At 41.0% G+C, this 288,358-nt stretch overlaps 2 protein-coding genes across 9 annotated transcripts in view; one reads left to right on the top strand and one right to left on the bottom strand.

Annotated features, from left to right (window-relative positions):
- The window catches only part of RERG (RAS like estrogen regulated growth inhibitor), a 110,168-nt gene extending 29,965 nt beyond the window's left edge, over window positions 1-80,203 (bottom strand). Inside the window, exons 1-2 of one of the 8 annotated variants that reach the window (XM_075115144.1) lie at window positions 80,029-80,203; window positions 78,336-78,397 (exon numbers count right to left, since the gene is read on the bottom strand). In XM_075115144.1, the coding sequence (XP_074971245.1) occupies window positions 78,336-78,396 (61 nt within the window). In that variant the 5' untranslated portion in view covers window position 78,397; window positions 80,029-80,203. The other 7 variants (XM_075115113.1, XM_075115108.1, XM_075115155.1 and 4 more) reach the window with 7 other exon arrangements.
- Window positions 80,204-131,094: 50,891 nt separating this feature from the next.
- Window positions 131,095-285,361, top strand: PTPRO (protein tyrosine phosphatase receptor type O). Its single transcript, XM_075115009.1, is given in 29 exon segments — window positions 131,095-131,490; window positions 131,492-131,531; window positions 131,534-131,586; window positions 220,149-220,422; window positions 229,015-229,173; window positions 231,129-231,281; window positions 232,930-233,376; window positions 234,370-234,531; window positions 237,271-237,470; window positions 240,083-240,203; window positions 242,646-242,839; window positions 245,297-245,408; window positions 251,010-251,161; window positions 253,178-253,298; window positions 256,752-256,891; window positions 259,571-259,703; window positions 261,103-261,223; window positions 263,204-263,272; window positions 265,803-265,886; window positions 269,167-269,202; window positions 270,735-270,816; window positions 271,906-271,996; window positions 272,507-272,583; window positions 274,918-275,052; window positions 276,042-276,164; window positions 277,681-277,835; window positions 280,117-280,252; window positions 282,679-282,799; window positions 283,944-285,361. Coding segments are annotated over 28 exon segments (3,795 nt in total). The 5' UTR covers window positions 131,095-131,370; the 3' UTR covers window positions 282,784-282,799; window positions 283,944-285,361.
- The last annotated feature ends 2,997 nt before the right edge of the window (window positions 285,362-288,358 follow it).

The raw sequence follows: 288,358 nt of genomic DNA, 5'->3' as shown, positions 1-288,358 counted from the left end.
TCTCCTGTCTCTGGGTGCAGCTACAGTTTTATAGGCACCAAATGAGTGCTCATAATGTAGGGGTTATTATTAGTCTTCTGCTTGGAACCTGGACACAGAATCCTGGGAACTGTTCAGAGTAGTTTAAAATTGTGTGTGTGTGGCAGGGGGAAAAGCATGATCTAAATTTAAATGGTACATTTCTGCTTTCATTTCCAATATTTAAGGCCATTCAGCTAATAAACATCATATGTATTGAAACAAAATAAAAAACACAGTAGTAGGTAATGGATGCTGTAAAACCTCTGACTTATCTCAAGTCTGAAACTTGGAGGATTAACATAACATAGCTTATGATGTTCATCACAGCTGCCAGGAGACCTGGCCCTGCCTCCCCAGAGTGCAATAGCTACAGGGAGTGTTCTTCTGGTCTCAGCTAGTTAATTCTCTATACTTAGTTAAAAGTCTATATTAAGAGGAAGCTCTGCTACATATATTCATGCTGAATAATGAGTTATACCCCAAAAATCTGAGGTGCTATCTGTGTGAGATTTTCTTGTCCATAGAAATTACACAAATAGCAAAGACAACAAGTCATATATACAGGACTCTTCCAGTCATTATCTCATTCAGCGGTTTATCCAGTTTCAAGTGACCTTAGTGATGGGATTTTCTTCATTCCTGTTACATGAGGCTGCAAACAGCAAGTTCCTGTTTGTTCTAGGGGGTCGTTAAAAATGCCACAGCAGTTCAGCAAGTGTATTTTGTTATTGTTCCCTGCTAGGATCCTTTCCTCCATCCTGAGGTTCATTAGGTACGTACCACTGCAATGATAACAGTGCCAGGTGCTCAGAGATCCTTCAGGACTAAGGAAGTTTACAATTAAAATATTAACTTGTATTATTTTTTTCAGGCCAGTTTGATAAACCTCTCATTGCTGAGATTTTCTTCTAATGCTTTTTTAAAGAACACTTCCTAAGTTTCATCCCATGATTTTTTTAGAGTGAACAGAGAGAATATAAACAATTCCATGTTCTCTGCCAGCATTTGAATAAAGCAATACACATTTTTCCTGTTACTGCCCTGCAGAGCGCTGTATACTGACTGCAGCAATCTGCGTTTACTTAGCCGTTCACAATGACATCATATGAGCTGTGAGGAAACACAGCCCTGGGAATCTACAATTTGACAAGTAAGAAAACCTCCAATTGCTCATAATGAAGGCTGATGCAGTGGCTAGGGAGCCAGTCTGAGACATGGTATAGATTCATTGCTTTGCCATGCTTTTTTTGTTTGGCTTTGCCCAGAATAATGGGTGATTAGATTTTCAAAGCTATTAGTGTGCCCAGCAGGGCAGAGAGGTAGCCAGTGTGATGCCAGATAGCATTTAAATGGTGTTGGTCTCTAAGAATGCCTTTCCCCAGTGTTCTCCCATCTGTCTGTCTCCACCAAGTCTCTTATTGTCAGTCCCTAGTCTGTAGCTCTCCAAGTCCACCCACCCAGTCATGCTGACTCATGTGTTTGTACGGATGAACTCTACGTGGAATTAATGAAATTATACTGGTTCAGAAGATGCCCTTTCACCAAGACTGCTGTGTTGTGTGTTGGGGTGGGGGGTGGGGTTTGTGGTTTTTTTGTTGTTGTTGTTGTTTTTTGTTAACTGTGATCATTCCACTGATCTTGAGAAAGGCATGGTGCCTCCCACAGCCGAAGTGGCCAAACTGAGAGCAGAAAGTGGTCTTGTGAGAAAGGTGAGGAATGCTTAAATTAGCTTTGCTGCTGGAGAAAACACACCCAGTAAGTGATTTCACTTACACTAGGGCATTTCTAGAAATTTATTTTGTGACCTATCTTCCTCTTTCAGCCCCTCAGCAGCTTTTGTAAAAATTTGGTCTTTAGTTTCTCTGCATATTCCTCAGTTTCATCTGGAGCCTGGGTGTAATGGTACTGGTGCTGGGATAAACTGATTATCACTGCAGATAGGCTGATGCTAACAAAGCAGAAGCATTTTTGAAATATAAATAGTACTTTTCACTTGGATGCTGAAACAATGCTCTCACAGGCTTACCTTTAAGGAAAGCATTTGTTTTATTTTATTGTTTGTTAGAAGCTGGATTTTCAATGAGCTGTGTATAGACAGCAAGAATATTCTGTAACTGTCGGCTTACTGCTTTTAAAAAAGGAGGCAAATTTAGCTGGCATTTTTTACTTTCTTGATGCACCCTGACACAGCCTACCCAGGATATAAAATGAGTTTTGTGGTCCCACAAAACTCTTCAGCTCCAGCTGAGTTCAGCCATAGCTGAGAGCTTTGCTCACTTTTCTTTCAGAAACAAGGCTTATTTTTAAAATAGTCTGATCCCCTCTTTATTGTTTTGATTTCATATATAAGACAAGATATGGTCTTTAAGCTCCACTTACAGGTATCGTCCTACCCTGTGGGCTTGCTGTTTAGACAACAGAGCACCTGGGAGGGCAGTGGCACCTCCTGCACCTCCACCTGGGGCAGCAGTGATGGAGCCCCAGTGACATGGAGCCCTAGGGGGACAAGAAAAGCCGCAGTGATCCTGCTCCTGCCCCCCAGCAGCATTGCTCTGTCACGCTCCTGCTCCAGGCAGGCTTAGCTACTGTATCTGCTCTACCCATTGTCCTGGAGGATGAGCAGTCAAGGCAGCAATTCCTGCTCTCCCCACTGTTATCAGGATCAGAGATGGAGGAGGAATTTTGTTATTCCTCCCCATTCTCTGAATTCCCTTCCCTCCCATTCTGCAGGGTTTAGCCACCAAACAAGCAGGACAAGTGGCAAGAAGAGATGAATAATTCACTACTCTACAAGAATAAGCATGGTCTCATTAGAAAAGGAGCATACATTATACTTTCATTTTAATTAGATGAAGTACAACATTTAATAGTATGTCACTCATTGATACAGGAGATAAGAAGGCCAGGACTGTGTGTTTGGGAAAGCAGAGAAGCAATCGGCTCATTGCAACCTATTGTCAGATAAACCACTCTGACAGAAAGCATTGGCTGGAAAAAAGAATATCATCGCTGGAAAGAAAGCTGACAATGAAAGGGCAGAAAACTTACATGCCACTGAAATTATTCCTAGAGGAACATGCATCAGGAGGCTATTTTCAATTGGGCTGTTAAATTGTTCAATAGCTGGAAAGTGCCCTGCCATTGCTCAGTGTAGCTATATATTTCTGGGATGACTTTTGAACTGAATTCTTCCTTCCTCGAATGGAGCCTGAGGCACAACCCACTGAAGTCAACAGCTTTGCCTTTCTATCTGTAGGTTGAGGCTCATGCCCCCTGGGAGATATTTAGGTGTGATGAGATAAGTAATGTGCTCAAACTGATATCAGCAGCAGCCCCACCCCTACAAGAAAGAAGTTAAGACTGAGATCCCTGTGCCTGCAATAGCTGGAAACAAGGAGGCTTAGGCTAAACTCCCGCATTGTAGAGCAGTCTCTTTCAGGAGACTCATCTCTCGAATGTCTTCTGTGTGAGGGTTCTTGCAAGCATTTCACTAGCGTTTTCAAGAGTTTCCTTTACTGTTCATGGCTCTGAAAATCTTGCCTGTGCCTGGAAAATCATCTTGCATGAAAATTAAAGTACAACTGCTCTGTCTCAACAGCTCTTAGGTGGATAGGCTTATTCCTGGTCTTTCTTTTATGAAAATTGGATAAACTGAATCAACTTCAAAAATCATTGGGAAAAGGGTTGTTAGGCCAAATTCTGACTGTTTGGGCAGGGAACTCAAAATCTGGCTGGCTACTTTTTATTGCTATTCTTTAATTGCTCACCTGCTTGCCTGGGCACTCCACAACTGCCTAGATGGTGCCGGCGGGGAGCACTCCAGCTCTGCTCACCAGTTACTGCTGGGGGCCTTTAGGCAGTTGCTGTGGAGTGTGTTGGCTGGTTTAGTCCCTTGGAAATGTGTACAAGTGTCTAATTTTGGTTGAAGGCATCACTCCAAGTGCTTGCCTGTCTCTTCACGCCACTCTCTCTAAGACAAAGGCCTCATCTATTTATTCCAGCTGATCTTTCTTCAAGCTACACTACTTACTAAAGAAAGCATGCAGCCTAACAGAGGAGGAAATCAACATCCCACAAATGTCCATAAACACACCGCTAATGAAATAATTGCAAGCTAGGATTAGACTTAGCTATTGCTTCATTACAGTCTTGCTCCACCAGACTTGAGCTAGCTTCCCACTAGCCGTGACCAGAGTGCCTAATGAATAGCAGATGGACGCGCTGTAAACCATAACAGGCGACTAATGAATCCAAAGAGGTATCGTAGGGTTGTGTGCCAAAGGGCTGCAGTAAAAATGCTGGTTTAGTACAATCACAGGCCTGAGGGGCGGGGACATGGCAGCTAAATTTATATAAGGGAAGTAGAGGAAGTATGTAGAGAAAAATGAGTATCATTATGACTATCATTGCCCTTGCTGGTAGAGAGTTGACTGGAATTTTTGATGAAAATGGTGCCATTTTAGGCTATTGCCCCTCCAATGTCCTCCCCCATCCCACTTTTGTTCATTCATTCAAATTAATTTAAAGTTCATTTTCTGACAGAAAAACTGAAAAACTTCAAACTGAAAAACTTCATATTTAGGTAAAATTTCATGGCAGGTTTCTCCATTCTTCTGCTTGATCACTCTATCTTTCTTTCCCTGCCATTTTAGGAAGGTTGGTTTTTTCTTCCCACTAGAAAGATCTTAAGACCAAAAAAAGTGAAAACTTTTCTGCTAAATATGGTTTGAACTAGTTCTTGGTAATAAAGTTCCTATACCCTCTCTTTCCCCTTACTCATCCAAATAGCATTGGCCATATTTCCCACCAGTCTAGATTTCACTATCTGTCTGAGTCTTGATTCTCAAACATAGGCAAGTAAGTTGTGATCCACCCACACAGAGGACAAGTCTGTGATTTAAGCCAACTTAAATTAACTTTAACTCCATTTGAAAAGATTATGTAATAGATAAACTGTCTTATGCTTCTCTCCAATAGCACTTGATCTGCAGTAGGTATGCATTTTTTCCTCCTTTGATCAGGAAAATAGCAAGTATCATAAAAAGGTGGTTAATGAGTAACTAGTCACTCCATAAGCTTGGTGCATGGCTGCACAGCTGATGGCCCATGGGTCTTTTCCACCTAGTCCTGGCAAAATGATTTTTCCACTGTTCTATAAGATCATAAGTATATTTGTCTCCAAATGCCCAATCTGAGCAAATTCCTATACTAACATTTGGTCTATGGTTGTCAAAATTTTGAATGACTCCACTTCAGTGAGGTTAGATTTTTTTCAAGGGCCCAGATACAACGTCATCGTCTGTTGAAAGTCCTTATTTACCATAAGCATAAGTATATTTAAGGTCTTAAGATGCAAACAGGGACCTAATCAGATTTTCCAGAAGCACCAAGTTTCCTGGCACTTATTTGCAGCTCTAGGGACATACTTATTTTACAGATTTTGGCCCTCAGTCCCTGTTTATAACTTTCAGTTTCTCTCTTTTCCATTTTTTCCAAGAGGTACAACCTCTACTAGCTTTGCAAGTACTAATAATGCACTTATGCCAGTCTAGACTTTCGTTATAGATTGTATTAGCAATATATCTAATTATTTCTATAGCTTCTATTTTTAAATAATTGGAAGTTTTGTGCATTAATATGGAACTGGATGATCAATACTATGGTATATGGGAGAGCAAAGTAGAGGTGAAAAACCACAGACCTAAATCAAGAGCAAGTGCAAAAGTGTTAGTTTTTTGTTTCCTCAGAGGTAGCAGTGCTAACAATGTTTTTCTGCAAGTCAAAGTAGTATATTATTCAGCTGCCGATTCTACCAGCAGTACTCAAATAGAGAAAGGCACAGAAGAGGGGCAATTCAGAGGCTTTACCTGAGAAATCATTAGGAAGCTTCAAATGATTTTGGATTGGATTCTTAAGTCTAAACAAACCAGTGCCCAAGCTCTTGCACCCTTCTTACTTAACAGACATGAAATGTATAGTTGCTCACTTGCACAATCAGCTAAACACAAGAAAATTTGGAGGCTTAGGCTAAGATCTAGGATATGTTAGGGATCTAGTTGCAACAGCTGGCTTTAGCCAGTTGACAGATCAGGGTTCTGCATTGCATTAGAATCTGGAGGAGCCCATCTCTGTCCCTTGGGTAAATAGTTGCAGGGAGCTAATGCCTATGTTCAAGAATATCCTCCCTGCTTTTTCCCATCACATGCACTCAGCTTTCGATAATGTTAAGGATATTTGGGTTCTTTGAGTATGCAGGGTCATTTTGGCACACTGTAGGAAGGCTAGGGACAGCCCAAGGCTCTCTGTGAGTAAATGGAGAGCCTGTAGTTCTTCCGCAGTGAACTGATAAGAAAACTCGTCTGCTTCTCTGAGTAAGAGATGAGAGGAACAAGGGCCAAAACAATCAGCACCAACCGACCAGGTTTGACTTGTGTTTGTACTGTGGAGTGGGGATGTTACCAGCCTAAATAAAAGCCGAATTCATGCTTGACCGATTTGATCCAAGTAAAAAGTAGTTTATCTTAAGTCTGAAGTTTTCTGTGTGTTAAAAGAAAAGGGTGGCACGGAACCAGAGGCAATTCACTGTGAGCAGGATGAAGGGAGAGAAAGAAGCAAGAAATGTTAGTAGATCCCTGGTGGAAAGTACAGCAAACACTGTCACGGACAAATGCAGTCCACAATTCAAGCCAACTGACATACCAGAAAAAGCAAAAAAGATCAACAGAGCTGCAATATTCGCCTTCCTGCAGAATTTCTATTTTGCCATTTAAGGCCATATCTAAAGTAGATGGGACAGGGAGAGAGAGAATTGACTATTTAGCACTGGCCAGAGGCTCTAGAGCGTGGGTCTTCACCTACATGAAAGAAACCCTGAATCAGACTTGAGCACGACTCGTCTCATCTTCGGGGCACTTTTACATGCAGGGTTATTTCTGACAAACAAAAGCAGAGCAGAGAGTCATTCATGAAGATAATGAAGGCAATCTCCTGGCCACGTTGCCTTTCCTTCCTTTCTAGCCATGATTTTCTGCACTAGTCTTGATAAAGTGAGTTAGTACAGAGGGCTCTAGACCAGACCATTGGCAGTGGAGGATCCCCATTTCTAGGGATACCTTCCCTTTCTTTTGCCAGTTGGAGGACAGGCTACTGCCAGCAAATCAACACAAAAACACGTAATGTCACGTAATTACATGAAGCTCAGGGATCCTAGCATGCTTTGCACGGTATCTCTGCTTTGCACTCAATCATAACAGCCTGCTGAGCAGACCTGCTGCAGTTTAATTAGAGCATCTGGGTCCACCTCCTGTTCCTCTCTAATAACATTAGTCAGAAGTGAACTGTCTGGTTCCTGCCTCTCCTAGGCTAGAGCGAGCTGCTGATGTGGAGCTGGCTAAATTGGTTAATTGCACCCCTGACTTTTAAAGGTCAGGTCTTACAGAATCTAATAACATTCAGAAGATTTCCAAAACAAGGTAGATTGGAAAGAAGAGCCTGGATTCCTCTCATGAGATGCTGCCTATTGAGCTGTGGGACAAAACCACCACCCCTGCAGCATCCCCCAGTGGCGCAGCTGGCTGGCCCAGCCAGAAAGGCCACAGCCAGATGGTGAAGGGCACCTTCAAGGGCAGCTTTCCCTTGGGTTTTGAGCAGCTGGCATGGTGCAGGGTTGCACTAGCTTCTGGGGGTGTACACTTCAGGAGAGAGGACAGAGTAATGGAAAAGTGTTCCTGAAAGTAAGCTGTAAAACCAAGTCACTACTTAGCTGACTTGCCCTTATGTAAGGGACTGCTCATATCCTAGAAACTTTTCATCCTTGGCTTATTCTAATAGAAAAACTGAATGATTGCTTAAGCAGTATCAGTTGAGGTAGAGGAACCCAGAAACCTGAAAACTGGCTTGAGAAGAATAAAATGTTTCAGTAAAGGATGCATGTCATCAGTTTCATGCATGATGTCCCAGTGAGGAAGGGAGTGGGTCTGCTGAGGGGGACACCTATCTAGGATCTACAGTTTGTACGGTTTATTCATCAAAGCTAATAACCTCTGTATATGAAAAGCAAATTTTCTTCTATTATAACCTATTTCATAGGAGAGGGCCCAGCAATCTGCATTATAAGCACCTCTTTCTTGGCAGAGGAGGGGAGGCAGCTGGGGGCAATTGCTGCCCTTTTCCCCTCGGTGAGTTCCCTGGCAGGAAGGGAGATCCTCAGCTGGGGCACTCCTTTCCCCAGATAGATCCTTTTACTCCTCATGCAAACACTTCAATGAAAAGGCTGTAAGTCCTATAAATCTCCAGTCCTGCCACTGTTCCTAGTTCAGCCTGCCTTGATTCAGGTGGTCTTTGCTGCAATAGCCACAGAAAGGGGGAAGTTTTGAGAGATATCAAAGAGGAGATCTTGCTCCGCTGCTTCCAGAGGAAGAGGAATCAATCTATTTAATTACAACTGGGACTTCCACTTCTCTTCTTCTTGGCAGACACTCTTGTTTAAAAATATTCTATTTGCTAATCCACAACTGAGTTTATATAAGATGAGTAGATATTTTTTTTCTTTCTGTGGTTGACAGTTTTCTAATGTTATTTATCAAGCAAAAAGTTTGAATAACTATTCTTATTTTTTCCTTGATTTTCTTCATCCTTTTTCACCCCTTCTTATTGCCCTTTTACAGGCTTTTCCTTTGAATTTTAGCCTATTTTTCCCATGTGCTTATTTTTAACTGACTTGCATGTAGATTATGTTCAACTGAACATGCAGATTGGGTAACGAGATGTTTACAAACTGATATTAAAACACTCTGCTTGTTTGTACAAAGCAGTAATTGAATAAACACCAGTTATTAGTATACTTGTATATTTGCTTTGCAGTCTTTGACTTGGTTTCCACAAACAAGATAGGGGTGTTTGTTCTATAAGTAATATCCTAAAAGGGTAATAAAAATTCTTGGTGTGTCCTCTGTATAAAAATACATTTTTGCTAGACTAACACTTAGGGTGTAGCTTTAGGCTTTCACAGTATTGCTGCCTTCCTGATTATTCATATCCTTTAAATTTTTTTGTTACATATTCACCCACAGATCCCCTGTCCTTTTTTGTTGCTTATTCTCCCATTTGCTCCACTACACCCATTTTGCCTAAAGCATGCCATAAAATTAATAAAAGAAAGCCTAGCATAGACTTAAGTTTCAGGTACTGAAGCAGCTTTTATACTTAAGATTTTTGTTACATTCCTTCTATGTTATTATGAACTTTCATCCACAAAAATCCAAGCACATGTTGTTGGTTTTTTACAATCATATAACGTTACAACTTCTGATTTGTTTTTAATTCTGTGCAGCTTCTAGATCACTTTTGGTATTACTCTTTTCCAAACTTCTCGCCTACTGCCTGTATTACCTTCCTTCAGCTATCACCTTGACTTTATATGAGCTTAATTTTGGGTTCCTAAATCGTGCATATGTATCTAGCAGCCTTCAAAATATTTTGGTAGTCCTGCCAATTTATCGCTTGTAAGCAATTGATGTTTCCTGTTTTCCAGTTAGTCCTTCACAATTACACACTTGCATGTAGCTTCTATCCATGTGATGTTTTCAGCTATATAAGCAAGTTAATATAAATATTTGGTATTAGCTCTTACATAATTCTGTTTTCACCCACAGTTCTGCAAGATGACTTACTCACTACAAGAATGTATTTTACTACTTTATGATAAACACAAGGTACACGGATACGGCATAACTTGCTGAGCGCCACCCTGCAGTGTTGATGTAGAAAGAAATTGCCAGTTCTGGGTTCTATCAGGTAATGCCACTATGTGACATTTTCCTGTGTAGGCTGAAATTTTTCTGTAAAGTTAAGACATTTATTGCCTATTTTTTTTTTTTTCATAAAATATAAAGTATATTAGAATCGCTAAGCATAATTCTATGAGGAAAAACAGCGCTCAGGTTTATTTTTTAATACCATCTTGATTTCATCCAAATTAATCAGTTTATTAGTTTCTGTTACTTGAAGTTTCTCTGTAAACTGAAATTGCTCAGTGCTTCTTCTGAAGTTTGAAATAGCTCAGTTAACTTACTTTTTCCATTACTTTTCCATGTGCTTGTTCTTGTTCGTTTTGGATGAGACCAGGAGAAAAACACTGAACTTTCCTCACAGAAGGTTCTCTTAAGATTTTGATATTACTTGTGCAACCAGAGATAGGTTGCAACAAAGCATCAAGACATTTCTGCACATGCAACTGCAGTCCTGAGCTCTGCTGGCACCTACATACAGCACTAAATAATGTACAGTGTGCGGGCTCACGAATAGCAGCTGCGCTATGTAAACATGGTAATTTGACAAGCTTTTGTAGCATTACAGAAGTTTAAAGCAAGCATTAATTAGATTAAATGTTCCTTCAATTTGCCATCAAACTACTCTTTTAGCATTAACATTCACTTAAAGCAACAAATAATGCGAGGTGTATGACAGCAAGGGTACGTCAAAAATTCAGAGGGCAGGTGAGGGAAAAATAGTAGGTTCGTAATTCTGTGCCTGCAATGCTCAATCTAGGAGTTGTGTGCACCACCTTCTACATTTTTACTTACCTTAAAATTTACTTACACCTATTTTTCTGATATACACTTAGTTATGTATTTTTTAGCAAAATTGGAGTTAAGTGCACTGTTCATATTTGCACATATGGATAACATAGAATAGGGAGCACATGCAATTGAATGGTCACTAAGTCCCAGACTGACTTTTGGCTCTTTAAGCTATGAGTTGCAAAGGTCAGTGCTCTAAGACACCTGAGAAAATATGCATTTAATATGATTGCAGTCCAGGTGGCTGGACTACATGGCAAAGCTGAAGATCTTGCTAGACCTTTATGTAACAGAGCTGAAAGAGCTCAGACAGTAAGAGGGTTCCCCTGTTGAGAAGCTGGGTTCCTTGGTTCATTCCTCATTGTTGACAATCCTAGTCTCACGAGCATCTTAATAACGTGTAGGATCTGAAAAACTCCAGTGTAGAATCATACAGATATTCAAAGGTAACTGGAGTAGTTTTCTTCCAAACTCTCCCTCAGTTATGAGTCCCAGAAGCGCAGTGACACAATTCGAGAGCACTGTAGCTGCCGACCCATGCTCCAGTTGTCTACAAAAAGGTGGCAAGGTGGGAGTGACCATTCCGTCTCCTTCCTTCCTGGGTTGTGAAAGCCCTAAGAAGAGCAGGTCAGAGGTCTCACTGGCTCTAAGTAGGGGGAAAATGGTCAGTGAACCGTGACCTGCATGAACTACAGTGAGCAGTAGAGCAAACCGTCTGTGCAGACCAGAACGGTGTGACTGAAGCCAAGAGATGAGTTTGAGTTTTATTTGAGATTCAGTGGAATCATGCTGATTTACACCAGCTGAAGATGTGGTCCAGTAGCACTGGCTTGACTTGAATGTAAAAAGAAAGCGTTGCCAAAAATGACGATCTTCTACTGTTAAAATTTTTTAACTGAACAAGAATTGGGGGGGGCAATAGGAGGTGGAGGTATAAGAACTGGTGAGGTTTAAGGTGGCTGTCATGTTAGCTCAGAGAAAGAGTTACTATTCTATCCAAGTGTGCTGCCATAAGATGCCCACTTTAATTTCTAGATGAAGTATGTTCAAAGACCTTTCCAGATTAGGATGCATTTTAGGAGTTAGGTTAGGAGTAAACCGTTTCTTGATATTGTAAATCTTACTTGATATTGTAAATGCTTTTACGCTTGATTACTGCCTTCTAGTGCTTAATTTTTTTGTGTGTGGGTTTTTTGTTGTTTTTTTTTTTCACAGAATCACAGCTAGATCTCATGTTTATTTTTCATGCTGTGGACTTAGATCCTTGGTAATGTGAGCCCAGCATTTATATGCAGGATAAAACACACCTCAGGCCTGGCAGTGCTCCTCTAAAGGTCTAAATCATGACTCTTTCACAAAGGGCTCTGACATCCTACCACCCATAATTAGAGGTACTTATTGAAGACATGAAACTGTTTCAACTTTGACAATGAAAATGATGCGAAGACCTTCTCTGAATGTGCAATGCACAGGTTAAACAGCTGCTGTTTGGATTATTATTTCCTCTTATTTTTCTCTCAACTATATGTACCAGCTATTAATTTTTCCAGAGAGGGATGTTCTCACATTGTAACATTAGAGAAACAGGAAGAAGTGGCTAGATTTCACCTTTCGCTTCATAATTATATGTTCTCTCTTACTTCTCATCTGTACTTAATTTTTATCCCACACTGTGTAGATTCTGGTGTGAACTCTAATTTTCTGTAGTGCCCTCCTCCTGAATTTTTTAAAGCTCAATTTTTGGTTAAGGTACAGCTGAAACAGTCCAAAGTTCAGTAGTTAGGAATTATCATGAGAATAAGTTATTGTGCAGTATATTTTATTATGGTAGTTTTTACATTAGTCCCTAGACCTGTCTAATGTACCTGTTGAACATTTACGTTGGAACCAAAGTACGAAGGCAGAAGTGGCTATTTCTCTTCAAATGGAGGACGGTTTGAAGAGGATGAACTCTCTGCCCGTCTTGCTTGTTGTTGCTTCTCCTGCTATGGGCTTCAGCTCTCATGAAACTATATAGTCTAGACAGAAACTGAAGCTTGAAAAAATTATTGCATTGCAGGAAGTCCATCACAGGGAGAAGCTGCCTTGCTGCTACTAGTGGGAGTGGAGGACTGGCAGCTCCTACAGCACAGAACTGTATTTTCTTGATGAGTAGAGCTTGAGGGTTTGCTGGAAAGTTACTCCTATTTCTGTTGTACTCTGTGGATGTCATCAGGGACCACATGCAACTAAAAGTCTTTCAGCGTCAGAGTTTCTGCTTCTGAAGATTTGGTCCTGGGATCTGAATAGGGCAAGGAAAGAGCAGAGCCTATTGGGAGACATCCTAGTCAAGGCTGCAGTCAAGTGTGAGGCTGCTCTGGAAAATCAATGCAACTGATGAAGCTTGACATTTTAATTGTCTTGTTTGCAGAACTAAATTAGGTTATGAAGAACAATGATCAGTGGCTGTGATTAAAAGTTTGAAATGTGCCATGTACCCTGAGATTTGTACTAGGGGTTGAGTGTACTCTGCAACTGCTAGGTTTGAAGTGGCTGTTAGCAAAAAAGGGGCCAAGAAAACAAGTGAGATTGTCAAAGCCAAATGAAAATGCTTTTCCTCCCCCAGATTGCCCCCTGAAGAGCTATTGTGTTAGAATTTGGTTTCCAAAGTTACCATTAATTTGTGAACTAGCAAGATTTTAATGTTGCTTTAACTGCAGATGTCAACGTACCTGTAATGCTGGAGTCCCTAGTGGTAATTCTGTAATGGTTTCTCTATGCTGTATTTGACTTGCACCACAGCAACAAATAGTTTAAGTGGAAATCGCATGAAAGCAAAGGAACATGTACGTGTTCCTGAGCTCTTTCTAGCTCTGCTAGGGCTAAGACCACTGAATTTGTTTTGCTAAAAGTCTCTAGGATGACGCAGCCCCCTACCTGTGAAAGATGCTTGATATTTTCTTTCTTAAATTTATTCTCCACCACCAGGATATAATATGTAACACCCAGGCAACCTTGAGCCCAGATAAACAGCAGAGTGTTGTTATAGTGTAGGACCTCCCTGTGGTTTTATTGCTCCCCTGAAACACAATTGCTAAAGAAGTGTCTGTGGGAAACTGTACTAAAACTGTCCCTTTGAATGTATTAATTAGAATCTGTCAAGCATATTTTGACTGGAAATAGTCCATGATGCAATGGACATATTTTTGGCCTTAAAAGGATACCATGACATGGAAAAGAACAAAACTTAGTTAATACTCGATATAGATTATTGTTATTAAAATTAGATAGCAAAATTCTAAGCAGGGACTACTCTTGATCTACTGACTACAAAACAGCAAAGCTTTTTAATCTTGGTTGCAGGCTTGGGTTGTTTTGGGCCTGCGTGTTTACTATCTAGAGACTTGCATTCATCAACCACACATGAACATGGCCTTCTGTTGAGCGATTTAAATGTTTGATATTTATGGTCCCACACTGTTGTAGGATGAATGAGTCACATATTTACTTGGGAGATTAGACACTGGGGACCTGTTGCACAGCAAACAACCACGCCTGTAGGTTCTGAACCACTTGTGGGCTATAAAGCACTACAATAATGACGCTGTTCCTCCTAAGTAATGTCAAAAATGTTTTTGCTACTTAAATAGAGCCTCCAATGATATCTAAAAGGATATCTTTTAGGAGGAGGGGCAGGCACTGATGTCTTCTCTCTCCTGACCTATGACAGGACCCGAGGGACTGGCTGGAAGATGTGCCAGGGGAGGTTTAGTTTGATATTAGGAAAACCTTCTTCACCCAGAAGGTGGTGGAGCACTGGAACAGGCTTCCCAGGGAGGTAGTCACAGCACCAAGCCTGACGATACTTGGACACCACCCTCAGAGATATGGCGTAAACTTGGGGTTGTCCTGTGCAGGGACCAGAGCTGGACTTGATGATCCTTGTGGGTCCCCTCCAACTCAGGACATTCTATGAGTCTGTGATCTGAGAATGGCAAAAAGAACCAAGGACAGGAATTGTGAAGCAAATAAGGTGGCTAGTTGTCCCAGTTCAACATCCCAGGATATTGAATGGTTTTCTAGACCTTGAGCTGGACTCACTTGCCCCACAGAGAGCTTCAAATATTACTTCTCTGTGTCAGAGAAGACCTAAAAGTATAAGAAGACAGGAAAAAAGAAGGCTACAGAGATGCACTGTTTCTGTTCTACTTTGGGGCAATTGCAGGGAGGTAATTAATTTCTGTCAGAGAAATTTCTGCCTTGGAAAGTCTTTGATTAAGGGAACCACTGCTATTCGCTCAGTTCTTTGGCAACCACTGCCACTGACTTTCTGGGCTGTGCTTGCTGCTGGGCTGGGTGCATAAGGAGCAGTACAGACACTTAGGGCTCAATTCAGTTGGCTGAATGCAGGTATGAAGTGGCATTAGAAATTCCCTGTAGTACCTTAAGCGGCTCTAGCAGCTGTTTAAAAAAGTATGGGTCTTTGACAGGTCCTGTCTCGCACCTCCCAGACTCCTGTGGCTCTCTCAGGTGGCACAAGGGGACTCTGTTTAAACAACTTCATAGAGCCCTGGCTAGACACAAAGAGCTTTGACCCTTCATTCCCATGTAAACATGAAAACACAGGCATGTTGATCTTTGGTTTCTGAAATCGAACCCTACCCTTAGTCTCTCTCAACATCTCCTCCACAGGAGACTTTCTATGGGCCTTTACACCTAAATTCACATCCACAGGATGCCAAACAGCTTGGGAGTAACTATGGCCCAATAATAATTCTCAACTGATCCTATGAGGGAGATGAGGTAATGCAAGACCATTGGAATTTTTACTTTTTTCCTACTTCCTGCAGATAAGTATGAGTTGCTTCCTCCTAGTACCTTTGATTTACATCTCTAAGGATTATCCTCCTTACAAGAATGCAAATAACAAGTGAGTCCACTTAAGAGAATACACACCTGTGACAGTGGTAGTGCTAGAGATTCATAATCCTACTGCCTGATCCAAAACGAAACCATTTCTGTGGATACAGTTATGGGAGAGCTCATATACCACCACATGTATCAACTGAACAAGGTTATAATGTCAGCTTGGGGTGATCTCTGAGAGGCTAATACCCGCAGTTTATCTCAGCTTAAATTGCTCCCACAGACAAAATATTAATTTTGCTTTTTAAGTAACGAGTGAGATAGCAACTCTGTTGTGAAAAATGAAGATGTACTATTTTGTCAAAGACATTTGTTATCTCTGACTGGGAGAGGAAGGACATTTACCCTCAGAACAAGGTTATCATATCACAGAATTAGTGGAGAAGTTAAGAGGGAGAAGGTAAAAGATAAATTTAATAAAGATTTTACGAACAGTGGGTGGGAAAATTAGATGCCATTTCTCACCTCTTTTGGGGAGATACTTTTTTTTTGTTTTGTGTTGGTTTTTTTTTTTTTAAAGGAAGACTAAACATAATAAGCCAATCTCAAAATAGCCTCTGTCTTTCTTACAGGAAATACAGGAATTGCTAAATCTTTTTCTTCACATAAAACTTCCCCCTCCTCACTACACAGTTACAATCCTGCTTTGTGCAAAACTAATGAATCAAGTGACTGGAAAGGCCCTGATGAAAATAACATACATGCTCTTACACTGGTGAGATCAAACAGAAACCTTTGCTGCAAGAGATCAATATCAACGTTTGTGACACCACATAAACCACAGAACAGAAAGACAATTCCTACCCCTTAAAGCAGACACTGATATAAAGCAGAGCAGGTCAGACAGGGAACAGGAACAACTGAATAAATACAATATCCCTACCATTAGCTGATTCTAGTACTATCCATTCACACTTGCTCACTAACATCAGTTTAGGGGAAGAGGGGAAAAAGCTACATAGTATAAAAGCTTCAGTGTTTTGTAATTGATTTAAAATTGAATTCTGTTTTGGATTATCTGTTGTGCAAGAATTGGAGATCTTCACCTCTATTGCTGCAGAAATCAGGGGATTAGACAGTTTTTGTGATCCTTAAGTAGGACTATGTTCTTGCTTATGCTACAGTTCTTTATCTTGGAAAACTGGACCTAAAATTTTCCACTATAATTTAGCACCTATTCCTTGTTCATGTTTGGGAAAAATAAAAAAATAATTAAAAAGACTATTCTGGATTCTAAGAACTTCCTGGACACCATGGACAAATAAAACACTGTGATTGATTTCCATAATTCTCATAAATTTTCCTTCTTATCCTGGAGTATAAGCCTGTTTTCATTGCCTAAGGTAGGAGTGATTGAGGATCAATATTCAGTCATTTCATGCTTGATTACATCTCTTTTGCCTTAATTTTCTTTGGAGTTTCTTTCCAAGGATGCTACTGTATTGTGGATTAGGTCACACTTGATACTTTTATTAGTCTCTACATGCTCACATGGTAAGTGAGGGTGGCTTCAAAACACCATCTACAATTACCAAACCAGCGCTTGCTGCTTCACATAGTGCCAGTACCACTGCCAGTACTTATACCTGTATTTTACATAGCCTGCTGTTTGGGTCAGTGTTTTTGGCTTGAGCCACCTTTCACTTCTTAGAGCTCCTCTTATCTTGCAACAGCAGTCCTCGCCTTTCCAGTGTGTACCCAGGCTTAGAGACCGAAAGGGAGGTCTCTTTTTAACCGGAGGTTCCCAAATGCAGACCTTAAATAGTGGGAAGACAGACCTTGGGAAAGATTAGGAAAATGTGGTTGACAAATACAGTTAAAGGAACTGCAAAATGAAGCTCCAATCAGGTGAAATATTTCATTTGTATCCCTTTCAGTCACTCGTGACCTTTTTATTAATGAATGGCATTTTTGCAACCAGTCTATCAGTGACATTTGCCTTCCTTTCAGAAATATGCCGAGATCTTTATCATGTTGCTGCTGTTTGTGATTGCAAAATGGCCTGGAGCAAACATCCAGCTCATGTAATTTGACATAACTCCATGGAGATCACTGAAGCTATGAATACTTCTCCAGGGAGAGGTTCAAACTCAGTATATGTGTATCTGTTTTTGTAGGAACAAATTTTCAGTTTTAAACATTTCAAAAAACAGGTGTCACTCAAAAATGATTTTGACTTGCCCCATCTCCCCAAGTGCTCCAAAGGCACTTGCCATTTGGTTGAAAAAAAATCCCCATAGCAATTAATCTCAGAGATTATTTTATTTATAAGCTATGAAGAACCAAAAATAGCTGTGTAGATACGGGAGAATGGCTCTTTCATCCAGGCTCTGCATTTGATAGTTGTGATTTCACGAGCTGTGGCCAAAACCAGGAAACGGGCAGATCAAATTTCTCATGCTGTTAGTGCAGTTGATACTACCTCAGGGAAGTAATTATTGCCTCAGAGTTTGTTATAATACAGTGAACACAAACAATTTAAAACCACTGTGTACTGCAACCCCTTCTGTCTCTCATAAACCAGCAAGGGAGTTTTTCTTGCTGGAAGGTGGTGGTAGATCTGTTTTCCCACAGGCTTGTCACACCAGGGACAGCAGTGCCACACACAACCCAACTTGCAGCACGCCGCTGCTATGCTGTGGAGCCATGACCATGATCTTATCTTCACAACAGGCATAAGCCCGATCAGAGTGGTGGCCTGATTGCCGTCCACATATGCTTTTCAAGAACTCAAGTGAGGCTTCAAGCTGGAAGGAAATGGCTTGCCACTGGGCTAAAGTTGCTGATGGACCTAAGGATGGAGCTGGGATGCAGAGAGCTACTGGGCATGGTCTCACTGCTAGTCCCATTGCTCTGTATGGCCACTCTCGCTTGAGGTACATTTGCTTAAACGTCCTGATTGCAACAAGCAAACTGGGGAGGACATAACACTCTCAATGCTTAAATCAACAGCACAAATCACAGTTAGACCAAGTTAGGACGTGGTGTAGGCGGCAGCCCATCTCTACAAACTGTAATGGGTCTCCAGTATCCTGGCTTATCTCCAGATGCATTTGGATGGGAGAAGGCTTTTGACCAACAGCCATGTGGAACAGATCTGAACCAAGGACGAAAGGGAACATGATCTTGTTGCTCCTTTCCTGCATACCAGTCATTAGCTCCTAGCACAAACTTTTCAGTTCACTTTTAGCTGAAAGTCTGACAAGGTAGAAAATAGAGCTAGTCATGCCTGCTGCCACTAGAAATGCTTCCCCTGAGGAATCAGAAATGCATTTAATAGCTCCTCTTTATGAACATTTTGTTGATTTCCCAGCTAGCAGCAAAATACTCCAAAGATTAATTTCACCCAGTTCTATGCAGATGATATACATAAGCAACTCCCAAGGGCACAATGAAATATACAGTGGAGATGCATTTCTATGAAGAAGTACTTTCTGTATTTTCAGATTTCATGGAGCTGTTTTATCATTAGGATCCTGCAATTTTACACTAGTGTACCCCCACTTCAATAATGTATTTTCCCTCATCCTGGTTTCCTGTTAGAGTATTTCTTTTTCTTTCAGTGGACATCCTTCTTTCTTACATACAATCCTGCAAGCATGAAGATACATTTCACTTTTATTTTGCTCCATTACCAAATATTTATTACACAGAATGAGGACAGAATCTCGCCTACAGTGTTCACTAGTGTTCAGCAAACATCCATCACATTTTTTAATTCATCTCAGCCAAGACAATTCATTTTTTAGCTCTATTTTGCATCACATTAGGATAATAATTTGTATCTGAGGAATGTTTTCTGTACAGAAGAATTAATCCTAGTGTAGAAGGGAGCATTCAAACAGCATGTACAAGTTAAAACATACTCTGCCCCCCACAGTGATACACAGGTCTTAGGTGGGTTCTCCGTGTTAGCATGATCATTACTCTCAAAGATGCTTCTACAGTGAAGAAGTGTGTGTAGTACCAAATTTTTCTGTTAACTTGCTTGGACCTCATATCAGATAGGAGAGGTCATCCATTATATTGAAGACAGAGCATTTCCTTAATTTCCCTGTTTTGCCATCACTACTGTGTAGTAAAATGCAAATGAAAAACATATTTATACTAATGTTACTACTGCTTTCACTATCACCCATATTTGGAATACGAAATTAATACACTTTTATTAATAGCTGTAGCATATATGAATAGCAGTCTAAAGATGGAAGAGTGGCCTCTGACCTAAGGCATGTTTTATCTTTGCCTCTGCCACACCATGGGAGGGGACCACAAGTGTCTCTGTCTGCATCTCCATTTTCCCATTTGCACAGTGCAAGATGTTGTGAGATCTTTACTGTCTAGTGGCAAAGCACTTGCAGAACTTTAGGCCTTCTGAGATGCATGCAGGGCTCCATGTGGTCTTTAAACAGCTGCTAGAAATGTGTCAAGGAGCAGAATTTGGCTTAATGAGGTTTCCCAGATAACTGAGAGGGAGTGGGTTCTTCTGCCCCAGCTAAAGGTCATGGCAGGGGTGATATATCTTGAAACTGCTAAAATGTTCAGTGAAAAGGTGATTCTGTGTCTCTGACAGTATTTATTATTATACAAAACTCTTCCTTTCAGCCAGTGGCTCATCTATGTTCCCTGGCTTCATTTCTTAAGGAAAATCATCCAAATTCAGGGAAGACAGACTGTGCTTTTTTAAGAAATGACAGATCCTGATGTACAGAATTGGTTTCCCTCCTATCTTTTAATGCCATATATTACTACATGCCTTTCATCTAAGAATAATAATGGACTTGGAAGTTGTATAGAACCTTTACAAGAGTGAGAGCTAATTCAGAAAGAAATGAGACGTGCTGCTTTTATTACCAACATAGCAGAATGAGGATGAGTTTCTCAGCCAGTCCAATGGTCTATTTAAGCTAACAACTGATTTATGCTTGCTCTGGAGTTGGGCCTGTTTTCTTATGGTGTCCTGCATGGGCTACAAATCAGACATGACATACAACTATGCGGGATCTTCAGAATAACTTTTCAGTTTAAAAAAATTTTTTTAAAATAAAGCGTCATTTTACACAGAATTGTCTTGGGTTTTTTTCCAAAAATATTAGGGAGCACTTTCGTTTTTTTTCTGCATCAGAAGAGATGAAAAATGCAGGCCTGTTGGTTTTCAGTTGCTTTTCTTTCACTGACAATTGTAATTACTTTGCAGAATAGTCCAAACTTTATCTAATAGGAGCATATTCATTTTCCATTATGAAGTAATATATTTCCATTTTCCAATTCTAACTACCATAAGAAAAAAAAAACAGGGAAAGAATTAAAAAAACCAGTCATGTTATTTTCTGAGACTCCTCCTAAGCCCCTGTTATTATTTTCTTAAATGTGCTCTGTTAATAATACCCTCTAAATGTCTTGGAAGCTTCCTAATTTCAACAGGATAAACTACTGCTTTTGGCAATGCTATTCTCAATTCTTTTTCATACTAGCACTCATATAAAGCATATCAGCCTGTTCTAAAATCCCATTGATTTATTCTCTTAAATTCAGCCAAATTAGGATAAAATTGCAGTTAAAGGTCTTTTCTTCCCCTGATGCGAGATCATCACACATTTTACTGTTGTTAATAAACACAGTCTTTACAGATTAATTGTCTTATCTCTAAGATTCCTGTGTGGTCTTTCTTCTATGCACAGCCACAAGGTGCGGCTTGTCTCTCCAACATCTGCATCAGTGACAGACAGAAGGCTTCCGAGATGACACCTAGTGAGCTGTAATCACCAAATCGATGGTTTATCACTGGATGTGAATATACTCACACTTGGTCTCCCAGGAAGTTCTTATTATAATATTTGGCACGGTGTTTGAAAGAGAGACCAAAATGAATGGGCAGCAAAATGTAGTTAAGCCTGTTTAAAGAAAAACTGCAGAGATTCATACTACAGCCATTTTAATTACTGATCAGCATACATTCATGTATGATGGGAAATAGCTTATTAAAATTGCTAAATATAATTATCTAATCTCTAATCTAGACAAGTCTGACTGTCCATGTCCAAAAGCCAGCGTGTCACCTCTTCTTTGGTACCTGTAATTGTAAGCTTTTTCCAATCTGCCCAACAAGCCTTCTAGTATGTAAAAACTAAGTCCACATACTTGTAGTTTATCAGTAGAAATAATTGATCCAATAAGATTCTGTTACAACCTCCTTTTTTGAGCACTCTGTCTGATACTTTCTGGACTTCTCAGTCCATGGTATCAGTTAGTCCTATATAAAGAGTTGCTTATTTTTAACAGTAGTTTTACACAACCCAGTTTGGGTGCATCTCTCTGAGAAAGAGGGTACCATGTACTCTGCTAATGGCATCTGCCCAGGGAACTGCCCAGACCAGTGTTTTCAAGTGGGTCGTGCTCCCACCATACAGGCTTAATCCCACTTAGAATCAAACAGCTGCCTTCACACCATCTAGCACTTGGCCCTGATCCCCTATAGACCCCATGGCTCTGAGACGATTGTTTCATTTCTCAGAGATTTTCATTTAGAGGTACCTGAGTTCCCATGTAGGCTATGCGACAGCTTGAAAGAGAGTGGTGTTTCTATAGCCCAAGAGTGTCGGTGATTATTGCATGCCATGGGAGAATAGCAGGGGAGTGCTTAGTGGTCTTTAAGAGTGCAGGGTTGATGGGGAGGTGCTGGAGAACATGCTTTGTTCTGCATCCTTACTGCTACAGGAACAGTCCACAGAGCAAATTACTCTCAGAATCACACTTGGAGGGGTGTGGAGGAATACAGTTGTTTTATTCCATCCTGTGCAGATGACCAAAGGACCAGATCTGAGATCAAAGCTTGCAGATAAGTTATTTGACAGCATGGATGTACTCTGAATGGATTTCTTTGCAGCTTGTGTCTGACCTTATGTATACAAACACGAGTGTGTATTCTAATCTGGTTGGCTCCCTTTCTTTTTCCACTTGCGTTAGATAAATACTTCATTTTATTTGTCCACAATTCAACTGCTTTGTAGCTTCAGAACCAAACACGTGAAGTTTAAAAGAGCTTCTTACTGATTTTTTCCCTTGCTTATCCCAACACTGGCTATTTATTTTACAGCTCCTAAGGTGCCCCTAATATAAAAATTTTCAGTGCTGCCTTCACCACCTCTACCCCCTTGGTTGAAAGGTGACTCAGATATTAGAGTAAAAGTTGTTATACATTCCTTTCAGGGATATTTAGAGAGATGCTTCAGCTATAAAGACTGTAACCAGATCTCAGTCTGTCCAAAAGACTGCTTATGTTTGTATCCAATTGTTCTGGTTTATGTCCACCTCTAGCAATGTTTAGTTATCCTTTAACTGTAAATGATGTTATTCACATGCATATTTGCTGTAATTTCTTCTGTTATAAGTGACATTTAAAGTTTTGCACTCAAGGAATTAGGGTAGAAACCACCAGAGCACTTAAATCACTTGAGCATACTGGAACCTTTCAGCTATTAAAAGCTGCAAATGTTAGCCTCTGCCATCAAGCTAACAAAGTTACTTAGAAAAGCCTGTTGGCAAATATATAAACCCACCACAATTTACAAAAAAAACAAAAAAACAAACAAAAAAAAAACCCAAAACCAAAAACAAAACCACACACCACCACCTCCCCACCCCCAAAGCTTTAGCAGACTATGAACTTTGATCACAGGGGCTGGAAATGTAAGTCCACTAGTAGTAATTTCCTTGAAAAAGACTATTCTCCTTTTGAGAATATTTCTGATCCGAATTCTGTTGTTCTCACGAATTGACGGCAAGCTCACTGCAGATGACTTGACTCTGAATAGGAACCCTGGGAACACAGAGGGAATCCTGAAGTAGGCACTCTGGCTACACTGTGCAATCTCTGCCTATGCTTTCTTCTTCCCTTCTTCTCCCTCTCCCCCTCCGTCCCCTGCTCTAAGCTGGGGTTGGTGCAGTGCTACAGCTGTAGCTGCTCCCTGCAGTCTACCCTATTACAGTACCAGGATTCTGGTGGTGTTCTCCAGCTCTGCTCCTTACACAAGCGAGTGTCTTCAAACGGCTTCAGACAGGTTCAACAAAAATGTAAATGCAAAGATCCTGGCATGTAAACGTGCTGATCACTTTTGGTTCTAACTGATTGTAAGTAGTTTGTCATGATGCTGCTTCCATTCTAAGGGAGTCAAGAGCGGTTCCATCAAAGGGATTGCTTCTCAAGAGGGGCTCCAGCATGGCTTAAAAAGGATCTGTTAAACAGGGTGGACCAATTAAAAAGTCAAATGGAAAATATTTATGCTTAACTATAACTATTCTCTAAACTTACATTTATACCTTTAATATTGATACCTTACCAACTTCAGATGGTTACTTAGGTTTGCTGATACAGCGTACACAAAAACATTTCCTTTTCAAAACAGCTTCAGGTGCATTGTAAATGTATTTAAAACCACAATAAGCAAATGTCTCCAGTAGCCTCCATAACAGATGTAAAATAAAAGTATGCAGTTTTTTAAAAAAAATCTCCACAACTGCCTCTTCAGTGAAGGATGGTGAATTAACCTACTAATTTCTGCAACGTTTAATGCAACAGTTTTATTATTCACAAAAATGGGCACATTCAACCACTCTACATATTTGGGAAGAGATCAAATATAGATGAAATCTCGAACTTCAACCTTTACTGATGCGTAATGAGACAATTTACAGAGCTGCTGTATCTTCTCTTATCAGCAGCCTCCTAAATCGCCTGAATTGCTAATGGCTTCTGTGAAGCAATTCAGATCAGCATCTGGTGTCTTGTGAAAACCAGTGCAGCAACGTGTGCTGACACATGAACAAAATCTGCTTTTGAGATCTGAATCAAACAGAAATTTCCCATTCAGACAGCTGCAAATATTTTGTTTCTCTCTTTTTCTTTTCTCCCATGATCAGTTTAGTTGTAACCCACAGATTCAGAAAATCAAGTTTTCTAATATGTTGCTATTACCCTTTCACAGCGCTCACATTTTGCCTTACAGAAGGGCCTGGGATGAGGAATGTCCTGGGATGTGGCTGCTGCCCTTAGCAGCAGGGCTGTTTGCCTTTATCACCCCCTTCGTCTGCCTCTTCTCTAAGAGGTAAGCAGCCAGGCCCCGCAGGGATGATACTGTGATGGATGTGCCCTCAGCACTGCCAGAAGTGTCTGGAGATCCACCCTAACATTCCTCTCAAATCAACTCACTACCTGGCTCAGAGGAACAGGAGAAGTCAGCATGCATCTTGATGCTCTGTGCAGGCCTACAGTTAAAAACCACTGCATTAGTGTATTTTTCCCTCAGTCAGGACACAGTAATCAACTGTATGTGTGTCTCCAGACCATTGCAAATGTGAAGACAAGCTGGTTAGTTGCTGCCTTTGGTACTGTAAGCCAGCCAGTTTGCAACGTACTGGGAGTATCATGTGCTGAGCCTTCTGCAGCTCCACTGAAGGGAAGCAGCTTCTAGCTGAGGGGCCATTACTATGGGCTGTATTGATGTGCCTGTCATCCTGGGAACCCAGCAGGTATTAAAAAAAAAAAAAGAAATCCCTTAATCAAAAGGGAAATAAATATTCCTACTTAGGATTTACGTGCACACAGGTTGGAGGGGAAAGGATAGGAAGCCTCTTCTCACCTCTGGTAACAGCTCTGCTAGTTTTTGTTTTCAGCAGAATATGGAGAGTAAATGGATCCCAGCAGCTTCCCACAGCGGGATAGGGATGGAGGGGATGGAAGCAGTATGCTACAGTATCAGTCCAGGGACGGGGGAGGAGAAAGCAAAGAAAGGAGGTTTGTAAACAAAATAATAATAAAAGGAAAATGTGGAGGCCGAAATCATTTGTCAAATCAGCAAGTAGTCTGGTCCGAAAGAGAAGAAAATTGTTTCAGAAAAATCAAAGTGATTTTGCTCTGGAAACAGCTTTTCCATTGCTAATGTGATGTCATTCTGTAAAAAGTGTAAACATAAGGCTTTACTAATCTGAAGAAAGGAAACGTGATGTTTCATTTTGAATTGAACAAAATGACCCAGCTGCACTCTTTCTCTCAGCTTGACCACCCAACCTCCATTTCTGGTGGCAAGATGGTACTGTGACCCATGCCTGAGCTCTCGAACTCGTAAAGGCATTCAGACATCCTGCTCCCACTGCATCGGCACACCTTCCTGTCAGTCCTAACTAAAGGGATCTGCAAAGTGCCATGGTCATCTCCTGAAGCACTATGTTACAAATAAAAGTACCCAGCAATGAAATGTGAGACAACAGCAGTCATTGGGGCGAAGCGCTGCATTTTCTTAACCATCTTACTGAACCACATATGTTTATACTGTTACTTGCATGAAATGAAACAGATAGAGCGGTGAAGGAATGGGAACATTGCTATCAAATGACCCAAACCACTTTTGTTCATTGCAGTTTGTCATTAACTGTGAAGAATACCTAATTTTTACATATGTTTTTCTTTTTAAACCTATGCTTTTTACTAGGATTTAGCATACTGAACTGGAAACCAGGATCTAGAAGTCTGATATATCAATGTCAGGGATGGCAATTTTATCTGGGTGGGGGGAAAAAAAAAAACCCAAAAGGTGCAATTGTGAATCCCCCCCAAACTACTGCATTTTGCATGGAGTGTGTTTGCAGCTATAACTAAATTGGCCTACCTGAATCTGGTTTGTGGGTGCAGTATGTACATATATATGTGCAGAGCTGGTAGCATGTGAAGCAGATGCTTACGTGCATCAAGGACTGCGTACATAATGTGATGTCTGAATAATTACCATGGTGGACAATTAACCTCCAAAAGCATGCTTTAGAGCTATTTACTGTGCAGCTGCAAAAGCTACATGACTAAGTGGCATTCTATGAACAGAACTGTCTGCTTCCTCTGACAGCACTAATTGCAGTTCACATCATCCAGCACCACCGTGAAATAGCAGGTTCATGACTTTGCCTCACAGGTCATCAGAAGAGCAGCTTAGACAATCTAAAAATCAGGTGCATAGTATCATTCCCCTGGTTTTCAGTTGTCATTTCTGAAAGCAGTGCCATTTTCTTGAATTATAGATAGAAGAGCTAATAAATTCGAGTAAATTGAGGTTAGAGTGGGCATTTTAGTCATCCAGTTATAGATGAATGTCACAGCACATTTAGATGATCTACTTGCCAAACTCATGAAGATAAATGTTATGTTAACTTCACTTTGTAAATACCTGACGTATACATGATGGCCATATCCTCGCATGCTTTCCTCAATTTTTTTCCAAGCAAAGCATCCCTTAAAATCCACAAACACATTTCTGCATATTCAATAATTCAATAAGATTCAGTCAAAGAAAGAATATTTACCAAAGATTGCAAAGGCAGCTTGATTCAATGTTGTCCTAGTTTTGGCTGGGACAGAGTTAAGTTTCTTCCTAGTAGCTGGGAGAGTGCTGTGTTTTGGATTTAGTATTAGAATAATGCTGATAACACACTGATGTTTTAGTTGTTGATAAGTAATGCTTACACTAGTCAAGGACTTCTCAGCTTCCCATGCTCTGCTGGGTGCACAAGGAGCTGGGAGGCGGCGCAGCCAAAACAGCTGATCCAAACTGGCTAAAGGAATATTCCATACAATATAATTTAATGTTCAGTATATAAACTGGGGGGGAGTTGGCTGGGGGGCAGCAATTGCTGCTCAGGGACGGGCTGGATGTTGGTCAGTGGGTGGTGAGCAGTTGCATCGCTTGGTTTTTTCTGGGTTTTGTCTCTCCCCCCCCTTTTAATTACAATTTTTTATAATTATTATTTTTATTATTATATTTGATTTTAATTTAATTATTAAACTGTTCTTATCTCAACCCTCGAGTTTTCTTACTTTTGCCCTTCCGACTCTCTCCCCCATCCTACTGCAGAGGGGTGATGAGCGAGCAGCTGTGTAGTGTTTAGCTGCCTGCCAGGTTAAACCACAAGTGTCAATCAAACAATACACAGGTATCGAAAGGATGACAATACTCTTAAAAAACCTTAGTCTTGATTTAATTAACACTATTAGACCTTAAAAGCATTATGACAAACACATGGGAAGAGTTGAGGCAATCTTCTTCCTCTTTTTTAACTTAAACTAGGGAATAATCTTTGACTGAAGAAGCATTTCTGGCACTTCCTAATATTTTTCACATTCCTAATCTCTTTTATCATCACTCTATCAAAACAACTTGCTATTCATTTTTACAGTGTAATGTCTTCTTCAAATACCATACTTATTTGTTAATCTATAAAATAGAAAACTTATGAGTGAGGGAACTTCTTAATACACTATTCTCGTAGAAAGCAAATACCCAATAGGGGACTCATGACATGAAGGATTAGATGAAGTAACCAACAGAACCCTCTTCCTGTTCTATGTGCCTGTATCTCCACCATTTACATATAACAACTTTATTTACATAAAATATAATCTAAGTTTTAAAGTCTTTTATGTACATAAGATTAATGGGACGTCTATCTTTTAATACCTAAGTTTTTTAAAATGTTATTAATATGCTTGTTAAGTTTATAAAATCAAGGTTCAAGTATTCAGGTTTTCCTCAATATCTTGATTTAATTACTTTGTATCTGTTAAAAAGCCTTTAGGTACATGGTCATGTATTATTTTTTCAAGACCTCTGGCACATTTGACGTACTGGATGGAGGGGGAAAAGCAGAGACTTGGTAATGAATGAAGTTTCTGTACATTGGAGATCTGCCTCATTGATTGGAGAAGGTGGAAACTGTGCAATCACATTTTGGATCTCATTCTGTAAAGCTCCACCTGAGAAAAATGTCTTTAACACATTTGATGCTACAGTAGTGGATATGTTTAGTAAAAGAAAGGTCTTTACTTCCCACCTAAGAATTCCTTGTGGTTATGGACTACAGCTGGTCATAAATTTGTCATCAAAACCATTTTTCACATATAAACTGACCTTTGATTAACCATAATTTCTATGAAATATTCCTCTATATAACCAGTTAATATAATGAAAGAAAATTATATACTAAAACTTCAGGTTTTCAGCATACTATGTTTCCTGTAAGAGAATTAGCTCTCAACTCCCACTGCAGTCAAGACTAGGTCATGAACAAATACGACATATGGTTTTTTAAATTTTGACTCCATTCGCCTTAATCTAATGTCCTTCCAAATGAAACACTTCAATGTACAGATCCCATGTTTCTTTAAGAAAAACAAAATAAAATACAGCCCCCAAGAGGAGAATATAATTATAAAACTCATGCAAGTATTCTGTTATTTGTGTCTTCGTTGGTTTCTATTGCTATTACTACAAAGGCCTTTGCTGAGTTAATAACGTAGCAGCATTATTGAGCTGATTAACATTGTGATCTGTGCTTTCAAGCTGTACTGGCTACATTGTGCTAATAGATGCTTTATGCTATCGGCTTTTTTAGGCTTATGAGCAGAGAACTGTAATACCCAGCATTACCTGAATAGCAAAATGTCTTTCAGTTTATCCCTTCAAAGAACAAAAGATGACATTTTCAAAAGTCCTACCAAGTCAGATAAAGGCCCCAGCTCAGATTCTACCGAATACCTTTTTTGTCTCAAGTAAATATTTTTTCCCATAACATTGTGATTTATCTTTAACAGATATTAAAGGCTAAGTTTAGTTTCCTGAAATAGGATGAAGCAAAACATATTCATATTTTCCTCACAAGCTTTTTAGGGATGGGATTGTGGTTTCTTTCATATTTTTATACAGCAAAGAACCAGTCTGAGTCTTTTGTAACATAAAGAAAATAATGGTAACTATGCATAATAACTAGAAAGGGAGATTTAATAGAAACAATAATTCTAGATTTCAAGAATAAGGCATACAAAATGCCCAAAGCAAATGGAAAAAGGAATTTGCATTAAAAACCTAAAAACTTTATTACTGATGAACAAAAGAAAACATAGAGGAAAGACAATATAAACAGTAGAAGAGATACTGTGTTTATCACTGATTGAGCAATTCCTTTCCACACCTTTTTTTTCATTGTGCTGGAATGCTTCAAGAGGTAAAATCTAATTTGAACTGATGATAAATGTTCCTAGAATCTGTTACTTCCTATTTTAAGAGTGCTTAGTTAGCACTTATTGGATCAAATTCTATTTTCAGTTACATAGATAACTGCAGATGAATTTTATTGATTTATTTGAAATTACTTTGTGCCTCAAACAGAAGTTAGCCTATTGTCATTATTCTAAATACACAGAAAAGTGAAGAGGCAATAAAAATGTATTATTTTCCTTTAACTGGATTGTTCTGTGGCATGTTTCCATTTTGATATCTGTGTAGCAGGGATGGAATGTATTCATAAACTAAACACTAAACTGCCTCCTTTATAAAAAAAAACCAACAGCAAATTAGTGATACTATTAAAGCAGATGAGGCTTTGGGCTGTTTTTCTTGTTTCTGATGACACAAGTAGCATCATATTTGTGTGTGATCCTTTGAAAAGCAGGAAACTACTTGTCCTCCTTCAAGTAGTATAACCACTTTGAGCTTGATTTCCTTCTGGTGGGGTGTTCCAGGACAAGGCAAAGGTACCATTTTATTCTGCAATACATTGTACAATTAATGCCTGGAATGTAAACAAAAACCTTCCCAGCAAATAAATGACTCTTACAAAAAGGCTTCCCCGACTCAAAAGTGGAGGTCTGAGGTCTCTGTCATGCTTACACCCACACTCCTACATTCATTTTTCAAAGGAAGGTGTAAATAACCCTATGTATATGAAAAGGATCTAGATTCTCAGAAAAAGGAATTCAGAACAGGCAATCATATTTTTATTTTGAGCAATTAGTCACTACTCTGTCAATGCCCACAGAGTTCAGTGGGAGTTTCACGTATATAAAAATGGTCTTCATCTTATTTAAGCACTAAAGATTGCTAACAGTAGTATGAACTACAGCTCTACTTTAATACTTTAATGTCAAACTTGCCCAGATTTTCTAAACCCAGACTTCATCTTTGCTCTACTACACCAGATTTACAGCGAGATAAGCTAGTAAAATATTTGTAGTGTAAAACTGCTGTGGCAGAGTACGGAATCTGGTCAGAGACCACCTCTTTTCATCTCTTCATCATTTGCTACTTCACAGTATCATGCAAAGCCTGCGTCCATGGTTGTCCACTTTCAAGGTCTCCCAGTCACATATTTAAGCAGGGAACATCAGCAATTCAGTGGTAATTCAAACCCAACTGTTCCCAAAGTTGTCCCACACCATTCCAGATTTTTAAAGGTTGTGCCACAGTTGAGATATAAATCTCTGTATGCATTCCCTAGCATTCTATTTCCATGGCAATCATTGAGACTGGAAAATAGGGATCAGTCTTTCTCACAAGATTTCACATGCTCCTTGGTTCCTCTCAGCTCTGAATTGCCAAGGGAGCAGTCTCTGCTGTGGAATTCTGCTGCCTCTGTTTCTGGTTGACATCAAGAAGTGTTGAGGTATGTGTAAAAAGTTAACTTCTCCCCCACCCTGAATCTCAAATAGCATGCAAAGTTCAAATGCAGTCACAATTTGATGTTGGTTGTAAGTTCTCAATGTCCTAGCTACAGATAATTCATTTCTAAAAGCAGCCTGTTAATGTCAAACATTTCCATTCTAGCATTCAGAGATTATGAGTTTATTGCAGCAGCTGTAATCTTCATGTATTTCAAGGGAAATATATTAGGAGACATTTTAAATGCATTTTCCTCTATTAACATAAATCTTGGCATCTTGTGTAATAGAGTCAAATAACAGGGCATAAATTACCCCAAAAGTCCTGAAATAATAACGAAGTCCTGCAGGAAAAATAAAATTAAATTAAGATTTCAGGTTTAAAATTTTGTGTGAGTTGGGAATGCAATTCCTCGACACCAGGTAGTCCTCCTGTCATCAGCATACAAAACCTGAGACACTGGTAATGGGACACAACACTTTTCACTAGAAGGTTAAACCTCCGTACCTCCACAGTGTGTGTAAAACATGAGTCTCCACTGTCTGGCTGCTTCTTGGTGGTTTGTCCAGAGCACGTTCCAGGGAGACATTACAAACAGGCTGGAATCTCCTTGTATCTGCATTTCAAGGTTTTTTTCCCTCCCTTTAGGCTAGCTATAGCCTAGGCCCAAGTTCAACCTAAAGAGCTCTAGGAAGTTCCCCAGGAAATGGTCTACAACATAGAAAGAAAAGGGAGTGGGCAACGCACCTCTACGCACTGTGGGTTTGTAGCTGCCAGAACAGCCCACAGAGACCCTTGGCAACTTTTACACTTTGCCAGCATGAGCTGGCCACAAAACCTACAGCAATCAATGTGCAAGCTGAAATCCCACTCCAGCCCTCCCCCTCGAGATGAGTTTAACTGCCGTCCTCTGCAGCAGTCTCTACCAGCCCCAAGCTCTGACTCAGCCTGACACCCTTGCCGCCTCTCCAGCACACTTCTTCCACCCAGGCCACAGACAAACCTCTCTGAGGTGAGCATAAAACACCAGGCATGGGAGGGAGGCCTGGGTTTCCAGGGCATGGAATAAGCCGTGAAGAGGGACCTCCCTTCACCGACACACGTTACCTGTGGCTGCACATGGCAGATGGCTGCAAAAGCTCTTGCGCTGGATGTACACTCTGGGTAGCCCATCACAGATTCAGCAGCTGTCACCAGTGCTAAATGCATCTCAGAGAGAAAAATCTGGTGCTGTTTCCTCTTCTGACGCATACATGAAAGCTCATGTTGTTGGCGTCAATCGAACGTGTTGGATGCCTACTCAGGGTTGTGGCTGCAAGTCAGCTGCATTTTTGAGCACATATACAACTCTAAGGTTGAAATGGTGGATCTAGTGAGAGGTTTGAAGGTAAGCATGTGTTCAAGTACCCTTAATGGCATATTGTTTAAACTCGGCACAAATTATAGTGCAGCTGTTATGAGAAAACCGAGATAGTAATTGATGATGATTCAATGAAACATTTTGGGTAATCCCTTCTATTAAAGTCCCCAAATTTGTACTTAGTTAGATTGTTGTCAGGCCTTAATAAAATAATATAGGCTTTTTAGGGAGTTACTTATGGAAACGTAATTCATTGCTGACAGATTACAAATAATCTGTTGCATAGTTGGTTATTTCAGATGCTCTGTTTTACATGACCTTTTTTTCTAGTTCCTTAGCTAAACTGAATGGAGGCTATCTGCAGGGAGCTGCAGTGAAGGGGATATACGTTGGAAATGTGATTATTGAACATGGTGGCAAACTTGAGTACCTACAGTGTAGCTGGTTGGGAGTCTAGGTTGCGGTATCCTGATCCCAGCTTTGGGTAAATGAAAACTCCCACAGAGCAGCCCTTCACTGAGCATCTGCTCCCAGACTTGCCACTTGGCTCTCCAGAAAGCAGCCTTACTGCCTACATTAATGTGACTTCAGAGACACTGTTCATATATGCCCAGTTTGCTATGTACTGAAATGTGACCCTGGCGTGGACTGAGGCTGCAATGCCAGGAAAAACCAACCTTTCTCTATGGCAGAGCTTGATGGATGGCTCCATCTAAATCCTCTGCATTCTAAATATAGGTATAGAGAAATACTCTCTTCCTCCATGCCTTGTGCTTCTTTTGTCTTCTGCTTGCTAGACCTGTGTCTCTGCTAGCTGAATAAACAGATTTTATCCCAGGAAAATAAGCCCATGGGATGGCAATAAAAACAGAAGAGGCAGTACAGGTGACTAAACAATATGCCTGTCCTGAGTTTCTTAGCTTGATGCTGAGAAAATGCTTTGAACATTATCTCAAATAGAAGAAGTTTCTATGCATCCTTAATCCCTATCTTCCCTTATTTAACACCACTTTCTTCACCCATTCCTCTTCTTTGATTTGATGCCTATTTCTGTTTAGTAGCCTATCTAATGTTTTATTTATTGACTACATAGTTTCAAAATGGAAATAAGAGATGGGGAAGTTTCAGAAGAAAGACGCGCCTTTGGTAAACACTGTGTATGTGCCGAAGTCAATGTACTAAAGCTCTTGATACAGTAGCGAATGCAGTAATATTTTTTCTGCCAGTGAACAAGTCTTTGTGTGCATGTCAAAGCACTCACTCTCCCACTCTCCCAGAACTTTCTCACACTCTTAGAAAGCTGAAAACTAAAATGAAAATAGAGTTTCAGGGGTTGTACACCCTTTGTGCCTGAAAGTGATCTATTTTTGACTCTCATTATCTCTCTCTCTTGGCTTGCTCAAGTATATTTTCAAAGTATTTTCTTCCATGCATAACATTTTATAAGGAGCCAAGTTAGAATAAGGTCTGCAAGTATGTAAGTACTGAAGCTCTGGGTAGCCATTTTAGGTTCTACAACAGGCTCTAGGAGGTAGTGAGTCAGGTAGGACATTAGATCTCTCTCACAGATGTCAGATAGGAGTCCTGCTAGAAGACCAAACATGGACAAGGTACTTCCCTGTAGCAGCCCTTTATGCCATCGGGGACAAATAAAGAGACGGGCATGAAGGGTCAGACAGCTGCATCCTCACGTGTGCTGTAAAGCCCGAAGGAGCTGAGCTCTGAATGCTTTTGTTTATGTGGCCTTATGTGGCCCAAGCTGCACCGTCATCCATACTAGAAGCAAGCAAGCGAGCGGTGGGCAGTGACACTACCATTACCTCTTTACTGAGCATCCTGTGACAGCAAGTGGCTCAGAAGCTGCAATGCATTCTACAGTCTGGGTCAACTGCCTCATCTCGCCTCTCCACTCGCCCTTGTACTGCTTCTGCTGCAAACTGCCTTATGCATTGAACAGCTGCTGCTGCCAGCATCAGAATCAGTAAGCACCAGAAGGGAGGCACCGTCTCTGGTTGCTCATTTTTGCGCACAGTGTTAAAGAAAAGGTGACGGTATTGTATTGAGCTCTTCCTCTTTTATATAGGTTTTATCAACAAATCATTGAAAATAAGGACCTTGAGGTCACCAAATCTGCCCTGTGAACGTTCAGCTAGAACTATTCTTGACAGATGTTTATCTTGTGAGTAAAAGCCTTCTGTGACTCATCAACCTTCCCACAGCAATCTGTTCCAGGGGTCCGTCATCCTTGCTGTTAGATGTTTGTCCTTAAAGTCTAATTGAACTCTCCTTACTGCAAATTTAAGGCCATTGCTTTTGTCATACCCACAACTACATTTTAAATATTGGAGAATGCTATTCGTTGTTTTCGGTCTTAAGCAACTCCAAGTGGAGTGGAGTGATTATTGCACCATTCTTACAGATGATACTCTGGTTTACACCAGCATAATATTTTCCCTATTTGCCTCATGCTGATTGACTCATGGTCATAGCTTCTGATTCACGATAAGCCTCAAATCCTTGCTGGATAAAGTGATACCCAGCCAGACATCCCCCAAGTTGTGCTCATGTCATTAACTTCTTCAACCTCTGTGCCACACTTTCCACTTCTCTATGTTGTACCACAACCTTTTTCTAAAGAGAAGCAGTCTTTTTCTTAAAAGAATGGCTGTCTTACACCACTTCTCCGACTCAGCAGATCATTCTGAATTCTTACTCTGTTCTCTGACACAATTCTTGTCCATCCCAGCTCAGTATCATAAGCATATTCTCCATCCCATCATCAAAATCGTCAATTAATAAACTGCAATGTGCCTGTCAGAGATGAGGGATTAACAAAGAATATTTGCAAACTGACCCACTGTCTCTCTGCCACTGCCTCTCTTCTCTGTTCAGTTCTTTTCCTGAATCATTTTCCAGGCAGGTCCTCTTTGAGACTTCTCTGTGCATGCAGTTTTCTGATAATGAGTTTCTGACTGAACTGGGAACAGCTGCTTTTTATGACTTACTCAAGGCTAAGTGTCTCAATCATTGAAAAACAGTCCTTGATCTCACTGCAAAGCACCAAAGTACTAAAGCTTACTCGCTTCAGAATAAAATAGCAAGCTGTTAGAAATTTCTTTGCTACTTCAGATTAAAATTCAACTGTGATTTGAGGTTTAGAGTTCAACTAACTTCTACTTTTTCATTCTTCTGAGCACATCGATGAGTGATGCAATCCCTCTTGTCCAGTACCCAGCTTAGCTATGTCTTATTTTTATTTCTGTCTGCTTCTTCTAACCACAAACATGAGCCTGGCCAACACAAAGGAAGTCACTGCCACTAGCAAAGACTGGGGCAAAAATTATTATAGTAAGTAAATCTAAGGAACTTAATGCAAATAAGACTTGGAGAGACTATTACGCTTGAGTACCTTAGTGAGTGATTTAAGCTGAGATGCAACTTTCTCCGAATTTACACTGGGATGAACCAGAATGGGTCGTCCTTGGAAGCCTCTTGCGCCTGAAGAGTTAATTTCTAACTTCTGCCATTTCGTCATTTCTAGTGAAAATCAGCATTTTTCTTCGAGCTTTGGCTCTTGGAGTCACACTATGGTCTCCATTTTTATTATTAAGCGAGAAATTTATGACTCGATTATAAAGAGGCAATAAAAATGTAGTAAACACATTACAAATATAAATATGAAATGCAAGCAACCTTTTATTATTTATTTATTTACAAACCCAGTTCCACTGGCTTCTGAAGAAATTCCATCATTTGGGATGAAATCTAGGTCATGATTTTTGAGTCTGGGCTCGGCAGTATGACTTTGGCCTGTAGGTCAAAATGTAGCCTGCCATCTGCACTTTGGGAGTCCATTACCATTGTCAGAAACACACAGTGAAATAGCAACTGCCTAAAGCAAAACAAAACTAACCCAAAATACTTCAACATACTATAGTCATTATATCCATCTGTCTAGCTATTTATAAACTAGTTAGCTGAGGTGTCCCATGTATTCTGGAGGCAATAACTTGCCATTCCTGTTTATTTTTGCAGGTGCCCTTGAACAACGTAAAAAAGGCAAAGTGGCACAAGGTTGAGAAGGGCAGAATTTGTTTGCTGCACACAGTGAAAGCGTAGGTCCTTTTCTCAAAGCCTGAGAAATGATACATGAACTGCAGTGAAGAATTTCTGGAGTTGGTTCAATTTGCTTTGACACTTTGGGGAATACTAATTGAGCGTTCAATAGCTTCAACACTGTGGGAGTGGGGTAAGCCAATCCAGGAAAACCATCAGCCATGGGGAAACCAATTTCCTCTCTCAAACTTATTGTTCCTGTATGTCAAAGGAGATCCCAAGAGATTCTACTTGTTGCTGACACATTCCAGAAATCATTTCATTTTTCCAGTCAGTACTTCTTTTTTTTTTTTTTTTTTCTTTTAAACCAGCAGAAGCAGGGGTGAGAGTTAAGTGTCACAAGGGCAAAAGAGAAAGCTTTAGCTTATAAAAGAAATGTTGAGAAAAGAGGCAAGATATTTAAGATAGTTATGGCAAAAATGCCAAACCTGCTGGTTTCCACTGCCCTTAGAGCACTATTCTGTGCATGCATATATGTGTGTGCAAATAACTAGTGTAGCTGCAAAGAGGTTATTTACTTGACTGGTCTCTCTGCTGATATGAAATAGAGTAGCTCTGCTGAACTCATTAGAATTATGTATTTGTTAGACTGTGGCTGCTTAGCTCACTACAAAACAAAGAGATAGATGGTCCTTGGAACATGGAGCTATCAGTTAAGTATTGCTAGCCCTCAGCTACAGCACTCTTGGCTTCTGCTGAAGATGTGACTATCCCGCCCAGTGAGGATGTGCCAGATCTAGCCTTATTCGTCAGCTGTGTTTGAGAAACTATCAGGAAATGGAAGAAGTACAGTAGAGGTAAGACCCTTCCTATTTCTCATTAGAAAAATCTCCCCCAAAACAGGGTTATATGCCTGTCCCTGAGAGGATGAGTGAAGACCCTTGACAGCAACAGGCACGTTTCACTAAGCAGGCATTACACCAGAGAACATGCAGAACAAGCAACAGGCACCTCCTAGATGCACTTCTCTTGCTTTTATATAGAGTAACTGTTCAAAAGAAAAACACACAATTATCATAATTCCATAAATCTTTTACAAAACTAGTCTCTCGGCAGTTTCAAAGACATTGCTTCATCTCAAGACCTCCCTCCCATTTCCTGCAGGGATATTAGTGTCATGTGGAAAATCTAAGTCCACCTGACAACAAATATTCTGGTGAAACTAATAGCAACAGAGCAACAGCTTTCAAACACTCTTTGTGCTTCTTGGTTACGAAGTCAGCATTAAGGATTTACTATGTGTTTCCCCACTTCAGTAAAAGCCTATACTTTAATATTTTAAAACTTCTAAAGTTGTGTGCCAATAGTATCACATCTGTCACTGGCAACAGTACCCATTCTAGCAGTGGCAGAATTCAGCTATGGGAGAACCTACTGTGGCTCTCCATGTGTTGTGGCAGACCAACAGTAGGTCATAATTTCTTGCCTACTAGGTATTTTCCCTGAAATTTCAACACATGTAGCTATTCCTCACTTCTTTACAAAGTTTACTAGTACTGTCATCGCTGTTACCCCAGGATCTCACATTAATTAATTTATCCTCACAGCACTCCTTTGTTACTTGCCAGATTTTCCAGAGAGCTCAGACTCAAATTTTTGAGTACTCAGCACCTAAATTGGATCCAGATTTTCTGAAAAGCTGGGCTCTCATTTAGGTTCTTAAATAAGAAGCAAGTTTTCCAAAGTTCCCAACAACCCTCACAGCAGCGCCTGCTGCCCAGATTGTGTAAGAAGCTGAGGATCCAGTGCGTTAAACTTTTTTTCTACATTTGGTGTCTAAATGGGATGTGATTTCCTTGTCAAGTCTGGCTGTCAGAGTGGGAGGCTGAGCTCTTTTGAAAATATGGATTGTTATTGTAAGGTTATCACTACTTTGCAGACGACGAACTGACAGAGTGAGACCCCAGTGCAACAGAGCATTTGCATAACAGGTGGAAATTAAATCAGGATTCAGGCTTTCAAGCCATCCATTTCTGTCCATGTATGTTCTTGCAAATTGGCCTGCAGTACGGTTGGCTCATAATAGCATATGTGTTCAGCTCCAGTGAGAACTGCATGTCAGCAGTGTGTGAGGTGGGCACTGGCTAAAATGCAAGTTAAAAAGCATCCTGCATGATGACAGAGCTGCTGTACACAACATAGGGAGTGAGACAGAATTAAGCAAGTTCCTGGAAAGCTGCAGTATACCACTTTTTTTTTCTGCCCTCCTCCTACTCAAGGGAGCTGAGTAAAACAAAGATGTACTGACTATCTGCGCTTGCATCTCAGAATCAAAGCAATCCTAGGAAAAAAAATGGTTTTCCCTGAACTGATTACAACCTCTTACTGACTGGTTTACAGCTTGAATATCATGCACTGTGATGTAGATTCATCCACTTCAACTCCACAAGCCAGTAATGTGCGTGCCAGCCACCAAAGGCTCCTGCTCAGGACAGCCCCAGAGCGGAAGAAGCCCACAGGACTGAGTGAACTGGGTAAGTCTACACGGCACAAGTATGTAAAGCTGAATGACATAGGGGCAGAAAGCAAGACTGGGCAATGGCTCTTGGTCATTCACACTGTTCACTCATTGGATTGCCCTGGCTTTGTTTATGGCTGCAGTAACTAGGTCCCTCCAAGACAAATCTGCCTCAAATAGTTAGCCCTGAGGTCTTTGGTGCCACCAGGTCTCAGAGCTAAGAACCAGTTTTTAGGTCTGTATTGTAGAGCAGTACAGACATAGTCACGGAGCCCAAAACAACCAGCCTTGCTAGCAAGCAAGGTTAATTACTCTGAACGTGCATACATCCCAGCTGGCCATTTTACTTCTCTTTCCTGAGCAATCCCATTCACTGGTCACTTGGTGAGATCTAAACTTACCGTTTTGCATGGAGTAGCCATGCCCAAGGTTGAAATCCCAGCACAGCCATGGCCAAAGCAACGACAAAACACATGATTTCAGTGGGGCAGGAGTTTGGCTCAAATGAAAGACTATATAACTGGTTGACTGTTATGAATACTTGGTATGACATAGGAGACAATACTTATTGTTAAGTTATCTTATAATCTTTCATCTCTTTGAAAAAGTAGGCAGAGATCATTTTCAAGCATTCCTACTCAAGCTCTGGTGATTGTAAGGCACCATATTTTTTGCTTCCAGTAAAGTCGACTCAATGTATAAGGGACTGGAGCAAGATGGCAAGGGCCAGACTTGCAGTTGTGCAAAGCACCAACAGTGCAGGCAGAGAGCGGTGGTTGCTTGTCATGTGTAAAGGGTGTTGAAGGATGTTTCAAGGTGGGTCCAGATTCTCAAGCCCGAAGTGGTGGTACTTAACAGTCTTCCATTAACTCTGCTTCTCCTGGTCATGTACGCAGTTCCTTATTCATTCCCTCCCTCCATATGGTATCTTACATTTTTAAAAATATTTCCAATCTGGCTGTGTTAATGTGACAGATGGGAATGCTCTGGCAGCTCCCTTCTGGTGAAACATTTATAAGGTGTTGTATGGCTTCAGAAAGAAACATATTAGGAAAGGGGGGAAGGTGGCAGAGGGAGGAGCTCTCCTATTTTCATTTCAAGCAGCAGGAGCCCGGGTAGAGTGAGTCATAGCTTTTCAAACATGAATCCCAAAGCAAAGAACAAAACGGAAAGCAGAGAAATACAGATTAGGCCGCTAGAGCAAATTTAATGCTTTTAATCACTGTGGACCTAGATGGCGATTTGTTTGCAAGATGCCCAGGGAATGGGGTAGGATGCCACACACATGCCACACACAGGCATTTTAGCCAGAGAGAGGTAAATCATTGCTTAACATCATTACCAGGGCCTAATTCAGCACGTGACTTGTGATGTGCTGAATACTGAGCATGTGAGGAGCTGTGCTGATGGGCTCCAGAACAGCTGAGGGACCACTGCTTGCGTTCATGGTCCTGCAGGGTGGGAAGGTGTATGGCTACTGCAGGAAAGCTGCCCTCTTTGGAGCCAGCTGGGATGTTTACAAAGTTTAGAAAGCGGGAACAGTAATTACCGTCACACTGAATAAGAAGGATGGGTAGGGAAGATATTTCTGGTTTTCCTCACACCCCCTCCTAGCAATATCACTAACATGAGTACTCCCATAATGCGCAATATAATGGTATCCCAGCAACCGTGCTGAAATAATATTATTTTGTTCTTTACGTATAGAGCGGTACCTGCGCAAAACTCAAAGCCCTTTACAAAGACGACAACCATAATTACCCTAAGGGCTAATTTTGTAGATTAGGGAGGCACTGGAATACCAGTGATGTTTTTGCCAATCAAACAGAGCGAACAGATGTGTATTTTCCTGAAGTCATTATTTGTTTATTTTGGCCAAGAGCAGGTTCCAGTACGCTCTTCTGGGTGGCTCCATCACAAAATCAGCCTTGATTACCTGCTTGGCAAAATAGTTAAATTCATAAAGAAGCACTATCTTTCTGTGTTTCATTACCTGATGCGATTTAGAGATCGAGAACTCTTTGGTTGTGGTGGTCTAACACACCTTTAATCCAGTCTTTATTTTGCCACTGCCAGACTGCACAGTTAGACAGTGGGGTATGCTTTCCTGTTTGCTTAGCTGGAGCCATTGCACTTTAATGTTTACTAGCGCTGCTGAGAAAAATTCCAGCAGGGTTGGTTTCACTTTGTTTGTTTTTTGTTGTTTTTTTTTTTCCTCTTTTTCCAGTAGCATTCGCTTATTTGTCAAAATTGAAACATTTTGAAGAGATCACTTGCTTTTGACAGTTTTCTTTCACAATCCAGGAAGCTTTGGGATCAGTCAGCACAAAGGCTGGGTTTCTTAGGGCTCTTGGCATTACACTGCCTGTGGGGAAGAGAGCCAAAATGTCTGCTCCAGAGTCCTAGTCCCATGGCTTTTTCTTTTTATAGAGAATTTAAAAATATGTCTCTTGTCAGAATAATACCAAATTTCGAACCATCTAAATTCTCTATTAAGCAGAATCACCTTTCAATACAGAACTGCAATATTTATGCACTTAACACCATTGCCAGAGACACCAAAGAACAAAGGAGTCCTACTTGGAGTATTATCCAACACTTACTTGTATTACAAACAATAATACAGTGTCTTTCTAGAGCACATGTGAAATAGAAGGTCTCCCCTCATTGATTCATTGCCACCCAGATGACAAAGTAACTGGAAATGAATGTGCCTTGTTAGACCTTGGATATATCCCAGATGCTTCTCACTGGCTTTTCTGATCCAAATACTCTCCAAATTTTAACAGCCATGGTATTTTTAGACCTCTCCAGCATCTTCCATCTTAGAGCTTCATAGCAGGCCTTGGAGGTGGAGGAAATATTGCAAGCCCCCACTTTGCAAATGAGAAGGCTGAAAGCCGGAGGTTGCCAAAGATCACAGTGTGGTTCCAAGGCAGCATAAGGAGAGCAGGACAGATGGCTACCCTCGCAGGAGAGAGGAGCCATGTTATTTCTGGCACACTCAGGCGCCTCCATTCTGCCAGCCTCCACTCTGGAAGCTGGGATGGCTATAGGAGCCCTTCATTTTCTGTCTAGCAAGGTCATAACTACTTTGTGCTATGAAAAAGAATCCACACTTTTCCCCTAAGAAGGCTGCATTTCAGGAGTAAGTGAAACGACTTGCTCCGAGGAGCAAACGTGCCAAAAGGGACACATTTTCCTGGCAAAATACTAACACCCCTAACTGTGCTAACAGTGGCCAAACAATCTCCTGTCCCTCTCCTCCCAGCTTCAATGTCCTTAATGGAGGGGGCATGTTAAAAAATGGTGGCTAGTCTGGCTAGTGTGAGCTACAAAAGTAGTTTCTGCCTGGTTGGTTGTCCTCGGGGATGTGCGCAGCACCAACGCTAGGAGCCAATGCAGAATCACACTGAGAGCAGAGCTCCACATCCCTGTTGTGCTCCAGCTGTGCCCCACAGGGATTTAGAGACTAATTAGTTCATTTATCCTGCAGAGGGGGCTATAGTGTTTTCTCAGGAGCTTGATATTGAACAATGGCATTCATCTTGCAGGGTACAGAAACCTTCAGCATCCTAGGCTGTTACCATTTATAGCATTTTGGGAATCAGTGAAACATGCTGTCTGTATATCATCTGTTACCATGGCCTGGAAGCATTCGTTTCCAGATAGAAGAACAGCTGTAGTAAAGTAAAAGTTGTAGTAAATAGATGGCATATAGCTTCACACTACATTAGAACTGCTATGAAAAGCAAATCAACCACATCCATTTCTTCCAAAACCTCCTGCCATCTGCATGCTAAACAACGATCTAATTTTGCTGGTGGCCTGGCAGAACTTCTTTCTCTCAAAGTAGTGAGGCCGCACCTGCTTACTTACTCAGTGCTGGTGAATTTGACGTACAAGCACAAAACGACTTTTGCATCTCCAGGTCTGTTTTCATTGCAGTTCGTGGACTATGAATAATTAACTAGAGTCATCTGCAACAGAGGCATCTGCTTTGGCACATTATTTCAGCTTTTGAGCTGCAGCTGAATTCAGCGCTTGAAAATATTTTCAAATGAAGTCTTCTAATTCTCCCTTTTGTTCATTTTAGGAATATAAGAAGTGACAAAGAACTGCACTTAGACTCCTCCTTTATGGCAGGACTCTAAGTGCAGTTCTTCATCACTTCTTGTATTACCAAAATGAAGCAATGTGGGAATAGAAAGTAACAACTCCTTCTGCCCTAGTGATTCTTGTGGATGATAAGTTTGTTTAGCTCAGAAACATTCTTGTCTCTATGTATTTCCTTCTGCCTTCCCATTTATAGATTTCTAGTTCTCTTTGACATGGTCTTTAATGCCCACTGAATGGCATGATGGTTAAGGAGAAACTAGCTGGTTTTGAGCTGTTTGGTTGTATGATAGGGAAAAGTGAAACCCTCTGCCTGTCTATCTGCAGCTATGCTGTGTAAAGCCAGTAGAACAGCTACGCTGTGTGAATCCACAGTAACATGATATCAAAACCCTAGAGTATTTGTGATCATCAGGTTGGAGCGCCAGGAAGGTGTATGCCAAAACAGTGGGGGATCTGACAGGGATGGGACAAAATCGGTCCATGAGGCCATGGGTAAAGATCTCCAATGTGCCATTTCTCCTACAGTCAACAGACTGAGCTGTGTGGAAGAAGGAACAAGACAACTTGGATTAACAGAAGATTAACCAAGCGTGGACCCAATGAATATCATGGGACCTAAATACAAAAGGCTTGTGGGTGTCCACTCCAGGATGCTGTCAGAGCTATCTTTTTTTCCAGGCCAGTGCTTTGTTTTGTGTGTTTCTATGTCTAGACGCATGTATTTTCCTCTGGAGCTATTTTCTAGGCATTCTTCTGCTCTGTGAGTCCTCTCATGATCACCTTTGCTCTTGTGCTCTTCTTGTTCTCTGTCAATATAGCATCTAACACAATCCAGTCCATTGTGCTGAGAGCTGAACCACTACAATTATGGAAGTGACTAAGTCTGGGAGGAAGGACATGAGTAGAGTCCAGGGTTTTTTTCAGATGTGGGTCCCAAGATTAAGCTCAGATGTCTAAAGAGGTGAGTTTACAATGCAACCATTTCTTCAGCTGGGGCTTTACATGCATTATTGGAACACAGTATGCTTTAGATAACTATTTGTCAAATTTGGATGGACGTTGGTCAGCAAGTGATTAAGAGACAGATGGCAAGACAGAGCAAGACAGCATGACAGGGAAAAAACTGCAGTTTCCTTAGGAAACCAAGATCAGAAAGACAACAGTAAAATGGGATTTTTGGATTCACATGATACTTTCTCATTCCACATCTTTTCTTCTGACAGTTTACACTCTTTCAGAAGTACCTCCCCTTATTGTTTTTCCCATTCCAATTAGACTTGTGTTTCTTCTGCAATTAAAGTCGTACCTCCCAAATTCTTAGAGATGGAATTACAGTGTATGAAATAATGGACCACAGAAGTAAAGTTGAGATCAGAAGAGTAAACACAAAGCACATATAAGATACTGTCTCAATAATAATCATTCTACTGCTATGTCCTTGCATATCCTACACTATAATTCTACTAGATAAGTTCTGGGTTTTTTTAAATTGTGTACCATTCTCTTTCACTTTTTTTGAGCAATAGCAGTTCCAAATTTCACATAAATCCACGAACTACCATTCTAAGCAAACCAAGTCCAGTCATATAGCACCATCTCTAGTATTAATGCATTCCTGCTTAGGAAAGATTCATTCAACAGCTTGTGGAGTTCAAATCACCATCTGAAATTACGCATTTCTCTGATCCCTTCCTAATTGCAAAATGCAGCAAGTTGGCTAGGATCAGAGACTTCTACTGAGTCTTTGTTCCCAAAGGACTCTGCTATTTGCCATGCAGAGTCTCTTGAGACTTGCTAGTTCTTCCAAATATCATTCTTTAACACAGTCTCCTGCTGCTAGTAAAGGAATTTGAGCATGTAACTGAGGTTTTACTCCTCCACTAAACTTAGAGTTTTTAACATCCAGAATCCTCTCATCTCTTTAGCATACATTTTCTGGGCCAAATCCATGAGCTGTCCAAAACCACTTTTTTTTTCTTTGTTAAAGCTGGGAAATGATAAAAGCTCTTGATCACTCTTTTAACAAGGTCACATAATATTACTTGCTTTGCATGAGAAAAGAGTTGTTAGCCATGTTGTTCGGATCAAATGTAGTTTTACTATTATTTTCTATTCTTCCTGAAGCTTTAGCTGGATTTGTTTTCACTCAATTACAGGTGTGGAAGTGCTGAAAGCGGGCTTGTACATTCAGTTTAGATTTCAATGAGCCAAAGATAAAGGAGAAGCAATGACCTCTTTATACTAAGATATGACATTTACGTAAAAAACATCTCTAAGTTATTCTAAGTGGCTAAAGATGACAAGCTTATAGGCTCCTTTCCTAGCTCACTTCTGAATACCAGTAGCAGGAAACATATTGCGGTACGCTGTGATTTATTCTTAAAGGAATACACACCTGACTGCACCATCTGCTTTGGTAAACATTGTTTATTTCTTCCTCAGTAATAAAGGAATCATGTAAAGCTATGTCAAATGTGCTAATGTTTACAAAATACCCTCCAATAAAATACAGTAAAAAAATACACAGGGAAATGCACCCATGATACACCTAACTGGTATTTTACACAATGAACAAACAGCAGGGACAAATGTTGCTCATAAAATGTGTAAATTAACATGGTGATACAGATGAAGCAAAACTATATTCTCATCTCAAGCCAAACCTATTTCAGGCTCAGTAAACACTGCTTAAACTTTGTTGAGGTTTTTTTTTCTCCTTTATGCTCCAGTTTAAGCAGAAGCAAAGAGCCCATAAATCTCATTACAAAGTGTATTCTTGCAAGACTTCCAAACTATTTTAGGACGTTCTGAAAGTTTTGATAAATACAATTAAAATAGATTTTTTGGTGTTCCTTTCTGACCAAGTTACATTAAACTATTTGACTTACTACTTTAACAGCAAAATCTCTTACACAAGAGAACAATTTTATAACACGATTAGTTACAAACCAGTTCCCTTTTATTTCTTCAGTTTTGAAGAAACAGTCTCTCTCTCTGAGATTTATAAGCCATCTCCTTCCTCGGCATTTCAAAAGGTGACATTTGCTTATATGCAGCGGATCATTTTAAGGCTGCAGTTCATCATGGTTCCTAGTGTAATGATACAGGATATAAACATTGCAGAGGCCATTTGTTGACCATTTTTACAAGGTCCAATGGGGCCCAACGCCCAAATACAAAATCTAAAGAAACAAAGGCAAAACAGTGATGGGAAGACTACTTCATCTCTATCTTGGAAATGTTGTACCATTTCTCTTTTTCTTTCTTTTTCCTTTCTCTCTTTTTTTGTTTTTTTACACCCATGGCCCATAGGGTATATGACATCTCTGCATAGACTCTCTCAAACAGATCTGTTTTCATGTGTGCTGCAGTAGTAGCTAACCTATATGCTGGAAGCCAATTAAGTTTATCTATAAAAATGAAACATAGGACAGATGAAACCATGAAGACCTATGAAAAACTGGATCAGAATACTGGCAAGTTTTCAATATATAACCTACTTCTCAAATCTGCAGCCCACTGGAAATACTGCATGATAGGTTGATAGTGCCCATGTACTGAGGTAACTTGCATGGAATTTCTGCTCAGGCAGAAAGAAGTCCTCTTTATTCTGTTGAAGGGCACCATTTCATCAAGTCTCCCTGATAAACTCTCCTTCAGCTATTAGCAGCTGAAAGATTGTGGTGTTTTCCTGGGTAAATCATAGGTTACACAGACAAAAACGTCATGTCATTAGCAAGGCCAGTATCAAATATAGCTATAAATAATCAAAATTCAGCTCATACTCATAGATCATCACTTGTAATTTTGAAAATACATGTTTACATAAATAATTTTCCTCATCAATAATGAGAAATTAAATCCCAGCTTTAAAACTGTATTTCAACACCATAGTAACTACTTGGCATGCTGTTTTTTACAGAATGTAGGAATGTACTCCAGGCTCTGGCTGACCACTCAGGTATATTATTCTCCATTTCAGTAGCTGGAACCTGAGTCCACTGTTGCACATGTCAAAAGTATCTGTACTGCTAACAGTCTCTCCCAAATTGTCCCATACTCAGACATGCTGGTATTTACTTCCTATCTGTTTCAATGGCTTTGGATAGCAGTGTGATGCATGCTTATAGCATGGCATCTTCTCTCTCCACCAGCTTCACTCCAGAGTCACCTGCCAAGTAAAGAGAGCTGCCAAGAAGCTTGCAGAGCCCATGCTGAAAGCTCTGCCACTGTATCTGCCACTGTCACTTGCACTAGCTGGCCCCAGAGCAGCTGTTTCTCCATCACCCTCTCTACCAGTGATGATTGGGAGCAACCAAGGACAAAGCCCTGATGAGAAATGAACTCTCTGGCTGAGGGGAAACAGGGGACCAGGTGATGGAGATCAGCTGATTGCAGCACTCCCTTTAAATTGCAAGCCCTGGGCTGCAAGTCTAAGCTTGGAGGGTATGCTCTTTGGTGTGTGGAAATGATGCAGCAATTAGTGTAGTGTAGGTCCTAGCAAGAAATTTTATGTAATTCAATATCTAGAGATGAAGTAGGAAGAATGAACCTAGAGGTCTGCAAGGTTGCTGAGGAGCTGTGGCCTCTATCTAGCACTTCCACTTCTATAACTTCTCCTGGAAGAGCTAAATAAATCCTACTGCCACTTTGCTTCCTCAATAAATGACAAAACTCTTGCTTGTAAGGACAAGGAATGAAGCATCTGGTCGTGTGCCTGAGGTGGAAGTAGCTACCTGCCTGAGGCAGGGTAAGGACTGCAGAGCTCTGCTAAAGTGCTAGAAGACCTGCCTTGTAGCACTTCTCCTTCTGCCTAAAAGGGTGGACTTCTGCTTTGGCTGGAAATGCATGTAAGTTGCAACTACCACCATGGGGACACAGGGCCAGAAAGCTGGGAAGGAGTTGTGCCACAGAGGTAAGAGCCCTGCACAGAAATCAGTAACTGCTAAATCCAAGAATCTCAGTTTTTACACTAGCAGGATGTGGCTAGTAAATATAACTGTTTTGTGGGAATTCAAACTCCTTGCTGTCTAGGTATTCAACTATCATACTCAAATACTGTGCTTGCTGTAATCACCTGATTTATTTGCCATTTCCTTTTTAAATGTGTTAGTATGACTTAATATATTTATTTATCTGTGTGCATGTATAAAAAATATAACCTATGTGCAGTGCCTGTTGCTGTAGCAACAAAAATTATTTTACAGCATCTCTCCTGAAGCAAATAATGATTTTGTGCCTGGATATGCAATAGGCATTTTCATGTCTTCCCCTCATTTACATCAATTCCATTAATGTAATATTTATATAAAGTTATGATATTGTAAAGCAATCAAAGAAACAGTGATACCTATTTTCCATTATACAATCCTGCAGGAGGGAATTGAGAGGAGGCTCTATCTTCTGGCCAGAATTAAAAGAGCAAAGGAGAAGCCTTTGGGGATTTCAAACTGGACTGACTGGGGCAATTTTTCTGCTTTCTACGTCTTATGTAGTGAGCTGCTTGAAAAATTTCCAGCTAACTTTTTTCTCCTGGAAAATGCTAATTCTTGGAAATTAACAAGGTTCATGGGAATATGCTGATTTTCTGAAAACATAAAAAAGTAAAAGCAAATGGTGATGACAAGGTCAAGGAATGTTCTGATACTTCATTTCAAGCTTGTCAGTTTTAATGTTTCATCTTGCGTAAGATTTTAAACAGGGGCAAAAATGAACCATGACTTATTAAAAATAAGAAAATCACTTTATGGTCAACTTCTGTAATTGTGTGGAGCTGAGAACAGGGTACACTGAAACTATCAGATCTTTTGTGGAGCTCCAAAATCTGCTGCTGTTGGTTTCTGCTAGTGAGTTTTTTCCTGGGTGCAGGAGCTTGAAACGGGAGTGCACAGGGCTATGAATGCCCACTGGTTGCCCACTTGAGGAACCAAGGTACTGCTGTTATTGATGGGTTTAAAAGACTTTGGATCATTTGTGTATTTCTAAGCTTGGAACTGTAGTTTCTTGCTAATGCTAGTCATAAACCTGTGGCATACAAGCCTTGGGATAAGATGCTTTATGTATGGAAAAATCTAGTCTAAATCTTTAATTCACCCTATCCCTTTCAAATACTAACACCAGATTACTTGCATTCCCCCCCATCTTATCTTGTAGGAGTGTGACTTTAATAAACCCTAAACTGTGGCCAGTGAGGTTTCAAGCCCATTTCTATGAACAGTTGTGCATGCATCAATCCTTCTGATGTGATAAGATATAAAAGTACCATATCATCAATTTTGTTTTTAATTAGCAGTCTCCGCTCAAGAATGTGACTAAGCAAGTTCAGGTGCTTTAGCTGCTGTTGTTTTCCTTTTATTAGTACAGTGATTTCGATTTATTGGAGGGACTTCTCTGGCGTGGAGCGGGAGTGGGTGGTGTTGCAAGTTTAAAAACCAAACCATTCAATCCCTGCAATAACTGTTAGACTTGCTTGTCCTTGAGAGCAAAATATGTGTGAACATGAAACAGTTCTAGAGCATAAGGTGTTCTTTGTTAATTTAGACACTCATGATCAACTCCTGAGCTAAAAGTGTTACTTCTTCTGGAGCTAGTCTAACTGAAACAAAGGAATCCATTTCAACTCAGGTTAATGAAAACAGCTTTTACAAAGAAAGTATCACTTTTGTAATAGGACTATACATGGACTACTTCCCTATATGCGAACCATACCTATTCCGGCCAGAAATGTTAGATTCAGCAGGTGCCTCTTATCTGGTGATAGAAGAAGAGCAACTCAGAGGTACCAGTGCCCTGTAAGGTCATGTATTGAGGCTAGCAGCCAGGGTCCTCCATCTGATCCCTGCTGGGAAGCACTCATACCCATCCTTCTGTAAAGGTAGGCAAGCCTGATGTGAATGCCTGTTTGAACAGCATAGGGTCAGACCTTTAGAGACTTCTTGAAATCCCAGTTCAAAGGCTCCTCCCACCACATAAACCAGAGACTTTCTCTTACTTATCTAGCTTTGCTCCTAACTTATTTTATGCATACCCAAGGCTCCAAATATCCTCCTTTATCAGTTGTGTCCCACAACACAAGCTAAAAAGTTGTTTTAGCACAAGCTAAAATTCCAATCTATGTCAAGGTGCACCCTTGCCACTTAATAGGAAAACTCTGATGTGATCTAACTTATAAGTTATATTCAGCTCCAGCCGCACAACTTAGGTTAATACAAATAAGAGCTGATCTCTGCATACTGTAGCCAAATAATCCTTGGGATGATCCAGGAGACTTTCCTGAATGATCCTAATTCTTTGTGGTGTGTGTTTATGAGCACATGTGCTCTCAGCAGCTTTTTTTATGCATTGCCTTGATTTTTTTCTAAACTTGGTTTGTCCCAGCTGATGGGAAATAGGCCTGACCCTGCCTACAGGTGGGCCCTATAAGGTTCATCAAGACTGAGTGCAGGACCAACCCCCTGCTTGCAGGGAGAGCACAGCGCACTACAATGATGGTAGTAGCTACAGTGGTAGGAAGATCAGGAAGGGGTTGTCTTTTGTCCTGCAGCATCTTCCTTCCCCTTCTCAGTCCTGCCATTGGCAGCATGTGAGCCATGTGGGTCTCAAGCTGCTGCCATGGGCAGCACTGAATGATGAATGTAGGAACAAAAATGAACACTCAATGCCACCAGGCCTGTCAAATGGGCACCTGCAGAGCACTGAAGTTTAAACACTGCTTTGCTCAACTTCCCAGCCTGAAAAAATTCTCACAACTTTCATTCAGTCCCCTGCCCTGAGGAGACTGGAGTTCAGCTAAGCTTCTGCCCCATGAGTCAGGATCATTGCCTGTGATTTCACATGCTTTGCTGTTCCATCCCATGCTATGTCTGCACTATTGATGGAGCATTGGCCTGGCAGGCTTGCGGTCTGCCCATGCTGTTTAGATGCCAGTCTGCTCTTGAGGGCAAACTCTGGGCACCTTCAGAGCACAGTGGATAGACTATTTGAGTCCATGTGTGCTTCCTAGCCTTGATCTGTGTGTGCTTCCCCTATAGGGTTCCTTGCTTTGAGAAAGGACTTGTCCAGAAATCATCATGTGGCCAAAGCTGTGTGGCAAAATACGCTTAAATAAGCAGCTTCATCCTAGGTCCCACAATGCAAAGAACTAGGATTTTGGCCTGCTCTTCACCCAGCATCAGAGAAGCAGCCCTAACATACCAAGGCAATGCTTTTCTGTCCCCCTTCCTGGGGGTAACTGGGCTGCGCCATCTGTTACTCTGTGTGCTAGACAGGCAACACAGACTTGGAAAGTGAGAGGTGAGGGTGGGAGAGCAGGGGTTTCCAACTAGGGCAGAGAAAAGGGAGACCAGAAAATGATCAGCAGACAGTGAAATATGCAGGACTGGGTAAAGAGTTGCGTCCTACCTGTCTTTGCACTGCTTGTGCCTAGCTTGAGGTGACTTTCATTACAGTGCCAGTGGTAATCCTAATAATATGGGAGATGGGAAAGGACTGAAGATAGGAACTGAAGAGGAGGCTGAGGAGGGCAACAACAGTGACAGAAAGCATGTGAGGGGACTCTCAGGTGAAGATGTGTGACCCTTCCTGACCACAGACTGATTGTCTGACCCAAGTAATATGCAGATCCTACTAAAAACTGCTTTGTAAAGGGATGTGAATAACTTGATGTGATGAAAAAAGGTAGTGGCTGGCTGCAGTCAATGAAAAGCACTGAGAAACCTTCCTAGGTAGAAAACCTTCTGTACTGAGGGTTTAATATTTGGGCCTGAACTAGCCAGTGGAGTTTTTGTTGTTTTTCTAGACTTTTGGCTTGACTTATTTGAGTGGCCCTTCTCCAAGAAAAATGTTATGCTGTTTCTATGGGATACAAAACAAATTAGAAAGTTGGGTTGGTTTTTTTCAGCATCTGATAATCCTGCTTCCCTTGCATGCCAGTGTAACCTACTACGTGATCTAGTAACTAGCTGTTAGCTGCTGGTACTGTATTTTGATCCAGCAGCCACAAAAAACGCATGCATGTAAACATATGTTCTGTCTAGAAAATATAGATAACCTTTTGAGTTTAGTAGCACATAAATTCCCTAAAGACACAAAGCCTGCCTCAATAAGACACTTGGTATGCTGTTCAATCAGACCTATGCTAGAGAAGGGAAGACCCCTTCTCTAGCATATAGGATGCAAGTTGGTGTCAAAGTCTGAACTATTAATGTTGCTTTGCCGCCTTCTGATACAGTACCAGCTCTCACCAGGTTCAGCTAAGAAACTGACTCTCTTACTAAGTTCAGTGCTGATCTTGACAGTCTTGGTGACATTATCTGAAGTGATAATGAAGTGTAATTCCATAGTCCTGAGCTCTAGCTAAAGAAAACTTTGTCTTATTATCTTGAACCACCCCTGCAAATCTTTATGCAAAACCTGTAAGAAAAATTGCATAAGGCATCAAAGCCCACCCCAAACAGGGAATATGATCATAGTGACTTTTAAACCAAGATGCAAAACGTCACTTTGACAGTTCCACATATAGACAAGTCATCTGATACCACACAGGCAATATTGTAAGCTTGTGTTTTACTTCTGGATCCCTGATGCGCGAAATGGAAGATATACAGCTTCAGCTCTCAAAGCTGTACTTTGAACAAGGGCAGATACCTGGAAAGGAATTAAACTAAATCATAAAAGACTGGGTTTAAAAATCAGGACAGTTGCACAGAGAAGTATTCTAGAATAGTCCTTATGCTACAAGTTAACACTGTCCCTTCTTATTCCAGAGTAATTTCCTTGTCTTCTGGGAATGCCAGCACAGTTGTCTGCAAGATGTGCTCACCTTGGAGCTGGCTGTCATTGCAATGTGCTGAAGATGAATTAGGCTTAATGTACTTCTAAGGTTGTGCTTGCTCATCTTTGTACATCAGGAGAAGAAATTCTGCACATCCTCCTTGACATACTTATAGCTGCAAAGCCACGATGTATGCAGGCCATAATACTAGGAGAAAGTCCTTTGGCCTGCACGGCAGATTTAATTATGTCATCTGGCTTAAACTGTCCTGACTAAATAACAATGTGGAGCAGGGTGTGTATATAGTATTTGTTACTAGTAAATCTTCACATTTACAGTAAAAGTAGGGATGTTTTTTGCCTAGCTCCTTACTTCGTAGTGACTTCCGACTAGTGTTCTGTCTATAACCTTGGCTTTTGACAGGAGGCATTCTCAATTCTCAGTGCACCCTGATGCTTGCTGTCAGGCTTAATGTATCAACCCACTTTATTGCCATAGGAAAAGGGCATCAGGTGTGCATCTAAGGGCTAACAGGTACCACTGGGACAGTGCATGAAAATGTTCTCTCAACTGCATCATTCTGTGGGACAGAAGCTTCTACAGGGGAGAGCTATTTCAGATGAGTGCTTCAGTGCCAATGGGAAAAACATGAGAAGGGAGTTTAAAATGGACTGAGAGGAAAAACATTTTCTTTAAACGAACTTGCTGAGTCTTCTACATTCCATTATGAAACACTTTCTAACCCCTAGTCTTTTTAAAGCAAGTGTGTGAGCCTGTCCTTCACCACATAGAGCAGAATGTTCTACTACTATCAGAAGCCAACTTTTCAGAAGGGTCCTGATGTATTCCTGGGTCAGTTACCAAACGTGTCAACCCTGTCCTCCAAGGCAGTACCAACTGGCCTGACTGCCATTACTGGCATTTTGTCTTGCTAAACCCCAGTGCAAGTTACTGGTTTAGCAACAACAAAAATTTGTACTGTAGTAGGCTATGCAGTATCCAGACTGTTTGCACAGGGATCCAGGGATGCTGATCTGCTCTTTAACACAAACATGCTTAAACTGGGAACACAGATACACCATATCCAGCTGAGGCTACAGAAATACTCTGTGTGTGGGAACTATACATCCAGGGCCTCAGTGACAGCACTTTCTCTTCTAGAAACAATTGTCTTTGAAAGCACCAAGGTCCTGTCCTCTGAACTGCACAGACTTCCTAGCTGTGTAAGCACAACCAGAAAAAAAATTACTGGGACTTGTGGTATTTCACTAGATTGTTCTTTGAATGTGCTGCAGTAAAGGTACTTCAGGCCAGCATGTCCTAGCAATCCTTGTGTGCCTAGCAAGTTTTGGGCAGGGGAAAAATGCCTCAACAGTGAGGTGGGAGGAAATGCAGGAGTACTGGGACATAGTGAAAGCATCTGAGTAGTGGAATCTGGTTGCTCCAAGCAGGAGCACCCAGAGTTGAAGGCTTCTTGAATCCTAGTGTCATCATGATTCATTGTGGAGAACGTGCTCTGTTGGGTGCCCATGAGGTGCCTTGTAAATGAACAGGAAATTTGACTTTGAGGATACTGCTAGAGATGTATGGACAAGATGGTGAAGGTACAGGTGAAGAAACAACATCCTTAGCTATAAGTATTCTGACTGTTGGCTTTGTCTCCCCTGGGAAATAGGACCTTTTCCCATATTCTCCCCTCTACACACTTCTCTGATACTGCAGTAGCTGCTAGAATGATGTTTCTCAGCATGAGACTTCTGAATTGCTGGTGATTTGTGTCATATCTGGAAGTGGTCAACAAAACAATTGGCAAAAAAATGGAGGGGGGGGTGAATTAAAGTGAAAACAAAGGTGTCCTGTGTGCATGGCAAATAGAATGGGGGCAGGGGAGAGGCATTTAAAGCTAAGCCTAGCTCTTTGGGGAGCACTGCAGAAAGGTTCTCTTTTTTTTAACACAAGAAAATTATTTTGAAATAAAAATGTATTGAGGAAAAACTAATCTAGAGGCCATGGTGGTAGACAGCAGTAAAAATCTCATCTACTTTTTGTCCCAGTAAATATTTCCTCAGCAACCCTAAATACACTGTTCTATATGGTATATGCTGATTTATATTTTATTTCCTCCAAACTATTTCACACAATTATAACCCAAGCTGGCATGGTCACATGTGGAGCCTGCCACAGCAGTGATTATCAACTACTTAAAGGTCTGAAAGCATGTATCCTCCACAGGCTTTGGAACAAAGAAATATTCTAATAATCATGTTAGAGGTGAAGCGACTGACCTAAGGTTCTACAAGAGACAGATGGCGAAACTTGAATTCAAGTTACTAGCTTTCAGAGTAAGACATCTATTCCTTAATGACAACTACATTGTAAGACACAGGGAACCCAAACAAATTAAGACCAGGCAGATTCAGATAGGCACTACATCATCCCATTTTCCTTGCACTAGCTGCTGTGCACATAGTCTTTCCCAAATAAAGAAGTTCCCTTTCCATTAAGACTACCTTGCATCTTCCATGGGGTAAGAACATGCAAACATATGGCTGTTGCCACACAGCAGCTAATGAACTATGGTGTGAAATTAATGCCTACCCCACACTTAGTTATTCATGTAACCCCACTGGGCATTTTGTTGCACTTGCAAAAGGAAAGTTCCTTGCAGATACAGTGGAAGAACCAAACCATTCAGCTGGGCTCATATCTATGCCTTGATTTGGTCTTGAAGCCAACTGAAATGGCACCACTGTAACCACAATCAGTGGCCCATAACATCAGTACAAGCAAATGGCTTTCTGCTGATATATAAAATATCATCTATAGAAGCACACAAACTATACAAATGCCTTCTAAGAAAGGGGATGAAGAAAACTCACAGAAAGTGCATTCAGGGAAAGCTCTTTAATTTTAAGGACAAACATTCCCCTGAGTCATAACTACATTTAATTTCCATATGTTAGAGAAGGAGGAGAAAGAGGCGGAGGTTGTGGCATAAACGAAATGGGAGGTTCCTCTAGTGAAAACTTCAGATGAGCAGTTGCTCCTTCAGGCATCTGCTTGTAGGAATATGCCAGACGAAAACTTTGCATCCATATGGTGCACTGCAAACAAGGCACTCGTCAGTATACAAACATCAGCTGATTTTTTGCACATCTCTTTTGTTTGCAAATGGTACAGAGTCCTCTAATCTCTGCTAGGGCTTGCTGGTTCTTACTGTAATGAAGGAGGAAGCAGGGAATAAAAAGCTACTATGTTCTTCAGAGGCTGAGAAAAGTTGAGGTAGCGAACAATTAAGTGACTTGCCAAGACCACACAAGGAGCAAACTATTATCGAGACCCTGAGGGGTTCCTATTTGCTAGTCTGCAGCTCTTGTTAGTAGATTTGGGACTTCTCGCATTAAAATTAGGATTGCTTTACATAACACATTGTAAAATTTGGAAACTGCATCAATGTACCTGCTGGCTATCCAGGTAACCTCCTGGCCACCTGTGCTCCTTAGGGCACCCAGGGACATAGGCAAAGAACCTATCTTGCAGCTCAACTTCTCAAAATAAGCCACCCTGTGCTTGGGCACAAGTAGGCTGCATACCTTCTTGCTTTAGTGACTTAACGTGTAGCCCTCTTAACTGAGGGACTTACGATATCAAGGCTGCGTGTTCAGGCGGATAGAGTTCTTCTTCAGAATACTCTGGTCCTGCAGTAGTTTTGATTAAGGATGTTTTCAAGTGCAGTGGTATAGCTAAAGTATTTGTTTACAGTGAGACAGGTCTAACTTTTTCTCTGCTTGGCTACAGTCAGATTAGGTTTTTTATGTTTTAGAAATTATTCCTAGGTGTCTGAGTGACTGGTTAAAAAAAAAAAAACACACAAAAAACCCAACCAACCAACCAACAAAAACCCCAAACATTTTGAATAGCTCTAGCCTGAAATTTTGATAGACTTCTAAATATGTGCACATGTGTGTTATCTCTCATGATGGCCGTCTATCTCTGCTGCCAAGTGAAAAGGACACCCTATGGATAGCTACCTGTCACATGGCCCACAAGCACAGAGCTGTGCACTGAATGAAGTGCTCTTGCAAAAGAAAGGAGCCAGGCAGAAGCAGAATAAAACATAAGCCAACAACTTAAGAATCACATTAAACTGAAATGTACCTGGCCAGATTTTGCTCTCTGGTTCACAATCAGTTTGTGCGGTCGACCCCTGTTGCAGAAGTTTCTAACTGATAGTCATCTGTTCAGCCTCAAGAAGCACCACCCCATACTGCTGTGATTCTGGTGAAAGGGGTCTTCTGCCAGGAAAACAGACTTTTAGTGCCATTATTCTTTTTTTAATACCTGTGCTGGGACTTCCAAGTGCCACCTGTAGTGGTTGTTTTTCTTTGATGCAGACCTTTGAAATAGATTAATTCCAGAAGTATTTTTGATTTGTGGATGCTGAATGCATATAAAATCATCTAGATGGCTGACAGCCAGCTGCAGGCTTGTTCAGTCACAAAAGTACTGCCATCTCTCATTCCTTTACCACAATTTTTTTGACATTTGCTACCTCTACTGCTGTCCTGACTGGAAGCAGACACTCTGAGAATCTCAGCTCTGTGTGAAAGCCCATGGAGTTATGTTCAGCCACCCTGATTATGCAAAAAAGTCTGAAAATGTTAAGCAGGTGTGTTCTGAAACCTCACACCAGAAAGCAAATAAAAATAATCTTAACAGCAGTTAATTGAAAATGTGAATTTAAAAAAATGGAACCACTTTTATTGTGGGGGCAGTAGGAGCATATGTTCAGGAAAGCAGTTAGTCCTGATCTGATGATATTTGGAAGTCTGGAGCTAATAAGAAAAGGGCATCTTACAGGAAAAACTTCAACACGTAAAGTTACTGCACTGACTGTGTGATTTGTTCGCTGTGGCACAGGAGCATACGAAATGCCCTCCTAGGTCAGACCAGCAGTCCATCTTAGCCGAGTGCTTAGACTCTGACAGTGGCAACAGGAGATACTGTTTTGGAAGAGCATGCAAGCCTGGCTGCTTTCTGTGGTCCTCTCCTCTCCTTGAGAGTGGTTGTATTAAGGATGTTACAGGGCACACCCTTGCCTTCTGCTTTCAAAATCCATTTGTATATCTGTTATCAATGAACTTGTGTAAACCAGTTTTGAACTTGCTGATGCTGCCCGTGTTCAAAAACTCTGGCAGCTGGTTTCAGGATTTCACTACCCACTCTATAAAGAAATGCTTGTATCAGTTTTAAGCCAGTCTTGTACTAGTTTCTAGTGACCTCATACTGTAGCCCACTATTTTAATGATGTGTAAACCTTCCTCGATCACATCTTCCCTCTATCTTTTGCTTTCTAATTGGGGAGTCCCATTTTTTCCAGTGTCTAGTTGTAAAGCTGCTGTTACATCCCCTTAACTTCTCATTTTCTGCTACGCACCTTGTCTGCAAAGCTTAATTCAATCATACTAAGCATCTCTCTGACTTTAGCCACACTTCTGAGAGCTACCCATCCTGCAGAAGCATTTGCAGAACTATGCATTGCAGGAGTGCAGGAACTCCCCTCCGCATGCCCCTTCTCTTACTCTCTCCCGAGGGAATTTTCTCTTTTCATGCACACTTTGTACTTGTACGGCATCTTCTATTAAAGGATTTTAAGCATTTCTCTGAGATTAATAAAGCCTTCTCCTTGTATCTCAGCACAGGATGGTGAGCAAGGAACCCCAGAATGATGGAAGTTTTCTCAAGGCTATATAATGAATAGCAGCAGAATTAAGAACAGATGCTAGAAAACGAGGACCAAAGTATCTTGCTGTCAACCACAGCACACTGTGGTTCACTTCAAGACAGAATTTCTGGATAATGTTTTAATGTGACATTACTTCAGAGCTTTACACCAACATAACTTCAAAGTTAAATATTGAAGTGTATGTATTTTTTCTGGCTGATAATTAACTATTGATGTAGACACACTTGGACTTTAGAACTGTCATTCATTTGTTATGCACATAAACACAATCCTTGTATTCATATTCAGACTGTTCTCTTTAGCAGTTAAAATTCACTGAGTGAACATTCATGTGAACCTGTATGAATGGCACTGCAAGTCAGATTCTCTGGGAGGTGCAAAAGGGCAAGGAGATGCTCTCTTCCTATATCATAAGAATATTACTAAATACTGTATATCAAACTAGTAAAGCAATTAGCTTTTTTTCCTTTCTAAATAGATTTTAAGGCCACAGTTCAAAGGTTCAAGCTCTCATCAAAATCACCTGTATCTTTTCTCATAGAAAAATACAGAAATATGTTGAGGGAAAACTTTCATAAAGAAATATTTTTTCAAGGTATTTTTGTAACTCTTTTGGTAATGACATGTCATAACATGTTTAAAAAGCCTAGGATTTGGGAATTCTCACCTGGATATGAAGGCATCCTGACTATCAGTGAAGGATATAATACTGACAGTTCAGGATTCAAGCTCTCATGTGCTTAATTCCTGGGCATGTGCAACTGATAGTCCAAACGTCACAAAATAATGTGATATTCTGCATCTGCAGACAGCTCCTGTATCTTTACCAAAAGATCAGACTTTTATCACTCATTACAGATGCAAAATTAATATGTCTCATGTTAATATTAATACTGGTTTTGTGACCCTGCAAGCCATGGTGGAAACACTAAATCAATACAGCTTTCAGAAATCTTTGAGCAGGAAAGGCTGACATAAAGGCATCCAGTGTGGAAGGATGTGTCCCCAGGAAAGGCAGCAGAACTGCAAGACCTCCTTTCTACTGCCTTTCAGCAAGCGACATCTTGGAGGGAGTTGAAAGAAAAGAGGTGGTAACTGGGAGGCAGTGGAAATCCAGCAAAAACCTCCTTTGCAACAATGTGTAGAAAGCCTAGGCGAGAGACCTTTCAGACCCTTGAACTCCTGCACACAGGGACAAATGCTAGAGGGGAGTTTTGCTTCACACAACAGATTGACTAGGCAACAGTCAGAATGATTAACTTAACACTTGCATAGACCAGTGACACTACCCTATAAATAGATCTTAGCTAAGTTTTTAGTTCCACATACTTAAGGGCTTAAACAAACAACGGTACAGTTTAATTAAGATATCATGGCATATGGGATCAAGAACTGCGTACCAACCCATGCCTTTTTTCTAGTTTTTCTTGAGTAATGCACAAACAATGGACAAAAAGTCAAAATCTGAACAAAATCCCAGACGTTTAGAGTTCTGTCCAAATACTATTTGATTTTCTGAAACTCTGCAAAATTGGCCTTATTCTTATTGGGACAACAGATTTTCCTCATGGCAGTTTAAGACAAGGTGAAAAACACCATTCAAACAGCTTTCTTTGGTACTGTAGCACCAAAGCAGAAAGTAGAGAGTGGGGGGAACTGGGGGAAGGGGAGAAGAAGTTGCTTTAAAAATTCTGAATGAACACAAAATTGAAGTAACCCTTGAATGAATTATTTTTCCCGCAGCTTGTTTCAGCAGCAGATGAACCCCAGAACACTCATTTCATTCAGTTGTTGCATTTGAGTGAAACCATACACAGCAGAAAAGACAACCTCGCTAGATGTTGTTTAGTAGGGCTCTGACTTAAGCTAGTTAATACTGAATATAAGCTCATTTCAGTGTTGAGTTGTTCACTGCATGCACTTAATGGTCATCTGTGATGTGTTCCCATACAGTATATGTATTTTTAATATAAATTTCCTAGCCCAAACTCCACTAATGATATCAAATGGTGTCTATGTTGGTGGTAAATGCATTGAGCTTTGAGGGTGGGATACTTTTCACCCCTAGTCTAAATAAGGCACCAGCAAATCCATCACATGTGATGAATCTTTTAAATAAATCTCATCACTGCTCTTGCTGAAGTAAAGCAGGCTATAAAATTCCACCGAAGCTAAATAAGTGTGCTGCTGCGCTAATGTAAATGCCACTGCATGAAGTGCCCTGCGCTCATCACTTGAGGCAGCCTAAACAGGAATCTCAGGCTAAACAAAAGCTTCCTTGCTGCTGTGTGAGTGCTAAATTTTGAGGAAGGCATTTGGATTACCTGTCACTTTTTAGACTCTTACGGGCATCTAGCTATGATGAAGACCTAGAATTAATTTAATGCACTGACAATGGTGTCTGGGTCAGCTGCTGCTGCATGGTATGTACTCAGCCTCCCAAGCTGCTCACTGGCCTCACCTGAACACTGCATTCCAGCCCTGTGCTAAAAAAGCCACTTTCAGGGTGTGTGTGTGGGGAAATCACTCGGAGGCCACAAGAAACTGATTTCTCCGTTGAAATGGGTGGAAAAATAACTGTTCGGGAATAGCTTCTATTAGACAAAATAGAAAAATAAATTATACCCTGATGTCTCCTTAGTGGCCTATGTTTGAGAAGGTCTTATGAAGGTAGGCTTTTCTCTTTTAGCAGCGTTTTAGTTTCTTAGATTCATAAATAGCCCATATAACCCTTGTGCTGTTTGAAAACTGGAACTTGTTTTGCAGGATTGCAGGCTCTGCCTGGGCTATTCAAGCTAGTGAATATAAGGCCACAAACCCCGGCTGCTAAAAGATACTTGGAGACATGTATATTTGTGTATGTGTGTGTATGTCTGTCTCCCTATGTGTTTATTTACATCTATGGTATTTAACTAAATTTTTTTCCTGAACCAATGAAGTAAACTTGAGCCCTGTGCTTTGGATTATTTTTTTTGTGCTGGTGAGACGTTCAGGCTGGCTGTTCTTGAGACAAGAGACCTCTGCTTATCCTTAGTCTGACTACCACACAGGCCGTAGCAGGAGGGAGATATCTATTTGCTGATGCCTTGCAACCCTGCCCAGTAGGGAAGCACCTTTAAGTGGGTGAGAGTGATTCATTCTTTAGTTGCACTGGGTGTAAAAAAGATAGAGCATAAAAAGCTCCATCAAAGCCCAAGCATGGAAGAGACAAAGGTTTGTGCTGACATGCCAAGACTTAGATGCCAGATGAAGTAAAGCGATCAAAATTTTGCCACCAATCTCTGCGGCTGGGAGCTACATATTTAGCTTCTGGAACTGCTTCCTGAGACAAATCTGGTTCAGATAAACTAATGGAAAGGCTTAATCCTAAATTGCTGTTTGCTTTTCATTTCTTGGGACTTTTTGTCTCCCATGCACTTCGCTACTTCATAGTGCCTCCATGCCAGGAAAAAGGAAAAGGCCATAACACCCCTGTGCCCACTTTTTCCTTACACAGCTCCTTGAAAAGAAAGGCCTGTATCCAGAGCCAGAACACTTTTCAATAGGGATAAACTCATAAGGAAAACTTAACTCCCAGTTCCAACATACGAAACATAACTCAGGGCTTCATGAGCTGTTGCCTTGCTACCAAACACAAGTACATGTTCACAAGCATAGCAAAAAGCATGCCTTGCTGACATGCTAACCCCTCCCTCTCCCCCCCCCCCGCCATATTTTGAGTTCCTCATCTGGGGAACGATGACACTAGAATATCTATGTAAAGTGGCTGCAAGAATATTTTTTTTAACACAGACACAACCCATTTTTACCCTAACCTTGTTCTTAGAAATGACTGTATTACTTCGGCAGATATCTTTAGCAGGGGAAAAAAAGCAGCCCAAAGCAGACACCCAGCATGGAAATATCCAGCTGGAATAGCTAAATCTAAGCAATGTTCTGTGGAACTTAGAGGGGATCTCATACTACTCTACTACTATTTAAGGCTACCCAAAATAGTGTTGCTTCTAGCTCCACCTGTCAGTCTGAAAACTGATGAGTCCCATCCTTCTCAGAGAAAGAAATGCAGGAGCCACATTGATGTCTCTTATAGAACTCAGCATTTTGAGGCAGTACAGTTAAATAGTTCCTCTTACTGAATGCTTTGTATGGTAATAGCTAACATTCTCCTCAATGTTTTAATTGCCAAAGATCTCAAACCACCTGTTTTTCCACCACTGTCTCAGCCAGGCTCATCTACCAGTATCGCATCACTGTTGAACAGAAAAACACTAACTGTGGGAATGTCCTTGATGCCTTGTGATAATAAGCACTCTGCCAAATGCTTGTATCTAAGAGATTAAGCCAGTAGGTTGTGCTAAATCTGCATTTGCGTGACTGAAAAATATCTAACATCCTGATAGCAGCAGTTTAAACCACACAAACATGGGAAAAGTCCTTGGTCCAATGAGTCAGGGTTTAGATTGAACTGGAGAGGTCTGGGTTGGACTCCTGGCACAGCTACCAGCTTGGTATCAGCTAATTCACATCTTTCACTAGTGCCTGTCCCTAGTACGTGAAATATGTGCTACTGCAAGGGTCTGTTAGTGCTGCACTATCTGCAGTCTGTTACATGGCAGGGGTCGGAAAGTCTGAACTCAACTTTTTCAGATTATGAGAATTTGTAGGAAGTGCTCCAAATTCTGAATGTAAAACAATGCAGCACCTATGACTGAGGAAATAGTGTGCCACACTTTTGGAGCCCAGTTTTGCCCTTTACAATGCTTGCTTTCAAATGGTATTTTGTCTTCCAATTCATTAAACTACTCTATGAGATGATCTGCTAGTACTGGGTGTGGGGACACCCCAGGCTCCTGCTTTCCTACCTCAGAAGTGCCATAGTAGGACACAATTCATGGAACAACTGACTCTGCTCTCCACGGACCTGCTCCAAAGGCCACAGAAATAAACACATGCTTTTTCATTGATTTCCACAGACTTTGTATTGATCTCCAGATGTCTGTCAATAATTTTTAATTGTGGAAATATTGCTATGAAAACTAAGTAATGATGTTAATTCAGAAGAGACCCAAAACAGCATTTTTCTGGAGAGTGGGAAAGAAGTGTCTCGCTGTAAATCACTGCAGATTCTCCTGGAGCATTCAAGTCCCTGGAGTGGCTAAGGCTGAGGAAACCTGCTCTTAATCAAGACATTTAAAAAAAATTTTTTAAAAATTTAAAAACCCCAAACATCTACCTTCTTGCCCTTCCCCCAGCGAGTGTTTTGAAACCTCTGCTTTTCAAATCTTAGAGCTGTGCCTGAACAGGACCTCCTTTAAACTGTGACCTCCCTAGCAGATTATCACCTCTGAGGATGAGAAAACAATGCAGAAGTAGTGGCACAAACAAGCTGCAATTAAGGTTGTTTGAAATCATATCTTACCTATACATCAACCCCCTTCTGCCTGTGAGGGACACAGCTTTTGCACTGTACAAGGTTTAGTCTAGTATTTTGTGGAATCTTGAATTAATTTAACTAATAATCTTTAATTTCCCGAAACTAATGTTCTTCAGCTTTGCAAATAATCCAGTGAAATTTCCATCTAGTTTTGAAGAGTTATAACTAAAGCTCACCTTTCCGTGACTTTGCTTTTTCATCTTCCAAGAGTGTTAACTTAGATTTTCTTTCTAAAACTGTCTGCGTCTAGATTCTGCCCCCCCATATGTGCAGGATCTCCTCTGTGCAAGCTCTTGGTTTCTTTGCCAGTGTGTTTTCAAATCTTACACCCTGGTTAGAGGCAAAAATTTCATGTTAGCACGAGTCAGCAGAAAGCTCTGCATCTTTATTCTGATCTCAATGTGAATTTACAGAAGAAATTGCATCTGTATTCTGCTCTTCCACATGCTCCTGTTAATCCTTATTCTTGCAAATAAGCCACTGCTGCACAAATTGTGCTGTTCGTTTTAATGAGTTCAAACGCAAAAAATTTGAGAGTTAGTTCTCATTAACACCCCTGTGGCATAGTCCAAACATTGACTCAGCTAATGCTTTCAACTTTGTGCCATAAAGTTACATGGACTTGTTTTATGTGATAGAAAGTTACTTAACTTTTTTCTTAAATATTATATAGAGATTCCATAACGGTATTATGAAAATCATTTGTCTTAGAAAATAAAGATGGGGGTCCATGTGGTTCAACAGCATGTAGGAATAATCAGATATACAGAATGCAAACTCTACTAAGAAAAAAGAAAGTTAAGTGGCCGAGAGGAGACGATTGTGACTACAGAAGTCATTTAGCTTGGGGGGGGGAGATAACTAAGCACCAGCAAAAAATTCTTAATTTAATATAATCATGGTTAACAAGACTGTATTTTTCAAGTCAGAAAGGGTCACTGCAATCATCTACTCTGATGCCCTTGCAATGAAGGCCATAAAATGCTTGTCACTGGGGAAATTACTGCCTGGGGAATAAAATCCTAGGAGGTTCAGAGTTGCCTAAAATCAGACAAGTTCTGCACTCTGAGACTACTGCTAGAGAACCCTGCACCGACACCCTAAGAGTAGAGACAGTCCACACATGTCTCATGTTACTGCCATTCAAAGTTTCTCCAGGATCATTTATATTGAAGTATAGTAGCCAGTGCACTACCTGTGTGACAATATTTAGGCAACAATATTCTCTTTCAAATGCACGAGTTGAGGGAGCGGCTGTGACTTGGCTTCTGGAGACAGCGATGGCATAAGTCCTCCTACAGTAAGGTGGTAAATAACACTTATTTGACTTAATTTGTGTGCCAGAAAAGTATGATTTTTTTTAGAAGTAGTGGCTATGTTATTGTGCTGAGGTAACAAAATTCCTTGATCACGTTCCAGTATTTCACTAAAGTCCCTGAGTGAGATGAAGAATTACCTAGTATCACTGCCTTCACTGCACACTCCTGTGCTGTGCTAAAAGATGTCCCAACCCATAAGGCTTTTTCAGTACCTCCTCATGTGGGAGGTGCAGGGATAAACTGAAGGCAGAACAATCATTAGGCATTATACAAGAGACAATGCTCACTCCCACAGTGACCTAGCAGCTCCGTGCATTGAACTTCTCTTCTTCCAGCCTGTTTGTGGGGTTATTTGAGTGTGTGGTTTGTGTTTTTAGTTGGTTTTTTTTTTTTTTTTTAGAATAGCTGAAAGCCAGCAGCTGAGGCACTTTGCTTACAGGAATCAAACCTGGATCTCTTGGGTTGTGTACCACTACTTCTACTGGGGCACTGGCTTTGCTCCTCAGAAAGCCTGCAACCCAACAGGGAACTAAAGGATATCACTCTGTGCTCTAAGCTTCAGGCACATAACTTTTTCTAGAGGTCAATATTCAGACTAAAAAAAAAAAAAGAAACCACACCACGTTCATGTTGTCCTGCAAATACAAGAGTGAAATCATTAAGACCATCCCTGAGATTCTTGAGAAACTGTAGAGGTGCAACTGGATTATGCCTTACAAAAGACACCCATGTGCAAAATTACTCTCACTGGGTTAGTACTCTGGGAGGCACACCGAACATCATACGTTCGTGACTGCCCTGGAAACTTTTTTTGAGCAGAAGGGTTTGGGATCTGAGAGCACTTCTGCAATCAGCAGGTTCAAAGTGTTTTGAAATGTCATATGAAATATGCCTTTAGAATGTCACAGGAGAGTAGAGCCCTGACTTCTTAAGAGTCATCTATTAAAGCGAACAGAGAAGTCTTGGAACTGCAGAATGATTTAGTACTTTTAACGCACGATGATGTCAGTCTGCCCACGCTTGAAACTAGACTTTTCCATCTGCTGTGTCTTGTAATCCACAACACACAAAAGCATTTTAACCCTCACCAAGAGCAATGGTATTAATGAGAATGAAGAGAAAATGACAGTGAGCAATCAAGCTTCAAGGTGTTTTAATCATGAACATGTTTCCCTAAGCCCTGTTCCAACTCCTGCTGCTAGTCATTGTATTTTCCTTGCCTTTTTGAACGTGATTGTCAGCCACCTCCTGTGCAGAAACTAGAAGCAGGATCTAAGGTGGCAATGTACTGTTTTAACTTGGCTGTGAAGGCCATTCTTTTCTGTTGGGTCCCCTGCTTCTACCTGCAGCCAGTCCTGTCTGTGCTGCAGCACTGAGAACAAAAAGTAATACTTGCAGCACTCTGATGTGCAACAAAGTCCCTCAGACTTGATGGTTTTAAAATTTTCACAGGTTACTAGAAAGTATCATTCAGTAAATGTTTGGCAATCGAAGAAATGCTATAAAATGAGCCAGGCAAAATTATTTTAGGTGATTAAAAAGTCTTTTAGATACAGACCTAATGTAAGGTGAGATGTATGATACAGACATGAAATTAATCCTAACGATACTGAAGCTTTGTTCAGCTGGGTCTAAAGACCTCCTGCAGGAAAACTATGATACTTTCCATATCTGTAAGTACAAAAGTATAAAAACTTAAATTGCTTTAGGGTCATTCTGCATTTTCCATGGTCTGCCTCTTGCCTCATCATCAAAGGGATGCCAAGCTAGCCTGCTCCAGAGCTGATATTTATTGTACCATGCAGATCACACATTTACATGACTTTATGTATTGCCCATGATTTTACAGATGAATATATATCATAGGTGCTATAACTGCTTATGAAATAGGCAACTTTACTGAGGTTCCAGTATGAAAATCAAATAGGGGAATTAAATTCCTATATAATTTGGTGGTTTATTTTGTAGAGGGGGACTACAAAAACAGAACAGGCAAGCTCCTTTCTTAGCTCAGAATCCATTGTGTCTGGCTTTTCAAGCAGGAAAGAGTGGAAATGGTGCATGGTCTTTTCCTTGGAGCCCTAGAAGTCTGCAAAGCTATATGTAAGACCTGTCCAAACTATACAAGTATTTCTTGTAGTACAGGCTCCCAGACTCCTCCCAACATACACTGAGTACTATGTGAATTCTGTTCGTTTCCACCATAGTGGTGCTGAGTCAAAGCTCAGGTGCCTCTTTCACGCTAGATCCTGAAAATAAAATTAATGAAGAAAAGAGTCATACTTATTGTTTAAAATAGAGGTAGTTTGTTTTCATGACAGAGGCTTGGTTGTTTCAGATGCCAGGTCAGAAACTGTGAACAAAAATCCCTGAGACATTACCAAAGTGATATTGAGGATACGTGGTGGGGGGTGGTGAGAAATAGACTGGTTTAATTACACCGAACACTAACGAAAGTATTCTTGTGTAAGATGTACTTATTTGAGATTACCATGGGGCCCTGAAGATTAATTAAAGGCAAGACCTTGATTTCTTGCCTCATCCAGTGCTTGCTTTTATTTCAGTGAGGCAATATCAGTTATACGAGGAGAAGGTTGGTCAGCTGGTGCTTCCAGGACAGTTCTGCCTCTCCCTCCAAATGGGTCTGAACCATCCAGTCAGATTAATCACTTCCTTTCACGCAAAAAAAAGAATTAGCTTGGATTTCATTTTACGTCATTTACTTTTCATATCTTACCAATCAGTACAGGTCATTAAAGAATCCTTCATCCATTGACACTTAAAGGGTAGAATTTTGTTTTATATTTGTCACTTATCAAATCTCAAAAGCATGGGTTTCTTTCTGCTCGGTTTTGATTGTTTTCCATCTATGGCCAACCTACGTTCACTAGCCTCTGGCTGGATTATTCACAGCTCTATGACCAAGCATGTTTCTTTACTCACAAAGTCATCAATAGGACACAGTGTCCTATTGATCAATAGGACACAGCATATGAATATTTGATAATTAAAATACAGTAAGCTGTGTCTTGGATAAAGTCGTCTCTTGTTGCCTTCAACCTTTCTGCCTGCAGCTTCCTGGCAGCAGGCATTCTGCTCTCAGGATTGTGCATCTTTATGGGAAAATTGCTGTGCTCCCTGTTTTTATCATTTGATCAGCAAGTTAAACATAAACAGGTGGAGTGGATATAAGGGCCTTCTCTGCAGTTGCACTTGCTAGGATATGAATTACAAGAGATCTCGATCCTCCTGTTTTAGTGAATTTGTTGGTTGTGGTCAGGAAACAAAGCAATTTCCTCAGCTCCCTCTTGCAGCAAGGGAAAAGGTGGTTGTGTGGGCACAGCATGGCAGCAGAAGGTGGGCAGCCCACTTCACGATCCCAGCTTTGTAAAGAAGCTTTTTGACCAGCTCCTCCACTGGGGTAAGCAGGCACCCGCTGCCAGAACGGGTAAAAGACCACATGTCACTGAAGGACATCTTTCTAAATAAATACATAAATAACGACACTGATATTCCTCTTCACTCCTCTCTGATAATCTCCTGTGACCTACCATACTCCCTGTAGATAAAAGCCAACTTTTCTTAATTGGAGATAAATTTCCTGAAAGTTTGGCAATAGATCTAGCAGACGTGGACTCATGGGACAAATTCCTGCTGTGGATCACTATTAAATTATTTCATGTTGGAATTCGGCCTGGAGCAGAACCAGCTCCAGCATATGTAACCACAAGCATCCAGTTGGGTGAAGCAGTAGTGCTCGGTGTCACAGATTCTGCCACTGAGGTTGGTTAACACAAGGTGTTTGTTTTGGCACTCAGACTCCTGTGCCCCCTGTTTTGCAGAGTGTGGGGCTCTGGGGTTTTTTTGTTTGTGGTTTTTTTTCTGCTCCCATGGGTCTAATACTGCATTCTTCTGTGGTGACTCTCCAATATATTTCTATTTATTCTGCAGCCCTATTTCAGTGAAGAAATAAATAGCCCACTCTGATTTTTTGGCTTCTACATTCTTTCTTGCACTTTCCTGCTCTGAATGTCAGACTTGAAGTTCTCACTTGTAAAGCTCCTCAAGGGCACAGGTCAATTGCTGGGAGGGTCAGGAAAAGATCATGGTCAACAGCTTTGTATAACTGGCTTCCGCTGTTGTGGGGAGTGGGATTTTTGTTTCCCATGGCAGGCACAGAGATAAGCCACTGACAAAAGCAGCCCTCTAGAGTAGGGTTATGCAAATCCATGATAGATTGTTATAGTTATACTCAGGGTTGTATGGCAAATATAGCTGCATGAAAGGGAGAAAGAAGGTAAAGACAAGCTCCTTTTATGCTTGTGGTCCTGTGGGTCAAAATGAAATTAAATCCTACTGGGTAAGTAGTGAAAGACAGGATTGCCAAATATGTTTTTAATGAAAATAAATGTTATTCAATGTTCTATTTTGCTGTTAATAATTAATGGCAGTGGATGAGCCATAAAGGACCATAGGGATCCCACAGGGCCTATAGGGGTTGGGGCTCAGATGCTGGGTAACTACTGCCTGCCTGGGAGCCATCTGCAGGCTTGGATCTCGGCAGCCCTGGCCCAGAGGAGAAATCATGGAAAGAAGCTTTGGCAATGCCTGAGTCACAATTCCCTTGGCGACTTGAGACTATCAGGCTCCTCCTTCCTTTGCCTCAGTGTCCATACTGGCCACTTGAGGATAGTCATAGTGGCGTGACTTGCAGGAGGGTCATGGTGGTGGCCCTTGTTCCCACAGCCCTTTGGAAAGCTAGAGTGCTGTTCAAGTGCTAAAGAAATTCCCTCCCTGGGAGAGTGTATCCTCTGCACTCTCCAGTTGCATCCTTCCAGCTTGAAAACTTTTCAAGCCACTTATCTAAACAGTTCCCACACAGTAATGCAGCGCTGCCTGCCCTTGCTTGTCGGCAAGCTGCTTCTCTGCCAACCCCTGAGCTGCAGCAGCAAAACAACCTGTGAACATCAGGAGCTTCATGTGCTTTCAAAACCAGGCTTGATGTTTTCAGCATACTCTCTCATTTTCCTGTGTGCAGACTACTGTCTAACATTTCTGGAAAGGCAGCTGGAGGCTCCAGCCAATTTCTATGGCATTTTAAAGCCGCACATATGTTTAATATATCTACTACTTCCTTCCCCAGGGCTTCTTGCTTCTCTTGCCATTCATCTTTTCATACTGTATGCATAGAATGAGTTATCTACAGCGTCACTACCATAATATATGGCATTTCCCAACACCTACATGGCAAATCCATTAGAAACTGTAACAGCTGCAGACTAACTCCAGCAGTGTGAATGCTCTACCTGGTGGGAAACAATCATAAAAAGTACTTTTCCCATTCAGAATTATGAAAAGGCGATAGAAACAGATGCACCCCCATTCTCAGTTATTTATCTGACTCCAGGAAGAGGTAGGAGTAAATGAAATTGGGGGAGCTCTTTTAATCTGAGGTGAATGGAAAGAAATGCTAGTTCAAACAGCAGGCCAGGTTCATAGCTGGTGAGGTGGGAGTCCCACAAGCAGTAGAGCAGCAATGGGGACCACTCATGGCCGTGCCCTGCAAACTGCGTGTGGGAAGGGAATAGAAGGAAAGCCAAGGGGTGCCTTCTCCCAGAGTTGTAACTCTGCCTCTGCAGCAGCGGGTGTAATAAAAGACTGTCAGTAATGCTGAGCAAACATGGACTCAGAATAAAATCAGCAAATGGATGAGGATGCCGAAGTTTCCTTGCCTACTACTATCTTAGAAGAATTCTTCCACTCTCCTGGTCACTGCAGTGTTGGGAGTGCCTCCCAGGTGAGCAGTGAGAGGTCACAAACACCTTCACTCAACAGCAGCTAATGACAGCTCTGTAACCATAGCTTAGCTGAAGCCTAAAACATTTTCTTCATCCTCCTACTTTAAGATGGTGTTAGTTTTTAATATACTTACATGTTTATTTTTGGGTGCTGTAAATGTAAAAGGCTCAATGGTGGTGCAAAGTTAAATGTAGAAAAAAGGAAAGTCTGTTTGGGAAATACAGACATAACTTGTTTCTCCTGCTCTGCTACGTAGCCAAAATAGGTGAATTTACCCACTTCTATGACCAAGGCTAGCTATGTAAAGACATATACTGCTTCCTTTTTTAATCTGTGTGAGGCTGGCTTCACATGACCATATGGAGCAGTCAAAGCTTGGAGCAGCTTCAAAGTTCAAGCAAGGAATGGTTTCCAAGACAGTAGGAAACACTTCAGAGTGGCTGTTCTTTGCCACATCACATCACTGCTGCCAGGTCAGCTCATGTGGATCTCGTGCACTGAGCCTTTAATGATGCGCTGACAGTGTGGGCAAAGAGTAATGAAGGAGCTGGAGATCAGAGAAAGCAGTAAGTGAGGAGGCTGAAAAGGCAACTTGTAAATACAAAGTTTACATGTAAAGTCCAAAGCAGAAGTGATCCTACCATACGCAGACTTTAGGGAACATGTACTAAAGTGGCACTGGCAGAGGGACGGGCGACAGCTGAGAAGAGATGAAGCAAAAAAGCATATGCAAGGCAAGGGGTAGGCAGGGACTTCAGATACCAGGGAGGTAAAGAAAAAGTCTGTGGAAGAATAAAAATCTTAACATTTCTAAAAGGAACCATTAGGGTCAGCAGCCTGGGAGATGTCAGTGCCTTTGGTAACCCTGTGGGGAACTGCAGACTGACTAAAACACTGCAAGGCTTCACAGTAAGCAGGTGAAGGACTCCTGGGACTCCACCAGGAAGCTTTTCAGTTGTCTTTTGCAATGACTAGAGGAGACAGAAGTGGACAGGGCAGCTATCTTATCAAGGCAAGCACTGCAGGGGGTGGCTGAGCACAGGCCTAGAGAAAAAGCTGTGCTGCACAAATAAATCTTGAATCCTGGCATTCCTTCCCCAGTAATCAAACAGCAGGCTATATTTAGCCTAACCTAAACAGAAACAAAGAACAGCAGGACTAGTCTTAGCTCTAACAGCTGCCACCAGCTGCTCAGAGGAGATGCAGGTAGAGCCAATGTCAGATGTAGTTAAATGAGATGGAACAGGGAAGGCAGCTATGCTTGAATGAACAATGTTGGCGTTTGGTTAAAGAAATTCTGCGTTTTATTATTTCATGGTTAGCCAGAAGGAAGATTGAATGTATAGCAGAGCATGAATGCTTTCTATACCAAGGGCAAGGCTATAGTGAACCATGGACAGGCAAACAAGCAGAGGAAAGGGAAGAGGTAACAGATACAAGCAGACCATCTTGGCACTCAGGGCAAATGCTTCTGTGTCTAGCCCGGGTTTCTGGTGTTCCCTCTCTTCAGTTTTCGCAAAACAAGAATCAGCAAATGCAATTTTGAGAAAGTCCAAGAAAGACTGGTTGTCATGCAGCTGCTGACTAAAAGCTTGTATATGTGTGGTAACACAATGGGGCTTTTCCAAGCCACATGCTGTGAGTGCCCACAGATACTGCTGATCCCAGTAGGGCCCTGCACTTGGTTAATGTACACCCTGCCTGACCCAAAACCATGTGTTGGGGCCACTACAACAGTAGCCCCTCTCCTTGTCAGCACGGCAAGGACTCTCAGGGCCACACATTCATGGGTGACAGCGACTTATTTCACCGATCCATTAACCCATGGCTCACCCTCTGTATAGGCATTAGTGTCATCCACCGGACAGAAGTGTGGAAAGGTCATGTTAATGCAACTGGTTGCTTGCAATATTATCTATTCCACGGGGATGTATTTGCATGCTTCCTGGGGGAGAAATCACCACAAAACCTTACCCAGAGTGACATAATTACTGTTACATTTCTACTAGTATGTATGCACATACATGTACAGTACCTTCAGTGAATCGGTACCTGGTTGAAAAGCATAAAACCAAAGGATGCAAAAAGTGGGATTATTTAATGAGTACTTTACCAGCGAAACATTGGGGGACAGTTAATAGTGGGTGTTAAACCTGATCACTGAATAATTGCTTAAGCATCTGGTTTCATTGCCATTCTTAATAAAGAAAAAAAAAGCAACAGATCTACCAGAAAAAAAAACAAAAAACAAAAACAAAAAAAAAAAAAAAAAACAAAAAAAAAACCCACACAACAGAAATCCAGGCAGTCTCCTTCCACCCACACTTCTGGATTTCAGAGGCACTTTGTTACAGTAATCCTCCCTAGATACATCAGTTGGTATAGCATGGACTTTGAAGCCTTTGTGGTAGCTTTCACTGCCTTACTAGCAGAGCTGTGAGCTTGATGACTAATCACTTCTTAATAACCCATGTTTCCTCCCCAAAAGTCCCTGAAATGAAACTAGTAGGGGAAAACATATGAGCAGGGATTTGTGAAATAGAAAATCGCTTTGAAATGGGCTTCTTTCCCAGTAACCCGTATGGGTTTTTTGAAGGGGGTGTGGGGAGTGTACTGAATTCGGTTCTATTCCCCACATGCCCAGACCTTGCAATTGGGAAGTGAGCCCTCATACTGCGTTTCACACATATCCCCAAATAACGAAAACAAAACACAGATGATTTGTAGGCCTCTCTACCTTGGCTGTTACTTGAATTTGTTGTGTAGGAACTTTCAAATCCAGATATCTTTCTTGCAAGTACATTCCCCCATCCTGGGTTAGATGGGGAAGAAAATAGCATAGGCCAACAGATACAAATCTACATCTACTCCAAACTTTCCCAACTGTGACGCTGATGACTGAAGTTGGAGAGATCTTAATTTCTGAGATAGGACAGGCTCTTTGCAGGATGGTATTTACTGATGCCACTTTATCGATCACCCTCTTGCTGAAACACAAGCATCTCGGCTATTGCAGGACCTAAAGGTGAAAACAGCCCTGTGCCTCATGTACCTGATTGCATAAGAAAACAATTTACATAGCTGCCTAGAAGCAGACACATTTACTGGGGGGAGCCTGTGGGAGCTTTAGTATCTTCCCTCTTACTTAAGCACCAGTAGAAACCACACACGCTTCTGTGTCACGTACCATGGCTGCAGCTGCACAGCCCATCCAGACAGATGAGAACTGCATCTGCCTGTGGCCAGGTGCACCATACACGCTAATGCAGAAGCTTGGAGTATTCAGCCTGGCACACACACAGCAAAAAGGCAAGTTGGATAGCACATGCCGCAGCTGGACATTCTCTCTTTTTTTGGCCAAAATATAAAGGCTCCTAAGCAGAGGTATTTTGAGCATTCATAGTCAGCTGAATTATGTGTTGGAAAAGCATCAGCCATACAGTGCTATCCAGCACATGCCCTTCTTTTTCCTCCTGGTTCATACATTTTCACTCCTCTTTAACTTTCTGGGCACGTACTGTACCTTGTGATGACATGGAAGAACAAGGCCTTTAAGTCTTTATTAATTGTTACTGCTGTATTTTTGAAAGGAGCTATTTAGGAAATTCTAACTTTTGTTACCATAGGAATGAAGCTGTAGGATTGAGCAGAAGAACAATTTAAACAGCAATGTTTAAATAATTCACTTCAACTTTAATTCTTCTCTCCCTCCAAGCTCCTCTTGGACATAAAGAAAAAGATTTTAAAAGCTCTCTCTCCCCTCAGTGCCGCTTTACTTTAGCCCAGATTAGGAGGTGCAGCCCTGTTATCTATAGCAGGGCTTAGTAATGTCCCTTTCCACCCACAGGGCGTCTCCTCTTCTTCCCAAGTGAAGCAGCAGCAAAGTGCTCCTTGGCTCAGGCAGAGCTCCTCATGTGTGTTGGTTTTTTTTTTCAGCTAGTTTAAAGCAATGTTTATGCAACTTCTCTACATTAAGAACTGGGTGAAGAGAGGAGCATCCTGTTCACTGTAAAAGAGCAGGTTGGGATGCTTGTACCTGATGAGCTTGCCCAGGTAGCTTGTCCAGATGAGCTGACCAGCGATATACTAAGTGTAATCCTGAATAACACGCCTTACTAGAGCATTCTTACACACCCCTTCCTGCGTTGGTTTGCTCCTCCTTTTGTATTTGAAAGGTTTAGGTCTACATTAAATAAAAACCAAAACATGACAGGTGAGTTGATTAGCAATTCTGCTGGCCTTCTCCAGCGGGCAGGAGGAGACAAGGCAAGGAAGAACAGTAAAAAGCTGACAGTCAGACTTGCTATTCCCCCTTGTTTGTTTTTTAAACCTTTGAACCATGGAAACTTGGTAAGCAGCAAGAAAGCAGAGAAAAGTGTTGTTTTTCCTGGCTTTAACTCTCTTCTGAGATGCTATCACTATTCTGACTTGTGAACAGTGTTCTGGTTTCCCACCTCGTGTTTGGGAGAGTCTTGGATGAATTGGAAGGGACTACTTAGTAGAACAAGGAACCTTGCACCCCATTAAACAGATGTCTAGCATTAACAATGAGACTAGGATGTTCCGCAGCTCTCAGTAATGGTAACAGTTCTATTGACTTTCATGGTGCGTGAGGGGCAGCTTTAATTCTCCACATGTCCCAAAGCACAACACTTCTTTCTTCGTAGCTGCTTTGACTCACTGATCCAAAGTCCTAGTCAGGAACTGGAAGAGGAGCTTCTCCAGGATATTACAATATGTGTCTGTAACTTCACAGATGCTGTCAGGTGGTGAAGCCACTTACAGATTAAGAACCTAATGCCTGGCTCTTCCTCAGCAAATGAAGAAGAGCCAAGAAAGCAAGCCAGTGACCATATTTTGGCATGACTTTCTGGCAATTAGTGTGGCCTTATTTATCACCCAATGTCTCCTTTTCATCACATGTGTCTAGAGTGCTCCAGCATTCTGCCTTGCATTCTTGCTTCTAGAGTCTGACTTGTCTTTCAGCTGTCTGGCCAAGCCCCACTCTAGTAACCTATGGCCACAGGATCCTGCCTCAGCACTGTATTACAAGCTGGACACTGGGATAAGGAATTACATTACTAAAAAAAGATACTATCAACACTAATTTAGCAGGGTACGTACCCGCCCAACTCAGCCATCTGAAGACTACTTTGTGCCCAGCTCTGCTTTTAGCAAAGGTGTAACAGCACTTCCACAGCTCCTACTGTTGGCTACAGGAAAACTGGTAATTTCAGATACCCACCCCACCCGCGCCAGACACACACGCTTATTTTGCTGGAGTTGGCCGAGCTGTTGGAACTGGATCTGTTTATGGGAACGTATAAGAGGGGTTTTCATGAGCAAGCTGGAGATTCTGGGAGGCACAGTTGCTCCTCTGTTGAGGTGGCTGGTAGCACTCTGTGGTCTGTCCACCCACTTAAATTCACCTGGTCGTGCTGCCACTTATTTGCGCCTTCATTTCCACACAGATTCACATGCGTGGTCACAGTCAAAAAGAGAGGGCCTTAGTCATATTTTATGTAATACTTGCTTGCATCTCAAAGGGAAAAAAAAAAACCAAAAGAGAGAGAGGAGGACGACTCTGAAAGACTAGGATGTTTTTATTGGCTTTTCATTAAAAATGATCTCCCACCCAATTCCAGGACTACAGGAAAACATTTTTACCACAAAATCCTAGTATAGTGAAGTTGGTTAAAAAGGCTCTTGTTAATCCTATACTGGTCACGCATTTGAACTGAGCACTCAACTGGTAGTTTTTTTGTTTTTAAAGTATAAACTCTCAAATGGCTCAGAATATCAGGGTAAGGGGAGGCTTTTAGTGTTACAATTCTCCTGCAAATACTTCAACATCCTCTTGCATTACTTTTAATCCACCCAAAAGACTGGACAACTACAGAAACCCTCGACCAAATGTAAGACAAACCAAAAGGAGAACTGCTGAGGTTACACACAAAACTTGGAGGGGACAGTGAAATACAAATGCAAAAGAAGGGTGGAGGTGAGTGCGGCAGGAGAGAAGGAACCGTTTAAACTTATCCCAGTATATTATCAGCATTCCCTCAGGTATTTTGTTCAAAAAGGTATAATTTAATTTGCATTGTCTTTGTATAAGCGTATAATCTCTAACAATCTCTGCCTCACGTACGCCTTTTTTCCTGAAGGCTGACAGGGGTACTTCACTGATACCGTTCTGGTGAAATACCTTTGGGGTAAGCATGTTTTTATAAACAACCCATTCCAAAGTTAACAAAACTATAATAGCAGTTTATGGGCCAGAATCTTGGCACTTCTAATATAAAAGTTACTTTGGGGAACCGGAGCTCGTTGACAGCAGCTGAGAGTCTCACCTAATGCTCTTATAGGTACATCCTACGTCCTGGCTTCTTTTGTGTAGATTTCTCTAGAATGAACAGTGTCTTACAATTCCCAAACTGGCACAGGAACATGATTAGACTCGGTCTCCTTATTTCCTCATCCCTGTGGTGTAAGGACATGTTAGAGTGGTCCTGTCAAGTTAATGCAACACCACCGAACTACCTGAGAGAGCCTGCAACCCTCTCGTTACGCCCCTTGTCTCACCAAAGCAAAGCCCGTCTGTAGAAATGGATTTTTAACATTTATGCCTCCCCCTTGTGTTTCTACCATATGAACTCACCAGACTATGTTTGTGTCTCAAAAGATCTCCCCAAATGCAAACTTTACATATCATATTTCCTTGGTTTCCTGGTAAATATATAAATCCAAGACAGCACAGAGAATAAAAATTCTTCAAGTTGCTGAGTCTAAAATTTCCCACTGAAATCAAGCATAATTACAGCTATTACAGAAGTCATCCAATATTTAACAGAGGATCTGATCTTACAGGGTAGGGAGCATAACAGAAATACCTTCACCTAGCACAAGCTGTGAAAAGACAAATACTAATTTTGTTCCAATGGAAAAGACCAATCTTACCACTCTATTCATGAGAAGTGGGATTGAGTTGGGATTGGAAGTTTGGATTTTGTTGTTGTTGGGGTTTTTATAAAGCAATGAAAGTACTTTTATTCTGGAGAACCTGGAGAAAATAGCATGGAAAGCAGGAAAGAGAGAACTCCTAGCCTGATCCTGACCTCCCTGACAAGAATAAAGTCACAGCTGTCTTTCTGTACCAAGAGTTTGTCTGCACAGAGCGAGCAAAAAGTTACCTGATGACAAGCAAAAGAAAAAATCAGACAGCAAACATACCTGACTTGCCCACGCCAGCTCGACCAAATATCGCCAGCTTCACTTCTGCACTCTTAGCCATGCTGGAAAGAACAGAGTGGCGACAAATTCACTCGATTATCAAAAGTGAAGGAGAAGAACCGTTCCCAGCTCCTGTCTTCGGCTTCACCGTGTCATTGTGACGTCAATGCAGAGCCTGGGGAAGAACACCACACGGATGGAGCTGTAAGGAGCCAGGCTCTCCCTCACCTCCCCCTTTTTTCTTTTTTTAAATAGTCATGATAACTGATGCTATATTCCTGCTTCAAACATTGCAGTAATGCTATTGACACATTTGGCACAGTTCATGCAAAACCTGCCTTCGGCTTTCGAGCTCTTGCTGTTTGTTTCACACCAGTACTGTAATATTGCAAAAGGTACTTAACAATCCAAAGTACCTGCCTCACAAGGTTCCTTATTCTTTCAGCTGCAATGCTTATATTTATAATATTGGCCTCAACTCCAATGAATCAGTTTTTGTAGAACGGATTTAAAAGCCACAAGCACTCACTAATAGTGCCTGCAGATAGCTGGTCTTTCCTCAAGCCCTCCAGTTCCACAAAGGCTTCAGTTACTCAGCTGCAGTTGCTTAAAAACCTCTAAGCACTTGTACGTTGCCGATTCTGCTAAACAAATCTGTACCCAGAAGTTCTCCTAGAAGTGCTCCTTGTTTAAGCTGCTTCAGCTCGTACATAAACATTTGGCAAAGCACGGGGTTAGGAAAAGGATGCCAGGATTTCTGGTAATACACTTTTAACAGGCCACACGGGAATCATCTCTATTCACAGCTTTGCTGTGTGACCTTGAACAAGTCACCTGACACTTCATCTCCTTGATTTCTCTAACCTGGACAGTAAAAAATATAACAGTACCTGTCATTGTAGAATGCTTTAAGATCTTGGATGAAAAAATGGCAACTGTGATGACGATGATGGTCCTCAGCCCTGACTAAAACATCAGAAATTCTGTCTCCCTTTAAAACAGGGTAGAACTTTACTTGTGAACACAGCCTGTTATGAAGGCTTGCCAAAGCGTCTGCTTTAGCCACAAATTCTGACATAGAAAGCTCTACGTTAATACTACCTGCTCTACAGCAAAACGCATTTCAAACATGTTTCTTGAAATAAAAAGCCTGTAAAAAGAAAGAGAAGAGACACCTTGCATAGAGAGGGGTCCCAGTTCATCTCTAACATATTTACGCTCCTGATTCATTTTGCCCAAGAGTAAATATCAGAGCGCGCTCACTTGCGCAGTTAGAAACGCAGATTGCTTCAGGAGCTGGATCACCTCGCGGGGTGGGGGGGGGGGGGGGGACACCGGTGTTTCCCTCCCACGAAAGCTCCCGCTCGCCTGCCGGTACCTAACCCGGTGCCGTGGGGCTGCGCGCCCCGTCGGCGGCCAGACCCTGCCCCCCGCCCCCGGCACGACCTGCCGCTCCGCGCCCGCGCACCCGCCTCTACCTACATTTCCGTGTCGGCATCGATTCATCACCGCCTGCCCCGTAACTTCGGGTGGGCTCTGCTCCCCGCCCGGGTCCCGGCAGGTGCCGCCCGGCTCCGCACGCACCGGGCACCTTGTCGTCGTGCCCCCCCCTCACCCACCGCTCCTCCCCGCACCCGCGGAGAAGCTCCGCGGGCGCGCACAGCTCCGCGCCGCCCACCCGCCGGCCGCTCACCTCCTCGGGCTCGCAGAGGAGCGCGGAGGGGCCGCGCTCGGCGGTGCCCGGGCTGCGCCGCGGCGCTCGGCGAGGGGCGCCGCCGGGTGAGGGACGCGGGCGCGGCCCCGGGCGCTCCCGCCGGCGGCAGCGGCGCGGCCGCACAATGCGGCGCGGCCGCCCCTCCGCCCGCCCGGCGGCGGCGCTGCGGCGCCCCCTGCCGGCCGCCGGGCGCAGCTCGCACGCCCCGGTGAGGCGGCGCGGCGCGGCGGGTGGGCGAGGTGGCGCCGTCCCCTCGCTGTAGATTCCTGCAAGCGTTACCCGGTGCGGTCTCCGAGAGGAAGGAGCGCAGCCCTGTCACTCGGCGTGTTTGACGGTAACGCCGCCGTTCACTACGTGGGACGGTGGCTGCCGTTTGCATGCGTAAATTTTGGCTAAGTGCTTGCTAGCCGGCCCGGCCAAGTTGCTCCACATTTCAAGACCTCGAGCGCTCTCTTTCCCTCCCTCTTGCCTGCTTAGTGCTGCTCACCAGTACCACCCCGCACACCGGGCAGTCTCTCCCTGTCCTGACAAGCGTAACAGCAAAGCGACAGTAAGGGTACCGCCTCGTCAGACCGCTTTCTAGTAGCACCAACTTTTTACACGGCGCTCTTCCTCCCTGCATCCCGACATGGCTTATGGCAAAGCGAAGCGTTGCTATTTCAACTTTGCGAACGGGGAAAAAACGAACCATGCCATTACATCCGTCCCTCCGAGAGGCTGGCGTCAGAGCCAGGGATCAAGTTCTGAAATGATAGGACCAAGTTCACGGGACAACTCTGACTTCCTTGTTTGTCAAACTACCCAGTAATGTAAAGATACATTAGTAACAGATGTGAACCAGAGCTGGAAAGCACTTAGAGTTCAGTGGATGTTCCTCCTCTGTTTCTGTTCCAGACCAGATCTGAATGAGATACAAGATGAGTAAAAGAGAAAGCTCTCTCCTCACTGGCTTTCTTCATGCAAAATTAAACGAGAGCTGGATTGGAAAAGATCCTCCCTGGTCCCAGTCTCTCCACAGGAGCACAATAAGCGTTTAGGGGCCAGGGTGGCAGTCCTGAGGAAAAACGAGCACCTACTATTCCTTCCAAGCTGTGCCAGCTGCAGGCACTCAGGAGCAGATCTTAAAATAGTTGTACTGCATATCATTCAAAGGCAAAGAAAAAAATTAGAAGGCAGATGTGAAAGCAGTAGTGTGGTTTATGCTTTACTTCTTAAAAATAAATGCCGAGGCTTTAAGCCTTCACTCTCCGTTTGGTTTACATAATTTAGAGGGATTAGCTTTTTCCATCCTCCTCAGAGAGCAACTGGTGAGTGTCTATTTTGCATCTGGGGAAACGTGTGTTAGTCTCGAGGCCTGACATTTGTTTTGTGTCTATGGAATTCACCCTGCATGGGGCTGTCAAATTAAATACGATAACTGGCTTTTCCAAAGCAGCAGATAATTTATTGGTCTTTAAAAATCCTAGTGGCTGTGCAGTCTGCTTGTGTTGAAGTCTTTTATTGGTGCCAGAGCATATGAATTTAGTAAACACTAATCATGGACACAGGCAGAGGTTTCAGATGGTTGAGACCCACAGGGCTGGTCCAGGACCACTTCAGCTGCTGTTTGTTTTCTCTGTACTCGCTGTGCTTCTCATAAATAATGTTGATGGGTTTGGGTTTGTTTGGGTTTTTTCTGCCCAAAATGGGTTTTGAAAGCCTTAGGTTTTAGTCCTATAGACCAAGGACCACCTTGCTTTGTCATAAGCAATGGTTTGTTGGTAGTTGTGGCTGACATGGTGTATTTTCTTAGTGGCTTTGCCACTTGTGATGATCCTAAAATGTACTCATGGGCATTATCCTGGCATGGGTAATGAGATCAAAGGCTTTCCCCTGGGAAGACCATCATGTGCCTGACTGTCTGAATGAAGGGCCAGATTCCTTTTCTGCCCTTCTCTCTTATGAAAATCTGGGAGAAGGGAAGCAAAGCTGAAGGTACGCGGGGTTTGACTCCAGATGGTCTGTATGCTGTCAGTCTGAATTCAGCCTGATCCAGCAGAAGTCATGAGCACCCCCTTTCCCACCCCACCAAAGCCATGTGTCTTAGTTTTTTTCCCTCTTGTCCCTTGCATCCTTGGTGAGTTGTAGTGTCTCACAGCCTTATTTCGTTTTTGAAAATAACACTTTGGAAAATATACAAAAAAATATTATTCTTGTTTTCCAGGAAAAGGAGCAGCTGGCTTATGGGAATTATTGGCTGGAGTGGAGCTGAGGGAAACTGCTTTTGGTAGGCTCCTTTTCTATGGTGTCAAGGCCATGAAGTGTATCTACCCACAGTCGTCAGTGAGTTTACCTGTGGCTTTATCACTCCTAGGGGCAACACTGAGCCTTTTAATAGGGCAGAGCAGGCGACCTCCTCTCCCTTTGTGAGCTCAGGCACTTCCAATATCTTGCTGCTGAAGAGCTGGACCCAGGCATGATGTGAACATAGAAACTGTGGCTGCAGGTCCATGGCTGTGTAGTTACACCAGGGTCTGTAATGTGGACCTGCACCTTACGATGCAAGGGATATAGCTGGCTTAGCGTCCCTGTTATCCACACCTGGTTGCATCCCTTTTTGCTTAGGGAGATGCCCACCAGTGGTCCAGAGCAATAATTTTGGTTCATTTATGGTCTGGTAAATGCCTGCGGTCAGACAGTGTCTGCAGTCAGAGCTTCAGACTACCCCTGTTCACCAGCAACCCTAATGGCCGAGGAGCAGATAATGAAACAGGAATGTGAACAACTTCAGATGAAGCTGAAGCCACAGACTCTTAAGTCAAAGCAAAATGGTGTTTCAGGATTGGTTAGCAGAGGTGCATCCAAGCAGTTACAGCTGACAGAAGTATTTTAGAAAAGCTCACAATTTTAAGTACTGCAAAATAATACTTCTTAATAAGATACCTAAGTGTTCCCGAAGTCTAGAGTGTTATTTCTGTCTGGTCTGGACGTGCTACCTCTTTATCATCAAACACTTCTGCTGGCTTATCATTTTCATTCTGGATGCTTATGGCTTATTTTCTGGGGGTGTTTCTACTGTGGAAGCCAATGGCATTTGCTTCCTGAAATGTGGGGCAGAGGACTGGTGTGACACTGCAGGCCTGACAACTAACATGTGAAGAGGATATGTGAACAGGAAAGGGATGCTGAAGGTGTGGGTGGTTTTTTTTCTGAAGCCGGAAATCCCATTATGGATGACTGTTTTTCAGGTTTCAACAACTTCCAAAACAGCATCTGGGCACAGGGTTTGATGAGACTCACGAGAGAGGAAAAGATGACAGAGATCTGATTTCAGAAGGTCATTTAGGAGTCACTGAATCGTAGGGAAATGAGTGATATTTCATCTTCTGCGCACCTTTGTGCAATTGAGTCCACGTGTCTACAAACTTTAGAGCAGATAGATCATGCCATTGATGACATGGACAAAAAGACAGACTCCTCCGGTATGATTTCTGCAGTAAGGAAAGGGTTACTGAGTTCATGACTAGTCTTCGCTGCTGCCGTAGAAGAGCAGCCCAGACCTGCAGTGAGGAATGTTCTAGAGCAGAGCACACCTGATCAGAGCTGGATCCTTGTCTCAAACAGCAACCCATCAGGTTTACTTTCTTGCCTTTCCTTCCAGCACTCTCCCGAGAGCTGAAATGAAACTTGATAATTAGTAAGAAAACTACCAAATAAATAGCATGTTAACACAAATATTTGTAGCTATTACTGAAGGTTCACAAGGAAACATTCAGATTGTTTTCTTCATTTTCACAGAATATCTTCCAAATGTTTGTGTGTTGGCTCTTGGCAATGTACATAAATCTGTTCAGTTATGTTAATCTAGCGCCGTGAAAAAAATTGCAACTTTGTCTTTAAATTATGGATGAACTTTGCTGTTAGTTTGGTTCATAGTCAATATGAAGTATTGCTGTTTTAAAGTAATATTGCATTTTCTCATATTTTCCCTCGTGGCTCATAAAACACTGAGTTTGTAATGATGGGTTTTCTTGAGTGTACACTAAGGATTTATAACTTCTCTTTCTCTCAACTTTTTCCTCACTAGATAGAACTAAAATCAAATACATATTTTTAAGGTGCAGGCTTTATTACTTAATAAATGTTTCTTTCTAAAGTAGTAAACAAGACCACGATCCTGTGAACGTTTGTTTGTCTTTAACCTTACATGGACAGGCTTAATGGAGTGGCCAAGGAAGCTACAGCTTGTCCATTAGTATCACTTGAAGGTGGGCTGCAGAGTCGCCTGCAGAATCTGGGCTTCAACATTTTGTTCCATTTGGTTTCATGAGGTGCCAAAACAGGGCACTGGAGATGGATATGGGATGCTCTTCACAGCATCTTGTGGATCTCACACATGCAAATGCCTTTACGCTGCGTCCTAACGCAGGCCTTCTGTCTCAGTAGGCATTTGGTGCATTTGCACAGAGACATGTAAATACACAGCCTGGGTTTCTTGCAGCAGCAAGATTTTTATCAGATATATTTAATAGTGATACATATGAAAAGCTGAAAGGCACAGCTCAGTAGGAACTATTGCTAAGTAGAGTAGTGAAGTATAAACTCATGTTTTCTAACGCATGGCTAATGGATACTCTTCATATTGCCTAACTTAAAATGCATAAACACTGCTAATCTGTGTTTCTTCTCACCTGTGCCATTGACTAGGTTGCGTCCTGACTGTCTGCCCTTAAAATGGGCAAGTTGTGACTCCACATTCATGGGAATACAGAATTGACTGCACTGACTCCGTCACAGTTTGGTATGCTGTTATTATTGGTTTTGATCTTTGTTTAGGGTTTGTTTTTCTCGTATTGTTATTTCTCCCTCCACACTTACTCAGATCACAGAGAGATCTTTTAATAGGAATTTTTTAGTGTAAAATTGACTTCCATATAACCCTAAAGAAAGCAAGGTGACTGTAACTCTTTCGTACATGTTCGTAATGATTAAATAACTACTTGTTTAAAACTGAAGAAGTTCAGTTTCTACACTAAAGTTTAATAATTAAATCACCTACATAATAGTCTGCAAACTGGCTAGTATTCTTCTGCAGACACATTTGTGTTATGGTTTTAATAAAGTATAGTTATAGAATTAAAAACCACTGGTAACATTTGCGACAAATTTTGCAACAAATGTGCAATACCAGACTTTATTAATGAATGAGTTACACTGATGTGTCATCTTAATTTCTTACAGATGTATTCATATTCTTTGAAAGGACCAGTGGAAATTGTCATAAATTCATTTGCTATTCATGTTAATGAATGCTAGCCCTTATTCTTCCTCAGTGGTATTGTGATAGCAGTCTGGATTGCCACAGGGACCCCACTGTAATTCATCATTGCTTCAGTGTTCAAAATCTCTGGTGGAACCAGATATTGGTGTCGACAACATCTGGAGTTTTACGCCTCTCATCTTTTTTCTACCTCCTTCCCTCTGTTTAATCAAGAGAATGGGAAGGGGAAATTGCTGCCATTGCTAATATCTTCAAGAAACTGAATGACTGCTAGGGCTTTGGAGGATATTTAGACCTAGGATGTAGGAGATAAAGGCCTGTTCACAGAGGTGAGACTGAGAAACATCTGCTTTCAGCACACTGTAATGCCAGTTGTCATGCCATGCCCGGAGAGGCAGGAGGCCACACTTCCATCTCCCATTCTGAAGTCAAGCAGTGGATTTGATGGGGGATGCCCTTTCACAGGAGAGTGTCTTGGCGACCCTAGTACATATATATATATGTATGTGTGTGCGAACATATACTCTATTTCTTTCACTGGGGCTATTTCATGCTGTATAAAACAGCTCTGTACTTGTATCAAGGAGAGAGGTAAGTTGTTGTGGATTTTAAGTAGGAATCTTTATCCATGCCTGATCAAATCCAGACTTGTTTCCTACCCAAGCCCTTCAGACACTAGTCCATTCTCAGGGGCAGGGTTTACATGAGCCCCAGAATACACTGCAAGGATGATCTTGGGTGTGCACTATTCCTTAGCATAGATCATGCCTGTCCTTGCAGTGTATGACAATATACTGCTTTGTGGAAATGTGACCATGGCCAGCATCAAATAGACATGTCAGCCTGTGTCCTTCCTAAAATGGCCTGATAACATGTACAGCAAGGTACTGTGTGAATACTGGACACAGCCAGGTAGCAGGATGGGGATACACAATGCTGTCAGAGAGCATCTGTAGACATAGTTGAGAGGGCTAACCCTGCAGCCCTGTGGCTAGGACGAAGACAAATGTATCGGTCCCTGCCACAAAGAGTATTTATTTACATTTAGGAACACATAGGTGTGATAAAATGACAGCATCCTGCCTCAAAACAGTTAGGTAGTTATGGATAGGATACAGTTTTGTGAGTTTAGAGAGGGCTGGATTCAGAACTCTTCAACAAAAGGGAAAATTCAACTTGGCATCCTATACATAGGACTGGCTAAAGATAGGGTAAAGATAAAAGGGAAAAAAGTGAATAAATTGTCACCATGAGAGTAATTTTCTTGGCTTTTCTGTCTAAAGTATCCAGAACTTAAATACTTCATTTTAGTTTAGCCAGAATACTGCAGTAGCAGAAAATTAGTGTTGTTTTAAAGAGAAATAGGCTTATAACGTTCCTTGGTTTCTCACTGATTTCTATTCCTGTGGGAAAGAGAAAGCAATTTTGTTTATAAAATCAATTAATGTTTGTAAACTCTCCAGAAATGTGCTTTTGCATTTTCCTCTGTCCTGTCTGCTGTGCTTCAGAGGAGCTCATATAATGATAATTCATTATCCTCCTTCAAATATAGCCCTTAAAATTCCTCCTTGCCATAATCCCTAGAATCAGCTTGACAAATGGTTGTCTACAAATATGTTATGACCACTGCGTATCATGCTAAGTAATATTTTCACAATCTTTGTTCTTCTCCATCTATCCACCTCCATCAGTTTTCTTCCAGGACTATGAGCGTTTTGTGGTGGGGAACCAACTTTTGTGCATCCAAATATTCTGCAACTGGAATGGCCTCTGCACAATTCACATCAATGGGATGGTGACACATCTTGCAAACATCTTGAAGGAAAAGTAGTAAGCACAATTTTCAGTCAAGAACTGGATGATCTGCTGTCCATGAGTCTTGCGAACTCAAATCTTATTCATGTACGCAGGATCTTTGGGGGCTGAATGATTTCTTTTGTCCTCCAGTGTGTGCTTGAACTATGCAATTTTGCCTTGAAGTGTACCTGTGTATTCTTTCTCTTTGGTGCTGCCTTGAGGAACGATACTCTGAGATTTATATTGCCACTTTTCTCCACAATATCTGGGGACATGATCTGGAGGAAAAAAAAACACCAACTCTTTAGATACTTGACTCCTATGATGTGGTAGTGTCATCTAAATACTTTTTTGGAACTGTCCCTGAATTCTTTATGTATAAGGCGATGAAGGAATTCAAGCAGCCTCAGACTCTTCTCTGTTTAGGGCACATCTGGTGAAGAAAATGAGTTATTTCAGCATTATAGGAGCTAGCTGGAGATGGGAACAGAAGCCGAACATTTCTGTGCTGCTCTGTGACTGTAGGATACGACAGTGCTAGTGGATAATGTGTCCTCATCTGGAAATCATTATTGCTAATCAGTCTAGCTATGTACACTAATTACATTTATCATATTACTTATCAGAGTTTCTGTGAACTAGTTTCTGAGACTCTGTGTGTGTGCACTAAAAGTTTTGGTCGGCAACAAAGACCTTTAGGCGTCATTTGTAAATGAGTGATTAATAAACCAGCATAAAAGTTTGTTAGGACAGAATGGGAGAAGCAGTCAGAGATATCCTTCAGTGAAACAGAAGGCATTGCTAAAAAACAGATGCTACAAAACTGAATTTCTCAGCATATTATCCTGTGAAGTAAAGAAACTCTGAAAGGACTTATTTTAAAGAGCAACTAGTAATGCCATGATTTCAGAAATCTTTTAAGTGTACGTTAAATACCCATGAACTCCCTGTTCAACTGGATGCAAAGTTTGAAGGATTCAATAGACAGCAGCAGTTAATACAGCAGAAAGAAATACCTAAGATTAAGTCTCTAGTTCTTTACCCAGGCTTCCCATCTTCGTATAAACACAAATCCCATGAAAAACAGTGTAAAATTATTATGGAGATTAACTAACCAAGCAGTAGCTAGTTTATTTAAGTCGCTCATTATTCCAGTATCCACTGATAGTGGGATAGCAGGAATACAATTAAGAGTACTACTTAAGGATTACTAGCCACAAATGCCTGTACAATACCCTTAATTAGTATGGTATCATCCATAATAATAATGTCTTTAAAACATCCATTAAATATTTTGGGCTACAGTCAGACAAAAGATTTAAAAAAATAAATGTTTAATTTTGAAATACTTACATCTAATATTTAAAATTAGTTTAATTTCTTTTTTGTTTTGGCTTTATCCAGAAAAAAACCCTACAGGAAACCCATAATTTAGAGCAATGAGCATAGCTGCAATATACTTACATGATTAAAGAACATCCTGTACATTGTTTTTTTCATTTGTTACTTGAGTTTTCTTCCTCAGGAATGAAATAGCACATTTTCTGTAACGTCACACAAGATTGTAATTCGGCCATTTCATGCACACAGGTGCACAGCAAATGGGCACCGAGGAAGAATATGGCAAGTGAAATAGCTTAGTAGTTATAAGAATTTTACAATATTTTGGCTGGTGTGGTTAAATGTATTCTAAACTGTAGATTCTTAAACACAAAAACCAGTACTTTTTCCACAGTCAAGATCATTTCTCTTCACATCTGTTTAGAGACAGAGCTAATCTGAAGTTCTGGTAGCAAAGAGGGAAAGATTAAGACTTTTCTGTCATGTTCCATATCCAGTCTGAAACACCAAAACAACAGCTCATTGCTGTCCTTGCAACAAACCAAGGAGACATCAACATATTTGAAAGTGCCACGCACAAAGTGGAGAATGGCAGTGTATCTCTTTTCAGTAAAGTAAGTCTAAATGGTTGTAAATATTAGTACTTATACAAGAGTCCGTAATTTGCTTACCTAAGACTTTTGGTCAAAAATATTAGAAGATAGTCTTATTTCAAATTTTTTGACATCTATTTGGGAATTCTGTAAGAGGTCCTGAAATTCATGAAGAATTCATAAGCACATTTTCTGAAAATCAGGCACACAGAGTTGTCCATTGCTTTTGAAAACACTGACTCTTGTCTAAAATAACTGTTAATTGAATCAGTGTTCATCTTTTGAGTGATTTAATTAGTGGATGCTTAATCTGACGTACCTCATACCAGTCTGATGTCCAGAGAACAGTGACCCAGTATTTCGTAAATACTAGTTCCATATTAGAGGTTTCCAAGCGAGCAGCCAAATTGAGGTAGCCCATACCACCCATCTTGCATATGATATGGATGCATGTCTGTGATCCTTTGCGTTTCCGGTGAGTCATATAACTATATTGGAACAAGTTTTCCGTTGTATTTAACATTACAGATTACTCTGTATTGTTTCCTCTCACGATTCGGTCAGACAACAGGCTGAGCCTCCAACCTGAATCCATGATCATATGCAGCAAATCAATTACTGAAACATGGGAAAAAGTATCTCTAGCTGTGGACAGTGTCTATAGTTAGTGTCTCCATTCTGAGCGTTATTACTAATTGTATCCTCTCAAAAACAGCAAGGGTTGGGCAGGTTATTTCATCAGTCTTTGGCTATTTAATACACACTAAGCTACTGATCTAACTTTCTGCAATCCATGGAGTTACCTCTAACAGGCTGTTCATCTTGTTTCTCTCTGAAGTCATCATGGAGGCTCCAATGTCTTGATACAACCTAACAACTTTCTGCTGATATTACTTACTTCCAGCAACCCTTCTTACCTAGCTGGAGACTGGTCACAGGCATCCTACCCCCTCCTATAGTCAAAATGACCCATTTGGTGAGATGCACTGAGTCTAGCATACTCTCTTTTTTTTCTTTCCTCCCATTAACTGGAAAGTTAATTTAGTTGAGTAGCTCAGACAGAGCCATACACTATTGGTCAAGTAAGTCTGGTTTCCAACCGAAACCTTGAACGTTTAGTTTTCAAGGTCCATCCCTATAAAGTATGTCTCCCAAGAAGTGACTGCCCCACAGCTGGAGGTGCAGGACTTTTCTCCAGGTGTTCAAAATCTGGCATTCATATTCTACATATGCGCCTTATCAGGCAGGTTTATGGCTTTCATTCTTGTTTTTACAGAAAATGAGAGATCTGTAAAAACGACACATATTTATGGTCCGATCTTGTACACAGTTTTGGTCTGTGGACACTGGTTTGTTTGCTGGACCACAACAGAAGCACTCTAGAAAGGTTCATATGTGTCATTCCTGAGAGCTTTTCACTCAAGAAACCTTGTATCTTTGTTCCTCTTAACTCTTGGTTTTGTCTTCCTCCAGCTTTTACAATAATTAAAAAAAAAAACCTAACCACTTAATTGCAAACTATGATATGCCTGGCTTTATTATATGATCTGAGGCAGTAACCATCATCACCTGCAGCTACCTAAAAGGCTTGATTGCTCCTTCTCTTGAGCCTGAATGGTGGAGACAGCTTGTTTTTAAGGAGGTCCACTATCATCCTCAGTGCTAAACCCCACTATTACTGCCCTGGAAACCACAAGCCTTTCAGTAAAACAGCCATCTCCAGATGCATGCAGCTGTTTAACGTGGGTTTCAGTGTGGCATCTCTTAAAAGGCACAAACTAGCAGTCTGTATTTAGAGATTTGAATTCCTAGGCTGAATTTCAAATGAAACAAATATATTTCCCCTTTTAGGTTTTCTGGGGATGCCATGGTGAGAGGAATGCATTTTTGTCTTTTTTAAGGCAGGCAGCTTATGCATTCCATGGCCCTCTGCCATCTGCATCATTAAGCCACCTTCTTCCCTGATTTATATTAATCTCATAAGCACCAAAACTCTGCTAACTATCTAGCCAAACTAAAAATAACCTCTGAAAATTATCCAATGTAAAAATATTTGCCTTCCAAGAGAGAAATCAATCTACTCTTTACAGCCCTTCTGCCATGTTAAAACACTGATTAAGTTACTGGTTACTGATGGTACCAAGAAATTCAAAGAAACTAATTGCCTGCCAGCTGCTTCTGAATGATAATTAGAGAAACCTGGTTTAGGTGCAGGTTTGAACTATCAAAATACTGTTAGACTAACAATACGGAAGAAATATACAGAGCTCTTAAGATAACAGATTTTATGCATGGAATTTCCTTAATGGGGTGCAAATTTATCCCTCCTTTCTTTGATTTGTGCCAAGTGTTGAACACTCATCCTATATTTTTGAGAGTGTTTCTGATCTTGTTCATTTTTCACATTACTAATTGGAAGGTTGTATTAAGCGATCAAAAACTTCCAGAGCAAAACTAACACTAGCGGTGTGGCTGTTCATTAAATCTTGCTTTCCATGCATAATTCAAGTTGAAAAAAACTCAATATTTCAACAAAATGTATACCTCAAAATAAAAAGAAGGAGAAAGAAGCATTGCAATAGTTCTACCCCATAAACCTAAACCAAAATTGGGGATTGGGGTTCATTATTTTGGAGAGCTTTTATTTTAGGATGGGAGACTCATCTTTTTGAGTGCCTGTTGTTGGTGGAGAAAATGAAGGATTCCTCCAGGTAATTCAGGACACCTGCAGAACTTGACTTCTGGTTCACATAACTCTTAACAGCAGCATCTCCTGATCACTGCTTACAAAGGGAGCAAAGATGTTTAGCCTCCCTATGTAAAATTAATTTCTTGGAAATAATTCCTTTGCCTGTTAAGACTTATAACACCCCTAGCTATCTTTCTGCTCATGTGCCAGGTAAGGAGATGGCACGTAGGGATGCAGACTTCTAGAAATATTCATTAATGGCTACATCAACCACAAATGGGTGTTACATATGAGCTCCAAATTGATTCGAAAAGGATCAGTGCATAGCCTGTGGGATGTAAGGCTTTGAAATGTGATAGCCAGCTCCTGGCACAGGAAAGAAATTTCTGGATAGATGGACCTTACCAAAGCTCTTAAGATATTTTAATTTCATTAGAAGACTCTCTTCTGAAGGGAACAGAAGGCCCAATATGCAGACTGGACCCACTTCTTAGGGAAGTCTGCTGCCTCCCTGGGGCCAGGGTAAAAGTTATGAAGAAAAAACTTCCTACCCTGGCATGGTCCTCATTTTATTATCCATTATTGATTTTTTTCAGGTAGGCAGCAATGAAGTTGCAACTAGAAGTCTGAGGACAATCAAGAGAGACTTCAGGGCTTTGGGACAACTGGTTAAGGGGTCAGGAACATAAGTACTGTTCTCCTCTATCCTTCCAGTTACAGGGAATGATGAGGAAAGAAACACAAAGAGCCAGCAGATCAATACCTGGCCCAAGCCTGGTGTCACTGGCAGTATTTTGGGTTTTTTTGATCATGGGTCAGTCTACATGGCACCAGGCCTGCTGGCAACAGATGGGACACACCTGTCCCAAAGTGGGAAAAGGATCTTTGCACAGGATTTAGCAGGGCTCATTGAAAGAGCTTTAAACTAGATTTGAAGGGGGGAAGGGATAAAACCAGGCTTGCTAGAGATAAGCCTAAGAATGGCACACCAATGTTTGAGGGATGATGTGCTAGTGAGGTCCTTTGGTCTGGCTCCTCAGTGGAGGTAGGGGATGGAGATCCATGGGGCAACAAAGATGCAAGGGTTATTGATGTGTTAGAAACCTCGGAAGCACCTGAGAATGGTTACATAGGAACTAGGGCTTCTTCCACCAAAAATGTGACAGGATCAATAGCCCAACTGAAGTGCATCCACACCAATGCACACAGCATGGGCAACAAACAGGAGGAGCTGGAAGCATTGTGCAGCAGGAAAACTACAATATAGTTGCCATCACGGAAACACAGTGGGATTACTTGAACAACTAGAGTGCTGCAATGGATGATGATAAACTTTTCAGAAGGGATAGGCAAGGAAGGAGAGGTGGTGGGGTAGCCCTGTATGTTGGGGAGAACTTTTATTGTCTAGAGCTTATTGGTGGTGATGATAGGGTTGAGTGTTTATGGGTAAGAATCAGGGGGAAGGCCAACAAGGCATATATCACAGTGGGAGTCTGTTACCAACCACCCAACCAGGGTGAAGAGGCAGATAAAATATTCTATAAGCAGCTGGGACAAGTCTCACAATCACTAGCCCTTGTTCTTGTGGGGGACTTCAACTTACCAGATGTCTGCTGGAAATACAATACAGCAGAGAGGAAACAATCTAGGAGGTTCCTGGAGTGTGTGGAAGATAACTTCCTGACACAGCTAGTGAGGGAGCCAACAAGGGAAGGCATTCTGCTGGACCTGTCTTTTGCAAACAGAGAAGGACTTGTGGGTGATGTGATGGTTGGAGGCTGTCTTGGGCATAGTGATCATGAAATAGTAGAGTTTTTGATTCTTGGAGAAGTAAGAAGGGAGGTCAACAGAACTGCCATCTTGGACTTCTGGAGGGCAGACTGTGGCCTGTTTAGGAGACTGGTTGACAGAGTCCCTTGGGAGGCAGTCCTGAAGGGCAAAGGGGTCCAGGAAGGTTGGACATTCTTCAAGAAGTAAATCTTAAACATGCAGGAGCAGGCTGCCCCCTTGTGCTGAAAGATGAGCTGGCAGGGAAAAAGACTGGCCTGGCTGAACAGAGAGCCTTGGCTGGAAGTCAGGAGAGTTTCTGATCTTTGCAATAAGGGGCTGGCAACTCAGGAGGACTACAAGGATGTCATGATGTTATGCAGAGAGAAAATCAGAGGGGCTAAAGCCCAGCTAGAACTTAATCTGGCTACTGCCAGATTGTAAAAGACAATTAAAAATGTTTCTATAAATACCTTAACGACAAAAGGAGCGCTAGGTAGAATCTCCATCCTTTGTTGGACGTGGAGGGAAACATAGTGACAAAAGATGAGGAAAAGGCTGAGGTAATGCCTTCTTTGCCTCAGTCATTAATAGTAAGACCAGTTGTTCTCTGGGTACCCAGCCCGTTGAGCTGGAAGACAGGGATGGGGAGCAGAATGGAGCCCCCATAAGCCAAGGGGAAATGTTTAGTGGCCTGCTACACCACCTAGATACACACAAGTCTGTGGGGCTGGAGGAAATCCACCCAAGGGTACTGAGGGAGCTGGCAGAAATGCTCACCAAGACACTTTCAATCATTTATCAGCAGTCCTGGCTAATCAGGGAGGTCCCAGTTGACTGGAGGTTAGTAAATGTGATGTCCATCTACAAGAAGGGTTGGAAGGAGGATCCAGGGAACTACAGGCCTGTCAGTGTGACTTCAGTGCTGGGGAATGTTATGGAGCAGATCATCCTGAGTGCCATCACATGGCATGTACAGCACAACTAGGCAATCAGGCCCAGTCAGCATGGGTTTATGAAAGGCAGGTCCCACTTGACTAGCCTGATCTCTTTCTATGACAAGGTGACCAGCTTAGTGGATGAGGGAAAGGCTGTGGATTTTTTCTACAGAGACTTCAGTAAATCCTTTGACACTGTTTCCCACAGCATTCTCCTAGAGAAACTGCTTGCTCAGGGTTTGGACAGATGTACCCTTCGCTGGGTAAAAAACTGGTTGGATGGCCAGGCCCAGAGAGTTGTGGTGAATGGAGTTAAATGCAGTTGGCAGCTGGTCACAGGTGGTTCCCCAGGGCTCAGTGTTGGGGCCAGTTCTGTTTAATAACTTTATCAATGATCTGGACAAGGGGATCTAGTGCACCCTCAGTAAGTTTGCAGATGACACCAAGTTGGGCAGGACTATTGATCTGCTTTAGGATAGGAAGGGTCTTCAGAGAGATCTGGACAGGCTGGACCGATGGGCCGAGGCCAGTTGTATGAGGTTCAACAAGGCTAAGTGCTGGGTCCTGCACTTGGGTCAAAACAACCCCATGCAATGCTAGAGGCTTGGGGAAGAGTGGCTGGAGAGCTGCCTGCCTCTAAAGGACCTGGGGGTGTTGGTTGACAGCCACTTGAATATGAGGTAGCAGTGTGCCCAGGTGGCTGAGAAGGCCAACAGCATCCTGGCTTGTATCAGAAATAGTGGCCACCAGGACTAGGAAGTGATCATCCCCCTGTCCTTGGCACTGGTGAGGCTGCATTTTGAATACTATGTTCAGTTTTGGGCCCATCAATACAAGAAAGACACTTGAGGTGCTGGACTGTGTCCAGAGAAGGGCAGAGAAGCTGGTGAAGGGTCCAGAGCACAAGCCTTCTGAGGAGTTGCTGAGGGAATTGGAGTTGTTTAGCCAGGAGAAAAGGAGGCTGAGGGGAGACCTTATCACTCTCCACAGCTACCTGAAAGGAGGTTGGAGTGAGGTGGGTGTTGGTCTCTTCTCTCAAGTAACAAGTGATAGGACAAGAGGCAATGGGCTCAAGTTGCATCAGGGGAAATTTAGATTGGATATTAGGAAAAATTTCTTCACCAAAAGGGTTGTCAAACACTGGAGCAGGCTGCCCAGGGAAGTGCTTGGGTCACCATCCCTGGAGGTATTTAAATGACATGTAGATGTGGTACTTAGGGAGATGGTTTAGTGGTGGACTTGGCAGTGCTAGGTTATTGGCTGGACTCAATGATCTGAAAAGTCTTTTCCAACCTAAACCATTCTATGATTCTATGGTTGGAAGGTTTAATACATAGGAAAAACGAAACAAAACAAAAAGACCAGACCATTAATAGCTTCTTTGTAATCTGCCGGTGTTGGGTTTCAAACTGCTGAGACAGTAGCAGAACAACATTGGAGCTCTGTAGCCAGATCATAACAAGAAATTATTTCCCTCTATTATTTAGGACAACAGCAGTGGCTGAGCGAGTATTTCCAAAAGAAGTGGGGTGGAGAGCTTTCAGATCCTACGTCTGCCTGGTTTAATACTTGAACTCTGAAAAGATTTGTCAATCCAATGCAATGATTTGGGAATATCTGGAAAAAAGTGTTCAAAATGCTTGTTTACAATAGGGTTTCAGTGACTGATTTATATTTATTAAAACCTTTCTGTTTAGTGTGCTTGGTCTCAGACAACATTTACATTTAAGCATCACCTTTAAAACGAAAATCCTACACCTTCCTCTAAGGTTTTTCTGCAACAATCACTGAAAAGCAAAAAGGATGTTTTTATTTATAGACTACTTAGTATGGTAGAATTAATCTATACACTCAGTGTTTTGGAATGTAATTGTAATTTTCATCCCCTGTATTTGTCATGGACTAAAAAAGGCACAATACCTGGGGTCTGTTTGCCCATGGTTCAGGGGTACAGAGCAGGTAAGGCTACTGCTTTTGTTGTAGCTCATTTTAGCATGCATATACTAAACTTGGAAGACTATAAAGATTAGCACAGACCTATCCAATGATGACAACAAAATTTTTGAGTTATACCACATCCTGGTGTGCAGTCACATACCTCTGAACACACTGGGGCTTGTCTGACCTCGAAGCTCAGCAGGGTTAGGCCCCAAAAGTCAGTACTTGAGCGGGAGATCTCTGGGTGCCATAGGCTTCCAGCTTGACATAAAGAGGGGAAAAAAAACCAACCTGAGGACAATCAGACCTTGGAAAGGGCTACCCAGAGAGGCTGTGGACTCCATCCTTGTGGACTTTTAAAAACTGGCTGAAGAAAGCTGTGGGCAACCAGGTTTGCATTCAGTGCTGACCCTGCTTTTAGCAGGAGGCTGGGCTGGATGACCTGCTGAGGCAGCATCCAACCTGAATTATTCTAGGATTCTGTGGTCTGAGGTTGACTTTTATGTATTTAAACGCATTTATATATTTTTCGTTGATAAAGTTGCGTGCTTACATGAGTTGACTGTAATGGTAATATTCAGTAATCATTATAATGGTATCATTAAAAAGAGGTCACACTTTCTGGCATGAGTAGAAAAAATATTTTTCAGAGATTTCTAAAGATAGCACTAATTGCCATGAGGCTTACTTTGTTTATGTGTAGGAAAAAATTCCACCAATTGCTAATGATAGACTGTAAGATACTCAATAGCCTATAAATGAAGGAAACAAAAAAATAATTACAGCATAGCTCCTTGGGATAAAAATATATTTTTCTTTTTCCTATTCTCTTTTTCTCTTTAAGAAATATAAATGACCAAAACCAGGAGTATATTTGTGATAGAAGCAGAGTGGGCTGGAGTATTCTCAATTCACAGAGATTACATGATCCAGGTATCAAATAAAAGCTCTGCTTTCCAAGATTCACCCACAGCTAAAATGTTTGGTCTAGGCATGCTGGACTTAAAGCTCCTTGTTTCTCTGACAAGGTACTAGTTCTTCTTTCAGTTGTACAAACAATTACTAGGTATTTTGAAAGGACATATGTTCCTTTTTAGTCACTGATCCTTCAAAATCGGTAAGTCCTCAAATGTGTCCAAAGTTGTCCATTTCTTCATTGTTGAAGAAGGACTAATGCATTGTCCCCTTTGTTATTCTGAAGACCTGGATGGCAGTGTTGAAGGGTTTGAAAACATGAAAAGTCCATTGTTTTCCAAATATTAAGGGAATATACTTTTGTACATTACATAAAGGATTGCCTGTCGCAGTTTTGAAATTCTTCAAGAACAAAGCAATAATCCTTCAATGACCAAATAAAAGTGCCTATTTTTGTAGTATTTCTAATACTATTGCAAAAATATATTTTATGCATGTTGAAGCTTGAAATAATACATTTATTGAGATTGAAGACAAATTGGTGGTAAATTCATTACTATAATCTTTCTCTAAAAGTATGTCATGCAAAGTGGATAAAAATGGAAAGCAATTTTATTCAGTGATATAAATTAGCTCTCCAGTGTTTCTTGTTTTAACTTTTACTAAGTAAAATCAACTTACTTCAGACACAAAAATATTAATTAACTCCGGTTTTTCCTCTATGAAAAATCTCAACTTTTTAAGGAAATTTTGAAGTTTCTTAAAGGTTAAAGCTTGGCCAAGGGCTGTATATGGATTGTTATCTGACGGGTTCTGTGTTCCAAAGGGCCAACAGCAGGTGGGTGCATGTTCCACCAGTCTTGCAGCAGGACATGGGCAACATCCCTTCTTCATTGTATCTTATGCTTAAGTGAAACAGCATAAAACTACTTTGCTTATACAACCAGGTTCAGACAGCCTGCAGCACTGTGCTGAAAATTGGTTCTCTGAAGGCAAGTGTCAAAAGCCAGTAGCACTTTTAGTTCCACGGCTTCATAGCTCATCAGATTTCTAGCTTTTCTTTACTTCATATTGGTGAGTGCAAACATGAGTACATGGTATTTTTCTCACTATGGGATTTTTGCATGGGCCTAGGAGTTCTTGCTGCGTGAACATTTTTCCTTGCACAAGCTACAAGGCTCATGCACACAAACATGCTGGGGAAGGTGTTTGTCACCACCCCCCACTATCTTTTATTCAACTCATAAAAGGGGCAGAAATAAAGAGGAGGGCCCCACTGTACCATCTCAGCTCAGCTGGGAAAGGGAAGGTGTGGGAGCATGCAGGAAGGCTGGCTTTGAAGACAGAGGGACTGAATTTTGACCTTGATTTAGGTATTTTGCAGCTGTACTTCTCCTTAGTGGTGCCAGTTGGTTAGAGCTCACTTTTGCAGGGACTACAAAATCTAGTCCTGAAGCAGTGATCTTTGCCAGTGGGCATCTTTTGCTGGTTGCTTATAGCATAATTAGTCTTAATGGCTTCAGGAACATGTTGTTGGGAGGAATGTGCTGGTTAGGTGGATTATCTGCAACAATGGCAAAGTCCTTCAGGGAGAGGCTTGGTGGAAAAGGCTGGATTCCAAGGGGAAAATAATGGCTTGTATCATATAATTAAGAAATGTATCACTGAGTATACACCCAGTGAAGGTGAATTAGGAAAGCTTTTGGATGGATTAATTCTGGCATTTTGTATTGTGTGAGTCCTTTTTGCCTTTTTTTTTTTTTTTGGCAGATAATGTATTTAAACAGCACACAAAATACATATTTGATCTGAATCTGTATAGAAAAGAATGTAATACAATACCTTCTAAACAGAGATATAATTTAAATCAGTTTGGGAACTGTAGCTGCTATGAAAGGCAGCAACTTTCTTTGTAGGGATTGCGCCTAGTAAGAGATGCCACAGCAACATTCTGTAACATTTACCTGTAAGAAGGAACATGAAGTCAATTAGATATTTAATTACAGTTCTTAAAAGAACATTAGGAGAAATTCAGACTTCTAAATACCTTTTTTGGATCCATCCTTTACTTTCTGCTTAAATTAGGCTACACCCAGACTCCTGACCCTGGGAACAGTTTTTAGGCTTCCAGGCTGAGTGCACGTCCAGATGTATTTTGACGCAAGTCATGGCAAGACCCCAGCACGTACCAGTAGTTACAGACTGCCTCACTTCCACCAAAAGGCAGCTGGAAGCCATCTGGCAGCAGCATGAAGTCTATCTTCTACTATCTCAGCAAATGAGTATAAATGTGGCTAATAGGCAGCTTCTCTGCAATCAGACTGTAGTCTCCCTGGTCCAAAAGTCAGGGGCTTGTGCTGACAGTGGAACCAATTGAATTATTCAGGATACCACTGATCTGCAATGAGATGCTCTCAACCTATTTCACTAATTCTTAAGATACACCCATTCTGTGTCCAGCTCGGCTTGCTTTTCTTGCCGAAGGTTGTGCCACTGCACACATTTTTGTTAAAACGTACCCTGAAGGAACAATATGCACAAGATTATATTAATATTGACAATAAAGAATTAACATGCATCCTGTCATTAACTTCTACCAAAGCAGATTTTCTTTGTGGGGTCAGGTGTGAAAGTCCTTAATTATATTGACTTTAGCCAGAAGCATTCTTCCCTTATAGAAATACGCGTCTAGATACACTTGCACAATAACCACCACCTGGTTTTTGTAGGACAAAGCAATAATCCTTTGAAAAAGAACAACTGAGTACCCAAAATATTAAAGCAAAGCAGGATTAATAAATTATCTACTATACTAGAAAAAAATTGTATTTTTAGTAAAAATACCAAATATTTAAAATTCTAGCACTGCTATTGAGATGAAAGTGGGAACAATCTGCCTAGAATCATTGTCTTAAAGTTAAGTTGAGCTGGTTGCATTGTTTACTAGATTAGGCAGGATGTATTTCAGCTGATAAATAAAGAATGGAGATTCTGCCAGATGATGCACTTTCCCTAAATCATGATTGACTCTGAAAGGATTTGTTTTGCTTCTTATGTAGTTTTTCTATTACACAGCTTGTCTGAGACAAGCTTTGACCAGCTTTGCAATGAGATGTGATTACTTTCTGCTGCTCTATTTAACTGCAAAAATTGCTGTGAGCTGCAAATCTACTCACATGATGAAGTTCAGGCTGAGCTACTGTCAGACCTATGGAGGGAAACTATGGAAGTCAAGAGGTTGCTTCTTTTGTTCTGCATCCTTTTGAGGAGGCAGGGAAAGAGCAGATTTTGCCCTTCTATGTGGAATAAGATGGTGTCAAGTAAAATAGTCTGTGGAAATTATGTTACCCAGAAAACTTTGTCAAAGAATTTTACACTGAGAAAGCATGATTAAATTGCATGGGATTTGAAATCTAGAGCAATGTCTTTGATATGTTTTGAATTCAACCAGAGTGAAAAAAAAAAAAACCCACAGAATTTTCCAACACCTCACACTTGAATGAGAATTTATTCCCTAGCGTACCACAGATTTCTATCGCAGTGATATTTTTTTGCCAGAAATATTGTGAATTTATGGTTTTGAAAGGTTTGTTACGTCTAAAGTTTATCATCCCATGTAATCATGCAGGCCTCTAAAGTTTATTGGAATATATTAATGGATTTTAATTCCTTTGACCTCTTTTTTGTTTAAGCACTCTTGGTTTATGGTTGTTGTCAGGAAGAGCCTGTGCTTATCTTGTTGCCAAAGAACCTGTGCTTTTTTGCCTCTCTCATCACAAAGAGGAGAAAAATTATACTTTGGTATATTTTTATGCAGCTGTACAGCAGAATCTACAATGGGAAACACTCTTTTTCCTAGTGACCAGCTGTCTGAAAGCAGCAGTGCATAAACACATCCATTCACCCAGATAATGATTTTCCCAGATTTGTTTTAAGACACTTCATTGAAGTTATTATGCTCATGTAAAAGAGCAACAATATATGAGCGAATCAGGCCTTAGGCCTTGATTTTCATCCAAAAGATAAAAGCAAATTAAGAAATGCAGAGAATGAAACAATGGGTAAAGAACTGGAACTGAATCACTTCTGGAGGGAGATTTAGGACTTAATCCCGCGAAGAAAAACCTGCTCTGGCCCTGATCCAAAACAGTACTCAAGCCTTTACTCCAACTTCTCAGCAGTTTCACTGAAGCCAAATGTCTGCCCCAGCACTTTGTTGACTAGGGCTAGAATATCAGTAATTTGCAGGACTGAACCCTGAAAGAAATTATTTTGGTCAACAGATAAGGACTGGTAGTGAGCTGAACTTCCAAGAGAGAAAGAAAGCACTGGCTGTGGGCATATTAAAGGGTTGCTGAAGTCAAGTGAGGGTGAGTAGGGAAGGTGTAGCAAAATCTACTGAAAGAAAATACCTTTACTATTATTTAAACATTTTCAACTTTTTCCCAATTAAAATAATTTCTAAATAGGTTTTGAAACAACACAATGTTTTGTCGTGGCAAAATTCCTTTTTTTTGCCCTCAAACTTTCCATTCAAGTTTGTCAGGTCAGAAGTTAGATCCAGAATGGAAGATTATGAGAATGCCTCCATATTTGCCCTCTGGATATAGATGTTATTGCTTAGCTTTCTTCTCAAATAAATACCTCTGCTGTTTGTCCAGTTGTTTGAGTGGTATATACTATACCACTCTTGTGTTTGCACAGTTTTGAAGATGCACAGTTTAATGGTACATGTATAAGAATGGTATATGTAATATATTCTTAATTCTTTTCCATCAGCATACTGATGCAAGCTGTATCATACCCGATTCCTTGCAAATTGTTGTTCTTTGAGCTGAAATCTTTATGGAGTCATTTAAAATTATGATTATTCCATGGTTGGTTACCTTTTCAGGTAGACATGAGAGAGTTTTCTCATTGTGGGGGAAAAAGGCAGCGCCTGAGTGGTGAATGTCTGTGGCAATATCAGTGGAGATGGAAATAGATTGTGGATAACTGCATGGCACTGAATGTAGGTTAGGTAAGAAAATTCAATGCTAAGTGAGGTGGGAGAAGAGCCCAGAGCACTCGGAGCCAGCCTGAAGCTGGCCAGCCTGCCTCAGGGCGTGACACTGAGGACATTGATTTGGGGGAGCCTGGATTTGCAGGTGGGAGGCTGGATCTGTGCAGTCTCCCCCCCTCTAAGGCCAGGCTGTGTTTCAGCAAAGGGACCAGACCTGCTGGCCCTCCTGGGACAGGCAGGGGAGTGCCTGCAGGGTCCTGGGGTGGGAGCATGGCCTTGCTGCCTCCTCCCATAGCTGGGCTTTCAGTAGTTTCATGTCCTGCAGGGGCAGTTAAGCTTGGTGCTCGTTCTGGGATTGTTGCGTTTTGGGTTCTGCATGCTCCTTTCCAAACCAAAAGTGATAAAAATTTACTTTATAAGGAGAGATTTGTGCAAATAACCCAGGAATCCAGATCTCATATGTGGGTCAGAGTTCAGATTCAAGTTTGAGCTCACACTTGCTGGCTCACGACAAGATGGTTTAGAACTCCTCAAGTTCCCAGGATTTGCATTAGGTTCCAAATTATTTTTTTTCTTGGATGTTTGGATCTGGGACTGTGGTTTGTACCATTTGAGACAGGATATTCAGATCCAGACGTAGAGTTTAAATCTAGATTTAATATGAGCTGTCTCTAGTTATGAGCACATGTAACACATGAGAAACAGGGTGTAAAGAAGGTGACTAAATTCCTCAGTGCTCCAAAAGTGTTCATGTTCCGTTTCATTTGTCTTTGGACAGAGATGTGAAATAATTTTCAAATTATTTAAACAGACTGCCTCATTATGTCTTAATCTAAACTGGTCATCTTTCTAAAAAGATATTTTTTAAAGTGCTGCTGTAAACTAAATATAAATTACTGATGTGATGCAGAAATTGCTAATTCAGAATCTATGTCTTATGGTATTTTAGCATTTCCACTGGATGATATACCAGCTAATCATTAAGATGATTAAGGGGAAGACATGAATGAAAGTAACTGCAGATGCTCCCCAAGCTGCTGAAGTGCTACATCCAGATTTCAGATAGACCTCCAACTGTTTAGGCTCTCATTATGCGAAGCAAAGGTTGCCCCAAAATTAATTTCTGCTGCAAGACCCCCACGAAACTTTGACCACCCCAATAGCTACTAAGAAAATTTCTGCAGCGTACCACTTCATTTTCATTTGTGCCACACTACATTATATGTGGTAAATAAGCATAGATAGCAAACAACCAACAAGAGTCCTTTTGTCTACTACCCCACATGGGAATCATCTAACCTTAATAGGGAGGATGTGCTTTTGGAGTCCAACCAAGCTGGTAGTAGTCCTTCTACATTTGCTTTTCCTTAAGAAAATGCAGTTCATGCCCTTTCCCACTGAATAAATGGTTCTAATTATCTGAAATATTTCGTATTTTTTCCAGTGTTTAATCACTGGCTTCCAAAGTGCTTGGACTTGGAACAGAGCCTTGAAGCTCTGCATGACCACAGCCGTTGCTCTTATCTGACTTAATCTTGCCCACCTCAGGGATAATTTACAGCTATTTGATCTGTTATAAAATACATCCAAGGTTATTGACCTATAGCGTCCTACAGTCCCACTTGCTCACACAGGATATTCCAGGGTTGCTTTGGATCCCTGAGCAATAATATTTTCTAAAAGAAGTCCCAGTGAAGCTTGTAGGGCTAGCTACTTGCTTAGCAAAGTTGTGTTTACTGTGTAAAAGTACCGGAGTCCAACTTGGGATAATGCTGCTTTCTTGATGAAAACACCTGCCAGGAAAATTCTGCAGCTGGTAAGAAAACAAAAAAGAATAAGAAAATAGAGCCCATACCATTAGCAGCATTCCTGAAGAAGGGACTCAGTCTGTGGGGTTTTATAGTGCCTAAGAAGACTGAAGGATTCTTACAGACCATCCTACAACTGTTACCTGTTATTTGCTCAGGATGGGAGAGGATCCTCAAGAAAACACCTGGGTACAAATGCTCCAGAAATGGCTGCTCCCCAGTACTCTAATGACTTCAGGCAAACTGTGGTTAATCACATACTCTGCAGTAAGTGGAAAACTGATTGCCTCTTGGGTGTTTAGTTTTGAAATTACTATTAATTCTGCACAAGTCACAAAAAGAAAGGTGCTATCCCAGGGAGCAATCCTTTTTGTTTCTTTCTGCTGTTAGCTGAATAACTTGATATCTGCAGAAAATTAACTTGGATGGACTTATGAAGATGAAAGTGTAATTAGGGGTATAATCCATCTCCACATCTGAGAAACTGTGTAAAACCAGTGAGAAGGAGCTCTACAGCAACAGTCACATGCACTCCTTAAGCCTGATGCTGATAGTGACTCCTTGGCTGGTACTGTGTGACCTTTTAAAGACTTATAATAGAAAGAGGAAGAAATGCCTCCTGACTCTCAAAATCTAGTTTACCATTTCAGTCTATGACAAATTAACTGCTTTGTTACACTGACTGTTTACCCTGTTTGAATCCCAACAAAGGCAAAAAATGTGAGCATGTCTGCTTGGCATAAAGCATGGAAGTAAGTAACATGCCTCCATTCACCTCTGGCTTACTGTGCTGATGCTAAAATCAAGAAATGCAGAATTTGAAATATATGTAAGAATGTATTGGATGCAGCATCAAAGCATTGTCTTGATCACCACCATCCATTCACAGTCTTGCAGAGTGTAGTAATGCATATTTTCTTGCTTATTCTTAGAGTTGTAGTCTGACCCATGAGAATTATTTTTTATCTCTTGCTGAGATCAGGGAGTAGACAGGCTATGCTAGTGCTTTGATATATTAGCTGATTAGAGCTTCTGGCAGCCTTCAGGATGGAGTTTCTCAACAGCAAGTTCTCCAGAGGATTTCTGAGGGTGGGATTACTGTTAAGTCCTTTCCTGACCACAGTCCTGCTGCTAATAGAGTGTGTGAAACAAAAGTTCAAATGTTGGAACATTCTCCTATGGGATAGCAATATTCAGAGTGTGTCATTTCCATTTCTGAAATAAACTACATGATGACATTTTTTTTTTCTGATCTGTGATGTATCCAGAAGAAGCATAGTCTGTGGTTACTAGTCTAGTTATTAGTGCTTCTGTGATGCTTTTCCCAAGTTCATACAAACTGATGTAAAAAGAAAGTCATAGAAGCTATGTAAATGCTTTTCTATGAAAACAGGGTCTCAAAAAATGAGGAAGTAGGAATTGCTGCTACCTCAGATGCCTGAGTTAGAAGCATAGTGATTGTTGAGCTCTGACACAGTCCTTGTAGAAAGTTTAATGTCTGAATTTCCTCCAAAAATGTTAGTTCTCTCCATCAACAACAGAAAGATCCTACTGTAACTAGGTTCTTAAATTCGATACTTAAATTTGGAAGTGATTAATTATTCCCCTCCCAACTGCTAGCATCTTCTGGGGCTTACTTATGTTCCTCAAAAGCTTTGAAATCTTTGATGGAAATGTAACTGTGGTTCCCCCCCCATTTGGAACTGGATAGGGACCTTATGGGCTACACTGGTAACCCACTGGGAGACTATCAAGGAATAGAGTCTTTCAGACAGTTTGAAATAGATTCAAAGTAACCAAAATGCAAAAGATGCACTGTATCCTCTTACCAGTCTTACAACATGTTAACTGAGCAATATATGTAAGCTGATGCCCTTCACTGCACATGTAATATCAGGTTTAAGAGAGTTTTAAAAAGGTTTAAAAGATTTAAAAATAATCTTTTGCTCCCACAGCACAAGCTGTGAGTGCTGGTTTCTCTCCAGTGAAAAAGGTGGAAATTTCCTTCTCTCATCTAGGTGAGCAAGAGAGCTGGTGTCCCAAGATGCGTGCAATCTTTGTGGCTTCCAGTGGAGCTGTTACAGCTGCGCATAAGCTCCTTTCCACCTCCCAGCTGTATACTCCTCATTACAGTATGCTGCCAAAATTTCTGCAGGAATTCACAATGTTGTCACCTTCCCTTGTTACTGTCCTCAGAGTACAACCTAGAGACTTTTAGAGAAAGAAGCGCTACATTTCCACCTTCTTGCATGCCCCTATAGCAATCAGGTCCCAGCCACGGGCATAGCTGAAATGCCTACACCTGCCTTCTCAGTCCTTTGAGCCACATGCATGCACCATCCCCTGCAGCTGCCACTGCACCTCCCATCCCTGCCACACCAGAGCACCAAGCCACAGAAGGGCACATGCCTTGTACTTCCCAATTACTCTCTTAACCACATTTTTGTGTGGTTTGGGGGAAGAAGCAGGAGTACCCCAGCTAAGCTGACCTTGGTGCTTCCGCTGCCCCAGCCTGTGGGACCAAAAGTCTCTGGACCCCCTGAGTGGGGATCAGCGGGTATGGTGTGATAAGGCATGCACGCAGACACCACAGCCATGTTGCTGCTTTTGTCTTTTAATTTCTGTGCCTTTGATTCGCATGACGATAGAGAAGGCTAAACCCATATGCAGTTCAACAGGGATCAACACTACATTGTGTGTTGGCAATGAGGTCTAGGGGGACGTAGTATCCACCAGCTGCACCTCTGTGGAGGGGAAAAAAAAAAAAGGAAGAGAAATTATGAATACTATCTCTTTCTTGTAGCAGTACTTAAATTATCAAGGCTTCTGGAATAAATCCTTGGCCTGAAGAAGTCTTAAACATATTGAACCTGGAGTGGTAATTTACATCTCCTTTGAGCCTGCCAAGGTTGGTCAAGTATAGGCCACAGAAAGCATCAAGCAGAGAATATAACGAAACCTAATTCTTTCATCATACAAAAACTTTATCACTCCAGAAAACACATTCAGGAAAGCCTGTAAATGAGAGAAAATGAGAAAAGGCACAAGTCTTAGCAAACCACAAGTGAATGTGTCTTATGGTGGGTACCCAGCATAGGATAAAATAAACAAGAAGTGATCTAAGAAACGGAAAATAGGAGCAATGAGAAGACAATAGTGTTACGTCTTCAGGCCACGATGTGTAACGAAATCTTTAAAAACCGATCCAACATTGCCACCTGCGGGTCGCTTTGGTGAGGAGCTGGAGGGGCACCGCAGCGCGGCCGCGCCTGGGGGACACGGGCCCGAGCCTGGAGGATGGGTCGGGGTTTTCTGTGTACAGCCTGGGGGGACGGGGGAGCCTTCAGGCAGGGCATTATCCATCACAAAGGCGTCATTCCATTCATCAAACACAACATACAATGTCGTTTTGAGACACTGGTAATCAAACCACGCTTGCTGTCTGTGAACTACCAGTTTCACGAACTTGAGAGAGGGGAATCTTTAACCTTCAGTTCCTTCCTTAAGGCAGATAACAGTCTTGGTCACCTGGCTAAATTGCTCGTTGTGGTCTTAACTGAGTATTTGGAGTCACACACCACTCTCTCTTGCAATGTGGGATTCTCAGTAGCTCGGTTGGCTTCCCCAGCATTAGACCTGCAGGGAATTTTGGCTTCAGGTAGGTTACACCAGAAAATAATTCAGCAGTTATTGACAGGTCTCTGGTTGAGTGCAGTCACTAACCATAGTTTAAAAATTATATTCAAGGGGAACCCACACTCAAGCAAAGGGTGGATTTAGCTGATGTATCTGTTTATTCAATGGTATTGTATCTAAATGCAGATTTTTTTAACAAATATTTATGTTTCTTCATAGTTTCATTCACTAATCATACGTTCTGATTGTAGTACATATATTAACTCTATGCCTTCATTCTTATGAATAAAATACAAGAATGAAGAGTCACATAAAATAATTATAAGACAAAAGAAAATGCCCTACTGGTGTACAAACACTAAATATATATATACACACATTAGACCTGTTATGTATGTGTTCATGCCTACAAAAAAGCCAAAGAAAGAGGAGGATGATGCATTTAAACACTCCAAATTCAATAAATGGGCAGCACTGAATTAGCTTGTGTTCCATTTATGCAGGTGCAGCACAGTTGGCTGGGGTCACTTGAGGGGGTCACTGTAGAAGATGCAATGTATTGTATCCTGCTACTTTTCAGGAGGCTACCTGCCCTCCATAGGGTGTGCAGAGCAATTAATAAATAGATGTAATGTGTTGATTTCACTGGATCTGTGCTGACTTCTTTCAGGTGAAGGTCTGGAGTCTGGCATAAAAATCTGTATTTCTTGGCAAGTGTTTTATCGGCCAGGTTTTCCTTCTGGAAAGAACAAAGGAAACAGATGCAAAGCTTGCAGAGCATGCTGCCTGGATGCAGAATGGTCAGCTGCAGCAGGAGAGCTGCTGATGTGAGAAAAGGGGAGGTAGAAAGGTGGCCAATGCTGTCTCTGTCAGTGAGCACTACGAAAACAACCCTAAAAAGTATTAACATAGGCCTTCTGGAGAAAATTAAAGTAGAAATTTGTCATGTTCTGCCCTACAGGTGATAAGGTACCTGCTGAGTAGTCCAAGAAGGGGTGGAAGAGGGACTGTTCTCATGCTTCCAACTACTCCTCGCATCCATCCCCAGCTGACTTGTCCAAGTGCTGGCTCCTGTTCTGGTACAGTTGTGCCTGTGGCCTACCCGATTAGAGGGAAGCAGAACGCTAAGGGTAGAAGCTGCACTGGTTACATCAACATTATCCCCCCCCGCTCTGGGGAGCACCAAGTTTGCTTTTCACAGAGGAAAATGTATTTTATAGGCAGGATGCCACATAATTCTTCCTTTCCTTTATCTGCCCTCTCCTATCTATTTAAAGTGACATTCAGTTCTTCTTGAGCTGAAGGTGAGATAACAGTGATTAGAAGACAGTATAATCTGATCAATATCCACATACTCACTGTTATCCCCTGCTTAGCGGATGACCATAGTGTCTTTTATAATTTATGGCCGAAACAGCAAAATGTACGTGCAAATTATTGTTATTGTTAGGCTTTATTATCTCTCCTAGTGCTGACTGTGAATTATAAATTATTCCAAAGCTGCTATGTAAAATCATTATCTTCTTAATAAAATAATGTGCATTGGGAGGTACTGAGGATTATATGACCATAGGACAGGCAAGCCATTCCGGTCAGGTACTGTAGATGGTTTCTGGCACGTAAAGTTTACATTCAGCTCACAATGTAATCAAGAACTGACCTCCAAAACCTTATTTTTACACTTTGAAAACTGACCATGATGAATTCTTCTCCTGTAGGCCTTTTAAAAGATTATTTGCTGTGCTTCTTCCAGCTGTGAAAAAATATTTTTTAAGGAAATGGATTATTTTTCTGGGATATACATTATGGACTTGAGAACTATTAATTAAGAGTGGACTTATTTTTATCTATTCTTTCAGATGCAGACTGGGATAGGAAAGGAGGGTATGCTGTGCAAGAAGAGACGAATCAGACTTCCAAACCTATATTTTAATCTAAATATAATACTGGTTTTCTCCATCTTCCAAATCTTGAAGTTTTTTTTGAACATATCATTGCTCATAGAACATAGAGGTTGTAGGTTATGCTAACTGAAATTACTGTTGCTTAAACTATCCATTGCAATGTGTTGTGAAGGACATGTACTTCATATATTCATTCTGGAATGTAAGCATGTGGGGCAAAATAAGAATGAACTGAAAAACCTCCTTCTGAAATATCTGGGAGCCGCAGAACTGCTTAATCTTCCTTTTTCTATGCACTCTGGTTTGTTTCAGGGTTATGAAATTTGTGTCTTGAGATTCTCTGTGGGACTTGAAATGTTTCCCGCCTAATTTCAGAGCAAAGACGTCAGATTGATGTGGACTGTATCATTTGTGGCTGTACATTTGTATGTTCCTATTAGACTGTAGGGTTATTTTTTAGAAATGTGCTCCTGAAATTTCTTAACTCTGTCCATTTCTCTCTCTTTTCTTCCTTGGAAGGCTGTGGTGTGCTCATGATCACTAAAAAGATGCAAAGCCTTGTTACACCACCACAGGCCAAAGAGAAGAAAACGGGGCCATGCTGTTGCTTCAGCCTCTGCTTTAGAGTTTAACTTCTGCTGCATCCTGTGAATTGTGATATGTAAACCTCTGTTGGCCATAAATCCCCGGCCTTGTCAGAACACATACAGATCATAAAAGGGAGAGGAAGGGTAGGATGCATTTTAATGTTTTTAAGCTTTGCTGAGGACATCTGGCCTGTGGTGATTTGCTTAAAAGAGGATTAATTGTAATGCATACTCAGGAAGAATGGGGTTTCTTTAATGACAAGTGTCAAGTATACAGGAAATGCATTGTTTGTAGGAGCCAGTGGAATCAAAACAGAATTATAAAACCTTTCCAGGATTTCCCTGATGTTTCAAAATGCTTCAGAGAAATCCATTATATTTGGAGAATTTTCCCAGCAGGAATTCTTCATGTAATGGAGTTTTGTCCGCAATGTCTTCCATTTTAATAAAGAACTTCCTTGAAATCCAAAGTTAGAGCAAATGAAGTGAGATTAAATTGTGTTTGTCTTACACAGAGAAGCACTTTGCAGAAATGCAGTTTTATCAGCAAATAGACTGTTACGTGTTAAATGAGAGCGTTTGTGCCATGTAATTAAAGTTCCATGTTCTGGCTTATTTGTTGCAGATAGACATCAATATGGACGCACATCTTTACTCCTGCAGACAAATATCTGCAGCCCCACAGCCTTAGTACCTGAGGGAGGACTCACTGGCCCTGGGCGCATCCACCTGGTGAGCTGCAGGCTGGCGTAGAGATATCCAAGCTAGCAGAGATCCCAGCCAGTGTGGAGTTCCAACATGGCTCTGAATGAAGCCCAGCCGTTTTCTGTGAAGTATGGTGCTCAGAGTAATAAACCTGCCCCAGAACAGTCTTTGGCTGTTGTCCTGCAGATACACAAGGACAGATTCATAAAGTGAACCAGATCTGTGATATGTTTTCTGAAGGGTGACACTGTACCAGTTGGATTTTCTAATAATAGCAGCACTCACTAGTTTTGAAAATGAAATATTGAGAACAGAAAAGTGATGTTTTCAGAATAACGTGGAGGTCAGCTATTACAGTCTTTGTATGAAATAAATATTGGATACCAATAAATAAGTAATGTTACACTCTGAAACGTTGGAAGACTTTGGATTTTTGTTCTGAGAATGTGCTTTTGTAGCACATCAGACGGGAAGGTTATGGTATATGTTTTAAAAGAAGGCTTTGGTTTCTCCCCATCCCCTTTAGAAATTTTTTCTGAATTTGAGGTTAAATGTCAAGGCTGCCAGGAAAGTAGTTGTGTGGTCAGGAGTGCCAGGGAGTGTCCTGATTGGCAGTAGGAGCTGTAGTTTCTAAAAGTCTACATAAGAGGGAGATTCAGGACAGCTGAGTTCCTTTTCTTTTTTTTTTTTTTTTTATTTCTGTAACTAACTGCATGTGAGACCTAGAGCAATAAGCAAATAAAATTGTCAGTTCTGTAAGAAAAATCCCCCAAAGGCAGAAGGAGAGGGATCAAAACGTTTCTACTTGGGAGTAATCTTTGTTGGATTGCTTGTTGCTTCGGGTTTAGGCTTACTTCCAAACAAAACATAAATTTAATATGACAAATGAAAATTGAAATAGTAAAATATTTTCAATCATTTGAGGTTTTCTCAGGAAAATAACTGCATGAATTTACTACAAATTTGTGAATCACATCAGCTGATAAAAATGTGTACTTTTGGCAAAATATTTTAACTAAATCTACTGTGACCTTTCCAAGTAACTTCACTTTTTGCCGTCTCTTTTTATGTGTACATAGAACCAGCACAACTTTATGTTCCAGCTAAAAAGCAGGACACATACAGCGTTTGCATGTGGTTTGTGTGTGTGTTTGTGTGTGGTAAAAGTATTTAATGCTTTGCCTGCACTTCTGACAACCTTATACTCACCTTGTGCCTTTGTGCCATGTGTTTTTGCAGAGAAGCATCCTGTTGCCATCAGAGGAGCACCTGCCTCGTTGGGGCCGGGACCCCTTCTGGGGCAGAGCCAGACCCTGCCTGGGCACCACAGGGACAGCCCCTTACAGCCACCGTGTGCGGGTGCCCAGTCCCTCACTCCTGGCACTAGCTCCAGCACGGGTAATCGGGCTCCAAAAGATGGACCTCTCTTGTCCCACGTGAGCTGAAGAAATATTCGGAAATAGCAGAGAAAACAACATCCATATTTGCAGTTAAGGAATTGGTTGTTTTTCATGTACAGAAAATGGCATATGAAGGTATTTCATGATGACTTCCTACCTGAGCTTTAAGGTTCCAAACAGGAAGCAGATAGTATGGATAGAGAATAAGCAGCTGTAACCTTTTCCCTTGGACTGTGTGGGTTGGCTGTCCCACTATTTATGATTTTGTGCCAAGCATCAGAAACTTCCACAGGATTGCAACAGCCCCTCTGGAGCAGGATCCTGCCTCCTCTCCATGTAAGCCCTTCTTTCAGCTCTCGATTTTTCAGAAGTATTGTCTCTGAGGTGTGTGTGGCATTACTGAAAAAGAGGAATCTGATTTACTCTCCTCATATCTGTTTCTCATCAACCTGTTTGTCTGGGGGGTGGAAAGACATATTACTCCCAAGAAGCTGGGGTGCTGAACAGAAAAAATAATCACCTCACTCAAAACAAGCACATCCCCCTCATTTTAACTGTGCATAAGACTGGGTTCAGTAAAAAGATCCAAATCTCTTCTTTTAAGGCACATTTTGGATCAGGTCTCTTTAAAGCCTCCCTTCCACTTCCACAGTCAGCTAATTACAATTAAAACTAATGGAGAAGGTCACTCTCAGCAGTTGCTAATGGCAGCTAATCCATTACAGGAGGGGAAGTAAAGAAGTGTCTCATCCAACTGATACAGGAAAGAGCTTTTGAAGAGCTGGATCATAATTGTCAAGACTAGAATTTGGCTATGATGGTGCATTTAGCCCCCTTAATCTTCTAAGAAGAGCTATGGGATCCTTAGTAACCATGTGAGTTGTTAGGAATTTGTTTGATGTCTCATCCAAAAGGAGTTAAAAAAAGAAAAGAAAAAGAAAAAGGAAAGCAGATGTGGGTACCTGCCAGTGCATGACTCACTTTCTCAGGAGCACCTGCTCAGGATCCTTTTCATTGTCACAAATTTTTCTGCTGAACCAAGGTGCAGAGTTATTTTCAGCACACTTGCAGATGGCTTACTTGAAGGTGACTGATAAATCTTGAGCAGCGATTTAATTGGTCATTTGGATAACACAGCCCTTCTGCACATCATTTGTATTTATTAGCTTGATTGCAACTGCATTGTGACACCAGTTACCAACAAGCCACTTTTCTTGCTGGATGTAGTGGGGTTTTTGGGTGCTGGTCTTCCATGGAGGAGGATCTGAGTGGGTGTTAAGACAAGTTGTGCTTTGTGGTGTTAGGGAGCAATGAGCGGCTGTGGGAACTGTCTATGCTTCTGTCCTTTATGGTCAGTCCCAGCCAACGTGTAGGCAGCTGGCTACACTGAGCCGTCTGGTCCTCACCGCATTGAAGGCTCCCATGTGTCCTGAGAAAGCCCCATCCCCAAAACACATTGCACAAAGACAACCCCTACCCAAAGTATCTAAAGTTGCAGTGAAGTGGAAGGTGCTACAGATGGCCCAAAACCTGGTGGCAGGGGAAGAAGAAATAAACAATAAGCACCTTTGTTTCTGGAGGTAGCTGCTGGCCTGGGTGGTGGTGGCAGCCCCTGTGTTAACCATGATGCACTGCAAGCTTCCACTGTTGGATTTGCAAAAGCAACCTGTCTCAGGCTTACTGCATTTACTGCTGTTTACAGGCACCAGATTGTTTTATTTTTTGTGGCTTTCCCCTAAGATGCTTAATGTTCAACTGCACCTATTTTTCTGAAGTGTGGAAAAGCTTTGCTGTTTGCTGGGAAGGGCTGAGAGAGGATCTCATCATCCTCACTGCTTGAAATCTCATGAGGTCCCTTTCCATAGCCATGGGGTTTTTTCTCTATCCCATAGAAAGTATTACATTATGATAATATTAAGACTGAGTGCTGATGCAGGGTGAAATTTGGAATCACTGAATTTAAAGCTGTGTACACTGACTTAATGCTGCTTCTCTGTGGATAGTCTTTGGCAACACAGCTTGATAGGACAGCATTTCTATTTTGCCCCTGCCCCCCACGTAATAAATCAGCTCCCTACCACCTTTAACAATTGCAGTTAATTTTTCAGGCCCTCAGAAGTGGTGGGGAGAGATTTCTCCTCTGCTGTATGAGAGAGTGCAGCTGAGCAGGGGGTGGATCAGCAGAAGCTGATGCTTCACCTACTCTACCCTGCATGTAGCTTAATGGCATTTTGGTTAAAGAGCCATTCAGAGACTTTGCCTTTCTTCTCCTTTGCTTTCATGAGATTGGGCCAGCAGCAGGAAGCGATGCCCCTTTGAGTGGCCCAGTTATGCTGATGGGTTTATTGCAGGGAGCACAGACAAGCCCCCTCTTGCCGTCTCCCTCTGCTCTGAGAGGGGGGGCGGGGAAAGGGGGAAAGCACCCATCCATAAGTACAACTGCCTTTCTAAGGTCCTACAGAGCTTGTCTATGATGCAAGGCAAGATGGCCTCAGTCCATTGCATGGGCTCATCCCAGCAAGTCTGACTCAGGTTAGTGATGTGCTATTTTATATGCTTATTCTAGAGAAATGCGTATTGAGCATTGGGTTAAACCTCCTATTAAGAAAGAAATCCATGCTTAGGGGTTATCTAGATTTATAAATGTTTTGTAGCTTCCATGTGACCAAGTGCCTCAACCCAGGAAGTACTGTGGATATTGTTTGGGTTTTTTATGGTACTTATACTGGATGATGTATCTTGCAGGATGAGGACCAGAAATGACATTTGAAATATCATAAGTAGCTAAGAGTGGTGCTGAACTCATTTCCTTTCACACTTAGTACTTTTTCTAAAATAATGAGGATTTGTTAATTAACAGACTCATGGCCCAATCCTACTATGTGCTCCAACACACATTTGTCTCTGAATGTGAGACTTGATCTTTTTTTTTCTTATAAGCTTAAATTTAAGCAGGGTAAATACTAGGCTAGGTTAAAAACATCAACTGCTTTCCAGAGGAAATTTCTCTGCACACACAGTTTTTAACTTCCTATGTAAAAAAAAAAAAATAACAAAAAAAAACCATCTTGATGGGTAACTTGTGTTTGGACTAATGCCCTTCCATTTTTTGGGTAAAATATGTGACCAGTTCTATGTACTTTGACAAAACATATAACATAAAAGCAAGTAAGTAATCTGCAAGTATCCCTCTCTTTACTTGCCTTTGTAATAGCAAAGTATTTTCAAATGCTCTATAGTGGCTTTGGTTCTTCTATTTCCAACTTCTGAATATTAACTGAATTATTGTCACACAGCTACAGCTTTTACTGTGTACTTTTGTACCTGTCATGTCAAGCAGTGTGAAATCCACTGCTTGCGTGCCATGTGTGGGGTTGAACTTTACATCTCGGTGGAGAAGAGAAGCATGGCTTCTCCAGTAGTTCAGTTATTAAAATATTTTTTCTTACTCCTGGGAAATCAGCAAAACATTTCTCTGAATAAATGATGCATTTGCAATTTTAGATAAATGTATGAATAATCTGGGATTTTCCTCAAGATGAATTTATATTCTTCACACGCATAAAGTTGTACTGTGTTTGCTGTGGGAAATGAACTTTTTACCCTTGGTGGCGTTCATGGCTCATAAGAGGCTTAATTTTTTTGTACAAGTATCCTGAGAAGTCATCCATTTTGTGTATTACCAAAAAGGGGTGTGTGTGTGTGGTATGTGCTTTAATGTCTTCCGAAAAAAAGCTGAATAGTGACTTACTTTTTTTCCCCAGTGTGTGCTTATAAAGCACACTACTGCAATGAGAAATAGTTAATTAGCGCTTCTCTCTGAGCCTGACCATGACCTCAGATTTAATTCAGGAGCCACTCTGAGTCAGTACTACTATCTGAACTTAAAAGGAATTAGGAGGAAAAAAAGAAGAAAAAACAAATCCAAAACAAAACAGAACAAAACCCACTTCTTGACTTTTGATCTTCTTTTAAAAGAAGTTGTTGGTTTTTATTGTAATTTCAGTTTCAAAACTCACGGGTACTTCACTAACTGGGAGCTTCACAGCCTACTAAATGTTAACTGTGTTTTGTTTGAGGGTTTTTTTCCTATAATAAAGGCACTGGTGGGAGGAGCTGCTAAAATCTTTCTATGAAATTTAAAATGTTCACTGAAATCTTCATCAGTATTTCAGTAAAACTTAAAAAATGTTCTCTCCCCTTAGCATGTCTCCTGTTGAGAATATGCATGTGGATAAACTTTCTTTGGCAGTGAGGCTTGCCCTTGGTTGTTAGTATGGGAGGAGTCACAACCTCAGGGTTGAAGGGGCTGGAAGGGCTCAGTGCTGCTTGTAGGGTGCCTGCCCCACACGAGAGCCTGGTCCAGCTCCACCATAGCTTACTAACAACTGGTGAGCCTATGATAAATAACTACAAATGTAAAAGATAACTGAATATGTCTGATGTCCTACAGCTGCCCACAATGAGGTGCTGCTAAACTCTGCTTGCCTGCCTTACCTTTGAATACGTTATGAGAAAAGTCACATGAATAATGTTTTAAAATCTGTCTTGCTTGCCCTCAATCAACAATGCAAAATGGCCATGTCCCCTTTGGGACTTACTGAGTTGCTTGAAAAAAATGCAATTCATAAGTTCTGATAATGTCATATTTGTGTAATATTGCACACATTTGTGAAATGCTTCATTGTAAAATTCCATGGTAACTGCTCTCAGTGATGTTAGTGCACTGTATGAAGAACACTGTGGTTTTGGTGTGGTGTTTTGAGTTTTTTGTCTGTATGTTTGTTTTTAAACTCTATCTTAATTCGAACTTTTTCTTTGCCAGAAATCTTTCTCTTACTAATATCCCATGCCATAAAATTTAAAAGTACATTTTACAGCTATAGAAAATTACGTGTTATGCTTTGAATTGCCACAGAGTGGCAACGTTTCAGAAAATTTTATTCAAGTGTGATGACAATATTGTTGAACCCCCAGCAGGGGGCTGATGGTGGAGGGCTACCCTGTAACCCTTTCTGCATAATTCAGTGTGGCAGGGACAAACACCCGTGTCAAGGTGCAGGAGGAATCCTCTAAGATGTTGGGTCGGAGAATAGCAGTGGTTGAGGGTGGGAATAGGGTAGAGGAATTTAATTATATTTTTAAAAATAATTCTCATCGTATTTTTAATTAGGATGGGAGAAACCAGCTTTGCTGCTCTTTGAGCTTTTAATTTTCTTTTCCTAAGATTTAGGATTTAGTGTATGTATATTCCCCTCCCCCCACCCCCCCGCATCGTGTCCTACTCGATGTATTTATTTTATGTAGAGAAAATCAGAACTGTGATTTTTTTTTTTTTGAAGCTGAATAATGGGCAGAGTTGCATACTTACCTGTTTCTTCCACATTTACATCCAAATGTTCTGTAATGAAAAAATAATATATCATATTAAGATTTTGAATTGCAATAAGGCTGTTTAGCATCATCTAACATTATTGTCTATGCTTGACAGGTAAAGCAATATAGATTCACACAGATACTGTTAACCTGTCGGTGCACTGGGCAATCTAGCCAGTTTGAAGCTTCATGCAGATAAATGCATGTGAAGGAATACATGCCAACGTAATTTCTCAGATTTGCCATATTTGAAAAAGAGAAGAGAGAGGGCACAGCCAAAACCCTGGATCCAGCTAGCTTCAAGCTTTGATAGAGTCTTGTAGCTATCTCAATATTTGTTCAGCATCCAGGTTCCCTTACAGAATTATTAAATATTTAAATGTTAAGGTAAAAAATAAAATTAATGAGTTGGATTTTGGCTTGTCCCTGGGAATTATATTTTGATGTTATGCCCTGTAATTGTCGAATGTCAGTTGTATACCAGCTCCTGGATTGTGAGTATAAAGGAACTGGAATTCCAGGTTTATGGAAACGTGCTATTTAAGAAAAGTTGTTGCTGATTAGTACACACTGCTGCCCTATGTAATGATGTACAGTTGTGGACGTATAAAATTAAAGGTAGTCTTTCCTTTTCCCTGGATCTTCTTCCTTTTCCTTCCTTTTTTGCCTAATCTTGAGGTAGAGCTCTCAGGCTTTGCAAACATGCCTGCCCTGGCCCCACTCTCTCCACTGGGTAAAGGTACTCAATACACACTGGTCAGGACCCTGGGATAACTAAGCAAATTGTCAGGTATGAAATGGAGCCTTAAAGGGAGACTAATAAAGTGTGAAGGTGTTGAGCATGTACAGCAGTAGTCACTTATGCATTTTGTCCCCTGCAGAACTGCTGTGCAGTAACAGAGGCAAAAAAGGAGAGGGTTAGGCGTGGTATTAGCAAATCCTGTTTTGAAGCTGCTGCAATGCTTCTGCCTGCAAAAGAAATAAAAACAAAGTTGAGGATGACTGAAATGAAGCTTTTTCCAGCCATATTCCTCCACTTCTTTGCCCTAATAAATAAGGGAATAAAGGATTAGAGGACTTCAAACTTGTTTTCAGTGGTGTGGAAGATTATGTTCAGTGCTTAGCTTTATTTTAACCCACAGACAAGGTCCAGGGGGACACTATGGCTACAGCTGTGAGAGGATTTATAATGTCATTGTCAATTTTTGTAGCACTTGGTGAATGGGTTGTACATCCATACACTGATGTATTTTTGTTCCATCTGTATCAGGTAGTCTAGTCTATGTCTTTGACCCGCCCCTCTAATTTCAGAGGCCCATCTCTGAACGGCCCTCTCAACCCAGGGACCAACCTGAGCAATAGGAATTAATAGATGTGTCCCACCAATTCAATGATACTCTTTTTAAATCATACCAGGTTTGCATAGACATACTGTAGCAGCTATTAGTTTCCAATGACACTCCTATTCCTGAGGAGCTCTTCAATTCATTGAAGGGCTTTCCTTACTCACTGTAGAACATTAAGCAACAGAGTTATCTTTGATACCAATTTAATTAATTCTGCTGCAAGACACTAATTTATTCAGAAGGCTACCACTGATATTACACGCATGCTGTATCACTTACAGCTATCCTAATTTAATGTGCTGCCCTTGTATTGATTTTTACTTTAGCAAAATACAGTCAGACAATAATGCATGGATTTGGAAAAGCTTTATAGTTCATAAACATTGGCACATTCATATTTGACTTTGTCAGCAAAGGAAAATTAGATCAAACAAGGTGCAATGATGCATTTGTTGCTTTAGGAGCCTCTAGTTCAGAACTTGGCATTGATAAACTGTTATAATTAATTCTCTCCATTTAATGACATGGTGTACACTATCAGCAAAAGTGAGCTTTGATGTCACCGTTATTATATTGACTATCTTCCTATATTAATTAGAACATGCCTTGACAGAGCCTTTCCTTATATATGACCAAAAGGGAAATGCAGTTAATTTTGCTTATGTGCCTAACCAACAACATGAGTTGAGACAGTTCATGCGTACTTACCCAAAGTCAGAGAATGTTTTTCAGTGATAAAGCAGAAGGAATTGGGAAAGCGAACTTCTTGGCTTTATTCCTGGATTTGTTATTGAGTGAGGCAAGTCATTAAACACAGTTTGATTCCAGCTTACCTATCTGTTCAATGGAGATAGTAATATTTTCCTGTTATGGAGAAAGATTTTTAAGGCTTAATTAATTAATATTGTGGAGTTCTTTGCCATACTCAAATGAAAGTCAAAATATTGCTTGGCATAAGTTAAAGTGTATGAAAACAAAGTGTAATCTGATAGTGCTTTAATTTTATGCATTTTTACTGACAATTAAAATAATTTGATTGCACCGATGCTAACATTCAAATACTTCAGGGTTATTGGAGAGCTCATACTGAAAACGAGTGCTGTAATAGTTTACAGACCTGCATGTAAAATGCTAAGAATAGCTGGTTACCAACACTGTTCTCATTTGATGATTTTATTTTGTTTTATAAGTGCAGGGAAAGTGCCAGAAAAATAAAAAATTCCAGGGTGTTTTGACATTAGCAGACACTAATAAGTGGTACTCAGTGGAGCTGTAGAATTAAGTGATTAAGTAGGTCAGCTTACTTAAGAAAAAAAAAGGAAAAAAGGCTAAAACAGGGGTACAAATGGGTAGAAAGCTTGAAATCCTGAAAAGACAGCAATGTTGGTGCAGCTATGTCCAGGTAATGCACTGGTGACCACAAAAGAACAGTCTGGCAAAAGGGGGTATCTAACATGTGTGTGTTGGAGGGGAGGAGTGGCAAAAGCAGGTACTTCATCAGCTGATGCTGATGGATCTCAAGACCTCAAACTGCTATGCTTCTGCCCTCTGCCTGGTACCACCACATCAGGTATTTCAATGCCTGTGTCTCTATTGAAATCTGGAGGACTTGAATACGTTTCTACCAGTCAGGGGTTTTGCTGGCTCCTCAGGCTATCTGCCAGACTCTTGCTTGATTGTATTTTTTATATGAGGACTCTGTAATAATAAGAATTGAATTAAATGTCCACCTGTGTGTATTCTGCATGGATCATGATCTTAGCAGTAAGTTTTCAATTCACTTCCATTACTATTCGATCCCCTTTCTTAAAGATATTTTCCAACATTATTAAATCCATTCCAGTGAAAAGAGCACAATTATATTTAATTTCTTTGATGTTGACTCTGCTTGTGACAGTCTTGGAAGAAAACAAGTGTTTTCAGGCTCTGTTGAGCCTTTGTGGCTACACAGTCCAGTGTTTTTTTTTCCTATCATTGCAACAATGAACTGTTGCCAGCACAGTAACCAGCTTCTCCTTTCTGATTCCTGTTGTGCTGACTGCTTGAATCAATATTGCACCTTAAAATGATGAGATTCCTTGATTCAGGTTGGATGGATCAGTGCCATGAGGATGATGGAAATTTTGCAGATAAGTCTGAGTCTTAAAATGCACTGAAAACTATCCTGAAAGTCTGTGCTTTCTGTGTTTTCATCTGGGTATTGTCTGTCTCTTTAGTTTCATTCTGTTTTCCACAGGAATTTCAGTTGACCTCGTTATGTGTTTTTTTGGGTTTTGTTGTTTTTTTTTCTGGCACATGGAGATTTTTGTCATAATGTGTGTTGCCATATATAACAGGGTCCCATTTCTCATCTCTGTCAAATGTAATGACTTTGATGGCAATGCATTCAAATCCACCGTGATATCAGAACACTACTTGTTTTGCTCAGTGATGGGACAGAAACTGAAGAGTGTTTTAATATTCTTCCTTTCACAAGGGCTTTAATGGTCAAACATTTGCATCAAGGCTTACTTAAATTTATCTCTCGCTATTTTGAATCCCAGAGTGTATCTGTACCTTTCTGCTAACCATTTACATGTGCTACTGATATCATGGAGTCCTCTTAATTTCAAGGTGTCCAAGGTCAACAAGCTCCCCAAGTTAGAAGCAGGCCTGAATGTAATTCCTGGGAGCAAATATCTGATGAGACTTGGAGGCGGGTATGTTGAGCTGCCCGTGACAGGATGGGTTGAAAATGGGTGGGAACCCCAAAGCTGAAGTATTCTTGGCACATATGTGAATTATTTTCAGCCTGACCTCGTGAATTCCATGGACTGATTTCTAAAGCCTTTTACCCTGAATAAATAGTATTTTCTCCTATAAACCATTCCAATGACTAGAGTAGATGTTTGTTACAGGAATACAATTTGCTAATGGAGTAAGCCATTGTCAGAAAGCAGTCACAGCACTTCTCACCCTTCAGATGGGGGTTTCCACATTTTCACTTCCTTTGTTGAATAAAACATGTAAGGTATATCGGATCTCATGAGCATCACCTTTTATTAGTTACTTTTGGTTACATCCAGGTTCTGAGAATTACTGTGCCAAGGTGCCTTTGTTTTCTGTGGTTTTTGGCCCCATGTATGTATTTGGGTCATGTCAGCTAGCAGTCTACTTCAGAGGGGCTGTTTCCATGCACAGCCTGTATAAAGCTCCACATTTAATTATTGCAGCTGAAACTATTATGCTTGTAAACACATTACCTCTGTCAAAGTCCCCATAATGTCATTTTGATGTTTTCTACAGTATTGATCTACCTCCCGCTTTGTGCAGATTTCGTAAGCTGACAGAAAATGTCAGAGCTGTCTTGTCCAAAAGCATCGGACTACTCCAGCCGTTTCGTAGCTGCCTCCGGTTTTACAAGGCATTTGGTGTGTACTTGAACAGCTCTGTAGATGATTGTTTGATGTGTAGTGTGCAGCCTCCTGGGGCTCCAGAGTTTTACCCCGAGCTGATGCTGAGGTTCTACTCTATGATAGGGAAATGCCAAGGTAATTTCATGCTTTGTAAAGCTCTATGAATATTTTTAATTATGACCAAAATGCCATGGAAATTAAGATTGTTCTGGGTTTTATTGTTGCATGTACTTTTGTATGACTCTAATTTCATAGCAATTTAGTTCGTTTGGCACTGTGAGACTTGTGGGTTGTCTGGAAGCACAAGAAAGTGAACCCCATATTTGTCATGGGTTTGATAACCTTGGCTAAGCTAATACAGGGACTCTTCTGCAGAGTGCTGGTAGTACTGGATTTTTATAGTTTTTTTTTCCCCTGCCACCCCCATTGGAGACCAACAGTCTCTAGGCTCTGAAATGCTTCCAAAGCACAAGCTTTCCCTACACTACTTCAGTAGACTTCAGCACTACCCTGTAAGGACCATGTGAGTCACAGCAGGAGACAATGTGTTAGTTAGCCTTTGTGTCAGGTCAAACTTCAGTTTTCCTTCAGAAACTGTAGGAGTGTTTTTCTTTAAAAATACTTTCTGCCTTGTTGTAGACTCAGAACATCAGATGATTTCTTTTAGGGCATGGGAACTCCATAACTGAATAAAACCCCCTAGTTTACTACGTTGATACCTACACTCGATTTAGGGTTGTGTGTTCTCAAATGTATTACCCTACCTTGAGCATTGGGTGGGCATAGCTTTTGGTGCGCTACCACTGAGAGTGGGTATGGACAGCAGCAGGAGTGTGCTTCATTGTGCTTCATGGGGAGAGGACAGGCACTTGGCTTCTTCAGCTCTTCCTATCCAACCCAGGTTAATGCCACTGCAATGACTTCTCATCCTCTCCCTTTCTTCAGCATTAGTCAAATAGGCTGACTGAAAACACATATAGGTTTTGGCCATGGTGTAGCAGCTAACAGCCCAGGCAGAGCTGTTACCTGTGGAGTCATTCCCTTGATGGTGTTCAACAGCTGGTGGTATTGGCAAAGCTGCCTGGCACCCTCCTGGTGGGGCTGGGTGGAGTGAACACCAGTGTACAAGCAGGCACTGCTGGCCCAAGGGGCAAGAAGGTTGCAGATGTACTCGGGGGACCTGTGCTCATCATTTCTGAGACTTCAGCCGCTCTGTTGCGGACAGCGGCGTTGGCACTGATTTCAGCTGAAGGCAGCAGCTGAGGGCTCTGCTTCTCCTAATTCACTCAGACGGCATGGCTACCTGACTGACTTGCTCAGGTCTGCTAGCTTTCTTCTGATTTAATGGATTGTTGAAGGTGACAGGGTAGGGAGAGCAAAACATGGTCTTAGAAAGAGCTGGGTATGAAAATATGCTATACAAACTGTGAAGGAGTATTCGTAGAGGTGAAAGTCATGTTAGAAAAAACAGGCTGCTGACTCTTTGTATCAATCTCTATTAAATTACTTCCCCCAAAATAGGTGAGGCATCCTATGTCTGCTGAAGTCAATGCAACTCCCATTATCCCATTAGTCTGAGAGTGTTAAGTTCATAACTGATGTGTTTGACATATTAATGTGCTAATTTATGTAAACTAGATAGACCATATGTGTTTCTTGAGAGATGATCAAGAATAAAGAAAGCAGGCTATTTTTATTTAAGATTTTGCAAGTAGGTTAAGTAGTGGGTCTAAAAAATGGAGGGAAAATTCTGTAGAGATGTTCTAACACTTACATATTTGAAAAGCTTTTGTTTTCCTTCCTACTGTTGGACATTTTTTTCCAAATACTCTGGAACTAGCCCAGGTGTAATGTACAGAAAGGCAAAAATAAAAAAAAGAAAAATCTTGCATCATCCTGTCCTGTGTTTAACCCTCTTTCTGACCCCTGAGGTCCTGAAATGTTAACGACTGAATTTAAAGAGAAAATATTGTTGCCTTACTCGATAAATCTACAGATGTTTTTCCTGTTTCCATATAATACATAAAATTCTCTTAAATCCTGCTAAGCTGCTTTCCTCGGTGATTTCTGCAGCTGAAATTAGAACACCTGATGGTGCCAATAATATATTTGCTGAATCTTGTCTCTTCCCTCTCTTCTCTGAATGAAATTCACCCCCTAGGAAGTGAATTGTTTGTGAATGAAATGGGATTTTTATGAATAAATTTATGATTTCAAGCAATTTGACCCATTCTTACATAGCTGCAGGCCCATTTTCCACACTGGGTTGCTTTTGAAATTGTTTACTCTGAGTACCCAGTAATTGGCGTGATTAATCAAACGGTGTGACCGATTGCTTTAGTGGCATGTTGTTGCCTGATTGATTGGCTAGGGTTCTCATGAAGCGGAGGGAAGACGGTGAGTCCTTTAAGCAGAGTGTCTCACCACAAAGCAGTGGGAAGGCAGCCGGGGCTGGCAGCAGTATCCCACCAGGCTGGGTCGGGGCTGCTCACCCCCACCCACAGGTACCTCAGGCAGAAGGGTGACAGCACAGATGCTGCTGCTGTGGGAGTACAGGCAGGGAACGGGTAAAATTGCAGGGCACTGCAGGCCTGATGCATGAAATGGTTCTTTTGTCTTAATTTGTATTTCACGCTGCTGTCCATCCACGGGAAACTTCTGCTGAGGAGAGATAACAAATCGGACTGCAGACCTCACAAGGCTTTCTTTTTCTTTGGTTTTGAGGTGAAACTTTGAGGTGCCTTCTGTTTGTAGCTATTTGACAGTATAGAGCATACAAGCTATACACTTCCCACACCTGCAGAAACAGAGGGACAGCTATTCCTGTTCCTTTGCAAAAACCTTCGATACCTGTGGTTGGGAAGTAGTACGCAGAAGATAATATTATTATCTTTGTGTAGGAAAGAAATATTACTAACGTAAAAAGGCTGTTCATGGAGGCTGTTTGGGAAATGGGAGTGAAAAGGCACTGGTCTGAGGAATGTACATTTATATTGGAATATGGTAACCCCATACCATGAAGACAGGATAAAAAAATTTTAGCATAGATGCCAGGAGAGAAAAGAAGGATGTTATCTGTGCAAAATTGCAGCTCCATTGTAAATTTCTGGGGAGAGAAATGTTTCCTGTAAGTATGACTCAGATTTCTGTGAATCAATAGAGCCTCTGAGGGTCAGAGGAAGTCAGTATATTTTAGAGGTGAAAGGTACTAAAATCAGTGGGCAACTGAGGTGAGACAGAACCCAGTCTTTCTTCTGGAGGTTTCTCCTTTCATTTTTCCTTTCATTTTAAGCAGAAAAGTTCACTTGAATTATTTTTTTTCCCCACTGCTTTATATGGCTGGGGAAGGTGCTAAAGACAGAAATTCCCAAACTCCCTCTTTCTTCAGTGTGAGTGTGCCTTTGACTTGCTTAGATCATAGACAAAAATGGAGAAGCCAGCTGCCTCTGGAAGGAAACATACAGGCTATAATACAAAATAAGCACAGTCAGAAACTGTGGCAATTTTTTTGATCGACTATATCTGCTGAAACTTGATGGAGAACTACAAGAGGAAAAGAGATGGTTCCTGATAACAGGCGGGGCTGATCAAATATTTAATAGGTCACAGGAAAGGTAAACATATATGAATATTTTTCTTGATGCAAAACTCCATTCACAGAACTTGCTGTGTTTCCCAGATGTCCTGTAGCATCCAGATACCCTAGGACAGATAAATAAAAGTTGCATACACTGTTTAAATGTTAAATAATCTCATTGGCCTTTGAGTATGTTTACTGCTTGCATTCTGCAAAAAAAGTCCTCAAAACAACGCAGTTCCTCTCCATACATTTTTTCAGTGAACACTGCACAGTGTTAAAGGAAAGAAACATCAGACAAAATCTTTCATAGACTTGTTTATGAGGAAAAGATTCAATATCAAAGACAGATTTCTGACTTTTTTTTTTTTTAAAGGAAAATGACCTTTTGTGGTATAGTTCACCGCTTCTCTTACATTGAAAGACTAATAAGTGTCTGGAAGCTGGTCAGGTTGTACATCTGAAGTGTGTCAATCATTCCTGTTATGAAAAGACAGATCTTAAAAAAAAAAAAAAAAAACAACAACAACCTGTCAAAATATTTGTCGGGGGGCTGTGGGACATACTTTTAAAAGTCACAGGCCCTGTACTAATCAAAAAGAAAGCTGAGATAAATTTGCACTTGAACGCATAAGTGGCAACCCATGCACATTATTCTAGCCACCCTTTGCACTTGTTTTTGTTATTGTTTTATCCCTTTCTGTCATTGAATGAAAGGCCTTTAGGTAGGAGTATATTTGAGAAGGATCCATGCATTTGTTTTTTTCCCCTCTTGTAAAGGCATTTGTCACTGAAAAATACCTTTGCTTCAAAAACTCACGGGCTAGGACTTCATCTACTTACCAGGGGAGGGGGGGAGGTTTATAAACCTCATTTCATGCCATATTTATCCAGACTTGCTAAGGCCTGTAAAGCTTCATATAAATATGGGCTTATACTGCAGCTAAGAATAAATAGTAATTTAGAGTTTTTCCCCCTCAGGCCAGCCACACTTGGTAGATCTGAGTGTTGCTTTGGGGTTTTCAGGGACAAGGGGAGAACTTACTATAAACCTGAAATCAAGGCCCTGCAAGCCACAAGCAGGAACACTTTTTATAAACATTTGAACCATAAAACATCTTGATTTTTATTTTTCTTTAATTATCTAGGGTGATATATGGTAATTAATGCTGGTTCAGTTAGGATGTTACATTCATTAAATCACTGATTACAAGCAACCACAATTGTTTTGATTCATCAGGTCATTAAATTTAAAGTAAAGCTCTAGCATTGTCACCAGCACAACCTTCAAGTAGTTGACGAGCTACCTGAGAAACTCTTGACAAAGTGTGTTTGATGTGGAGCCCTGCTTGTAGGTGGTGCTCTTAAAATGCAAGAGGATTTTCTTTTAATGATTTGTCTTCTAGCAATCTGTGTCCTATAATACCTTGAAATATATTTATCAAGTTCCTGCATACTGCACATCACAAAATAATTCATCCCCAGATTTTACAGTAAATCTAGTAAACACAGACAGGAGTCTGGGAATTTCATCTCTCTAATAATACCTTGTTATGCACCTTGCTGTCAGGTCCCTCTGCTCCAAATTCTCTGCTTCGCTGTAATTCCGCCAGGTGGATTTAGAGAGAACCAAAGTCCCTTAAACCTGCTCTGATACCCCCACAGCCCAGTGGACATCATAGCTCAAGAAAAATTAGGATGCCTTCCAAGCATATGCTTAGAAGAGATTCCTAGGGAAAAATGAGAAATGCTTATAATGCAACATTTTCTGGCCTTATATTCCTTTCATAATGCCACATATGACCTTTGATAAATTCTGGGGAAAGATGGTAGGGATTCACAAGCCTCAGTCTTGTGTGAGTCAAGGGAACTTGGTGGTGGAGTGAAGGACTCCCTGTTCAGTTAGCTGCTTTGTAGTGCAGGAGCGACACAAATGCTACACAAAGGGTCAGGGCTTTGACTTAGTCCTTGCTATAGGACCTTCCTAGTAACTGGGAATATGTTTCAGCTTGTACTGTCCCAAGAAGGGGTTTTTCAGATCTCTGGAATGCAAAGGAGGGGCGTGGTAGAAAAAAGTTTTAGGTCAAATCACCAAAACCACAGTATCGGATTCAGAAAAAGCTATGTTTGACTCCAGAATGGGTTCCCCATTTGAGCACTTTTTGCTGATTTTTATTTTTTTCTCGAATGTTTGCATGTTTTTAATTCAAATAAATAAAATTCTAGATTTATTTGTGATGTATGCTAAATACTTACTTCCTTTCCTCCTGGAGTGATGTAGTGGGTTATAGAGCCTTTAGAAAGCCTTTTGACTGTTGGTGTACCTTTAACTGGTGGGTGGGGGCTTGAGGGACTTCTGGAGGTTCTGGAACACCCCTTTATGGGTATCTTCTGCTAACTGACCACTTGCAAACACTTACAAATTGCCCTGTTTCTTTTACTATGAGTAAATGGAAGCTACCTCATTGTCTTGTTATTTTTGAAGATTTAATAGTTTATTAATAGACTTGCTGATTTTATTGTTTAGATACTAGAAACAAATAAGGTTGCCCTTGTTTTCATAGTTTCTTTTTTTTTTTCCTCCAGTCTGTATTTACTTTTCACACCTCCTTGAGAAAAGAAGAAATTTCTTTTGCTTCTCCTTCACATCCTACCTTCTTGCATTCTTAGGAAATGCTTTGTATGACTTCCCAGGTTTTACCCCTTGGAAAAGCCTGGAGGCGACCTCTCCAGTACGCCAATCTTTGCTTATATCTTCTTTCTCTACTTGGGTGTAGGCTTTCCTTGGCAGGAACTGTTCTACTGCTTGTGTGTCTATTCAGGATTGTGTTAGTTGCTAGAAAACACTTTTTAATTTTTTTAAATTAAAAGACAACTTAATTATAACTTTCTGAAGGATTCAGTTTTATTGGCAGATTGGAATCTTCCAGAGTACTGTCACTTCTTAAAAAGGTTGAGTATTGCTAGACCCCCTTAATGTATAAAGGATGCAATTCTTGCATTCTCTTGGCTGTGTTTTTGCTCGCTGCAACAGCCAGACCAGAATGTTTTAATATCTTAGTCCTTTACTGAAGGTTTCATTCCAGAAACTCTTCTCACTTCTTTCAGCTATTGTTCACTCTAACTCTTTGATTTGGATAGTGCTGTTCTGAGGCTACAATGGTACTAGAATTTCTTTTTTTTTTTTTTTTTTTTTTTTGCTTTTCAGGTATCTTGAGTCTTTAGTTTATGCCATCATCATTTTAACATCTAAATATTGTAAATAAGTAGAATATTGGAGAAGAAAGACTGCATCAAGTACAATCTTAATGTAAAAAATCATTGACTATTACAATTCAATTTACTTGGTAAACAAGAAGTTCCTAGCCTAAGATTCAATCCACAGCTCTCAAGTCCTGATGACAATTTTAATTTCCTAAAGAAATTCACTGCTCTGTCTTTCAGATAACCTCCCTCTTAATCCTAAACCTGTGTACTGAAGGAAATTTAGCTACAGTTAACCCCTTGCATACCAATTTCAGATAATTTTCCAAGCACCAACAGTGATGGGTACCCAAGAGAGGCCTGTGCCCTTCACTGGTAACATTGAGTAGGTCTTTTCTGTCCCCAGCTTCTTATAAATGAAGATATGAATAGCATTTGTCTTCTGGAGCTCTAAATTTAGGCTTTGTGCCAGTATCTACACAGGACCTAAATTTCTTTCATTTTCTGATTTAATCCCCATCAAGTATGGCAAATCACTGCTCAAGGGCCCATTTCAGTACATAAGCACATCCCTCTCTGGCTTTGGCCACTTTGAAATCAAGCTTTTCTTGACTGAAGGCCCAAATTATATGAAAATCAAAACCACGCCATGTATAAGCCAGGCAGGGCTCGGAAATGCAGATTCATTACTGTCTAATTTAGTAATGCTGTTAGGAAACAACTTTGTAATTGATCAGTTTAAAGGACATTCCCACAAGAATGGAATAGAGTTCTCTTGCCTAAATGAATTAGAAAATTTTAAAACAAACCTTTAGTCTGCTTTCGGCCGCTAGTTTAGTTTTTTCAGGAAAAGTGAGGTGGTGGCCCATTACTATAAGTAATAGGAACGCACCCAGATCCAACATTGCTCTGCAGTTTAATGCCCCAGACACAGCCTTTTTACATGTGTAACACTATTTTGTTCAGATGGATATTGGTTATAGCTCTGATAGTTGCACTGAGGGTGCACCCTGATTTATACTGGTGTGAGTGAGAGTGTGGTTGGTGACAAACCACATTCTGATGTAGTCTTCTCATTTTGGAAAGACTATTTTCATCATTGTGGTCGAATGGGGGGGACGTATAGGTTTGGTATCCCCCTTGCTTTTTCCCCACGGACATCATCTTAAGTAAGACTTTTGCAAAGATGAATGGCTTGCCTATCCTTATGTTTGGAGACGGCCCTCATCAGATTGTAGGGTGGCGGGGGAAGACACGACAGAGGATGTGGCCTCAGGTTCCTCCATGTGCCCCTCTAATCACTGGGCCTGAGTAGGTCGCGGGACAGGGTGAGGAGTTCTTCCCTCCTTGCAGGCTTAGACCTGTACCTTGAACCTCCGAAGACGTCCGCACGCTTTATCCTACCTCCTGAGAACAGCCGTAAGGAAGTCCGCGTTGTTCCCCGAAGACGGCGCCTGCCGCCCGTACCCGGGCACCGGTGACAGCGCCGGGACCTGTAGCTCCGCCAGAGCCGCGACCGAGGAGGAGCCGCCTGAAGCCCCCCGCGGGGCCGGGGTTGCCCGGGGCAGGGTCTGGCCCCCTCGTTCCTCTGCCTCGCCAGCCGGGCACCCCCGACCGCCCCGGGTGTTCGTGGCATTTCTGTCCCCTGATCGCGGCGGGGGAGGGAGGGAGACAGAAAAAATGATGTTGGGGTGGGACTGTTGCGCGTGTTGGGGGCGGGGGGGAAGATGCGTTTTTGCCCGCCGCCTGGCTTTTCCTGCCCGCGGAGAGGAGATGCTCTTGGGAGAGGGAAGGGAGAGCCGGGGGGCGGGGTAGGGCGGTGCGGGGAGGGGGGCGAGGGCGGCGGCTGCCGGCTCCCGGCCCTCGCCTTCCGCCGGGGGCTGGGGCCGCTCCCGCAGAGCAGACCGCTCCGGGGCCGGCGGGCGGCTCTCCCGCCCCTTCCCCCGCAGCCAGCGGTGCAAGCGCCCAAACTCCTGGGAAGGGAGACACCACCCCCCCCCCTCCCGCCGCCGCCTCCCCTTCCTCCTCCTACTCCTCTTTCTCCTCCTCCTCCTCCCCGCCGCAAACCCCAAATAAAAGGGGCGGGGGGCGGCAGGATGCGCCGCTCGGCGGGGAGGTCGGCGCCGCCGCCGCCGGCCGCCTGATGCTGCCGCAATTCGCCATTGCCGGGCACGGCTTGGAGCCGAGCGGAGCGCGGCGAGGGGCAGAGGCGGGGGGCCAGGGGGCAGAGGAGCAGCAGCCCCCCCTGCCCGGCCGCCCCCGCGGGCCGCGGCCGCCGTCCCCCCCGATGCCCGGCCGCCGCCGGCGGGGGGCCCCGGGGGCCCGCTCCTGCCTCCTCTGGCTCTTTGTGTTGCTGAAGGTAAGCGCCGGGGAAGGGGAGGGGTGCGGGTCCCCCCCTCCCTCCCGCGGGCACCGAGCCCCCTCCGCGCCGCCTTTGTGCGCCTTCCCGGCGGGACCGCGGCGCCCGGGCAGGGCCCGGTGGCTGCGCCCGCTCCGCCTCTCCCCCGGGGCGGCGGAGGCAGAGGCTCAGCCCGGGCTGTCCCCGCTTTGTGCTCCCACGGGCCGCCGCGCAGGGTCTGCATGTGGATCGGGCGGGGGGGGGGGGGGGGGGCTTGTGGACGGGTGGGGTGCGCGATCCGACGGGCGGGCAGCCCGCTCCGCCGTGCCCCGCGGCCAGATGCGCCCCGTATCCCCCCCCACACCCACACCCACACCCCGAAAGTGCCAGCAGCCCTGGGGGAGCTCCGGCGGCGCCTCCTCCCATCCTCCGCCTCCCCCAAAGTTACTCGCTCCCCGGCGGGGTGCCGAGAGAGGGGCCTTGCGGCGTGCTGGGGGGGTGGGGGGGTGGGTGGCTGCCCCGCCGCTGTCCTTCAGCACCGCCGCGGCGCCGGCCCCGGGCAACGCACCCCGCCGCGGCGTGTGCCCCCCCCTAAACGTCTCGTGTCTTTCGTGCATCCCCCCCTCCCCGCATGAGAGCCGTTATGAAAATGGAGCTAACAAAGGGGCGGGTGGTGTATCGTGTCGGTTTTATCGTGGCGGAAATTTCTGATCGGTACCATGCTACGTTCGGGCTCAGCCAATCTTCTTGGCAGATTAATTTTTCAAAGTTCTGCTTAATCCTGCAAGCTCGGTTTCACATGACATTTTTTTATCTTCATGCTTTCGCTCCTTTTATGGTTTCTCAAGCGTATTTAATATGCTTCATGTAACTTCTAAAAGAAAATGTATATACCGTGTAAGCGAGCACCACAGACTATAAATGTCATTGCCCTGAAGTACAGTGTTCAGCACTACTAAAAACTTTGTTGTATATTTGTCCATCACTGTTAAGGAGAGCTCCGCAGCTAAGGACCTGACCTTTCAGAGTCAAGTAAATGTAAATATTCTATGGAAATCGGCAGGACTCCCTGTGTGAAAAAGAGTTTGCAGGATCATGTCCTAGAACAGCAGTGGTGTCACTTCTAAAACTGACATTGCATTGACAGAACTATTTAAAGGGAAGCTTTCACAGCATCTGTTCACATATAGTAGTCAACTGTCAGCTGTCTTATTTTCATAACTGCTGAAACATACATCTATGCAAGATAAAAATGTTAATATGCAGACAAAACTTTGTTCCTTGGAATTTGGTGTTTGGTGTTTTTTTTTTTTCTTTCCTAATATTTATTTTTAAGAAGGTAAGACTCTGGACATTATGGCCCAGCAGAAAGATGAAGATTCTAGTTTGTTCCTTAACATAGAAGTGCACACAGTTATAAGTAGCTGTTTTATCCCACAATCACAGGGTTCATATTACTTTGAATCCTGGCTTTTTAAAAAAATCAAGGTGTTTTGGCAGCGTTTGGGGCCTTTTGGGTTTTTTTCCAGCTTTTTTTTGTTTTTTTTTACTGGCACTACTCTGACAGTTGCTGTGGTAAAATAAGACAGGAAACAGGTAGTCTAAATTTGTAGAAAACTATACTTGTAAAATAAATAATAAATCTCAATCAATTTGGTAAGGTTGAAGGTGGCCAAGGCCTCAGGTTTTCATTCTGTTGGAAAGTAACCATCACTTCTGAGCCACATAAAACTCAGACAAACCCAGGACTGGAATGACAAAGAAAGCTGCTGAGCATTAGCAGAATTTTGTACTGTAAGAGAAGGTGAAGCTGTAGCTCAAGACAGAGGTACATCAGTAACACCATGTGTGACTGGATTATGACTTTGGTTGGGTAGCAAGTCTGCTGTAATTAGTTATCTTGTACATCATTAATAGACACTACAGTAAGAGGAGAACTGAGACTTCAGAGGGCACTCAGACTAAACATGGTTACATGAAAGAAGTTAGGGAAGCAAGAGCAGTGCTTCTTTCAGATCACTGGAATAGGACCATTTTTCGAGCCTGAAATTCCCTGAGTTTTCTTGAATGCCTGTATATTTTTTTTTCAGTGACAAATAATTGAAAACAACTAATTTCAAACCAAGGCATTTCCTTGATTTTGTGCCATTTAGTTCTGCCAACATGTTGAAGCAATACTAAAATTAACTAGCCTCAGGTTATTAAATTGATGTTTTACCTGGAAGTTAATCTCATTGAGAAAGCAGCAGCATGGAACTGATGAAGCTGAAGACAGGCAAAGCATGTCTGTGTGCTTGCTGTTCAGCGTTAGCAGCCCAAATGTCACTTGCTGAGCTGTATTCTGGTTGATGTGGCCTTGATGCCCATCTGGCAATTTGTAAAATCATCAGCAGACTTTACACGGTGATAAAACTGCTCAAAGCACGTTTTATTTTCTCTTCCAATTTTCGTATTTCATGGTGTAAAGTAATAGTGCCGAACAACTCCTGACGTTGTCTGGAGTTGCTGGTATAGTCAGTGACAAAAGGAGATCAAACAGGGATACTGCCCGTTGCACGTCATGTGCCTGCTATTGTTGGCCATGGGCTATTAATATTTAGTTCCTTCTTTCACAGTGAAACATGAATGCTTTCTGTGCTCCAAAGTAATACCACAATCTTTTCTGGAAATACAGCAATGTGATCTTGAACCTTTATCGTTCTCCTGTTTTAGGTAGTTTTCTTAAGTGACAGCTAGTTTAGAAACTAGCAGGAAAAAAAGGCATTGTGTGCGAGCTCAGATATTAATATGGCTTTACAGTACTTGAGAGAAGAACAGGGCTGTGTCTTGCTTCTGAGAAAAGCCTCCAACCATTCTGCTGTAGGAATCTCTTACTTAATATATTGCCATTTTGCAATGGGTCTGTGCTCTCCAGTGTTTTGGTCTGAAAGGCTGGAAGGCAGTCTTTAGCAGCTTGCTTTGTAATTGTCTCATTTTGGTGTGGCAAAGGCATGGTTGATTGCAGCTGAAAGGAAAAGCTGTATTTCAGCTAAATAAAGAACAATCAAAAGTAGACCTGTTCCCTGATCCCAGGGACTGATGTCTTTCCCATATTTTCTAACCACAATCCAGCAACCTTCCCTTAGTCATGTCTGTACTGAGCTTCGACCAGTTCAGGTTCTGCCCTGGATTATGTGACCTATATGTCAGATATCCCCTGCTGTTACTAGCTTGTACCTGGGTAATTTTGTTTCCTTGCTGTATTATTTGTGTGGGACAAGGTAGAGCGTAAGTAGAGGACAAAAGCATCTTAAACGTGCCAAACCTGGTGCTGGGACATCATTTACACACTGTTACACCTCCAGGTGGGTCTGACCAATGTTCTCAGTAGGAAAACAATGAGAAAACTGGTTGTCACAGTAGTTCCATGCATGGACTAAATAGGACAGATAACACTCTTCAGGAAAATTGTCTACAAATATAAATAAAAAAATGCATCTCTTATTTCCAGAAGACTACAGTCTTTGTGTATCAGTCTTATATATGCTCTTCAGGCTCTGTATATAAAGCAGCAACACCCTTTTTCTTTCTCTTAGCAAGGACAACTTTCTGTGTCTAGCAGGGTAGCCTTTTGTCCACTACTACATCAGTTTATGGAGTTTGTCATAGTGAAGTCTACATTCAGGTTTACATGGACCAAGGTATTCAAAGATATTTAAATTCTGTAAGACTTTGCTCAGCATAACCTTACCCAACAAAGCAAATATGTTTCTATTAGTGTAATTTTCAAGAATATCTGCATCTAATATTAATAATCTGAAGCAAAAGCCATACTATCGGGACACTGCCTCTTTCTGTGGGAGAAACCTTTTTAAGAGAAAGGCTGATTCCACAGCTGGGAGCACCAGTGTTTTACCACTGTTTCCTCCTGGCTGGGAAAAAACCAAAAAGGACACAATGTGATTTTGGTACAGGGTCCTTTTAGCATCTCTCATATCTCTAAGAGGTGCTGGCTGAAGCTCTTATTGAGAAAACAAGATTGATCTTTTGTTTTGTTTTGTTTTTTTCCTCATGACCACATCCTACTGGTATCAAAATAAAACCTCCCTATCTTACCTGTTCATTTTTGTTTGCAAAACTAATGTAAGGTTTCCTCATGATGGGGCAAACTCAGTAGCTACTGAGGTAAAACAGTATGAACTTTTCTGCCTACTGCTAGTCTGAGACTACCCAGGCCACATGGGAGAGAAAAGCATACACTTTTCTTTTTTTGAAAAGTTTATTATGAATGGTCATCCTTAGACCAGAACTTCTACAAGTCATGTTCTCTCTCATTTAATTATTTTCATGGATTATTTCTAGACCAGGGTGATTCTAGAGAGACGGCAAAACTAATTATGAGGATGCTTGGATGCCAACTCATGTTTACAGAACTGTAGCACGCACTTGCAAAACCCTCTCTGCCAGTGCAACAAGAGCCTGTTGTTACTCTTTGGCAAACTTCTGACTTCATTGTGGTGAACTGATAGTGGACCACTAAGAAAAGGTCTTTCCATCCCTGCAGGAGCTGTGGGCCCCAGACTCAAACTGCATGAGGTCAAATAAGGCGACTTCTAGGTTGTGTCACCTCAGTCAGAAGCTGCACTCGAGGGTGATCCCTCATTTGGGTTAGGGCAGGAACCCTGCTGAATAAAGACTTACCTGTGGCAATCCAATGGCAGTTCATTAAAGGGCTCGCAGGCAGTGTGCTGACTCAAACTGAGAAGCCCACTGATCTCTGCATTTCTGATGTCACCACATGGAGCAATCCAGGCAGATCAGGAAATGACCTTACTGAGCTTCAGAATGAATGTTAAACTGAACAGAGTCTTGTGTAAATCCATCTTGAGACTTATTTTACTAGACAATCTCAGCTCCGGAGAAGAGAGCTTTTTTTACTTAGGCATATGGATCAGGACAATAACCATCAAAAAATAAAGCTTTGAAAACAGGGCTTTTTGCTGGACAGCTTAAAAGGCTTGTAGTTAACTTTTGGTTCTAAGTGTTCTTTAAAATTATTTGCCTTTTCCATTGGAGAAGTATGTATTGTTTTTGTCGTCCTGAGCACTATCTTCCAGGAAATCAGTGATTATATCTTTGTTACTCAAGGCTTTAAAAATTCTATTCTTGTAGCAAAATGTAATTGGTTGCAATGTAAAGAAAAAAGTCAAACTTTGATAGAACATTAAAAATGTTTTCAAATCTTTACACAGAGCTTAGTAGCTAGGAGTCTATTAAGAAAATTAAGAGAATGGGTTATGAAATGTGCTGCACACAAAAGCTATTATAACTTTTTAAAATTAAGCTACTATCAACGTACAGTTGAAAGAAGGAAAACCTTACGAAAGAAACGTGGCAACATATACTAGCTGCCACGTGCACAATGTGTAACAGATGAACAGAGAATTGGAGATACTTGAAACAGAAAGGTTACCTTGCTTTTCATAGCACTGGGTAATCTTAAACGAATACAGCCAGTGAAGGGAGCAATTCCTAAGGAAGAAGTCTGCTGCCTTTACGGTAAGGCAAACTCGATGCATTTAATTTCTGGAACTCCTTCATTCTTATGCTAGGAAATTACAGTGGCTTTTAAATGAAGGAGTTCCAGAAATAAAATGATATGCATCATGTCTGGCTCGCCATAAAGATAGCACACTGTACCAGAGCAAAAGCAGTGTGTGCTGTGCTCAAATTACTATGGTTATCTTTGCGTTTTCTCTTCTGTTATATGCATGTATTTAAATAAGAAATGCTTTACAGTGAGCATCGGTGATGGGAAATTTGGTGATGCAGCTGATAGTAACGGGGAAGAGAGATATCAGGAGATATGTTTTTAAGGGAATTAACACACTCGGCTTTCAGTGTGCTGGTCTTGAGGTGGCAGCGTGGCCGTGAGAAGAGCATATGTGGGATAGGCACTGTGAATGGGTAGAAAACATAAAGCTGGGGATTGAAAAGTTTGAGTGGGACATTTTAAGCACAGGGACTGAGCGCTTCAGGGGAGCTGAATGGAGATAACAGAAGTCAACAACTGCTCTTCAATGTCAGCCAGGGATTTAATGTGAAGTAGCTGTTTTGTAGGTATCAACCTCTTGGAGGACAAAAATCCTAAATTCTTTTGTAAGTACTTTGGGAAAAACAGCTAATATTGCCTGTCAATCTAACAGCTGTGATTTTGGAATGATTGGGCCTTAGTGCTTGTTAGGAGGTTGAGACATGGGTCTTCTAGTTGTGCCAGAAGGGTTTGAACAACTGTAGCTCCTTTGTGTGCTATAAATTGCAGATCCCCAATTCAGTTATGTCGACTTCCAACTATATAATACAAAGGTCAAGTCTTTGGGATAAGAGAGGTAGGTCCCAGTCACTAAGTTGTTGATCAACACCTTCAATTTTAAGAGCTTTTAATCACTTCCTTGACACATCAGCCAAGAAGAGGCGGTTCTTCAAGGCTGAGAGGGGTCCTCAGAGCAGACCACAGACTGCCCCAATTTCCTTGTTACCTTTGTGCAATCTGCTGTTTGGCACGTGTCTGTTATCTGCAGCGCAGCTTTACAGGATCATTTCCTTGTTGTTCATATGGAAGTAATTTTAACATGGAAAGTCTTTGCTCCTCATTGACCTATCAAATGAGAAGGAAGGTTCTAGTTCTCATTCTACTTAAAAACAGCAAAGAAATTTTAAACTCGAATAAGAAAAAAACAAACCAAAAACTCCCCCAACACCCTATTAAAATATGGTGAAGAACAGTAGAGAGAATTGGTGGAAAAAATTCTGCAGAAAGAATGCTAATTAGTGTTTTCCCAAAGTACTGCAAGGCAGATTTAAGAAAAAAAAAACATTTTCCTACAGCAATGAAATTAATTTATTTATTATTTGCTTAGCACTGCTGTGCCTAGCTTTGTTCTGTATGCAAAATATCTGCAGACTCTGCCTGAAGTGTGAAAGATAGACACATCAAAATAAGGATGCTCTAGATAACTGGGAAATCATTATCTCATATGCTAGTTGCTGGTATTCTCCAAGGGGTGGTATACCTTCCAAACAGAAATAAGTCACAGTTGCTTCCCCCAGGAGCTGATTGAGGGGCTTTTTTATTGTTGTTGTCATTTGCTGCTTTTGTTTTTATTTGGTATTGATTTCTACAGGATGTTGCTCATCAGAGCTTCTGGACATTTACATCAGTTTAAAACATCAAAAAATAATTAATAATCAATGTGGCTTTAATCCCTTCAAAGAGAACCCATTAAACTACAAAAAATGCTCTAGCTCACAATAGTTTCCTGAAAGTAGCAAGAGATGAAAGAGAGGAACATCACGCAGATTTTTTTTTAAGAGAACTTTTATTCAAAACAGAAAACATAGCTAATATTTTATTGCAGTCTGCTTACTGTAAATTAGGAAGTTTGTTTTTTAATAACTTTCTCTCTCTAACTTGGCTGCCTCTGCCTAATCTTGCACTGATATAATCTTGAGTCATCAGTGTCTGCTTCTGAGGAAAAGATTATGATGTCACAAAATCAATATCAGAGGATCCTATTCTGTAATCCCTTTTCAGGGAAGTCCATTAAATCAATGCCTCTCCTTCTGAGAGTAATGACTGTAGAATGAAGCCCTCTAATTTCACTGTATGAAGGAATAAGCAGATGGGATGGGATTTTACATAATTAACTAGCAGTTATTAAATACAACAAGAATAATTATGAATTTTTCTGAAAGATAAATTAACACATAGCAAATACTTAAGTTTATTTCAAACTGATCTCTGGTATAAAATTACTTCTCAGTGGGTTACAAAATACTGTGTGAAACCAAAAATGCTTTTTTAAATTTTTAAATCTTTTTTGAAAACTAACTCAAGACTCCATAGGCTCTGAAGCCCTGTCAGGTTTATTCATCAGCATTGTGGGAAAGAGTGAAAACTACAGAATGGTGATACCATATGATGTCACCAGCTTTTAACTGAAATGGAGGCACTCTGAATATGGATAATAATTTTGTCATCTCACTAGTTGTTTATGTGCAACATTGACCTCTGTTAGCTGGAACCAGAACTGACGGGTAGCTTCTAATTCTTAGGACGCTGGGAGCTATCAGAGAGTCTACTGTGCTTCTGGGAACGGGTCCAAAGTCCAAATGAAGTCAATGGAAGTCTTTATGTTGCTTTAAATGGGCTTTGGATCAAGCTGTAGCGGGAAGACCTGCAATCTCAGCTGGGCGGTGCTGTGAAGTTTGACCTGCAGCACAGAGCTGATCGGGACGTGCCGGTGACCTTGGGGTTGCTGCAGTGTCAGTAGCGCAGACTGGAGGCCACGGGATGGTTTTGATTTTTGGAATCTGAGGGTCTGATAGCTTAAAGAAACTCTGAATTGGATAAATCTTGAGCAGTTTTCTTGCTTAGGGAGTAGCTGTATTGGCAAGAACTGGAGTGTTGTGATCCGCGGCTGGAGCCAGTGTAAGAGGAGGACACTTGAATGCTTCTGCTCTTACAAAAGGAAACTTAAGTTATGTAACTAATGCTAGGCAAAAAATAGGGTGGTTTTCTCTAGGCAGGGCCATCAGTCTCCTCTTTCTTTTCCTCTGCATTTTTCAGGGACTGTTCAAATAAGAATTCAGATTTAAGTACATTTCAACCTATAGCTACTTCTGCTGGCATTGCAGCATTAACACAGATACATGGATGGATGGAAACCAAATACTACATCAATACCAAGTACTTACTTGTATAGGAATCTGAAGAATACAGCTAGTCCCTGTTTCTTTAATAGGCTGGCTGAGTCAAAACTCAATGACAATCTAGGGCCTTTGAATTTCAGAATATAAACTCTCATCCCGCTCCGCTCAGGTGCAATTTGAACACAGCCATTTTTTCCTAGACTCTTTCACTTATGCTGTTCCAGTTAATTACAGAACAGTAGACTTACATACCTGTAATCACACAAATGGAAATACCAGTTCAAAATATATTCACGTGCTTATCTGAAATGCAGAAAGGAACCGGAATTTGAGAAGTATTTTAACACGGGTGTCTAGAAAATAATTTTTCTCTAAAGGGCAAGACCACAGCCAAATTAAGAGCTGGCAATGAGCCCAAGTTACGTATTGAGTAGCAGAGCTTGGAGGAACCCATGGTGGAGTCAAATCCTCTGAATTCCTTCCATGAAGTAGAGAAAACTGGATGTGTTCTTAGATGTACACGCAGAGCAATTGTGGAGACTAATTGCACTCTGTCTGTTTCTGCGTGGACCTGTTTCTGTTTGGTTTAAAACTTCAGAATTAGAGGGGCGAATAGTCAAAAGAAGTTAAATAGTAGCAAGTAAAAAAAAAAAGATCTTTTTGACCAACAGCACTACAGTGCTTCACAACAGCTTTAAATGGCATTTGTATCCATATCTGCTGCATATTTTAAATATTATTTGAAAAGAAAAGGTTTAGTTTTCCCTCTTAGTATTTTGTCGTCAATGATCCGAACTTTGTAGGACCCTTTTTGCAAAGCAACATGCCCGAGGCCAATTGGCTATGGCAGATATCATGCCTGTTGCTGGGACAAAACTGTTTTCATGTGGTGGCATAACAGCTTGGCTATCAGATAAGTTTTTTCCGTTTTTTCCTGGTAGGCATTACTACGCCAGGTGATGGACAGCAGCAAGTTAGGATATCAGTAAGCTTCCAGGTGGAGGAAACAAATTCTGGAATTTGTCTGTTTTATAGTGCGTGAGCATTCAGCTTGGAGCAGAGCCAGAATGCCTTCCCTAGACATCCCAGAAGGACTGGTGTGACTGGAATAGTTGCAGGCGACATCATTTCATGTGCAACTAAAGTATGTTTGTGAACATTATGAGGTTAGGAGATAAAATGGAAAAGAAGCAGAAGCATTTTGGAACATGACAGAGTATATCTTGCAGGCTTCATCTGTTCCCGTTATGTACATGGTTGTTTCTGCATCCCTTTTGTTTCTGGAGTTTACCTTTAATAAACATGTGACCTGTTTGGAGATTGGGTTTTAGTCATGGTATCCTGTAATGGTTGTATAGGATCAACTGTTCTTTGTCAATATGTACTGTGGGGGAAACTCATCTACTGATTGGGGTATTTTAATTTTTATCGGAAAGATTTTTTTCTTTTTTTCTGGAGGTAGGGATTTGTTGCCCTTGTGACTGCTGGTTATATGATTAAAACATATGAGAGCTAGTGGATACCTGAAATAGGATTAGTTTTAACTGGAAGAATCAGTCTTGCCATTGAAATGTTTAGAATAATATGATTTGGTTTTCTGAGCTGATAGTTTACCATCTCTGCATTTGTCTACTGTCCCATAAGGCATATGGGTCTCATATGGCGCTTAGAAAGAAAGGGTCAAATTTTCTCATGCGTATTTCCCAGTGTAATAACTTACTGCATTGAGGTTCAACAGCAGAGCAGAACTGGGCTTGCAGCAAGCTGTCTTGTTTAGAGCAAAGGAAGCCAAAGGCTGCTGTGTTGGATTGCCTGTAGATGAAGTGGTAAGGCTGCAAGTCAAAAGCAAGGAACGATTCTCTTCAAAAATGAGGCAAAAGTCACAACAGTGTTAAGCTCTGTGTGAGATCTGGTTGCATATCAATGGACAGCTTTATGACCTGCTGCCCACTTTTTGGACTATCATGAGTATCTTCTCATTTATCCTTCTAGCTGGCTTAAGGCTGACAGTAATGCTGATATTCCTCTCTCCAGTGCCTAGCTGGGAGGGTGTACAGGACATGCTGCTCAACTGCGGCATGCAGGGAAGCAGGGGGAGCAAGGCATTGCAACAGGCCAGTGGAGAAAGCAGGCGATTCAGAATTGTCCCCTGGTTGTCAACAAAATGGCAAATGCTGTGGTATAGAGTGGGGACTCCGCGCATCTCTGAGGATACAGGGAAATGTGTAAATGTGGAGAGTCGTACAGTAATTTAGGCAGGAAGGGACGTCTGGAGACCATCTGATCTGAGCCTCAGCTCAAAGCAGGGCCAAGTAGGTTGGGGGCTAAAGGCCATGTCCAGATAAGTTTTGAGTATCTGCAAGGATGGATATTCCACCACTTCTCTGGACAACCTCCTAGGGCACTGCAGGAAAGGAATGCCAGTCAATTAAACCTTTTTAAAAGTCATGAACTGGGACTCAAAAAAGCATCAAACTGTCTTATTAACCTAACTTTTTTTCTTAAATTAATAAAAAAAAATTAGGATATCTTTCTTTGTAGAATTTAACTCTCTGGGTTGCAGTCACAGGCTTTTTGCTGAAGTCTGCTGTTTTTCTTGCATTCACCAGCTCCTTGGAGCTTGAGCTTTAAATATAAAATCAAGGATAAAATTCTTAGAGCTGCCGTTGTTAGAATTTGCCTTAACTATCACTTAAACTTTCTGCAGAGTCAGGCAGGTATCTGCCATCACCGCACATTCATTTCACAGGTTCACATTTCTCAGGAAGGCTTTTTGATTGAGATTCCCCACCCCCTTCTGACTTAGACTTCTGGGAGGAGAACCATGTCTTCATATATTTTACAAGCTATGGTCTTATTCGTGCAGGAAACCATTAAAACTTCACCATGGGGGTACTTGTGAGCAATGTGAATTAAAGGCTGCTGGGGCAGAGCTGGCCTCTGTCCTGGCTGGCTTAGCGCTGGAGCGGAGGAATCAGTCATCACTCATCCGGTTAGAGAAACTTGTAAGAATCAAGGTGGAAAAATACATGTCTCGAGGGAATACATGGAATCCTTTCTGGAAATTTCCCTTATGCTTTTTGTATTGATAACTGAACCACTGCTCCTAAAATCAATAGAAGATTACAGGGGCTCAATACACTCAATGAGCTCCAAAGGAACAGTTACTTTGGACTGTGATTACAGCTTCTGCTGCCTGACTCTGCATCATACTAACATTCTATTATTAATGATTTATATTGTTGGAGGGGAGGATGAATGTGGTGATTCATTAGGGTTTTTTCACAGATTTTGTCTTGAAGTTATGTTAGCTCATACTTTCAGATGTTTTCTTCCCCATGCTAGAGCACAGATTTATTAACTACAGGATACAGAATAATAAAACACACACACACACCCCCAACCAAAAAAACCTCCCCCAAAACCAAAACCCAAACAAATAAACCTTCCCCCCCTCCCCCAAAGGTTTAAAAGGTCCCTGGGTGTCTGAGGTGGTTGTTGTTCTATGGCCCTTACTACTTCCAGTTCTGTTCCATGAATCCTGATTTCCAAACAATATCACCATAAAAAAAGCCTTTTGCTTATAGCTTTAAAAAGTCAGATCTTCCAGTGAATAACACAGAAACATATCTTACAGTTCCAAAGGAAAAAAAAAAAATCTCAATGTCATCTGTTAGAGAAGCAAAATTATGCTTTTTCCCTGAAGACCATAGAATGCCAGATTTAATTTATTTTGGGAAGAAAGAAAGACTATTCTGCGGAATGTGCTTTCCACTTGTGAAGTGAAAGGTGTCGGCAGAGAGTGTGAAGATATCCTACAGAACAGAGCTTACACAGAACCAGACGAGTTTATAGAAGAAGGAAAAACCTCTGCACTTCTTCATATTTAGCATAAAAGGAATGGATAGAGGGATTTTGAGATGTCATGCATGGCCTGGGGTGTGCTCAGACTGTGGGTTCAGAAAGTTGTGTTGTCTAAGCCCAACTCTTTTCAAAGCTAGATTTAGCTATGCCGAACTCTCTGGCCTCCACTGCACAGGGAAGGTGGTGTGAAGGAGGAGACCTTGAGGTCTGCTTCACACGCTGCTGTGGTCAGCAGAGCTGCCGGGCATGTGGGAAGGGCTCCAGCCTGAAATGGCTCTGCCATAGAGCCCCTTGCCTGCAATGCAATTTAAAGGCATGATTTCAACTGATATTAATAATTTGGAAGGCTTATAGGTTATTAAAATGGGGATTGTCTGACAGTTGCATGTCATGTGGATACAGGAGTTTCACATACACTCTCATTTTCCACAGCGCATTATTTCTTTGTGTCTTTTACAAGAACAAAGTCTAGTGGTGTCGGATGATGCTTGGGTTGATCCTTTATGTTTTTGTCCAGAAACACTACCCCTGTTCCTACAGCACTATGTGATGGATGGCCGGTAGTTGTCAGATGCCCGCTGTGAATTTTTGCAACGATAATGAAAAGCCTTTTTGCATTAGGAGATGAGCCCCATCCCAAATGAAGGGAAACAGATGGACTGCAGAGATGTCTGCATCCTGCACCCAGGAACGCACGTGCTATGTTAAGAAGGCTAATAGAGGGGGAGGGGAGTGTCTGCTTCTGCCCCCGATAGATCCATCTCTGTGCTGTCAGAAATGGCTGTAGAATGGGAGCTCTGGGATTTTTCTCTGCTGAAATTATCTAGTCTCATTTATCTCTTTTCCTCTTTGCATATTGGCATATTCATTCTCTGCAAGTATTTATCCAAAGTCTTTACTTGGAGTGTTGGGCTAAAGGTTATATCCATTTTTTCTCTTTCTCTCCTTGTTTTTTTTTTTTTCCCCTCTAGTCCCTCTGTTTCTAAAGATGTCAGATTAAATAACTGATGATTTCTTCTGATGCCAGAAGGCCTTCACAATATGCATATTAGGTTTTAGTGTATTTTTCTTTTCCGCATCTCAGTGCTTCCAATTTGTATGCAGAGCCATTCTCTTACCATGAACTTCTATGCCCAGAGCTGAGGATTATGTTCTTATCCAACATATGTACTCAGCCTGAAATGCTAAATCTCTGTTACTAGAGGAATGGAAAGATGTTATGGTTAAAGGAACTATGTCAAAGAAACCAGTCAGATCAAGCTATAAATCGTTTCTGGTGAGAGGCAAGATAAAGATACTCCATGAATGTTTGTGTTCTCTGACCAGCACCAACTCATAAATTTAAATATTGTTGTCCTGACTGCAAGGGATTAAAGAAATATGTTTTTTAATTAAAAAAAAAAAATCAGTTTTGTGACAGTGATGGAGGAGTCTCTGTGGATGATGTTTTCTACAGGAGCAGGCAGATTTTGGTAGACTCTGGAAACAGAGGATGACAGTGGTGTAGAGGGGCCTGGGTTGTTCCCCCACCCCTTCAGCCGGCCAGTCTCACTGGAAGACCAGAAGCAGTTCCTGCAGGATTTGACCTGCTGTCGTCCCTGTCCCATCCTGTCCTTATTGCAGCAGTTCAGGTAGGAGGAGAGGAGAGGGCAGAATAACTTACCTGGCTTTGTAGCTCCCCCCGCAATATGTCAGGAGATGCCCGTTGATGTTGGCTGTCAGCATGTACAGCTGCAGCGCAAGGGTGGCTTTGTGGCAGAACAGGTGAAGGTGGTAGCAGGGACCTGCCCAGGTGTTGGGGAGGATCCAGCTGCTCTTACATCCCAGCCTTGCCTGCATGTGAGTCATGCCGAGGCTTATGGGGGCAGGCTTGCTAACATTGCCATGCTAGTGGTGCTCCTCTGACCTTGCAGCCCTGTGCTGGGGAATAGCGCTGTGTCTTCCCATTTTCAGAGAAATGTAGCTTTGCTGGCTGGAGAGAAGAAAGCAGCACCATGTTTTCAGCTGGTCCTTTCTCTTTGAGGTCACTTGTGTCCTGAAAGGGAGAAAGCAGAAACTCTGTCCTCCTCCATGAGCAACTGGGTGTGCTGGTGCATTTCTCTCTGATATGCAACTGGTACAAGCCACAGAGGGACTGCTCTGATAGCTCAGCTCAGATGTTTTCTGAGGGCTTGTATTACCATTCACATAGTCACATCGTCTTGACAGAGTGCTGACTGGTACCTAAAATGCTGGTGGGGAGCTTACCCATGGATAAGCTGCAGGCTAATCTAGTTTTCAGTTTCTGAAACTAGGCTCAGTACTTGAGGGGGAGAAGAGGAGCACTTCTAAGGCAGCACCTTGTTCGAGAGTTGAAAGAAATTTCTAGGAAAGTACAAAGACAAAGAATCTTTTCCTTTTCTTTCCCCTCATGAATTAAATACTAGATGATTTTTTTTACAGTAATGGGCAGAATGTGTGGATGTTTTATTTATTAATGCTGTGATAAAAATAATGTGGAGGTTGGGTATTCTGGATCTTTGAGAGGCAAAATCATCATTTGGATTGACCAACAAAAATTATTTTGTAGTTCTTGCTATGACAGAGAAGCCTAAGAAGCTTCTCAGCAAATATTTCTGTTGTCCAGAAAGAACATTTCAACCCTAAGCTTTCATCCCTCTTTAAATAAAAGGAAAATAGAGGCATGGCTAGTCGGTCTAGGAAAATTCAGTAATTTTACAACCATTTGCAAACAATTGTAAACAATTTCGGTTGTCTGAGATCCATATTTTTCAAAGAATAAAATACTAGCCCGTTTCTCATGTTTACCCTTTCTGGTGTTTGCCCCCTTACTGTTGTTTCCTTGGCCTCTTTCCTCTCCAGCCCGCTTCTTCCCCTTCTGTTTCACCTGTCATCTCCCCCTCCCATGCTCAGCCCTGATTCTCCTCCACCCACATTTAACTCTGCTCAAGTTCCTTGGGCTCACACCCAGCCTCTAACACACCCACCTCACCTAAACAGTGTAACCTCATTTCTCAAATATTTTGCTTTTCACTTCTATGTGAAGTTGTATTTCTCCAGTAAACATTCTGGATTGCGTTTTATAACAGTCAAAGAAAAGGCTTCTTTGCACACACCATTTGCAGCCATTTAGCCCGGCTCAATAGTTAACTTCCAGTGGAATGCTAAATAGTTACAAAAAGACTATGATTACATGAAAAGACTATTTTAGTGAAAATAGCTGCTATTCAAATAGAGATCATATTTCTCAGGGTAAAAAAGGGCCAATTACTGTGCTTAGTCACCTACACTGTGAATTCAAATGAACTGCATCTAAAGCTATGGTGTTATACTGATTTTTACCAAATGTAACTAAAATCAGCATCAGTCCCTGTGACTTTTAGCTCAGTGGGCTGTAACTGTGCTAGGGTTTTGTAACCTTTTCCTGGTTACAGTTCATGGAATCACAAGATGGTTGAGGTTGGAAGGGACCTCTAGAGGTCATCTGGTCCAACACACCAGTTCAACTAGCCTCCTAGAGCCAGTTGCCCAGGACTGTGTGCAGACAGCTTTTGAATGTCTCTAAGCATATATCTTCACAACCTCTTTGGGCAACATACCACCACCAGTTGACCACATGCCACCTCCAGCTGGCCCTGGAATACCAGCACAGAATCAACACATAGCAGACCTTTGATATAGATACACTACTGTAAAATAGAAATAGAACAATAGTGTTTTTTTCAAAACTAAAAAGTTTTTCTCTCTCAGAAATATGTGGCTGTTTGTCTTAAAGTGTTGTATAGTAATTGTAGAAGGATGGGGGCTTCAAAGACTTTGTGAAGAGCTTAAAATTTATTTTTATTCTCTCCCGCCCCCCCCGCCCCCCCCCCCACCCCCCCCCAGCTTTTTATTGGAAAACACTTAATGCAAGTTTGGGTATTTTTGTCTGTCTGAATTACATATATTCCTTTCATTAATCATACTCGGAGCTTTCTGGTAGATAAATTGGTCCTCCTCTACACCAGGACAGGTTGATGGCCCATAAAATAGATTTTCTAGGGCTATTTCTATGGCTAGGTGATTTATACCAAGGCCCTCCCTAAGTTCTAAACCTGTGATTACTAACGGTGGTAGTGCTCCCACACAACATATTGGGATTTAATTGGTCACATTATTAGCAAACAGGAATTCTTGCTCTGGAAGTTATAAGAGCTTGCTTTTGAATATCATGGTTTTAAGTTCTTATAATTTTTACTAGAAAACCAGTCACTCCATCAAATTGTGAAAGCAAATAAATAATGAACTAAAACCATAAAACCTTTTGTGAAGGTTATCTTCAAAGAGTTTCACTGGAGGTCTCCAATCTGTGGTTGGAAAGCTGGTGGCTAGGTATACGCTCTGGTATAAAAGGAGTTGAATGACAGCTGTAAGTTGCAGCTGGGATGGTGTGAGACCCCTTCAAGAGAGGTGTCCTGCCAACAGCACAACTCTGTGGCTTTGCTGGTGTGTGGGTTTCCTGAGCAGGTGGTGCAGCTGGACTGGTGGCATGTGGGCCATGTAGCAGCAGAGAGAGACTGAGCTGAGGATGTGAAGCAGGGTGTCATTGTTTAACCCCAGCCAGCAACTAAGCACCACCCAGCCGCTTGCTCACTCCCCCACGGTGGGATGAGGGAGAGATTCAGAAGAGTAAAAGTGAGAAAGCTTGTGGGTTGAAATAAAGACAGTTTACTATTAAAATAAAAGCCACACACACAAGCAAAGCAAAAGAAGGAATTCATTCACTGCTTCCCATGGGCAGGCAGGTGTTCAGCCATCTCCAGGAAAGCAGGGCTCTGTCACATGTAATGGTCACTTGGGAAGACAAATGCCATCACTCTGAATGTCTCCTCCTTCTTTCTTCGTCCCCCAGCTTTATATGCTGAGCATGACGTCGTATGGTGTGGAATATCCCTTTGGTCAGTTGGGGTCAGCTGTCTCGGCTGTGCCCCCTCCCCGCTTCTTGTGCACCCCCAGCCCACTCGCTGGTGGGGTGGTGTGAAGGACAGAAAAGGCCTTGACTGTGTGTAAGCGCTGCTCAGTAGTAACTAAAACATCCCTGTATTATCAACACTGTTTTCAGCACAAATCCAAAACATAGCCCCATACTAGCTACTATGAAGAAAATTAACTACCCCAGATAAAACCAGCACCCAGTGACACAATGGTAAGAACAAATAAGCAAGCCTCAGGTGGCTGTGCCGAGTCTCATGTGGCTTTGCAGATAGTTCCTCTTGTTCCTTCCAGAAATCTTGTCCAGGTGAATTTATATGACTTTACAAATCTTCTTGAGTTTCTGGATGTCTGACAGCCAGAACAGGTTGGATGCTTCTTGTAGGAGCTACTAGGCTGTGTAGCCTTGTGTAAGCAGTAGGTCCAGTCTCCCCAGAGTTCTGAGATTGCTGTGCATGTGCAGGATCACTTTCCAAGATAAGAGGAAAGTGTTGCCTTTATGCTTCTGAATGCTTTAGGAAGCACTGCAAGTGCCTTCAAAAGCATCTCAGTGTCTGGGATTAAGGAAACCAAACTGCTGGACTTGTACAGAAACACACAAACACAACTACAGGTGGACCAGCAAGGCAGTAGCTTGCTTCCACTGAAAGTGATGTCAGTCTTTCCACTATGTTTCCACCTTTAAAGGTGGTGGGATTGAGCCACGGGTAAGGGCCTTTTCATCTCAGTGCCTACTTACAAGCATAGACCTCATCTGTGCAAAGCCTATAAGGCTGCACCTAATCTGGAACACATGGCTTTGACAAAGTAACCTGCATCCCAAGGCCTGAGCATGTCCTTAACTACCTGGCTGAACCGGGGCTGGAGAGTTTACTCTCTTCAGTGATCACAATGACTTCAGAGTGTTTTGCAGGCCTCAGGGCCAACTTGAGTATAGACTGCAAGACCCTAGCTATGAAATGATGAGAGATAAAGCACTTTCCAAAGTACAATATCTGTAATGACATTACCTTGTGTTTAGTGGCAGCACTTATTACAGTGGTGTCAGACCTTAGGTGCACCTGGCTTATGTTGCTTCATCCCGATAGTCTGCCCATTCCAGGACGTTTCACTCCTTTTGGCGCTAGTCCTACCCTATGCAAAGCCTCCAGTCCATCTCTTGCACCTAGTCTGGTACTTGTCACACCCTTTTTTGGAATCAGCCCTGCTCACTGCTTCATCTGGGTAGTTTTGTGGAGGGTTAGCAAGTTCAGCCTTCACGAGTGGTCCAGCAGGCAGTGGAAGGGGTGGGAGTGGGTGGCTGAGAGGAGACAGAGGAACAAGCAGCAGTTCCTCCTTCCTCTGGTGACAGCAGGCTGTTGGGTCTGCACAAACCATGTCACGTCTTTTCACTTTTAGAAATAAGAGCAGACCCAAGCAATACTTGAGCAGGAACCCACCTGGAACAAGCAGTTCACTAGGAGGGAAATTTTCTTGAGCTTCTATTCAAGAAGAGTAGGAACTGTACTTGGAGTCTGGTTGACCAAATATTGTCTGGGTTTTCAGATATGCACAAAGTCCCTTGCTAGTGGACCTGGTGCTAGCCAGTGTCAACGCACACTGGCCCAGGGCACTGCTGAGTGGTGTGTGCATCATTATTGCTGCTATTAAAAAAAGAAAACAAACAAACAAACAAACCCAAGAAAGAGGAGGGGAGAAGCAAATGGAGAGGCTCCCCTTCCTCAAATGAATAGTAAGGAGATATAAATGTGTCTTTTAATAAAAATAAAAGTTTCAGGTAGGTTTCATCTTGCAAATATTTTGATGTGTCTTACGTAATTATGTTTGGGAAGTCTGAGGAACACTACTGGGAAAAATGGGTTCTGCATCAGTGTAGGAAGTTATAGTCCTGTCCTGAAATTTGTAAAGGGATCATGCTGGCACTATTGCATTTCATGTCCTCTAACAGGTTACCTAGGTGGGCTTTGTGAATGGGGAATAAGGATAGCCATTAAAGGATGGCTGAAATTTTGATGAGGACCAGACCAATTTTACTCATGGAAGTTCTTTTACCTTCTGGTTATTTCTAGAAATGATTTTTTGCTAAATAAGACTGTTCTAGATGTACATTAGCTGTCAGTAAAAAAAGAGTCTGGAGAAAAAGTAGATTCAAAATATCTGCCATTATTAAGTAAATAAAATCACCTGAGCTGAAGCATTCATTTGGCCAGTAAACTGATTACTACTGTAAAACCTTGCTTGGCTGCATTTTGGTAAACTGCAGTTTTGCAGTGGGAATGGTTATTTTTAGGTTTTTACTTCAACAAAGACAGAGACGAGATTCTGCTGAAGTGGAAGCATCTCTGCAGATTAGCATGGGACAAAGGATAATTAAATCCTGGCACCTAAAGGTGCTGAGAGGGGTAGAGAGTATTAGACTGGTGTTCCTGTACTTGCTAATGTCTACCTCAACTCCATAGGAAAATGAAAATTAGTGGAACAGTATTTTGTGTTATAATGATTCCATAACTGTGTTTAACTGCAGATTGTAAACCACAAACCTTATCTTTCTGTCATTAATATACAAATGAATATACTGAGTTTTATTTTCTGGTTATTTTTCTTTATAGATTAACATGTCCTTTTGAGACAGCTTATTGGTAGTTGCTAAAAATCATTCTTGGATTAATGTACACATTTTATAGATGTCTAAGAGGGGCCCTAAAAGGATCATGTTCACGGAGAATTTGGGACCAAGCTGCTCTTTGTGTCTTCAAAAATATACGCTGGATGAGAAGGGTAATGTGCCACTGGCACACCTAATGCACTTGCAGGGAGGGGAATAGGATCCAGTAGAGTGAACTGCTGTCTGTTCTGATCACAGGAATGAGTGAACTACTGAATACAGACTAAATTTCAGTCATAAGTAATTCATTAACATCGGTATTACACCATCAGTATTGCCCTTCTGCCCTTAGTAAAACTAAAGAAAGTTCACCTTTTAAATTGTATTCAGATTCATAATTGAGCCTTTTGAGTGATGGCTTCATCTACTGCAAGCAAAAGGGAGTGATTTACAGTGTGTGTCAGTAGAACATAGTTCTGTGAGGAGAGATTAACAATCATAATTTCAGACTCAACAGTATTTATAATTCTGAATTGTCTGTTTTAATGCAAATGCTCTGTCTTAAATGCTGTGCTCTGTCTTAATTAGATAAAATAATCCTTCCTTGCTTGGGTAGTTCCCAGAATTAGTGAACAGTCTAACATCCTCAGGATCATGCTTTTGCATTGTTTGATCCATACTGATTGTATAGATTCTGGTACAAACTGGAAAAAAAAGGAGAAGAAACTGGTCTCTTACATATGCAGCACAAGAGGCATAGCTTCAGATTTAAATTCCTCTGGATTCGTTTCCTGTTGTTTATTTCAAGAGGAGTCTCCCAGAGGCATCGGTGGGCTCAGATCAGATTTCGGCTGGCTGAGCAGCTTCTGCACCATGGTTTTTGGGAATTTCTGTGCTGTAGAAGTGGTGTCAGTAGAGAGTTAACCAAGGAAGTGTCAGCCTGACCCAGTGCACCAGCTGGCATAATGAGCAGAGTACACTCAAGCAAGGAGGCAAGATCTGGGACTGGTCCCCTGTGCTGGTAGCAGTTATTCACCAGCCCTTTGGCTGGACGGGTCTGCAGTGCAATCGGGATACATGACTGCATCTCAGGTACTTGTGCCTAAACTGGTTTTAAGCTAATCGGGTCAGCTACTGTTAGCAGCAGAGCTGTGGTGACAAGGGCTTCAGCCACTGAGTGTGCAGCCGCTGTGCAGCCTGCACCAAAACCGGTGTTTCCATGGTTCTGTAGCTAGAGGGCATGGGGCCAAACTCCCTTCCACATGTGTAATCCTGTTAAACTCAGTGGGACTGCTTCCATGAGGGAAGAGCAGCAGGATTGGACTGCGCAGCATAACCACATTAAAATTGCTTGGCAATGGAGTGCAGCTGCATTTGCCATAGGAGCGCCTGGGAGCAATGGATATCCAGCCTGTGTTGGCATCGGGTCCTCCCCTCACAGAAGGAGAAACTACTTTCTGGGACTTGCCTGTTGCAGCTGAGGCCTGTGTCTGTGGTGAGATTTGTTTTGCCTTACATTAGCCATTAAAAAGTTGTGTATAGCCTGGGCCTGAGATGTAGATTTTGCTGTATACTCAGTGGAGGGGAGTGGACTATATATTCCTGATGTTTCATACAGGTGCCAAGATGTGATAACTTTACCCTCCAGGCGCAGTCATCTCTGTCCAGATGGCATGAATCCAACTTGCTCAGATCAGATGCCCCAATTTTGGATAGTTTCAGGTGGGGTTGAGCTGAATCCAGCGAGGAAACTCGAGGCTTTCTGGCAGCAGCTCTGTGCTGCCCTGAGGTCCAGCCAACCCCCAGCACCAGGGAGTTCCTTCCTTTATGGCTTGGGTTGCCCTGCGCTGGCTTTACTTGCCCACATGACAGCATAGGCAGAGGGGTTTAGGGGCAGCAGATACCAAATAAAACACAGCGCTGGAAATTTCCTGGCATCCTTGAATACTGAGAATCAAATGAAATTTCATATAAAAGCTTTCTGTAAATTGTGTGAAGAAGTGAGGGGTGCAGTTTTTCTAGCAGCGTATGGCAAGATCTTTTGAGGGTTTTTGTGCTTCAAAATATCATGACATTTTGAGAACTGACAACAACTTTAAACTTTATTAATAGCACAATTGCTCCTAGGGGTTTGGTATGTGGTAGTAGAAGGATAGGTGTCTGGAAATATTGTACATTCATTTTCCCCTCGTTATTCGAGAAAAAACTTTCAGCTACTGGAAAGAAGGGTGGTTAGTATTTTCTCAGTGCCAGGTTTTTTCTCTGGTGCTTTTTTTGTTTCTGCCCCCTTTAATACAAGGAGAAATATAGGACTGTGTTCTGTATCAGCCTATAGCATTGCCAAAACCTGAAATAAGATTTGCACAAAGTTCAGAGCTGATATTAGAAGCTCTATCTGTAATATTTATTAGGCATCACAGTGAAACCCGCCTGGCCTCTGGTTCCACTATAATTTTGAAATTCCTAGTAGGCTCGTTGGATGTTGTAACTGAAGTTCATATCTCTTAAATGCACCTTTCAGGCTGCATACGATTTTATGCTGCAAAAAGCAGAGGAATTTCAGTATCTCTTGTTCATGAAAGCTTCTGGGTAATTCAGTGATTTTGAATGAAGTCATTTGGACTAAGGTTTTCAAAGCTCTGGAATTTAAAAGAGCATTAATGGGAGGTGAATATTAAAGCATCAGCCCTATGTTTTAAATTCAGAATCTACTTCCACTGCCCTTGTAGGGTTAGGATTTCACCCTGAAGTCTTAGTGATGATGGCTGAAACCTAGTCAGTCCTCTTTCCCTTCTACATATTAAAATTTAAGCCAAGAAAGCCTGGATGAAATAGAAATAGCTATTACTGACTTTACACTTCACTTTTTGGAGGCAGAGAAGAGTTTGGCCAACATTGTTTGGTTGTGTTTCCATTTCAATGAGTACTTCTACACTTAGATGTAGAAATACTGAAAAAGCATGAGGGAAGAATTCTCTGGCTAGTAGCAGGAGCTGCCTGGAATCACGTAAAACTGAATGTTCAAAAAGTCTGAACAGGTGTACAAACTTCAAGTTGCTTATCTACCCTGTTAAAAAGATTGTCCATTTTATATCATTAGCTTTTAATCTCATGCGTCTGAAAGCAAGGCATTCTTATGCAGAAGAAAACAAGGCTGACAACCTGTATCTGGGATATGTTATAATGTACCTGTTAAAACTGTGTTGCATTATTTATCTAGAAGTAAACAGAAGGCTTCTTGCCAAACACTTCATTCCCTTCTTCTCTCAAAAATATGAAAATCTTTAATAACATGTTTTTAAAAAAATCTAACTTGATTTTTAGAGAGCATATAAAGCCACGTGATTAGTCAGCTCTGACTACAGAAAATATAACCCGTGTTGGATTCTCAGCATCACAAGACAAATGCATAAGGCTTGGACTACAGTCACAAGGTAATGTACTCCATCAGCCTCCAGCTTTTGGACCTCCACAAAATGTAGAGGTTTCCCCAATTATTTGTGTTGGTTATTGTTCCATTGTCTGTAGATTCTTACTTTTTGTATTAAGCCCTATACAAGTAGCTAAGAAAATGTAACTTGTTTTGGCAAGCAGTTGATTAGATTTCTCTGAAATCTTTTAATTGGTGCTATCCAATCAATGAAAGGCACTGCAGGAAGTGGCATGGAGACCTCATGTTAAGCTGAAGGAGAAACAATAGCATCGGTTCCTTCTGTGCTTAATCTGCTTATTAAAAATGACTCTAACTCATATCAGATTAATTTGTAAAATGTCCTCCTCGCTCTTCATAAGTTGAAATATTAACACCAGAAATAAATCAGCTTTACAGTGCTTTCTTTTTCATTCATGTATTTACTTAGATACTTCGTACAGTACACAGTGAAACTACATTGTTTCACTTCATATTCCTTGCTGGGTTCCATTTAGTAGGCTTTTTGGTTGGTTGGTTATTTTTTCTTTTACTTGATTCTCAAGGCCTAACACAGTGTTGTGGTGGCTCCTTTATATAGAAGAAAAAAGGTGGGTGTTTGGGGGGGTTTCTTTGGTTGCTTAGGTGTATATTTTAAATTTTATTTTAATTCTGGTTTTTGTTCATGTTTATTGTATGTTCATTAAATGTAATAAGGATTCCTAAAATATTTGGGCTCACATGAGGCTACATAATTTTTTCTATTCTCCAACTTTTATTGTTGCTATTGTTTTACAAAGAACAGTTCTGAGACTCAAACAAATTTGTAAGCACCCTTTGAAAGGCTGAAATTAGTCTTTGAAGTGCAGTGTGATATGGACTTAGCTATTTGAAACAAACAAGGCTGGAGATGCGGCTTGCAGAAATCCTGCTGGATGCAGTCCATTTCCGGTGCCTGGGTTTCAGGGAAGTGGGTCAGCAGATTGTGCCAATGGATAAAATATGTGGATAGGATTGTTTGGTTGCTTTGTTTTTGGGGATGGGACAGATTTATGTTTCTTCAATCTCTTTTTGTCACAGGCAATTTCATTTTCTAGATTATTGGTTCAGGTGTCTTATTCCTTTTCTAATTGGAATAATACATTTTTTTATTACAAGTTGTACTTACTGTATATATTTCTATTATAAATAACATGGCATAAGAAGTATACATAAAACAGTATGGGTAGGGAAAAAAAAAGCTCACGCACTGCCTGATAATTAAACATACGTCAAGACCTGTAAGCTGTGACATTTCATAAAGTAATGCCTGAATCATATGGTAATATGATTTTAAACAAATATTTCTTGAATAAAATGAGTGGCTAGGAAAGGGTTTTCTCTCTCCAAAACTGAATAATAGCAGCAGTAAATGATAATAGTTAATACCCATGTGAATATTTCCATTTCACCTGCCAATCTCGCACTACTTCACAGGAAAGAATAAGTACCTTTTCTTGCTGAGTTTATGGGAGGGAGTTTGCTGTACTGCATACATACCTTACAGATGGTTATAATTTCTAGAGCTGTCACTCAATTTAGCTTGATAGTAATTTAGCCCAGGGGAATCCTTCTCACTTACGTTGCTCTTCCCTTTGTTAACATCAAAAAAATCAAGAACTGGGTAACCGACACCAAACCTCATTTCTACAGGAAGGCAGAATTTCCTTCTTGCCTTGTGCCACTGCCCAGGACTGTAACTACATCTCCACACAGACATAGCTTCAGCTAGTTACCTGACTGGTGAAAGCTGGACTTCTCAGCGCATACAAGTGAAACGCCTCCCTTGCCAGTCCCACCTTCACCTCTGCTGAGGCTGCTGCTCATGTTGCAGCCCCTCTGGTTTTTAGGGAGCCTGGTAGCTGCAGGTCACAGACCGGCTTATCTGCTGCCACAAGAAAACAGCAATATTTCCCCTCCAGTGACCTTGGAGCTGGATTAAGTAGTGACCTATAAAAGAGGCTGTAAGTCCCTTAAAGCCATTTATTCCTATTCGCGTTAACTTTTTTCGCATCAGTTTATTTTCACTCTGTGAGTTAAGTTCACTACCAAAATGCAGTGAAACTAATTCAGAAAAGAAAATGCAAAGGAAATTTTCATGGTTCAAATAAAAGCAGCCTCCTCTTTTTTTTTTCTGCCTTTCTGCTTTTTATTTTACTTTTATGACTGTAATTGGAAATCTTAGGCCCTCATTTTTACTAAGTGTAAGAACAGCTTACGTGTTTCACTGCCAAGTGCAGAGGTCTTAATGTGACTATATCTTCACCTTGTCAGAGAGGTATTAAGAGACCTGTGACAGATGTCCTGGTTCTGCCAGAATGAAATTTTAAACAGGGTGCAAGTGAATATGGCATGAATATTGTAACTGTTTTATGCCCCTTCGGGGGTGTGTGGTGTCCCTTTTTTTTTCCTTCCCCATAAAGTTCTTGTCTCACTTTCTTCAGAAATCAGTGGGTTTGTAATTAGCAAGACAAGTTAGCATCTGAATCTCCTGATTTTCTCCAAATATAGGTACTGAGGTTTGTAAATACAAGCGGAGCCAGAGGCTGGTAACACTAGCTGAATTGAGAAAATTCAGAAGAATCAAGGTCATATCCGAGATCATAAATGAATAATATATGGGGTCCTATTGGACCTCCAAGTAGGTAATTGGAATTTCATTGCTTTTAAGACTGCTGATGTATTTAGAACATTTTATTGCCTTGTGGAGTACCAATAAAATTTTATTTTGGCTTCAGGACAGAGGCATCTGGTTCCTGTTTTACAAAAACCAAGCCCCATCGCTGTGAGGGACCATAGTGTAAATCGGTGCCAAATTTGTTTCATCCCCTTGTTTACTTGTTGAGTGGATGAGAGCAAGCATTTCAGCATCTTGGAACTCTTCTAGTTACTTGCCGTTTAATGCTCTTATCAGACAAACTGTAAATAAGAGTGTAATTAATTATTCTCTACTTACATGACAGGTTGCATATAAGTTCCATCCCCCATGAGTCTATTATTTACATGATCATGAGGGGAAATTACTGCAGGGTTATCTGGAGACTAGCTGGAATATGAATGTGAGCTTTGCATCCAGTTATTTGTACATCTTTTCCCACCTGATAGATTTTGCTGAACAGCCTACATAAAGAAGGAAGAATTAGAAGACACCAGCTCTTACAACTGCAGCTGGCTCATTTTCACTTGCCTGGAAGAATCAACATATGGCAAATTCTTTACTCGTAACTAAATTTTAGTCATAAGACAGCTGCCAAATTCATAGTTCTAGAGACAAAATCCCCTTGCCTATCACACTGAAGATGCCACCGAAAGTAATGCCAACTCCACATGCTGCAGTTCTGTCCTGGAGGACACTTCCTTGGGGTGAATCAAGTACTTTGTGGCCGTTGCAAGATCCTCTGCTCACTCCTGCTATTACTACTGGGAAATGAGCGCTCTCATGGTCAGGGACTGCATTATATCACTGCATGGGCCGGTCATGGGGGGGTGTGTGTGTATATATGTATACGTATGTATGTTTGTGTGTGTATATACATATATAAAAAACCCCCAGCAAATGTAATTTTCTTCTTAACAGGCTGCAGTTCTTCCTCCTGCAGGTAGAACTGAAGTATGTCTTTTCAGTTCCCTGATTTTGGCCCGTCTGTGCTTCCTGAAGTCCTAGAAAAAATATTTTAGGCATAAAATTGTAAAGTGACAAAAGTGTAGCTAGTGAGAAAATTCCTCAGAAAGTGAGACAGGAAAGACATCAAGACATTTGCAAAAGGGGAAAGGAGGGAAGGAACTAATTAACCTTTTGCTTTGTCATTTTCATGGCTTTGCCTTGAAATTTCATGCTTCTTCCAAACTGAATAACAAAGATTTAATGCATTAATAGATACAAAAGTATCTTTCTGTTTGTCTCCCCTTTCCCCCCTTATTTTGGCTCAATTTCTCCTATAGCACTGTAAATTAGAAGTGATTATATAGAGATTATAGAAACCTTAATTAGACACATCATTAATAACTACTGTAACCTTTATAAATACTTAGGATGACCCAAGCATTCAATAAGTAAAGCTTTGTATAAAACTTTTCCCAAGTGAAGTTGGTAGGAGCATTACCGTTGACTTCCCTAGAGGTAAGACTTTACACTGTAGCTTTTTAGTATGCAATCAGCCTAGATCAAGGTTGTGTGACATAATGATTTCTCTTATCTTCCTCCAGCTATTCTGTCTGTTTTGTAATTACCTACTGCTTCTCCAGGCACTGGAAACAAGATTGTACTTCCAATAGATATTGAGAGATTTGGGGCTTTTCTTAATAGAATACAGAAACACACTTAACATGTTAATAGTACACTATGGTCTGAAAACACTCTTTTTTAGAAATGGAGTTCACAGTTAAATCTCTTAGACTGTTTCCAGTTTGATCAGCTAGGCTTCATTTAAAAAGTTTTGCAAAGACTAAAATTGGCTCTTTACCAGAATTGTCATTTTGGCTTTCATCTGTAAAGGAAGGAGATTCAATGACCATCCTACTAATACCAAATGTACATTTCTTGCCATCCAAATAGAACCATCTTGAAATTTTGGATGACAGATAGAAGCGTTGCCTTCTCATCTTCTCACTCTTTGCATCTTTTTAACAATTCATTACAGAGGAGCACAGGTTCAGTATTATATCCACCTGAATCACTCCAATAATTTAACTGTAGGATTTCCCTTCTTCTTTCCAGTTAATTTTTGGAGGTCTCTAACCTATTGCAGGGAAGCTGGCTAGCTCTGGTGTTCTGTTCTCCTTAGTTAACAGTCTGGTGGTCTCTTTATCGGACAACAGGGCTCTTTTGAAGTTAATATAAGGACGGTGTGGAGCCAAAAATCCTCTGGAAGCTCCCATCAGAAATTGCAAAGCAGCACAGGGAGGGAGGGTGGAGAGAAGGAGTGGAATTTGATCTGTACTCTTGAATGAATACATGGCAGGCTCTTTCAGAACCAATTGGCATGGTAAAGCCAGCTCCTCTACTCCACCTTTACCAATTCTCCAGCTCTTTCTCTTCACAGAAACTGGGTATTCACATAAGTGTACAGAAACTATAGAATATTCTCTGGCTTTCTGTCTGGAGAAATTTTCCCTGGTTGATTATCTCAGTATTATTGCAAATATTACACACGGAGAGAGAAAAAAAAGACAAAAAAAAAGACAAATCTACAAATCTGAATACTGCTTGAAAGGGAAGAGGTAAATGAAGTAGAAGACATGCTTTACAGAATAGAAATAGGCTGAAGAAAAGCAGCTTAATTCAGTAACCAATTGCCCAAAGCCAATTTTAACCATGAAGAGGTTTGTCAGTTCATCTTAGACTAAAACTGGGTGGAAAAAAACCCAGAAGTGAAATGGTTTAGGCTTCCAGGATGAGGAGAGAGCTGTGAGACTGCAGCAAACCAGCACATTGGCATACCACCAGATAGCAGGAAGCAGGCAGAATACCATTTCTCATTTACCTGCATGCTAGGGCACGATCCTGACTACAGCTTTCAAGGTTTATGGGAAATAGGTCCTCAAAGCTCATTGCAATTCAGTTGGAGCTGGCTGCCTAATTTCCTCCTCTGCAAATCTCATTTTATATGAAGCGCACAGCCACAGAGGGCCAAAAGCAACATCCCTCAGGTAACAGCACTGTGTTCAGCATGATGCGCTCTGTGCTCCGAATTTTACCCTAAGAGCAATTGTGGTTTAAACTGACAGTACCAACAGGAATGTGACAACAGACTTTATTATTATTTAAGCCTGTGATTGTAATAGTAATTTCCACAAAAAAAATTTTGCAAGACAGAAAATGTTTTACACAGGAAAGGGAAAGCCACTGAATGAAAATGCTAAATTCCTGTCAACCATTTGGCGGTGAAAGGACATCTCAGAAGCTTCAAAGTTCTCTGTTATTGTACACGAATTTACATAAATCTTTCATCCCAGAAATGAAAATACCAATGTCTCAAGCCACAAAATACTCTTAGTGTATTTCTGATTTCAGTGTGACAAAGCAGAATTGGAAATCTCAAGGAGATGAGTGGTCTCCGGGGGTTCTACTCTGATTTCCCTTAGAAATTGGCATGGCATAGGTGTAAAATGGCTGCAGATGAAATTATTCATGAAGTAATTAAAAAAAAAAACCAAACAAAGAAGGCCCAGAACAAACCCCCCAAAACCCCAACCAGTAGTGAAAGAGGTATCTTCAACCATAGTCCTATGATATAGGTGAGAATTTAACCAATATAAAGAAACAGATCTCACAACATGCCTTTTTCTGTGGATTAGCTCATGGGCTCTTTGACCTTCACTGCGATACTTCAGGGACTGAGTACTCCCATTCTCTTTGTGCTGCAGTTCGTTATTCCATTGAGTTTGTCCTTTTTCAGTCCACTAAATGGCCTTCAGCTTCTTGTGAAGGTCAGGAATATGAAGAGGATTGCAATAAAATAGCATTGTTCCAAAATATGCTTTCTTATTAGCATTAAATCTTGGAGCAGCTGCTAAGAGGAAAGGATCATAAACATTATTGCGCACTTTTAATTAAAGTAAGTGACAGTTCCAGGTTCTATTATCCTGTCCTTCTCTATATTCAGCGTGAGTCTTTCTGGAGTAAAACTATAATATTGAGCCCCATCAATATAGTCTTATCTGAAATAATTTACCTATGGAAGCCGAATCCTGGTTGCTCTCAAACCCAGGCAGACCTATCAGCATCAATAGAAATATCAAGTAAGTTAAGTGAAAGGAATGTGACACTTGTTTTTTTTGGCATGAAGTGAACAATGCAAATGACTATAATTTACAGTTTATACATATTCATGAGGAAAAGCTTAGATTTTGTGACACATACTAAAACTGGGTGGTTTTGTTGAATTTTTTCACCAAACTCTGGGGAAATTCAGGTAAAGTAAGATTGATAAAAATAAAACCAGAAAAAAATGGTTTTATTTTTATCTGTGATTTGCCTCAGTATGGCAGCTGTTCACATTCCTTGGGTCAGAGCCTGGGGTCTAAAGACTAATTGTACTTGTGTTTAAACTGCTGAAGTGACAAGCCTGGACTCCAGTTCTACTGACCCAGTTCTCTCATTGGAAAATCTCCTTCCCCTGCAGAGTGAGCGATATGTCTGCAGCAGGGCAAGCCTATGCTTTACTTCTTACGTGATCAGAATTAGCTAGTATTTTTTGTATATTTTAATTTTCAAGCCACTTATGACAGGCTTTTTTTTTTTTTCTGCTTCTCTGCCACATGCATTTATCTTTAGACTGAGTTATTTCTCAGCATCACCAGTACTTATCTGCCGCTTCACAGATTGATTTCTCATGCACAAAACCAAAACAAAGTTTGGGGTTTCAAATGAAGTGTAAGCAGGCAGCTGAAAATTAGCAGCTATATGCCTACCCTGAGCTATAAGATAGGCAAGGAGATTGACTCTTAAGTCATTGCTAAAGATTGCTCCAAAAGTCTGTTGGTTGCTCTATTCTCTTCAGCCCCATACACTTAATCTCTGCCAGAGTGTCAGCACTCAACACAGCGATTAGCCAACCAATACCCCCTACTATGCAGCAGCAGCCATATGTTTGTACGGGGTATTTGCACCCCATTGCAGAGATCTTGCTACATGGTTGTATTTTCCCTTTTGAAGGTAAACAAACTCAGATGCAGATATAATATACCTGGACACAAATGACTGGATCACCTACTTCCATGGTGCACGTGGAGTGGGATCCCATCACAGCTGCACTATCAGAAGTACCAAAGTGCAAATTCTGGTTCCCACCTTGGCTTCCTCTGGTCAACACTCTATTACCTGTTAATGACCATTTCAAAATGCAAAGTGTGATAGTTTCACTTTCTCAGGGAGTATCCTTCAGTAAAACAATATTGGTGGTTTTGACCATGTTAAATATAATTCTGTTACCTTGTTGTGAGAGGGTACCTTCCCCCCTTCAGAGAGATGCTGAGAAGGGGCTTAACAATGTTCAGTAACTGTCTGAATGTTCAATAAAGTCTGAAATAACTGAAAAGTTTGAAAGAGTATTTTAGAAAAGATCTGCTTGTGACTTATCAGAGTTTTTTCTATATCTTGATGAAAAGCATTTTCAAGGGCAGCTATAGGGAAACAAGTAGTACTGGTTTATCAGACAAAAGTAAAAACCAAGTGATTAGAAAGAGAAGCTCATGTCTGAACATCGCTACCACTGCAAAGTGTGGGTACTGCTGCTTAGGAATGATCCTCTTCTGAAAACCCCCTCCTGCCAAAGTTGCTGGCAAGTTTTTGGATCCTTTTTCTTGGATGTTGTTTCTCCTCAGGTGTCCTCAACCCAATTCCCAGCTGCCCAGCTCTTCTGGCAGCCCAGCTAGTCATGCCAGCCAGGCCACAACCCTGCTGCCAACTGTCCTGGCATTGGCACTGAATTGGTGAGTGGGGAACACTTTAGTTTTATAATTTCATTATGGAATTCAGTGGGAACCTAGGGTGAACTTCTCTCCTATAAATCATCAGTAATGTAACCACTGGCTTGGTGCAGTCAGGTATAAATTAATATTCTCAGTGTTTGTAGGGTGGTTTGTTAAAATTACTTGTTCTTTCTTAGATCCTGGCTTTCAGCAGTAAACGTGTTTAGAGTCCAGCAGGTAGGGACAGCTTTAGGAACTGGTGGTGTAGCTGATAATCATAACAGTATGATTTACAAACAAGAAACATTTTTTATTTCTTGGCAATCATTACATCTTGATGAAATCGGCAAGAGATTTGACTTACAAGAGGGATGGGCTGAGAGAAAATAATTTTTTGATACACCAGAAAGTAGGCCAACTTTGGCATTATCTGTTGGTTTCATTCCTTTTTTACATTTTATGGGGCCATGTCTACCTTAATTATCAAGTGCAGCTCCAAGTGTCTTTTAAGGTCCAACTTTGTTCACCCTGTTTATTTGCTTACACAAAAGCACAAAGTTAGGAGGGGCCTGGGCTGAGGTCGAGTGCTTGCTGAAAGCAGAAAGCCAAAGACATCCTGTGCTACAGCTTGAGCCACAGCTGTCTCCTACGTGGTGTGGGCGAACTGGCCCATGAATAAAGGGGCAAGTGAGGACAAGCACTGCCTTGCGAAGGAGGCATTTTCTGAGCGTCAGGTTCACATCCCCTGGCCTGTGCGAAAGGGGACCTTGCTTTACCCTTTCTTCTCCTCAGTTGGTCCTGATCTTCCTCTGCTAGACAGTGGGAAGTCAGACAGTTCTTCAGCGAGCTGGGAGACTGTCTTCAGAGCCACGGCAAGATCTTGCAGACAGTTCTTTGGTTTCAAATAATAGGATTTTTAATATGTTAAATTTCAAATAGAAGTATTTGTAATATGTTAAATTTAAATGTTGCCTGCTGTCTTCCATGTCATTGCAGATCAGTGTTACAAATGTAAAGATACTCTTGTAGTTCTTGTTGCCATTGGCGAGAACTAACTGGGGAATTTCTTAGGGGACAGGATGCAGGGAAGGTGGGCCAGAAGGAAAACTGGAACTTCATGGTAGTCCTAAGCTAAAACCTGCTGAAGTAAATAAGAGCCCTCTGTGAATTTAAATGTGTTCAGTCAGGAAGTGTAACTGCATTTGCACATGCAGAAGCACAAAAAGAAGCAAACAATCTGCTTGTGTCAGCTTTGCTTTTCCTGAAGATATGTGAATGGCTTTTGCTTTGGTTTTTTTCTTTTTTCTTTTTTTTTTTTTTTTTTAATTTGAACAAGAATATATGCCCTAAGGGGTGATACAAAGAAAAAAGTATTTTATGTGGAAATTTTGTTATGGGTTCATTCTCCTGCTCATTAAAAAACCCACTGAAATGTGAAAATTTTCAGCCATCTCATTTCATTTATCTGTGAACATCCGGACTCCATGCTGAGGTCATTAGGATCTCAGGTGTATTACCTCACCACAGTCTGTTGCTATGGAAATAGCTCCAAGCATCTTCAGTGCCTTGGCTGTATACTGCACATGCATCTCGGTAAGAAATGCTGTGTACAAGGGAGCAAACTTTAGTTTGAAAAACATACTGAGACAAATTTAAATATTTACAGATCTTTCAAATCCTTTACCTGCCTCTAAATCCACCAATACTTGGTGGTGATTCTATGCATACATATTTCCTTCTTACCTGCCTGATTTTTCTCTTCCATTTGTGTGTGATTTCTGAAGGAAAAAAAAAATGGCCTATATAGAAAATAACAATCACAGCAAGACAAAGTTTTTTTCCTCCTATGTGTTTTTCAGATTTCTAGGTATTCCAATTGGTGGCTTCAAGCGATATAACTATACAAGCACTGCATCTAATATATTACTGTATTTAATAATAAATCAAGCTGCAGATAGTGTCATGTTCTCCCTGAATTTACTGTTTTGACTTATTCTCTTCATACTGCACCAGTAATTACGGGATGGCTTAAACATAGGTAGTTACTCTTCCAGCCAGGCTGTTTTGCACGTTTCATTTAAGGATCTTCAAGACATTTATACAAGTTAAGACTGATTTAACCTGCTCTTACCTATCTGAGAGAATATGGAAGAATTATCGCAATATTCTTGCTGTTCCAGCTGTAGACTGCTGACCCCGTGGCTTACAAAAAATACCCTTGGCTTAAAAGGAGTGGAGCATTTTATATGTGTGGACTATCTGAGTGTGTACTGTGCCCCTGTGACAGCTAGGAAAGGTGACAGACCAGGGCAGCCGATGATCTCAAGCTGCCAGGTGTCCCGTGGAGAGCTATTTGCAGCTGGATTCAAGTTAAAGGCAGCTGTGAGGGTTGATCTTAAATTTCCTGAAGACTGAAGCATTCTCCTTTCCTTCACAGACTTCAGGGTAGGGAAAGCCTAAAGGTGACATAAAACAGAGAGGGGTTTTTTTTGTTGTTGTTGTTTCCCTCCCCCAACCCCATTCCTTGCTTTAACTATGAGGTAGCATTCTTCCGATGAACCCAGCGGTGAGAGTTTTAGATATTTTCACTAGAGAAAAACAGCCAACTCTTCTATGTAAGAAGTAAGCTAGGGCATTAGCAGAAGCACCTCCCCTGTGGGAGATGTGCAGTAACCATCTATTACCTGTGTACTGTCTTTGCCTTTCTGCTCCCACACTGTTTCCTGCTGCCACCAAAGTTTTGAAGCCCTTTTCTGCTCCCCACCCCACCCCACCACCAACACCACCCGCCCCCAAATGCCTTTCAGAAAACCCCAGACAATACAGTGAGCAAGACTTAGGTTTTTAATCTGCCTGGTTTGGGATGCCCAGTGAGCAGTCCCTCTGTCATTCCCTGCTCGTTTGATTGTGCTGTAAGCTTATAAACTTCTGTTTGGTACGGTGCTCTGGAGACTTGCTAGCAGCCAGCTAATAATTTCTATAATCCTATCTCCCAGGCTCAGGAGTGTGGTCTATATTCTGTTTCCACCCTTTCCTCAGAACATAATCGCTTCCAGTGGGGTCGGACAGATGTAGTAGACAAATTTCATCTACACAGCTTGACAGAACTCACAAGGTGGTTCTATTAGGAAACCTGTGTATAAGTGATCATCAGCTGGTTGAATTAGTACAACAGTTTCCTAGTACCCCTGCCTGGCTGGTTGTATAGGTAATGGGCTCATCTAGATCAGCAGGCTGGCTCAAGCAGCATCCATGCAGCGTGAGATGATGTAAAACCCCATAAAAACCCCTAGAGCACAGGTTAGTTTGATACCATAGCAGGCAGAGCAGGAGAATTCATAGCATTTCTTTCCAACCCTTGCTAGTCATAGGTTTAGGCTTTGAAGCTGTGAGGTTTGATTACCTTGGGGTTTTCCCCCCTCTCGTCTTCATGCACTAACACACACACGCTTTTCCCCTGATTCTCTTAGGCATAATTGGCTTGGAGAGGGGCGGTAAGGATGAAGGGGCAGCAGTAGCACAGAATATCTTTCCGTCTTAACATCTTGCCGTTATCCAAGCATACATTTTATGCTTGCACTTGAAAGAAGACTTTTTCAAGCTTTAAAATTCCCTAGAGAAGAAAATACTGGGGTTTTATTGCCTTCTCTTTTCATTTATCATTTTTAAGATGTGCAGAAATGGAACTCTTGATGAGATCCTTGCCTGATAGCGGCAGGCAGTACTTTGCTGACTTTGAAGAGTCTCTGCCAAGTTACACCCAATAAGATCAGGCTCATTTGGAAGGAACTGTGCAACAAACTATCATGGAGTGAGAAATCGGAGTTTGTGATGACACATAATGTTGCACCTAATATTTAACAATGGAGTTTGTCTTGGTTTTTGGTGTTCTTGCTGAGTATGACATCTGGTATGATGGAAGATTACACCCACTTTATAAAGTTGAAGAAAAATATTATCAAATTAATTCTGGTGGCCGCTACCTTAAGTTCCTGATTTGGTTGTTGGGATGCACACTTTTTACTGGGATTGTAAATAGAAGGCATTGGTATAATGGTTATTGCAGTTGATCGAGCAATACGTAGCCCCAAGGGACAATTAACCCATATCAATCCACAAAAAAAGGGGAAAAAAGAAAAAAAAGGGGAAAAAGGAAAAAAAAAAAAAAAGCCACCTCTGTTCCCAAAATGCCGACTGTAAAGCCCTTATCTGCAAACATTTATTATAGACCAGAACTATGCTTTAATAGGGATTCCTTCTATGAAGAAGCATACCCTTCCTGGGGCATGTCTTTCACTTGCCAGTATCTTGCAGTAAGTGAAAACAACAGGCAGTGATGGAGGAGACAATTGCTAGGACTGAACGAGAGCTTTTGTTTGTTGATGAAATGATGCTTGTGAGGAAATCCTCAGGAGTTTGGTGCTGAAGTGTGTGGGTGCCAGGGTGTCATGATTTCTTCCACTAACTTTGGTGTTGATGTAGAAATGCGTAACTCTGCCGAATATAAAATTATTTTTTTTTTTTAATGATTTTGGGGCGGGGGGAGTGCTGACTACTGCAGGTATCACTAATGTTGATTAGTAGCAGTAATAGTGACATAGAGCCCAAGCAAAAAAGACCATAATCTTCCAGCACCTTTGCCTTTATAGTTGCTTCATAGAGCTTTAAATAATTATATTAAGTACCCACAGGAGACTGTAATGCCGAGCTCCTGCTGATGCTGTTGTCAATGGTGCTATACCGTTGTAGGAAATGGTGGTCAGTCCTTTTCAGCAAAAAGCTCTTGAAAAGACATACTCTATTTACAGGCATCATTGAAAAAAAATTAATATTTAGAACATGCTAGAATGAGAAAGGTACAGAGTTTGGCAGCAGAAATTAACGAAGCCCATGTATTACTAGTTTTATTGACAAAGACATTAAGAAGTGACAGCTGACTTTGGGCAAATGGATTTTGGATCCTCAAACAGAGATGAGTTAAAAGGTGATGACATGCAAGGATAGGCACTGAACAGCTTATAATGATGGGGACATCTATTTTTCTGTCTGTTTATAGCTTACCATATCCTTGCCACTTTCCAGTCATATTGGTCTATCCCATGCAAATGTGTATCTGAGAAAAGCTATGTGTAGGAGAGAAGGTAACAGACTGAATAGCACAGAATGACAGAATGGTTGGGGTTGGAAGGTACCTCTGGAGATCATCTCGTCCAACCCCCCTGCTTGAGCAGGGACACCCAGAGCAGGGGGCACAGGAACGTGTCCAGGCGGGTTTTGAATGTCTCCAGGGAAGGAGAGTCCACAGCCTCCCTGGGCAGCCTGTGCCACTGCTCTGGCACCCTCACAGGAAAGAAGTTTTTTCTCATATTGAAGTGGAACTTCCTGTGTTCCAACTTGCGCCCATTGCCCTTGTCCTGTCATTGGGCACCGCTGAAAACAGTCTGGCCCCAACCTCTTGACACCCACCTTTCAGATATTTATAAGTATTGACAAGATCCTCTCTGTCTTCTCTTGTCCAGGCTGAACAAACCCAGGTCTGTCAGCCTTTCCTCATAAGAGAGATGCTCCAGTCCCCTGATCATCTTGGTAGCTCTCCGCTGGACTTGCTCAAGCAGTTCCCTGTCCTTGAACTGGGGAGCCTAGAACAGTCAAACGGTGAATATGATGGCGAATACCTTGGAAAAGGATCCACCTGATCCTATTTTTATTTCTATGTTTAAAATGTGTCATATTTACTTATAGAGCTATACAACATTTTCCTTCTTTTTTTGACACAGGAGAAAAGCCAAGATCTAAACAAGAGTCTAACAAAGGAGGGAAAAACCCTTCTTTTTTTACCAACACCGTACATTTCAATTACAGAAGTGTAGTCAGATCAAGCACATGGCCATTTATTTCCTTCAGCTGTCAGTTTTGCAGTATTTTGTTTATGCTTACTAGGGATGAAGAATGCATCATTTTTTAAGAACTCTGTATAAACCAGTAGTGTATCAGTTCTGATCCTGTGGGGTATTTTCACATTAAAATTTTCACTGAAGACATGAGGACAAAGAAGAACTCAGAATCAGGCCCATAGCCAGAAATATGTGAGAACTTAAAAGCCAAGCAGAATAATTGGATCTTTGCTAACAAACTGACAGAAACTGTCATAGATAATCAGATTAACATGGCAGAAAGCCCTGAAAACAGTGGCAAAGTAATGTTCATTTCTTACCCACAGGAAACTTTGAATTTAACAAGCCAAAGAACAGGCTAGCTGTGCATAATGTCATTATCAAAGCCAAAGTGGTGTTCACTGTCACACCTATATCTCTCTTAAACCTTTTGAAGAAATGGAACACCTACAAGTGCTTTCCAGAGCAACCTCATTATTCATCCCCACGGCCAAGGTGTGTGCTGCGTGCCTTTCCCAATGTCACCCTTTCACAGCCACGTCTGCCTGCTCAGTCACACCTCCTTTTGCAGAGGAGCTGCTGCACTGTGGTCACAGCCAGAGCTGGACCACAACAGAAGTCGATGGCCATCTGAGCCTCCTCTCGGAGTGCCATATTGTGAAATAAGTGTAAAAAGTGGCAAGTGTTTATTCAGTATTTTTAGCATGGCTGCTTGTGTCAGAAAAGCATTCTCCCAGAGCTGTTGTCTGCTGATAAGATACGTATGCAAAACACTTGCGTGACCTATTTGATTGGGCCTTTCATAGTCAAAATTAAGATAGCTAAGGAAGAAGAAAAGGGTGAAAAAGCATCAAAAAGACAAACATAAGCCTATTTCCAAATCCTTCCCCTTTAGATATCCAATATAGCGATAGCAAAATCCTAAGTCTCTGAATGTGTATTTGGGGGCTTTTTAATGTGTGAAGAGACTTCTTCTTTTTAAGCCTGGGCTTTGTGGAAACCTGCATTCAATTTCTTCAAACTGCGTCTGTTGTCTTAGGCAAATCACTTTAATCTTTCCCTGCCTCAAATCTCTGTGGTGTAGCACAGATAGATTAAGTTTACTGCAGATATCCAAATTATCAATGGCACAAACCCTTCAGGAAAAGACTCCTTTGATCTTGCAGTAAGAAGAGCCCTACTGAAGCTAATGAGACTGAACATGCAGGATAAGTGCTGCTGTAGGTATAATAAAGATACCCGCGAGGTGGGAGGGAGAGTAATTTTTCCACTGCATCTAGACTGAATTTTTTGGTGAAGGGAAGGTGGAAATCCAAGTGGATCCGTGTTTGTGTCTATGAAATGTCAGTACATTTTTTTCAGGCTGCTTACATATGCATCCTGCTCTCCCTGCGTTCCTCCGAGTATATAAGCCATCCTCCTCTAGTGACCCAGCAATGAGTAATTACCTCTCCTCCTCATCGTTTAATCATGCTAGTATTTTACATGGCACAGCTGTGTTGCACTTGCTGCTGCTGGAATTAAATGTGCCTTATGGCTTTCACCTCAAAAAGTGCTGACCCTGCAGGGTGTAGCCTGCCCTCCTCACTGAGAAGTGCTGACTGCCACTCTGGGTGACACCTCCCAGCTCAACTGTGGGTTGTGGGGTCAGGTCCAAAACTTGGTTAGTTGAAACCTGTGGTCTGTGTGGTGCAGGAGGTTGATTGAGGACAGAGTGCCTCTAAGACGATCTATCTATGCAGCCCTAGCTGTTCAGGATTGCCCAGACTGAAACTGGCATCCCTTTTAGCAAAGACTATTCCTGCGAAGTGGTACTTCAAAAGTGGAGAGCATTGTAAAGTTGCAGGCTGTTATTAGATGTATTTATTTTGTTAACTCTGTTGTACGTGATTTTGATGGAGACTTGTTAAGTGCTGCTTTTCTGTCCTTTGTCATGCTTTCTTTATATTCTATCTTGAGTGCTGTAGAAAAGATGTGAAGTATATGGCCATATCCTTTTGTTATGGTTAGACATGCTGCTCAAAAACAAGTCCTGAGACCAGAGATGGTGTGAAATAATTTCCTTTTCTATTTTTCTCTATACAGTTACTTTTATTCTTGATTGATGGGGAGATCCCTCATTAGTCATCAATGGAGTTACAGCACCATAGAATAACTTAAACAGGAAGGGATCTCTGGTGGTAATCAGGTCCAACCCTCCACTTAAAGCTGGGAATTTTGGAGAAATAATGGACTTCTGGTTAAAAAACAGAAATGGAATGTGGAAGATGTGCATTAACTTGTCTTCTCTGCCTTAGGTTTCTTCCAATAATGTCAGTTATATGGTTTATTGTAAAAGACCTGAAGATATTTTAGCGTCTAGAGCCTTTTATACTGTGTTTGCTACTTTGCTCAGCTAACATTTCCTTTTCCTGCATTTTGTCTATTTTTTGTAATAAACAAACTCCTTTAGGGAAAGGACTAGTTGTAACTCTCTACAACATCTAGTGCATTTGAATCTTGATCATGGTTCATTATAGTAAAAATACTCTTCAAAAAAGATGACAGCACCACCTGCAGACAGGTCTTTCATAAGGATGCTAGATACTAATTTTCTATGACAGGACTGTAGTACAGGATGTCCAGCATCAATCACAAAATGTTCTTTCTTGAAGCAATGGACTTTGGCAATAAATGAGTCACCACTGTCTCTTGCACATGAAAGAAAATGAATGGTAGTAAATAAGGATTCCAGGATTCATCTTATGGAAACAAATGTATGTTATTTTGTTTGCTTCAGTAATGGTCATATTTGCCTCAATAACAAAGTACAAAATGCTACAAAATAAGCCTGCTCTTAGCTGCTTGTCTGCTACCCATCAGCGGTTCATTACTGTGTTGTGGTGGTGTTATGTACAAATGCATGTATACAGCATATTGGATCCCTGCCTGTGTTGATCACTTAAATGAAAAATGTGCACCAAGGCAGCTACAGGCAGTGTGTCAGGCTGAGGTGAAGACCCCTTTAAACATGTACGGGTTCAAACAAGCTTTTTTTAACTGTAATTGCAATTTTTGTCAGCTACTGACCTGGTTCCTTTGCAAAGCAGGGCCTCCTCTACAAATTGCTCTGTGGACTGCAGGTTTCTTGTCCTAGGCTTGTCTTCCCTCCTGGAGAGGGAAAGGCATGTCAAGACCCCTACGTGCAACAAGGATGGACGTCATTGATGCTGCAGGTCTGCCTGTGCTTCAGCAAGTACATTCCAGAGTTGGCAGAAATTGAGATATCAAGGGTCACCCTCATATCCTGAAATTCAGCTGGCCTGCTTACTGGGTTAATATGTCGTATACATCAAAGGTTTACAGAATAAATTGACAACACCAAAGGGTTTGCAAATGACCTTTTAAGCAATCCTAGCCATCAGTGCAGACTGAAGGCTTACAATCAAGGGCTATGAACTATTTTGGTTGGTTTAGACTAGCACGGATCATTAATGTAGCATGTCAAGAACTGTATATAGGCTTTTGTTCTGGTATACTTCTGTTTCTGTTTTCTGAAATTACTTCTGCTTTGGACTAGTACATAACACAGGTCAATATGGGAACTAGCTAGGGTTAGATGATTTAAGGCTCTGCCTACAGCAGGAAAAATAGGTTTTTAACTTCCTAACTAAAAAAAAAAATCATGTGGAATATCTTTCTGTGTTTTATGTTTTCAGACTTCGGAGGATTTTTACATGTGTCCAGTCTGGGGACTTAAATGGGTGAACTTGTGCTGGGTGCTGTTTAAACACAAACACAGAGGCACGTTCTGCCTCAGAGATCTACCTAGGAAAGATAAAGCCAGGCTGCTTGATCAGCAGTATTGCAGCTGCAGGTGGTTGAAGATGGGAGTGATGCCATGATTATGAGCTGACAGGACTAAGCAGATGTGCACTGTAGCTTAACTATTAGATGCAGGGGGAGAACAGTATATGCCACCAACACAAATATCTGTTTTCAGAAAATCTGACTGGCAGTAAGAAGGACTGGCAAAATATAAAAAAAATACAGAAGCAAGGAATACAGAAAACTGCTATGTGAGTGTGGGTTTTATAGGGTTTTGTGTTTTCTTTGGCTCAGATTCAAAGATATGGCACAATGCTTCCTACACAAACAGCTGTGTGTATGTGTGCCTCAAATTTAGCTTTATTTTAAGAATAATTTTTTGGGCTAGGTTTTTGCTCCTTCATCAGAACTCTACTCAGGCATGTATCAATTTCAAGGAGACTTCCACTGAAAAAATTTACTGGGTGCAAAATGAAATCTCTAGTTTTAAAGAGAGACTGATTCTGGAAGAGGTAGCATTTTAAGGACTCAGGTCCTTAAAATGCTGAGATGTGCGACTGTCAGGTCCTCCACCTGTTTCAGCAGGCTGCCACTTTACAAGCAAAGGCCGTAAATTATTGATGGTTTCATGATGGCACTCTCAGCCTTTCCGGTTTGAGCTGCGCAGTCTGTGTTTATAATATGTAATGCTCCAACACAAAATCGACTGAATTTGTAGCTTGGGTATAGAGCCTCACTGTGTGGGATGTGAGCACAGGAACCTGAACTCTAATTTTCCACCATTCATCCCTTATTCTTTTGACTATTTCTCTATTGCTCTATTTCTTTTAAGCCCTGTTAGCATGTATATACACAGAAAGCGATGACTCCAGCAGATGAAACATATGAAACCTACCCCAAAATCACCAATCCAGCTGCAGTTAAAGTCAACAAGAACTCATCAAATAGGAATGTCTTACCTTCCCACCTCTTCCCCTTTCTTTTTACCTGGCTTTTCTTCCTTTCCCTGCTGCCCTCTTCCCTTCCTCCCACTTTGTGTTTCTTGTCTTCCGTGGAAAATGTTGCAAGTTCTGTTACATCTTGGTGAAGAACAGGGGGGAAAAAAATAATATGAATTCCTTTCTGCAAGATGAAAGAACGATGTCCCATCACTTTTACTGATGTTCAAGTCAGGCAAAAACTAAAGAACCTTCATATTTAGAAAGCAAAACAGACTGTAATTCGTACTCCCACTAGATGCAATAATGATTGAATGCTGCCAGACAGTGCTTAGAAAGGTGAGAAATTCTTTCCTAACACTTGTGGATGAAAAATGCAAGGAAATAAAATAATTCTTGGTGTGATTCTGATGAAAATATCCAGAAGTTTTAGTAAGAGTGGAGAGAAAACAGAGCAGAGGGGAAGAAAAAGAGCACAGAAGAAAACTAGCCTGATAGAAAGGGAGATATGATTATGCCTTTTAGCAGTGTCAGTGCTGGCATAATTAAGCTGGTACAGGGCCTGGTTTGTGAGCAGTTACTACAGAAGGAGCACTGTTTTCTTTGTACCAAGTCTGATTCCTTACCGATGACTTATTAATGCTTCCAGTCACTTTGCAGAGGTGGAAGTAGCTGCAGAAAGTCTCCACCAGCAGAGGTGGGCGAAAAGCATGAAACAGGTGCTGGGGAACAGTGAACAGAACCGCAGAAAGAGTGAATTATTAACTCAGCAAACTTCTAACACTTTATTTTAAATTGGCTGGCGAGATTTGGATAGTTCAGGGGATGATTAATCTCGCAGACCCTGTCTGCAAAGCAGGGGCTTTGGCAGCTGCACAGGCTTTGGGTTTCCCCCAATTCCCTTTCATTCCCACCCCAGTTCTACAGCAAGCTTGCATGCTTGCAAGCCTTTGCTTTGAACAGCATCACGATGCTGGTTACCCTTCCCTTCCCTCCTGAGGCTTTTCCTTCTCCTTCCTCATGTGTTTTTCCTTTAACCCAGACGAGTTTAATGGTTGGGCTTTGAGCAGGGCCCGAGTTCAGTCTGCCTTGGCAGGACTGTGGGATGGAGGGGGTGGGCGACGCCAAGAGGAGGGCAGCAAGGAGGAGCAGTGCCACAGGAAAGCCCCAATTGCAGCACCATGGCCTTGGAGCTTCTCCACTGTCTGCTTTGTATAAGGTGGCAGTTTTACAGCTTTTCCTTTGGTGCTGGCTAGAGCTGTGCCAGGAAAGTAGCCCCTATTTGCACCCCCACCACCCCTTCCCCCATACACTCACCTGCTTATTCCTTCCTACACGCTCCAGCCATCCTGTGCCCGTGCCTTCATTTGTGTGGCTATGCAGAGAGGGAGACTGGGGTAGAGTTTCAAGATGGAGATAACCACTCTGAGTGATGCAGTGTGATCTGTGAATGACCCAGGCCATGGCATGGTCTCTCCTTGTTTAGCATCATTGCTAGTATAATTGTAATTTGTGCCACAAGATAAAGGGCGTCCTTATATCCAACCTCTGTCCTTATCCAAGTGGCTGAATAACATATCCTAGAGCTACCACCTGGCTCAAACTTCTTAAGTCTTATTATAAGCTTGTGGAGCCCATTAACGGAACATTTCCTCAAAGAAGAATATTAGGCTTGTTTCCAGGAGTGCCTGGCTCTACCTTGGGTTCATCGTACCCTGAAACCTCAGATACATCCAGTAACTGACTATTGTGAAAGGAAACTCATAATCTTTCCCACTACCAACAGCTTAGAGTTTCCTCTCTCCAAGGAGATGTTTCAGTGCAGAAGGGACGCCACATGGGGAGGAGGAAGACTAAGAGGGCTTCTTTGGGTCTGGGGATGGAGAGGGCTGTGATAGGGTTGGCAGAGGGCAGCTGGATCCTGATTCCTGAGGAGTTGCAATCTGGGGTAGATCAATGCAAATGAGTAACAAATAGGGCCCTTGAAATGTCAGGAGACAGAGAATGTGTCTTTGCTCTTTTCAAGCCACTGAAAACCTAAAGTCAATAGCTTCTTCTTGTCTCAGCACCTGCTTTAGGAAACCCCTCTACTTTCTCCTGCCTCACAGTCCTGCAATGCAGAAGTTGTGAGTGTGGCTGATGTTCCCTCATGCATAAAATGCAGCAGCCTAGAACGCAAGGCCATCGGGGCCACTGCAGAAACACTGGAATTAGTTTGCAAACGTATCAGTTCATGCATTTTTAACAGGTGTCAGCAAGGGTGGCTGTTGTTTCAAAAGGCATTTAATTGGCATTCCAGTTTGTCATTTTTTAATTGCACAAAAATGCAGTGAGAGGGAAAACTGTGAGTGGGAGATTAAATAGGACAGTCTGTCTATGATAAAATGGAGTTTCCCTAATGAAATCTGCTCAGAAGCTGCAAAACTTCTGTCATTTGTTTTATCTCACCATTTAGTTTCTGGAAAGAGGGGAGAAAATGGGTATGCTAGGATAAAAGATATTTTTTTAGTATCACCTTCTGTAGATGTCTAACAGGATCATGTTACAGTAGAGTTCCTGGCAGAGAAACGGTTGACTCACAAAGGCTTTAAGTTTGCTTAGAACTTCTGCACAGTAAATTCACAGGAATTCTTTCAATGCTCAGCATCTGCATGTGTCATATCCAAATCCATGTGCTGACTTCTGAAATGCACTTGCTATTCAACAGCACAAAGCATGACTGTAAAAACTAGAGATCATGAACCTAATTCCTGGCTATTATAGTGATATATTCCCTGCTGTTTGCAAAGAACATCCACAGATTAGTGACTCACCTATTCACAGAGTGCACATGGACTTCTAGTGGGACGAATTTGTGATGGTACCCAAATATATATAGCTAGCTGTGCTATAGGGTGGGTGCCTACAGACACCCACAGTGTCTTAATGCCTAATTTTTAATCAGTGGAGTCCTATTAGTTATGAGTTCCTGCTCATGTTTCATCTGAAAAGCTCTAGACAGCTTTTAATCAATTTTATGATTCAGATACTTTCATTCAAAATTTGATTTCTGCAAAATATTTTCTTGCATTGACTACAAGTCATTATTCTGCAAACCACTTTCTTGGAAACTTTGATATTTGCTGAAATACTAAACATTTACAGTGACATTTAAAGCACTTTTTTTTTTGTTAAACTAAATACCCCTGGGAAAAATTGTAAGATATTTGTCCTTCTGAAATTCACCCGTTACTTTGGTGATCAATCATCTCAATTTCCTTCTATTAGAAGTTTGACATTAGCTACAACAAAGCAATTGTTAATGATACATTATTTGTTTGATGGAAGTATCCAACACACAGGACCCTGTGCAAATACGCACTGAAAACTGTCCTTTTCTTAGGAAGATAAACAGAGAAGGTTAACTCAGAGAAACACAAAGAAGCATAGTTCCAAGTAAATAGTGATGAGCTGGTTTTAAACCTTAGCTTTCAGTCAAGTTTTTATAGCACTTAGTTTATATTGCACGTATTTTCTTTCCTCAGTTTCTTGCAGAGGATGTTCGATGGAGAGGATATAAATCTATAAAATTGAAATCTGGCTGAGATTTTGCTCTGGGCACCCGGCTGGCTATGGGAAATTGCTTGCTTTTCAGCCACCAGCATGTTGTGTGCTCAGGGCACTCCAGCAACTCGTGGGAGCTGCTCTTGAACTGCATAGCACTATGCTACAATTTGAGCCAAAGCCCAGATTATGCCCCAGATGGGCCTGGCCCTTTGGGTGCCCTGTCCAGTACATGCAATATTCAAAACTCTGACCCTTGCTGATAAAGAAAATTGCACTTATTATTTAGGGCTAAACCCTGAAATCTATCAGCAAGTCTTTCACAACCAGCTTGGCTTTGGTGAGATTCTTGCCTGAGTCAGCCTGTTGGATTTTGCCCTTGGGGAGTGGGTTTTTTTCAGTATTTTATCCAGACTGTGGTGTTTACTCTTCCTTAGAAGGAAACCTATAAATGCAGGTGAAATTTCCATAGCCCTCACCTGACAAGCAGCACATAATGAGTTGGATTAATGATACTGCTTCCTTGGGAGCAAAATGGAGACTTTCGCTGCTGCAGTTGGTAATTAGGGATTTCAGCTGTTCTGCACAGAATGAAGTTGAGCTGGCAAAAAGGTAATTACACCACAGTGCATTAAAAAGCAGGTACTGCACATATAATTACTGGAGACTTTGTGTGTGTGTGTGTGTGTGTGTTTTCTTAACTTCATAGTCATCCCCTAACAACAGAAGTAGGGCGGCTGGTGCAGGATGCTTGCCAAGAAAAGCAAATTAGGAGGGTTATTACAAACCAATATTTTCCTGTGTTCAAAGCCAAACTTAACAAATGCTTGCTCACTCCTGAGAGGGGGAGTAAGGAATAAAATGAGAACCAGAGAGTTGAGTTTTTGAAAGAAATTCAAGTAGTTTGTTTGTGCCTGCGCAGTTATGTTCTGTCCCTGCTTTACCACTAACAACAGCAAAATGGCAATATACCAAGGAATCTCAGAAGGTCTTCAGTATCTATTGCCGTGTGGGGTTGTCTGCCATGCTGGCCATCTCTATGGAGCTCAGCCAGAGCACCAGCAGCCACTGCTTTATTCTTTTGCACTGCAACAGCAAAACTGTGCAGAGGTGGGTGTCCCCTGCCTGGTGGCTGCGCCACCTCTTCGTGCTGCCTCTCCGCTGCAGGCCTTGTCCAGTATGTGGGACTGGGAAACACCAGCATTTTAATGATGGTTGTTGTTAGTTACCAGAAGCACTCTTGTCTCTCTTGTGACTTTTTGGTTTTGGCATTTAATCTGTTTAAGTTTGCACTGGTTCTTCATTTGTAATTTGGTATATGCTATCTGATGTCTTCACCTCTGTCGCATCACCAGTTTCTGTGTGACAGCAACCCCCTCCCCAGCCCTTCTACCTTTGCCTTTATGTGTGTCCACATATAGCACAAAGGACCCCGCTCCCACTGCGAGGAGGGGCAATTCTCTTTTTCTCCTCTCCTTCTTTCCATCCCCGTCTCTTAAAAGGGTCAGGAACATGACAGCAGCTCTTTTCACCTCCAAGATCATTTATACACAGGGCATCCTTGCCCATGCAGAGCTGCTGGCGTAGCCCAGAGGAAAGGCTGTCTGTGTCAGAAACGACAGTCATTTTCTATGAAGATTAATTTGGAAATTCCCATTGACAGCACCCCTTTTCTGTGGTCCTGCATGGCCGCCGGCAGTGAGGCAGCGTTCAGACAGATAACCTCCTGGTGCAGTGAGTCCTGGGCCAGCGCATCGAGCTGCCATGCCACGCTGTCACCCCACTTCCCTCCAGCTTGGCAGCTTATGCATAGCCTATACCTCTGATGTTAAAATTGCTGGAACAAACAAGCCAGAGATTGGTTTGATGGAGAAATTAATTACATTTGTGAGCATATTCAATGTATATTCATTTTCTTGCAGAACAGGGCAGCGTAGCCTCTCAGACCACGTTGAAAGGTGAGGAATTCTGGGCTGGGTTTACCCATCAACTGTGATCACTGACCTGAAGCTGCCTCCTTGGTGTTTTGCATTAGAAATATATAAATTCAGCAAGTTAAACATTTGCTGAAGTGCCCAACTGCTGGTGAAGGGGTGCTCAGCAGGACATAAGGCACCACTCTGTCTCCCCAGCCCAGAAAGCACATGCTGCATCTCTCAGCAGGAAGGGAGGATGGGGAAACATCCCCTGCAGTTCTTCAGGCTTTCAGTGTGCATACAGAGATAGCAAGAGTGACTGCATCTGAATTAAAAGGGAAAGTGATGATAATGCTCTAGTGTCATGACAGGTGCTTCATCCATACTTGGGTAGATCAAATTAGCCTTGCAAGACACCACACAGCAAATCACTTCTAGGTACAATACACAGAAAATGAATTAGTAGCTGCCTTCTGTAGAGAAGTTGAGGGCATTAGACCTTGGAGATCACAATTTATATTGTTCATCCTCTTTTATCATACAGGTGTGTAAAGGTGAAAGAGAGGGTTAGCCTTCAAAGACACCACACCTGCCTGTGGAGAAATTCATAGAGGAATTATACTTGTCAAGCATGTGTTTAGGGTGAAGTTATCACTTCAAATATGAGCAAAGAATGGAGATGTCAACAATCTACTTCTGTATCTGAAAAGCTGCTAAAGAGTTTTTTTTCCCCCATGTATGCAGGGAGAACAGCAAATAGTAGTGCCTTAGAAGGGAATTTCTTTGCATGTACAGTTCGCTTAAATGCAGAGAAAATAATGGACTACTGAAATGCTTACTTGGTCGTATCCATCAAATTTCCCCAAAACCCTAAAAGCCAACACTGAAATTTTATAGCCTCAAAGAAAATAAAGCTGAGTGGCATGCTGCAACATAAAAATATGCAAAATGTTTTCAGCATATACATAAAAGTGTAAACTAAAACTCTTTTCTGTGTAGCCAAATACATCACAAAGAAGTAGATATAATAATTTGTTGTTGATACATGTACATCTCTCAGGGAGAGTAATTTCCACCTAAGGAAAAGTGCTGCTCTATCATTACCAAAACAAGAGTAACAGTGAATGCAAATGAGGTCATCTTTTTACTGATTGTCCAAATTGTGAGTCTGCTGCTGGAGTCGTCGTACTGAGCATCCTGCCTGAGGGAGGAGTCCTGAACTGCTTTCTGAGAAGGTGGCACTGAGAATAAGGGAAGTCTGCTCATGCTTCATGTCCTAAATTATTAATCTATGTCCTCCTGCCATTTTAAAACTGTAACATGATTACTGAGGTCTTAGGGCAGGCAGGTTTGCCCTGCCACCTGGAAAACCTCAGTTTATTTCATGTTCTTCCCTCCATCCCCCCTTACAAAAAGAAACATTCAAAACCCTGAAGATTTTTATAACCAGTAATAATAATCTACTTCCAGTTGTATTTGCTCGGTTACAAAGCAGTTACAGAGTAATTCCATGGCTCTTTTGACATAGGAAGTCCTTTTTATACTAGTCTGCATTGTGTCTAATGTTGAATCCAATTTGCACGTGCTCAGATACAACGTTGTCCAAAAGCAAGACTACTGGAAATTGGATTCTTAATAGAGCAAAACATTTGCAGCAGAATAACTAAGATTATATCTGCACTTACCACTGTAGACTTTACATCTTAATAATAGAGGACCCATTGCTGAAAAAACAAGAATGCAGTTCTACATTACAGGATGTAAGGCTCATGGAAAGCTGTTTACTGTATCGGGCATAGTTACCTGAAAGCTATCCAAAATGTTTAGTGCAGTATAACATGATGCTTCCTATGGCATCCTGACAGTCCTGTTGCAGGCAGTGAGGGCAGCAGTGTTGTGGGGATAGGGAACCCTTTGATTAGACAGGAGGGAACAAGACGGTGCTGATGAAATTCCTCTAGATCAATAGGTCCTGGGTTAAATATTGCCATCAGATTTGTCATTTCAGGGTCTCTGCAGACTCGGGTAGCTTGCACTGCATTGATTTCTTTTCTCTAGACACATTCTCAACTATTTCCTGATAATGAGAGTTTATAAAACCTTTTTCCCCCCCCTCTCTTTTTTTTTTTTTTTTTTTTTTTCTTTTTAGCAAAAGCTTAACTTAGTGCAATTCTACAATAGTAGCTGACATTGTGATGTGTCCTGGGCCACAACAGGTTGCCATAGTCTATCAGCAGATTTAATTCAGAGGATTTTGGGGGGAAAAGGCACAGAATTTTAAACCATTGTTATAAAGAAAAATCACCATTGTGATGTGTGTCCCCTTGTTTTTTCCTTTGCCTTCTTGTCACTATCACGATGGAATTAGAGCCTTGGTTACTATCACTCTGAGCCATGGTGCTTTAAATCCTGTTTGCAGTCCAGGACATGAGAGTCATCACGGTCTGATATCACATTAAATGCATGGAGCCTGGGGAAAACATGCTTGATTGCATGTTTTTCAATGTGCTAGCTCCTTTCTTGTGTTGAGAGCAATGAAGTAGCAGTGCTTGCTGTGGCTTTGCAGACCTGGACCTGGACCTTGACCTTGGGGACAGGGTGGCAAGACACGTCAGGCTCATGGCACGCACTGGCCGTGTTTTATGATGACCCCATTGGTACTCATTCCTGAGTACAAAACTTTCACTTTCCCTTAAATTGTTGCTGATTTTCCCCAATGAGGTTAATTCCAGGAGCTTTCCCATGTCTTGTTTTATGCGGACTGTCTGAGGGAGAACAGAAGGATTTCCTGCTCCTTATAGATATACTTCCAGCCAAGCAGCCTTGAAATCTTTCCTGTGGACACATTTATGTTTAACAGTTGTACAAAAGAATGAGGATTCCTCACCAAAGGTGGTATACAAAGAGGCAATTTCCACTCCTCAGTAAGACCTGGTATGTGGTTTAAACAAACTGGTCCTTGCTAATTCTGAATTTCTCCAGAGATGGATTTCCACCCTTTAGCAAATGTGGAAAAAAGAGAGTATTACACAAAACAAACTTTCTTTTCTTCATATCTCTAGTTCTTGCTAGATCCCTTTCTGTTCTGTCTGGGTAGTTTAGGTTCATTTCTGTCAGAGATCTACGTTAAAGGTTATAAGGTTCCTTTGTTACACACAAATGCAATATCACCAATAATTTTAGCTCTGGGCTAATAAAAACCAGCTTCTGCTGGATCCTATAACAACGTCCAACTGCCTGGTCTTACGACTCTGCAGGCTATTTCTAAGCTGTGTTTTTAGTCTCTCTTCAAAAAAGCTGTCATGGATTTGGAAAAGGCTTAGGAGAAAAGGTATGAGAATGATATGAGGCTTGGGGAAATGCCTTATAGTGGGAAATTAAAGAAGCTTGGTCTAGTTTATCCATGGGAAGGGAAGGAGTCAAATTGATTGTGGTCTATAAGAACCAACATGGAAAACAGACTTCTGATTCTTCATAGAATTTTGATCTCCATATTGTTTATTCTGTTAGATCAGAGGGTTCGATGCTGCGTTTAATATGAAAAAGATTGTTATGCGTAATTAAGCTCTGTAGCAACTTGGGAGAGTAGTGGATTATTTCTCACTTGTAATTCTTTAATTCAGTAATACCTACCTCTTTTATACATGTTTTTCTTTAATATATTATAAGGCAAAGAAAAATAGATACAGGTGATGCCAAGACAGGGAATCTGTGTAAAAGTGTGTTATGGCTCAAGCAGATGTTTTAGGCTTCATTTAAGAGAAATAGGTTCATTATCTCTGCTCTGGGTTATGTGAAAGGTCAGAATAGACAACAAGAATGCTGCCTTCTTGCCTTACAAAAATAAAGCTAAAAATATGATCAGTTAGTAAAATAGGCTGTTTTGAATCAAGGGGTGCTACTAAGCAAAGAAATATGTGGTAAATACATACAGTAGGAGAGAAATGACCAAATCAAGGATTTTCCTCAGAAGATAGATTCCTGTCTTGTTTCCTTCCATCTTAGCAGACCTTGTCAATTTGAATGACTGGTGGTATTGAACTGGTAATGGCCAATTATGCTTTATTGGCTCCATTAACATATGACAGTTGTGCAGAAGTAAAGGTCACATGCTGGTGCTGGTTATCCGGCGAAAGGCCGGTTAGCCTGATGATTCTGCAGAGATTGATTAAGCAACGTGTCTTGACAAGGCTTGCAACATCCCTGCAAAATAATCAGACCTCTGGGAACTTTTAAGATTACCAGCATGAGCCTTGGATTCCTGTGGGTGTATTTATCACATGGGATCCTCACCACAGTGTGGCTATTAATACACAGTTGTTTGCATTAGAAATATCCCTTGGAAGATTCATCTGGTCTGTTTGTCTTGTTATAAAAAAATCCAGTAAAACCACACTGCTGACTTTAAACCTCTACTTCTTATGCTTAATACTGTTCCTTGTCTGCACCCAGGTGCAAATAGAAGTCCACATGCCACCTATCTCATCACATTTGCACCGGCAAGTAAAAAAATTTGGCTCCAGCATTAGAGCTGTCGGGGATCGGTGGCCTAGCACTGATGACCCGTCTCTCCTTATAAAGCAGTCAACAGGTGAGAAACTCTCCCATAAATGACCTAAACAAACTCATACAGCCTGTCAGTGACAGTGTGTTTTCCATGCTCTGCCAGAGACAAGAGTTTTCCATAGCTTTAGGGTGCAAATCTTTTTACAAACTCAGTCTATTTCTTGCATGGCAGAGAAAAAAAGGAAACGGTCTTCTCTCCCTACGGCAGGAGGCAGAGACTTTCGAGCAGCATGCCACAGCTGTGGCCTCTGCTTGCCAGAGTGCGACAAAAAGGACTGCCTGCTTACACCTGCATGCAGATCTGTCATTCATGCAGCAACGTTGCCACTTGTGCTTTCTTTACTGTTCACCCTCTGCCTGTGCTTTTTTGCCTGGTCTGCCCTATGCTCTTGTCCAAGGAAAGATGAAGATCAATTAGTTACTGAAAAATTCAGGTGCTGCTAGAATCCAGTTTCTCTGCTCATTTTTACACCTTTCTAGAGCGGAAGGAAATGCCAGAATTGAAACCATCAGTCTTCATGTAGGCTGATAACACGCTACACATGGAAAGTTCTTGGCAGAGCTTGATTAGCTTAAGCACAGGGTCATGTTAATTGTATCTCTGTGGCTTTTGGATGAAGCTAGGCTACATGCAGGCAGCTCAAAGCTTGGGAAAACCGGTTTCCCATCCGTCTGCAAAAAACCTCTGTGGACATAGCCTGAGTGATTCAAGTTATTTCAATTAAAAAAATAATTGGGATTAGCAATTAGCTCTTTGTTTCAGTGGGCTTTGGCTGTGGTTGAAGGCATGTCCATATGCAGTACCTGGGAGATACCTGAAATAGATATGAATGAACTCCTTTTCAGTAGCATTAATGAGCCTCTGCAAAGCGCTGCTCTGATGTGGCTGCACTGCTGTGTTCCCCAAGTGCCCTGCTTCGTCCTGTCTTGTGTAGGTGCTTCTTGGAGTACGACGCAGGAAGTAAAAGCCCTATGTAAGTAGTCCACATTCATGCAAATAATGCTGTTGTCATCACTGATATGATTTGCATGGTGTAAGGCTTGAAGTTTTATCAGTCTTTTCTCCTAATTTAGGATTTTTGTTTAGCTCTTCTAGGAGACTTTCCAGATTATGCACTGGGAGGAGTAAACAGGACAACAGACAGAGATCTGAATTTTCTAAAAGCTGGAATGAAAGTCTTCTCAGCTTAATAGCTGATTACTTCTGCATACTCAGTCTGCGTGGAACCTTCCTGGGTGGATCAGGCAATACCTGTAGACTCAAACTGCAAATTTTTGGCTTGTGTAGACACAGGTTTTTGCACACAAAAGACAAAAATCTTAAGAGTCAAATTTGAGAATCCTGCTCACTTCATATACAGGGTTTGTGGGTGGTGAGGGTTTTTTGAGTGTTGTTTTTTTTTTGTTTTAGATAAGGTCCATAGTAAGGCAACTGAGAGGGGAACTGAGAAAACAGGTTGTAGAATACAGATATGATTGGAACCAGTTTAGTAGCTTAATCTGATTCAAAGAAGACAATTTAGCAGTATTTCAGTCACTATTGCTTTGACTGGATTTAAGATAGTTTTACTGGGAGTGAGGGCATGTTAAAGGTGGATGATGTTTTCTGGAAGTGTAATAAAATGTTAGTCCAGTAGCACCCTTTATACGAGTGGCCTTTCCAAAGGCAGCTGAAGTGTTGTCTATTGAATCATGATGCAGTGAACAACTATTGCTTTCTTGCTCTGGCATCCATCAGACTACATAATTTCTGCATCAGTCTTTCTGCGTAATGTAAAATGTCATTTTAATAGAGCAGTGACATGGGATCAATAGTGCCTGCTTTGAAATTAACTATATTTGTCTTGTACTGCTTGGTGGATCTTGAGGGGATGACGAAGAAAGCAGAGAATATTCAGAGTAATATAAAAAGTGAATAAAAATGTGTTTCAGTAGTAGTATTGAAGCATCAAGCATTAAGGAGTTTGCTGTCCTGAGACAATATTCTGATCTTCTGAGACAGGCTTTGAGTCTACCTAAATGGATCATTTACATATTCGCTACACACACACTCACATACAGATTTCCATAAAGACATAAAGTGATATGAAACTATCTCAGGTAACAGTCCAACAAAACATACGTACCTATCGGCCCTGATCATGGTGGAACTCAGTTGTACTCTGTATTTTTAAGTGAAGTAGTCTTCTAAGGAGAAGACATTCAGTGAAATAGTGTCTTATATAAACAGTAAGATGTGGGACCTTTACCAAATGCGCTGAGGCTTTTAGAGAAAAAGTTAAAAAGACCTTTATGAATCCAAAATTAGTGATATTAATTTCAAAATATGTCCCCTCTTGTTTTCATGGTCGCTTCAACCCACAACAACAACATTTTGCCATTTGAGCTAATCTTATACTAGGTTGTAGGGACTGTGATGGGACCATTTTTTCAAACTACATAGACAACTGAGAAACAATTGTAGCTGGTCAACAGAATGGGCGTTATTCTGGCACAGTATCACATGCTGAATCTAAATTCAGTTAGAGGGCACTTGCAAATCATATGTATGCACATGGGTGAAATAGAACTGATGAGTTTATAAATCAACTGGTTTTTGCACAAATGGAAAAAGGTCTTTGGAAATCCACCACATTGCCACCATCGTTGCCAAACAAGCAACTTCTTATAATCTTCTGTCTCTTCATAACTGTATTCCGCGGCTCAGTATCTCACGTAGCTGAAGCCAAATCTATCGATAAGGTTGATTTCTGGGTTGGATGATTTAATGACAAAAATGTGGGTAAGGATGACTTAGAAACTATGCAGAGGATATAGAAATATGGTAATTAAATCAACATACACTTTCCCTAAATTTCTTCAAATTTAGAGTTCTGCAGGGTAAAGGGAACAGAAAGCAGACATGAAGCTTGGTGAAAGGGAGATTCAAGAAGCAGAAGAATAGCACAGGCATGGAGATGAGAACCTGTAGGAGAAAGGGGGAATTACTATTATTAAAGCATCGTCTATCCTATTTTTCATTAATCTTTTACTGGTTTTCACAAGGTATAAAATTGATTTCATTTCTATTGATCTAATGGTATATCCTTAAATACTTAAATATAGTCTTAAATCACAGAATTACAGAATCACAGGTTGGAAGGGACCTCAGGGATCATCTAGTCCAACCTTTCTAGGAAGAGCAGAGTCTAAACAAGATGGCCCAGCACCCTGTCCAGACGACTCTTGAAGGTGTCCAACGTGGCCAAGTCAACCACTTCCCTGGGGAGATTATTCCAATGGTGACTGTCCTCAGTGTGAAAAATTTCCCTCTGGTGTCCAATCGGAATCTCCCCAAGAGCAATTTGTGTCCTTAAATTTCAATAGTCTTTTATCATTTTCTTACTGGCAATGAGCATTGGTCATGTTCAGATAGGACAATGTGTGTATTTTGACCCATGATAATATCTGTGAATGCTGCTTCATGCCAGCTCTTCCATATCAGAGCCCCTAACCTTCATTATCAACAGAGCAAATTTGTCCATTTATTTGAAAATCACACACACAAAAAGAAAGGGTATTGATGGTTTGTATCTTAATAAAGGGATTGAAATCTACAGCGATGTTAACCAATTTATATTAGTCTTGAAAATTAGTAAATATTCCTGGCTGTAATAACAGCCATAAGTTCAGGTGCAGAATTTCAGGAAGGCGCACCAGGAACAGGTATATACATTAAAACATCTGAAAACGGTACTAATCAGTGAAAAGTTAAGGGATAACTAGTGCTCAAATTTAGTCAGCCTAAAGCACTTTACCAATCTGAGGCTGTACTTTGTGTGTGTATACACAGTATGTACATATACTACATACAGGTATATGTGTATATATGTATACAGTGACAGTCTGGGTAACAGGTGGAAAACATGGGCATCCTCTGAAATCAGTGGAGAGTCAGAGATCCTAAAGAGCTATTTCTGAATGAAAGCGCTTTTGGACATTGCTTTCTTTCCCTAAACATATATAGCATTCTGGCTTTGCAATTATCTAGGCATTGCAATCAAACCAGAAATGAACTGCAACGGAGCACAGTACCGCAGCTTTTCTGAACTTGGTATTTGTTGTGAGAATCTTAATGGGAGGTTTGTTTTGGTTGTTGAGATCATCTCTGTGGGGAATTTCTCATCTCTTTGGAAGACTGGAAGTAGAATTACTGGCTGAAAACTACCTGAGCGAGCAGAGCGAGTGGTGTGCACTCAGCTTTCAGACAGCTTTTCTCTTCTCAGAAACTCAGTTCTAGTTCCAGAAAAGGATGCCTGGAAAGCTTCTTATGTTATTTCTGTGCTTATCATTGCTCTCAACATGTCAGCAGGATGAAAGCCACTATAGAAATGTAAGATCAGTAATATCGTCCTTGTTTTCCTCAGTATGGAGTGAAAAAGGGGTCATGGAGAATGATGCTAACAAAAATGTCTGGAGAAAGATGAATAAACATAGATGTATGACTTCTAATGAAGATTTTGACAGTTTAGATTGGAAATGACATATCAAATACTTTCTTGCTCTGTCTTAAATCACTGCTGGCTGCAGCACCACAATTGGTAACAGAGAGACGGCAGCGCTGGGTCAGACCAGTGGACCATACAGCATTGTTTTCCCTCATCTTGTCTGGCAATGTGGTACTGAAACATGTTTAAAACAAAAATCCAGAGTAGGGCAGATGCTGATTTCACCTCGCCCTGCTCCATTTGCATTGCTTTTTTTATGGCTATGACTTCAGTGAGGTCCCCGGAGTCACATCTGCTTGCCACTACTGTCAGCACAGAGACTGGAGAGGAGACCTGGCAGAAGGGGCTGTCAGTACGGGACCTACCCCCACTTCTGCTGCTGGCTTGAGCCATGACCTTGGACTAGCTGATCTGTCTCCCTGTGCTGGTTTTCCTGGGTGTGAAAAAATGAGAGCAGAATAATTCTGAACTACCCTACAAGGCTATTGGGGGTCTTAATGAATATTCACAGAGCACTTTGAGACCCTTGAATGAAAGAAGCTATAAAAATGCAAGATGTTATTATTTATTTATTAAGGTCCTCTGGGTTTTGGCCAACAACATGAATTGTTGACATTTAATTATTGAAACAGTATGCCTATTAGACCCCTTATGGTAGGAAAGAGATAAATAATGCAGAAGACTTCAGAAAACCTGGTCAATACCCTCTCGAGATCTGAAGCAAATATACCAGACACGTTGCTCAAGCCTAAAAAGAACTGAATAATTAAACCAAGGAATGAGATCAGTTGTTCTGAATGCTCTTTATAGTTCGTGCACAATGTTCTACAAGTTATTTATTATTAGTCCATTACTTACAAGCAGCCTTTTCTAAATGAATACCATACAGCTCACCTATAATGGTGTCTATATTGTGTGAATGTACTAAGGACTGGTGAAAATGTATGAGCATTTTAGGTCATTTGAGCAATTACAATTTTTCTTCCTCATATCTTGAAGCTTTAAGGGTTTTCAAGAAACCTTATCATAGAACCAATTAATACTTTTAAATATTCAATCAATCATCTTGATATGAAAAGAAAAAAGGATTTAGATGCTCAGAATGCTTTTGAAGAAGCTGCTTAAAAAGAAGGAAATGCCTGTGCAGTCACATTAATTATACAGTGTACTTTAGATGATGTTTTTCATCCAAGCATTGCAAAGTTTTTATAACTGCTGAGGCTTAAAGTCACTGCAAGGCAAAGTACATAATTTACAGTACTGATGGATAAACTGAGACACCGATGTGTTAGAAGACAGCCTGTGACAGGATCTTGGGTGCACAGCAAGGAAACAACAAGGAAATTCTATTCCTCCTCTTCAGGGCATACTTCCTCCTTTCCAAACTCTAACTATTGAAAAGCAGTGGTGTTAACATTTATGGAGGGCTACTAGATGGGAGACACACTTCAAGAAACTAGCAAATGCAACACCTTTTGCCCCATGTTTTCAATCGCTTGCTCATTTTAACACCTGGATTTTGGTGGCACAAAGATTTATAAATAGGTGCAACTGGCCGACTCTGGCAAGTCCCTGTTTATCTGATGCCGTGCCGCAGGCTGTGTAGATTTGAGATTAGAACTCCTCCATCTCTGTGACAATGCAGTGATGCGTGGACTTGATGCTATGTGAAACATCTGTGGACATGATGCTAAATGAAACCTCTCACTGAGCAATGTGATTTTAGCAGTGATTTGAATGGAGATAATTTTTTTTGCCAACTCTCTTGCAAGACATTAATTCAGGAATTTATCCATTGCAATAGATCATAGTGATTTTGACTAACTTAGAGCTATTAATTAAATTATTATATTCTGTCTGTCATTTCAAGTAGGAACAGTATCTCTCTTCTTTTCCAGCTGCATGGCAATTATATCACAGCTGACCGTACTGAAGGAACGATGCTCTGTGCAGAATCATGCAAAGTGTAATTTGCTGTGCATTGATTAACTGGCATCATCTCCATAGTATCTCACCTATTTCTGCCTGTCTCTTGTTAAACTACTGACCATGTCTGACCCTGCCGCAGTTATCAGATATGACAAGTTCACAGCCTTAGGTAGTGTGACTCAGAAATAGTTGGGGAAAGGGAGAACAGCCAATTTCTGTGATGGCTGTAGAAGAGGATTAGTAAATTCTACGGATATGAATGATTCCTTCAAGCAATGCAGCTACTGAGCTAAAGAATACTGGAAGAAACTAACAATTCAGACTGAAAGTCCTCTGGCTGGGGCAAATGATGCTGCTGGATGCTGTGCCTCATTTGAAAGGATGGGGGCTGAAAGGATGGAAAACCTTATTCTCCTCCTTTTTTGCTTACCTAGCTGGGGTATTTCAAGGTAGCCAATGTACTTTTATATTAGATGATATTTCCCATATATTTGTGATGTAAGACAGAATCTTAATACTTCTACTGATACTAGCAAAGAAAAAAAAAAAAATCATGTAATATTGTCCCTAAACTGTTACTCTGAACTTACTCCAGCATAAGTTAAAGGGTTTTCCTTCTCTTTGTGTTCTGTTATAAAATAGCTACCAATGAATGAACAGGTTTTTAAGCGCTTAGTGATGTGTTTGGCTCAACTCTTGCAATTAAGCTTTCAAAACATTTGCTGTGTTATTTAAATGATAGGCATTTCACACACTGCAAGTATATGGCATTTTGGAAGAGTCGAGCAATAGCACTGTGAAGCGTGACTTCCATTTGGCTATATCACCAGTAAGCACTGTGGTTAGTGTGAAGTCTAGGAATTAAATTGTTCATGCCATAAACCAGGATAGTGGAATACTGAAAACAGAAGCCATATCCCAAAACACATCCTGTGCTAAAAAATCCAGTGCCTTCTGGGGTCCCTGACAGAATGCAAAAACATTCCCATGATCAACGCCTTTCTCTAATGATTCTGGTTTATTGCCTTAAAGCTTAAAGATAATCTGAGAGGAGAAAAAAAAATAGTTGTTTGGGGGGCTTAAAAAATGGACGGAAAGATCTAGAGTCAGTCTGTGGCTCAGGCGTTGACTTAGCTTAGTGATGTTAAATAAATCAGATTCTCTGATTCTTCCTTTACCTTGCTTTATTCATTGAGAGGGAGGAACAAGCATCTCTGTCCTTGTTTAGTTAAATGGTATGCTGTCTGGAAGAGGGAGCCTGTGACTGTACAGTGCTAAACACAGTGGTTCCTGTAGCTTGAATAAGATGGTGAGTTTAACACAAACTTTAGGAGTACTGTGGTATGGACATGGCAAAGCAGGCAGAAAAGGATTGGGATATTAAAACTACTGCATTTTTTGAGAACCAAGGTCTTGTATTAATTTCTTCCTGTCATTAACTTTCCTTGTCTTACCAATATTTGATGTAGGATGTGAAGTCATATCTGATATTGACTGCTGTGTAGTCTGAAGCACAGATAAGTGTCAGCTTGCATTAAACTGCAGTTAGACCTCTCCTCTCCTCCCCAGCCCTCCCCCTTCCCCTCAGTGCTTAAATGCCGTAAGTAGGTCATTGCAGAACTGGAAGCCGTATTTCTTCCTTCTCCCCTATGCGGCTGCTGGAATTGCAAAGCAGAGCATCAAAGCTGGAGTAGCCAAGCTCACCTCCAAAAGATAATTAACAGATCTCTGGTTTTGTGCAGTGTGCTGGAGGGTAAGCTACAATTAGAGATGGATAAATACGCTGGTGTTTGGAGTCCTCACGTTTTTAAAAACAATTCCTGTTTGAGACTTCAATAGATGCCTGTTTTATTTGGCCAAAGCAGTGCTCAGACTCCCAGTTCAAATGCACTGATGGGGTATATAGTGAAGTAATGGAGAAGCGGATGGCTTCAATCCTGTATTTTGAAGGCTTGGCTAAAACATAAACCAGAAGTAACAAACTGAAACTGAGGAGGAGAAGAGAAATGAGGTTTCACTCAAAACTGTGTTGGGTGAAGTGCAAAGGGCCAGGAGACACGTGGTGAAGCTGTAATCCAGCCAGTGCTGGTTGGTTTGCTTTTTGGCTGTTTTGGCACCAACCCCATTACAGTGACTATATGAGAACAGCTGTTTGCAAACACCTGATTTCTGGATGCACTTAACATAAAAAGTATTTAAACTTTTAGAAGATTGAGCTGGAGAATTGGTTGGACTAGGGTTTGTTTATAAAAGTTTAGACAAGCTGCTAGGATTAAGCATAGCTTAAGAAATTAGCATATCTAGACTATCTTCCCAACTCTGCTAGGAACTTTCTAAATGAGCTCCCGGTATGAACTTGTGCAGTAACGTAGTCACCAAAATAAGGATTATGGCACTATTTCAAAGTCTCTAGTAAGTCATTGTACTCTAGTGATCATGAGATAAACTGATAAGCAGTGTCACAAAAATCTTTATTAACAAACTAAATATTGACTCTCATTGTTATTTTAAGCATTATACCAACATACTTTTTGGGTTTTCGCTGGGTTTGGTTTCGGTTTGTTTTTTTTTAAAGTGGGCTAAACTTTCTTACCTTGGTCATAAAGATTGTCTTAATAACTGGACAGTTAAATGATGGAAGTTTTATCCAGAAGTCTCTTGCAGCCATAAATACACGTTGTCATTCATCACTGGAAAGGGCTAAACCTGCAGGGACTATTTGTCACACTTTAATAATGCTAATTACATTCATTGGCAGCTACAGCCAGAAGATTTTAATCCAGATGGCTTTCTTTCAGGTTAGAAAAAAGTATACACAGTCCTAAAATTAAAAAACCTAACGTTTATCTGTACATAGTACCCTGAGACCTCACGTGACCATTAAATGGGAGATTACTGAGGGCGTTTTTGGAGATAGCTGTGAAATTCTGAATGGGCCATGACTTGTCTCAGGATGGGATGTTCAAAGGAACTAAGGGCCCTGAGTGCAGCAGACCCAGGGGAGGTGCAGCCATGTGGGATGTCTGTAGCCCGGGGCCTCGCTGTCATTCTGCATCTCACCCCGTAGAACGGAGTAGAGAGTTTGGCAATGCACATCAGATTTTAAATGGTAGGTCGAGTTCAGAGCTGAGGTAAGTCTCCCCTGAAGTTGTGCCAAGCTGGAAGTGGCCCTACCTGTAGTAACTCTTTGCACATTAGTGATCTTTTTATGGGTCTTTATCTAGTCTTGGAACAAATGTGCATGCTGGCACTGTGCTGCTGGATCTTGACTGCTACACTTTACTCGTTTCCTGAAATAGGGTAATAGAGCTCATTCCATATGGGGTTTGTTTTTTCTTTTTTTTGTCCTGGGCTGCCTTGTCAAAAGCAAGGCTAGTTTATTCAGTTTCAGTTGAATCCAGATTGACAAGCACAGGGAAGATATCAGCTCACAGTAAAAGGCACCCCTGCTCCACTGGGAAATGTTTATATATCTCTAAACTCTTCCCTATTTTGCCATCAGATCATTCTGATCACTTTGCTTTATTTGGATATAAGGCCTCCAGTTCTTGAGTTTTCTGAATCGTTTTTCTGTAGGTTTCTAATCTGTGCTAAATCCTTGTGGGTATCTTTTTTTTTTCTTTCTTTCTTTCTTTCTTTCTTTCATGAGAGCTGTCTAGCTCTGTTGGTTACGTGTCCCTTTTTGTGCCTTAATTTGTGGAACAGGATAACACTACTTTCTTCCTTTGAAAACCATTGAAGAGTTACAGCTGGAAAGGAAGCTAGGCATCATTATTTTTTCTTGCTGTATGGGGAGCTCCCTTTCTGTGGCAGAAATAATAACATTCATTCTTCATTAATTTAAATTACAAATAGAAAATTGGTAGTTTCTCTGCAGAGATGGTGACAACATGGCAGCTCTAAAGTGCAACATGCAGAGTCAGACCCTCTGCTGATATAGCTCAGTGTATTCCACTGGAGGTAATGGAGCTGTGATTTACAGCAGATAAGCACCTACAATATCTCTAAAAGCCCTCTCCACAATCTGTCACCTGCTATTGTGGGCTCAGCAGCAGGATGAGATAATAGGAAAGATAAGGAATTATGGAAAGGCTCATTTTCTTCTAACATAGGAAAAGCAGCTTGGTCAGAAAAGCAAGGCATAAGTTAGTCCATCTGTTCTCCAAGGAGCACTCACTCCAGAACCCTGTCCAATACCTCTCGTCTTGGGCCTCTTATGGTTTGCCAAAACTTCACGGTCAAATTTTCAAGCAAGCATTTCAGGTACTTGTTAATCAGAAAAGGGTGCATGACAAAGTGCACTAGATGAGTTTCCTGAGTCTGCGTGGCACAGCTGTGCTTAACCGGGGGCTTAGGATAGCTCCAACCTACATCTTCCACCCGTAGCATTCAAAGACAACCTTGCCATGGCTCCATCGGGGCATGCCGGCAGCTGTAGCAAGGGCAGAGGAAGCTGCCCTTGTTGGCTCTGCATTAGCTAAGAAAATCCTGCAATCTTCCTTGCCCATTGCCCAGTTGGAGTGATGCAAAAAGAGCAGATGGCATTAAATAATTTGGCTGATGCTATTTTCATTATTCATTCTGCTGTAGATCTTTTGCATAAAATCTATGGTTTGGCACTTACTATAGCTTTTCAAAGAAATAATATGCACACGGTAGCAAAACCAAAATATTGAAGAAACAATTTTTTTGTATTCTTGGTGATTCTTGGAGTTGAGATATACCATCTACTTTTCACTGGCATTTTCAAGCTATTTTTGAGTTTAGTTTTAAATTTACTATGAATATTTTCATCAGAAAATAAGTCCAACAATCAATAGCTTTTCAGTTTTTGTCAATCACCTTTAATTAAATAGCCTTAGAAGCCTACAACTTTTGTATTTTTAAAGGTTTCATTTATTTTTTTTAATCAGAAAAGATGTGTTTTACCTTTAAAAGAAAAAAAATTTCCCCCAATGTATGGAAAACTGGTTTTCATTTGTATAAAAGGCAGAAAATGTTGAATGACAGTATTCAGCAACTACCTTCTGAAGGTGTGTTTCTTTGTTTTCTATTCTTGTTGAGTAACCATGGAAAGCTATTTATTGTTTGGTTACACTGGCTGAAATGGGCAAGATATCACTGGCAAGAAGGTGGTGTTTCCTTTTCAGTTGGCGTCAGACAGGCACTTCATGAGTCTAATCTAACACCTCATCTAATTGATTTCCTTCCAGATATTTTATTTCTTTAATTCAACCTGCAAAAATACCACAATTTTTCCATGTGCCTGTTCTTTCGGACATCCCCTATTCAGGTGACAGATCTCTATTTCATATAATTAGAGATGATATAAAAAGCTGCAGATTTCAGATCTTTCTCATCAGGGAACTGTCTCCTGGGCCATGAAGAAAAAATTTTAAATGGTGTATTTCCTGTAAAGGATAATTAGACCACTTTAAAGAAATTCCATAATGAAATAGAATGTTGAGTTAATGTAGAAAAGCACACTAGGTGTTTCCCTGAACTCGCATAGAGAGCACAGAGAATTATTTCGATGTGGCAGCTGATATTATAGTGCTATCCTGTCATTATCTTCTTTCTGAGGTCCCATAACTGGGGCTGAGCTAAGCAGTTTAAAAAAAAATCAGAAATTTCCTCTTTAATCCTGCACATAAATCTTGGCTGAGTATTAAAATTGAATTTTTTCCAGCCATTGAATTATTTTGGATATGTTGTTTTCTATGCTTGATATCCATTTGGGACAGGAAGGGGAAGTACCAAAAATACAACAGGAAATTTGGATGAAGATCTATATTAGCAGGAAAAGTATCTCAGAGCACTAGCTGAAGATAAATTATTCACCACTTTAAGTTCAAAATGGCATAAATTTGAACCTGGCTTTTGATCCTCAGCCTACTTAGATGTGCAGAAATATGTTTAAATAGACAAAGTCTTTAAGTGATTGTCATACATATATATGACATACTTAAGTAAGACCGATGCTTTTTCTTTCCTGAACTAGGAGGGAGATCGGCTCTAGGCTTTTTTTAGTGATCTTGACGTAAAAAAAAATTTTTGTTATTATTTCAATTTGCGTTCCTGAATCATCTTGAGCAGTGCATACAAGACAACCCTGTTTTATGGATATTAAAAATGTTAACAGATTGACATAGTTTTTCCCCTCACCAGAGTCTAAGGAACATAAGCCCTTTTAAGGTCAGCTTAAACACTAAAGTTCTGCCTTTATAGTATGTGTAGTAAGAGAACAGCGGGAGAACTACTAGCATATCACTGACAACTTTATCACCCTTGACCCTTACAGGTGCATTGAGGTCCACTCTGAGACACACAGAACTATGTGTATCAAAAAACTCAGTATTAAATTCTGATTTTTCTACGTGCACAGACATTCCCACCAAAACAAACAATCTATTGAGGCTCTGTATAGAAGGCTGACACAGGGACTTGGGTTTAAAGTAGAGAGTTTTATGATCATTTAGATAAAGTTTGTTCTGAAGTTTCCTACTTTGGGGGCATAAAAACACTTTAATACTGCACTGACGCTGTAAACTTCCTTTTGCTGTCTGTTGACTCTATATCGTGATAGGGAGGCAGAATGAATGAGAAGAAATGTTCTCCACCTATATGAAATGTAAAGGATATAAAATGGAAACCCACATTCCTCCTTCTGCTGGAGGGCTGGTGAGGTACTGAGGGGACAGGCAGTCAATTGTTCTATTTTTGGAGATGTAACAGTTTATCTGTACCAACTTTTCCTCTTTGAAACCTTCTTGTGTAACTCATTGACTCCCTGTGAGAAAGGAGCTGGGTTTCGAGGGGTCATTTAATGCTGTTCGCGAACTGGCCTGTAGGACACTACTGACCTTGGCTGATTCACTTTGGTGCTGAGTGCTGAGCTTTCTTACAAAACAAATTTTGACTGCCTTCTTTTCTTATCCAATAAAAAGAGGAGTACTGGACTACATTTGCTGCAACCTGGTGGTATCTGATCTCCATGGCGGTTACAGAAAAATGATGTCTACAAGGGGAAGTGAAATTGTTAGGGAGGTGTTCTGTTTAATCCTCTGAGGAGTATGACAAGCATGCAGTGGCCCCTAGAAGCAGTGATTTATGCTAACCTCAATACAGTCACTTCATTTAGATCTTCCTACTTAGTCCCTGCACAGAGTATAAAATGCTATAGGCTCTGCAGTTAGGTTCATTATAGTTAGTGCCTTTAATCTGTATAATACACTCTTGTTCATGTTACTTCATACTCTGTATCTTTTTTGGATGCCCTCATGACCATAAAGAGCTTGACTGGGTTGGGTCTATGTTCTGGGGATTTATATTCTCTTCTGAATACAGACTCCACTGCAGAGTATTTTCCTCTATAAATATGTAATAAAAAATATAGTATTATAAAGCCTTGGCTGCAAAGCCCCTTATTTAGTTAACCACAAGGTATAGGACCCAGAGCCACACTGCATTTTTTTTTAAAGTTGTAACATGAGGATGTGAAGAAAAAGGTTCATAAAAGCTGAGAGCAGTCACCAATGGGTGGCGAAACTGACCTATATTGTCATTTTACCTTTTTTAGTCACAGAACATACATTTTTAGCTGATAAAGCCTTCTTCTGTCACATTTTTTGGGGGCTTGGGGATTTGCATTTATTTTGAACACTATGTTTTTTGGGGGGATGTGCACACACATATATATGATGTACTTGACAGATTTGCTAGGTTGTATCACATACTCTGCTTTTTATTTTGTGGTACATGTTGGTTTGTGCTGTGTCACATAGGATAAATTGGATATGACAGTAAACAACGTGTTTGACGTAGTATCTTGTACATGATCTGAGGGCAATGTCGATTCCACCCTTCAGGGATTTCCCTCAAGATCTGTACCTCTGCCTCAGATGTGGCAGGGGCAGAAAATGCTTCCTGTCAGAACTTAATGCCTTTGCACAATAAAACCCTACAGTACGGTGACATGCTTGCAGCAAACTTGGTTAGAAATGAAAATATTCTTTCCAGTGAAAGCAGAATAGATTTTATCAGTTTAGTACAAAATGCAAAATACACTTCCAGTTGCAGAAATGCATTTTCTCATCCCTCCTGCAAAGGCAATCTCTCTTTGCAGGAGTGAATGTTACTACCCTGATTTACCATTACCTTTCACCCTGTAATTTATCATGTGTATGCAAAAAAGATGTAGCTGTATCTATTCTGATGTATCAGCATACGCCTTTTCCCCCACTCTTTTTGGGTGTTTAAAAAACCTGACTGAGATGGAAAATGAAGAAATAGGTACAAGGAACAGCAAAAGATTCAGACTATTTGTGATCTTACAAGGCCTGGCTATATGTCTTAATAACTACTGATGGACTGTGGGTCATTGCAGAACTGTAGGGGAACTATTGCAGCGTTAAGGGCCAGGACATTAGGGAACCACAGGGCTCAGACATCATGTTTTTATTACCATGAGGTCTCAGAGCACCATTCATGGTGAAATGAGTATAGGTGAAACACACTGCTATGAATTCACCTACAGGCAGGTAAGATTCTCAGGCTTTCTGAAATATTGGACTACTCTACACTGCAGTCACCTATAAGCAACTGGCTCAGGTGCTTCTGGCAGCCTCGAGCATGCTAAAACCCCCTGGGAAGCTGTGGAGGACACTGAGGGAGTTAGTGCTGTCCTAAGGCAGGCACTTGCAAAGCCAGGTGGGGTGAGCCTGCCCATGCAGAGAGAGTGGAGCAGACCAAGGTGGAGGGCGTTGCAGCAGGCGTTGCCCAGGCACCACGAGGCCGCCCAGGGTGCCGTCTGCTCCCGCCTTGCCTGTGGCTGGCACCGCGCTCTGCAGCAACCCTCACTTCTATGACAGAAAGGGACCTTTTTTGCTCTGAGGGGTCCAGAGGTGGGAGACAAGGCTTGGTGGTGCCCAGCACCTGAAGAAAGGGAACTGTGGTCTTGGGGCTTCCCACTCCAAGGGATTTGCTCCCTCTTGTGTACTGAACGTCCCATCAGGCACTTCATTCATTGGATTAGGAGTCATGTTTTTAGTTAGTTCTGTTGTAAAAACCTCATTGTCATAGTTTTTTTTTAAAAAAAAGGTCCTCACCTTACCGTGAATTGAGCCCAGTTTCAATACAATCCTATGTATGCAATAGTATGAATGAATGAATATTAACTGAGACTGATGCATAATAATTATGTGAGGCTGACAGATAATTTCCATCAAGGAGCAGGACTGTGTGCAATTAACTTGCTGAAGGAATTACATGGACAATTATTGTATATTTTGGGTAATGAAGAAATGCCAACTCACTGCATGGATGTCTTCTGAGCAAACAGTTATGTTCAGTTCAAACCTCATTTCTGTAATGAATGATATCCAAACTGCATTTGGACTATAATAGATATAGCTCAGGACACCAGCTAATTTAAAATACATATAAATAATACAACTCCTTTGTGGATGTCATTAATAGAAAGGACCAAATTTGGAGATCCTGGTCTTGAAAATGTGAGTCTTAAGTTCAGAAACACTGCTAGATTCATTTGGCAAACCACTGCACAGCTTTACCCAACCTTCTACAGGCCAAAAGGGTAAGTTAATGTTCCCACCACATGAGAATTCTTCACCTCCTTTCCCCATCTCCTTAATCCAGAACTGTCTTTTTCTTTCCTCCTCTGAAATACAGTAGTGTCCTAAGGTAATTTATTTTCCCCAGAAAGTTATTAACCCTTGAGAATAGGGGCCATTCCAGTTTTAACTGCATCAGGTCCTGGGAATGTCAAAACATTTTTGTAATGACAAAGAAACAGAATTCATCTATGCAGAGCATTTACAGTACAGTAGACTAGACTAAGATAGAAACATTTTAAATGGCAAAGTTTTTAATTCAATCTTTAATTACTACAGGAGAGGCTTAAATGAATCACTCAACCTGGTTTAAACTTCAGTGTGTTTTTTGAATTGCCAAAAGCAGAGAGTAGATATTTTTCCATTTAAATCAAAATTTGCAGACTTGAATTCTTAGCAATCATAGCAATTTACAGAACAAAATTTATAGCGATTAGGGATGGCTTAGAGTTCAGAGGTAGATTCTAGCCACAGAATCTGCTCTTGGATTTGAATTTTGAGAATTTCAGAGTTGTTTGGAAAGGAGCCATTTGCAAAGACAAGAGATAAGCATGGGTTTCAGTGTGGGAGAAGTGGTGTTCCCCTGATCTTTATTAGCCACTAATCTCATAGATTCAAAAGCTTTAATTAGTATTAACAGCATCGAGCAATCAAAACATAAAAGGGAAACAATTAATTTACAGTTTTATATTCTTATGTTACTGATAGTTAGGAGCTGAAACTCCTGGGTTTCAAGTAAAGCCTAGATTTCCCATTTTGATGATAGGAAGCATCTTCTCCTTTTCCTCCCTCTTTCTTTGCTTTCAGAGAGCAGTGCAGTTACTGGGGATTTCTCCTTTCCTTCCACCCTGTCTCAGTGCTCTCACCTCTGTGAAGATTGCAGCAAAATTTTCCTTTCCTGTTGTGGCTGAATTCCACCACGTCAATCATCCTATATGCAGGAAAGGGAGAAATCTCTGTGAAATGGATGGCTTGATCCAACTTTCTTGATTCCACGGAGGCTGGGCTAAAGAAATCTAGTTACTGTGATTTTGGCTTTAATATTTACCCTCTGGGGGGCCTTTAACCATTCATTTAGCTTATGATATTTACAGACAGGCATTAGCTCACCTACCCATCCCCTAAGCTAGCAGGAAGCTATGCTAGCACTAACACCATGCTAATATACTTCACCTCTCATCAATGCGTATGACTGTAGCATCTTATTTATCTCTTTTAAATAGCATCTATCTGGCTCACAGTTCCTGTAATGTACCATACAAACAAATCCTTCAAATGTCTTAGTTATTACTCTCTCTGTAGAACCTCTTAAATGGGTAATTGCCACAGGAGTAGAGTGAACACTTTGAAATTACTAAGGGCTTTTCAGGAACTCAGTATTAATAGTTAATTAAGCTAAGTAAAAATGTCTTTTAGTTAAGGGCATGGGTAAATGTAAGAGATTATATGTTGCTTTTTCTCCTGCTTTATAATTAAAATCAGGTCCCACAGAGGATCTATACCTTCTGTATCCATATCCACCCCCAGCAAAGTTCCTTCTCTTCCTTACACTCTGCTGTAGACCATTGGCATAGCGTGGCACGTTTCGCATAGAAGCTGCTATACATTTCTTTAGACTTTGTTTTCTTGTTAGAGGAATGCTCGACATTTTTGGCGAGAGCGCTGTACTACTGTTGCTTTGCAGGGCAATCATGCAATAGGAGGGTTGTGGTAAGCAGGCAACATATCTCTGAGCTTGCATCTCTCTAACTAGAGCCAGCCTTGAGGAAGTCTGACCCCTGATGACACAGGTAATGCTATTGTGGCTCAGTTCACACAGAGGAATCTGCCTGAACGCTGCTCTGTCACTCTTGTTCAAATAGCAGTGTAGGTGATGTAAAATTAATAAGCTGCGTGAGTCATATACACATGATATTGTATTTATAGCATTCTTGTGAGGTCTCATTAACATATATTAGAAAAGTGCTTTGAAATTCTTCAGTGAAAGATATCATATCACAGAAAGAGAGAACATTTTTCCAATCTTGACATCAGCTTTAATCAGCTCTTTAATTTAAATTGTCTAGATCTGAACTTTAGTTTGGGATCCTCTCCCTCAGGGTGGCAACAGGTTACAAGGTTGAAATGCTCCCAAACTTCTTCAAAAACTGAGTGAAGATCCAAGAAGCCTGTTGTTTCTGCACTTCCCACGTTACATATCATAAGCCATGCAGATTTTCTCTAGTCTTCCCCATTCAACTGCCATATCAACAGTAGAGCCACATAATTAACCAAGAAATATTCCTTCATTACTATTTGGTAATGTAATAGCTGGGAATTTAGACTCAAATAGTCAGCCAAAACATACTCCTTTCCTACTGCATTCAGAGTGGGAGGAAGCATGGTAGGGGAGAGAACACGAGTACAAATTGCTTTTTCCCCTCTACTCTCATTTGTTCTCAACACTGGGTGGGTTTGCCACCTTCTGAAAGGGGGGGGAGACAGAAGCAGGGAGTTAAGGCAGCAAATTGGGATTAGTCACTGCAGCGATCATGCATAGAGCAATATGATTATTTCAGGCTGACTTTCCCTGGTCTCTTGTCAAAAAGCACAGTTTCTGTGCACAAAGTGGAGACTTAGCAGAAGGATTTTCTGTGCCACCATTGCTGATATTAGAAAATAGTTTCACAAATGAAAGCTTTTAAAAAAAATTATTTGTGGGGTTATGTTACTTCAGGTCAAGGTCTTGCATGTTAAGGATGACATGCTTCTGCACAGAAGAGAGGAGATAGAAAACCCTTATCCTTTTGGGGAGAAAAATGAAAATTAAAATAGATTCATTATCCAATAGCTGTGCTCGGTGCCTGTAGTGCAGATTGAAGAAGCAGTGAGAGCTGCTGTTAAGACTGCAAACCCATTGGGCTGGTTGCTGTCACTACTGGATGAGGTAACCAGCTTGGTCTCCAAAGGAGCAGCATCAACCCACGCAGTCAGGAGCAAGAAGAAAGATACAGAAGAACAAGAGAGAGACTACAGAATGCAACACATAAATAAATCAGTCAGAGATACAAAACACTTATGGTTCTAATCTACTGGGGTTTTAAAATTTATTTTAAAGGTGAGGAACATGGGAGCAAACCACATGCAAGTTTTATATAAAACTTGTTTCCTATTTATATATTTTCTAAATATATGCATGAAGCAAATTGTTGAGATTTATTACAAGCCTCTATAAAAAGGAGGCATTCTTGCTTATTTACAGCAAGACAGTGTATTGTACAAGGAGCAGTAAGGAAAGAAGCAGAAATAGGTACTTGTGTCTCCTGTTACTGGCAGAGCAAAAGGCAGGTAACAATACGGATTCTGTCAAATAATGGTTGCAAAAGTCTTTGGGGGAAAGGACAAAAGATTAGTCTGTGTGGGATAACCACTGAAGGGATTCAAGAAGTAAGCCAACATCATCAAAACACACAGGAAACATATTTTAAATATTAAGTGTTCAATTCAACTCCCAGTTATCTAGGATAAGAGGAGCTGGGATAAACCAAAGTCAGGGGTAATAAAACATTTATAAAAAGGCCTCTGTAACAATGTGAGCAAAACAACCACCTTGAAAACTTATAAACAAATTTTTGTAGTGAATTTGTGTAGTCCTGAACTGGAGCCAGGGGAGAAGGGAAGAGCCTGAATGACTTGTGCCGTCCATCTGTCCTTCTGTGGCAGCCCGGGACAGCCAGCCGAACTGGAGAAAAACAAAGCTGAGATAATGAGACCTTCAACATCTGCCCATACCCAGAGCAGACTGCACTGTATGGATGGGGCCCCCAGATTTGACCACCCAACATGTAACAACAGTTCTGACTAGCAGTGGCTCCAGGGGGGTTATTATTCAGAGCAAATAATGCTGTGTCAAGCCCCTTATGTTTCTCCAGTTTCTAACACGACACACATTCACTGAAATAGTCCTAGTTTTTATGAACCTTGTGCTGCTCCTACAGCAGAACAAGGCCTCCTTCTGTTAATTGAGACACAGAGAAATGTCTTTAACTTCTCAAATTACAGAATCAAATTTTTTTCCTCCTCCCCCAACTTTCTTGCTTCCTCCCTCTGCCAGAGATCACTGTAGCAGGAAAGAAGTCAAACAGCACTTAATTCAGATAATTACTTCCTGGATGGGACCATTTTTCTTTTGGATATGCTGCCTGACAGTTAAGATCTAAAAAAAAAAAAAGAAAGATCTGAGAGGTATTTAATTAAATCCCTCTTAAAAAAAATCTGTCTTACCAGGGCAAAATCCTTCTTATCATTTTTTGTGTATGTAGAATCAATTAGTTATCACAGTTGTAACTTCTTCTGCCGTTTGAGGAGTTTAGCTTGAATTATAATCATTATTCTATCTGTGCTCTTGGTTTTTCTCCCCAGATCCTCATTCTGAGCTGCTTTTGCAAAAGCATGCTGGAATTTCTTGGAACAGCTGAAATGAAATACTTAAAACAAAATGCACCATGTAAGATGTGGATATTAACTATGTTCTTATTTTTTTCAGAACATAAGTTTGAATAAAATAACAGGCAAGTTTTTCAGCTTCAGATAAAATACTTGAGTTCTTTTAACAAATATAAATCAACTTGTGACATCAGTGAGTTAGCCTAGTATTGCAGGAGTCATGCTTTGGCCCATGGTATGGAAGTGATAAAGGCCAGATTTTTACATCTGTGGAAGTACAGATTGGTGCCAGTGGGCTTTTCTAAAGCAAAAATTTATATACTGGATCTGTAAATAACTTTAAAAATCTCAAAGGCAGTGCTTTTCACCTGGTGCAAAATATACTGCCAGTACTTTGCCTAGCCGTGAGGGCAAATCAGAGTAATGTTGGGGTTAGTCACAGCGAGGGATGGGACACGACTGAGACCACGTGTCAAGATTACACCTTCCGTGGGGTGAAATAAGGAAGGATGATATTGCCATTAACCTGGCAGACTGGGACGCAAGGGGAGCAGATCTGATTCACATTTGAATGGAAAAGGTGGCTTTGTTTCCATCCTCACGTCTGCAGTTATCAAACTGTTCTGTAGCAGGTGATGATGAGAATGGTATGCACTTGATTTCAAGCTACGTTCATGCCAGATTGGACAACAGTTGTTTTTTCTGACCTGCATCTGAATGATAGCTAGGACGGCTTAATAAAACAGCATGGTCTTTACTTTCCAACTTCTGTCTTACCATGTGTAGATGCAGACTGCTTTTTTGCTAGCAGAGACATGTTTTTGTGTCATTTGGGACTATTTGTAATGTGATTGTAGCAGGAGATTTCAACCAGGAAAGGGGCCTCATTATAGCAGGAAGTACAATTTTTTCTTTTGTTATTATTTTAGTTGATACAGAAGAAGTATTTGCTCTGTTAGCACTTCAAACTTACAGGTAACACAACAGCTCATGAGCTGAACAGGCTCCAGTGCACTGTTCTGTGCCAGACACAATACTGGAACTCATTTTATTTCTCAGAGCTGCAAAAGGAGAAAACTTTGATTAAGTGAAACAGACGCAATCTTGACTCTTTCTTTAGATCTCAAAATCTTCTGTTCCTCCACAAAATTCTTGTCAGGTTAGGGAGCTAGCAATGGGGAGAGAGTCTGGGATAATAGCACCTTGTACCTCATAGTGGTGTGAAGAGGAAAATTTTGAGGAGCTCAGATGTGTCAGCGTGAGGTACAGAGCCTCATCTTAGGGAGTGAACTTGTTATGCGCTCATAAAGACCATTGTGAATTGCAAAGCTGTCCAGGACTATAAAGATGTAGCTCTTTCATTTTATTTTTGCTTCTGTGTGCCTTGGTAACAATTGGTGTGATTTTTTATTTCACACTTGCTAATTGCTGTATGTTTCAGGCACATGTGTCAGTTTTGTTTCGCAGCAAGAGCCCTAATCATGAATAACATCTCACTGCCGCTGCACTCTTTCAAATCTCTTCTAGGTTAGTCGAAAAAGTCACATATTATGACAGTATAAAGCACTTGGAAAGAAGCCTGTTTTTATGACAGAGGTGAAGATGAGTTACACCGAGGCAGTGTGTTTTGAGAGAATAATAGATCTCCCAAATCTGTATGCATCTGCACATGTTACTTTGTACATAGTGGGACTTTCATCTGGCTCTAGGAATACAGGACAAATTATTTCACAAGGATGATATGTCCTTGTGCTGTTTTTCCAGTGAATTGGACGCAAATGGGTCTTCCATTAGCATCACTCATGCATGCCTCTTTTTTTCCCCTTTTAAGTAAAGGCAAACAAGAAAAAACTCCCCCAACATTTCTCCAGCTTCTGTTCTAACTGTGGCTAGTACTAAGACATTCCTGCTCTTTGAAGCATGGTCCCTAGTGTTTGGGTCTACTCTTTCCTATTTACGTAGACTTTCTGCACTTGAGTGCATCTTTATAAAGACATTAATATTCTTCTCTATTGCTGCATTTTTAGTATGCAAAGTGTGAGAATTGAATGAAGGGTTTGTAGGACTAACAAGATGAGAAAGAAGAATACCATCAAATGGATTATAGTTTATTCATAAACATGCAAATACTTTGTGCAAGTATGAAAGCTCACTCTTTCACACACATACTAAGAGATGTATTTGCAACAACAGGGATAAGCAGAGCATGGCCAATTTGGTTACTGTAGATAAATACATATTTGCTTATAGGCTGAGCTGTGGTAACTGATTGTGTTCATGATCCAAACCTTTGGGGAAATTTAAACCAATGATGGTGCTTGAAGCAAACTCAGAGTGTGCACCCAGACTGTTACTGCTGGCATTTCATAGGCTGTGGAGAAGCTGTTGCTTGCAAATGAGCTTTGGTGCTGTGAGGCGTAGGGAGCTCACAGTGCTGTCGGGTGCTGAGTTTCTCTGAAGAAAACACAATGACAATATTGAGCCATAACTTTCTGTGTGCTCTCAGTAACACTTGAGAAATCATCACAGGAACATGCCTGGAGTTGCAATACTTAATATAACCTATTGTCAGTTAGACACAAAACAAAACCCCAACCAAAGACCAAACCTCCTGCCTTCTCTGCTGCTTTAAGTTTCTAAAGGCTTGGTCGGGAGCATACTTCTGTCCATTGACTCTCTTGGCACCTGAGTTAGGTGGCAAAAATTACATCAGGAATAAACCTAAGCTGAGAAACAGAAATGCATTCTGATGTTGATAGTAAAGAGGTTCCATTGCTGTATGGGCACACTGGAGTGGAAGTGGAGGAAAAACTGAAGGACCTGGTGGAGAATAAGTCAATAATGTATTTAAAATTTTAAAAAGCTATAAATAACTAACAGAAGCCACTTGTTTGGCTTGGTTACCAAACAGCTCCCATTGCCATGGGTGACCAGCATTGCCAGCGTGCATGTTCTTGCATGTTTCTGGTGGGTAGGTTGTGTGTGTATGTGTATATAAAGGACCATGTTCTGCAAGTGGAGAGATTTAAAGGTGCACACTTGGCTTCTGAAAAAAATATCTTGGTGCTTGGCTCTGATTTTTTTAAAGATCTTGTAGATACTTATCTGCATTGTAAGACACCTATACACATTTACAAAACTGGTCTTAGTGACTTTTCATGGTCACATATATGGAAGAAGAGGAACCTGAATTTCGGAATTCTGAAGTAGAGGCAGGTGTGCTCACAGGAGGATCATGAAAAATGTTTTGGTTTAGTTAAAGAGTTGGATGAGAGCTCAGGCAATATGTTTATTGCTTGAATTTTGACTGCAGGAATTGATGAGATAAGTGAGATTTGTACATTTATATAACAGTTATTGAGAAATTACTATACTGAGATGGGAAAATAGCAGCCAGCCAAATAGGTTAAAATATTCTTTGCCTGGATTACTGTAATGCAAAATGACCAGCGCTTATGTATGGAAGCATGACTTGCTGTGAATTAAAGAAAAGGCAAAAAAATCCACGTCAACGTCTCCATCCTTCCCTTTCCCTGGCGACAAAAATACTTCATAAAATGGGAGAAGCAAGCGACGACATAAACGAATACATGGTGAGCTCATATTGAGCAGTTAACTAGGAAAGAAAATCATTATAACTTTTAAACTGTGCATATTTCTATATGTCACAATGATAATGTTATATATTGCATTGTCTAGTAACCTGAACATTTTTGTATTACCAATGAGTTAATGCCTATGAAATAAAGCTTAGTAAATATTTGCTGTGGGGTATGTCTGGGAAAGGTCATGTTGACTCATTTAAGGTCATGCTGTTTTTAAAATAATCCTTTTCAGAAGAGGCAATGAAGGATTAGCAACATGAGTTAAAATGAGGCAACAGTGTACTAAATTTTTTTTTTTTCTTACAGTCAATTCTATGTTAGGGAGCAGACTTCCCAGTGATGATTTCCACACACCCTTTTCTCAGCTGACTTTCATCCCTCAGTGTATTAAGCCTTCTCTTGCCCAGCTAGCCATTGTCATGCCTGGGGTAAAGCTCTGTCAGGTATTAAAAGAGAAATATATAAAAGAAAGCTAATGGCTAAAGTTTAATCTATAAATTCTGCATTCAAAGGGTTTGTAACTGCCAAGCCAGCTAGAAATTTAATCTGTGTGCTCTCCGTACTATTACTGCTGAGCTACCTCAGCCTAAGATATTAGGATGATGAATGTATTAATGAAGGTTTGTCTGCATCCCTGTTGGCCACTGACTAACTGCCAAGTGTAAAAACCACAACAGCAGCAAGGAATAATAATTTGAAGAGAACACCAAACCTGCAGAACGGGGTTTTCAGCATCACCTAATGAAAACGTTTATTATCCTTTGAATGACTTTTTAGCAACCTCGCTTCATAAAAGACACAGAACAAATCAGAAGTAAGTTTCAGAGGTTTATTGCTCTTTGGCAACTCAGGAAGAGAGACCTTGATCTCCTGATTGATTCTTGTACACAGGGCCAATCTTTGTCACATAAGCAGAGGATTTATGAACATGCTTACATCTTTTGCTGAGTAGGACTTTTTGTATGCCTAAAGTTATATGCCTTGCTCAGTCATGGCCATCATGTACTTTTATACTGCTGAAAAAGAGACTAGCTAAACAAAATTTAAACATTGTAGTATCAATTTAGACAAAATAGATTAGAGGCCATAATACATAAAAATGGCGATACAAATCTGAGTTGCAGCTGCCATCATACCATACACAGCTGATGTTTCTGGTCTCATCTGACTTGCGATGTTTAAAAGGAAGGTACACAGAGAGAAAAAAAGCATCTGCAGAAGGCAGGGTTTTTTACTCTTAAGTGGATAAATCAAATTCTTCAGATCTGCCTATCCCTACAGAGTATAGAGGGAGCCTAGATGATGAGATTTGACTGTATGCCCAATTTTTAGACTGATAAAACAAAGCCAGTGAATCCCACACCAGGTACAGAAGTGTCAGCGTAAAAGTTCGGACCAACATGCCATTAAGGCCTCCTCACTTTGAAGGTAACAGGATATTCACTATTTGAGTTACACACACTGAAGTGTGCAGAATATTTAAGCGAGTTCTTGTGAGAGCACACAAGTGGATCCTAGTGAAGGATAAATGTGGTGGTTGTGTATCAGAGTAGAAGTAGAAGGAATTATTATTTTCCTGATCTGGTGAACACAGCTGCAGAAGATTCTGCTTTCTGTGTTGAAGCCATTAAGCTCCTAGGGGAGGACATTGTAGCAGAATTTTATCTTTCACAAAAGCCATATAGCACTCAGTAACCTGGACTGTCATCCCTCTGATAGGTAACAGCAGTCATCCTCCTCTTCCTCTGGGAAGGTGGGGTGGCGCGTGTTACATCTGAAAAGACTTTACCCCACAGCTGAGGATCCTGAGTCCATTTCCTCAGCTCTTAGTCTTCACTCCTCTCATTCACTTCCTTTGAGTCAACCTGCAGCAGCTGTACTAAAAACTAAATGCTTGGTACACTATGACCAAATAAATCCTGCTGGAGTTATCCCTGCAGGGGAAGGTGGCAATGACAAGCTATGAGTTTTTGCACCATTAGAGAGTTTGGTAGTATTCATGACTACTGAGCAGCACGTTGCCAGCAGTAGCGTAATGGAGAACTCTTCTGTGGGTAGGAATTTATCAAATCAGTACAAATGACTGAGCTGCGCCTAAGGCCACACTAGAAATGAATTGAAAATCAGGCTGTAGCAACAACCAAAATGTTCTATGTGGATTTGCAATTGACCCTGTGCTGTACAGAGAATTCCAGAGCTCATCTCTTGCTAATAATCAGGGAAATGGCACTGGCTGCTTGCTTCTGTTTCAGCACAGGTTGGGAAAAAGAAAAAAAAAAACAACCACCACCTAGCAAAACAAACAACCCCCCAAAAAAACCCGCACAGCAAATACTTCAGCAAGAAATAAAACATTCAACCACAGGAACTATGTATAAATAACATGAGAAACGTCTCAGCAGGGTATCTGGCCAGCTCTTGCCAATTTAGAGAACACATGAGCATGGCAGGGTAATCAAAGGGAAGAATATCAGGTTCCGCTTGGATCTGAAAACAAAACAAACCTACGCTTGAACCTGACGAAGCAATCTTCCAGGGGATAGCCGTAGCCACACTATGGTTATGGCTTTGGGCAGACAGACAGTATTTTAGAGCACAGAATAGGAAGACTGATGATCTGGATTTAGACTTTTTTTTTTCTGACCGTGCTGTGGGTCCTATGACCTTTGAGGAAAGTGGTGTTTGGGACTTTTTTTTCTGTGGAGGATGAGGGACAGGGAGTGATAGATAAATGAGTGGCAATAAGGCAAACCATTTGTTTAAGGTGAACTCCAGGCCAAACTGAAGTCAGCAGCTTAGGTGGGGACAAAATGTATCCCACATCTGCTTCTGAATTATTCATGTCAGAAAAACTGATTTAAAACAGAAAATTATTATTTTTTTTTCCATTAATGGCTCCTTATTTCAAATTTCCGAACCTCTTTACTAGCCTCAGAACATATTTGAAAAAAATATCGTTTTTGAAAATACGTAAGGGCACTTTGGTGCCTATTTCCCATTAAAATCACTTGGAGTTATGAAACTAGGAGTTAGGCTCCTGGAATACCCCATGTCTATAACTTTATTTGTTGGCATCTAGTGTGTTCTCTTATTATAGATTAACACAGGGGGAACAGAAAGTCTTGTTCTCTTCCACCATTTCCCACTAAATTGCTTTGTGATTTCAAATGAATCGGATAACTACCTTGGTCTCCAGTTTCTCAGATAAACGAAAACTTTGACTTCCTCCCAGCTGTGCTCTTTGTAGATAATGCAAATAGCAAAGCAGTCCATTCTCTCTTTAAGAACTACTTCACTTATGTACATATGAAGGGTATATATACATCCTAGCTATTCAAAATGAAGGCATTTTCGCTTTTGTAGTACCCATAAGGCTCAGTTTGTACCCTGCCATCATACTCTCTGCTAGAACGTTTAAGACAAAGTTCAGCTGACACCAGTCCAGTTCCCCTCAGCTGTGCAGCAGTGATGGAGCATGGCATGGTCACAGTTTTCTCACGGTGCAACATCAGCCTTCACGTTCTGTTGAATATCAGGAATTTTCTGTGTGACTTTCTAATGTCACCTTTCAGCATCAGTAGCTGCTCAGAAGCTGTTTCAACATCGGAAGCTTATATTACAGACTTCAGTCATTGCACAGGCAAATCCACAGTTTTGGAGCTGTAGCACTAAAACAGCATGAATAAGTTTGTCCTTCATCATCCAGAAAGCACATTTCCTCCAGTATTCCTTCTCATCTCCCATAGGGCACTTTGAAATGTAAGACACCTCAAAGATGGTTTGACACCGTGGAAAGAGAGATTCCTTTCTAACAATCCAAGCTCTTCAAAATCCACGTTAATTTCTTACTCATTCTGCCTCCTCCTTCAGCATTTTCCTGGAGTGATCTGTTCCATCTTCTTTTCTCTATGATAGAGACAGAACTGAAGTATAGTTGGACCTGTTTTGACCTATAGTTGCTGTGCTGTGAAAGCACTTACTCTCGGTTGATGGAGAGTACGTACATTCTTATGATAATGTATATGTGGAGTATACTGTTCAATTAACTCCTTTTCCTAGAAAGTAATCTTTCTTTTCCTTTCCCCCTAACTTCTCCTTTCTGGAATTTAACAGAGGAGCCGCCTAACATGAACTTGTCTTCCAACCTGGTCTATGTACAACTCTGATCATATTACATTTGTTCAGGCAGAAATTTGCTTTAACTGTTCTCCCAAAGACAGAGAACAAGTACTGACTGGAGAAGATTATTACAAGGACCAGTTTGACAGAGTTAAGGGAATTAATGAGGCAATATAATATGTTTCCTGTGGCCTTTTTTGTTTTCTGTTATTCACATACAGGCTCAAGAGGGAAGATGCATTTTAATTAAAGCACATGGTTCCTCTGTCACGTGTATGTGTTTGGGTACACTCACAAGCACAGCTTAACTTTCATTACAGGGGCTCCAAAAGGTCTGAGTGGATAGATGAAAATGTTAGTGGTTGGGGAAGGGGACCAAATTCATATTTTCCTCCAGAAGAATTATCCTTTTAGACAGAATTTTAGTACTAGAGAGAAGCTAAAAATCTACACTAGAGAGAAACAAAACTGTATCTGCCCAAGAGCCAATTCCTTTCATATTTGGGGTGTATGTGTGCAGTTAGGATCCATAATAGGGAGAAATTCCATCTGTGAAGTTCTAACCTAGTTTTAAACTTTGTCAACATCAAGATCTCTGGATCACTGTGCTTGGGTTTTGTCCTCTCCAGTTTGCACTCGAAGGATGGGGTAGAAGTATATATTTAGCAATAATTTATTAAATACTGGATATGCTAACAAGATGATACATAAAAGATATTAGCCTTACTGAATGCAAACATTTCTTTTTCACATATTTAGTATTCTGGCATTTACTTAATGCTGTTGTAATAGCAGCTGAAAGTGTCAAGAAAGTTTTCCTTCCAGTGGCTCTAAAGTAGATTATTAACTTTAGAATGGTAGCAAAACATGGTGGACTATACATACCATGTTCATGTTTACTTAAAAAACACCCTCATATTCTGAATCAGTGTGCAGAGAGGGAAAAAAATACCTGTACCTTTAAAACTGTCTCCCAGAGCAAAGAAATGTTGAAGCTCATTTATAAAATATGACTAGCAGATTATTACTAGCCTTTTAAGACTGAGAATAGCAACAGCGCTGAGGACACTATTCATAGAGCAGAATGCCAGAAATGGGGTGTTAACCTGAATCAAACATCATAAATTATTGAGAACTGCTGCTTTTGCTATATTTTCACTTCTTAAAATATTCCTTTTTGCATGGAAAGTCTTGAAGATAGGTTTCCATTTCTCCCATGGAGTATTTTTTCCAAAGAGTATTTATTAAGGGAAGTTCTCTGCACAACCTGTGAAGAAGTGTAGATAAAAACAAAAGCCCCAGAATAAATATCCTTATTTTCAAGAAGTCTTTACATTTTTGTTACAAATCTCTTAATGTTTTTGTTCAGACTCTTGAAGACAATTAAAAAGATCCTTTCCTCTTGTAGCTCACACTCATCAAGTCTGTGCCTGCTCTGGAATTCACGGGAACATTTGGAAAGCTCGGAATGTACTTTCTCCCCTAAATTCTATAAGGATGAATGGTTTTGGGGTTTTTTTGTTAAAAATATAGGATCTACCAATGATAGCTAACAATTCCAAAAGAAGCCTCGCTGTGGCGCAATTTCCACCGAGTCCTTATCTATGCTCAGAGAGGATCTTTCCCGGGTCAAGGCAATGAGAACTGCTTTTTCTGAGACTGCTTGTATTTTTTTGTGAAACCATATCAGTTTCAGTCGTATGAAATGGTTTTGACTGAGAGCCTTTGAAACAAGAGTAAAGAGAGTGGATGTGGAACATAAACAGTGTAAGGTTTGATGTTGCAACGTTTAGCAGAAAATACTCTGTGAAGAGTATGAGCAGGGAGCTGTGAAAATAAGAAAGGTATGGTGTTGGGCTGAGGCAGATGGTGCAGTAATGATGGCAGCGAGGTGGGAACCTGAACGGTCATCTAAAGTAAAGATTTAAGTATTAATTCATACTTCAAAACAGAGCTAAATTGTGTGAAACCAGAGTCTGTTGCCTGTTCTGGGTGGTGACTTCACATTGCAACAGAGGGAGTTTTAGGGACCCCTCTTCCTTCTATTGGAATGTGGCTGGGATCATCCAAAAACTGTGAAGTCTCTAGCCTGCAGACAGAGAGAGAGAGAGAAAGTTTTATAAAATAGAGTAAGTTACTAAAATGGTTTAAACAGGCCAGAATTTGACACTGTTCCCTGCGCAGTGACTTACATCAAACAATAAATTTCCAATAAATGCATAGTATATTTATTGGAGATAAAATTCCATTTTCTGAATAAAATGAATGTTTATAATTTTTATTGTAATTGTTCTTCAGTATCATTTTTCTACCCTCAGAGGAAAAACATACATTAGGAAGCTGGTGCAAAAATACTATGACATGACTTTTATGCATGTTTCACAATGCTATTTATTTTATGAGATTTCTTATGTGCTTCCTGTAGAGGTACCGCTGCAAGACTAAAGCAGAGGCCACGATCCTGAAATCTGAAATCTGCCAGTCCTGTCTTTGTTATAAGGCTTGGAATCCCTGCACCCAGTGACAGAGGACTGCAGGAATTTTGCCAAGCCAGGAGCACAGACCCTTTGGCTGTTCAGTGCAGTTTCAAAAGTAATTCAGATCTCAGATGAATCCACAGGTACTCTGTCTGAAAAGGTCATCCTGACTCTCAGTCATTCCATCTAAGTACCTAAAATTAAGTAAGATGAATCTTAGTGAGAATGAGTCATCATGTGATTTAGAACGAAATTAGCATTATTGGCCACTGGAACAAAATATATCTGAGTATAGTGGAATCACTCACAAAAAAATAGCCAGTATTTTATCCAAGAGGTCTGGATATAGTGTTCAGTATTGTCTTGTGATACTTACTTTGGTGTTATTTTTGACCACCATTATACAGTGATCATAATGGTACTTTTGCCCTAAGAAGTAGATCCTTATAGCTTTAAAATCTACTCTTGCTTTGGGATTTCAGATGCCCACTTTGAAATCTCTGTGATACTTCAGGATTTACTCTGTAAGAGCTGACAGAAGTCAGATTTGTTCAGGGTCTTAGTTCCACTTGTCTAGCATTAGATAGCCTGATGCGGTTGCCAGTACTTTAATTTTACAGAGCTGATGAGCATCCACAGCTCCTCCTAAAGTCAGCAGAACATGTGTCCTGGTTTTAGCTGGGATAGAGTTAATTTTCTTCAATGTAGCCAGTATGGGGCTATGCTTTGGATCTGTGCTAAAAACAGTGTTGAAAACACACTGATGTTTTAGTTGTTGCTAAGTAGTGCTCACACTAGTCAAGGACTTTTTCAGCTCCCCATGCTCTGCCGGGTGCACAAGAAGCAGGGAGGGCACACAGCCAGGACAGCTGAACCCAATTGACCATAGGGATATCCCACACCATATGATGTCATGTTCATCATATAAAGCTGGGGAAGAATAAGGAAGGGGGAGATGTTCAGAGTGATGGAGTTTGTCTTCCCAAGTAACTGTTACACGTGATGGAGCCCTGCTGTCCTGGAGATGGCTGAACACCTGCCTGCCCATGGGAAGGAGTGAATGAATTCCTTCTTTTGCTTTGCTTGTGCGCACGGCTTTTGCTTTATCTATTAAACTGTCTTTATCTCAGCCCACAAGTTTTCTCACTTTTACTCTTCTGATTGTCTCCCCCATCCCACTGGGGAGGGGAGTGAGCGATCAGCTGTGTGGGGCTTGGTTGCTGACTGGGGCTTAAACCACGACAACATGTAACTACGTGCGCTTTGGATAACTGGGTCCTGGCCCAATGCATTTCAGAGCGAGACATTCAAAAGCTAAAGTACATAAAGCTAGTAGCTGGTTTGTAACTTTGATCTCTTCCTCATGTAAAACTCACACACTTTTAAGGAAATAAAATGGGGATATAGATTTCTGAAAAGAGAACTCTGAGGTCTGCTGCACACCATTTATTTTTGTATTACTCTTTGAATATTGTTTATTTGACAGGTTGTATATCTCCTTGCCTCCCCCTCCATTTTATTTTAATTGGGACCTGGTTATTGGCTGGAAATTCCACTAGCGTGACTCATCCCTGCACTGGAAATGACTGTAAACAGGCATCACATTGTGGGATTTACTTCCCCCCCTTTTTTTTTTCTAAGTGCTTTAGTGTGGCACGAGCTTGTAATAATAAAGTAGGAAGGAAGTTGGAGCTAATCATTTAGTTCTGAATGCACAAGCCCTGCCAAATTTCCCCACAGGCATGAAACAGCCGCTCAAGCTGTGACACCAGCAAATTAAATCCTGGAGGTAGCTGACCAGAAGTAATGAAATGTGTATTTACCATACTGATGCTGTCAGTCCTAAGACACACTGGCTTTGCGATCGACTTAAGTGGGGCATGTTTGTCACTTCCAGCGGTGCTTAGAAAAAATACTCAGGTTTGTCTCTAGCCTTCTTCCCAAAATCACAAGCCCGGTCCTGGCTTGTAATCCTCACCTCATACATACAACATGAAGAATTGGATGCCCGGAATGGTCTTCTTTTAAAACACCGACAAAGTTAAATCCATATCCCAAAGCAGATAAGTGATCTAACCTTATGAACATGTTAATTGCCAAACCTTTTTATTCATCCCTTATCTGCCACTTCATTCTATAAACCAAACCTCAGAGCTGAAATGAAAGGATAAAAATTATCTCAGGAGCCAATGGATAGTAAACAGATGCCTCCAACAAACTGTGTGTCCCATGCATGCAGCAGTTTAAAAGCCTGGGCACATACAGGTGTGTGGAAGAGGGCCACATAATCACTGAAAAGCGTAGGTACTACTCAAAGGAGAGATGCATTATGCAGGTGGGCGCAGGTGTGGGATGGATGATCCACACCGCTACTGAAGAGATGTCACTCAGAAAATGCCTGTACGTCATGGCAACAGTGGTTCGAAAGCATCTGGACACAGGCATATAAAGAAGGGAGGCTATCATTTCACAATCCCCACATGCTTAGGAGATAATGGACTCAAAAACCGTTATTTCCCACAGTCAGGTGTTGCCATACGTAACAATGACATATATCTGTGTGGTTTCTACATAATTAGCTAGCAGAGGCATGTTATGCCAATTGTATAAGAACTATTGAACATTAGTGGATCATTCACTGAATGGTACTTACTGTGAATGCAAGAAAACATTGCGAGTGGAAAAATAAAAGTACGGTCTTCAACATGATTAATACAATACCCATGGAAGAATTAAAGAATAAAATCACACCCAATATGAGCAGACTGAAAGCGTCTAATTATATCCTAGAAATGTCTATAACTCTGCAATTATGTGCTTAATTTCCAGCTGTACTTGATTAACATCACAAATGATTTATAATACCACCACCAACAAGGAACTTGCTTTGAACTGTTTGTTGGCACGTATAAATTTGTTGGGCTCTTTTGTCTGTCTCTTCATAGAAAGGTAGGCACGCTGAGTTAGTACCATGTAATTGAGCAGCAAAGCCAAGGGAAGGCTAGAGTAATTTTAGAGATAACACCATTCTCTTTCCTCTAGTGAAGTGCCCAAATGCAAGTCTATGGAAGGTCAAAACGTATTGACTTCTGGGGGATTATACATGCACTACAAGCTTAATATGGAGAAATAACCTTGCTGAATCAGGTCTGTCTTTGCTTGCTTGGTCTTGGAAGACAACCATGCTTTCTGTGATACAATAGCGCACATGCTTCTGGAAAGCCAGTCTGTGGGTGCCTGCCTTCTCCTGTCTTCCCACATCAGGACAGCTGAAGTAGGAATCATTCCACATTTTCTTAGTGCAGGAGGAATGGGGAGGGAGATGGATAAGAGAACCTTTACTTGTTTTTGACCAGATCTAAACATAATCTGCAGTGAACGGTTTCAGTCTGTGTGGATTGAAATGCTGGATCAGGATTTAAGGCAAAATACAAACACTTAAAATGTGGTATTTTGTTCTACTGAGGGATAAGCCTGTTGAATTCAGCTGAGGCTAAGGAAAACACATGAAGGCTTTTGCATAATTGTCTTACATTGTAAGCCTTTTGGTGAATCGCTCTGCCATCTGTGAGAAATTACCCAGAATTCCACACCAAAAAATTAATCTATTTATAACATTGACTTCTATCATTTTAGCAACTTAAAAGTAATTTTTTAAAAGACTAAGCAAAGCAAATCTTAAATCAGCAGCAGTTGCAATGCCTCTGTTTTTAATCTCAGGCTTGAAGCTCTCTAGGCTGGTTATCCTATCTGGGCTGGACTTATTATCCACATGTTACCTTGTTCTCATGTTAGGCCAGATGAGTGAATTTGCTTAGGTCCTTTCTTCTCAAGCCTATAGTTTTGCCTGTAGGGTGATATGACCTTAGGTAGACTCTGAAAACTCAAAGTCCGATGATAAAATCATAAATACATGTAAAGGCAAACTACTGGTATTTAGAATCTTACAGTCCTAGAACCAATTCTTTGTCCTTGGGTTCAGTTTTGTTGTTGTTTTTGGTTGTTTTGTTTTGTTTTTTTTTTTTTTAAATGGAGTTGGCAACACCGTATGTGTGAACTCCAAATAGGGAGCTGGGCTCCTGCAGCATAAATCCAAAAAATATTTTTCTCATGGAAGAATCCCCACTAAACAAAATTACAAGAAGACAGGAGGTAGCCAAGCTGCTAGAGTTACTCTCTGATGGAGGTGTCTTTGGTACAGGAACAACCTGACTGAATAAGTAAGTTGTAAGTTGCAGACTAGCCATGGTTACCCAGCCTGCCCTCCAGATAGAGCTCTCAGCCTGTGAAATATGAAGGAGAAAATGATACTGTGGAGTTGGGAATTGAAAATATCAGATATTACAGTTTTCACTGGGGGTAAAAAAAATTCTAGGCAGCAGCATGGCCTAATAAACAAAAAGGCAACTCTTGATTAAAGCTTGAACTTCTCCTTCCCATTAATTACCATGAATCTGTTTTGAAATTCCTGTAGAGAACAAGTGCTTCTTGCTGACAGCTGGTTTGCAATTAATAAAAAAGAAAGTGTTTTCAGCTGGCAATGACTTAACATGTTCATGATATATGAAAACAAGGTTAAATTGCTCCTTTTTCTCTACGGCTAATAAAAGAAATATTGAAAATGAAATGGTGCGGCTTAGGAAATGAGAAGAGCCAACCAATGCTATGGACATAGTGCTGAGAACTGCTATCACCTGGTACTTGCTGGAACAGACATATTTGGAAAAGCTTATCCAGTGCCAAAAATTATTCTTCAGTTGCAGGCTTTCAGAATATATTGCATTGAAGAATATATGATCCTGTTTCTGCAAGATAAGAGAGTCTTGATTTAATCAGGTGTTTTGGGGGATTTAAATGACTTACACTTCGTGGGTTTATTGGAAATCCTCTTGCCCCCAAAACCCTTTTAAATCTCATCCTTCTGCTCTGCTCCACCTTCTGTCAGGAAAGAATGGCGAAGGCTTTGTTCTTTGGGTTGTTAGGGATGGGGTAGCCAGAGCATCAGAAAGCACATGGCAGGAAACAGCCTCTGCTGCAGAGAGACTGGCCTGATAATAAGGTGCCTGTGGACTTTGGGTGACTGTGAATTGTATTCTGAAAAAAAAATGCTAGGGTTTGATGTTAACTGTCTTGCAGACTATGAAACACAACTTTGTCACAAATACAACATGACCATTCTCTGAATACCAAGGCAAATGGGTAAAAGTGAAAGAAAATAATTTACTTCAGCAAAATCTTTATTCTTGTCTTGTAGAATGCAGAACCTTTCCAGGTTACTGTCCGAGAAGACAATTGTATCATTGTCTCCCTGGAAGCATCTGATGTGGTGAGCTCATCCTCTGTATATGTTGTGAAGATAGCTGGAGAATCCAAGAACTACTTTTTCCAGTTCGAAGAATTCAATAGCACTTTACCTGCCCCAGTGGTTTTTAATGCCAAATACCATGGCCTATATTACATAGTAACTCTGTTGGTAGTGAACTCAAATATGGTTTCCAAGTCAGCAAGATCAATCACTGTGTTAACCAGTAAGTAATACCTTATTCTTTTTTCCTTCTGTTTCTTCTCTTTGTGTGTGCATTTTTTCCCCAAATGTTCTTCTTCTGGAGAAGGTTGGGTGGGGTGTCTTTGTCTTGAATAGGTCCTCCATGGGTGTAGGATGAATCCCTGTGTGAGAACAGTAGGGAATATGTGTTGAGAAGGCTTGTGAGTGAAAATGCACAAGGTCTGGGCAAGAAGAAAGGGATGGCTGTGGGTTTCCCCTGGATGACACTTCCTGAACACTGACTGGAGAGGTTTAACATACTGAAATAAGCGATGAGCATTTGGAAAGGATGTTCATCCTAAACTCTTTGAACCAGGAGTTCAAAAAATCTAGTGAAAGCCATAAAAAGTGTTGACTGACATTTCAGCGTAAGCATTCCTGTTACATGGTGAGGCATATTCTGTTTTAAATGCTATAAGAGTGTTCTTTGATTGATAATATATTGAAGCAGTACTAAACCTGGAAAGCAGATAGTAGTTACCATGTGTTTCTCCCAGTACTGCTGAAGGTTTTTGTGATGGAGATCCTATTTGTAGTAGTCTGTCTCTTAACTACCTCCACGTGCATTGGTCCTGGGGGAGAGGCGTGATTTTGTTTGCGCTCTCATTATATGAAGCACCACAGATTTCTCTGAAATTCTTGCCATATTTCTGGCTCTGCTGTTGCTCCAGCACTGTTTCCATGTGCCAACCTGAAAACAGTTTGTAGAATATAAAATGATTTCTTCATCTGGAAGACAGATTCAAGAAAAGACAGACAAAAAAATTATTTGGTTGGGCAAAGCCATTATCCAATTATTTTTGCTAAATGCCACTTTAGAATCTATAGACAGTTTTAGTTGGCTTGCAGATGAGGAACTGTTATGATTTTGTGTGCTTATATTATTCTGTTAATGAGGAATAACATTCAAAGCATATTACAGTAGCCTCATGTGTTACTGAGTGAGGTGCTTGAAACTTAGGAGTAACCAGATTTCGCATCATCTATACATTCTCCAGCTTTCCCTTGTGGGCTCAAGTTGTACCCTGATAAGGGCAACCATGAAGGGTCCCATGGGAAAAATATCATGGGGTTGGGTAATACAAGTCTTTCATAAGACATATGTGCAAGAACATCTATATGTAGCAGGCAATTTAAGGGTTCATAAGCAGCCTGAATTTCCTTTTCTTTGACTGCTTTAACCCTGCAGACAAAGTAATAATTCTAATCTGATTTCCTATTTTATGGTTTGTTTGTTTTCTTAAAAGAAAATAATGGAAGCATCAGTTGTCATATACAACTGAAAAAAAACGCCTCACTGTGCACTTCCAGTGGGTTTTGAATGCTGCACTTGCGATCGTGCAGCATGGCTCATTGCTGTTTGATTTCCAGAGCCCACAAGGGTCACTGGTAGCAGGGGAAGGTGTGATTCAGGATGGCAGGTGGAGCACATGTTCCTGTGCAGAGGATCTCTGGAGGAAGAAGGGTGGCCAGCATTGCTCAGCCCATCAAAGCTGGCCCCAGACTTCCCATTTCTGGCTCAGGGGGTTTCCAGAAGGTGTTCCCGAAGGAGTGTGAGGTTGATGGCTCCCCAAGGGGCATAGCCCACATTGCATTCAGTCCTCCAAGGCTTGACGGTGTCCTTTCCAACAGAAAGGAGCCCACCCCTTTTCAACACCTGTCTTGTGCAGGTGTGCTGGCACTGTCTCAGGGTTTCCTGCTGTGGCCTCTGCTGCTCACCCAGACCTTGGAAGGACCAGTGGTTTTGGCGGTCAGCCAGTGCGGCTTGAAGAACTCATATAACGTGAAAGGAACAGCGAATTTCACTGGTTTTGTCTCAACAGAAAGACAATCTGGTTCATGGAAAAGAAAGGTCTTTTTTGCAGGCAGCATTGAAGGATGCTGTACTGAGCACTGGAAGCATGCTGTAAATTGTGAGCTTTGCACGGGAAAGGGTCTGGGTTCCTTCCTAATATCTTCTGTTAGGCAGACTGATGAGTGGGAGCTCTCATGTAGCAGCCTCAGCTACTAACATAGCTCATTCCTGCAAGGCTACAGGAATGACAGTAAATTTGGAATGAAAAGACAAGTATAGCAGGCTGAGCTTTTTAAAGTATATTTCAGTACAGTGCTTTTGGGAGGAGATCTTAAAATTAATGTAATGACCATTGGCTTCTCCTGCAAAACTGCATTAGATGATAATAGGATTTTGGTTTCTTTTTTTATTTTTTCCTTTTATTGGTATTGTCCACTGCCTGTTTTACATAATTTTCTGACTATTAGTTAACTTGATTTGTTTGGCAGACAATAATTAGGATAGATTCATATTTTTCTTCATGCCAAATGTTCCTTCTGCCTATTTAACTTACTTAGTTTATTTTAACGATGCAAAGACATATAACTATGTAATTTATTCTGCCTGTCTTACACATGAAAAAAGTCATGTTGCAACTAGCTTCCAGGACAAAATTAATTCCTGCTCTAATTTCATTGGTATCAGGAGAGTTTTACCAGCTGCAGATTGGCCCCATTCATTAGGCTGCCACAAGATAAATCAAGCAGGATAGCCAGTGATGCTGCTGTGGTTATTCCCAAGGCTGCACTTAGATATTTCACAATAGTTTTCTGGGATCTCCTGATGTCTACAAAGGAGTCAGTGCAGGGAGATGTATTCTTTCAGCTTGGCCATATGCTGAAGATCTGAGTTTGACACAGAGAAGTGTGTATCCAAATTGTGCATGTCAAAATGAGAGCAAGGTCCTTCAAAGAAATTGCCTACTTAGAAATTCAGCGAGAGCATGACAGACCTCTGCTTTCCTATGGCATATCTTGATGACATTTCCTTTTTCCTATTCAAATCCCTCAACAACGTGCTGCTTCTCAGCATATTGGCAAGGAAAAGGTATGCCCCTTCACAGGTTGAAACTTCATTCTGCTTAAGTCAGAGAAGTCTTTTGTTTTACCACTTGAAGGTTTCTCTCCAGAAAAGATTCCTCAAAAGAAAGATGATTTAAAAGCTAACAAAATATTTCTTTTATACATTTCATATATGCATATGTAATTATATATGTTTAAATATGAATTTATATAAATATATGTGTGCAAAAATATGCACATATGAAATATAAAATATTTTAACATTATATAAATATACATGTATGTATGTAGGTGCACTATCATTTGAGGCTTCTATTGTTAATTTGGGCCTTCTCTACAAGACCGAACAGTCTCCGATTGGAATAATTTCAGGGCTTTCTCATGTTAATCAAAACACCACAAACTATAGAGTTCCCTTGTTTAGGTTCTGTAGTCCAGATTGTGGTAATGCGAACTATGAGCTATTTGTTGCACTATGTCTTCTCAGAGCCCAGAGTTTTACCAGCTTGAGCACAGCCCACATCCTTGCATTGCTTCCTGAGCTGGGACGTTAGAAGAATGAGATGAACAGAGCGCATTCAACTCTCAGACAGGAAACCTGTAAACTAGAATTTGAGCACAACATAGCACTTTTTCTTCCGACTCTGTAACAAAGCTGTGTTCAGCAAATTGGGCTCAGTACGTCACTGAAGGAGAAAAACTGAAACCCTGACCACTTATTATTATTAAAGGTGCCTGTGATGGTTTTCACAAGAACAGGTGTGTGAATCTCACTGTCCTGGCCAGATTCCTGTGTGTGCAATTGCTTTGTGCCTATCAAAATGACCTTCTTTCCAGTTTTAAGTCTGGACAAGATTAGAAGCAGTTCTGGTATCTATCACAATTAATTCAGGCCTGCTTTCTTCTGCCCTTGGACTTTTGGCTTTTCAATGGGAGTGAAGTAACTCCAGAATTTATATAATTGATGTAGTGTTTTCCAGTATTTGAAAGAAAGTTCCACCTTATTACTAACTGGTTTTAAATTAGTTTATGAGAGAAATAAAGAGCATAGAGGTAAAAACCAGTGACTGAAATTCTCACTCATTTTCCATTTTCCCAGTCTGAGGCCTCGTTTTATTCTTCCCAGGGTGACTCATACCCATATAGCCTTTTCTTTTTTTTCAAATTCACTGACAATTTTTGTTGTGAAGGAAAACATGTTTGTACATTTGAAGGAATGGGGAAAGCAGTACATCGCAAAGCTATTGTGTGCTGTAGGAAAAATGTCTCTCTGCTGGGACTTGGAGAATTCAGGATCTCAGGATCTCTGAGGGTAATTAAGAGCAGCTTTGCCTGACTTTTATTTTAGCTTGTGATTAGGAGTTTTGAGTGGTAAATGTCCCATTGTTTCAAAAACTGATGATTCCTTATATAAATCACTGTAAAATAGATTCCCTTTAGGGAGTGTTCTGCCTCTGTGTCTTCTACAAAAATTATTCTCCTCAAGAGACCAGCGGGCCTGCTGCCTGGGACTCTGGTTTCTTCAGCTCTCAGAAAGTAATGGGTATTAGACGTAGCTAATGCTTGGTTGTCATTGTGCCAGATGTTGCAGGAAGTGATTCAGCAGGTAGAATCGTTTCCTCTGCCTCATTAATGGATCAAAGCTATTGAAGTAGGAGCTTCAGAGGTTTTTTCCAATGAAATGTAAAACTTAAGCCCTTCGTGCTTTTCTTTCTTGAAGGATGACATGGCACATCTTTAAAAAGGCTGTTTATCCATGGCAGCCCTAATTTTGAAAAGTAACTGGGAAGAACATCTAGGTCCATTAGTGCTCAGCTTTCCCCAGCAAACAAATCATGTTATCCCCTTTTTAGGGTGAAGAAACTCCTCCATCAGAATCAAAGAAAAGAACTGAAACCATATGAGTAATTTTTTCCTGCCATAATTTCCATTGGAAGGCCGATTTGAAGTATCGGCATAAATCTATTCAAGAACAGATACACCTTTGTTCTTGTGACATTATTTTTTTGGTTTGTATTGTCTTTTTTTATTTGTCATCTTGCGTGGGCATCTACAAATTGCAGTATATACTATCACTGCTCAGGTACCACGTTCACTTACATTCCCCTTTCGTAAGCAATTGCACGTAGTATCCTCTATTACGTATCATAAAACTGAACATTATGTTCCTAAAGTATTAAACAGCAGCTGATTAATCTCAAAGATGGTTGCTTTTTAGCAAGAGATAAAATGATCCCTGAAGTTTATAGCCTATTCGAAGCTTTACCGTGGCTATGACTTACTCCCAGTAAGCCTATATAGATATGGAAATAGTGTCCTCCTGGGGAGAAAGTTATGTAGTTCACAACTCCTTCCTGTGAATAAAGGGGATTACCCACAGGAGTTAGGTCACTCCACTAATGGGGCTTCTTTTCTATAAAAGTCACGATATGAAGTTAAATCATCATTCATTTGGGTTTGAGTGTGAGAAGCAAGAGAGTTGATCTCAGTCCCATTTCAACCACCCACATGTAATACTACATCTAAGCTACCACAGTACTCAGTCATTAATTGAATCTGTAGTGTGACCCGATCTGCAAATATTAAAACCAAATTTATTTGGACTGGAATATGGTACTTATTTTCCAGTATTACTTATGCACTTTCCCCCCCTCCTCCCCGAATGGCAATCATTAATGTGTCTGGCACAGACTGAATGCATTAATGGAGGATTTAACATCCATACTTTTCCAGGGCATTTGAGGAAGAAGTTAACAGCATTGATTATGCTATCTTGATATTTGTATAATGCAAGCTATGTGCTAAATGCAAAATACTGTAGAGTTTAGGACAGACACAGAAGTTAAGTTTCTCATAAACAGATATAATAGGAAAGCAGTTGCTAAGGAGCAGGAAATTCTGAGACACTAAGAAAAAAGGCAAATTTAGGTCTTGAACCTGCAAGTTTTCCTATATGCATTTAATGTAATCTGCAAATCTAAAAATAAAGAGATTGTACATGAAGAATTGCCTTAAACATGCTATTAGAGGGACACTGAAATTCTCTGTCCCTTCTGTAATATGACTTCAGATGTCAGTGTAGTGCAGGGTGTTTATAAAACTCTAAGCTTTCAGAAGTATTATATTGCACTTTATTTGGCCTATTTCTTGAGGACCACTGAAATCTGTGAAAAGCTGGATCCTAAATACTGAAAACAGTAAAATTTAAAAGACCAGACTGTTTACGCTCTGAAATATAAATAGTGAAAAGTGACATTTTACGTATTCTTTAAGTTTAATAATCATAGGAGCAGTTAGTGAAAAACAGAACATGATTTTTATCTGCGGAGTGTCCTTTTAATTTCACAGTGTGCAAATAGCTTTTGATGTGAAGATTTGGTGCCGAAGGAAGTAAGATAATGGAAGAATCTTTAAATTGCATTATATCACTCATGCTACTCTGCTAACATCAGCCATGAGCAAGAAAGGATAGTAAGTGGAAGATAACAAGAGAGTCTGTGGTGATTACCACTTAATTCAATTATTGGTTAATTAAATCAAAGCATCAGGAGGAAAAATCATTTGGTTTAAAAATGAATATAACTTCCATCCTTTATTTGATTTGTTGTAGGAAGGAATAAATGGGGTAATTTAATCACTGACATAAGAAAGTTTCAGTAATTCTTTCAGAAATAAGGAGACCTTAGATGTGAATGAGATAGTAGAAGAAAGCCCAGGGCACACCCGCCAACATGAAAGATGACTGCCTCTAAGAGTTGTGCTATTTAGAGATACTTATTGTCATTTAAACTACTATTGTGTGCTGCATGAGCTGTGATATGAACCCTCTGGTCATGTGGATAGTCAGATCAACTATTTATTTCAGAAAAAGTGATGGGAAAAACCTCAGCAGAAAGAAGAGGGTAGGCTTTGTTTCCCATGATCTTCTTTACTTCTATTTATTTCTAGGCTATCACGAATTGTCAGCAAAATTTTCACAGATCCCATCACTGAAGTGCCTGTTGGTATCTGTAAGATTGGGAATTTCTATTTGTAAGTGGTTAACTTACAAATACACTGATATTTAACGGAAGCTAATGAAGTATCTTTGCCATGAGAAAGAGTTTAATAATCCCACAAAATTGCATTTGCATGCCCTGACAAAGCTAAAAGTGACAACATGACTACTTCTTAAGACTCAGGGAGAGATTCTGTTTGCATCTGTGGCTTTTGTTCTTAGTTGTTTTTCCTTCTCCACTTCTCATCACATCTGAAAACTTAGTACTGTGTTGAAAATACTGTGCTATTAATTGGGATTTGATTTTTGCTTCCGCTACAGTTTTCTTCTTCCAACTTTGATTAACCTAGTCCACCTTCCGTGCGATAATTCCACTTTTGAAACTGATACTGCTCTTCCCTTTCATCTACTCTTTCTCTTGCTTATTGAGACTCTCTGCTCTTTGGGGAAAAATATTTTATTAGTTTTTCTCCAGGGCCTACTGCAGCAGAACTTTGAACTCAAATGTGTCCTCTAAGGCCATGCTAATGAACAGCCTGAATTTTTCAATATGTTCCCTACAGTGTGCAGGAACTAAATCAACACAATAATACTTATAAAGATGTAGGCATAATTACTGAGGGTGATGTGCATTAACTACCTCTATTAAAATGTTAGTATGACAAATTTCAACTAACACTATAACCTTGAGTTGAATATCTGCTCGGCCCTCTTAACCAATGCATAGTTGAGTTGCTAGCATTTTTTTCTTGATGAGAAGGGCATAAAGCAAAAGGCTAATTTTTTATTTTTTTTTTCTGTGGCTGAGTAAGGAAGGCTGAATAAAACTGTCTCTCTCTTATTAGCAACAATCCAGACTCCCAGCTACGGTGAATTGACACAGCTTTCCTCACTCAATAGAACTACACTGGTTTAGATGCCACACCACAAGACACAGGCTATTTTCTTACTTTTTATTGCCCACCTGGCTCAGAGTTCAGAGCACTAGATAGACAGTTCCACGTTTACCTCCTTTCTGGGCACAGGCTTCCCCTGTGCCCTCCAGTAAACCGCTTTACTTCTCCACACCTCAGTTCTTCATCTGGAAAATAATGGTAATGACACTGCTATATTTTGTGGAAGTTTGGTGTGGATAAATATGTTGAAGACAGTGGTCATCTCAGGTATGGTAGGAATGGGGACTGTGTAATTACGCATGAAATCAAGAAATGAATACATATCAAAATAGAAAATCTTCATTCAGGTAGCTTCCTTTGGCTGTTTTATTGATAAGCTTCTCAGCTAATCTTAGAAGTTCAGATTTATACCAACGTTATAAGAAATTTCAAGTGGTTTGTTGTTTTTGTCTGGGCACTTCACCATGATTGGCAAGCATTAAAGATTAAAGTCTTTCTGGGGTGACGACTGTAAGTGCTTGAATAATAACTGCTATTTCAACCTTACTTTTTATGGCAAATAAGGAAATTTTTCTGTTAGAGTGTAAGTATCAAGGACATAAATTGTTTTGTGGGGGGGACACAAACCTTGGCTTTGACAACGTCCCAAGTAACTTTGCCCCAGACATCTGTGAAGCTCCAGATATCACCTGGTAGACTTAAGAGTGCCTGTGCCGTACCTAGGAAAACCATTTGTTTCTTTGGTGTTATACATGTGTCAAGAACTTAGTTTGTCTATTAATCTGCTCCTCTCTTCCTTTTTTCCTTTTATTTGTATATCCTTTAGAACCCCTTCCTGTGAGCAGTGTTTCTATCTATGATTACAAACCATCTCCAGAAACAGGAGTGTTGTTTGAAATTCAGTACCCAGAGAAGTACAATGTTTTTACCAGGGTAAATATAAGCTATTGGGAAGGAAAAGACTACCGAACAATGCTGTACAAAGGTAGGAGGAAACTATTCCACTAAAACTTAATGCTAAGTCTGCTGGAAACATTTTAAACAGTGGTCTTAGGTGTGCTTTTGGCATGTATTGTTTATAATGATTTATATTTCTAGTAATATATCTTTTTATATAAGCACTTTTATGTCATGAAGTAGGGGATTGGTCTTCAAATAGAGCTAGTGGTTCACTTTGGATTTAAAGCTGCTTCCCATCCTAGTTCTAGTGATGCTTCCTTTCATTTGGATTTTAGAAGAAGACTGGGCAGTCTGGATTTTTTTAATGAGTTCTAAAATCAACCTGGGAACGGATCCCCAATTTCTGGTCTTTCAAAATAAACATGTACACTAAAATCCAAAAAACTTTCCACCATTTTTTTAATCTTCCCTGCTGCAGTACAAGCCAAAACAAAAGAAAAGGAAACAGAAAAGAAACCCAAAACTCAGTAGACAGAGATACATTTTTGCTTTCTAGATATGCTTGTTGAAATCCCTGGATGGCATTCTGTGTCAGCTGAAAGCACTAAATGCGTTCCGGTCCCTTCCCTCTGATGAAGGTTTCCTCTTTGGTCAATAGCTGATAGGAGAGCTCTGGGATGCCCCAGAGCTGGGAAACCCATTCAATATACCTGATTCCTGGTGCAGGATTTAAACCTGGTAGTTCTGTATCACCATACAGTGACACAGTGCTGATGGTACTATGCTGCGTAGTACTGTATATTACCGTAGCTTTCAGTAGTGTCGCTGAGCTAATAAACCCTGCTGCATATTATAAATTTCATTTTTCTTAAAAGAATCTAATCAAAGGCAATCAATCTGGCAATCTAGCAGTCAGTCTGAACAATTTAAACAACCAATCTAACCATCTAAACAATGTAACAAGAGCAAATCTGCTTTTTTAAAATTTGTTTAAAACTGAACTCCCTTTTGTCCTGCAGTACAGCTTAAGCATAGCATTTATCTCAAAGATGTAAATGGGACTGTCCTATGGAAAGCATCCTAAGAGGTGAGAAAGGCACCTGCATACTCTGCAGGCCCTGAAACCCCAATGGTTTAACATTGCATAGTGGCAGTAAAATGCCTTTGAGCAATCCAGTAGGTGCTGGACTGAATTTTAGGCACTCAGCTAGGAGTCCCTCAGTAGAAGTCTGGTCCCTGTAAGCTCTCTCTAAAGTCAGCAGAGGGAGATGCGCACCTCCAGAAGGTCAGAAAATTTTGGAGTATCTTTGCTTCAATACAGAGTGGGGCTTGAAATCACATTTTCAACGCTGTGAAGTGCCAGAAGTTAGGAAGGGTGATTCTGGATCACAGCACAAAATATAGGTGACCCCTTTCCAGAGAACAAAGGCAGTATCAGCAGTAATTTTTGTCTTCTACAGCTGTGGTTCTAGGGGATGTAATGCTGCAGCTGCTGATTAATAAAAAAGTCAACCTGAATCAAGAGATTCACTAATCCACTTGCACATGCTTCGCATAGCCAAATAGCCCTAAGCAACTTCTCTTCACCCGCACGTGTACTGATGGTGGACATGAGCTCGGCTCTCAGTACCCTGGCTTGCACTCAGTTGCATGGTGGATGACCCTTTGAGCATCTACCCTGAATGTTATGCCTCAGTCAGCAAAAGACCAAGGAGGCTTTTGCGTGCAGCAACTAAAGGTCTGCAGAAGCTGTCAGATGCTTTTTGAGATGCTCAGTGTCACATGGAGAAGGTTGCCAGATTCAGTTCCCTTTCCTGTGAAAAGCAGTTAATGTTTCTTGTGCTGGGTTGTTGGTTGGGGTTTTTTTGTAGCAAAGTGGCTTTGACAGCCAGGAAAAATGTTGCTCAGACCAGGCGGAGCAATGTTTAAACATCTGAAACACTGCCAGTTCAGCATGTGTAGCTGCATTATCAGAAAGCAAACATTTGATGTATTTTCCCCTTTTTTTCTTTTCTTCTTTTCTTTCTAAACCTGCTGCAGATTTCTTTAAAGGTAAAACAGTTTTCAATCACTGGCTGCCAGGTATATGCTACAGTAACATCACATTTCAGTTGGTATCAGAAGCAACCTTCAACAAAAGCACACTAGTGGAATACAGCGGGGTCCAGCATGAGCCCAAACAGCACAGAACAGGTGAAGAAAATTATTATGTACCATTTGCTCCAAGTCTGTCTGTCTGCTTTCCTTTCTGCCATGGGGAGGGGATTGATCCCACAGAGAGGAGAGTCTGTGTGGGAGCGGTCCTGGGACCTGCTGCGGGCCGGGAGCATGAGAGGAGGATGCTGTGACTAGTACATAGGGTTGTGTGTACAATGCAGTGCAAAGGGAAATTTGCATGAGTGTTTCGGTTATAAAGCTTGCTTCTTAGAAAATAAATTCTGCTTCACATGAGATATCCTGGGACTTGTGCTAGGAATTAATTTTTAAGCCACAAGAAAAGCTGCACTGAGCATACAGTTGATCTATCTATATTGGTCTGTCTCCTTGCGCAGTGAATCATAGCTAAACTGATGGAGAAGGACTTCCTCATCGTGCAGTCTTTTATCATGGAGAAGAAGAATGTCATAGTCGCCTCACTTGGTAGCCAGTTTATGCCCTGAAGCATGAACTTTTAATTTCCAAGACAGCAATATTGCAAAGGCTGAAAATCACATTTGTTCAGGGTCCAGAACTAATTTAATTTGGTCCTGGGTTGGTGCCCAAAACCTTCCTGTCAATCTGTTAGTCCACAGACATTTTCCAGGGTCCAAAGTGAAATGAACCAGTGGTAAAATCAAAAGGCCAGATCTTCAGATGAATACACTGATGTTGGTCCATTGCCTTGGACAGAGCAAAGCCAACTGATGCCAGCAAGTTCTGTCCTGAGGTTCCTAGATACAGTTATGGAGATATTGGACCATAAGAATACAACCAACAGGATCACATTTTTCTTTCCTGCTGCCCTCCAATCCCTCATTCTTTGCACAAACTGCAACAAGATTGTAGTGTCTAGTTTAGTGTTAGTGGCCGTGGCTGAGACAGGGGAGGTGAACAAATTAGTGTGTTGAAAGGTGCCAGTTTAAAAGGTGCCAGTCAAAACTGTTTGCAGAGTCTACTTGCACTTATCATATGTAAGGGCAGACAGACAAGCAACTATAGTGAGGCAGAAAAAATGCTGTGTGTTCACCTCCTGACATAAGTTGAAGTAACTTCTTTGCATGCCAGAAGTTTGTCTTTTGGAGACCCAAATCTTAAGATCAAGCTTTCACAAATATTAAAATTTAAACTGATGTTTAATGCTTGTGAAAAGGTGGCTGCTAAAAGCATATGAAAAGCCCTACAGCAACATGAAGATCATACCTTTTAAATATGAGCTATGTCATATATTAGTTTTGCATATGTTTTTGAATTCATTTCTACAGAAGTATTTTTTTCCATGAGCAAGGTCTTTCTGGAAGACCCAATAAAATAAATGAAGATCCACTCTTAAAAATTCATACTTGAGTAGCCTCACTGCTGTAATAGCACTGAAGTCTGATTTACTTTGGCTTCACATCTGCTGTTCTTCCTGGTATTCTTTAGTTGTGATTCTTCTGCAAATTTGCACTCAGATTGATCCCATTAGAATCACTTCTGCTATAAGTATACGTAAGAGAAGGGAGAATCTTAATAAAAACAAATTATTTCAAAATATCCCTAGATGCACTGTTTTTCTGCAAACAATATTTCTCTGGGGTGTTAACACAGTGTAAAAGTGCACAGAACTTACCTATTAAAAGCCTAACCCTTGCTTCTCTTTTAGTTCCTTACCCGCCTCGAAACATTTCTGTTCAGATTGTACCCATCAACAGAAACAACTGGGAAGAGCACAGTGGGAATTTTGCAGAAGAATCATTCATGGGACCACAGGAAATCATAAAGAAAGAAAAACTCAGCCGTTTTTCTGACAACCTACCTGACATTCCAGCAGCAAACACATCTGCAGCCTCGCTGGACTACCGCTATAACAGCACTGAGTATGAAACCACATCGCAGCCTTACTGGTGGTCTAACGAAGCTGAGTCGTCAGAGGGTGAAGAGGAGTTTGTCAGTGCAGTTTCCAGTGATTATGAGGCCAATGAAGTCAACACATCTGGAAAACTCACGCCAGAGCCCCCCTCCTTCCTTCCTGTACAAATGGTGCTGACCTGGTTACCGCCAAAGCCACCTACTGCATTTGATGGTTTCCATATCAATATTGAAAGGGAAGGTAAAATGGAGCCTTAAACCCTTTTCATGCCCCTTTTCTGTAATTCCACTGCTGGGTTGTCTACTCTACAAAGTATTAATTACCCAGTACTCTGCTTCAGTGGGCTTTGTTAGATCTCCTGTTTTTCTTGAGAAGTTTCTTGCATTGAATAGCATCTAGTTCTGGCTGGGCTTCGTAGAAGTAAGGGAGGAGGAGTAAATCGCAGTTTGCAATGCTCTTGTGTAACAAGATTTCTACTGCTGTACGTACTGCTGCACTGTTTACACTGCAGTTATTGTAAATCCATTCTAGTATTGGAGAAAGGAGAAACAAGCTGATAGAAATTTGAGATGAAGAAGGTACATTATATCATGTAGTTTTGTCTGCCACTGAGAAACGTTCTCAGGGAGACTTCATCTGGAAGGGGCATACAGAAAAGACTGTCTACATTTGGATTGACAGTTGTCTCAGAGTCCAGCTACTGAACGTACTCCTTAGGCCATAGAAGGCTGTGGTGGAGAACATGGAGACTTTTCAAGTGATGGAGCTACAGTAAAATAGCCATGTTGCTTAAAGATTCTTTGGTTTAAGATCTGTTTTCTCCAGATGAATTTTATTTCCTGCAAGCAGTTTTCATAAGCCTTCCCACACTGAGGGCAAATAGGTTTTTTGCAGAATAAGGTGGCAACAGATAGAAAATCAGAAGCTCCTTTTCTTCCATGCTGTGCTGGTTTTCATGTGCACCGTCATGGCAACCCTGTTTTATCATCCCTGTTACTGAATGAAAATTTGGCCTGGCTTTATTGTTCCTCTACACCTATACTGCAACCTAAGTCATTTATTACTCTTGCGCGGATGGCAAGTAATAAAACTACCCACATAAATCCAGTCCTTTTGGATACCTTTTAATCCCACAGCAGAAGCAGCATTAGCATTTCTGATAGAAATCATTTTCTCAGTGGCTGGAGCCTTTCAAATGTCAGTTAATCCACACTTTTTTCCCTGCTGATTTAGAGAACTCCACGGAATTTTTGACAGTAAGTGAAGACACTCACAAATTTGTTGCTGAACTGAAAGAACCAGGAAAATACAAGTTGTCTGTAACAACTTTTAGCTCCTCTGGCTCTTGTGAAGTTCGGGGAAGTCAATCAGCAAAAACACTTAGCTTTTACATCAGTAAGTATCTCAACAAATCTGTCTTTTTCTCCCAGACCAATATAACTTTAATGTACAGAGGTTGACCACTGTGGAAGCTATGGCATCTGTTGCAGCATCAGAAGAGTCTGGTCTTCTGGAATTCCCTGTACCAGAGAAGGAAATATGGTGCAAATATGTTATATATTATATCCTGCCTGGATGGGCCTTCATTGTGCCGTCTTGGCAGAGCTAAGAACTGAAAGCAGGTGAGGTATCTGATAGAGTCATCGCCCAGTGTTCAGAAGTGCCTCACTGAAACAGCTTCCCCTCTTGCATCTTTCAAAGAGAGGATTTAATTCTGAGAATTAAATTGGTGGTTCTACACATTCCTGAAAATATTTAACTTCCTTACTCCTGGAGGCTCCTATGGGTTAGGGATGAAGGGCATCTCAGGCTGAGAGTGTGGGAATTGCACAATTAAACACTGAACTCTGAAATTACATGGTCTCTGAGAGAACAGGAGGCAAATTACAGTAGATGAAATAGTTCAGCCTGCTAAATTCAGAGGAGGAAAAGTAATTTATTATTTCCCTGTAGAATCCCAGGGTTTCTTAACTGAAGATTTAGTAAAAGACAAATAATACACTACTGTGTAAACTAATACCATGACTGAAAATTAGATCAGCAAGTGAGACAGGTGTTGGTGAATTCAGATTATTATCCTTCTGATGCCTGCGGTCACCTTTGTACCTTTTGCTACAAAGGGAAATAGATAGAACCTACAAAATGCCCACACAATGAGAACAGGGGAATACCTGTGGCACTACACAATTTTACATGTGAAAGGATAGTGTCTCCCCTGCATCATGAATCCTGCAACAAGGCATGGTAGCTAAGGCTGGCAGAAATATTCATATTAAAGGGAAATGTACTCCAGTACTTAAGTACATTACTAATAACAATTGTTTATTTAGTAGCTCCTAACATTTACAAATACTAACTATTTAGGCTTAAATTCATCATAATGCTTGACTGCATGTAACTGAATTTCACTATCGTGCCTATGTTTTTAACAACTTTATAGTTGAAAGAAACAGTACTTCAAAAACAAAGAGAAAAGAGGAAACAGCACATTAGAGAATGGGTCTCTGCTCTTGTAATTTCACTGTCTGGTTTTCTTTAGGAATAGTTATTAGACAGCTTCATTATATGGAAAGCATTAAAGTAAATATAAGTACACAAGTATATAAAATAAAATATGTAGCACTGCTATTAGTACTAAATGTTACTCCATTTTACAAGGTGTGACTTATTTCCATGAAGCAATATGCAATGCAGTGTCCTCTGTGAAGTTCGCTAACTGGGGACAGGGACCTGAGAGAAATGAGAAATTGTTAATCCAAAGTATAGGTGTATGGATTGCTAGATTAAGGATGAATTTGAATGTCTTTGGGTATAAAGTATTAAGATCTTACAGGAATGTAACGAATATTTTCATTTTACATGTAACACATGAGAATATTCAGGTTTTTGGGTTTTGTCTAGTAGTTTTGCAGGCTTTTAGAACCAGATGAAGATTCTTGGCAGTTGCCTTATTTATTCTGTCAAACACAAGATCCTTAGCAATTTCAATAGATTTTATACGTATTTCTGGTAGTATGCCAAATCTGAGATGTGCACAAGTACTCTGAAGGTGAAATTGCTTTGCCGTTCCTCTTTACGAGTCTGATCAAGTAGGCTTTTCGTGTGCGGACTACAACTTTGGGCCATGACATGAGGCAGCTCAGTTCCCTTAATGCTGATGCTGAAACAATTTCTGAATAGTAAGAGCTGCACATAACATTCACTGGCTCCAGAGACTAATCTAATGATTGAATTCCTCTTTTTACCTGAGCAGGTGTGGGTCTGCTGTCTTGCATAAATTTTGCTCATAGTTTCAGCCTCATCTTACCCTTGTAAGACTCAGTCAGTGAATCATCCTGTCAAATTGCTGGCTTGTATTACACAACATTTTTGTTGCACCCTGACAGCAGTATGGATTGTCAAATCTTAAAGGCTGATCTCACACCAAATTCTTGCTCTGGCATTTGTTTTATTATCTCAGTAAATGCAAAGCATCATTAGAATTGCGTGGAGGAAGGAATGTCAAGGAGAGAGCTGTCATAAGTGTCACTTAAAAGTGACAAGAAAAGCTGACGGTTTCCATAAAGTCTGAAAATTTGATGAAGTCTAGCTGAAGTTATTTTCCAAATTGTTATTTTATCTACATTTAAACCTATGTTCTCTACCAAGTGCTTCAGTAAGTCTGATGGAGAATGAGGTTCTTCACTGTGGTAACCTCTGTGAACTTGATTTTCATGCTTCAAGGCTGTAGTACACTTGGAGGGTATGTGGAGAGGCGGAAAATTTTGTGTGTTTATCCTTTAATATTTTTCTATGATCTGTACATTATTGGTTATCACCGCTTTTAAGCATTCTGTTAGAGCAAATCTGATATTGCTGGGTGCTTTCAAGAAAGCAATAGAGAATACTGAATCTGAATTTTCAAACAGTAATGTTTCTCTCATCATCTGCTCTGCTACAGGTGAAATAGCACTGGCCACAGGCCATTTCCCAGGAGCTGCCATCTTCGCTGCCTGAGGGTTGTGGAGATGGACAGCTGTCAGTCCAGCCTCTTTCACTAGTAGTAAATAATCCCGTGAAAGAAGGGTGTTTTAACATATGTGCCTCAAATGCATAGAGTGGCTTGCTCACATGTGCTGTTGGGACATGTCCCAGGCCCCACAGGTGAATGGATAGAAGAGCTCACTGAAAAGCCCCAGCATGTGGCCGTGACAGTATTAAGCTCCACTACTGCCCTGACATCCTGGACAGCATCACAAGAGAGCAGCGGCAACAGCACCATTGTGTCTGTGGTCTCCCTGACTTGTCAGAAGCAAAAGGAAAGTCAGAGGCTTGAAAAACACTACTGCTCTGAGGTAAGGGGCAAAAGCTGGAGCCTTTTCAAATACAGGAAAAAATCCTGCTGTTTAGGATCGCCGTGCCCAAGGGCCCTATCAGGCTCAGGGCTGCAGAGCACAGCGGTAGGTGCTGCCCTTGCAATCTAAAGGGACACGGCTGATGCAGAGAGGAGGGGAGAGCACAGCATACAGGAATGACAGTGTGCAGTACACCAGATTAGTGTAAAAATTGTATTTCTCCTGGACTGACCGTGGCCAATCCTTTGTTCAAGCTTGTGAGTTACACTGTACCTTTTGAGACATTTTTGTGGCAGTAGGCAAAATGGTGCTATGTCGTGATAACACTTTGGCATATGCTGTAATCCATTTGTATTAAGAAAATGCTCACATGCATGAGTATTGTAAAACTAGCATAAATTGGTTTTTTAGATTTCCTACATCTAAATACCAAATCTGACTCTAGACTTCCTGGAAGTTTAGAGGTGATCAGAAGTCAGCTTTTCGTTTCACCCATAAAAAAAGATGTCAGCACTGGGAAGTAACTAATAATCCAGAGCACCTGTGATTTGGATGGAAAACAATTCCTTAGGGCTGCCATACGGAACGTGTTTATAATGATTAAGAATCCTGAACCCCAAAATATGGCAGCTTTCTGTTACTTAAAACCCTTACCACATCAGATGCTGTGGCTATGATGGATCAATGGCATGTGGCTTCAGTTAGAAAGAGGTTTTAGCCCACACCTCAGTTACCTTACCAAGATGCTTGATAAGGCCATTTTCTGAGCGGTGCCACAGCTTCTGTCTGGCTCCCTAAACATGTGTGATGGAGGAATCTGCAAAGGACTGCAGTGCTGCCCTGCTGTACCCTCAGCTTGCCCACGGGAATGGAAGCAGACCACTAACACTAAATCTTCATCTCCTTCAACCTTGTGATTAGCCTTGCAAGCTGATTAAGACAGGGAGTCTGCATCCTTTAAAAATGTCTTTTAAAATGAATCTTTGTCCAAATATTTTGAGTTTTATTCCAAGGTTGTCCATGAACTTAAACATTTGGACGTGTCTCTAGATGAACATTTGAGGATTGTTTTTCAGAATCAGCTGTAATCTCCTTGAGTTAGTTTCCCTTCATTTATTGAAAGTGCAGTCATTACATGAGGAAGCGAAACAATACAGTACGTGTTTATCAACCAAAGATAGTGAGTATGTGCATATATGATTAAAATAAATAATACAAGATTCATCTACAAACTCAAAAACAAGTACATAAAGCTAATCCATGAATAAACAAGATATGAGTAAAAATAAATGTGTGTTTATTACAAGTAGGTAGAAAGGTCTAAATACAGTTATATTTTTCTTTTGTCATTACAAATGGCCGTATCACCTCTAATCATTTTTATCAGCTTATTATACCTGGAATTATTAATGTCTGTTGGTTTGAATTCTCCTTGACAAGCTGAAAAGGGCAAAATACAGTGCAGTGTTCTATCCTTTTCTACCATTCATGATTTAGAAGTTATTTAACTTCCGATTGGACACCAGAGGGAAATATTTCACACTGAGGATAGTCAACCATTGGAATAATCTCCCCAGGGAAGTGGTTGACTCGGCCACGTTGGACACCTTCAAGAGTCGTCTGGACAGGGTGCTGGGCCATCTTGTTTAGACTCTGCTCTTCCTAGAAAGGTTGGACTAGATGATCCCTGGGGTCCCTTCCAACCTGGGATTCTGTAACTTTCCAAAGCAGCTGTTAAAGACAAATTCTGTTCCTCACTGAATCTGTGCTGGCACTGATGTATTCACGTGCATTGCAGTAAACCACCAGTGCAAAGGTGGCTGTGATAGAGACTTCTGAAAGGTTGCAGAGAAAATATTAGTAGGGAATATCAGCCTGCAGTTCTAGAAGGGGTGCATGATGTCCTTTCCTCAAAGCTGCTCTGTGCATTTGCTGTTAACTGGCTCTTCAGGAGGTAAGACTTTTCATATTGCACCAGACCAGGAATCACCTGGGCAGGCATTCTGCCTCCAGCTCTGACCAAAACCTGGTCTGGCACAGCAGAAATTTTAATGGTGATGTTTCAGACTGAAAAGAAGAATCACAACATCCCTTAGTAAAGGTTTTGTAGTGCTAAGCAGGAGAGGTGAGAGAGAGTAATTCCTCTCTGATTTCACCATGCAGTCATTTAACACTTGCATTCAGAAGATGGCTTTCCCATAACGCTGCCTTCAGCTCCATAGCTGCAGATGAATCAGAGGGCCAAGGAAAAAACTCAGGCTTTTATTGAAAACACACCATCTAAATACTCCAGCCTGAATAATATCACTTGAATATTAATAATGTAGTCTGAATATTTAAATAAACTTTGACAGTAGGATAGAGTGGGTCTGCAGTGTGACAGCTGACCTTACATGACAAGGCAAGTGTGATTCTCTGAGCCAGATCATTTGTCAAGTCAGTCCCGACCACTTTCACAGTTTTGCCATTTTGGGCTTAATGAATGGAGTTTTAGCTGCTGATGCCAGTGTCTTCAGAACTATGCCTTTTGTAACTGGAGTAGTTCATGTGCAGTCTCTATCTTCTTTTAATTAAACAAGTACCTCATATGTGATGTATTCTCCTCCTATTAGGTGAATTCAAGCAGCAGCCTCATTGAAAATCTTGTTCCTGGTGCCCAATACCAAGTTGTGGTTTACTTACGGAAAGGACCGTTGGTTGGACCGCCTTCTGATCCTGTTACATTTTCCATTGGTAATCCCTGCCTCTATTGTTTTATATGTGTTTTGTTTTTAAATATGTATAGTGTATTCATTAAACTCTAGAGCCATGAAGGAGTACAAAATTGATATGTTGGTTATTTCAAATATAATGAACACTCACTGAGAATATTTTTCTTGCATTGTCTAGCTCATTACTGAGGTGGGAAGAATACTCCTTCAGCAGAAGATAGATATTTCACATTTAAATGTTAAGCTATTACCAAACCTAACTAGAGAGCAATTATGGTCAGGATTCACACACAGAGAGCCCTGTGGAAAAAGCCATCCTCACCGTTGGACACCTGAATATATGTTTGTCTCTAGCAGTACGGGTGGTCTATGTCATTTAGGGTGGGAGTCACCTTACTTAGGTGTAGCCAGCCTGAGCTGCAGATGGTCTGTAATGCATGGAGAGATGTGGGCACTCCCTAGAGGTGATTCATTCCCACTGACTCATGGTATGTGTGGGACTGATGGTAAGACATTTGTTGCAAATATGCTTTATGAAGGATCTAATGTGGCCCAGTCTGAAGGCCACATTCCTAAGAGTCAGGACAGCTGGCTTATCTCCTGTGGTACTACATGATCATCACCAACTCCAGTTGCGTGCGCCTTGATTTTCTTGAGTTTAAAAGTGCATTGTGATGTTGTCTGCTTTGAGATTTGAAGATAAGAAGAACCCTCTGAGACTGAGAGTAACATTTTCAAGAATGTGGTTTTATGGCCAACAGGCAGAGCTGCTGCCCCCATGCCTGTAATTTGGGATTCCACCAGGCTCCTAAATAGAGAGTCACTTAGGGTAGAATTCAGTATCTTTTGGTTTCAGTATCATTTATTTTGTTAAGGTTACCACTTTAGCAAAATGTATTAAGAAGAGAAAAAGCAAAGAGAAAGAGATTCAGTGTATAGAGTTACCTTTGCAGAGAAATATTTAGCCTGAGTCACCCAGCTTCTCCTTTTGACAAATAGTCTGCCTTGTGTGAGAGCAGGTGGCCAAAAGCTAGAGATAATCAGTATTTTTCATTCTGCTTCCTCTCTGTGATGTAGGGAAAAAAGTGAAACAGAAAAAACCAAAGTTAACCTGTTGAGAATTGAATCATTAAATGAAAGCAAATATGTGGACTAGTGAATATGGTGAGAGCCTTTTCATTCTAGGCAATCTTATATATTTTCATAAATTGGGTCTGAATAAAAATTAGAAGAGACAGTATGGTATATTTCAGTAAAGGAAAATATAGTAAGTAAGATATATATATATTAAAATCTCTATAATTTGACAATTTTTACAAATGCTTTTGTTTTTCTTTCTCACTGTAGTTACTTCAGAAATCTGCAAAATTCTTGAGAAAGTAAAATCATATATTCCCAAAGTAAATAATTTCCTTCATTGCCTTCACTTTTGTGTGGACTCACAACCATAAAAGATTCTTACAAAACTCAAAATGGCAGTCAGTTTCTAAACAAAACATCTAATAGGATTCTTACTATAAAGGGATTGTTTTTATGGAGTAAAACAGCAGTTGTATGAATTTTCATTTCATAACAGGATATTGAATTTGATATTAAAATAGTAGAACTGCAAAACAAAATGTTCTCTAAATTATCAGTGGTGGTTAATGATGAATGAAACTGAAATAAGATAAAATACACTTTAAAAAATGTTCAATTCTCCCCATGTTTATCCTAAGCATCACTTTCACTGGGTGAGTATTAACACTTTAGAGAAAGCAAAGAAAAGATGTGGTACATGATTTATGAAGGGAAAGGCAATCATGTGCTAACATGGGCTGAAGTAATCTGGGTGCTGGTCTTGGCTCTGACCCGGTGCGCAATAGCTGGGGCTCTGCAACCCTTGCAAATGTTAGCAAAGTACTTATTTAAGTAGCCTCAGTTAAGTCATGAAGAATAATTGCTTTCCAGACAAGTAAGGGTGGCAGAAGTTGATCCTTATGTGACATTTTTCAGATCACTTGACTTCTCTTTCTCAGTTTCATCATCTGTGAGGCAAGAATAACAATACATGACAGCACCTTTAGGTTCCCTAGAGAAGGAGGTTCTTTCTTGTAGTCTTCATCTTCCAAAGTGTTATGGCTTTTGATGCTTTTGTTTTTGAGAAACCTGAAATATCTGCTAAACATCCTGCTTTTCAAAGTAGCATGGAACCCTCAGTTTATGAAAAATCAAGCCCTGTACTTTATCTCAAGCTGTGCAGCCAACACCAAGTAGCCTGTATTAATTTCTGAAAAAGCAGACATAACAAACTGGAGAACAAATGCTGAAAAAATGGGATTTGACTGCTTGTGACAAGAAAGCTGTTGGGAATTAAAGTCAAGAACAAACCAGAAATAGGTAGAATGGTTAAGGAAAGGTATTGTTTTAAAATAAAGTGTAACTGATAACACACACGTTACTAACCACAATTTCTGTTTTGTAGTGCCCACTGGAATAAAGGATCTGACGCTTTACCCTTTGGGACCTACTGCTGTGGTTTTGAGCTGGAACAGACCTTTCCTTGGGGTGTTCAGGAAATACGTTGTAGAAATGTTTTACTTCAACCCATCAACAATGACCTCTGAATGGACAACCTACTATGAAATAGCAGCAACTGTCTCCTTGACTGCCTCTGTGGTAAAGTGACCATTACTGACTATTGCTTTCCCATGCCCGTGTGGCCCTGGCACCTTGTGACATTCCTTTGCCCGGCCTTTCCCTACTGAATATGTGTATATGCCTTTAAGCCTGGCACATTTTTTCCAGGCAAAGCAGAGAAAATGGCCAGGGCGCTAGTGGCATTTTCTGTTCTAAAGTAAGTGAATGCCAACTGAACCACGCTAAATTTTAAGCAGAGCTTCGAGATAGGAGAGGAGCTTCTTTTTGTTTACAGAATGGGCATGTTCAGCAAGTCCAGAGGCAGCTTCAGTTTGTGGGTCAATTTTTCGTTCAAGACTTTAAAAATTCCATCCTCTCCTCGGGGGAAGTAGTCCAAAGCCTTCTCTACATAATTAATATTGATAATATGGATTTGGGGCTTGCAGGTAGTCTTGCAGTGTGCCTTCTGGAAGGCTTGGCTGCAGAGACGCTCTTGTGACAATAGCCTTCATGTTTCTGAAGCCACAAAGACTTACGCCAGGATTTCAGTTAGGTGGAGTCTAGTCTCTGGAAGAACACACATACACGTATACACACACATATCTTTGCAGAAATAAATTGAAATTTCCCTCTTCTTTTTCATTATTTCCTATAGAAGGTGAACAGATTTTATTCAGACTTTGCTATAGCGCAAGACAGCAGGGAATTTTAGCTGAAATTAGTTGTTCAGAAAGTTATGAGTATGCAAAAAGCACAGCAATAACTTTTGCTGCTTGCGAGAGCCACAGTGATTTACCGGAATTGATTTGCATAATACCATTTGTGGAGTCATTTTGGCTACAGTGGCTTAACTGTAATTGGTTATGAGACTGTAAATCTAGCACATAGATCTCCTGGGAAATTAAAAAACAAAAATAACTTACCAAATAAGTAATTAATATCTTGTAATCGTGACTCAGCACAATTAGATTAATACCTGAGTGATCCAAGTCACCTTAGAAGTAATGCCATCTTCCAGAGTTAATGTGGTTCGTTAGAAAATGAGATTAGATTGTCCCTTACTGTTGCAAATCCTGTTCAAGGAAGCCAGGTTGGAAGCCCTTTGTCTGAATTTCAGTCTAAAATGCAGCAGTGCTATGTGGCAGCTAAAGTGAGCATTTCTTAAAGAATAATTTAAAAAAATAAACCTGAATTAGAAAAAGAGCTTCTCCTTCTTCTGTTATAGCATTTAACATACAGGTAGGTATTGGTGAACTTTTGTTTGGGTTCTCTAGCAGTGCTCCAGAATCACACCATGTCCCACAAATTTCCCTATGATCTACTGACATCTCTGAGAGGTGTACTCTGGAGCAACAGTGTCAAGCCCAGTGAGAAGGCAGGGGAATCAAAAATCAAGCTATCCAACAGCTTAGATCAAAAATTATTTCCTGAAGGGTTACCACTTGATGAGAACCCTTGGAACTGAATTTGCTCTTTCACTCTGTTTAGTTGCTCCATTCGTTTTGTGTCTGCATCTTATTCTAAAATTGTCAAAGCAATGTTGGTATTTTCATTATTACACCAGTGACATGTCAGAAGAAGTCCAAGCATCTTCAAGGTTTTGGTGTTAACTGGGTACAACTTTTTCTAAAAAGCAGAAAAAGAATAGTCTACAAACCCTGTATTTGGATTGCCTTGTGGTATCTAGGAAATAAAAGGCCACTGCAAACAGCAGAGATCTGTAAAAATAGCAGTTTCTAATTTGTTGAAAATTTTCATTATTTCCAATTTGCTTTTATTTTGAAGTTTGAAAATATTATGAGGCTTTTCATTCAAACATAAATTTAAATATTTGAAGTGTTTTGTGCTGTCAGTGGAAGTACTTGAATTTTAACTTAAATATTACATACAATATTATAATATAAATATATTGCATTTTAATACTTCATTTATATCTCATTTGTATTTATATACATAATTTATGTCTCATAAGTCATTTATGTTTCATTCATGTTTCATTTATAATAAATGATAATACGAAGTGAAATACACTTTGAAAATTGGAAAAAATAAGTCTTTTGAAGTTGAAAGTATCTGAGTCAAAAACATTGTTTCCAATTTATCCTCAAACCCTATGTAATCAAAGTAGAAAAGCCTACATTTTCCAGTTAAATATTCTGCATTCATAAAATCAGAATTTTGTGATGGAAGATTGCTGTGCAGGAATCGTTCTTGCAGCTCTGGAAATCAATGAGAGGCTCCTGTGCCGGTAGGACCTGGGACCACGTGCCCATGGATAAGAGCAGAGCCAGCACAACCATGTTTGCTCTCACTGCACAGATTTTTTTAATAAATTGAAGTCCCAAAGTAGAGAAGTGTCCTCTGGAGTAAGGAGTGGGAGCTTAGTAAAATGCTCCCATGTGTGGGCACTTGATTTATAAATACTGTCATATTTTGTAAGTCCCACCACATGATGATGAATTTTCCATTTGTCTTCTGCCTTCTGTCACTTTACAGAGAATAGCTAACCTGCTGCCTGCTTGGTATTACAATTTCCGGGTCACCATGGTGACTTGGGGGGACCCAGAGCTGAGCTGCTGTGACAGCTCCACCATCAGCTTCATAACAGGTAAGCAGCCGCCTAAAAAACTGTGGAAAAGTTTCCAGGAGCAGAAGCGCTTAGAAAGTCTGACTTAGATGTTGTGTTCCACCTGCACATACTTTCAAGTTTGGGTATTTAACAGCTAGGTGGGTTTTTGGGGGGTTTGGTTTTTGGTTGGGTTTTTTGTTTGTTTTGTTGTTTTGGCTTTTTTGTTTCAGAAAGCTCTGAGGACTGCTTTAAATGAAGATATATAATTTTCCTATGCAAAGCACAGTGTTTGATGACTGTTTCAGTCCTCTCCATCAGCTGAATGCATGGCTCCAATGAGGGCCAGTGATCCTGCTTGTCTTTTACAACACTCTGTTTTACTCGTTGAGAAGTTAATGGGTAAATAAGTAACCTTAATTCTTAGGTTTGGTAATATTATGAAACATTTTTCCATATATTTTGAGTGTTTCCAAATGCTTTTTCCTCCTTTCTCCCGCTCCCAGTAATCCACAGATCAGCCCGTGACTGCACCTTAGCTAACATGGAGTAGAGTTATGCACTCTTAGGCAGACCAAGACAGGTAATATGTACGGTAGCACATTATTCTTACCCTCTAGCTTTACCTTTTCTGCTGGGTGTTTTATACTTGTTCATCTTAAGGAGAAGATGGTGCTCCTGTGATCAAGACATTGTATCCATGCTGGGTAGATTGGCCTTGGGAAAATGTGTGGTGCTGGCAAGTCATTTCATAATCCAGATTCTCAGCTGCAGTAAATTGATGTAACCACATGGATCATCCTCTACCAGTTGGGACTGGCCTTGCATTTAACACACACTGTTGTCTCTTGTCAGATACCTTGGGTCTGATTCTTCAATTTGTCAAATAGATTAGCCATAGAGGAAACAGCGTAAAAGAGGTTCTGTTAGCACCTTGCCATGTGTTTCTAGCATCCAGGCTGGTTAAGTCAGAGTTCCCCATTGAATCATTTTGCTTTTATGCACCGCTGTTTAGTTCACCTTGCAGAAGGTGATTGAGAACAGTAAATAATTCACCATGAGAGAAAGTAAAGTATGACTTGCTCTTCTTTTCTAGGTGTAGAAATTAAGTTTCAAGGAAAATCAGCCTAAAAGGTCCCAACCACCCCCCCCAAAATGGATAGAAGCCTAGTCCCAGGTTTTCTTTTTGGTGAGAGTCTAAAAGGATGTATCTGAGGAATGAACTGACTAAGACCCATTTGCAATGATGATTAATATAGTGCTTGTTCTCAACAGAGCCATTACAGAAAAATTATTAGTGGGTTAAGTCCTAGATCCACTGAAGTCAGCAGAAACCCTCCCATCCTGAGATATCTGACCCCAAGCTACACTGCTGATAAACTCCGGTTCTTCCTCAGTGTATCAGAAACTCATAGCACCCACCAGGGCTCTGTGAAGGGTCTCCAGGGATATTAACTGTCCTTTGGCTTCAATCAGCTTTCCTGTAGCCCTATAAGGAAGCAATTTTCCAGCTGGTTGGTTGCAGGATGAGGGGAGAAATGTCTTTTCCAACTGATTTGGGTATCAGGTTCAGCGTTTTAGAGTGGCAGTGTTCCAGCGGGGCCCTCACACTTCAATATTGTGCCTCCAGAAACCTGCAGCAGAAATTATGGAGATTAAGGTTGTTCTAAAATATAAACCATCATCAGATTTAGTCTGGATCTTTGTATGGGGAAAATAAAGACTGTTACTGCTATTAGATGAAAAATGGGTCAACTCTTTAACTGGCAGATGCAGAAAAAAATCAGAAATGGATGAATCTCTTAGATAATGTCATCCATTTATGATTGGGAAAAGCTCTCCGAAAGTGTCATCTGGTCTTAAGTGAAAATATCCAGAAAACGTCCAACTGGAAAGTTATACCAATGCTTAATTCCTCTTATTATCAAAGGTTTATCCTTTGCTTCTGATCTGAATTTTTCTAGTTTTAATATCCAGTCCATAATTCTTGTTACACTTTTCTCCTACTGACTGAAGAGAAGCTTTTTTCCCCTCCATAGTTTCACTCTTTTCTGTTGATAAATTGCTTCCATTGAACTCTTCAGTTGCCCTCACAGTAAGGCATTTTTTCATGTTTCTTTTTCCCACTCTGCCTCCCTGATTTTTAGTGTCTTTACCAAAGTATGTGAAAACTGAAAGCGTAATACCAGCCTGCTGAATACTCCTACAGAGGCAAAATCAACTCCCTATTCAATGCTCTCCTGTTTGGGCACCTAGATGATTGCATTTGCTATGGCATCACACTGGAGGTCTGCGTTGATTTGCTTCTATTCTGTGGTTTCTGACTCCTTCCTAGGTAGCTGCTTTCCAGAATTTACCATCTGGGAAGAGCAGTCTGCATGCCTTTTTTCCTAAAGACTCAAATTTGCACCTGGCACTTTCAAATACATTTTGTTTGAACAGGCCCAGTGTAGGGGCCAATAATTCAAATCACAGCCCTGTCCAAATCCTCTACGCCTCTGCCAATTGCCATGTTACTTGCATGGTTCCTCAGTGGTGCTTTTACTTTCAGAGTATTGATGAAAACATTGAATAGCAGTGAGCCAGATGATGGGATTTTAAGGTAAGAGTCCTAACAAAGAAATCTGATTTGATCAAATCACAAGCACCTATCAATAGATGGTCCCCATTGAATGTGAGCATTAAATACACTCCGGTCCACTGATTGCCTTATTTCTTGAAGTCTCTTGAGCTTTGTCCAGGGGCTGCTGTCAGGCTGACTTCTGAGAGAGTGGCATGCCAATTTTTCATGTCTGCAGGTCTGAAATGTTTGTCCCCAGTAGGTGCTGCCTTTTCACTCTTTCAAGTTACCAGGAGACTGCAGAGTTCTTTATCACCCTCAGCCTCTTTCTTTCTGGAGAAGGAACAGATGGTTTTATGGCGTACTTGGTCCTTTTCAGCATCATTCTGAGCAATGCTACCTCCCCTGCACAGGTTGCCAGGAATTAAAACAAAAACCCCAAAAAAACAAACCAATTCCCGACCCCCACTCCCGACCTCCCTAAATTGTAAAATACTAAATAGAAGGGTTTGTCATCTTCTTGACAGTACACCATCTGTCAGTTCTTCTGTGTATAACTACAAAGCTAACTTCTGCACCTGGAACATAAGCTTGATTTTTCAAAACAAAGCAGAAGGATCATCTGGCAGTTTGGGACCACACCTTGCAGCAAGCTCAGGGCAGGCAAACCATTTCCCTGATGCAGGATTCCGCTGCTCCTGTGGAGTCTCGAGCTAGGCTAGGGCTTTACTGAACTGCAGTCCTGGAATGAAAAGGGTATTAGAAGAGACCAGATGATATATAGTTCTCTTCCATGACAACCAGTCAGATGTCCCCAAGAGAATGGGGGAGATTTGGGGGATCCCAGAGACTTATCAGAAACAGAATTTGTTATCTCAGGCTCCTGCAGCAACAGTTGCACGCTGTTGTTTTAACGCAGGGAGAGACTGTGGTGCTGCCAGTGTTGCTGTGGTGACTAATGAGTTTTTAAAGCCACCTGCTGTAAACAGCTGGATTTAAAGCAATCATAAGCAAGGGCACTTTAGACCACCAACATTTTCTTTTACAATGAGAATGCTTTTAGCTTTGATGAAGCAAAAAGGGTAAGACAGACAGACTGTCTGTTGGTGTTGGTGTTGGTGAGTACCACCACATCTGTCCTTGTTGTGAAGCTTATTTCTGTTGGCCCCATGGATGCATTCAGCCCTCACTTCGGGTCAGGTCAGCAATGGGAAGTAACTTCCTAAAGCCTCTCTGTGCTACTCAGCTCCCAGTGGAACATGGTGCTAGGGGAGTCGATCGTGCAATACCAGACCCTTAGTCTCATTTCACATATCCTGGACATTCATTGCCAGATACCTAAGGCAATCATCTGTGTGGGCATTAAGAGGGAAAGCAGATCATCTATATTTAGGTATAGGAGGAAATTATTATTAGTGTGTAAGAGTCATGCCAGTCGTGACCTTAAATTGTAAGGAATACACAGTCCTTATGTAGGGGTCACCTGGGAACTCTAGAAATTAAAAGAAGCATTATTTTAAAGAGTTTATGCTAAATAAAATTGCTTCCTCTCAGCAGCGTAAGAGGGCATTTTCAAGATTAATTTGAGAGAATAGTCTTACTAAAAGTTTCTAAGTGGCTCTAAATTGTCCGTGCATTGTATTTGCTGCCTTTCTCAGCGACTGCTTCAGTAAATCTGTTCTCTAATGTCTCGATGCAAAAGTCATAGAAGCCTTCATGAAAGCAGCAGTGACATCTTGTGGTCCCTTCAAACAGACCCGAGCTCCGGGTCCATCCTGCGTTTCATGTCAGCTGCTGGCAGCCGCAGCTGTGCTGGCATCCAGGGCTCTGCGAGGGAGCGTGGTGGGGAAGGCCCTCTCACCAGGGCAGCCGCATCTGAGCTGCCTTTGCACAGACACACTGGACTCAACGGGGCTTGTGCAGAGGAAGATCGATCAGCCTGTATCATTTTCCTTAAGGTGCTCCTAAAGAATCTGCCAAGCACACAGATTTGTACACTTCCCCATTTTAGCCAGGTTATCCCACTGATGTCACTTTGAGAGGGGGTTATGAGCCTTATCAATCACTGACTTTCATTTTTGGGTCTCTACTCAGTTTTAACTTAAACCCTAAGTGGGGACCTGCACCTACAAATTAAGCAATCAAGGTGAGCTGATAAGCTGTTGTCCCTCTGCAATTAATAGAGAGGCACTTCCAGAAGATATTTCTATTACTCATCTTAAATACCTATTTTAGGAGGAGAGGAGTTGCTCTGGAGGTGGTTACCTTTCTTCTTAGGCTGCACAGGGAGACAAGGACTTGCTGGCAGCTCCAGCACAAGCCAAGCCATTGAACGGGCTGATGGGGCTGTGGTGCGGCAGTCTGAGCTGTGCAGCGCAGGGGATGGTACCAGGCAGGAGCTGGGTGTGTGGAGGAAGAGGAGGGACAACAGCTGCTTCACCTAACACCTAATCATGTAGCTACCATATGCCTGTAGACTAGACACTTGGTGCTTAGATGGCTGTCAGCTGATGGCTCCCTTCTGTGGTGGTGGGACTTTCACCCTAGGAGCAAATGTGGCTGTAGCTTTTCATGCAAAAATATGTTCTTTGGAAAACTGCAGGTTTGGAGCTTTTCCTCCTAGGAAGGTGCAAGCTTAGTGAAGAGAAGATATTTTCTCCTATGGAAGAGCTATCCAAATTATTCAGTGTGACAATTCTTATGTATTTCACACTGATTGTAATTTCTTTTCAGTGCTATAACACAGTGAAGCAATATCTGAGGCTTTTACCTTGACTTTGAATTCTATTTGTAAATGTTGACTAGAAAAATGGTTTATATCAATTTATAGCCAGTGGCTTCATGCTTTTTTCTTTGAAAGATTGCAAACAAAAGTGTATTTTTCTTCTGAATATCTACTTAGGTTAAATGCCATTTTTCATTTCTTTCATCCAGCACTCAGGTGCAGGTGCTTTTACTAATACATTTCTGCTATCTTTATGATACTGTCTTCCCAACGGTATCCTTTGTCAGAAGTTTATTACTGGACTTGGTAATCACCTGTGTTAGACCCTGTCTGTAACACGTTTGCCTTCTTCCTTCAGCACCAGTGGCACCTGAGATTACCTCCATAGAATATTACAACCACCTTTTGTATGTCACCTGGACGTATGGAGGAGATGGTACTGACCTTTCTCATTCCAGGATGCTGCATTGGATGGTGATTGCAGAGGGAAAGAAAAAAATCAAGAAGAGTGTAAGTATGAGTGGGGAAGGTGTCATTCATTCCTGCCATTCATTCAGTCATTTTGCTGGGTTGATTAACTTTGTATTACAAAGTCTCAGCAAGTTGATTAACATTGGTAGAATCCTGATCAGTTAAAGTTATTTCACAGTGTTAGCTGCACTTCCAAAGACTCAAGCTCTCAGAACGGCCAGCAGACAAAATTGTTCTATGGTGATCCAGCGCAAGTGTTGATAATTTAGGTGAGAATTTAAAAATAACTTCTTAAACTTCTGAGCTGCCGACAATAAAACAAAGAGTATTTTTGAGTGTACATATATGGTCCTTTCAATTCTTATTTAAAAATAACCAGACTACACTACTAGCAGAGGATTTTTGTTCATTCAGGCTAGGTACTATCACTTCCCATTTTCTGACTTTATCAAACATACGTCCTTATAAATTATATGGTTTTCATTTTCTGTTAAAATGCAAGTTCCAATAGCTGCTGTGATGAGGTTTTCACCCAGAATGTACACACTTATTGGAAAACTTGCCAGATGTTAAGGTGTGTCCTTGGTACATTATCTTGAACTCTTTGAGCATATTTAAAAATTGCTTAGAAAAAGAAGCCTGGGTTTTCCAGTGATGGATTAAAGTCATGCTGCTGCAGGGTACCAAGATGAATGTTTAACCTGAAGCAAAAGAGCAGCCCCTGGACATAGCGTGAGAAGAGTTTGAAATAACGGTGGAGCACTGCACTGCAAGGAAGTATATGGCCAGTTGTGTAGCCTCGTACAGCCTGTGGCCTGTGACTGTCTTCTGCATCACTGTTGATCTTTTAATCCTTGACAGGGGGAAAGTGTCTGGTCTTTTTCAAGGTAAAGGTTTCCCTTCTACAGTTGAAGACTCAGCAGATGCTGAATTGGAAGTGAATTTTCAGCATAAACATGTATTCATCAGCAATTTTTATTTGGATTTATATGGAACACCCTAGTTTTCATTGGATTCCTAGTGGCTGCCAGAGTGCACCTATCTGGAGCTTGTTGCACCATGAATCTAATTACATGATTAGTAGAACTGTTCAAAAATATGACATTTCTGAGCAGCAGAAACTTCCAGTATTTGGATCTTTGTTTCAAACAAGGAAGATTCTACTTCCTGCTATTTGAATACTTCCCAAGACTCTGAAGAAGTTGGTCAGTTTTTAGACAAGTGACCAAAATAACATGCGTAGTCCTTTTAGTCTTTATTCAGAACTGTCTATCCCTCTTGGAAGTGAAAGCTTAAGCCTGAAGTGCCTATGAAAACCATCATGAGATACCTGAATGTGCCCTTTCTAGATAGTCTACAAGTGCTCTGAAAACAGTCAGTTGTAGTGTGTGGGTTCTGCATCCTTCTCCATGACCCCGGAGAAATGAGGGGCTTACTCACACCTAAAATAATAGGAAGAAGTTATTCACAGTCTTCCGAAGCTTAGCTTGGTATTGGATCATATCTGGTTTCAAATTTGCAGATGACCAAAGTCAGACCCTGAGACCTATTGTGAAGTCAACAGGTCTCTACGTAGGTGTTAGACTTGCCCAGCGGATTTAATTTGCAGGTTCTTAGGATATATAAAGGCTTGCCTATATGTGTCTTCTGTACTCTTCTTAGAGATATCTGATCTCATTTAAATTCCTCTGACATTGCAATGGACTCAAATCCATGGCTTGGTTAGCATTTTGCACAGCTCAAAAACTCTGGCTGCAACAGTACTTTCATTGGTACGAGGGTGATTTTCTTTATTCCTTAAATTTTCACTGGTCATACAGAAAATACAGCCTGAGATTGTCTTCTGTCTGCATTGTGATATTCTGCTGAGCATTATGGCTTTCCACAGTTGCTGTCAGTGGGAACTGGTTCATGTAACAAGTCTAGACTATGCAGAAGATGTCTGCTTCAATGCACAGAACCTTCTTTGTAGTGTATTAAGTGACCAGATTAATTTTACAAGAAGGATATCTGGTTTGGGTCATATTTGACAGTCAGTGTCTATAATTATTGCAGGTAACACGCAATGTGATGACTGCAGTGTTGAGCTTACCTCCGGGGGACATTTACAACCTTTCAGTGACTGCTTGTACTGAACGAGGCAGCAATACTTCCCTGCCCCAGCTTGTGAAACTGGGTAAGAAATGGTGTCTGTAAATTATGAACTCACTCCTCCTCTCATCTGACAATAAAAGTAACTCTGGTAGCAGATTCAGCATCTTCTTCATTTCAGTGTCAACGTACCTGTGACCGCATTTGTTTCACAAAGCTATAATTTTCACCTCACCTTGCTGTGAAGATTGTCTCATTTCTGTATGTGAAGCTACTCTCCTAAAATAGTATTACTCATGAGGAGCATGAGTGGCAGAATCTGACTGTAATTGGAAGTAGGAGAGTGGAAATCACTTAATGCCTCTCTTGGAGAACAGCTCTGCTCCATACCTGCTTTCCTAAGGTCTTGAACACAGGCAGGTTTTGGGAGCAGCAACTCAGGCTTCACAGCTGAACTTTTCAATACAAAGCAGAACCTCCCTTGGTTTTGGCAAGCCTATTTCTGGGTCTGCACTCTGCCACCCAGTCTGGTTTCCTGTCTCCTCTCCTCTCTCACTGGACATCTCCATATTCTTCCAACACCAAAAATGTACCCTTAAATACAAATCAATTACAGTACTCTTTACAAAAACAATCAGATTCACAGTTGTGGAACCCAGCGTCATTCTAAGGGAAATATGTATAATCTACTCCAAGAAACAAAAAAAGACTTAAGAACTTCATTCTTTAGGTAGGACTTTAAAATATACCTTTCTGCCCAATATCTTCCTTTACCTGTGAGGAAGACTGGACACTACACCATCATACCTTAAGAGATTTTGCTTCACTTTTGCACTCATGTAGAATTATTGGGCCCTAGGTACCTAAAGCTGTGAAATTTTGAAGTGTACCCAACTGCTTTTACAGGTATTAACTCCACTGTGAAGGTGGGTAAAGAAGAGTTAGTAATTTCAAAATGGCTTATCTTCTCCACAGGCATAATAACTCCTTTGTGAGTGACAGTGAAAGAAATGAATTTAAAGGGCTCCACAATTTCTAATTGAATTAGAGGTCTTGAAGCAATCATTGTCTATTTGTCTTTCTCAATAGCTCTTACTCAAATCTCTTAAACAGCGCTAGGGGAAGTAGTACAGCCACAAGAACCTGAAGTTCTTCCAGGTCTTTTCACCAAAGGGAATATTTGAAAGATGTAGACAAATTCCATGGATTTTCCCTTCCCTGTGCAAGTCCTGTCCACTGTTTCCCCCATGCTTTGTATCTGCGCACAGTTAGGTGCATGTGTTCATTCCCAGGACTGAGTGGGTGGATGTGTGAGTGTGAGTATATCCCCCCGCTACCATTGTCAAATATTTTAGGGGGGTATTTCAAAATATCAGCTAGCTTTATCTTTCATACAGGTCCATTAGTGCCATGTATTACTCATGTTGCACACCCTCCAGCCTAGTTGTGTCTTCCTGTTCTTTGCTTATGGAAAGGCAGGCTCTTAATGAACTGGTACAGTTATTTAGCTCTTGCTCTTTCATTGACAACAGAGAGAAGGTGGAATTAGTTCCTTTTAGATAAATCACTTCTAGACTTCTGGTTGTTGGGTTTTGTTGGGTTTTGTTGTGTGGTTTTGGTATTTTTTTCTTTATGCTGTTTGCACTTTGAACATACAACAGTAAGGATGTTTTACCAGAAGTTTTCCTTCTCTCTGTTTCTGAGGGAGCAATGGGAGTTGTAATTAGCAGTAGTGGGAACTGACTCTAAGTGATAGACGACTCAGCACTTGGCAGTCACTTAAGCATTCCTGCCAAATGTTTTTCCCTCCATGATGTTTGCTTCATCCTGGCAACTTTCCACTTGCAGAAAAATCAAGCCATTTGCTGGAGGCAAGAGGAGGATTTGCTTGGGATGATGCCCAAATGCAAAACTCATATTTTAATTTAGGTCATTTTTTTACCTGGAGTGAGGGATGGAACGTGTTTCTGAATCCAAGAGCAGATATATGGGTATAATTAAGGGACAAGGACGCTTCCCTGTGTGGGTCTGGGACAACATGTACACTGCATTCCCTGTGACACAGGAGAAGCCACGTGAATGTGCCTCAGTCCCTACCCTGCTCTCCTCAATGCTCTCCCTAATGCCAATATAATCTTGGCAGCCTCCAACCCTAGAACACTGATCTGATTGTCTGAGGATCAGATACATCTCTAAAATGTCTATAACCACTTGAACAAGCCCTTTGTGCCAAGTTTTTTGTGGTGGATCTTACACATCACACCCAGGCTCCCGTGACAGCATCTCATAGAGTAAGAATAATAAATTATTTGTGAAGGGAAAAAATAAGAGCAAAATGTTGTTGTACATAGCACATCACATGTAGTGTGTCAGGATCCTGTCAGGTCATTGTTTGAAAACAACTACTTTCATTAAACTTCCATAGATTATGAAATGTGAAAACTGTGGAGGACAGCTTGGCAAAGTACAACCCAAACTTTGCCGTCTCTGAAGGCAAACCAAAGGGGCCCAAGATGCCTGGAGCACTGAAAGCTAGGGATTCTGTGATTTCCATAGTCCAGGTAGGTTCAGACGAGGTTGCAGTGAGGGGTGGCCTCCACTGGAGGTCAGCGTGGCCTCCCGCGGGCCACTGCCCGCCCAGCCACGGGGGTCTGTGGGTGGGGAGGTAGCCCTGGAGGGGACAGCCGAGGCCACCCCACACAGGGCCGGAGCACTGGGTGCAGACCCTTGTCTGTGTTTCACAGTATCTCTGATGCCACCTCTCCCACGAGACCCCCAATAGTCCTCCTGTCACAGGGTTCTCTCCTCCGCCCCATGAAGGAACCTCACTCCTGTGTGTATGTTTGCCCATTGCCAGTTCATCCAGCACAACAGCAATGAAAATCGAAGCAATAAATTGAAGACACCCAAAATCTGGACCTCTGCGTTCAGTGAGGAGAGAAGAGTCCCGCAGAAAACTGGAACGAGTGCAGACCCAACAGCCCTTACATATTAGCCTAGGGAAAAAAAAAACAACCCAACAGACGACAAGATTTTTTTAGAACTGCTAATTGACTAAATATTTCTTCTGCTACAATTAAATGAACGTAGACAGCCTTCGCTTGTGGGAAGCTGCTTCTTTATCATCTCCTGGGGCAGGCCTTCTGAAGCAAAGCTTTCTCAGGCTAAAAGTGTTGCTAGCATCTGGACAGTCATCTTCTCCCAAAAGACCTCTGTTAACACCGTTCTATTAATAGACTACGCAAATCATCCTCAAACAAGGGTTCTGCTGAAAAGGGAAGTGAAGTAATTATCCAACTGTCCAAACAGAGAACACTTTAAATAGAGAAGAAAAACCAAGGCATTTCATCATCTTCCCATTTTACAGTGGTAGCTTATCATCATGAGAGGCAGGGCTTTACATTTGTGGGCTTTATCTGAAGGAAATGAAAGATAGAAGGGCATCAGGCATTGCTTTCTTTTTATTCAAGGCTTCCTTTTCCCAGTTGTCTGAAAACTTATAGATAAGCTTAATAAAAGGAGATTTTCTCATAACCAGAACCAGCCCCTCCAAAATCACTGTTTGCTGTCAACAAGACACAGACCTCCGTGACTCTGCTGTGGGTGGAAGAGGGAGTGGCTGATTTCTTCGAAGTCTACTGCCAGCAGGCTGGATCTGGTCAGGAAACAAAAGTCCAGGTATGTAAGCGACTCTTCTTCAATTTCTGCTCTTCATCTCTGAAACGGAGACTGGGCCTTGCATCTTTCTGGTTTGTTACCTGTTGCTTAGCATTTGTGTGTAAAGCCCAATGACATTTTATGCTCAGTACACAGGTTAGGTCATTAAACCAAATGTGGTAAAGTGGTTCAAAATTAAACCTTTAAAACCTAAACTACTGAAACATTTCAAATACTAAAATATGTTGTACTTTGCAATATTAAGAACTGGCTTCTGTCTTATTGATGAGATTATAACCAGTTGGACAGAAGCTATGTGCATCCAACAGGGTGCCAGTCTTTCGCTAGTCATGAAAATGGCTCCAATATACTGTGGAAAACCTGAAAGGCCACAAAACTAAGGGAATGTCAATGGGCAAGAAGGGAAAAATAGTCAGAGAGCTTGAAAAGGAATGGGAAAAATGGACATATTTAGATGCCATGAGATCTTTTATGCAGCATTTAATTATTTCTGTCTTAGTTTACTCCTGGTTTTGAGAACTATTAACCGAAGTTCAGTAGGACCTTCACTGTTATTTAAAGGGTATCTTTATGCTGCAAATGTGGCTGCTTCTCAATACATTTTGCCTCTTAAGATATTTCATTCCAGACCCACCTTCTCAGCCTCACAAATGAACCTCCTTTTCTCTCTGTCCAGTTAGGTTCCTGTGCTCAGAGGCCACCTGAATACCTGAGTGTTTAGACTGGTAACATTGTTCAGTGAAGAACAGAGCAGTAGTAGTTTTAATTCCTTAACATTCAATGCTGTGCAACATATGAGGCTTAATTTGCAGTTTAGCTGACGGTATAGTGAATCACTGTGATTACATGCAATGAAACATCATTCTCTCATGTGGGCTGTCACACATAATATGGAATCATTCAGGAAAAAGTAAAAAATAACCCACTCAGACTACTGATTATCCCAAAAGGGATGCATACATTCTTTAATCCTATGGAAGACCAGTCTGATTTATTTAATAATCTTTTTAAATTGAGAAAGGCACTGACTAAAGGGGGAAAAAAAAGTGTAAATGCACTTTATCTTTTAGATAGTTTGGATTCCACATCTAGATTCCTGCTTTTTCACAGTACACAGCTAAAGATCGTGAAGTCCTTATCCACTTAGCAGAGATTCAAAATAAAGATATGATCAGGCAAGGAAGGTACCACAGGATTTGCAGCTTTAGTGCAGAGCAGATCTTTTTTAAGTATATCAGGAAAAGTCTGCTCCATTTGGCAGGAGCTTCAGTGGGTGTCTCATTTGTTGACATGAAAGTCTGGCACTGGGAAATGCACGGAGATTGTCAGCTCACCTCTCATTAGATTCGTCAGTCTCTTTTCGGTCTCCATAAATAAAGGGGAAGGGCTCCTTTTTGAACTACAGAAAAGGATGCTTTCCCATTAGACTGGTGAAAATTCTTTACCTGTGATTTTCCATAGTAATTACATGAACATTTTTGCCCTTTTCCTCCATTCTTAAATCAACAAAATGAAAAGCAACAGCTTTCCAGGTTTGAACATCTTGGGTTTTCCTTGACTAATTTAAATTTCTCAGAGGGGAAGATGGAAAACATCCAGTTAAGTTAATCTGCCAAACTGTGGCCCCTCCTTTCAGCTCAGGGAATTAAAGTCCCCTCCCTTACACTCACGTACATGTGATTTCATCTGTGTAACGTACTTCAGAATTGCACTGCAACAGGAAACCTTGCTCGTCTAGAAGGAGCCCATGAATGGCAACAGGCCACTGCAAAAACGCAGTGCTTGGGACTTGTTATAGCATCTTGCACTCCCTATCCGGAGAGAGTTCATTCATAAAACTTCTCTTTGTTCCCCTTCTAAACCACTGGCTCAGTGTCCTTATTTTCACATTTTCTACCCACCCTTGGTTCTGCTGGAGAGTCCAGAAAAACTTCTGAGGACTTCGAGGAGCTATATTTTTAAGTCAACGCATGTGTTGTATTCGTTTTCTTTTGCTATATCAACATTTATGAAGCACAAAATTGTTTACCAGGGACATAGTAATTAAAACATTGTATAAGGATATTATGGAAAGAGCTTCTACTAGCTAGAAAAACTGAGGTGTGTGATACTTGATCATGGTTATTACCCAAAGGCTTTGTTCTAGCTTTGTTTTTCACCTTGGCCATGTGAAAGGCTCAGAGCTCTTCACGTCCAGAGGAACTGCCTCAGAGGAAGAGATGACACATATTCATATGAGGGTGTGGAAGTTGTGACTACCTTGGCCACACTTTGAATAAAAATAACTTTATTTTCCTCCTACCTGTGTGGCTTAGGAGCCAGAGCTCATGAGCTCTGCCCTCCTCTGGGGATGTCCTGGGGTTCACAGTACCTTCCCCCACCATGCATGTGCCTCACTAACCCCCTACAAGGTACCCTCTACCCTCCCTGGGGTGCTCTGGGTTGTTCCTGCTGCTGTTTGCACCCTTGTTCCTCTCCCCTCTTCTGCCAGGCTGCCAGGCTACCTGCCTATTTTCAAGGGCAGGCCCTGGTTACATTCCCTGGGTTTCAAAGTGCTGGTTTCTTTCACCAGATCTGACTTTACCTGGTCAAATATATGGGTGGGGAGGGGAGCACTGGTTTGTGCTCTTGTGTTTACAGGAGAGACAAACTTCTGTGTATTTTTCCCCATGCCTGCAGGAACCTGTCACTGTCTCTTCACACGTAGTGACCATTTCCAGCCTAACCCCTGCCACTTCCTACAATTGCAGTGTGACCACCTTCAGCCACAATAGCCCCAGCATCCCCACTTTCATTGCAGTTTCCACCATGGGTAAGCAGCACTTCCCTCCTTTCTTCTTCCTCCTCCAGTTACAACATCTGTTTCTCCTTGCTTTCTAAAGCTGCTCTCAGTAATGCTGGCCCCAGTGGTTATTTGTATCATGGAAAGGCTGCCAGATGTGGATGGGATGGGGAAGCAGCTTTAAAAAGTTGTCAGAAAGATCCCTGCTGGGGCGGTTGACTTGGAAAAATATAAACTAGAGGCTCAGTTTCTCTGCTGGGTTTTGGAAATCAGGGACCTAGTCTGTGGTGTCAAGGCTGAACATCAGGGTACTGCTTGATGACATTTATGGAGAAAAATGTCTTCTCAGCCCAAACAAGAGGAAAAATCCCATTTATAAGCTGCTAAGGCAAAAAATCGCTTTCTGCTTTCAACGAGGAAGTGGAGATAGGGTGAGAGAGAAGGAGAAGGGCCACTGCAGGATCTTGAACAGTCACACCCTGACACCCTGAAGGGATAGCTCCTGATGGAGGCTCCCCGGGCATGTCTTGAAGCGGGGCTCTGTACTGACTCTGAAGAATGAATATCAGTGTTGAACTGCCCAGGGCACTGGACCTTTCTTTAAAATCTCCCCTTCAGAATGATCAGTGTCATCTCTGCTTAGTTAGGGAGTTGTACAGCTTTAGTCACTGGTCCTGTATTTCATACACCACTCCATGCTGTCAGTGGCTGATACTTAGCTTAAAAATCTCTATGATTTTTAATCTAAAAAATGCTTCTCTAGACAACTGTGGATGTAAAGTTATTCTGAGCAAGTAAAGTAGAGAGCAAAATAAGAGTTCTGTTCTTATATAATGAGCAGAACAGGGTATCTGGTCTCATAGTAGTAGTCAATAAGCATGTAATATAGAAAAAAATAAATCAAGGTTTCATTATTGAGAGTTGATTCCAACTCTTACTTAAAAGAGAGTACTTTGTTAAAATTTAATTGTCAGACTAATACAATCAATTTCAACCCAGAATATTACAGAGCCTCAGCCTGTTATTTTGCTTTTGTGTCAGAAAAGGTATAGATTATTGTTGAAGAACAACTTCAGAGTTAAATGTGCTTTGGAGACCCAGGAGATGATGAATATCTGTATTTTGTATTTCCTTCACCTTTTTTTCTCATGTTATGAATGTCAGTTAAAAAGGGAAAAAAATCAGAACATGCTAAAGTTTAACAAAATGCCAGATTGAAGTAATTTCTCCACAGAAATTTTGTAAGAGCAACTAGTCAAAGCCTCCCTTTATCTCTAGGTGTAGATTTTTCTCTCTGTAACACTCCAGGCTGAATGAAATGAGTTCAGAAAAATAACACGATCAACATTCAGGGGGAAAAAAAAGAACCCCAAACAAACTGTCAGTGCTTCTGAACTGAGTAACCAAGAGTCCTTGTTTGTATGTACAGTCACCGAGATGAATCCCAACGTAGTGGTAATCTCTGTGTTAGCCATCCTAAGTATCCTTCTGATTGGACTGCTGCTGGTGACTCTTGTGGTACTCAGGAGAAAACATCTACAAATGGCCAGGTAAGTCCAGATTCGTGCTAATTCAAAAAATTTCAGACAACAACAAACATGTCATGACAATAGTTGCAACTGAGGATGCTGGTGTGCATGGGTGCTGCTCGAGATGCTTGTGAACAGGTTACCTTCAAAATAGTTGTGCTGCTATTTAGGATCAGCATGTCTTCTCCCTCTAGCTACTCTAATTCTTGATCTAAGTTATAAGCCTCAAGCTTTGTCTTATTTTGAGCTGTGCAAGATTGGGCCTATACGAAGTACAATCATTTATTACAAAAGCGTTGTGTCAGGAACATAAAGAATAATTAGGATCTGAGGCAACTGGGCATGAGCAGGACATCAAGATGTTTTGCAAATCTTTCATATGGTCTGGAACAGGAAATTTTCCATATCAGCAGATAAGATGGTTTGTTCATCAGGTCCAGGATGCTGCATACCTGAGGCCATGTAAGGCCTGAGCCCTGGCAGCCAAACCCCTAGGACAAGGGAGGATGTGCCCAGGGCCCTGAAAGTCTCTTTCTAAAGCATTTGCCAGTCTGCCCCCAAATCCTGGTCTTCCAGTTGTCCAGTTTGTTCATTCATATGGACTTCCTTCCTATGGGAACTGCAGCATGGGAAAGAGCATATTGGCTCACCTAGATCTTGTCCTTCTATGCAGTCAGGATGCAGCCAAATATGCACTGAGACCCACAAATCCAGAAGGGATCCTCAGGTCCTGCTGTTCACCTAAAACATTAATGATCTCAATTGGTTGTGTCGTACAGATGAAAGGAAAAGTTATCTTGTAGGAGTAAACCTTTTTTTATAGAACCTTTAATTCCCTCAGCTAGCTGCACCAATCATTTGTACCTGAATATTGAAATTCAGTTTCCTTTTCCTGGTGGTCTTACCTGTAACAGTTCACTCTAATGTGGGTTATGTTATGGCCTGAGTGAACAGTGGAAGTTTCTCTAAACCCTCAATATATGGTTCACCTCCTGGTTTTGGAAGTGTCCTGGAGTCTTCATCCTTTCATAATCTATGTAATATATTTTATATTCATTTACTGTCCTGTGTCACAAAAGGAAATTACTTCATGTAAAAAAACTTATGTGAAGAATCTTGCACTTGGCTACCCAGCAGACACTGCATTTTATGTGTCATGTCTTGGCTACGTATTCCATGCAAGAGATGACCACATCACACGTATTTTGCAGGCTATCTCTTTCAGTGAACATTATGTGGTTTGTTCCTTTTACATGTAACCGCCTCTGTGAAAATACCAGCTAAATTAATTTTCTTTCCTATTTAATTACTGTACAGGCAGCCCGAAACTTTTTCTTTTTCTCTTCATCACTGCTTCTGGCCACAACAGATAAAATGCCAGAAGGAAATTAAAAAAATAAAACCAGTAAGAAGCTGTAAGCAATTATTTTCTTAAGTCAAGGTATCAAAAATAGTCAAGTCAGTTTATCATTTGTAACTGAAAATAATGGACTTGTGATAAATTCACAGGAATGTTATTCAGGAAATTAAGTTTTTTCCCACAACTATTTTGTGAACTCAAAATTACCATGATCCTGTCAAATGGAGACAATTATAGATCTCTGTAGAGTTGGGACAGTGAATATTTAGTATAGAAAGGTAAATGCTTAGCATGTGTACTCAGGCCAGCAACTAGCGCTAGTGCCAGACTATAGAAAGCCCAAACCTGGACAGAGGATGAGCTGTATTTGAGATCTTTATTATCAACTTCTCCCTTGTTTCACTCTTTTTAAAGCATTATTAGGAAACCTGATCTCAGGTGATGTTGAACATTTATTGGGTTTGGATGTCTGTGTTAAGGGATTTTAGTTATGTTTATCGCAGATTATCTCAGCCCTAGTCACAGATGTGAGTGTTCAGCACTTCTCTGCAACTCCAAGAGTTCTCTGTTAAACCAACATCATTGCAAGCATTGTGAATCAAAAAGTGGTAACTCTGTGTCCAATGGTCTTCCTGAAACAGGGAGTGTGGGGCTGGAACCTTTGTCAATTTTGCATCTTTAGAGAGAGATGGAAAGCTTCCCTATAATTGGTGAGTGTTTGAAGCAAAGCTTTTAATTATGTTTTTCCCCACCTCAGCTTTTTGGCAAATATGATATTTAACCTTAAGTGATTATTTCTATGTTATCACTGCCCCTCTTTAAGATAAAATTACTATACCTGTTATTTTAGTATTTTATTTCCTGAATGATGAGTCAAGACTATGTATTCTGTCACCTGCTATTTTTAGTAGGGAATGATGAATATACACGTCAGCCAAGTTGCACAGAGGTGTTTTGGGAGGATATTTTTTTCCTTTCTCTTACAGACATATTTCCTAAAATAACACAAGTGTAGAAACTTGACCTATAAATCCATTAGCACTTCCATAGAGATATATTGACATCCAGGAGTAAACTTCCCTGTAGCTGACCAGTTAGCAACTGTCTTCATGCAGTGCCATTAATTAATTTTTCCTTACATTGCAAGACAAGGACAAGCCAGCTGAAATATTTACTGTAACTTAATTTTTAGTGCTGTTGAAAAGACTTGAAAGAAACCCCATAGTCTTGCTAGTCTAGAAAACCACCTACAAGAGTTGCACGCACTGACTGTGAACGCCAAACCATCACTGACACCATCAGCCAAAGAGAAGTATTTGAACAAAGAAAGTGTGTACGATTAGCTTTTATAGGCGCCAAAGGTCTCCAAGAGCTACCTGATTGGCACCTGAGTGGTCATTTCCATTCTTATTTTGATAATCAAATGGGTGCTAATGACTGACCCAAGGTTTACTCTTTTGTTATCAGCAATCTCTGCAAAAAACTCTTATCTTTCAAGGCAAGTCCAAACACAGATATTTAAAAGCATATTATCAGCCCCATTCCAGTGTAGCAAGAAGAAAATGCGAGCCTTGGTTTTACACCCATGGTCAGCTTTGTTGACAGCCAAGAAGTTGGAAAGAGGAGTTGGTGCACAGGGAACTGCTTCCATGATCTCAGAGGAGACAGCCTGCCAGCAAGGATGGGATTAAATGGATCAACACTGCACCACAACAAGTCTTTTGCTAATAAGCATGCAAACTGAACTAACAAGCCCAGTAAATCTTGTCAATACCTCACTGTGCTGCTAATTAACAAGATATTAAACAAGCTTCACTTGCTTGGTTTAGCTTTAATAGCAGCCAGCTGTATGCAGTACAAACTAATCTCTCAGTTTCTCTTGCTTGGACTATATTAATGGCATAGAAGGCAGAAGATCAAACGCTCATGTTAATTAAATATCCAAGCTTGAATCAAATTATTACACTAGCAACAGATGTTATTCAAACCATAAAAGGCTTTTTTATGGAAAGGGGAATTAATTAATAAGTTTGGATGTAAAAGTGAAGGTTCTTGTTGCTTGATTTAGTATATATGTATATAGGTGTGTGTATGTATGTATGTGTATATATGCATATATGTATACATACGTAAATGAAGTTACAAAAATACAAATTGGGGAAAATATTCCTGCTTATTACCTCCACAAATTTTCAGTAACTGAAGGCAGTGTGCCCTAATCTTATGGGTCTGACTTCCCTGAGAGTTAGTAAACATATCTTTTTTTGTGTGCCTCTGTTGTCTAATGTCAAGACCAGATTCACTGTCCATCCAGGCAGCCAAATGGAAAATATGGCTCTAAAGACAGGTAGAAGCATTAAGAAACCCATTTTTCTTGAGGTCATTCCAGGGATCTGGTAAGGGAGCTATGGGCATATCCACTGATTCCTATGGAAAGCTCAGCTCAGCAGAGTTTTCAGGATTTGAGCAATATCTGCACCTCTTTCTTTTAATTAAATAAAATTGATAAAATTGTTCAGTACATCTGAGCAGTAGGTGAAAGAAGTCTAGACTGAATTTGTACTCAATTTTCCTTTAGCCACAGTGAAACCTGCTGTGACTAGGTATTCACGGAAACCAGAGTTAGAAGAAGTTCAAATAGTGTTTAGATGAAAGCCTAGGAAAGAATTTAAAGCACTTAAAGTGGGACTGTGCAAAGTGGTATATGGTTGTTTTCAGAAATCTCACTCAATAGAGGGTATTAAGAGATATTGGAATGATCTGAATTTATCTCTGATACAGATGTTCTGATATCCACAGGATCACCTGCAAGAGCAAACATGGGAGATTATCATAGTTGTACATGGTAAAAACAATGTCTGTCCTGAAATATCTCAAAACATCAGAAAATAGACTTAGCACTACCTGCGTAATGGCCATAAACCGTTTCAAACACATTTTACTATCTGAAAATCTGCCAGTTCATCAATTAATATTGATTTAGAATAACAGGCCTAAATCAATACCATAAAACACATGGGGTTTGGTGGGGGTTTTTTGGATAGCTGAAAATCCTGCATAGGGTGTCAGATTGAGGAGTAAAAATTCTATGGATGCTAATAATATGAAGCAAGTAAGAGGAAGCCTTCATGGGTTTAGCTGGTTTTTAAAATAGAATTTGCTGATCTCCTGATTTCTGTTTGTCTTACTAACTCTCCTCACTTTTTCATCTTTATGTATGTTATTTATTAATGCTCACAGGCGTAGAAGTGTATTTGCTTTCCTAACTCTGCTACCCTCATGCCTTTGGACTGATTATCTTTTGGCATTTTATATTAATCCTTGGTAAGTGATTTACTTGTTTTTCAATAAACAATGTGTAAAAGATGTTAATTTCTATTACATGAAAAATGTGTTATACCTTTGTTTTCAAATGGGTCAAAGCTTTTGAAGATATAATTTTCTTGTACTAGAACATGGATTGGAGAGGATGTGGGTATCAAAGTATTTGCTACCCTGCTTCATCTAGTCTGTCTGTTTATGCTCCAACCCATTTTGGTATTCAAAAGCTAATCTTACGGTGGTCATCATATTCATCTCATGGCTCTCTGCAATTTTTGCCACTGCATTATAAGTCCTGGCTTCTTCTGTCCCAGTTATTCATCTGTTCATTGCCTAGCATTGCCTGCTGCTGCTGCTGCTTTTCTATTACTAAAATTGCTTGATCGTGCCCCACCTGTTTGGTGTGTGATGTCCAATACCTTAGTCTTTAAAGGTGCAGTTATGCTCCCCTGACTTCAGTAAAAGTTTTGCTTTTGAAAACAACAGTTCACTGAGAACTGATAGAAACTAACAGTCCCAAAGTGTAAGAGTTGGGTCACTATGTGTGCGTCTCTGTGTGTATGTGTGTATATTTAATAGTTTAGTCTGTAAATAACTTATAAAGACTTAGTAAACAACTGATTGGGGTTTTTTGAAAATACCTAACCAACAAAGCCACAGGGTCTATTTAGTACCAGAAGTGTTTTACAAACCATTTAACAAATAATTATAATTGACTGTGATCTAGAAATGCTCACTTTATACAGAAGAAACTTAAGTTTCTGATGGGTTTGAGTCCAATATACAGTGATTTATAAAAATGTGGTACTGAAGTTAAGATTTACTTTTGACCAAATGTTTTGCCTGGTGTTACCATATGGCACCAAAGCCCTGGCAGACAGTCATTGACATCTTCAGTGTAGGGATATCTAGACTGGTTTTCCTTGAGTCACTTTGGGTCTGTAGAAAAAAACATCTAAGTTTTCAGTGGGCCTGGAAGAGAGTGCATTTATGTAACTAATTCTTCTCCCATGAAAATAAAAGCATGCTCTCCACACACACAGAGCCAAAGAGCAGATGGAAATCTTCCACATCTCTCCAAGGCTAATATTATATTCACTTGTAACTTGTCTGATGCACACTCAACTATTGGAGCCACACAGCGATGGAGGATCAGGCAAGCAGTTTATTATTGTGGAGGTCACACTGATCTATCTTAACTCTCTAATGGTCAAGAAACCCACGGTGGCCACTGCCAATGACACTCCTGCAAAAAGTCATCGTCTCCTTTTGCCTCTTTACCTCTTTTGTTTAATATGCATTAATATGCATTACCGTGGGTCTTTCTCCAAACAAGCTACTTAGTTTAGTCTAGGTGACCAAGTTTAAAGGAGTTTAAATTGAATGAGATTGGATTAATTCCTGTATTTGTATTTTAATCTGTAGGGTAAATGGATGAACAGATGAAACACCAGCTAATGTTTCAAATGCCTTTGTTTTGCTTACAAGTTGGTTTAAAACATTTATGAACATTCAGGAAACAACTGCAATCCTAAGAAACAAAGGCCTCTTGAGACTATCAAAGCACAAGAAATTGTTGCTGAGAAATGGATGTCAGTCATTTGTTTTATTGCCTCTTGAAGTGTTCCTTGGAGGAGCGTTCTTAGAAGCATTCCCCTCATAAACGGCATTTAGACATTTTTTCTTTTGAAATTAAATCCAATGTGCCCAACATTAAAAGGTTTACCACAGTCACAAGGGATAGAAATGTGTTGAATAATTCAGAGAAATTAATTCTAAGATTTCATTGGAAAAAATCTTTGAAGATGTAGAATAAATATTACTAGGCTATGTGTATGGTGCACAAGAATGTACAGATACTATACAGGTAGTATTTGTATAGATAACGTGGTAGGCTGAAAAGGTTTATAATATTTGCAAAGTAGTGTAAAGCTGGTATTGCTATGGCTTTTGTTAAGTCTGCAGGCAAAGCTCCACATCAAAATGGAAACGTACCTCGACAAGATAAAAAAATTACTACATGTTGTGGCTGCTTCAAAAACTAAACATTTTGTGACTTAATTTTGGAAATTGTTTTTTTTTAATTTCACTTCTAAACTTAGCAGGGTAGAAAAGTAAAAATGCTCCACTTTTTAGTATTTCTTTATGTATATTTTCATTGTTTTAAAATTAGAAGACTTCACCTTTAATTTGCTAATTGCAGCTGTGACCCAAGTTATCCAGAAATCATTTTAATATCATCATGAGATTAAAAATAGCATCATTATAATGTGGTGAACGAACAAATATTGTTTAATGCCATGGAAAAAAGATGGCACTACTAAAATCCCTTCTGAGTAAGCAAGAATCTATTTGTGCTCTGTGGCTGGTTTAACAGGGGGGATCAGTATTTTCAGATCTCTAGCCAAATTATTCCAAGGTGCTCGCTATGTGCATTTAATCTGATTGATTGCTTAACCTTTTTGTGGCAACAACAAAAGGAACATACACACCCCCTCCAAAAGACCACATGGTGGTAGTTAGTGTAGTGCAGTTCTTAAGTCCATGTCTTATGGGTTACACTGCTTAGCACACTCATAAGCTTGATGGCAACTGTTGCTAGTGAATTATATCACTTATAAATCATGTGAAGACAGTGTATTACATGACTGGCATAATTATCTCTAGCTGTTAAAAGTCAGTTAGAATTACCTAGAGTTTAAGTCTGAGTCCCGCTGAAGTCAATAGGATATTTGCCATTGTCTTCATTGATCATCATATTATGAAATGAGTGAAAAATAGTGTTCAGGCCCTTTCCGTTTTCCTTCACCCTTCCTTGAATTTGCAGATGGTGATCTTCTCCCTTTACCCAACAGACACTTCTCATTCCCGGTTTCTCTCTAATGTTGCCATCCAGTTTCCCAGCCCACTAGAGCCAGAGTGGAGCAGCCTGGGGAGTGCCTGGTGCCCCATCCCCTGTAACAGCACGGCCCACTGCCAGGCTCAGGCCCTGCGGACTCAGCCCCAGCCCACCTGAAGCCAACAACGCTGTTGGGTCAGAATTTGTAGGGGCCCCATTGCTTGTGTTGGGCACAGGTTTTCCCTCTCACAAGCATGTTATTGTCAGAGCCACAGAATGGAAAACGCATCCCATAGGTGTCAATGGAAATTTTGCTATAAGCTTAAAAATGGTCCATCCTGAGTATGATGGTGACCAGAAAACCTATGTTCTTAAATCAGTACAAACTTTGAATAAAGGCTATACAATAGTTTAATAAATGAAAAACACTTTTTTTTTTTCCAGGAGTAAAAATGGATTAAAGAAGAGAAAGCTGACCAAGTATGTAACTTCTCTGATATCTAAAGAAATAAATAAAAAAAATATCACCTTTGACTAAACATGCATTATGGAGTACATGGTATAGTGATATTGCAGTTACAGATATAGAAAACTTCTTGGTCAACACATCCTGAGAGAGATATCTGATAGCAGAAAACAAACAATAATTGGTCAAAATCATTTCTTCTCGACAAATAGGTTATGGTAGAACAGCTCCTTACTGACAGAAGATCAGTCATCGGGGAAAAGATCAATTATCCAACTTAGTAATTCCAACAGAGCTTATCCTTAGTTAAAAATGACAAATGGTGAAAAACTGGGATGCATTTGTTTCTAGTGATATTTCCCTCTTGACATGAGGCTCTCATTATGGTTGTTGCTAGAACATTAGATCATTAATGCTAACGAGTAAACAGGAGTAATTAAGTGGTGATAAGACAGGTTCCTTTGGGCATACTGCCTCAAAGCAAATGAAAAGATTACTGTGTACATGCTTCAGTAGCTTGTAAATTAGAGCATGATAATTAGGTGAGGGAAGCTGTTTACCTGTGTTTCGTTATTCAGAGCGTTAGCCTAATTATTTCTCCGTTATATTCAGAGGCTGTGCCTGTACTAACAGGTAGACCCTTACCTGGCAAAAAAAGTGTGTAGCATGATATGAGTTGCTAAATCAAGACTAATTTCTACCTGCTGAAGCTGTGCATGGTTTTGTAGAGTTATATGCTACTTTTTTTAGCCACCACCTCTCTAGAAGGAGAATTTAACCTCCAGTGACAAACATGTATAGTTCTCAAAGCCAGCAGAGGAAGCAGTCGCAGCAGTTGTATCCAAAATGTTATTTTAAGGATTTGGGTTTTTTGTGGACTTTCTAAAAAAATCAAAAGCTAAATATGAAATCCATTTTTCTGCATTAGCAAAGCTCAGATGAATTTTAAAAGTAGCTCTGCCAGATGTGAAAATACCTGAAAGAAATAATTTACATGGCACAAGAAGTAACTTAAATGAAGCAACCTGCTGTGGTGCCAGAAGCATGTACTGGTGGGGTGGTACTGGGAGTGGGTCTGCAATGGGTGCTGGATCACCGTTTATTGCACTGCCACCTGTGCCCTGGGGACATATCCACCTGCAAAAGTGGTTCAGGAGCCAGGGAAATTGTAGTAAGAGTGTATGGGCCATTCCCCTCAACTCAGACCAGTGGTTTCCCTTGGGTGGGACAACTCCAACCCCCCCAAACCAGGGTGCTTACTATCATCAGCAGCTGCAGCACTGAGCTCACCCAGAGCGATCAGCAGCCCTCTCTCAGCTTGTCTTTCGGGCGCCATTGTGGTAGGATGCAGGTAATGAGCAACATGCCCACTATTTGGTGGCACTGAACCACAAGGGTTTTTTCCTCCTTAGTGTTGCTTTCTAGCATTAACGGTTGCAAATACATATTCATGACTTGATAGTATTCTGGGGGGAAAATAGAAATAAAAAGTAGTGGAAAAGTTTGGGGTTTTTTTTCGTAATTTCTATGTGTTTTTCTTTTAAAGCCCTGTCCAGTTGGATGATTTTGATGGCTACATCAAGGATATGGCCAAAGATTCAGATTACAAATTTTCTCTGCAATTTGAGGTAAATCTGTGGGGACTCTGTCCTCTTCTAGCTGCTATGCCTAGATCAGCTTTTTCCAGATGTCAGGTTTGTGTGGTGTGTTCCTGTGCTCTGTGTTGTTTAAGGTGCACTCTTGCTGGGTGGGTCAGCTTCACTTCAGGTTCTGCAGAATTTAAAGAGGACTTCGGTGTTGTTAAAGACTACATTTAGTAAGCTGATTTGAGTGGCTCACCACATTCAATCCAAGATAATTGTCAGACTGACACACTTCCTTTAAGTTTAGGACATGCTGGCAGCCGGAGTTGGATTCAGGATTTTAATGCCTATTTTATTTTATTTTATTTTATTTTATTTTATTTTATTTTATTTTATTTTATTTTATTTTATGCCCTTGATTTGAGGGGCAATACTGGAAAGAAAAGGTAATATCAGAAATCTCTTTAGTAGCAAGGAGGTTTCTCTAAGACCAGTTCAGGTACATTCTCTTGATTACCCGGAACCTAAAGTCAGTTTAGTAGTAAAAAACTGAAAAGCTTCTGTCCTAGAGATAGCTCCCAAAGATTTAAACATGGAAGGGGGGTGGGGAGGACTGTCGGGGTGTTACCACCCTTCTGGGTGGCTGGCATGTTCCCTTTCTGCCAGTGAAAAGTTCTCTGATGCATCATATATTAGATGTAACTTCTGAAAGTAATGACTAGAAAGACCTTCCAAGGATTCCTTGGTATCAAGATCAAAAGCCACTGAAAGACTTGACGAAAGCCCTTTAAGTGGGGCAGATGACCACCACAGAATAACTTATCACCCCTTGTTTGACACTGTTTTGGCTAATTAAGTGCCACTGGAAAGGAGCAGTCCACAGTCAGAGCCTTGGATGGCAGCAGCGCGCTGGCAGCATCAGCAGGAGAGACCACCACAACATTGCTCTCTAGCTGCTTGGAGCCAAACTCACAGGCATCAGATAGGGAAAATCAGTGTAATCCTGCTGTCAGTTTATAAAGTGATTTGTGAACATTTTCAGTCTGGTACCTGCCACAAATAATCACTTCACAAAGAATTATTTTTTGAGCATTTGTGAGTTTGACCTTGGCGTTTTTCTTTCCGTTACCCCAGGAGCTAAAACTGATTGGGCTTGACATACCCCACTTTGCTGCTGATCTTCCCATGAATCGCTGTAAAAATCGCTACACAAATATCCTGCCATGTAAGTAAAATACATACAGACTCCTGCTAAGGTTCCTCAAGAGGGAAAGAAGGGTTTTAGTAAGAAAACTGGAGGATCAGGACAGCTTTTGACTGATAAAGGCCTTTTCTAAAACCTGCCCTTAGACAGAACCAGGCAATAGATGGTTTTTGTTAGCTTTGAAGAGACGTAGCTTTCTGGTGATGTTAATCAAGACAGGAGTCTGGAGGTAAGAAACGCAATGTTGTTTCTACTACTGAGTAGTGTTACTGCATTTTTCTTACAATTTTAATGAAACTTAACAGAGCCCAAAGGGACGGCATTTGGAGGGCGTATTTTGCAGAACAGTAATGATGGTGCATCCATGTAGTATTTACTGAAGAAAACATTGCTCTCTGTCAGTAAATATGAGCATTCTCTATTTGTTAATACAGTTTGGTTTTTTTCCAGTTTTTATAGGATTAACTTTAATTTTGCCTAGTTGGAGATGAGTGCTCTGTTTGAGAGCCAATTTTTTTTTTCCTTTCACAGATGATTTCAGTCGTGTCCGGTTAGTTTCAATGAATGAAGAAGAGGGATCTGACTACATTAATGCCAACTACATTCCTGTGAGTAAAGAGACTTGGTCAGTGTAAAGAACAGTCCCCTGTTCAGCAGTTAGAACGTGTCATCTGCAAATAGCACAGTATCTCCTGGAAACTCAATCACAGTATTTTGCCTGCAGGGAACTGTACTTTTCACAGGCCATCAAAAAAAAAAAAAAAAAAAAAGAAAGAATTGTGGGGAGGTTTTTGGCAAATTTTGCCACAGTAGCACTGGGTGAGCTATATGTCAATCTTTGTGAACCCTAGATTGGACTGGTAGAGAAATGGGAAGGAAATGTTAAGTGGTTCAGTGAAAAATGAAACTAGGAAAAACATAAGAAACTTCAAAAAAATTCTTCCAGGTTTCTACAGCACATGGGAAAAGGATTAAGCCAGACACTCCACAACTGACAAAATGCATACAGACCAGATGGTGCTGGGAGGGAGCTTCTGCTTTGTGCCTCATCTCTGGTGCTCCCAGTATGCCTCCTTGTGCTTGGCATAGAGCACCATTTACCAGGGACTAGCACCCAGAATTTTAGCATAATTGAAGTATATGCAGAACTGTAATCAAGCAGTTTGACAGTGGGGGGTGGGCTAAAACCTCATCAGCTCTTTCCACTCTCACCTGAGCGTGTGCAGTCACTTAGGCTTATACCTGCTGCTGCTGCAAAGGTTTGCCCCTCTGTTATCCCCCTCTTGCTGTGGCTCAGTGTAAGCTGTGTTAGGGAGAGCAACGGCCACTGGGTCACTGTGCATGGAAAGGAGGCAGGACGTTACAACATCTGTTTAGAAAAAGACCTTTCACTTGGGGACCATAGGCAGATGAGCATTTCTGCACCCTTGCCGTGAACAGAAGACAGAGCTGGCCCTGGCTGTGCTGGAGAGAGCTGAGCCAGCACTATGGAAAAAGGAGGAGCCCTCAGATGAGTCAGTGAAACCACTTCTTTTGCCACTGTGGCATTGCCCATGCATGTACTGCTGAGTATGTTGCCTGTATGTGGTTTCTATGTGTCAAGGGCGTGAACCTAAACACTCAAGCTGCAAGTGCCTGAGCTCGCAGTGAATCAAGAAAGAAAAGTGTTCCAGTGTTCAAAGGCATCACTCACAACTCAGGAAACTCTTATGACATGGGATTATGTATAATAGGATTTTATGTAGCAGTCCTTTCAGTTTGCTCGGTTCTGCTTTTTATAGTTTACATCTCTTTAGTTCTACTTACAGCATAATGCTGACCATAGAAAGTGGGACAGACATGTCATCTTAATGCTTGGCTTTTCCTGGTGACTGCTTCTCCATAAGTACTGCCTCCAAACACAGATACTAGCGGTGATCTGTGTCTCTGTGATAATAGAGATTTGACACTTAGGTCAGACCGTAGCCCCTGCAGACAAACAAACAGCAAATTCTGTGTAATGCAAAAACTTCGACTGAGCTGACTTCTCGAAGTGTCTGGAGGAAGCCATTTGTGGAAAGTGCTCCCAGATCACTAATACTTTTACAATCTGCATACTGTGGTGGCACAGAAATTGCCCTATTTACATGGGATCATGCTGTGTGTTGGATTTGTCTTTTGCTCTTGTTAGGAATATCAAATAACTTTCCAAATGTGCTTTTGATGAAACAATCTCAGCAAATATGCTTATAGCGGATGCCAAAATGGCCACTCAGTGGATCTTTTATTATAGCCTTTATAATGGTCTTTTGGTTTTGGAGAGGGGAAGGAATCTTTCCAACTAAAAGCATGTTGATAGGGATAGGAGAAGGAATACGTGGGTATAAAGCATCTGAGCTTCAATAAAACATAGCAATGATAATCTTTTAAGGGTGTTCACTCAGCATGTTCTCTATTATTTTAAGCCGAATTCTAATTAACATTTTATTAATGTAAGTCCTTATGACATAAACATGTGCATATAATCCTGTTCATTGCTACCTTCCATTTACATCAGTGACTGAAAATCACCACAGGCACTGCTTGGGATGAGTAGGCTAAGCGTCTGTAATTGGCTTTATGTCTTAACCCTTAAATTATGAAATCTGGAAGAAGCTGGAACTTTGATTTAGGATTCTCTTTACTTGTTTTTTTTTTAGTTGTCTTTACTGCTCTCTGGGCAAAGGATCTGTATAATAACAGCTTCATCTTCTGTCCTTCATTCTAGATTGCTTATACTTTGAGAGCATCAAAAACTGGCAAAAGTTGTAATTGCAAAGTAAATACAAAAAAACCATTAAGTACTTTATATTAGAAACCATTTTTGAACTTGAGCAAGCTAAAAAACACATATGCCAGACAAAAATACGTGTTCTGAAGCAGTAATCTTGTTGGTAAACAGTACCTGTCTCTTTGTTTCTTAGGGTTATAATTCACCCCAGGAATACATTGCAACCCAAGGACCACTGCCAGAAACAAGGAATGATTTTTGGAAGATGGTTCTTCAGCAAAAATCTCAAATTATTGTTATGCTCACACAGTGTAATGAGAAAAGAAGGGTATGTAACAAAATCTTGCACATAGTATAAAAGAAACTGCACTGAAAACAAATTTATTTTCTGATGAGTAAATTTCTTTGCATTGTTTGCTGATCATAAGGCAGCATCATAACCAGAGCTGGAATGGCACTTCGTTCACTTATGGCAGGCATTTCAGGATGATTAAGGGACTAGAGCATCATTCACATGAGGAGAGGCTGAGAGAACTGGGACTTTTCAGCCTGGGAAAGAGAGGGCTCAGGGGATCTTGTCACCATATGTAGTATAAATACCTGATGGGAAGGAATGGAGACAAGGGACCCCTCAGTGGTGCCCAGTGACAGGACAAGGAGCAATGGGAACAAATTAAAACACATTAAATTCTATCTGAAATCAGGAAACACTTTCTTACAGTGAGGGTGACCAAGCACTGGCACAGGTTGCCCAGAGGCTGTGGAGTCTCCAACCTTGGAGATATTCAAAAGCCATCTGGGCATGGTCCTGAGCAGCCTGCTCTAGGTGGCCTTGCCTGAGCAGGGGGGTTGGACAACATGACCTCCAGAGGTCCTTTCCAACCTCAAACATTCTGTGATTCTGCACTTTTAAGTTTAAGTAATAATAAAATACAAGTGTTATGCTTTACATTTTCCTTGACATTATAATAGAAGTGTTTGGAATATAATTTTTTTATATGTATATTCTTTTATATATGTATATTGTTGTTCCCCATGTTTTGTTCCTTTTGGACCCATTCTGTAACAATCTAAAAAGATACTGTGTATTTTCATTCTTCACTATACTAATGCTACCCTTCAGAAAACAAATGTAGAGCTTATGTCCACAGTTACACAGATGGGATACCTCTTATTGCAGCATCAAGAAAATAGTGCTGTAGACATTTCTAAAACTGAGGTTCAGTATACTTTTGTGCTTTTTTATATATGCATTATATATTTATATAAATATACATACATACATATGTAAAATGTATGTGTTTATTTCCCTTTCAGGTGAAATGTGATCATTACTGGCCTTTTACGGAAGACCCTGTTGCATATGGGGACATCACAGTGGAGATGCTGTCCGAGGAGGAGCACACAGACTGGGTTTATAGGAATTTCCGAATTAGCTACGTAAGTGAAACCGTTTGCGTGGGAGTGATTTTGGTCCAGCCTTTTCTTTAACTTTCATCCATTTCTGGCATTCAGTGGAAAATGCCTAAGAGAAAGATTGATGGCCTTACCCTCACTCCACATAGGCAAACGGCTAAATCACAAAGCTTTCCCTTAAAATTGCCATCTCTGTGAATTTCTCAGCAAAGCACAGCACTAGATTTCTGGACATTTCTGTGGTGCCAATAATTAATGACAACAAATGTGTAAACTTCTTTATCTCAGGCATATGTTTTTGCTATAAGCTATTCAGAGCTTGAAAATACCAACGTAGAAATTGAAAATATTTTTTCAAAAAGGCAATTCCGTAATATTAATATATTCCTATAAAGTACTGAAATGCACGTGAGAGCATGCGATTTCCAAATTAAAGCTGTTCAGATTTTTCAAGCATTTATTTCCAGCTTTATTTTCTGTACCAGATAGTTGCTGGCACCAGCCCGTGAAGGAAAGAGTAGAGATATGGAGGGGATGTGAAAAAAGCTGGGCACTGGCATGTCAGCGTTGGCCCAGGACCTTAGTCTTACTCAACCATGCCTCACTGCATTAGAAAGTGAACACAGGGTGCAGGCTAGGAGTGCAATTGCATAAAACACGATGTCTTGGGCTGTTGACATCCACTGAAAATAATGATGAGGCTGCAGTTTGCAGTTCAGGAAACAGTCCTTTACCAAACCCAGGACAGCTACATCAGGGTATTTTGTACTGATCTCGATTTTTAAATATCCTTTGCCTAAGGATCTTCTGTTGCCTGTGACTGGAGAGAGGTTACTGCAGCAGGGTTATCTAGCCTGACCCAGAATGGCAAGACTAAAAGCATTGCTTGCTATGGGTTTTGGTGACGACACCCCCCCATCCTTCCCCATGTTTTGAGTTCATTTAAGTCGCAAAGACAAATTGAGGATCTTATGTCACCTAAAGCCAGTAGAGTTTTTAGCATTATAAATCTTTTTTATAATAATGGGTATTTTTCTAAATATTTCCTTTGCCCTGTAATGATTTTTTCTTCCCTTTTGGTACTTTATTTTCTTTGAGGCTTGAAAAGAAAAACTCTCAAGAGTCCAGTTTTGATTGTTTGCCAACAGTGTTGTTCTTCATCTGTGGCAAAACAATAAAAGGAGAGGGAATGGAATAGAAAGAAGAAGAAAGCTTAAACTCGAAAAATGCAGCAATTCTTGATCTAAAGCAAAATCAAATCAAACCACCATGGGGAAAAAAGCAAAAAACAAATCCCAAACCTAGAAACAAGAGTTCACGCCTTTTTGATAAAGATGGTCTGATACCTCCTCCCCTTTTTAATCAAATAGCATGTAAATTCTTTTTTTTTTTTTTTTTTTTTTTGGCTGACTCTACTGTCTTAGGCTGCATTTGGGGAAAAAAGCCAACCACAAAATGACAAACACCCCTCAGTTTGGCTGGGCGTAACTGCATTATTGAAGCTCCTGTGAACATGCTGCTGTTCTGCTTTTCCCATTAGGCTGATGAGGTGCAAGACGTGATGCATTTTAACTACACTGCATGGCCAGACCATGGTGTCCCCACAACCAATGCTGCCGAAAGCATCCTCCAGTTTGTACAGATGGTCAGGCAGAAATCAGCAAAAAGCAAAGGTCCCATGGTCATACACTGCAGGTAAATGCTTCAAGGGAATGGAGAGTTAAAGGGTGTAACTCATTAAATAGGTTGGGAAACCATTGGAAGGAGAGATTTTGGGGTTCTGCTCACCTGTTAGCTGGAAACTGTTTTTTTGGTGTTAAGGGTAAACGATTAGTCTCCCTCTTTGACAAGCTGGGATTTCAGCCTGCAGCCATAGACATGACAGCACTGCTTTCTGGAGTTGAGTCAGCTCTTTGGATGTTATAAACAAATGGCTTCAGGAGGCGTAGCAAGCAAGCCTGATTTACACCAGCTCAGAGCCTGCCCCTGCTCCCTCATTTCCACACCTTCACAATATGGATGGTCTGGTCTGGCCAGCAGCCTGCTGCAGCGTGCTGCTCCCCTGCAGAAGTGTCTCTCTGTGCAGATCCTCCTCCTCCTCTAGCTTTTGGTACATTCAGGAGGTGACATGAAGAGCGTTGTCCTGTGCTAGCAGCAATACCAGTATCCTATGATAATGGTCCACTATCCTGTGATAACGGTTATGTTTTTTATTTTGGGGGAGGAATGTTGTTTTATATACTATCAATCAGATTTGTCTCTTGTACATCATCTGGGCTTTTATTAAGATGCTCACTTACTTGGCCTCTCTGGGGGCAGCTGCCGTGTTAGTGCTGATATCATACCAGATTGGTTCCTGATGCAAGTCTCCCAGCTGACTTCAAACCTCTTTGTGGCTCATAATGCAAGAGCTACTCACAACAGATTTCTTAGAAATAAATAAATAGATGAGTTACAATGGATGAATATGTGTGCATTATGGTGACACACTCCTAATGGAAGTCAAAGCTTGATGAGATTAATCTCAGCTGAACTTGGTGTCCTACTGGAATGCAAAACAAGAGCATATTTATAAAAGCAGCAAATCATGCAGCCTTCCCCTGTAACTTAATGGAGAAATTCATAGGGGATGTTGTTCTGGGAGTCCTAATATCAAGAAGGGTGCCAGTAAGACAGGGAAGAGATTTATATGTAGCGTTGTGAAATCAAACCACTTAACTGTTCTGTGAAGGACTAGAAGCAAGTATCAGAGAGCTGGGTGACAACTATAGTGTTTTCTTTTTAATTAGGATGCTTCTAGCAGCAGAAAGAGATATTTTCAGATAGTATTTTTAGAGTGTACTGTATGTCTTAGACCACATAGATTAAAAGTAGCAATGCTATGAAATTGGTGGAAGGGGGTGAGGAGGAGTGTATTGATCAACTCCTGCAGCAGTTGTTCTCAAATGTTAAAGGAGGCACAGAATGAATTTATCAGTTAACAAATCTGTCAAATAAATAGGTCAGATGTTCTGCTGTATTCATCTCATTTGAGATATTGACACTTTTGTTAAACACAAGAAAAAAAAAAACCACTACCCTGTTTCATGACAGCTATGTTGAACTGTCTTGAGATGAACCATTAAACTTTATTGCAAATACTTTCAAGGCTTTTCTGAAAAATATGACCAGACAGCAGAAAGAGCTTTTGCTAAGACACACACTTCTATACTTAGGTATGGTGTTGGGACACTATGTGAAACTCTATAAAACCTCTAAAAGCCACACTTATCATGAAACCAGACTTCAACTTTACACACGAAATCACAATGCAAAGAATCATCAACTAAATCAAAACAGTGTGTCTTTTTTCTAGTCACTGACTTCCCTTTGGGGGTGATGAAGATTTGTCAGCCAAGTGGTTGCTGACTATTTCTGTCTTATGCTCCCAAGGCAGAAGTCCTGGAGCATAGACTCTTCTGGGTGGTTTGTCCTTTGAGGATGAACTGCAATAGTGCAGTGCCTTTGCGAAGCTGAGAGCTTCACTGTGTCCAGAGCTGTGGAACTGAATTGTGCAGGTTCAACCCCAGCTGCCCCTGTGCAGCAATCACTGCCATGCAGGTCTCCACAGTTACGGCTACAGCCCCTGTAGTTAGAGATGTCTCATGAAATCTTTGAGCGGAGCAGTAAAAGTAGGAGGAGCAGATAGCTGAGGGTGGATGAGGGTGTGCATGCACATTCTGCGTGTGAGTGCATGTAGAGTAGTATAGGAAGGCAAAATAATTGCAGAGCCGTCCACGCCATACATTCTGCTTAAACAATGGCTGAAGGGTTGCACAGCATTAACTCCTCAAGATTAACCAGCCTGTCTAGCCTCAGATTAGCTACATCTGATTACTGCAGCTGCAGGACACCTGCTTTTTGCAGTACCACTGATTTTCCTGTGCATGCCCATCGGAAAAGCCTGAAATGAGATGTATGTCTGTGTGTGTTGCAGTGCTGGAGTGGGGCGAACAGGAACCTTCATAGCCCTGGATCGGCTCTTACAGCACATCCGTGATCATGAGTTCGTAGATATACTGGGCCTGGTGTCTGACATGCGGTCCTACAGAATGTCCATGGTGCAGACGGAGGTAAGACCAGTTCACTTCAACATTGTGAATGTATCATCAGATCTATTTCATACCTCCCTCTAGCGTGTTTATGTCCAGCGACTGTTATTCCCCCTGAGCACTTGACAAAATAGCAATGAATAGATACAATTAAGTTTTCATCTTCATTGTAATATTGTCACATTATTAATCTGGTGCATAGGTGGGTCTGATAATGTATCTATAGTCTCACTGATGTCTTCTAGAGGGGATGAGTTATTCTCACCTTCTGTGAAATTAATATGCAAAAATGAATTAGAATAGATTAGCATATGACATTTTCAAACCACTTTGAAAAGAATTGAGCTTGCTGAGGGGATTAATGGCTCAGGAAATTATATCAGTATTGGACAGCCATTCGCGCTTGTTCAAGAGGGCATCATCTGGCCAAGCATAGTTACACAATGGTAATATAAATAACAAGCAAACAGACAAAAGGATTGTGAGTCTGCCAGACACCCTCCTCCCCCTTCTCCCTGCCTGAATATCTACCAGGTAGTTCTTTTTCTGTTTTTAAGGCAAATGTCAGGAGAAGAGTCATATTGTCAGAATATATAATGGAAGAAAAAGAAATCACAAACTCTTTTTCCAAAGCAGAAGCTTTTAGGCATCTGAAAACTCCCCAGTTCCACTACTAATGAGGGAAAGATTTCATGCCGGTTGTACTCTTCACTGGTTAGACACAGTATAAGCTGGCAACCTCCCCATACAGTTGGAAATGCCACCATCACTGTTTGCAGGCTAGGTCTGGCAGATAATTTGTTGCCAAGGATCATAGAATCCAGAGCAAAGCAAAGAAGATTTAACAGGTCGTCCCGTTAAAGGAGAAGGAGAGGAGGAGAAAAACCTGCAGTGACAACAAGTAGAATCTAGAAATGAAAAAAGGTCATTATTCTCAGGTCATTCAGGATCATTCCTATCAAAGTACCCCTTTTCGTCACAATTCACTATATTAATCCAAAGGCAGATCCTTATATAAACACCTGAGACACAAATCCTGGTGGTTGATTTAACCTGCAACTGCCTTTACCGCTCCAGAAGTGATGTGATTTTTTTATTTTTTACATTTCTTTTTTTTTTTTCGCATACACACTCATTGCGTGCCTGTGGCTAATGTCAAGGGCTGCTGCGCTTTGGCGGTCTCTGAGCGCCTGCTGCTCCAGGCTGGGGCCAAGCCTGGCCACAGAAGTCACTAGGTGGCACTGGCACTCAGGCGCAGCGGCCACCGAGGAGGCTTTCCTTACAAAACCTGAAACCACACAAGGCTCACCTGGGTTCACGTTGCCTCATACACTGGAAACTTGGCAGTGCCTCGCTGAGCAGTTTAAAAAAAACAAGTGGCACAGGCCCAAAAAGGGGGTTAGATTGGAGAATACCCTGAATAGAAACAAGTCACTCCAAATTAGCTGGTGTTAGGCAATCCAGTCATTGCCATGGTCTGAAACAGGCTTCAAACTTGTATTGATGCCTCCTGGCGTCAGCAGACCACTGGGGACAGGGGCTGAAACCCAGACTCAGGTTTTGGGACAGTTGTTTTCACTTGAGCTTCACTTGCTCCCTGTGCCTAGTGCACATAAAGCTGAGTTTAAGGATTCATCAGGGTTTGGCTTCTCTCTGAAATCTAAAAGTCATCAGTTAGTTAAGGTTATGCCGAATTGAATTACAGGTTTAATCTGTATGATGATAATGCTTAGAAAAGCAGTCCATAACCAAAAGCAAAACCAAAGATAACCATAGTCTTGTTGCACAAAAACCTGTCCACAAATATAACGGTGCATGTGATTGATCCGACTTACTTACAGTGTCATTTGCACCGAGATGGATAACCCCCAAAATAATTAACTGCTCTGTGAACAAAATCAGGTTTCAGCTTTTTATTGGTAAAGTAGTTAAGCACTAAGGAACATGAAGGCCATGAAAATATTTCAGGTGCATATGTGACATGGACGCAATTTGCTGCACATAAAACATTCAGGTACCTTTCTGGGAATTAATTCATTTTCAGGCAACATAAAGTAGACCCACTCTACCTCAGATCCAACTGAACTATTCTATTTTCTATTCTATTCTATTCTATTCTATTCTATTTTCTATTCTATTCTATTTTCTATTCTATTTTCTATTCTAGTCTATATCCTACCCTATCCTATCCTCCCATCATCATTCAGGCTATTAATAAGTGATTATGATGCCAGGGCAGCTCAGGTGGGTTTCATGCTTCCCCAGCTTCTATCTGTAACAATTGCAGGCGATTATTTTGGGAGCTGACACCTCACTGTACATTGTGAGGCGTTGAGCAGGGAGAGATGGAGAAGCTGTGAAGGGTGTTAGTGTGAACTAGTGAACTGTTTCACTGGTTGGCTTTTTGTTGTGCTTTCTGAGACGCAAAATTTGGTCCTTTCTTCCAGGAACAATACATTTTTATTCACCAGTGTGTGCAACTGATGTGGCAAAAGAAGAAGCAGCAGTTCTGCATCAGTGATGTCATATATGAGAACGTCAGCAAGTCCTAGTTCAGAGTCACAGGTGGTAAGACAGGCACGCCTGGCCCTGGGCCATGCCCACAGCCTTATATCCCGCTGCTCAGCAGCAACCAGTGTCACGGGTGTTTATTCCAGGAGCTTTGCTGGCAGTTTGGAGCTTGCTGGGCCTCATCCCTCTCTGAGGTGACGTTCACACGGAGAGTGTGAGGAACATCCCTCTAGCCTCTCACAGTAAATAATCTGCTATACTTTCCATGGCACTGTGAGAGTGTATTGGCTCACTCATCAGTCAAAGAAAAAGAGAACCCAGAAATCCTGAGTGAGCCATCTAACCTTTCCCTGCCACTTGTCCTAACACCCCTTACAAAGCTGAAAGGAGGGAAGGGCTTTCATATCTTAAGTCGTTCTGAAGTCACTTGCCAACTGCCAGGTTACCACGGCCAGCAGAGGTCTGGGGACACTCTGCCAGCACTGCTGTTGTGGCAACAGAGCCTGTTGGAGGGCGAGATGGTAACCAAAAAGCTCTGACATGAAACACTGGGGAATTTTTTTTTTCATAAATCTCAAACCAGGGTACAGGAGGGGTCTCAGACTGATACTACCATTAGCATAAGCGAAGTGACCATCTTGCCTTTCCACTGAGCCCCAGTGCCTGACCTGTTGCACACAGCCAGCCCAGCCCATTCCCCAGCTGCGGAGGAGTAAAACACATGGCTCTGACCTACCAAGAGGTTTGCTGGTGGGGACAAACCGTGAGGCCACATGTCACTGCTGTTTAAGCTAATGAGCTTTGGTTCATTAGGTGGCAGTAATAACCCAGCCACAGCCTTAATATTTCCTTTTGGGTGAAGCAGGAAGCTACAGACTCTCAACACAAACTGGCTTCTCAAATAGCTGGTGCAGAGCTGGGCTGTGGGCACCAACACCAGCCTCCACTGCGTATCTGTGGTGTTGCACATGCACCTTTATTAGTCTCTGTGTACGTCATTCCCTGCCTGTAAAAGTCAACCCTGATTTGCTTCACTTTTGCTAATGTTCATGTAGTTTAGTGCCTAATCTGCGTCCCAGAGCCCAGCTGCTTAGTGGTGGGTTCCAGTCCCAGCCTGTAGGGAAGGCTGGTAAAAATCAATGTCAAGAACTGTGTTTATTTTCTTGTTTATTTCTAAAGCAGTCTCTTTCTTTGCTTCCAGGTGAGACCGTGAAGCACACCCATCTTCCCTTGCTTCTGACTTTTTTTCTTTTGATGGTTTGAACGGCCAGTTGTTCTACCATGAGAGACCGCTGCTTTGCGGTATACGGACAATAAAAGAAAGAAACTTTTAACTTTCTGAAGCACTGGGGAGACAAAGCCTTAACGAGCCTGCGGTGTCTTTTGAACTGTTTAATTTCTGGACATTTTTTAAAATACTGGACCAAATTCAACAACATGAAGGAAAAGACACTATATGTGCATACAGTAGATTGCTCCAGAGTGTTGGGTTTTTGTTTGGTCTTTTGGTTTTGTTTTTTTTTTTCTGTGCAGGTTGGGTTAAGGTTAAAGTAAGTGCAATATTTTTTTAATGGTTGACTGAAGAGCTTTCTTCATGTGTCACTGGTCTGTGCTAATGTCCATAGGAGAGCAGGCATTGTTAGTATCTAATAATACCTCATTAGTGAATAGCGAGGCATGAACATACATGAAGAAACCTGGAGATTGTGAAAAGAAAAGGGAGTGGGGGGGGCGGGGGTGGTGCTGGGTACATGGATTTGACAGTTTCCTACAGCACTGGTGTATGTGGGGTCTGGGGGAGGGGGGGGGAAGCACAAGACCCAAGGAACAGACTGACAAGCAGAAATCCAAACCATGAAGCCTGAAGCTGAAGCAGGCAGCCGACACTGAGAGATGGGATGGTTTCAGTTCTTAACTGTGCTATTACTAATTAAGCAGAGGGATTTGCTCTTTTCGCCAACCTTTTCAGTAACACCACTGATCAGGCTCTTGTTTTAGATGAATCTAATCGAAGCGCAGCTGAGTTTCAAGCTGGGCTATCTTAGACCCCATTACTATAGCATTTAACTGTCCGAGCAGTCTATGGTGCCTATACCCCTCGTTTATTATTTTTAATAAGTATTAACCTTGTGTAAAAACTTGAAGCTGATTCAGGTTGGGGGTGGGGGGGGAGGGGGTAGAAAGAAGAAAAAAAAAAAAAAAAAAAAAAAAAAAAGAGTGCTTTAACGGATGTAACTATTTCTCCGAGCCAGGAATTCACGATGTAACAAAAACAAGGTTTTGGCATGTGAAGGGCTGGTTATTGCTTTATTGCTATGAGGCTGCCAAAGCATTGGTATGGATTCCTGCAGGGGCTTCGGGGACAGGGCGGGGGGCTCTCTTCTTTTTTGCTGTCAGTTTCAGTTCTAGTCAGAATAATTAGCTATATATAAATTTTTTTTTGGTCTTTGTATAATTCCGGTACATCATTGTGTATTGTGACCTGGATGCTGTCAGAATGGATGTTGATGGCATTTTTGTAACCTGTTGCTTTGTGTCATCTCATTGGAAGTTAGCAGCAATGGTACTCAATGTAAAGAAAACAAACTTGAACTGAAAGTAAACACACTGGATTACTTACCCGTGAAGAAGTTACTATGAGCAAAAGAGTAAATGCACCCACATATGCTTTTTATTCCTTCACCCTGGGGCCTGCTATCACCTGTCAGGGTACCAGGGTGTAGTTCAGTAGCTCAGCTACTTCCAGGAGCCTGATAACCTCCTTCAGGTGATATTTGATTTTTTTTTCTTCCAAAGAGTTATTCCACTAGCAGGTAAATAGGTTTTTATTCCTTTAGTATCTACTTCATCATTGTATTGGTTACAATGGAAAACTTCCTTCAAGCTATTCCATATATATTATGCGAAACTGCATAGACTTAACATAATCCCTCAAATAAAACAAGTCCTTCTGAAGGGTACTGAAGAAACCAGCATCTACCTCTGATTATTACATGGGTATGATAGGAATTGCCCCCCCTTGTCTTTCCATGCATCGAATACTATTTCCACATTTTCTCTAAATAAGATGCATAGAGATGGATGCAAGAGGGCAGAGCGCCCTGTCTTCAGGCAGCCGACTGCTAACAAGAAAGGCTTCAACGGTACATGTTTCTGTCTTATTTCAGCAATGCGCCTCAGCTAGAGAGCTTGCCATTTCAGTAGGAACAGCAAAGATTTGTCTGGCCTAATCTGAACAGAAGACAGAATTATAAATGAGCACTTGACCTGTTCAGACCTTGCCTTCATGCTTTTTTTTTTTTTAAAATATGTTTAAGAGTTTCATTATATGTTTACTCAGAAAATATGTTCACATCCCTCTAGAGAACTAGTGGGGCCGGGGCAGGGGGAACAGACGGACCCCACAAATGGTCTTGCTTTCTCATCTACTGCCTTCTCCCTCTTGCTGGCCATTGCCCATTGAGTCTACATTTACTCTCTATCATAGACAGGAGTAAGCAGGTTACTTTTAAACCATTCATGTGCACACAAAATATCACAGTGTGAGCTGGCTGTAACAGAAGCTTGGCTGAACACGACAGGGTACAAGAGAGCTGCAACGATGCCAAAATCACATTGTTGCAAACAATACTGCCTAAATAGCCTGAATTTACTAGACAGTTTTTGAACACTGTGCAAATGGAGTACGTTTTTGACATGTAACAGGTGAGTACTTTTCCTTTAACTGCTATTTAATCACAAAATTAATTACAATGAAAACACCTTCAGAAAAATATCTTTTCCTAACCCATCTAGCGTGCAAAAAAACCTGCGTAACTGATTGTGTTGCAATGGCAGTGGAAACCACTTCTCCCAGAGTTCAAGGCATAACTAAAGCAATGAAAGAGTCTGGGAGACATCATGGTTCAGAAGACTCATGCAAAGCCTTTTAGCCTGAACCGACATGGCATGCTTTTGGTTTTTACCTTGTCATGCTCCTTGAAAGAAAGTCCAAAACAATGTTTTCTGGACTCATGGTGCATGTTGATATAGTTTCCAGCATCTGTCAAAATAAAACACTCAAGTCATCGCAGCTGTAAAGCTGGCTGAAGCTTCAGGTTTTGTAATAGTTTTTTTTTTAAAATCAAGGTTTTCATGCCTATAGCTCTGCTGACACCATACATGCTCTATGAGCTCTTACAGAATCTGCTGACCCAGATGCATGTAAAAGCAGCTCTGCACAGTGAGTGACCATTAATCGAAACTAGGCCAGATTTTTCACCTTGTTGCCTCATGCTGTGCAAGCTGCCATGGGAGGAACACACAACTAAACCTAAGGACATGGCTTAGAAGAGCTAGGAAGTCTTTAGAGCTATGGGTGACAGCGCTGTATCTCCTAGCCTGCCCTGAGCAGTGAGCCCTGACGTACTTGGGTCTTCAGAACTGTTTCCTTCCATTGTCACACAAGGATTCAGAAGAGGCTGGGAAGCCTTACTTGTGCTTTACTTCATTTTACAGGGTTTCTTCCCGCACCTAAAGAAGATAAAATTGCCCCTTGTCCAATATTCAACATCATAATCATATGCACCAAAAATGGTCCCTCCCTCCCTCCTCATTCAGTTCATTAACCACAGAGTAACACCACCTCCCTCCCACACCCAACTTTTCAAAGGGCTCGTATGAAAAAAGTAGTTTCATTCAGGCGGGCAAAGCTGTTGCTTTCAGTCTTTTCTTGTGAGGGGGTGATGTTGAAATGGATGGGGGGGTAGTGGTGTTGAGCTTTGCTGCTGCTGTCACAGGCAGCAGTGGTGGCTAGGAAGCATCTAGGAAGTCTTCCCATTTTGTTTTATCTCCTCTTTTAAGCTACAAATATTAACAAGAAGTCGAAGCACAAACTAACATCCTGATACTGGTTTCTGGATGCCGAGAAAGTAGTAAAGGGCTGAAGTTGCAACCTAAGCACATAACTTCAGAGAAACTGAAAATACTGAACAGCCAAAGGCAGCTGAATAGGCACTTATTAGCTAAAACTTAACATAGCAGCAGTAAAAATTCAAGGCACGTGTGCAATATTTAAACACAGAACCCAATGCACACTTAGAAATTCCCTCATATTTACACTCCGCATACATAATGCTGTCATTTGCACGTGAAGGTGGGAGGCTGAGCCTAGGGAGGTTATTGAGAAAGTCTCTCAAATGCTCTTGCTATGTCAGGCTTGATTCTTGGACAAGGCTGCTTGTTTTGTGTTTTAGCCACTACACAGACTTCACAGTTGAGGAAAAACATCATAGAAAAACTGAGCTCCTATAAAACAGTGGCTTGGCCAGAAATATTCCCATTCATAATCTTGTTTCCCTTATACATGGGATGCAGTCCAGGAAAATCAGTGGAGGTACTTGCTTGAAAAAGGGTCTGATATTCAAGCTATATGTATATATATCTTGCTTCAGTATATGTCCTAAAAACTCAAAAAGCCTTCTTATCTCACAATTAAAAAAAATATGCTAGTTACAGGTGTTCCTAATTAGAAAGACTTAATCCATATCATGGTAGTTATTCATGGTTTTCCAATGTTTCCTTGGTTAAACCAGCAAAGTACTGATATTATTGTCTGGCAAAGCAGTTCCAGGGACA

The sequence above is a fragment of the Phalacrocorax aristotelis genome, chromosome 1, assembly GCF_949628215.1.
Source record: "Phalacrocorax aristotelis chromosome 1, bGulAri2.1, whole genome shotgun sequence".
Classification (NCBI taxonomy): Eukaryota; Metazoa; Chordata; class Aves; order Suliformes; family Phalacrocoracidae; genus Phalacrocorax; species Phalacrocorax aristotelis.
The sequence above is the reverse complement of the archived record's forward strand: the minus strand, read 5'-3'. Positions and strand labels throughout refer to the sequence as shown.